General features: G+C 37.4%; 9 protein-coding genes and 2 long non-coding RNA genes across 21 annotated transcripts in view; 3 read left to right on the top strand and 8 right to left on the bottom strand.

The window, feature by feature from the left end:
- The window catches only part of ppfibp2b (PPFIA binding protein 2b), a 75,581-nt gene extending 51,774 nt beyond the window's left edge, over window positions 1-23,807 (bottom strand). For 5 of the 8 annotated variants that reach the window (XM_032586870.1, XM_032586829.1, XM_032586837.1 and 2 more), the window contains exons 1-3: window positions 23,667-23,806; window positions 4,750-4,846; window positions 254-462 (exon numbers count right to left, since the gene is read on the bottom strand). In XM_032586870.1, the coding sequence (XP_032442761.1) occupies window positions 254-462; window positions 4,750-4,831 (291 nt within the window). In that variant the 5' untranslated portion in view covers window positions 4,832-4,846; window positions 23,667-23,806. Of the gene's footprint in view, window positions 1-253; window positions 463-4,749; window positions 4,847-23,666 lie in introns of all 8 variants that reach the window. The other 3 variants (XM_032586853.1, XM_032586907.1, XM_032586819.1) reach the window with 2 other exon arrangements.
- LOC116735212 (uncharacterized) lies at window positions 11,287-18,178 on the top strand. The gene is made up of 2 exons (XR_004342351.1): window positions 11,287-17,710; window positions 18,029-18,178. It is a non-coding gene; the product is annotated as an uncharacterized LOC116735212 (long non-coding RNA).
- Window positions 23,808-26,038: 2,231 nt separating the features above from the next.
- On the top strand, window positions 26,039-52,871 carry bmal1a (basic helix-loop-helix ARNT like 1a). The gene is made up of 20 exons (XM_032586936.1): window positions 26,039-26,172; window positions 34,066-34,247; window positions 35,152-35,215; window positions 36,802-36,949; window positions 37,172-37,192; window positions 37,348-37,380; window positions 37,983-38,012; window positions 38,413-38,570; window positions 39,522-39,601; window positions 39,715-39,807; window positions 40,746-40,863; window positions 41,240-41,389; window positions 43,875-44,121; window positions 45,068-45,174; window positions 45,262-45,412; window positions 45,508-45,587; window positions 45,692-45,800; window positions 48,030-48,123; window positions 48,857-48,941; window positions 49,033-52,871. Exons 3-20 carry the CDS (start codon window positions 35,170-35,172, stop codon window positions 49,188-49,190), a joined length of 1,908 nt encoding a protein of 635 aa, XP_032442827.1. The 5' UTR covers window positions 26,039-26,172; window positions 34,066-34,247; window positions 35,152-35,169; the 3' UTR covers window positions 49,191-52,871.
- Window positions 52,872-54,694: 1,823 nt separating this feature from the next.
- Window positions 54,695-69,791, bottom strand: LOC116735218 (BTB/POZ domain-containing protein 10-like). Of its 2 annotated transcripts, none has more exons than XM_032586959.1 (8): window positions 69,608-69,791; window positions 63,153-63,421; window positions 62,748-63,063; window positions 62,346-62,448; window positions 59,190-59,310; window positions 57,186-57,383; window positions 56,444-56,554; window positions 54,695-55,768 (listed from the first exon to the last, which is right to left on the bottom strand). In XM_032586959.1, the coding sequence occupies exons 2-8, from the start codon at window positions 63,355-63,357 to the stop codon at window positions 55,314-55,316; spliced, it is 1,509 nt and encodes a 502-aa protein (XP_032442850.1). In that variant the 5' UTR covers window positions 63,358-63,421; window positions 69,608-69,791; the 3' UTR covers window positions 54,695-55,313. The 2 variants fall into 2 exon arrangements, with proteins under 2 accessions (XP_032442850.1, XP_032442841.1); XM_032586950.1 differs by lacking the exon at window positions 69,608-69,791 and adding an exon at window positions 66,774-67,061.
- A 128-nt stretch (window positions 69,792-69,919) lies between these two features.
- Window positions 69,920-73,031, bottom strand: pth1a (parathyroid hormone 1a). The gene is made up of 2 exons (XM_032586972.1): window positions 70,874-73,031; window positions 69,920-70,755 (listed from the first exon to the last, which is right to left on the bottom strand). The coding sequence occupies exons 1-2, from the start codon at window positions 70,954-70,956 to the stop codon at window positions 70,512-70,514; spliced, it is 327 nt and encodes a 108-aa protein (XP_032442863.1). The 5' UTR covers window positions 70,957-73,031; the 3' UTR covers window positions 69,920-70,511.
- A 9,674-nt stretch (window positions 73,032-82,705) lies between these two features.
- On the bottom strand, window positions 82,706-84,607 carry LOC116735643 (phosphatidylinositol N-acetylglucosaminyltransferase subunit Y). The gene has a single exon (XM_032587670.1). The coding sequence runs from the start codon at window positions 84,574-84,576 to the stop codon at window positions 84,364-84,366; it is 213 nt and encodes a 70-aa protein (XP_032443561.1). The 5' UTR covers window positions 84,577-84,607; the 3' UTR covers window positions 82,706-84,363.
- A 32-nt stretch (window positions 84,608-84,639) lies between these two features.
- Window positions 84,640-86,034, bottom strand: pyurf (PIGY upstream open reading frame). Its single transcript, XM_032587659.1, has 2 exons — window positions 85,756-86,034; window positions 84,640-84,811 (listed from the first exon to the last, which is right to left on the bottom strand). Exons 1-2 carry the CDS (start codon window positions 85,956-85,958, stop codon window positions 84,670-84,672), a joined length of 345 nt encoding a protein of 114 aa, XP_032443550.1. The 5' UTR covers window positions 85,959-86,034; the 3' UTR covers window positions 84,640-84,669.
- Window positions 86,035-97,859: 11,825 nt separating this feature from the next.
- LOC116709868 (polypeptide N-acetylgalactosaminyltransferase 18-like) lies at window positions 97,860-236,331 on the bottom strand. Of its 2 annotated transcripts, none has more exons than XM_032548547.1 (11): window positions 235,839-236,331; window positions 164,141-164,348; window positions 163,903-164,069; window positions 159,248-159,434; window positions 145,532-145,729; window positions 143,686-143,800; window positions 136,173-136,358; window positions 134,505-134,642; window positions 126,167-126,262; window positions 110,237-110,404; window positions 97,860-98,270 (listed from the first exon to the last, which is right to left on the bottom strand). In XM_032548547.1, the coding sequence occupies exons 1-11, from the start codon at window positions 236,083-236,085 to the stop codon at window positions 98,124-98,126; spliced, it is 1,857 nt and encodes a 618-aa protein (XP_032404438.1). In that variant the 5' UTR covers window positions 236,086-236,331; the 3' UTR covers window positions 97,860-98,123. The 2 variants fall into 2 exon arrangements, with proteins under 2 accessions (XP_032404438.1, XP_032404449.1); XM_032548558.1 differs by having other exon boundaries at window positions 110,237-110,401; window positions 235,839-236,330.
- Window positions 151,205-158,599, bottom strand: LOC116709857 (uncharacterized). 2 transcript variants are annotated; one of them, XR_004336983.1, is made up of 2 exons: window positions 151,596-158,599; window positions 151,205-151,314 (listed from the first exon to the last, which is right to left on the bottom strand). XR_004336983.1 is itself a non-coding variant. In XM_032548530.1 (2 exons), the coding sequence occupies exon 2, from the start codon at window positions 157,823-157,825 to the stop codon at window positions 151,973-151,975; it is 5,853 nt and encodes a 1,950-aa protein (XP_032404421.1). In that variant the 5' UTR covers window positions 157,826-158,082; window positions 158,364-158,599; the 3' UTR covers window positions 151,260-151,972. The 2 variants fall into 2 exon arrangements, 1 of the variants encoding a protein (XP_032404421.1); XM_032548530.1 differs by having other exon boundaries at window positions 151,260-158,082; window positions 158,364-158,599.
- On the bottom strand, window positions 182,179-193,966 carry LOC116709869 (uncharacterized). The gene is made up of 3 exons (XR_004336990.1): window positions 192,984-193,966; window positions 184,032-184,034; window positions 182,179-182,190 (listed from the first exon to the last, which is right to left on the bottom strand). It is a non-coding gene; the product is annotated as an uncharacterized LOC116709869 (long non-coding RNA).
- A 48,617-nt stretch (window positions 236,332-284,948) lies between the features above and the next one.
- LOC116730229 (uncharacterized) overlaps window positions 284,949-288,358 on the top strand; it is a 4,944-nt gene continuing 1,534 nt past the window's right edge. Inside the window, exons 1-3 of the mRNA XM_032579271.1 lie at window positions 284,949-285,121; window positions 285,224-285,279; window positions 287,326-288,358. The exon at window positions 287,326-288,358 is cut by the window's right edge and continues 1,534 nt beyond it. Of these exons, the coding sequence (XP_032435162.1) occupies window positions 285,096-285,121; window positions 285,224-285,279; window positions 287,326-288,358 (1,115 nt within the window). The 5' untranslated portion in view covers window positions 284,949-285,095. The remainder of the gene's footprint in view (window positions 285,122-285,223; window positions 285,280-287,325) is intronic.

Genomic DNA, 288,358 nt, shown 5'->3' on the forward strand with positions numbered 1-288,358 from the left:
GACAGAAACAATGAGGAGTGGCAAGTCAGGGTAAACATTTAACTCACTTTTTAAATGTTTTCTTTCTAAAAGCACCTTGCACCACACAAATTTTGTCATGCAGGCCATTTTATGGGTTGTTTAAGCATCTGATTAGTAAAATAGAGATAGTAAAATAATCCAGCAATATTTATATACACTTCTTTTATAAAATTGCTTAAAAAAAGTTGAAGCAAATACATGTAGAGTTTGTCATTTCAGATCCTGTACTTACACTTCCAGTCTGCAGCCAATCGATGAGAGCCTGTGCCGTTTCTGGAGGCAGTTGAGCTCTGAGGTTGTCTCTCTCCTCCTGATTGGGCTGAACCTCCAGAGCAAGTTTGAGCTCCTCGGCTAACTGGACGACCTGCAGTGGACCGGCGCTGACAGGAGAACCCAGATCGTACACAGTGCTGGAAAACTCCATCGCTGCTGCCCTTGAACCTGAGTGGTGAGACTGGATGATCACTCACTATTTCATTAATTCAACTTGTGCTAATGTCTCATTAACAGAAAATATATTCAACACACTGAGGTACAGCTAAAAGAACAGGAAGCATGACTGAATCAGATCCAGTCATCTTGACGGCAGATTCCTAAATGTTCATGTGTCACCTGGATTATTGCCCTGTAACTCATATTTAAACAGTGATGGCAACAATAGCACATCTGGATACAGTCAAGTAAATGTGGCTATATAAAACAGCCACGTTATATGGTGGCTCAGCATAATAAATGGTCTAAATCAAGAAAAAGGTTGGCAATCTTTGCCAAGAGTGGTCTTTAACCCTTCCTGACCCACTCCACTTGTAAAAACAGACTCTTGACTGTAAAAGTAAAATATTAAAAAGAAAAAACTCCCATTTCAACATAACAGCTGGCTTAGGATTAACACCAAGTGCCAATCTGCAACCTGAGTTTGGCGTCTGCCCGTTTCCACCTCCATCAAGGAACCTGCATTCTTCTTTTTGGTGGATGTTCTTTCTAAACATATTTTTCAGTCACAATATCATTTGCATAAAATAATCTGTGTGTATTATAATCCTCAAAAGAGAAATCGGAGCTGGTAAAAATCACAATTCAGCAGGTCAGACCTGGTAGAAAAGTTAAGCTCAGCAGCAGTCAGTAAATGCTTATTCGCAGGTAATGCTGCCAAATACATCCTCCATGGGGTGCTGCAGACCCCTTTGCACACCTGCTTCCCACAGTCACCTACACAGCTTCACTTATTTACAAAACTTAAACTTTTACCCAGATTTTACAACAGATCACTGTAGTTTAAATTCTTCTTTTCAGTATGAACTTTATTTAGTTTCACATTCCTTAAATGTAGCCACCATTAAAGCAGGGAAAGCAATGCATGAGGAGCCTTGTTCAAGTTCCAACTACAGCACAACCCTAACTCTAATCCAACAAACAACAAATGGAGCGCATTCACTTTATGTTCCCACCAGATCCAAAAACATTGTGGAATGTAATATGACCAACATATCTAAATTCTGTTGATAAGTGACTCTAATTTCCTTGTTAGTGATTGGCTGATGTTATCGCTAATGGGATTTTTAATGCGTTTCTATTTGCGGTCAGTGAGAGCTGGGATAGCGAGCCTCAGAGCACTCAGTGAGCTCAACGGGTTTTGAAGCAGCTGTAGGAACTGTAAACAAAAGCATCATTTTAGTCTAAAATAAAGCTAAAAGATTTAAGGTGCTGCTAATGGAGGTCCCAGGCTCTCGTTATTTATCGCATGGTGTGATGACAATCTTTTTGACCTAAATGCATAAATGTTTCACATGTAGTGAGGAAGAAGAAATACTTGACCAATTTGGGAAAAGTGCTAAATAATCACCTAAATTTATGATAAAAACATTTTTTTCTTTTTTAAAAAAAAATCTTGTTCTATCTGCTAACTAGCCAAAAACAGTCTGCACCTCATAACTAAAGTATGCTCAAAAATGATTGGTGCTGTACAGATGTGTGAATATTTGCATGAGCGGGTGAATGACTGAATGTAATATAGACTTGATAAAGCGCTATTCAAGTACAAGCCATTTATCATGTCTCCCCACTATGGCAAAGGGAGCTCAGTAGTAAGGCTGAGTGTATTACCCTCCAAAAATAAAAGCATATTTTATCCTGTTGTCCTCTTTTAGTGTATTAAAGTCACTTCATGACTGACTTAATTATTATAAATCTTTTATTCCATCTGCATTTAGTCATCAAAATTTTGGACCTAAATAACTCTGCAGCTGCTCCTCTGTTTGTGGAACCCCCCATGAATGTAATTTTGATCTGTCTCTTTGTTATTGTTAAAGCCTGACCACTGACTTTAACTGAGATAAGTGAAGCATGCCATGGTTTAAATGTTTTTTCTGGTTTCTTACTGATGTGCTCTGAGAATAACTTAGGTTGACCAGCCACTTATAGGAAAGTTCACCAGTACATTTGTAAAAAACTATTGATACAATTAACACTACTGAGGTAATTCTGTAAAAATACTAATTTGCATAACAATCAATCAACCCTACCTCAGCCCACTTGAGCTTTCACAGCTGGGAATGAAGAGTATGTTGCTGGTGGAAGCTAAAATCTTCTTTAACATGTTATGCACATCCAGCAAAAACCTTCTGTGATACTTGTTAGTCAAAAAGACAGAAGCAAAGGTCAGAGGTATTTACTGGAAAAGCCAAAAGATGTCAATAAGAAATGTTCAGCTGCAGAGAGGGGTCAAAAAAGCTGAGCATGAGCACAAAGCTGTTGAGGCATTTTAAAACTGATGGTCTTGAGATTTACTCAATATCAGTAAAGCTCTTATATCTACACTAGTGCATTCCTAGAATAAATAGTCATAGTAGCTAATATAAAAAAACCCTTTAAATGTTAATAAAATGGTCAAAGACTGAAGTGGAAAATTAGAGCAGAAATTTGTCAAAATATGTGGCAATTAACTCTGAAAATATGGTGCAAATTCATCAGGAAGACAGAAAGTGATAAAATGTGGCTGAATACATTAACACAGGGGTGCCCAAAGTCGGTCCTCGAGGGCCGGCATCCTGCACGTTTTAGTTCTCCCCCTGGTGGCACCAACAGCCTTCTCAGCATGTCAATGTTCTTCTTAGGCCTTCTAACGAGCCATCATTTGATCCAGGTGCGTTAAACCAGGGAGAGAACTAGAACATGCAGGATGCCGGCCCTCCAGGACTGACCTTGGGCACCCCTGCATTAACATAAACAATATTTATATTCCACACTTTATTTTTCACTTCCAATCCTTATAGACTTGGAAAATACTTTTCTTGATTCCATAAGAGCCCTGTGTTTTGTATGTACTTATGCTACATGTTTCTGATCTCTAATATATCCAATCTGAAATGTATCCATCTGTCTTTTTCTCTCCCTCTGTGTTACTGGACAGATGCTTTCTGTTTTCCCACATCATGTTGATGGATAACATTAAACATTTACCCTTCTGTTACTCAAATCTGTACTAGTCAAGGCTGAGAGGGCTGCAGCAAACACCCCCCTCTTTTTTTTTTTACACACAAACACACATCTAAATGAGCCTCTTTGAATTTGTGCTGCTCACTCCTTTGCTACTGATTAACCTACTTATACAAGTTTACTTTCTAGCTGTGTTTTTCAATAAAGCAGTGAGACTCTGCTGCATTAACTGAGAAAATTCAGCAGCCAGATCAAATGAGCAAAAAGAGATGAAAAGGGAAGCTAAAGTTTATAGTCTACTGTAGACTCTGATGTCAAAAGAATATCTTTCAATAAGTAGACTGTTAAATGTTGGCTGACTTTAGAAATTTAGTTTTATTGACAATTTCATCAAGTTTGGTTCAAAGTCAAAACTATTTAATGAAAAATTTTCTTCATTTGTGGTCTCTTTATAAACAACTTGGGAGAAAGCGGCTTAGCTGACACAGAACAATACGCACAAAGAAGTCCTGACAAAATAGACATTAATATGAGTAAAAGGATTTCAAGTTTTCTTTTGAGAACAAAAGACATGAAGTCCTGCTTTCAGACTTCGAATGTGTGCTCTCGAATTATGGCAGAAAAATTCCCAAATGCACCCAGTACAACACTTTCATTCTTCTGGCTGAGAGATTGCCAGGCAACAGTACTTTTTTGTTCCATGTGCGAGCAGAAAATGATTTGCAAGCAAGCACAGAGGTTTGCAAGGCGAGATTTGATCCAAGCAGATACAAGTTTTGAGTGCGAGGAGAAAGGTTTGAGAAAGCACAGTGAATATTTGAAAGCGAGCATAAGTTTTGAGTAAAAAGAGTTCAAGTTTTGAGAAGAAAGACACTAAGTCCTTTCAAATTAAAAATGTAACTACTTGTGTATTAAAAGTTTTGAGAACAAAAGACAAGAAATCCTGCTTTTGGACTGAAAATGTGCGCTCTCAAATTGACAGAAAAATTGAGCCTGCATTTGGGTCCACATCAAGCATCATCATGACATTAATGTGAGTGTGAAATCTGGAAAACTTAATGTAAATGTGAATATGATAGAACACAGTAGTTCAAACATATTGAGACATTTATTTTTTTTTTTTAAATGTTAATTTGTTGTGCATAAATGTGCAAAATGTGGTTCAAGATGTTTCTCTCAACTACAACAGCGGTCTCCATCACTACACCAACATTTTTTTCAAAACACAGACTACATTTAACCCTTTTAACCTCTATCATCACACAGTCAACCCCTCCTGCCTCTGCCTCTTACCTGCAATGATGTCGTCCATCTGCTCCAATGCAGCCTCCAGCATGTGACTGGCCTCCGTTTCCATTGTGACGGCAGGAAGCATCAGACCTAAAATACTCTGGTGTAAATAGAGAACAAAGGAAAGGAACTTAACATCTGACTTTATATTTTATTGAAAAGTAGAGCATATTCAAATGAAAAAATAATTATATTAATAAATAACCTTCAGGATAAATGTAGCAAGATAAAAAGGCAGCACTGGAGATGTAAAAGTTTCAACAAGCTATAAAGCAGTGCTATAAAGAATTTATTTAGCCCAACTTTCTGTGGGTTTTGGCAATCTAATCTTTGAGAATAGAGCAAGTGCTACATTCTCCCTACGGACATCTGAGTGTGAAAATAACTTGGATCCAAAGTCTATCAGTTATAGATCAACTGATCAGGCTTTACTAGCTGGTACTGATTTCTGCTTTTCTTTGCCTGGCCTGTTGATTTTTAAAATTATGGAATATAAAAGATTTGCGGAATCCTTATGTCATTTCAATAATTAAATATAATGGAAATGTATCATAAAGATAAAAATGTGCCACAAGTTGATGTGTTTGCAGACTAAAAAGAGTAGGAGTTTTCACTTTTACTGCATTTATTTACCAGTGAAAAATTAGTAAAGAAGCAATAATTGACCTGCCGTTTACCTCTCTCAGCCGGTCAAGAGAAAATTTGTCAGTTTCAATCACTACTTTGATTGTTGAATAACTTCAGTTGCAGAAGACACGTATTAATGAACCATTAGATTGACATTGCCTATATAATCTCTTACCCTCATCCTCAATACTGACCCAAATGACCGAATATGTTTGTTAAAATCAAATTTTCATGATGGTGTAATTTTAATGACTTACCAACAGAGGTCAGTAGATTTCATTCATTCTTTACAAATTTCCCTTACATTTGACCAAACACCTCTATGCTTAATTTATTGATTTTTTAGTTTAACACTGAATATTTAATTAAATACAAGTACTGCATGCAAACATATAATGCACATAACACCTGCAGCAAAATCATCTACATCATCAGTTATCCACATATTTATTAACGTAGGAGATATTCTCCCTGTTATCACTGAATTTGGTTTCCCCTCTAACTTCTGCCACATTGGTTTTTTTTCTTGCTCTGCACCCTTCCCATCCTCTTTTCTGCCATCCCCTCACTGCCTGCCACTCATGCCTTTTCAGTCATCACTCCTTCAAGGCCCTCATCCCTCTGTCATGCTGTCATGCCGACTTACTAACAAATAGGCAACTACGTGCAAATCGAGGGGAAGGGCGGTGATGTAATCTGTGGATGCCTTGAGAGAATAAACCCCCTACATAGCAGACTAATGTTCATCTGAATTAGCAGCAACTTTCATTCCATTACGATGGCTGATGCTCCAAATGAAACACACTTTATAGAGTTACAATATTGTGCTACAATAAAGATTTGTCAGTTAAACACACGAACATTAGCTGCACGGACAAACGTATGCATTTAAGACAAGCCTTGTAATTCAATAATTTATTATAATAATATCCATAATATCAGGCCAATTGAAACCAACAATGACAGCACCATTCAGACGTTATGACAGAATGACTCTGTTTAACAGCTCTGTGAAAACATTTGACCATCAACACAACAATGTTGCCTTTGTTTCTGCAGCATGTGCCTGTATGTGAGGAAGTCAGGAAATTAGTTTTCTTGTGAGACTGCATAAACAGGAGGTGCTGATGCAGGATTTACAGTCTTGTTCCAGCACAGAGCTGACAGGACAAACTGCAAAGAGCAACAAACCCTTGGATGCATTATTCACTGTTAGGATCGTCTTCATATATATATATATATACAGTACAGACCAAAAGTTTGGACACACCTTTCTAATTCAATGGGTTTTCTTTATTTTCATGACTATTTATAAGGCAGGAAATCCCACTTATTAACCTGACAGGGCACACCTATGAAGTGAAAACCATTTCAGGTGACTACCTCTTGAAGCTCATCAAGAAAATGCAGAGTGTGTGCAAAGCAGTAATCACAGCAAAAGGTTGCTACTTTGAAGAAACTAGAATATAAGGGGTATTTTCAGTTGTTTTACACTTTTTTGTTTAGTGCATATTTCCACATGTGTTATTCATAGTTTTGATGCCTTCAGTGTGAATCTACAATGTCAATAGTCATGAAAATAAAGGAAACTCATTGAATTAAAAGGTGTGTCCAAACTTTTGGTCTGTACTATATATATATATATATATATGTATATACTGTATATATAAAGCAATTTATATAAAGCTCTCCAAGCACCTCAAAATGTCTTCTACTTGGAATAAAAATAAATTATTGTTCACAGTAAAGACATTATCTCTTTTGGTGGGACTTTTTTTTTTAAGAATTTGAAAGAAAAAGAAGTCAAGCAAAAACAACTTCTAAAGAAGTTGTTTTTTTGGCTCATTCCTTAGAAATGAGCCAAAAACAACTCATTTCTAAGGAAATGAGCCAACAATGACAATGTAATCTTTTCCCATAAAGATTACCCACCTGAAAAACTAGTTTTCTTACATGACATAAACTTACATCAACATCCGCCACAGTGCTACATCTGAAACATGTTCTACGGTTTACAGCAGCGCTACACACAGCTTCCAGTACTTCAGAAGTTGAACAGCCCCGAGGTTCCTGTTGCAGTAGATGTAACATGTTTCATTGTCATTTTGAAACCAACAGGATTTGCAACTCTTTCTATAATAACCACCCAAGAAAGCAAGTCAAACATGTTTCATACTGACAGTGCAGTTCATGACAACAATGCATGACAAATCAGCAACTCTGTTCAGAAGCTTCCTCACACACGCAAGCGCTCAGACACCCTGTGCAAACACCTAACGCCCCCTCTACGCTGCTTTAGTGGGATAAGCTGCTAACCAAAGAGCCACTAATCCCTGAACCTGCAGGGCAAGCACATATGTTGTCAGAAATCAACACCAGTGCCCCCATGCCTAGAGCAAGAATACAAGCATCTATTAGTTCAGGAGTCTAGTGCACATATAAGTACTCAACAAACAACACAGCACATCTAATCGGTATTATTATTCATAAAGATGCTATGTGATAACATCAAACATCTGCAAGGTGTCTGAATGCGGTCATATCAAGAGATCTGTTCCATTTACTGGCTTCAATGAAAGAGCTGAAAACAAAGAGGTTTCAATCCAGAGCTTCCTCTTTTCACCTCCGGGGCTCGTGATAGTCCAGATATAAAACATTGGTGAACATAAACTTGAAGAAGATGGGAATCAAGTACTCTGCCACAACTAACCTTGAAAGAATATAAACTAAAATATGAACATGGTAAATTAAATCTCAGTGGATTTTTTTAACTCTACCTGATAGAAGTATTTTCTCTTTTAAAATATATTTACAGGTACAATAACCACCGTGAGGTCTAATGTGAACCTTTTCAGTGTATGATGATTGGTATCACTATTAATTATCCCAAACAAGCATAGGAAAATATAGTCTCGCATTTCTAGGCTGAAAACATTTTTTCATAACAAAAAGAAAACACTACAATATCCAGTTTGCTGTATTCAAGTGTGTTATGTTTGATAATATTTTACCTTATCAAGCACAAAAATCCACTGTGCAATATGAAACCAACTTTAAAAGGAATGTGTAAAAAAGATCTCCAAATTGGTAAATGGTGAAAAGACTGAATATATATAGTGCTTTTTTTGTCAAACCGACCTGTGAAAGTCCTTTACACTAAAGCCACATTCATCAAGTCGAATTTACAGACATTGACATTCACACACCGATGTACAGATTTGTAAGTACTTTGCCCAGGGGCATGAGACATGAAAAAGCTGGAATAGGATTTACAATTTTACGGTTGCAAGATGTCTACTCTTTACACAAAACCACAGTTACCTTGCAAATTGAAAATCATAAAAAAACAACTAGAGCCTAAAACAGTCCCAACTCATTGCCCACTTGAGATTACTCTCCGGAAAGTGAATTAATAGCTATTGTATTTGACGTAATTAACAAAAAAAAGTAAGTAAGTAAATTAATAACTAATTTGAAAAATACGTAAAATGTTTTGAGTTTTGCAAACTTCTGAACAACAAGCCATTTCTCCTTCATACAACGCATTTTCATACCAATATTATAAAATGTTTGTTATTTTAAAAAAACCTGTAAGAAACAATTATACATTCGCTCCTGTATTTCAATTTTCAAAAAAAAATATATATATATATATATGTTAAACTAATGTAGAGTGGGGCAGCAGTACTACAAAACCAGTGTCAAATGCAGAAAAGCAGGACATAGAGAAGATATAAGAGGATAATTTCAGAGCTGAGTTTGTGAGCTTGCAAACTAGCTAGATTATCTTTCTGCGTATATCACAGTGGGTAGGCTGTGATATGTGAACCGTGACTGATGCAGTGCTGTGGGGGGGCAAGAATATAAGTTTAATGTGCCTCACAGCACTGCAAAGCTGTCTGCTGAGCTACTAGCTCTCTTTTGTCCTTTTTAGTCTCGTTAAAGTGCATCTGACTTGCCTTCACTTTGGTTTTTCTCTGCTTAGCGCTCTCAGTGAAATGTGTTTCCTGTTCATATTATCCAATTCTTTCCTTTGTCAGTGTTCTGTGTTAAACTCCAGTCAGTCCACTTGACGTCTGCTATTAAAGCTGTAATCTATTTTGCCCTCAGAGCGAGGGTAATGAACCGTCACGCAAAACAACCCATGACTTCCAGTCAGTGATCACCATGAGGGTAACAGGAAGCAAGGTAAACAGACTAGCATTATTTTCAACTTTTAAAAATAAAAAGGTTAATTTCCTGACAAAAGTGGATTAAACTTAAATATTAACATGTAAAGAATTCTCTAAAATGCTGGATAAATTGATGGCAAATGCATTGGGGAGATGCTGCACAGTACTATGAATAACTTTGTGGTCCTTGCACCATTCCACTCTACATTTTGCACATGTATATGGAGAAACAACCAAACTGTTAAATTACTTGGGCAATCTGCCTTTTCACTTGTCTGAAGCAGCAACAGGTCTATCCTTTTTCAAAGATTTAGTTCTTTTGGATTGGCTCCCTTAAAAGAATATTTTCTTATGGCTACTACAGGTCCTTAATTTAGTACCACATTGAGCCTTGTGTTTTCTTATTGCTAATGCTTTGTCTGTTGGTAAGCAACACTTTCCCCCCCCTTTCTCTTTCCTTTCCAAGTTTCCTTTTAACTGCAACCTGTGGCTCCTTTTGCCTCTACATTGGCTCTTACAGTTTTGACCAAAAATGATGTGGAACTAAACAGGTTTTTTGTTTTTTGACATACATCTTAATACAGATAGACTTGCAGTGGTTTCTCCATGTGGTTCTGGTCTGGTTCAATATCTGCATAGAAACTGCAACAAAATTAGACTATTGGAATAAGAAACACCTTTCTTTTGTTCAATTATCCACTGACCCCCAATTATGTTCCAATTCGGGGGCATTTAATAAAATTAACGTTTGCATTGCTTTAATCATCAGATTTTCATAAAACTAGAACAAAAAAGACATTGTTTCAATTAGATCTTGCATTTAAGTAAACATAAACACAAAATGGGTTTATAAAATAAATTTTATATGATATAAGTGCAAAGTCCTAAGAGCAGTCAAGGATTTTAACAACCCAAGCCGAGTGCTTTGTAGAAGCAGCTGCTTATTGTAAAACTTATATTTTCATTGTTTTAAAACCTCCAGATAGAAAAGCAAATCTGGTACACATGTAGTTTATATGATAATTATACAATAAGCTTGAGCTTATAGAGAAATGTATTTACTAATAAGGTCAAAAATCGCTTTTTGCGTTAAAAGTTGTTGATCGCAAAGTGAAACAGCTGGAAAAGCTTCACTGGTAAAATTTAGCTTACCAGTGAAGCTAAATTTTACCAGGTTCTTGTTTAGGACCTAGTTTAGAGAAAACTAGGTTCTTGAGCAAATTTTCTTGATGGCACTTATTGTGAAGTTGTTTTGACAGCTAAATCAGTACAGATTGTCTCAAAGACGCAGCAGCACTAGCAGAGAATTGAGAACTGCATTAATGAAAATCGTTTTGGGGTGATTATTAAAGCAAATCGATCAACAATAATGCAAGTTTTTTTACTGGAAAACTAAGAAATTCATAAAAAACCCTACAGTGCATCTAGACTGCCCAGAAATACCCCATTTTCTTTTGTAATATGATGCATCTTTGCAACCTGTGCATCATGAGCACTATGACTGGTAAAAAGGAAAGCAAGGAGAAGAAAAAGCAATATTTCAATGATCACAACCCATATCACTGCAATATTTAGATTAAATTACAAGGGATGTATTTGTGACATATCAATATATTAACATGCAGATCCTACATTTTTAAATGTCACATATCCAGAAATTGATGCAACTTGGCAAAAGGCAGTGCAGCAGTGATAAGTGTGTGTAAAGTAGAATAAAAGGGAGAACACCTGACATATATATATATAACTTTCCTGATGCAGTCATTTTGTGTGGCTTGTATGGTCTGGAAAATGAAGGAGTTCTTGTACAAATCGTGGTTCACACAAACAATAGAAGCAAAATATACTGAGCAGTCAAAACAATAACCCCCCCCCCCCCCACTTAACTACCCTTGTTGTCATAAGAGCCTTCATAACACTTGATATAAGCAGTTATTGTGTCTAAAAGCTTGTGGGGATCAGAGCAAACAACACAGATGCTCGGGTCCTGGAAATCAGAACAGTCTCTGAGCTCTTCTGTCTTAATGTTGAACCACAAATGTGCTTTCAGAGTGGGCGTTTTATGTCTGAGCTACGGGTTATAATTTGAGGAGGAAAGAGATAAGATTACAATTTCACTTTTCAAGGGGGACAGGCTCACTGACTTGTCTGCATCAATCCTGTAGAATTGGTCCAGTACTGATGAAGGATGTGACTGAACTGAATGGGTTTGGCTACGTATAAGTAAAAGCAAAGTAATTAATGATGATTATATCTAAGCTGGTGAAAAACTCAGTTTCTCAGAAAATTTTTAAATTACATAAGACCAATAAAAGAAATGTTTTAATACATCGAAATTGGCCAAATGAAAAGCAGGCACAGAACATACTAAAAATTTATTGCATCTATGCTGTGTAACATGGAGCCAATCATAGTTGGTTCTGGTGTGGATTTAATAATTGTTTTAGCTTGCCTCTTTTGTTGGATCTAGTGACTCTTTTCTTCTTCTTGACAATACTCAATAGGATCTCTACCTTTAAACTCTGGATACTTTGATTTTTAAATTAAATGCAAACTTTAAGAAGACTTTGGACCATCAGAATCAGTCCAGTAAAAAGGGGAACGATATCCAATTATTTGACCGTTTTCACCCACAATTCCCACTTGGGCAAACTCTCCATCAATCTGCAGAAGTTTAGGATAGCCAGCATGGAAAACTGGCACAAAGATATGCAAGGGAGCAAAAAATAGGAGTCTGCAAATATAAAAGGGTAATGGATTCATCTAGACCTTAGCTTATAAGGCTTCATGCTTCTTATAACTGAGCAAAATTTAATTTATGCCTTCTGAGGAAAACTACACTCAACAATTTAAAACAATGCAAAATAGCAGTGAACTTCAGTGACCCAAAGGAGTCAGGAATGTGGCATAAGACAGCAACCTTGGAAATAATAAAAATACAAATTCAACACATTTTTAGCTGCACACTGGTGCATACGAAACACCATGTTAGACAGGAGATATCTATGGAAGAACTTTAGTGTCATTAGATCAGATTTATTTTCTATATTGAATTTATAAAAACAAGATTTTTTTTAGCGTGTGCAATCATTTTTTTCAGTTTAAATCTGCCAGTAAAGATTTGTTTCGGCAAAATTGTGCTGACACATGTGGTAGCCTTCTGGTGACACAAGCCAAAGCAATCAGCACTAGATCAAGTCGAGCAGCTTTTAGCCAATCAAATTACATGCATTTGATCACGTGACACCAATCCATGAAAAATATATCATAAACATAACTGAATGGGATAAAAATTCAGTATTATAATTTCAATGTTTAAAAAAAGTCTGATTCAAATTAGACAGTATTTCTTTACTAGAAGTTCCCTAATTTTGTCCATGTGAGTTTCTGCATAGTTTTCTCTGTTCTGAGAAAACTATGCATTCACAACTCTATTCAGTTCACATATTAATTAAAATGTACATTTTTGCCTCCAGGAGCCTGTAAAACTGATTAAGTCGATAACTTTAGTCCAATCACGATTTTATAGCCAATGTGTGTGACATATTAAATTAATTGAATTAGTAATAAATATTATGTATTAAAAAAATGAATTCACTGCTCATGTAACCGTAATATAAAGTGAAACTGCAGTGTATAGATGGGATGCATTATGAGAAATACGTTTTTTTCTACAGTTTGCACTCTAATTTGCCTAACAAGAGGAGAAGGCTGGGAACATTATTCCAGAATGCACTGACTCAGGACAAGACATTTGGTTACGCATGCACATCATATGCAAATCATATATTCATTTAAAAAAGGTTTACAGTTATATAGGAATATGAGGCTATAGCCGAGAACCCAACAAATACTTACCTTTTAGACACAGAATAAAAGGTAAAGACTCAAACGTTTCACAACAACAAACACACAAGAGACTCAACAGGTTCAGTCTGGACTTAGACTATGTGGAATCTCACTAAAGTCATCACAGTTTTCACTGCAGTGAAAAACGGTAAGTTTTAAAACTTCAGGTTCCCCATCAGTAGTCCGATGTATTAGTCAGTGGGAACAGGAAAAGCCAAAATTAGTCTGACCCTGTACGTTTGACAGGGTTGGTTAAACGTTAACACAGGAATATACAAAGGAGAACACTGCACGCAGTAACACACAGACAGACAGACGAGCGTTGTGTGTGTTAGTTTACTGTTCCTCCTCATTTGGCTTAGCCTGTTTGGATTAGAGTCACCAGCTAGAGGCCGGACCTAAGCCCCCCGAGGCCCTGCTGTCACACAGAGTAAATACAACTGTGTGTGCACGCTGAGCCTCGCCAAGCCAACAAGAAACACCAGATTCTTTGGCAATTAGCATCAATGCGACAGGACTACTGACATTTAAGAGGAAGATGTTCCTTCTGCCTTTTAGTAAAGACTGAAAATGTCCTTATGTAACAGCAACTGAGCCCAACTTTCACTTTTTTTTCTAAAGTTACATCTCTTTCACTACACATGAAGTTCACACTTCGATAAGTATTACAAACAGATGCCATTCTAAGCCATTCCAGTAAAGCAACATAAGGGAAATCCTACTGGCTTTGCAAGTAGGGATGTTAAGATTAAACAATTCACACTGATACAGCAATGTGAAGGTGGAAGACACAAGTTCACTTGTTGAGCCAGCTGTGAGAAGTTACAATTTTGCATTTTAAATGGCAATGTATTGGTTTTCATACCCTAGTATCAATAAAATGCAGTCCAATAAGTGAGATATTTCACACTTCTATTTAAAAACATAATTCATTCAATTATGAGATAGGAGGAGAAGTTCGTCTTTGAAACGATTAGTGCCACTAAGGAAGATGAGCGAATCAGAATGCTGAGCATTATTTCTACTTTTGTCAGACTCTCAAAATTATTTTCTACACTTGTCCAGACATTTCAGACAGCATACAAAGTCTGTGAAAGGATTTACTCAAAACTGAAATTATGTTTGCTGCTCCTGACACTCCTGTGAACTAACATATATTTTTCAAACCTTTTGAATGCTAGCAAAATTGATCTGCAGCAGCAGTTTAAATAATAACAAAGCAAATGTTTTGTCCTTTGAACTAAATCAAAAGCAGTCAAGATTTTTCAAGAAAAATGTTGAAAAATCTTTAGAAAGCCTGGAGATCTGTGAATTAATACGACTTTGAAATATTACAATAAAGTCTGGCTTGAAAACATAGTTCAAAGTTCTGACATGAGTTATGAATGTTAATGCATCATATAGGGACAAGAAGTCTTGCAAAACAAATATTGAGCAGCTTCAACAGACTTGAATCATTTTTTGCAACAGCCAAGTCATAAAGTAGAGCAAAATCTTTAAAAGCATTCTTAGAACCATGTTCAAAGAAAAACAAATCTTATTACTGTAGCCTCTCTGTGCATTCCTAATGTCTGGCATTAATCTAAATGCAATAAAAACAAAGCCTTTCAGTTCTACAAATAATAGAGTATGTTTGTTCATCTCTAATCCAGAAACTGCTTCCAAAAAACACACTTTGAAGATCATGAGACACATGAACCAGATGCACAAGTCAAAATTTTTGACCAGAAAGAAGACAAAGACACAATCACACAAATACTCATGTCTTGCACATAGCTTCAAAATACAAGGTTATACATGAATATACAGTACAGAAAAAAAACATATTTTTGTTACTTTTTTCAAATAAGCTATTTCGAGGTATGATTTGTGAAGTATTACCTGCATTATAATGTGAAGAAAGTTTATGTATATCTTGTTTCTTTCTTTTTTTCTCACTGCTGAGCCACTAAAGAATTTGAATTAAAAAACACCTTGAAGTACAGCTACCAAAATACGGCTTTTCCAACATATAGTAAACTTATATTTATTCCTAAAGTGCTTTGAAGGACTGACGTGGCCTCAAGGGCAGAAACCAGCATGATGCTCAAAGACTTCAAACACCAGTGTCAGCAAGCCAGCACTGTAAAAACAGCATGTCAACACCACTTAATACAAACACACTAAAGACCCACAAAGCCCCATGTGACTGTGAGCAGCTGAAACGAACAAATCAGCAATTAGCTAACAATCGTGGAGGCCAAAAGCCAACAGAGTTTGTAAAGAACTGCACAGAGAGAGAATGGACTGATTCTGTTGTAGGTGTTGCATCTTAGACATCAACAAAGATGATGGGACAAGCTGGGACACATGCATAAATGTTATCAGGACATTTAAGTAGTAAGGCATAAGAATGATGCTCTGCTTTAGCTTTAGCGGCACATAATTTTTCAGTGAAACCTGACGGTATAACTATAACAACTGATTCATCAATGAACTGTGCTGCTTTTGCTCTTTGTTAAACAGAGCAAACCAGCGACTTCAGATCTGTATGGTGGTTTTGTTCAGATTTTACATTTAAATAAAGTTTTTGCACATTGCTTAGTGGAAAAACAGTTCATTTTTTTCCTTTTAATTTGTATGACTAAACATGGATTTCTAAAAGACCAGTGCTGTTTGTAACATGCAGCTACAGGTAGATACCCAGTGTCGGACAAGAAAAACACTCACACAAGTCTGTCACCAAGCATTGTTTGGTTACAGAGTGACGATGTAGCACGTGTTTATAAAGTTTACGGTTTGGAAACCACAACAATTTTCCATTGTGTCTTTCCCACAGGTTAAATTCCCTTTAAAAGGATGCTACTGAAACATATAGATTAAGCAGAGTTTCCTTCAACTGTATGAGCAGAGACAGTCAGAACTCAACTATTGTAAACCAGTTTAATATTTTGTAGCCAGGGAGGATTTTTAAACCAAATAGATGTACCTCACTTCTTTCAAGTGAAAATTTACTTTCTATAGAGTTGAATTCTTTCAAGGACAAATTATGGATTTTGAGATGTTATAAAATATATTAGAAGATATATTATACATTGTACTTACAGATTTCATCATTACAAGTAGAAATTACATTTTAAGTAATCAGGACTAAATTCATTGTTGAAATCTGCAATTAAGATTTTTACTAGTAAAAGTATGATTTTGACTACAGATTTACATTTTTGCCACCTGATAAATGATTTTGATACGAGTGTGTTCTTTATCAATAAAGACAAACTGGGAAACTAACAATGTAGTAATAAATACATTATTTATGTAAACATCAAATATTAATGCTTATCATGCTCCCAGTGTAACACTATAGAGAGCAGAGTGGTGATTATGGTAACTTTATTATACGTAACAAATAGGGGTGCACCATTTTATCGGCCAACTGATTTATTGGCCAAATGACTTACCAGTGCAGATTTTCTTAATTTTGGGAGATTTGGGATCAGCTGATACTTACACGTGAAGCCAATCTTATCTACCTCAGGAAAGGTCTTAAAATCAACCACTGTCTTCTTCTGCTCTCTTGTGAAAGAGATTTGACTGATAGACCTGCACACCAGGTCACGTCTGCACATTTACAGTTAAAAATAGTCATCCCACTGTTGCAGACTCAGCAACTTTCTTGCTATATTTAGCAACATTTCAGACAAAACAAAATTGTTCACGTATCAACCAAAATTAGAGTCAGCAAGTCAGGCTTCTTAAAGATTGGTAATCAGTGATTGGCCAGAAAACTGTAATCAGTGCACCATAGTGAATAACATGTTTTAAAGGGTTTACTAAATCCAGTTGTTATTTATACATGTTTTTGCTTTAGTCCTCTACCACTGTGTAAATCTGTTAGTCATTTAAAACGTTGTCACTCAAGCAGAATTTAGTCCATGAGTTTTTTCCTGACTATCTAGCTGAGAAAATCTAATTACAAAAATATATGTGGTTCCATATAAAAGCGTAAATTATGGTAAATAGCTACAATATGTTAAGTTGAAGCAATAACAAAGCCAGCTGGTTGAGATCAGGAAATATTTTCCATCTGGCAGCTGTTTCAGATAGCTAACTCTGTCAACCAACCCTGAGTGTGCAGTGAGCACCCATCCCCACTACCTTTCTTCCAGTTCCGGTGTTCTGTTTATCTGTGCTACCCTTAAATCCGTCCTACCTTGTGGTAATGCGCATGCGCACATCGATGCTACGTCACGTACTGCCTACTCAGCAGATTTCTTATAAATACGTCCTACCTGTGGAAGTTTTGTTTCATGTGTTTAATTTCATCGAAGATTACGGTAAGCTTTATTTAATGTATTTTATACCTGGCTTTCATTAAGCTGCTGTATTACTTCATGTTTTTACTTTACATGACAGGCAGCTTATAAATGGCTTTAGTTTGCTGTCTGCAAAGTTGTTACTACTGTAAACAAGTTATTATTTGGCAGTTAATCAGGAAAAAATATGTTGTTTTTGGGCTATTTTGTCCCTATATTTTAAAATGTTTTAGTTTAATTACACTCTTTATTACTAAACTTTGCTAAATAGATGTCGGATTGAAGCTGTGTAATAGCCGTGTAATATTAGTGTACATTAATCATATTCTATCATTTCAGGAACACAATGACCTGCGCAGTTCGGTGGACACATTGTGGCTGCGCTGCATCTGATAAAGTCTGTCATACAACGGATTAATGCTCAAAAAAGAGTTGTGGTGATCTGTTGTCTGTGTTTAATTTAATTCCAATAAAAACCTGTTTCCCCTGTCTGATACTGTTTTATTCTGATACTGTTTTAACACCTTCGTGTTTAAAATATTTTTTAACAGGGATGATATTCTAGTAAAAGGATTAGTGCATACATCTATAGATTTTCATTTTAAACGGGTAGGATATTCAGATGAAGGAAGTGATCTTCTTGTGGTTTCATCATGTATATAGATTATTCCAATGCTAAGCTAAGCATAACTCCTAAGCTTCCACTTCAATCCCGTCACTCAAATAATGTTATCCAATATATTTAACATTAACACAACCCGCTATAGTTTTCTGTTTGTAAACATGACGGTAGCAGTTTTGGACATGTAGCACTGACAGATAGACTTACCTATCTATCCGTACTACGGTAGGAAAATCTGATGATTTTCACTGATAGTCAGAACACCAGCTACAAAGAAAGGATTTCCACTGAGTGAAACAACACAAGCAGCCAGTGAAGTGGCTCACCTCAGAGGCCAGTGTCCTGGCTACAGCAGACTAGAGTTACAGAAAGTCACAAGCTGCTAACAAACTGGACAAGAACAGCAACAGATTACATTACAAGGTAAAGTTACATTCACAGAAAGCACAGGGTGTGTGCATTTGTCTTAAAGTGCTCCAGGTGAAGAAGCTAAACAGATGCAATATACTTCAGCTTTTATAAGGTTGAACTCCAGTGGTGGTTTAGGACCAAATTGACCAGAAGGGCTTAAGTGTTTTTTCATTGGAGGCAGAGACAAAAAAATTAAACAAAAAAGGTCAATATTCCATAATTTAATATATTCAGTGAGCAGACCCAAAGAGCTAAAGGTGCAGCACCTACAATTTTAATTCACTGTTGAAGTAAAACTATAGAGATAAAAAAAAATAAAATTTGTATAAGGAACCAATTAACTACAAATTCTGTGCCAGCACATATAATGAGAATAAACTGATTTAGTACCATCTCTTCAGTACAAAGGCCAAGATTAGCTCTATTGGGGAACTGGCCCCTTTTGGACCCTGTCTGGTACCATACTGAACACCATCTGTTTGGATACAATTATCAATTAAAATTTCCAATATGGCTTTTAATTTTAGTTTCATTTTAAAGTTACATGAATTGTTATATTAGGTTTCTTTGAGTGATTATGGATGCTGGTTATACTTCAGGTTGAATTAGGACCGTCTCCTCACATCACAAAAGCAAAGATACAAACTTTTTTCATGAAGGAAACTCATAACAGAATTAGTTATTAGTCAAAAAACAGTGAACGTTTGATTTTGATTAACCTATGAGATGTGAGCAGCTGTTAAATCACTACCATCGCAATTTTCTAGCAAATTTTAAAACACATTGGACAAGAATAAGAGGTAGTCTCATTATAAATGCAACATGAGAACAATTAACCTAATGAAACCATATAAAACTTGATTGCCTTCCCTTAGATCAGCGCCCCTCTGGTGCTCTTGGTGTACTATGCTTTAACACAACAGTGGAAAACAAGTGAGGAAAGTGGGGTTTTTTTCTATACCAACCAATTTGACTGGGAGTTGGAAATTGCAATTCTTCTTCTCTCTTTATTGTCAAATCAGAGGTCAACTCCTGCAATGTTTAGCGTCATTGCTTAAGCTAAACAAATTTCCAATACTGAAACCTTTTTTCTTGACCCTTCACTTCCACTGCATCTACATGACAAAATGAAAAATTCAGACAGAATTATATGCAGAACATAGCCATGGTTAGGATTTAGTACTTTTGGTGTTGCCCTAGACCTTCAGGGTTCATGCCAAGCTTTTAGGATTGATTGAATTTTCTCTGAGGTGTATTTTAACCGTTTCTGTTGATTTTAAAAGTAGAATATTTAAAAATATATATCATCATACACACCAATGATACACAACCATATGAAAAAGCAATTTCTCCCATCAAATCAAAATTTAAAGAATTTGCTAGAATATTTTACAGTGTTTGTGTTTCAAGAAACCAAAACAACTACAACCTCATAAAACTGACTAGACACAGATTACGAATAAATAAATAAAATCAAGAACTCCAGCATTCATAATTCCTCTTAAAAATTAAAGTAAATATATTAAATGCATTGTAAAATATATTTAAGACCCATTACAGTTACATCTTGGAGATATAACAGAAGTTGTGGACTGAAAGTGCAAAGATTTACTTGTTTTTATTTTTATGAGGGCACCTTTTTCCTTTGCCCAAGTGGAGACACCAACATAAAAACCCCTACAAGAAAAAGGCTAATTAGCATGTGTGACCCAGTCAGTGTTACTGTCGGCTTTAGTGATTAACACCACCACAGTTGACCTGGACCTGACCAACAGTTGGTCGACAGCTGGCTTAAACTTGATCTTGGCCTTTTACAATCCAAGATCAATTCTTGGTTTTGTTTGAGGTCTGGCCTTCCTATTATTTTAGGTTTTTTTTTTATAAGGATAATAGCAAATAAAACTAAAAAAATGTGCTGATGGTTCATTAATAGACACAGAAGTTTTGAACCAAACATAAAATAAAGGAATTTACTGATCATCTGCACCAAAGTACAGCCCTCTAACCTTATTTTATAAAGCTCAAAAAGTGCTCAAAAATACATGTTGTTGGTTAACATATTAGATTAAAAATGGTGGATTTTTTTTTTTCCTTCTTGAAAATAAATCAGATTCTTTAGATTTTGATCCAACCGCAGAGGAAAAATTGTCTGGTTCTGATCTCTGGCTGATTAATTGACACACATCTACCTTTCACTTTCATCTCTAAAAGGACTGCCAGTAATAATTTGAATAATAACTTCAGACGCACCAATTTCTTGCTTTGCTTTAAATATTTTAGCAACATCTTTGTGCATTAGAGTCGAGTAATTGAAGTTTCTACAATTCTTGATCATTTCCAAAAACCCAAACCTTTTTTAAGTTGCCCAATATAATATATAACTGAACACTTCTTCTGACCTCATATCTGTCACTAATAATCCTGCATTTATCTCTCCCCCTCATTTCCCGAATCATGCACCCGTGTTTTCCACTCTCCTGAGCTCTCCGTGACACTCATTCGCTTTAATAGTTTTCATGCCTCTCCCCGTCCTCACCTCCTTCCTCCTCCGCCTTTCAGCTGGTTGGTTTGAGATTGTTTCTGACAACTTCAACTGTGAGATTTGTCTACAGAGATGCTCACACAGCCATTTTTAGGACATAAATTTGTGCATAATGGGTGTTCTAACGCTTCTGAAATTTCCATGCACATAAAGAAGAGGAGAAAACTGCAACTTTTGGATGTGTCCCCTGTCCTTTACACTTGAAATGGATGGCTAGACTGTCTCACTAGCATGCAGTCAAACTCTCCAGAGCTCTGCTAATGAGCTAATATTGGAACCAGGTGTGCTGAAGCACAGAGGCATCTAAAATTCTCAGGACATCGACCCCTGAGAACTGGAGTTTGAGATCACTGCCACAAAATGATATTCTTTGGGCTGTGAGACTCCAACAGTTCATAGTGACTGGCCATTATAAACAAATGAAGAAAACATGGAACAGTGGTGAGCATTCCCAAGAGTACCTAAATTACTTCAAAGGAGAATCAAAGACTCATCCATGAGGTTATAAAAGAAACCAATACAACCTCTGAAGCCTCCTCTTCAGTTAAGTATGGTTTACTCTTTAACAAAACATTTCTATTATAAACCAGCAAAGGCAAGCTATCTTTGAGTTTTCTCTGCCAGTTCATAAATCATGAGTGAAGAAGATGCTATCCTGTACACTTGTGAGTTTAAGAAACAAGGCTGGCAGTGAGGAATGGCAACAGGTGTCCCGTGCCATAGGCATCATAATTTCTCCCATACTATTCTTTTTTAAAACAATGGATGGAAACAGTTTTTAGACAATGGAATAGGAAATGGAGTCTAAAAGCCCATTTTTAACATACTTTTCCTGAGCTGAAAAAGATTACAACTTAATTTCCAGGCTTCTAGAAACCCTGCAGCATAGCGCTGCTTCTCCCTGCCACTGTTTTCTAATATCCTTTTTTGGCCTGACAGTAAACCAAACAGAATCTCTAACAAACTAAACTTATTTCATTTTTTACGTTCTCATCTTTTCCTTTATGGGCTAAGAAAAGAAAGGATTATGTTTTGTATTTTAAAACCTGGAATCGTTTTCCTGCCCCCGTCCCCTCACTTTGATCCCTCTCCTCTCCCATTGACTTAATCTCCCAAACATCTCTCCTCTTATCATCTCCCTCTCTTCTGCTTCATCCCTGCCTGCCATGGAGTAGCAGTGAATTATATCTGCTGAAACCACAGTCGTGGTGTGAGGAGCAGCAGCAGCGGTTAAGACGACAAGAACCATCTGATTCTGTATGGCTGCAGAGGAAAACGAAAGCTCTTAGAATTACACAACCCGCTTTGATCACAGGGATGAGTGCCATCATCTGATGGATCCATGCACAGTGCATGTATTTGTATGGCACCATCCTAAAACCTACTTCCACAGTCAGTTTGGTTAGTACTTCTGTCTGAGTAAACAGTTCGATGACTGTTGCAACAATACTTTTCTTTTATTGTTTTGGACCCCCTCACTCCCATCAATTGCCTCTTCACCCAGGCTCCAGCTTTTATTTCCTCTCATTTCTGAGTGCTAATGCCACCCAAGTGCCAACCAGAGCAGCCTTAATCAATTCACTGTCGTCAGCAGCAATGATGCCTTTCAACTCTCTTTTTAAATGAGATTTGCACCAGAAAGAGGCACCGGCCGGCTGTATTCACAGTCAGGAGGCTCCTTCAGTTCTCTCAAGTTGGCCCTCTCTGATGTATATGTGTTCATGCCTGCGTGAGTTGGGGTGCGTGTGTGCGTGCGTGTATAAGTGTGTGTTTAGTATCTCCAGAGTTAGATGCAGCAGATGCTACAGCGGGAGGGAGCCACATATCAGCCTTGATTTTCTGTGATTAGCATATTAGCAGCAACCTATTCCTCCCCCCTATTTCTTTCAACGCATGATGTCAGAAATTGATGATCTGCATTAACACAGCATGGCATACAGCCCTAAGCTTGCAGAACAAGACTGAGCCAGTGTGGAAAAACAGAAACGACTGGGAAGAAACAATGTTAGCGTTCCTGGAACATGTCTAGAAGTTAAATTTTCTGCCAAACCGAAATTAAATGCGTCATGTAACTATAAAATGTTGCACAACAATTCCTGTCCGGAGAATATCCACAACAAGGCTGCTGCAAATGATAATCTCTATTTTACAATTGTTGTGAAATATGGAGGCTCCACTGGGCGCCACAAACGCACATAAGGTCCCACAACAAAGGCTAAAGTTGCTTTTATAAAAATGCAATAAAAGTAATTATTTGGGAATATAACATTTCAGTCCCAAAAGCAGAAGTGTAAACTCTCCTCTGTCTGTTTTTACCATCTCCCAGCACCCCCAAAAAGTCCAAAGTAAACAGAAACCTCTACAGTAATTACACTACGTTCTTGGAGTCATATATAACTTACTATATCCGAGTCTGTGAGCTTCTGTCCTCCTTCAAATACGTTCGGTGGAGCCAGGCACTAAAACAAGGCAAACTCCACAGCTCGGGCACGCATGGTCCTCTCACGCCCAGGTGTCACAAGCCGGTCCGACCTGTATGAGCGGTTGACGCTCGCTCCGCCGCTGCGCGAGCTTCCCTCAACGAAAGACACCTGCCATGTGATAAGCGCGATGCCTTCACTGACTCTTCGGAAATACTGCACTAAACTTGAAGGAAATAGAACATATATTTACAGTCTATATAAAACGAAAACAAAACCACTACGACAGTTTCGACATATGTTTGAAATATTTAAACTCATTTTTGCCTCTAACATTGTTAACTAGACACAATATTTAGATTTTGCGTATGGGAAGTAAAATTACTATCATATTAAATCGATTTAGTAGACATTGCCATCTAGTGACTCTATAAAAGAACTGAAACCGCCTGTCCTGTAACGGTGTTTACTGGCTTTTCACTTTAGTTTTTACCTTTTTTAAAGCCTGCTGATGTTATTTGTTCAGAAATGCCAGTTTTGTTTTCACTGACAAGGCGCCTAAATATTGTAATATTTATTAATTTGTATGATGTTTTTGTTCCGTTCCACGTAATTACATTTTAATAAATAATTTGTTTCATAATATGTTAGCTAGAATATATATCTTCAAAATTATATAATATTGTGAAATCCAAATTTTTTGAAAGATTGTTTTTGAATAGCTTTTGGACATAAAAGTAATCCATAAGAATGTTTCCCACAACCAATGAAGTACACAGAGATTAGACCAAAAGTAAACCTTTAAACCTACATTCAAGTTTTATTTTAACTGAAATTTAAATTTTTGCTTATGAAAAATGGAAAAACTATGTATCATTTTCCTACGCGCACATTTGCACAGTGCCTTTTTCTTGGTACATCACAAAAAATCTCATTAAATACATTGAAAGTCATGGTTCTATCAAGAAAGGGGAAAAAAATCAGAAGGGTATAAATCCTTTTGTAATTCCATGCATTTTGAAATCACAACATAATATAAATTATTAATATGGGAACAAATTTTAAAAAAAACACATCAATATTTGCAATCACTGTTGTAATAGTACAGGATGTTCCAAAATGTGTTTTTACTTGCCAAAGCCTCTTAACCTCCCAGCACAGATCACATCTAACTGTGTGCAGCTTCTGTGCACTGTTACAAAAGAGGATGTTTGACAGCAGTCACTGGATCATTCAGTGGATAGGTTTAAGGAGCTCAGTGCAGATCTGAAAAGAGGATTGCAGAGAGCCACTTTTAAAAAAACTGCAGATCTTCTGTTCAGAAGACTGTGCAGAAGTTGGTGTCACCTCTTTGCCAAGGTGTGAATTATGTGAAAATATTTCTGCTAGAATACGTGGCAACGGATGGAGTTGTAATCTGCAAGCAGCAACCAAAAATGAAATCTGTTTTTCCAATTCACGTTTTTAAGTTTCATTAATCATTTGTGCTTTATCCGAATCCAGTTACTGAAAACATATCCATCAGATTATATATGAACTGTCTATTATAAATTTATAATTACATCAAACAAAAATTTAATGTATAATATGGAATATAGTAATGCATCAAATAGCTAAGTAGCATCATTAACAAACTATTAGTAAGTAAGAGGAAAATATATTAAAATGGTGTATATTCCTGGTTGCATTAACATTGAATAATGACAGGGTTAAACAGAGACGTGTGCATTATGTTTTATGGGTGTGTCATTATTTAAATAAAACCCCCCAAATCATACTACATTAAAAAAAATCACCTAAGCAAGAGAATGTCATAGCATGTATGAATATATACCCAGCAGGAGGCGTAATTGTGCAAGATAGATGAAAAATAATAACACTTTTTTTCTTGAAGTGTTAGATGATGAGAAATATAACAATACACATTTAAAAATAAAAAACGCATTCCAACTTAACACTAAAATGATAAATGAAATTCTAAATCTAAAATGGATAAATAAAAATCTAAACTGAGAACAAAATGTAAAATAAAAAATAGTAAAAATGCTTAAATATATATAAAATATATCGTTTGATCCACACTAAATAGAAGTATAGAAGAAGACTGCAAATAAATCTATTTAAAGACTGAAAGTAATAATAAGGGCTATCGGGCAGAGAGCCAGCTAAATGGCCTGTTGCATTGTGTTTTTTCCGTAACACGTTCACACACAAATTGGCCTCTGCATTCCGTTCAAATCTCACCATGATTGGCTAGCTACCGCGTCCGTCACAATCCACCATCCTGAACTTGGATCTGATTGGCTTGAGAGACGCCGACGGCGGAATGGCGAACTCCATTGGTTGAAAAACTAGGTTAGTGGTCCGACAGGCATGACGGCGAAGAGAAACTGGGTCACCGATTGAAAATCGTTTATGTCACAGTTCTCCGTGTTGCTATCGCATATTACGAGCGAGTTTCAATGGACAGACGGACTTTATCGTACATGTAAGTACAATATGCTGTCGATTTTGTGCTTTATTAATAACAAGCATCTGCGGCTTTACCGGGCGTTTTATCCGTGATGGATATCGTCGATGTTTTCCCAGCTCTGTGGTCATGTCAGTGCGGTTTTGTGGAGCAGAAGGAAGGACGTTAGCTCACTGGCCAAGTCATGACAGTTTGCGTTCCGCTGCTAGCTGTTACAAAATGCTAATATTAGCCAGTGAGACAATTTGTACATGTGGAGAAAAGATGAATACGACACTATTGTTCCGGGAGATGGTTTCAACTGTTGCCAGAAATTGTTGAGACTTTAGTTATGCTCGGGCAAAGGTATGTGCCGGTTGAAATGTTAGCCAGGCATGACCTCAGTTTTCAGTGCTGCTAGCACGCTAGCAATGTAAACAGGCCTTGGTGGGCATCTAGTACACCGTGTCTTCGAGAGCATCCATCCTGCTGCGATAACTTTTGAACTCCCTAACCAGTGAGGACACGGTACTCTGAAAGGGCAGACTCGTATTTTTGGTTATAAAACGTTATGACACATCAGAGGTGTTGACTATGGCTATATATATATATATATATATATATATATATATAATAAAAATGTGGCGACCACTCTTTCTCGATAGTCTCGCGAGGGTGATAAATCAATGCAAATTTGCCAACTTTAAAATAAATTGTTGATATGTTCACTGTGTAATATTTTGAGCATGAGCTATATTTTGTTTTCTGTTTATACAAGGACTTGACCCTGATTAATTCATTGCTGTGGATAAAAGATGTATTTATGTATGCGAGTTTATTCTGAAGGAGAACAAAAAAAATAAAATGATGAAAGATTATTTCTGTAGCTTAAACTCTAGCCTTTAAAAAGTTACGACCCAACATAATTAATGCAAAAATCCTTATTGAAAGAAATTGTAGATATTGGTGCGACAACAAACCGCCTTGAATGAATGTTCTGCATTCAAGTAAATGTCATCCAGTTGATCTGCCGTGGACTTCTTATGTAGCACAAAAGATCACCTTCATAACTGCATAATTTGATATTTTCATATTTAAAAACAGCACAAGATAATATTCTGCCTGGAAACAAAACATTCACCTTGCATTTTAACCCTACAACTAGGAAATAAATTATTTATTTTTTTATGGAACTTGAAACTGGATCTTTTGTGGATTAATTAGGATATGATTTGAATAGATTGTTTTTTGTTATATAGGTACATGATCAAAAAACCATTTGATTGTCTGGTTTCTAACCAAAACATTATTAATTAGCCCCATCTGCAAAATTGATAATGGCATAGAGTGGCACAGAGGCCTTTTGTGTATTTATGTGGCCACTGGAAATTCTCGCAACTGTTATCTAAAATTGGAAATGAAAGTTTTTTGTTGTTTGTTTGTTTTTTAACGTGACTTAAGTGAGTAGTGTAATCATCAATAAAGAATTCAGAGTACCATTGGTACCGTTTGAGTTATCAACACCTAAAATGAGAGTTTCAAACACTTTAGTTTTTTTTGCTTTATATATATATATATATGTGTGTGTATATATAAATTTCACAGAAAAATAAGAACATCTTGAGAACTCTGCACTGCCGGCAGTGTGTGATGACCAGGAAAAGTTCTAGTGGCAACTTTTACTGTATTTACTGGTAAAGTTTGAGCTTGACTCTGCTAATGACCTCAGATGAAACTCTATGGTGTTCCAGTTAAGTGGAATTTGATAACCGACATGCTCGGTCACCGAGCTAACACATAGTAGCAACACAAACTAGTAACGAGTTTTCCTGGATTTTGAACTTGCAAACATTAAAGGTGGCTTTACTGTGTGAAGGTTTTTAAATGAGAAACAAACGTGTTAATGTTCTGATGGTGCTTTTGGTTTTATGTGGCAGGCGGCCATATTGGCATTTGAGATCAGGATTGGGAAGAAACATACGAACGTATGAATTTCCAGCTGGGAATTCTAGTTTCATTGGACCTTTTTACTCTGGTTTTCCAATTTGAAACATTAAATTTGTAAACGTGCATCGTAAAATTGATTTTAATAAAATCGTTGTCGTTTTATTTCGACTATATGTGGCTGACCCCAGGTAGATTGTAAAGTCTACAACTTTTGTTTTTTTATATAGGCATTAATTTTGTGGCTTTATTTTTATCAGCAGCTTATGTATTAACCTTTTCGTGACAGAAATTAGTTCTTTGGTGAACTTCAGACTTACACGTGTTGCTCTTTTTGTTTCTAAATAAGAAGCAATATACACTAGTGCTTATCTATGGTGGAATGTTGCCACAAAGGCATTGTGATAACATAATTTTGCTGTTATGATTTGTCAAAGCTGTTGACTATAAAGACTCGATTACAAAGACAATTAGTGATTTCTGTAAAAAAACAAAGTGACAGCCAAGGATAAAAGTAGGACAGTGGGTGGTGCGACAGAAACTGTTACAAAAATTGTGGTCAGCCTGGTTGCCCCACTATGACTTATTGTGTATAATTATGTGATTTCTCTTTTTTTTTCTCAGTATGGAAACTTGATGAGTCATACAGAAAGACCAAATTTGTGGCTAGAGAGGTGGAAGGCTTTCTCTTGTAGGTAGTCTGAATGTGCCCTCTGATTATCGCATATTGTCTGCATTTCTAACGTCAAGTCCGCCAGTGACGCACTAAAGTTATCATCACGTCATTAAACTCTGTGTCACATTGACCTATTTATGTTTTTATTGCATTTCTTTCTTAATGAAATTAAATGCTGAGTCACCACTTCTGTCTCCTTGGCTCAAGACTGCCATTTAACACTGAATGTAGCTAAATACTGTCTTTTAGCAAAACATAAGAAAAATATTTATTTGCGATACTAGTGCTCAAAATTTTGATGATAGCAATTAACCAAAATTTCCCTTTACCAATGTACAATGTCCTCACCAAACGTTCAACTTTAGCATCTCAGGAGCCCAAAGATGTAAATCAGGGGACGGTATTAAGGGTAGTTTGTCCAAACCAACTGGACAAATATATTATTAATGTGCCAAGTTTCCACGTATTACACTTCACATATTTCCTGCTGAAGATTGGATTTAAGCATTCCTTAACCCTCCTGTTATGTGCTGGGTCAAATTGACCCGTTTTAAAGTTAAAAATTTTTTTTTAAATAGTTGGAAGTTTTTTTTGCATGAAACTTTTTCTATTTGTCTCAATAGGTGCACTCTACATATAAATTAAAATTTTATTCATTTTACACATTTGTACCAACCCCTGGGTCTACTTTTTACATAGATACTGTTCGGGTCAATTTGACCCGGCAGTCAGGTTAAAGTGCAAAAAAAGATTTAAAAATGTCCAATTCTATATGTTTCCTTGCAACTATGAACCATATTTCACCACACAAACACAACACACCACACGCATACATGCACACCCCGACACACACGAGCCCACTTTCTCACTCTTCTCTTTACTTGACTAGGAAACTGAGAGAAAGCAGGTGTTCATACAACTTTTGACGGAAATCTTTTCTGTTTCCGTGGACAAACTCCACCCACACTGAGTGGACACTCAGCAGAAGTGGAGGGAAACATAAATACTCTCTGCATGTCTCATTTATCTTGATTTTAATCAGTGGGTCAATTTGACCCTGAACATTGTGTGTGTCTCAAGTTCAATTATAAAGATCACCCATTGAAAAAAAAAAAAGTGTAATATAAAAAGATTTACCAAAGATCAATTTCAAGGAAATTATAGTTTTTTTGTGTCTAGATTTTTTTCAGTGGACATAAAAAATGTAAATTCCATTTTTTATGTCCAAATGAGTAAATGAGTAGGTTGTCGTCATTGATCCTTAATTTCTGAGAAATAAAAAAAACATCATTGCACAAATATTGATTGAAATGGTTAGTATTGGAGTTAATAATCAGATACAAAAATGTTTTGGAGGAATTTTTTGGTTTCTGACACTATTGCACGATTAAACACTCCCCGGGTCAAATTGACCCATGAGCATTTTTGCTGTACCCTAGAAACCAACATAACAGGAGGATTAAGACATGTTGTATTACACACATATATTGTTCAGGTCTTGTGTTAACCATTGCAGGGAATGTTCATAGAGATCAAAACATGCTAATAAAATAACTAAAGCCAATAAAGGTTTACAGTGAAGATTGCGGCTTTTTACACACCCACCAGCTTTTATGAGCATTCTGCTTGTTTGGGTTTCCGCTTTTTCATAAAAAGTTGTAAGCAAACAGATAAATTGTACAAAGGCTAATCTAGGTCTACTAAAGTCAATGTGCTTCTAAAGCAAAAATACTTGTATCACAAACAACTTATTGTTTTAAAAAAAAAAGACCTGAATTGCCAACATTTTAAGTGGCTCTTACTCTGCTTCTTCTTTTTTATAACAGTTCCATGCCACAGACATGGTGACAGGTTCCTGCTCAGTGTTTGACAGCAGATGTGCTATAGAGCAGCTGATGTGCAACCAAAGATGGTCGGTTGATGATGCGATGTGCAACTGATGCTGTGGCCCGTTCTGATACTGATCCATCAAAAATATCTTGATCAGGAACATGTTCCAATACCAGAGATCAGATTGTTGATTAGGTGTTTGCAAATCAGCAACAAGGCTTCCCCTCCCACGCACCTGAAAGCGTTTATTTATTGCCACCAGTAAGCAATCACAACTAGAAAGCTTTGCCAAGTCAAACAATTCATGTTATTCTGATATGTAGTGTCTGATAAGGGCTGCATTGAACCTTCCTTATTGACCATATGCTTTTTCTTCACATGTTAAACATGGTTTGTCAACTTTTGTACACAGTTACAAAAGAGTACACAGAGTAGAATGACACATGCACATTTGATCAAGATGAACTCATTGACTTATGGCTGACCATTTAGAGCAAGGGTGCCCAAAGTCGGTCCTCGAGGGCCGGCATCCTGCATGATTTAGTTCTCTCCCTGGTTTAACACACCTAAATCAAATGATGGGTCATTAGAAGGCCTAAGAATAACATTGACATGCTGAAAAGGTCGTTGCTACCACCAGGGAGAGAACTAAAACGTGCAGGATGCCGGCCCTCGAGGACCGACTTTGGGCACCCCTGATTTGGAGATTATTTCACGGGCTTGTTTTATTGCCAGAGTTCAGATGTTAAAATAGCATCATATGTGATTTTTAATTGTCTGGGGAGGTTGAATATTTTTCTAAACAACCTTTGCTCTATTCACTTTGAGTACTCAGCCTTTCCCAATATTCTTCTAGCAAAGGAAACTCTGAAAACAAGGACATTGCTGTTCAAATCTGTTTATGGACTTCTGTTTTTAAAAGAAGCCTGTGTTTAGGACTGTGGTCTGCAGCCTTTACAATCCTAAGTGCCATTTTTGCCCTCTGTCCACATACATAAAACTAATTTTGCAGTGCAAAACCATTGTAAAAAGACAGTTTATCATGTTAGACAAATGTCTAAAATAAGACATTTGCAGTCTTTTTTAGATAACATCACTTTTTCTTTTAAAATAAAGTAAAAAAAACTTTTTGGAAAAAGATGCATGCAATTTTTTTTCTATGGGTTGTTTATAAATATGGAATATTATATAGAAAAAAAGACATGAATGAGACCCTGAAGACATGAAAATGGATCTAAAAATATTATTAGTACTGTTCATGTCACTTGGTTGTGGAAATTAAGTTCAAGTTCATTTAAAATGGCTCAAACCTGAATTTATTGGCACTATTAAAACACAAAAAATACACAGTTTGTTCTTTTCTTAGCCCATGATTTTTCAGGTTAGGCGGAAGATTCCTCTATCAATTTTTGTCCAAAGTCTGTTGATGAAGAAATAACATGATGCCTCAGTACTAGACTTTTGGACTACTCAGTCCTAAAACATAAGGAAATTTCCTGCGCTGTTTACCTTTGCTGTCAAAGCTTCCAGGATTTATTGAGAGTGAGTCCAGTTCATCATCAGAGACTCCATGTGGTTTAGAAAGTTCTAAAAATATTAAAACATTTTAAAGCTTGTTTTTTTTGTTTGTTTGTTGTTGTTTTTTACCTCAGGCTCAGTTTATGATATTTATTTGATTTATTGTCCTTTTGTTGAACTGCAGAAAAGCATTCAGTGAAATTGAAGTGGGAAGTGGATCAGTTAAAGTGATGGGGCGAGTGGGATTGATCATAAATATTGTGTGAGGGGATTAAAAAACATAGCCCTGCAAAGTGCTTGGAAGGATAACATTTGTCAGAGTAACATCTTTAATCTCAGTAAGCAACATTTTACTGGACTAATATGATGAAAGCTATTTGCTTCACCTGTCAGTAGCTTTAATTTTATTTGGCTGATGCGGGTAATGATGAATTTCTTTTATTAAAACTTATTTTTTTCTCATCTGCCACTCTATGTGCATTTTTTGCTTTTATGGCTGTAATCCATCTTCTCCTTGTTGTTTTTAATTGATGTGTAGATGTTACCTTGTTGTTCTCATTCCCATGCTTGCTAAACACTCGTGTAATTTGACCCAGAAAAGCTTGGAAATTGTTTATTTGTAAGGAGATTAGGCCAACTTGTGTCCTCTGACAATTATAAAGGGGAAATTCCACATAGGTCCTATCTTTTTTTTCCCCCAGAAATGTCTAATTTTGTCAACAGAATTTCCCAACAATGCCCTTGTGAAAACATGTCGACCATGTAACAGATATGCTTGATTGAATTGTTTCCCACCCGTTAAAAAAAATCTGAAAAACCGTCATGATTGAAGTGGAAGCTTTGAGAAGCTCCAGCAGCCATTTTGCTCTGAGGATCCTTCCTTGTTTCATCAGCAGGTCTGCTGGCTGCTCGTGGATTTCTGAGTGGGTGTTGAGTGTGGAGCAGGGAGAAAAGAGCTGAATGTCTTGCTGACTCACTGATGAGGTAGAAGTAGGTGGTGGATGGAAATCGAGGCTGACTGGTTTGAGACCATAGAGACTGAGTGACCCAGTTTCCATTCCAGCACCAGTTCCTTTTAGTATTCAATCATGACATGGTGGGTTTCCCACCCTTCTGGATCACTGCTTTGTCCCTGTAGTGGGGCGCTCTGGTCATGCATTTACCTATTATTAACAGCCTGTGATTTATTTTTTTTAAATGCCTTTTTGTGAACTTGTTTTTTTTTTTGTTCTTCTCTGTGTTAAACATTTTCCTGGTAAATAGTATAAATATTGATTAATGCCACTTTTTCCCCCAATAAATTTTTTCAGTTTTTACATGCTAAGAGGCAGAAATTTTTTGTAACATTTTAAAGTGGTTTTCAAAAATAGTTCTTTAGACTCTTGGGAGACCTTTTTCCCAATTTTAACTCTCTTTTTATCGACCATATTTAAATGAATATTTTAAGTTTTGTATAGACTTATTTGATAAAGGGCAAATAATTATATGAATTAAGGAAATAGGGTATGTTTTATATCTGCACTCCCCTAAAATCTAACAAATTTTGCCCTCACTGGCATTCTGTATGTAGCTGCCTAGAAACCAGTTGGCAGAAATGGTGCCGCTGTCTTGGACTTGAAATTAGAAAGCACAGGCATGCTTGCTTTTGTTTTAAGATAAAAAAAAAAATGTGCAGGCTTTATCAGATAGTGTTCTCCAAAACACAAGGACTGAATGTGAACTACAAAAAATAACTTGGAAGTCTTTTTAGCTTGAGCCACCTTTCTTTTTGAACGAGTGTTTGCACCTTACAGACAAGTTTCCAAGAGCATCTGGTTTTGTCGTCATGGAAGTTTTAGTAAGATTCTCAAATAATTGCGTAAAACCACTGTAACTGCACAGATTACGTATGTTTAATGTGTTTTTATTATGTATTTTTACAAGAGATTACTTTTTGACTCCCTTTTTTCCCCCCCTCTTTTTAGAGGCAGACAGGCCAGACCAGCTGTATAAGGATCAGATCATATTAAGGCAAACCACATCAAAGCGGATGAAAGTAGGTCAGACTGAATCAAACCAGACTCGGAGCAGATCAGAACGAAGTGGACCAGACTGATCCAGACGACACCAGGCACGTCCAGGAAGCCTGTTCAAGTTTCCTTTCCAGGTATCTGAAGCAGCTCTGTTTTCCACTTGTCACAAGTTCCCTCCAAAAATATAACAAATGTGGACTAGGTGTTTACTGAAGGTAAATTAAGGAAACATGGTGATTCTTTCTGAAATGTTCCTACTCAGATGGATCACAAATGCCAAATCATACAGATCATTACATTGTAGCATCATCCTGTAATGGTCATCAGTTCATACACAATCGTGAACTGATTGTGTACAATTTTGAGTTTCTGTAAAATCTTCAAAACTTTGTAATGCAAAGTTTTGAAGATTAGCAGTAAAGTATTTTCAGTTCAAATATACATCTTTATAGGTATGACCATTTGCCAGCATATTCATTCAGTGATGCAGAAGAATATAAAAAATTTTTTTTTGAAGAGTTGTGAGTCTTTTCCTCCAACAATTTAGAGTCTATTGTTACTGCTACCAATTTTCAAAGTTTCATATGAACTAAAGTCTTTTTATTATTATTTGGAACAATGTTTTGTGTAAAAACCGGGTCAAAACGCAGACGTTTGTTTATGTTACTAATCTGCAGGTATAAAGAAAAGCGAAAACAGCAAGTTGGCATGAAAGGCCTTACTGACATTAAAGCACAATGGTGGAATGGTAATGATCTTGGCTCAGTTTGTAGCCAGACCACCTCAATTTCCTAAAATCTGAGTCAGCAATTAATAATGAGCTAATTTGACAGATTACTCACTTGTTTGGTTGTATCTGACAGATTACCTCCTTTACTGATGACTATATTAGTAATTGAAGAACCCTGCTGCTTCTGGTTATTTTATGATTACTAGAACGTCTGACTTGCTAAACGGTAAAGTCTTTTTACTTTGACTATAAAAGCTCCACATCTCTTGTCTGAAGGTCTTAAAACGGATCCTTTTGTGTGTCTACAGTTGAGGGCTCAAGAGTGGATGGAAGGAGATGATTTTAATACAGAGGCTGTGATGAACATCTGTGGTGAGTGTGACCTCTTTACACGCTGCAGCTTTTAGCAGTAAAACTCTTTAAGTTTTCTTTACATGCAGTATTTTATTCAACTCTGGAAGATTTTGCAGATATTTCCAGAGTTGATGTGATTTAAACATCATTATTTTGAGAGTTCTGCAGTCAGAACAAACATGACTAGTCCTGCACATGCTGTGGTTTATTAGTCAGCATCATTCCTACAAATGTGAACGCTCAGTCATAACAATCATCACTCCTGTGAAACTTTTGCTGTTGTTCTGACTCACCTGTGCACGGTTTACTTATTCCTTTCTGGAGAGCATGTGATGAAGACTAAATCTTCAGCGCTTGATTCACAGAAACGTTACAGGATGTTTGCACTCAGTAAATCGCAGCAATTTACAGATTGCACATTTGCCCAATTCAAATTTGCTCTGGAAACCAATTACCGTCTCTTTGCACTTGCACACTGTGCTCATATATAACTGAGGTTTCATGCGCAGATGTAGACAAGAAACTGCTGATATTTATGTAAATTACCGGCTTTGCAAAAAGTACCTAGACCTCAATTATCAGTGCTGTTTGTCAGAGGCTCTGAGCAAATCTGCAGAGTTTGAGTTTTGATAATAGAGCACCCACATCTAGAAAGGCAGAACTTAATAAATTACACTTATTTCTGTAATTAACAGTGACTATGATTTTTCTTTTCTGTTTAATTCCTTCGTTTATGGCGTAAAAGTAATAAAAACCCAGAATTTAGTTCCTCAGAAAATTAAAATAACTTCGTAGCCTGCTAAAAGCCATGTACACATACAGTTTATGCACTCAATACTTTGCTGGCGTTCTTTTTGCATAAATGTCGTCTATACAGAGGCAATCAGCCTGTGGCATGCTGACATGTTAATTGTGGCTTCACAATCCTCTCAAAGCTCTCCATTCTTGCTACATAAGAACCTTCTGTCTACAAAGTTGTATTTTTTCCTTTCATCAGACTTTAATATTTTTAAATACAGCACTAACAACTATCTTTCTTAGCATGGGCCACTAATGGCTGAGCCTTGCTATGTATAGTGTTAGTAACATTCAGTTCAACATCTGACAAGTCAGCGCTCTGGATTGTGTTGACCATAAAATGGCCAAAATATACTTTTTTCTCAATCTATTTTTCTAATGCTGTAATATTCAGAGTCAGTTTCTGACAAAAGGACTGATTTCCATCAGCTTTAAACCATTTTTGACCATATTAATAGAAATGAACACTTGAAACATCACTCTGTGTGTGATGAATCCATTTATTGTCCTAGTTCCACATTTAGAATTGGATTGGTGAAATAAATATTCTTTTAATCACATTCTAATTTGGGCTGCAGCAGTAATTCAACATTTGTTATCTGATTATATTGCTCCAGGTTGACTGTGCAAACCTCACAGCACATTATGATTTCAGAACAGATGGTGATTTACATGCTAGGGAATCAGATGCTGAGGAAGAAGCCATCTACTATTTGGTGCTAAAAGCAGCTATAGTTCTACCACAACATATTTTCCCAAATCACTTTTGAGTATTTTAAAGTTTTTGGTAACTCTAACTCATGCAGATGACCTGATGGCAGACCAGCGGATGGACATCTCGTCTACAATGACTGACTTCATGTCCCCCAGCTCCACTGATCTCATCTCCAGCTCCATCAGCACGCCTGGCATGGACTACAACCGCAAGAGGAAAGGCAGCAGCACGGACTACCAGTAAGGATACAAACACCACAGAGTTTGTTCATTTTCAAATAGCAGCAAATAGTCAGACCGTATCAATGGACTGAAACATGTTTCCGTCTCATCTGTTTCTGTTAGCTCTTGTTTAACACAGGAAACGAAACACCTGCATCTTGTGTGTGTTCACATCTTAGACATTGTAAACATTCTCATCATTTCAATGATATTATTAATAAATGTTTACTTTTTTTTCAGAATTGATGGCTTCTCATTTGAGTAAGTTCAAACAATATTCTGTTAATTTATTTATAACAAGTCTGAAAATATCAATAAACCAAATGTTATATCCCACGATGGTATTTAATTATACTGAAATTCTGTTGCTGTTTTAAAATTTTCCAGTGAAATATTTCTTTCCCCCTCCATCTTAGTGACATGGATCCAGATAAGGATAAACTGGGGAGGTAAGACTTTTTTTTTTTCTTGTAAAGTTCTGGCTTTTTAATTATTCTCCATTGATATTTTAAATAGATAATATTTTCTTGAATTAGTTTATTATGTTAGATCTTATTTTTTTCATATATTAAGCCATTTTCTTACCCATAGTGTACATAGTGATTGGAAAATACTAGTATTATTACTACACTAAATACTACACAAATGTCATTTGGTTTATTTTACTCCTTAAGAAGTCTTTAATAAGTGTCAGTAATTGTCTTCTACTGTTGGAAAATAAATTCCAACCCTTTAGGATTATTACGTATGGAAAAAAATACAAAATCAAGACCTCTTTCTAAGCAGGAAGAATTGGGTGGAGTGGAAATTGTCCCCATTGTTGCGCCTTCTTTAAAGAGACAAAGTGAAGCGAGGCTTGACAGATTGTACAGTTGAATAAAATCTTCCATTGACCTTGTTGCGTAACCATAAAATGAGGTTACAGAACCTGTTAGATTTGCTGAGGGCCAAATTCTTCCATTCTCACCTTTTTGTCTGTGCACTTGCAGAAACCATAATGTTTTTTGCAGGATCACTTTTTCCTTTCTAATGCTTCTTCTTGTCTTTGCAGTGACCACCAGGGCAGGATTAAGAATGCCAGGTACAAACGCTGCTCTTCTTTCCTCTCTCTCATTACTATCTAATCTCTCTTTCACTGACTCAGTGCCACTGGCCTGATTGAAAACAGAGCTTTGTAAGACGTAGTTATTAGGAAGGAAAGCCCTGTAAGGGCACATCTAATGGTTAATTAGAATCTGATACAGCATGCTGTTGATGTGAAAGCAGAACAGACAAGTTGGTCAGTTTCCCTCAACTTTAGTCTTTCTTACAATCAAGGATGAATTGCCTACCTAAAGATTTTTTTTTTTTTTATCGGCTTGCTAATTCACAGTACAAGAAAGCAACTCGGCTCTGTGGAAAATTAGTTCACTTCTTTGAATTCTGGATTTAATTGTTTTGACAAGAAGAGTAACTGTGTTTTCTGTATTCCTCCCTCACAGAGAGGCTCACAGTCAGATTGAGAAACGTCGGAGAGACAAGATGAACAGCTTCATCGACGAGCTGGCCTCTCTTGTACCCACTTGTAACGCAATGTCCCGCAAACTGGATAAGCTGACGGTCCTGCGTATGGCGGTGCAGCACATGAAGACACTCAGAGGTTAGCATAAGGGGCAAGATGTGCTTTAGTGGTATATGAACATTCGCTGAGAGAGTAAAGTCTCTATTATAAATACAGGGGAAGTAAAAAAAAAATGTAGATATCAGGAAGTGTACAGTTGATTTACAAAGGTGCATCTAGAAAACTTAAAATATCATTATTAGCAGCAGAGGCTTCAGTGCAAATTAGGTGAAGGTCACTATTAACTGGGCTTCTTTTAGGCCTGAGTTTGAAATTAACTAAAATATTTTGTATTATGAGTTTCACATTTTTAAATGGAAATACAGAAGTTTTTTTTTATTTTTTAAATAGCAGAATATCATTATTATCATTATTTTTATTTCTATTACAACTATAAAAGTACTTTATAGTAGGTTAAAATGTTTTAATTTCTTTTGATACAGTGGAATATGTCTAGTCTTCTTATCTCTTTAATTGTTACTCAGAGTAAGAATTTTACACGATTTCACCTTTTATTTGATTTTAAGGAGGGGAAAAAAATCATTTTTAGTTAATCATTTCTTACCAGTTTTATTTTTTTAATATGATAAAATCAGTTTCCGGAAACTTGGCAGGAATATCCTTTTATAACATAGTTCCTGGGCGTTTGCTCTTGTTGACAAGGACAGAACGTTTGGTCATTTGTAATCTCCCATTTCCAAAGAGCTGGAAAATCTAAAGATTATCAAAGTGTGTTCTTTCCAAAACTGATCAGGGGATGGAAAGTTAGTTATGAAAGCCAGAAATTTCAGCAGCTGCGCAAACATTTAGATCACTTTTGTTTGGGCGAGTTTTTATTAGACTTACTTCAAATATAGAACTGTATTGGTTGTTAAAAGGAAATTCAGTTGCTGTTAGTTGATTAAAAAGAAGTGGTTTTGAATTTTACATGAAAAGAAATAATTACATGCGCAGGTGCAGTTTGAATATCCACTGATGCTCTGATTTCAGGTGCAGCTAACCCATACACAGAGGCAAACTACAAACCTTCCTTTCTGTCAGATGATGAACTGAAGCATTTGATACTAAGGGTGAGTGAGTAATAATCCTGCAGTAGTTTTACAGTTCGAGTTTAGTTGCCTGTATTATTAGACAAAGCATTAAACAGCTGTCTCTATAATTGTGTTTTGCGTTTATGACGCAGGCTGCTGATGGTTTCCTGTTTGTGGTCGGCTGCGATCGTGGCAAAATCCTTTTTGTTTCCGAATCTGTGTACAAGATTCTGAACTACAGCCAGGTATGCTGACATGTAAAATGGAGACACATGAGGATAAAATATTTGCATGTATGATCAATTTTGAGTTTTTGATACACTGTATGATGCAAATTTTTGTGGAAGCTGTTCATTTTCAGAAACCTTTTCATAAGATGCCACTGCTGGAGTACAAATAGCATCATAAACTGAATCACTATACAGTAAAATGGATCATTTATTGGAAATGTATAATATTAAAAACATAATATTAATGTGGAGTGGAGTGCAGTTTGAGATGTTTAACAAACAAGGATATGGTTCTTAGAGTGGGGGAAAATGAATTACCTTTGGTATTTTCCAAGTCTAAATTATGACAAAAACAAAAAGGTAAATCAAGTATTGAAAAACATTTGTTTCCTCACCTTTCTACATATAAAATTTTTAAAAACATAAAAAATGTGTTAAAAGCTCAGAAATATGCAGAACATTCCAAGTGATTATACACAGAGTTATAAAGCAAAAGTGGAAATAATATTGAAAATGTTAGAGACAAAACAACTTTCAAGATCTTAACCATGTTCATCTGAGTTGAAGAAGCTAATCACAACAAGACAAGCATGAATTCTTCAGATGAAGATAACTTTTACCCTCCCTCACAGAGTATTTATAACAGCAGCCATAGAACACAGTTTGTACATTATCAATAAAAGCAATAATATACTAGAAGTAGGTAAATTGTAAGATATATCTGATGTTCTCAAAAAAATATCTTAATTTTCTGCTTTAAATGTTGATACAGTAGCATAACTCGCGCTTTGCTTTCTAAAAGGAAGATAAGATTTGTACAACTCGCTGCATGTTGTCGTCGCAGTAAAACAACTGAATTACGCAGAGCTTACAAATTTATCAGTGTTGTTAATCTATGCATATGTTCTTTCTTTTTGTTTTTATATGTCATCTGGTTCTGCTGTCGTCTCAAGAATGACCTGATAGGTCAGAGTCTGTTTGACTACCTTCACCCCAAGGACATCGCTAAAGTCAAAGAACAGCTGTCGTCCTCAGATACAGCGCCACGAGAGAGACTTATTGACGCTAAAAGTAAGCAAGGACAAGCACCTGTCATCTGTTTTGCAGAGCTCGAGATCCTCCCTCTGAATTTACGTCTTAATCTGCTTTGCGATCCCAAGAGGGGGAAAAAAACCCTGGCACAGTCAGCAATATTCAGGCATAAGAAACAAACTGTTCAACTTCATTACTTTCTGGGGGGAAAAAAGATCAGAAATTTTACCAAGCCTATTTGGATGAATAAGAAGTGACAGAAAATGGGCAACGGCTAAAACTAGCAACTGAATTTTGTCTCAACAATACTAGAAGGATGATTGCTTTACAATTATTTCGTAGATCTTTTTTGAAACGTGGAAAAAATTGCATTTTTCAAAGCTTTTGTCCTAATTTGAATTGTTTGTAATTTCAGCCGGTCTTCCTGTGAAGACGGATATCACTCCTGGTCCATCTCGACTCTGTTCTGGAGCCAGACGGTCGTTCTTCTGCAGGATGAAGTGCAACAGACCTTCTGTCAAAGTAGAAGATAAAGACTTCCCCTCCACTTGCTCCAAGAAGAAAGGTAGCAAGAAATTAAAAACATACATCTACAGCTGTCAACCAAAATGAATTCAGGTTTCTTACAGCAACATCTGCAGCCTTCTTGTGCTGCTTTCATAACTTACTTTTTGGCTTATATCATTTTATATTGCCAATAGTTCTCTCTTCACTTTACCTCACATTCAAAGGATGTAGTTTTGTTGCAAAACTAAAAGCTTGTATTTTCTGATGTCTTTTTTATTTTTAGTTTCCTCTTTAGCTAAAAAAAGGAATCACACTTCAGTTGATAGATCAGTTTTTCCATTAGAAAACAGGAAGTTTGCCTGCTTGAATTTGTTCACGTATTGCTTTATAGAAAGTTCACTACCATACAGCAGCACTAACTGCAGTTGTTTCCTATGATATAAAATAACGCAATGAAAGGGAATTGTTGCATGGTTTTCAGATTTACATGTTTAAAATCTGAACAGTGCGGTGTGCATTTCTATCCAGCTGCCCCTGACTCAAGTTTGTAAAACTACTTTTTGTTGTGATTGCAACTGACACTCTTGTGGGGCATGCAACGATTGCCATAGAACCACAGTGTAATTTTTTTATTTCGCCCCCAAAGAGAGAACAGTTTTATAAACTTATTGTTTCACACTTAAGCTGTTTCGTTCAGTTTAAATTCCTCAAAAATGTGAGTTCAGCTCATGGATGCGTTCGTCCACAACACTGATTTAACGTACATGTTTTTGGACTGTGGGACACAGAGAACATAGAAACTCCACATTGAAAAGGTTCTTTCCTGGAATTGAACTTATGACCTCCTTGCTGAGAGTCATGTGTGAAGCTTGATATTTGACGGCGAAATCACTCTGTTATTTTGCAGCACCCAGTGCATTGGAAGTCCTTCCACTAAAGCTGAATGAGGTGTTTTTATAGTCAATATTCTGCATTTCCACTGCTGACCAACCTGCAGGAATCTTGTCTCAGTAAAACCTAAATTCTCCACTTTCGAGTGTATTCCATTCACCATTATGTGTGTTAAATCTAGTCAGCATAAACTTTTTTTTTTTTTTTTTACATTGGCTTTTAATACAAAATCTTCCTTAGATCATCGGAGGGTTTTCCTGAAACAAGGTCTCTGTGCTGCGGAGGCCTGAGGACAAATGAGTCACTCAGATGGTTGTGTGTGACCCAGCTTAGTCAGTGGTGGGATTTGCTGAAGCATCATTGATTTGTGAAGACATTTGCAGAGTAAAGTCATTCTGCACAATGGATAAAGCCACTGTAAATTTATTTTATTTTTAACATTCCACTGAATAGTTTAATGTGATTCACTTTGACATCCTCCTGTTGTTCTGTGTTGGTACCAGAAAGCTTCTGTCATGCACTAAGCTACCCATTTAAAGGAAATATGTTTCAGTGGTTATTGCTTTGAATAGAGGCTGAGCAAACTAATGCAAATTTACAATTCAAATAAGCAAAGTAAGAAAGTCCATTTCTTACTCGAGACTAAATAATCTGCACTGCTTCCTTAGTCTGTGATTTCTTCTTTTTTTTTTTGCAGCTTCAGATAAACAAATAAAATACACTAATTTAGACTTGATAGATTTAGTTAGAAATGAGTCTCAATGCTGTTGCTAAAATATGTTTTTGTGTGCATAAACTTTTAGAAACAAAAGATGAGCAATAGTTTACTGTTACCTTTCATGAAAAGAACTACAGGATTGATACCTACATTTTGTTTGCCAGGTTGGAATTTTTAAAAATTTCACCTCCCGTTAAAATAATGAAGTCTACAGAAATGCAGTTTTTAAACATTAATGACTAAGTAAGGTAAACAGTGTATATACAATTAGCATATTTATTTAGGTCATTATTTTCTAATTTAAAAGTATTTTTTATGGTCTTGTATTTGAGCTTAAAAAATGTTTGTAGAATAATTTTTTTCCAGTAAATTTTGTCATTGACATGCCTACTTATTCTTATAAGACAACAACAACAACCTTCTTGTTATTAAATTTTAACATGAAACCTAAATGTGTATCATGCTAACACAAGTACTTAAAATAGGTTCGTTATTTGGTTCTCAAGACATGACATATATGCAAATAATTGCTCTTTAAATATTTTATCTACATTAATAAGAACATAAAAACATATATCTTATATTCACATGAAATTCCTCAGAAATCACTAAAATATGTTGAGGGTGTGACCTTTGACACAGATTTTTTTTCCCCCCTTGACTGTTTTGTATTGTTTTAGTTGTCTGACCTGATTCTAATAGGTTTTTGTGGCCTTTGAATAATAATAGTAATAATATCCAACTGTGGATTTTACATCTCTTGATACCTTTGGACATATCTGAATTTATTATCATAATTCAAGCATTTTGATTTCAACTTCATTGAATTGAATTGAAATATGTAATTTCAACCCTTAAGCAAAGGAATGATTTATTATTATTTTTTTACTTCTATTTTTTTTTCTCAATCTCTTTTACTCCTGTCTCATTTCAGCTGACCGGAAGAGTTTCTGCACCATCCACAGCACAGGGTACCTAAAGAGCTGGCCGCCCACAAAGATGGGGCTGGACGAAGACAACGAGCCCGACAACGAGGGCTGCAACCTGAGCTGCCTGGTGGCCATCGGCCGCCTACACCCCCACATCGTCTCCCAGCCTAGCCCGGCCGACATCAGGGTGAAGCCCACAGAATACGTCTCCAGGCACGCCATCGACGGCAAGTTTGTCTTTGTCGACCAGAGGTGAGAATGGGGAGTCTTTTTTTTTTTTTTTTTTTTTGAGGACAAAAATATATATATATAATTAGGTTTGACTTTATAGTTGCTTTGCTTGGTTTTTATACCGAAATGTTTTACATGTATTTTGAAAGATGAAAGTCTTATTACAACATTTTCTTTTTTTCTCATTTTGAGATGACCAGGTTTTATAAGGACTATTACAGATATGGTGACGATGCAAGTTAATATGTAGCTATTAAGTAAAAAATCAGGACTAATGATCATCATTTACACAAAATTTGTGTGATTGTTGTTGGATTTTGACAAGAGGAAATCATTAACTGTGGCTGCCTTAAAGACTTGTTAACAATATTATTAATGACAGTGACATTGTTTCTAAGGGCAGAAAACCTTTCATAATAGCACTTTGTTGTGTCTTGAATTATAAATAAATCTCTATTGTGCTCAACCTTTATCAAATTTCTACTAAATTCAAAATGAAGTGCATCAAATCACTTTGAAGCGCTTCATTTCTCTCTGATGCATTTAGAGAGAAATTTGGTCATTTCCAGTAACTTACCTGCTATTCACCAGTCAGATCTGATCAGGGGAAAATAATTGCCAATCAGTGCTTTACTAAAGGGGATTTTCTGCAGGAAATTGTCGAACGAAAATCTAACCAGAAAAGAAACATTAATCACTTAAAGCTTAAAGTTACTCCACAACTCCTGAACAGTTCACAAACATTAATTTTTAACTTTCAAACAAACTGCTCTCTAAAGCAGATCTTTTGGTTTGTGTATTTAGTTTAGTTGTTGATGGAAAGTTGCAGCTAATGCCAGTAGATCTACTGGCAAAAATAAGTCATCAAATATTTTCCTGGGGGGTAAAAACATTCTACATTCTCTGTATTAAACTTGTCAAAAGTCAAACACCATCGACCTAAAGTCAATGATTTCCATGTCTCCAGAGCAACAGCTATCCTCGCCTACCTGCCCCAAGAGCTGCTCGGAACCTCCTTCTACGAATATTTTCACCAAGATGACATCAGCCACCTGGCCGAGTGTCACAGACAAGGTATCGTCTGAAAGTGAAACAGAGTAATAACTCAATAATCCCATCGGAGGAGGTGGGAAGCATAAATCGTGGTTTCTGTGTCCTCAGTGCTGCAGATGAGAGAAAAGATCAACACCAACTGTTACAAATTCAAAATCAAAGATGGCTCCTTCATCACGTTGAGGAGCAGATGGTTCAGCTTCATGAACCCCTGGACCAAGGAGGTGGAGTACATCGTCTCTACTAACACAATCGTATCGTGAGTATCCGCACACCCGAAAGCTTTAGCTTCATCTCTGCAGACCTCGCACTGGAAGGCGGATCATCTTTCCATCTGTGCTTTTCCCCCTGTAGGTGTCCGATAATGGAAGGATCAGATTACCCTCAGTCGGCTGCGTCTCCGCAGAGCATGGACAGCGTTCTAACCTCAGAGGGTAAAACAGCTGAAACGAGAAACATGCTAACACTGAAGGTGTGAGCCTATATGTTGTTGCGCTGTATAAATGACATATTTCCTGTTTTCGTGCCGATTTTGCAGGCGGGGGGAGACGGGCTTTGCAGACCGTTCCCGGCATCCCGGGCGGCACGAGAGCGGGAGCCGGGAAGATCGGACGCATGATAGCGGAGGAAGTGATGGAGATTCAGAGGTGAGGGGGAGCAGATCGAGCCTGTGTGATTGTTCAAAACCGATCAAGCAGGAAAACACAGATATTCCTGTAATGGAAAATCAATGAGGCCTGGTTCGTAAGGCAGATGGTTACGTGAAGCCAAGGCACGATTTAACCGCTATTAAAAGCCTTTTGTTCGAGCTGGCAGTACGGGAGCATCTGTGGGGAAATTGTGAACAGAATTTGACCTTTATTATATAATTTCACACAGTTTGTAATGAATCATTCTTCATCATATGAAAAATACCAACCATGAGGTAAATGGGGAGTCATCGCATGGTGAGTACAGGGAGAAATAGGACAACATGTTGCACTCATCTGGAGAGTTTATTGTAAGGACTTAAATCTCGAACAGTGACATGTGCACATTTAGAGCCCAGTGGAGTCAAATCTCCTCCACTGACATATTTCAGAAGTTGGGTTTTATAATTTACAGTGGTTAATTTTAACATAAAAAAAAAAAAATCTTTGGTGCTTCCTACAAGGATAGTTCAGACTCTTTGAAGAGTCTGAGGTGAGTGAGTTTGTGTGTTGTTGCAGTGGTGTGGAAACTATCATCTCACTATAAATGGGAACAAATGTGAGGTGGTGGAGGAGCTGTGGTTGCCTAGACAACAGATTGGGTAACACTCATGGTGTCTACAAAAAGGGGCAGAGTAGAGTGAGTGAGAATGCTTTAGGTCAGGGGCGTTAAGCTCCTATCTTCAATGGATGATGTCCCGCTACTGTTGTCTGCTTCAACACACCTGAAGCCAATAATTCAGTCGTTAATAGGACTCTATGGAACTTGACTGCATCATAAGTTGACTATTCGTCCGTTGTTAGGTGTTAAATCCTTCTGTTTTTTGTTGTAAAATGTTGCAGATCAGCTATAACTAACTTTAACCCTTCTGTGCCACTAATGATGGTCGGGCAGCAGGAAAGCGTGGAGGGACATTGACCCGTCAGACTGTCAGTTCCTGAAACGACACACAAAAATACAACTCATAAAACTGCACGCGAGGTCATTTCGACCCATCCAGACTGCGCACAGAGTAAAAATATCTTCTCTTAAGAGGGCTAATGACTCTTTGAAGAAATGTAGAAAAGGAAAGTTACTAAATATCTGATTTCCATGTGTGGTTAATAACTGAATTGATGTTTGAGTTATAATTAAAATACATACAGTAAGATGGAAACAGAAAAGAACCACGGAAAAGAACCACAGACGGAAAAGAGCGCGGCATTGTGAAATTCAATAAAACCTCCCAAGTTTTTACAACGCATTCCTCGGGCCGGATGCACATAAAACGTTTCCGTTTACCGTAGGCCTTTCAAATGGGAAAGATCTTCTCTGTAATTAACCATTATTACAATCAGCACCTAATGCAAACTGTATGACAGTTTAAAAACCTGGAAGAACTGTGGGGATATTTTTATAAGGCAGGTGTCTGCGTTAGTGTCTGACTCACACTTAGCTGGAAAACTGATTAATCTAATGAAACAAAGACGGTTTTCTACTAAAGACTACTACAGAAAGTTTGCTGGCTGTGACTTGTGGGGGAAAACAGCAGAATTTTTTTTTTTTACCCTGTAAGACTCAGTAACTATCTGAACTGCATTTTGTTTTTTCAACACGTCGCTAGCATGCTGGGTCAAATGGCAAAGTTCTGTTTTGGTAGGATATCTAAAACTAATCTTCCATCCAGTCAGTCAGTCTGACTCCATTACTGGGATGTAAATGAAAGCAATCAAAGCATCTCGACAGGTCAGTGATGGGACTTCCTCATACTGACCAGTCAGCGTGACTCTGACGAACGGTGTATGTTTTCCCATCATGCTGAATTATTAAATAGAAATGGCTTTTGCCACCAGAGGCTGTTTTCCCATTACATGAAAAATGTAATTGCATACATTCTTACAAGTCTTTCTGGGTATATTCAGCTTGCAAAACGCAGCTTTGCAAGCTGTGCATACACAAATAAAATGTGATTTATTATAATTTTTTTTAAAATTGGATTTCCCTCTGCAATGTGTGTCTAATACAACGAGCAGCTGTTTGTGTGGCTTTCGATCTCAGGTCGTCTGTATCGTTGAATCTTTTTGTCCGTTTTTACAAAATGAAAATGAACAAAGCTGGAATTTGTATTTATTTATTTTTTTTGTTTTTTTGAGGCCTGGGAGTGTATTTTATTTCAGGAGAACTGAAGGTGTCTGTTTCTCTCTCAGGATTCGAGGTTCATCTCCTTCCAGCTGTGGTTCCAGCCCTCTGAATATAACCAGCACCCCTCCGCCCGACACCTGCTCACCGGGGGGCAAGAAGGTAACAGAAAATGACACATATTACGGCAGAGATTTAATTTAACCCTGCAAGAGCCGGACAATGAAAAACATGAAAAAACAAAAACAAAAGTTCAACCTTGTTGATTTTTTTTTTATAGGATTATTTACTATGGGTATGTTTTCAGTTTATTTTTACTTTATTGCCAACAAAAAAAACAGGCAATTTATATACAAACATTTTAATCCTGAGACTTTGGTTTCACATAATTTTTCATACCTAGAATCCCAATTGTTCTATATGTAATCACACAAGGTATGGCAAGGCAGGGTTTTTTTTAAAATAATGTTTTCTGCAAAAGTAATAAAAATGACATATGTTCAAGACTCTGCAAGATAGGGGAAGGTAATTGTATTTATAAAGCACATTTTCAGTGCTGTAAAGATCACGCCCCCAAAATTTGAAAACTGTTTACTTTTAGAATAATCAGGTGTAGAAATTCACAGAGATCTTGACTCGGTCAGTTTTTTAGGTTGTGAATGCTGGTGACCAAGTGGGGGAAGTTCATACGCACGTTTCCTGTCCAATAGCATTCCAAGTCTACACAACAGGGCACAATGGATAAATTTGAGTAAAAAATTTTTTAAAAAGGCAACATTTGTTCCTTTTTTTTTTTTTCTTGTGATGTTGTAATCCACATATGAGTTTAGGAATCTTTCTGAAGAAGCGTCTTGTCTTGCTTTCACATTAAACCTGTGAGTTTTGGTCTCTCTAGATTCAGAACGGTGGGACCCCTGAGCTGCCGAGCATCCCTGGACCCGATTCTGTGGGCTACCCTTACTCCAACCAGTCCATCATGAGTGAGTTGCGACACTACTGCTTACACTTTAGGCAGCTGCTGTGTTTTTGTGCCTGAACATAATTTTCTCATTAACCCGCTTGTCTGTTTAGGTGATAATTCCCACCTGAGCATAGATATTATGGACGAGCCCGGCTCCAGCAGCCCCAGCAACGACGAGGCGGCCATGGCGGTCATCATGTCCCTGCTGGAGGCGGACGCCGGCCTCGGCGGCCCCGTCGACTTCAGCGACCTACCTTGGCCTTTGTGAGGAATCCGGAAGGGAAGATTTGGAGCCACTGATGGAGAGAGTTCAGTCATTCAGATTTTTTTCTTTATTTTTTTTTATTTTTGTCCCCCCGTCCTCTACTGGATCTCCTGTTTCCTGCCATCTGTACACAACTACACCGAAAAGAAAAAAAAAAAAAAAGAGTGGCGTCTTAAAAAGAGTATTTTGAGTCTGTAAATACTGAAGATTTTTATTCCCAGAAGAGATGTTGTCTCCAGTTCAGGCTGGACGGTTGTTTAGACTTTCACGCCTACTTTTTTGATTCATCATTCCTCGTAGGTGGGCCTGACAAACCGTTGGGGGATTTCAAAGCTCCCAAAACGACGCATCACTTTTCCGGTGTTGGTTGCCTGCAGATCGGGCGCCTCGTCAGGCGGGCGCGGCGAGAGGCAGAGTCGTCCAGATCATGGAAGCATACGTTACAGAACTGTGGTGCTAACATGAGGATGCTCCTTCTCCGACTGACCCCTGTCCAACAGTGGCTCTGGGACCCTCCACCCCCACCACCACCAACAAACACAGGTCAACGACCAACCCCGCACCCCCTCACAGAAAAATAACCCACCCAGGACTCCTGACACTTTCAAAGACTGCACTTTGTTGTGGGATCAAGTGTCGTTCAGTGGGGAGCGCTTGATTTCCGCTCCACGCTGCGGTCGTTTATGTCCAGGTTTCCCTAAAACTGTGTACAAATGAAGCGCCCACCCTCTAAAGACGGCTGTTCCAGCAAGCTGGAAGCAAACTTAAATCGGTTTGAAAGTTTACTCTGAATAAGCAAGGTGCAGTTTTAGTTTTGGACATAATTTTTAAAAAGCCGCCTTGCTGACGTTTCCTGAACTAACATGTACGTAAAAAGGGTTTCTTCCCAACTATTCTGCGTTCGATTTGACAAACGGATGAAAAACAGAACATTTAACCCAACACAGCCTGCAGTGCTTCACGTGAAACGTAATGAAACAGTGATTAAAAAAACATAAATTGATATCCTAGAATCCATGTGGCTCAGTAGACGTCGTATCAGGTCCCCAAAACACAATGGAAGCCAGTCCTTCGATGCTTTTTCAACGTTTAAAAAGCTCTGCTAAAGTGACAAGGTTGTCAGTTCTCCCTCCAACCTCGTCATCCGCTGGCCTCAAAGATTTGGTTGTAGCTCAGCTGCAATAGTTTTATTCCAGGTGAAGCAATTATATGTTGATTTGGACTCATTTGTCGGTGTGACACGGAGGAATGACATCCTTTTTTATAAACCTGAAGACTTGTGAAGACCACCTACTACTACTAATGTTTCAGCCATCAGAATGCCACAGCTGCTTTCCAAACTGCTGCAGCAAAGAAACAGACCTTAATCCAATAACAAGCTTTATAGAGTCAGGGTTTTTTTTATATCTATATTTGTATTTCAACTCTTTTTAAGAATAATAGACTATGGGTCACAGGGTTTGCACTCTCACATCCTCCATCTGCTCTAAAGAAGCACTTCAGGCTGTATGTGATTAAATTCTGTTCTGTTCGACGGATTTTGAATTTTGACGGAGTTATGAATTTCATTCATAACCTTCCTGATGAAACAACTTTAGTTTGTGAAGTTAAAAGAAAAAGCAGTTCACTGTCTTAAATTCGATCAACTTGACTCCTAAAAGTGAGCAGATGTTGCGTTGGCTGCACTTTGCTATCAATCAAACTACCTGCTGAATGAGACGGATCCAGTCGCGGATCAATAACCACCTTCGTTAGAGACGGCCACATAGAGCCTCTGAGTAAAGTTTTGCTTTCGTGTCTGTTTCTCTGCTCCATCATCATGGCTATCTGCAACATAACCTCATCGCCTCGCCAGAACACACCCAGCCACCGAGACGAGTTTATTTTACTTAGAAGAGGTTCGAGCATCTCGACACCTGCCTGTGTGGAAAAAACCAAAAGTGGATTCTGCAAATAAACGTGGCTTATTTCTGAAAAGCATTGAACATAGAATATTAAAGATTTTTTTTCTTTTTTTTTAGTATTCTGACAGTATTATTAAAACTATATATTCCCCTGCCCCCTTATTTATAACGGGATTATTTAAACTAAGAAATGCTAAATACTAAAGGTGGAAGCCTGCTTTTTAATTTAAAGGAGGACTTTGCAACATGCACAGCAGTGAACACAGTAAATACTGTTCAGTTTTAAATAGTGGAGAATTTTTTTTATAAAAAAATGTTTTCCCCTCATCGTTTCGCAATTTTCGTCCGTCTTTAGCAGGAAATGTAGGAGCAACGTGTTTATCTGTACCTAAAAAGTCAACATTACAGTTACTTTGACGTCTGACATTAAGTTTTTTTTTTTATATGAAAGTTATAGTCTGCTGTCAGAAAACTGTGCCTTGCAGACATATTCATAGCCCTGGACTTTAGTCACATTTTGTCTGGTTCCAAATACTTTTTTTCAAATAAAAATCCGATGAAGGGTAAATTAATCTCAGACGAATCAATACGTTTTTTGTCCGCAGATTATTATTGGAAAGGATTGAGTTATAGCTCTGGCTCCGTGTTGGTGAATCTCTGCTCTATCGTCAATCCTCCTAAAGGTTTTCCTTCAGTGTTTCAATATTTATTTTTATATGGCTTTCTTCAACAATAAAACCAGGTTTAATGTGACAAAATATAAAAAGGTTATAAAATGATGGCTCCAATGTCTCTCAGTGCAAAGACACTTGGTTATCCTGCTTAGAGCAGCAGTTTTTTTTTCCCAAGCGGTTTTTGGAAGTAAAACGAATGAAACTGCGGTTTAGTAGTGTGTTTTTACAATATTTTACAATTATGAGCTTTTATTTTTGTCTACATTGCTGATGAAAACATTGTAAATAAAAATCAACGGATACCAATGGTTTAAGAACACGGTTAAATAATGGAGATACAAATTGGAGAAGGGACAAATTTCCCCAGATCACTGAAATGTAATTGCAGGAAATTAAAACTGCGGCTTTTTTTCTAGGTGTTCATGTTACCCTGTAGCTTGAAAATATTTGTTTTGCTATAAAATGTATTGCTTCATAACAAAAGCCGTGGAGGCGACCAAAAACACAACATTTAACCGGAAGCAGGGAGCCATCCTCTGGAACAATTCTTGCAGTGCATGGCACTTATTTTTTATGGTCAAATTAAGATATTCCTCTTTAAATGCTTTTACCTTTTAAAGCCAGCAGTAACCCTTTAAATGATTTAACTCGAGATGATCCAGATTTCATCTTCTGCCAACATTGTTTTACGATTAAAAGCAAATATGGCATCCAGGCTTATAAAATCTGATGCAGATGAGTCACAAGCGTTATTTTTCCATGCAGGCGGTACGTTTTGATGCCTAACTCTGAAACCTCTGCAGTTCTTTAAGTTGTTTTGTTTTTTTTAAATACCCTTTCCTCCCTCCAATCAGAGAGCAGCTGGCGAGACGCCCTCCGTTTCTGTCCCACTCGGTTTCTGATTCAGTGTTTGTACTCTACACACTACAAGAAAGTGTTTCCCTTTGTTTATATTACTCTCCCCACCTGACAATAATGTATCAAATCTTTAAATATTATCATGTTAAGAGTATACTTTATGCAAATATATATGAGTATGATGAGTGTGTTGTATGTATCAGCAGTGAAATATTTTTAAAATAAAAAAATTATTTGTTTCTGTCATAGCCGGATTGTCTGAGCGCTTGTATTCTGCGTGGTTTCTACCCGATGGCCTCGGTCGGCCAATCAGAGCGGCCCGGTTGTATTTTTAAATGATGTTGCCATCCAGCAGCACGAAGATCCGCCTCAGCCAGGAGCAGAAAGAAGCGATGAGATCAGTGGAGGATGTCGAAAGGTAAAAGCAAAATAACGAAGTATCCAGCAGGCTTGTTCCGTGCCTCGTTTTATGCCCCAGAAAGTTATTTAAAGCCTGAGTGAGCACTTTGAACTCGTGCATTAAATAATTAAGGTTTCAGTGGGAGCTGTTTATGCATATTTAATTGGCACATTTACATTTCCTCAGCAGGTTGTTCCCAGTTTTCTGCATTCCTTTTTATCTTCTGCCAAATCAAACTCCGACTTGAAATTGTTTCAGCATTTATATTCAACGGCAAGACGAGAATGAAGACCGTCGGTTTTAAAATTTCAGGTCAGATTTTAGGGGTTTGAACATCAGGATGAGCTGCTGTTTTAAAGTGGAGTAATGTTGGCTGCTTATCCTGACATCACACTTTATTAACCCTCTGCTGCACAAGTGGGTCCTTTTGGACCCGGTGAGGTCATCTCTTTGCAATATCTTTGTAATTAAAAGTTTCCATCACTTCATATTCCAGTTGTTCCTCAACAAACATGTTATTGATATCATGCAATTAAAAATTTTAATTTACCTTTTACACATTTTAAGAAATATGTTTTTAATATTATGTTTTAACTACTCCTTTCTTCCATAAGTGGGTCCAAAATGACCCGAATTCATTTCCTATGGAATTTAATGGGAATCTTTGTTTCTTACCAACTGTGTCTGTCAGGAACACATTTTATGTGAACCATACACACTGAGTCCAAAGTGTTACCCCTGAATAAAAATATCTTACACAGCAAGAACTTTTACATATAAATATTATCTTTATTTTTACCTCACAAATGTGTGTGTGTTGATCATCAGTGCTGTGACAGCGTTATTGTCACGAATCAACATATTGGCCTTCTTTGAAGTTAGCTAATACTAGTTATCTAACCAAGCTAGTTAACATTACCACCTATACTTCATTGTCCATGTGTATTATTTATGTGTGTGTCAATATGTTGCATCAGAGGGTTAATCCAGTAACTGGACTAAAACATTGTTTGCCTAGCTTCTGTTTAAAATCGATCTGCCTCTTTGCACCTTTTGGTGGAGATGTTTTAGAAAGTCCTCTCAAGTTGAGGTAAAAATTAGGTTTTGATCCTTTTCTTCAGGCAAAATGTAATTTGAAACTGCTTGGACAAAGATTTTTCACAAATTAAGCTACAGACATTGTTTGAAAAGTTATAGATAAATGGAAGAAAATGGAGAAATGTTTGTATTTCCAAACTCATTGTTTAAATTAAGTTGGATTCTAATTTGTTTATGTTTTAAAAGCCAATTTCTTTCTATATGTTTATTTTTTGACATCTGGACTAACTTGTTTCACATCTTTTGGAGTTGTGAACAGTTTTAGAGAATGGCCTCAGGAACAAAGATTGGGAATAAATGTCCATCCTCTTTTTGCAGATCTCTAAAAGAAACTGAATCAATTTCCAGATAGTGTAGTGAGCATGTCTTGCTGATGAGTCAAAAGACAAGCTGACCTCTTTAAAGTTCATCTTAAAATTTATAATAGCTACTTATGTTCTGAAACCTACTCTTGCACTTTAATCTATAAACTTTCAGTTCCTATTGCTTTAAGTCCTTAAAAAAATTGTAATTACCTTCTAGAGTCTTCTGTTTGCACTCTGAGGTCAAAAACAATTTAAATCAACATTTCCGGAAGTTTGTGAATCCAGTTTATTTAGAAAATGTACAACATCTTTTCTGACATCTTGTGTGCCCACAGCAGTGACAATAAATCTGTGCAGAGTTTCAAAATAACAAACCGTAAACAGGAGTGGAACCTCGTCACTGTAAAACAGGATTTATAAAGAACTTTAACTATTTAGGAGAAAAGGAATCTTCACATCTAATATTAAATAAACTATGATGAGGCACTGAAAACAAATGAACCAATCAGGTGCAGTGACAACCACTCAGAGGTCCCGCGCCGATAAAACGTAAAACGATCCTCTATAGTCTCTTCGCGTTAACACGCCGCCGCTCCTTTGGTCGGATAAACAGCAGAGACCTAGAGAGGGCGTCTGCTGATGAGCTCCAGAGTTCGGCTTGATTTGGGTGATGTGTCGCAGCAGAAGGCAAAGTGGTGGTTTGCCTCTCAGCAGAAAGAAGAGGAATGGGAGTCTGTGTTCACATTAAGAGGTGCTTTTATTTTTGAAAACTTGCACTGTGCGCCCGGCAGTCAGGACAACCTGGTTCCAGTCGAACCTTCAGCGCTGGCTGCAGCTGTGTGACGAAAGCACTTGTAGTGAACGTGGCTGTGTGGGAGCGGGCGGCGTCACGCTGAGGGGGACGGATTGTCGGGGTCCGGGTCATAGTGGTACGTCGGCTGACAGTGACCGCTGCTGCTGTGTGGCTGCTGGTTGGTGCGGGGCTGGCTCTGGTGTTCCTGCTGGTGCGGGCCCTCGTACAGCTGGGCTCCTGGGTGGTTCTCCGGCGCCTGTCCCATCGCCGGCTGGTGAGGCTCGTTGGCCAGAGGGGGCAGCGTGTCCAGCTCGTCCACCTGCGGGCCAGGAGGGTGCATGACCACCAGCTGGTCCTGAGGGATGTCAGCTGCGGCCGCCGCCAGGTTGGTGGTGGACTTTGACTTGACGCACTGGAAGTCCACGTGGCGACTCTTCCCTTCCTCTTTCTCCCAGGACATGCGGATGAAGGGACGCTGCACGTAGTTGTAGATGACCTCGGGGCGACCCCCGGGACGTCGCTTCACCTTCTCTTTATACGTTGGGTATCCTGGTGAGGAACGAAGCAAAGTTAAATCAACTGCTGCAGAGGTTCAACATGTTGAAAAAATTCTATACACAAGTTGAACTTCTTGGAGTTTAAGTATCTCAGGGTCTTGTTCACAAATGAAAGAAAAAAAGGACTGGTGGAGACGGCTTGTTGAGCTGTCTGCAGTGATGTGAGCGTTGTGCCGGTCTGTCGGCTTAACGTTCATCTACGTTCCTGCCCTCATCTATGGTCACTAGCCGTGTTGGCGACCGACAGAACGAGAACATAAATACAAGCAGGTGAAATGAGTTTGAATACAGCCAGCAGCCACAGCTATAATAGGATGGTTTAGATCAAAACATAGTCTGATAGATCTAGCGTTTTTGCAAGACTTGAGAAATGTATTGAATTTTGTATGGAATACTGACCAATGTGCATTACTGTTAATGGCACATCCCAACTAACTTTTAGCTATTATTATATTGATATTCATCTGGAGGAAAGATAAAAATAACGGTGATCCGTTTGGTCATCCTAGGTTTAAGTACTAATAAAACAATCTAGACTTTGAAGAACAAGTTCAGCTACAGATGGTGCACAGTGATCTCCACCAGTAGTACACTATTAGTTTAGAAGTCATTAAACTATACCAAAACAGTGATTTCAGAAAAATGTTTTCCCATAAAAGTAAATTACCTTCGATTCCCAGGCGGATTTTTTTCAGTCCTCTGTCCTTCAGCACAGATTTGGCCACGTCTCTGTTCTCGATGTATTTGAAGAAACGATAGAGTTTGGTGCTGTAGATAACTGTAGAGAGAATGAACGACATTATTAAATCAGCAGGATTTAACACTCATCACTTTAAAGTACAGAGCTAAAACGTCAAAATGTGTTATTTGATGTGTCTGTGGCTGCATAGATTAAAAATAAAAACAGCAATGGCATTTCTTTATTTGTTGGGGAGTAATCTCAGCAGGAGGTCAATCTCTGCTGGTAGGACATGCCTTTAACCGTGCTGCTCAATGCACCGACTAAATTTACAGGCAATACATCCAAATATTAAAGTTTCCTTTAGTAAAAATAAAATCTGCATCAATCTTTTCTTCAAACCAAACACAGTCATTGCTCTGTTCCCTGAAGCAGAAAAGGAAGACAATCATATGATAGGAACCGGTTTGCTGACACTCTACTTAATTTTAGAACTTGTTCTTTAGTCATCGTGTTTTTACACATTCCATTTTATTTTCAAGAAAGCATTTTGTAATATCTTTATGTTTACTATCGATTCATATCTGACAGGTTTTATTTTGACAGCAGAAAGCTCTCGTGTCACAGTAACCTGGTTTTCTCCTCCTCATCATGCCTTCTGTAATTAGAGTGTGACCTCTAACAGATCCTTCTGACAGCCGGCAGTAACAATATGGCGGCTATATCTTACTCTGAGAGTACTCCTCTCCCATCTGAGGTGGGTACTCCTCATCCCAGTCCACCACGTCGTCGTCGGTCAGTACCACCACGTGGCACTCCCTCTCCCCGCTCTGGGCGCTGGCGACCATCAGCGGCAGCACCATCTCCTCCAGGTAACACTCGAACTGACGCCGCGCTCCGTCATTGGACAGCTCGTGCATCAGGGCGCCTGGGCGGAGCAAAACCACGTTTATTAGATTATCCTTTAACGAGCAGCTAAAATACACCCACAGGATCACATTGCATCAAACTGTGTGAACGTAATATGACTGCATCTTTTAGGTTTTTTTTTTTGTTAAATATATTTGTTTATATTTAGAAAAGTAGGATTTTTTTTTGTTTCATTTGGGTCTGTTTTGTGTGCATTCCTGTTAATTTAAAAGTACTGCTTGGATGTTTTCCTGTAGTTATTTAGGGCTTCTGTGAAGACGTTAGCAGAAGCATTGATGGAAACTAAACACTTTGGACTTTGAAGCAAAAGTAACTGATGCAACTTTCAAGAAATAAAAGCCGTTAAAAAATTCATTTGTTTTTTAGTGCCATTAAAAAAAACATAAGATGATGATCAGCAATAAGGATGAAAATTTGGTTACATCATAATATTATTTTTATGACTGATATATAAACAGATTTACAAACAATTGCTCTGAAAAAAAAAGAACAACAAGCCAATCAAATATCATCATTCTGTTAAAGTTCTTGCACATCCTTATTTTGACTGTTTAAGTGACTTGAAACTATAAATTATCCATGTTCCCAAAAAAAGGCTTTATGGACAAGACAATTTATATGTATATTTATGTAGTTGGAAAAACAAATATACCAGAAGCAATTTGACAAAAAATAATTTACTGACCATAAAATAGCAGCAGTTTAAAGAAAGTGCTGCTTTAAACTACTGTTTGTCATTAAAAGACAGTTACATCTTGTCTGTTAATGAAGAGACATTATATAACTAACCTTTCTAACTGTTTATAAAGCGCTTCCTAATGTTTCATGAGTTCAATCTAAGCATCAGCTGTGATTTAAGGTTCACTGTAAAATCAAACAAAAAAATCCACTGTTAGAAAATCTTCAGAGAGGATCTGCTAACCACTGGAACCTTCTGGAAGGATTGCAGTTTTGACCCAAATAAAATCTGCTTGAATGTGACTGTGTCCGTTTTAACATTCAGAACATCCTGTCTTTTTTCCTTTTTCTTTCTACTTCTACATTTCTTTGTAAGCATTGAATATCTTTAAAAAACAAAAGCAGAAGTTTTCTGAGAAAGTCTCAGTGTGAATATTCAGATCAGAAACTGATGTCAATAACAAAGAGTATGATCACACTGCACAACCAAAACTAATTTTAAAAATATTCTCTATTGGGGATGGATTGCTTTTTTGTTTTTTTTGGCCCACATAAGCAGTAAATCTCACAGCTAATCATGGCCTACTTAGAGGCGCAAACAGCAGCAGAGCGCTGAAGCTGCTCCTCCCACGTACTTGCACACAAACAAGTGGCACTGACGAGCACGTTCTCAACCAAAATATCCCACTGACATCTCCATGTACATGTGGGAAGCTGCAGCTGCAGCAAATGTGCATGCAAGCAGACAGCAATTAAGCAAACACAGATTTGTTTTGACTTTTCATTTCCTGTTCTGCATGCTCATCTTTGATACTCTAAGATCAATCAGGTTTTTTTTGCCCAAGTTTGTACACACAAGCAAGGAATTTCACACGTTCACAACATCAGACACTAAATATAGACATAGAAATATAAATCTCATAGTAAATTCATGATTAATCTCATGATATCCGGGTCAGACACAGAAAATCAAACAAGTTCTATTTTAACCCAGGGATACGACAACTACAAAAGGATCAAGAGACTCACCAAAGTCTGCGCACAGACAAAAACAGAAACTACATTACCCTGCAGCGTTACACACACAAGGAAATATCTGAGCAGGATGAGGAGTTGGTGTACTCACTGAGATCTCTGCACTTGATGGTGCTGTAGTTGAAGGAGATGCAGAGGTAGTCACATGCCTCTCTGAGCTCAGGAATGGAAACGCCGTCAGGGCAGCGGATTATCCCCGACTTGTAGTAATCCTGCCATTTTCACCAGCGCAAGCATGCGCACGGAGAAATAATGACACACAGTGAGGAGAACGGTCATGCGCGCACTCGAGCAGAGGAGGGAAAACAAGACGCCATTATTAATGCTGCCTCGCAGAGAGAGAAGAGGACGGAGGGAGAGATAAGAGGGGGGGATGGAGAGCAAGTGATAAAAAAAAGCAACGTCACAGAGAGAGAGAGAGAGGAGGGCTAAAGAGAGAAAAAAAAGGGGGGGGAGGATGATGAAAGCAAAAGCTGCTGATGTCACTATGCCCTTCCTGCTCCCAGTGAGAATCTCCCAGGAGTTTCTACTGATGGAAACCAGAGGAGACGCTCCGGGCAAACAGGACACAAAGCTCTGGCACAACCCACTTCCTGCTCTGCCTCACTCACTTGAATGTGCCTCATGATTTTCCTTAAAGTCTAAAGACTCACAGCTAAACCAAATACTAACATATATCATACAAAAAACAAACCTTGCCCCTCACCATCTGACAACAAATTGGACAAAACCTTTTTAGTTTTAGCTGAACAAGGATCACTGAATTTACTTCTGTCCGCTAAATGCCAAAATAATTACAGAAGACAAATATTATTTTTTCGTTTCTGCCTCTCATATGCTGAGATGATCAGCCTTTAAACAATTTCTGAAGTTGGGACAAGGTCATGGCTTTGTATGATTCTGCTACGTTCAACACCTCAAACACGCCATCTGTGTGTGACATCATGGGAAAAGAAAGGAAATCAATGTCTTTGTTTCTCCATGTCACCGCAGGACACAATCCATGTGCATATGTGTCTACCATTACTAACAGTTCTGTTAGTATTCTCCATTTGTTGAAGGAGAACCTGTTTAGCAACATGAAGCAGGCTGTAGGGTTGTTGAAATAATCGATCTGAAGTTGTCATATGCTGAAATGACCAGCCTTTAAATAATTTCTGAAGTTGGGACAAGGTCACAGCTTTGTAAGATATAGTCAATACCAAAAATGTAATTATTAAAAAATACTCCATCCTGACAATTCTGTCCCGACTTTGACAGAATTGACTCATTCCTATTTGCCCATGCTGGACAAAAACTGTATATTTTCAGCACTTGTCCTCAGCTCCATCTCAGACTGTACGACCGCGTCGCAGGGTCATACAGTTGCAGGGTCATACAGTTGCAGGGTCATACAGTTGCAGGGTCATACAGTTGCAGGGTCATACAGTCGCAGGGTCATACAGTTGCAGGGTTGAATAATTCAACTTCACCAGAATTTGAATTCTGGTAAAACACATGGTTTGTGTCGTATTGAGGTATACTAATGTGAGAGAGATGAGTGAATCTTAAATCAAATGTGCAACCAGAAATGATTGAGGACAAACTTTTCTTTAAGTGGCTTTCTATTTTCTGCCTCTTTGTGATGCATTTTTTGACAGATGTGTTCTATGTTCATTCATAATGATGGACATGAACCAATTAGCTTTGTTTGCTGCTGCAGCCGCAAGAAAAAGACACCAGGAAGACCAGACAAAAATGGTATATTTGGGACAGAAAGAAGAAACAATACTAACCATTTGAAAATATTCAGTAGATTGGATGATGCCTTTGTGGAAGGCATGTATCTAATTACATTTGGACTAAAACTAACAAACAGTCAGTCACAAATTCTGGTAGTAGTGTTAAGACCTGGGGATGCTTTGATGACTTGCTTACTGATGAAACCATCAGATTCATACAAGCTAGCTCTAATCCTAAAAAGCAGAATTCATGGTTTCATCAGCTACAGCAAGTCATCCAGTCCTAAAGCTGCAAAGCAGACCCAGGTCTTAACGCTACTTCCACCAAGAGTGCTTAAGGTCATGAACTGATGACTAGGGTTAGAGCTAACCCTAACCCTGTGGTTATCCCTAATCCTAACTCCAACCCTAGTGTTAGTCCCAACATTAATGCTAGCAAGACAAGGTTTGATGCACACCAAGACTTCTGGTCCACTTCTGTTTGTTTGAAAGGGACAAAATTAAGGTCTTGGAGTTACTTACATCTAACTGTGATGCCTTGGCAAATGTGCTCAAAACCCCTCCAATATGGCTGAATAAAAACAATGCTACAAACAAAAGAATAAATTTACATTTCTGGGCAGCAAAAGTAACAGAGATATTGCCACTTATCGTAAATACTAGATGGTTGTTGCCAAAGGTGGCACAATCAGTTATTAGGTTTACAGGACAATTCATTTTCAACATAGGACCAGACTGATATGGACTTTTGTTTTCCTTAAAAAAGGAAAAAATGTAAGGAAATAAAAAATTTTTTAACTCGCATTAAACTTGCACTGAATATGTGCTCTGGGTATCTCTGTATGTTAACATTTGTTTTCTGGAATTAGAAATGACCACTTCACTTAATTCATCTGATACTTTTTGGCAAAAGAAAAAAAAAAGTCATGGTACTTCAAAAGAAGTGAACAGCTATTGCAGACTGCATGTTTTCAGATATTATTTCCAAGAAAAGTAGATCGTCTTGCAGCCAGTTCCCAACCAGATCTTCCTACAAGTCTAAAGTTAGACATTTCTGTGAATAAACTATGAAAAATAAATAATCTGATCTATCAACAGTTACATAAGTCCATCTCTAAGAGGCTTTTAACACAAAATATATTTTTATACTGACCATTATAAAAGAAAGAAGTGATGCTGGATAGAAGGAATGAACGGATGTACGGAGAGATATAATGTACGTGAATAAAACATCAGAGGCTATCCAGCAGAATGAGCTGGAACTCAGTTCCCCCCCCAGGGAGAACAAGAAAATACATAAAAGTTGGGATATCTTCAGGTTAACTGGAGCAAGAAAAGGGACAAAGGCAGGAAATAAAGACAACTGGACAGAGGGAGAAGGAGACGAGTTAATGGGGAAAGAAAACATGATAGAAGATAGGAACACAGTAGAGTACAAGAAAGAAAGGAAAGTGAGGAAACGCAGGAGAAAAGTGGAAAACAGAAAGTAAGGCAGAAAAAGCAGAACATTCTGTATAAAATCTCACCAGGATGGCGCGGAACACGGTGGAGCTGATGCCATCAGCCACCTCAAACTCCCCTTTCTCATTGGGCCGAGTGAAATTGTTGTCCCGACAGGAACCAAACATCCTGAAAGCACAGAGCTGATTCAAATAGAGTACGAGCTTCGTTCATAAAACACCAATATGAGGGGAAAAAAAGAATCTACATGAAATCTCTCTCATTCATATACTCAGAAAAAAAGTATATGAATGAACAACTAAATATTAAGATTTTTAAATATGATGTGCTCAAATTGACAATTACCAAATAAAAGAAATAAAAGTGTGCTTGTATTGCATTTCTTAATTGAGCATCATCTATGTTTAGCAACCCTTTTCCGACTTCACTCATCACACAGATTATTGCACTCGTCTTGTGGTCATCACCTGCCCAGCATGGTGTTGGGTTGAGCTATAAAGATAGCAGGATCCACCACAAATCTTGTATTGTCCACAATGAGCGTGACTCTCTCCCCTGGTCGCAGCCCACTTCGATGCTCTTTGCCACCAAGGTCATACACGATCATGTCGCAGGATCCTGGGCCTAAAATTTTGGAGTGGTGGTCTACCCCAGAGCGGCCTAGGGGCCGTGGTATGTGAGCCCCAATCAGAGCTCCTCCTATATGTGGATAAGAATGAGAAACTCTGGGAGGACGTGGGCTGGATGATCTGGAGGAGGAGCCTCCGTCACCGCGTTCGCGATCTGTGGGAGGAAAACGGATCAATATTGATGGAAAAGCCACTTATTATTAAGTATTCTAAGGTATTTCAGGGTTTTTGTTTCCTTTTTACCATGTTGTCGTGTTGGAGAAGTAATATTCCTGATGCATGGTGTGAGCTGACTCTCCCCTCTCTCGTGCGACGAGTCCCGTGAGCGATCACTGGAGCGTCGTCGCTGTTCCCTATAATGTTCTGCTCCTCCCAATCCCCGTTCCCGGGACCCACCGGCAGCCCCGCTGATCCCCCCGCCGCTGGCACCGGCCCCGTACAGACTCATGGTCCTGACCTGATGGCACTGCAACCGGCGGCCACAGTCCGACCCAGACAAACCACACTGCTCACTTGTGGGGAGAAAGAGCACACAAACAGAAGATCCCTGTTAGAGCTGAATGACACTGAAAAAAAATCTTGCAATATTAGTAAATAGTGCAATGAAACTGTCAGTTTAAAATTGTTTCTAGCTCTCAGACTTAAACACTAGGTTGTTTTTACGCTATGATTGGTCACTATACGCACAGCTTCACAAATCACAAGTGGAGCTTGTTCTACAATGATTTGAGTCCAAATACTCTCAGTTATTTTATTCAAGGGGGCTCACTGCACATGCAGTGTCCTCTCTATAGGAATTCTGAAATATTTTGTTGTGTAAAACCATCATTCTAAAGACACATCATTTAGAGAAAGAGAAACAAGCTAAAATGGACACAAAATCCTCACATAATGGAGGCTGAAAATGTCAATTTGCAAAATACCATCACCAAAAAATGTCAATGTGAGCACAGTTAAAAATTGATTTTCGGAGGACTCATTGAATGACTAAACAGTGCAGCTCCAATTTAACACAGCATGTCCAGCAAATGCAATTTGTATACAATTACAATTTTAATACAAGATTTGTTACATTTACCAGATGTTAGTTTGTAATCTGTCATCTCATAGTAAAACCAAACATGTCGCTATTAAACAGCAACCTTACAAGGAGGTGTACTCTGATGCAAAACATTTATATAATCATCTTGTTATAATAAACTACTTTCCTGCGTATGTGCTAATTAGTGTATCCTGTTCAGCATCTGTGCAACAGTGTAGCTGACAATTTAATCAGCAGCACAGGGCTTTTACAGCAGAAACACATTCAGGTCTCAGTAATGAAGAGACGCTGGCTCTCATGGGAAGAGCTGCAATGAAATATGATGACTATCTACTGGAAAACCGGAGAGACGACAAATGGACACAGCGTGAGGTGTGGGGCATAATGAACCAGAACTCTCCTACTTTACTTGTGAATAGCTTTGTATTAAATAAACGGACCTTTGTAATTACCAAAATATCACGCATTATGCACAGTAAAGAAAAATAGAACTTCTCAACATGCAAGATGTTCAGTAGCTGCATAAGAAACAGAAGTTTGCTTCAACTTTAGCCATTGTCAGGCGTTTCTCAACAAACGAGACTATTCTTTAAACATTAGTTTTAGTAATTCACTTCCAAAAGTGAAACACAAAAATAAACAAAGTGATATTTTTCAAGCACTCATTTATGTTAAATTTGAGCTTTATTAGCAATAAGCGCTTTTTCATTAGCGCTTATAGCAAAGGAAAAGTTCAAATTTAGGTAAAAATCTGAATACATCATGAAACCAAAACATGGGCTGTTAATCCCAGAAATGTTAAGTTATGTCTGATGATCTAATCGATATTGAGATTGTAGATTTAACAGTAGTCAAAAGATGTTAGCTGTTTATAGAGTGCTATATGCAAGCATATTAATACAAAGTTTAGTGGAAGGAAGAAATCGTGGTAGGATAATCATAGTGTGGAGTGGTTAGGAACACACTGGCTGCTCTGTGGCAGAATGGGGGTGAATTTATCAATTTCTCAACTGCAAATAACAACAAAAATAATGTGTTTTCACAAAGAAATCCAAAGCTAAATTTGTCACATTATGGAATCATCCATCATCTATCTTGCTGTACAACAGAGAAGGAAAATCTGAGAGAGAAAAAAAATTATCACCAAGTTCATATACTGTAGAGTACATGGATGCAGTAAATTTGGGGGGTTTATTTATTAACCACAATCACTAAAATTACCAGAAATAAATGCTTTAAAGTTATCAGTAGGTTACATTTTTTTTGTTTGTTTGTTTGTTAATAATTCATTATATAAAAGAAATATTTTCATGTTATTCCAGCTAATTAAGCAGTACCTGAATGTTTCAACTGAGCCTGAAAGGCTAGGTAAGTAACAGAAAAATGCTTCCTGGATATTGTGGAATTTCTAATTGTGCTGGGATGCTGCTGCTGCTGCGAGGACCATCTGAGCACTGGATACCAGATTGATCGAGAGGCTAATTGGTTAACTGTCTGGGTGAGCAGACGCAGACAACAGTAACAGGAAAAACTGTGATGAAGCAAGATCAGCAAGCTGATCACAAAATAAAAGCCCCACAATTCGGCGTAGAGACAACTCGCAAGCCGCTGCTATGCAGTCCAAGACACAGAGTTTTATTCGCTTCACCACATTCCTTTTCAGTGCTTTAGACAAAATAAGCCACAAATACTACTGTTGGACATTTTTTTTTAAATGTCCAACGTCATGGTGCCAAATTCTACTCACAATGGCAGCATTTAATCTTGGGCAAGAGAAAAAAAAACAAGATAGTGCGTTCTTTTTCGGCTTGTCCTTGAAGACAAGGGTAAACATGAAAAAGAAAATGGAAAGATTGAGCACAAAAACATGTAGGCACCTCAGCGTGTGCTATAATCCATGCAGGTAAAGCCTCTGAAAGGAGAATAATAATGAAAAGTGCACCTTTTCTTGCATCATTTTTATCACTGACAGAGAAGTGATAGAATGTGATGATGTACATGATGACTTCTAAATTATAAATGCGTTTTTATCCTAAATTGAGGCAAACCAAACATGAGGATCTTGCAGTTAGGACCAGCAGGACAGAGGAAACAAAGGAACCGAAGAGGCAGTTTTCCACAGAGGGCATGCAGATCTTCTCATCTTTCACACAGCATTGTGTGTCTCCAGCAGCCAAGATTTCAAACTGCCAGAATGAAAAAGACATATCTTATTTCTAATTTTCTACTGCTGGGTAAAAAAAAAAAGATATGACAGTTTTGGTTCTCTTAGTTTTCTTTTTCAAAAAGGTTAGGTCTTTAAAAGGCAATGGATTGAGGCGGAGCAAGTTCACACACTTATCTAAAGACAGAACATCTTAGACAAAGATGTAAAGCGCCCAGGCAGTCTATTAAAAGTATAAGGGTGAGAGTCATGAGGGTTGAGGGTCCAATCAATTATTTAGGGGCTGCTGACACTGACACAGCAATCGGCAAAGGCAAAGAGGCTGCTCTGTGGCAGAATGGGGGTGAATTTATCAATTTCTCAACTGCAAATGACAACAAAAATAATGTATTTTCACAAAGAGATCCAAAGCTAAATTTGTCACATTATGTTATCATCCATCATCTATCTTGCTGTACAACAGAGAAAGCAAGAGAGTCCCGTGGAGGATGGGATTCGGGTCGCTGGCTCTCCATCGGTCGCTCCTGTAGTTATTCACAAACAAAGAGCCGTCCGCTAACAGCTGGCAACACATCCTGCAATGACAGAGCTAAATAATAATAATAATAATAATTTTTTTTTTTTTAAACTCCGTGCTTTGAAAAAAGCGTGCACGTACCGGTCGTTTCCACCGGGCCACGAGAAGACAAAGCAGCAGGGAACAAGCTGCGGGATGACAGAGGCACAAAAGCCTTGCGCTCCTCCGAACAAAGCGGGCTTGCCAGCAGTTTCAGCATCCTCGCTCATTACTTTCCAACTTCATCCGCATCGTTTAGAGCGGACAGGTCGGACTTTAACTGGCTGGTAACAATACACCGGCTTGATCGGAAAACGCTTGAAATAGGTCTGCGAGGCGAAGGAGACGCTCCGGCTGGTCAATCAGAGTCACCGTAGGGACCCGAAACTGTGAATGGCCGCGTGCTAGACTGAATCAGAACGATGCTGCCTTCACGGACTCTTTGTAAAGTGCCGCTTCGCAGTCTTCTGTGTCTTCCTGGGGCGCTTTATTGCAGCTGCGTGTAAATATTGATTAATCGAACGAGGTATGTGGAAGGTCAGCATAAATTATGAGCTATGTTGTATGTGAAAGTATTTAAATAATCGTAAAGAGGTAGTCGATAAATTCCTATATATAAGAAAAGTGTCATGATAAAGGACTAAAATGCTGTACAAATATACAATAAAAAAAACTGACGACATGTAGCTTTAGCTAAATCAGTGTTCCCTATGCTTAGAGAGCTAAGAGGGCATGAGGTACTATTGCTTGACAACAAAAGTAATGAATTAGCCACATTGCACTGAGTATAATAGCTATACTCATGTTATAGCTGTTCATGTTCAATAAAACTACACTTTGCTAGACTAAACTTTCCAGAGAATTTACGCCTTTATGTACATTAACAAATACACAACAGAAAAGTTCACTCTGAGTTTATAGAAGATTTTGATAAAACTTCAATTTTTAAAGCAAATGAGGAAAGAAAAGATACGAAAAGAAGAAAGGATGAGAGAGGGCAAAAAATAAAATGACAAGGAAGCACACATTTGTCCTATATGCATGATTGTGTAAATATGTATCCATGTGCACATGCATAATTGCACACACAAGGACAAAATGCCAGTAATTTGGTCACTTTGTAAAAGGTTTCATAATTGCAAGATTTCCCACAAAAAAAGGCAACATTATTGTTAAAGTTAGCACATTTAACAGGGTCACAGAAAGCTTAGCTATATCTGACAAATAAATTCACATGTATTATTATTAGTCCAGTTCTTGCCTGTCATAATTTGAAAATAATGTATTATTTCTCAAACAGAGCTGCATGTTAGACAGGAGGTTAGCACAAATCTCGGCATGGATCCTCTGAGTATAGAGATTGCATGTTCTCCATATGCACTTGTGGATTCTCTCCCGGTATTCCGACTTCCTCCCACAATCCAATAGCATGACTATTAGTTTAATCCAAGGATTCTCAAATTCAGGCCTCGATGATTCCACCAAGTCTACCAAGCATGAATCAAATGGTTGAATTTCCCCATTATTACCCAGTTTTCCCAATGACCTCATTATTTGAATGGAAATTGAAAGGGAGTTCAAGCAAAGACATACCTAAAAGTTGGAGGCCCTAGACGTCTGGATTTGAAGAACCCTGGATTAATCCTAGCTGCCCTTAGGTATGAGTGAGTGTGTGTGTGCATGGTTATTTGTTCTGTTGTCTCCATGTTGCTCTGTAATGGATTGGTGACCTGTCCAGTGTCTATCCCTATGCAGTCATCTTGTCAAATGACTGCTGAAGATAGCCTAAATGGATAAGTGAATATGGGCAATGGATGGATGAATTTCCTTAACCTTTAATATCTAACAAACCAAATAAGTAAGCAATTCTAAAGTTAAACATTATTTAAGCTGTTGGTTGCTACAGCAGCCCATTACAAAAACAAACTACTTACTCTAATTTCTCTTGGACAGATGGATAAAATGCTCACAGTAACACACTTTAACAGACACAAAATAGTTTGTTGTTTTAATTAAACACATGCTCTAAAATGTCTAAACAATTAATTCTGGTATTACACAAACAACTTTTTTTGGCCCATATTAGGCAGTGTTTGTATAGATTGGCAGGTTTCAAACTTATGTTGTCCTCCACTTGCATATTTTTCAAACTTTTCCAAGTGGACTAGGTAAAATATGCTATATATGATCAAGCGTAAGGGCTAGAAACAGGAAAAGCTCAAAGACAACCTTTCAAAAGTCACAAAGAATCATTTCTATGACTTTTGCAAAACATCAAGAAACGAAGAGTCTGTCAAAGGATTTACAGCCTGGAAAAGCCAGAAATAGAGGCTTTTCATTAAAATGATCAACTTAAAAAAGACAGTGAATATACCAAAACAAAAAATACAACCTGAACTGAAATCTGAATTTGTTTTTTGTTGCCATCATCTCATATTTCCTTGCCAATAGATGATACTATGTGTTTTCGAACTTGGATGGTCTAAAATATTTTTGTCTTATCTATTTTCGTTAAAACTATGAGCTCTGACATTTTATCTGGGAAAGTTACTCGCTTTTAAAGCTGCTTCTAAATATGAAGCAGCACATTGAGGAAAAAAATATTTATACATTTTGATCTGTCCTTTTTGACTTTTCCTTCACCTTTTAATTGTATATCCGCTTTAACGCTAACATGCCTGGATCCCTCTTATGCGCAAAGTTGTCCAATAGAAAACAATGTAGGCGTTCTTTCGCTGAATGTAAATTTATCATGAGAGTAAAATAAAAGAAAAAATACTTCGCCTCAAATTTTGCACAAACCTTACAGCAGATAAGAGGATCTTTGTGTTATTTTGCTAGCTTAAAATAGCGCTAAGCTTCCATTCACAACCGTTAGGCTGCTAACGTTAGCTAGCTGCTACTATAAAGAAGACTTAAAAACATCCTTTATTTACCTTCTGCAGTTACATTCCAGTTTGACGTATCTACTGGCTACTTAAACAGCTAAATAATCCATCAGTTCAAATGCGGAGAAGACAAAAATTCCAGGGTTTTCCTCTGAAAATCGTCGCCTACACCAACTACTACTTGCTAGTAGATTTGTTTTGGTGTGAAATTCACGTTTAAGATATCGCGAGAAATTCGTTTAGTCTCGGTAAGGCACTCCTTTTCAGTTGCTTGGCTCTTGCTTGTTCTTTTTTTTTTTTTTTTTGCCTCTAATTCAACTAATAAGTTAATAAAATAAAATTGACAAACAAACAAAGCACGATTTTTTAAAAATTTATTTTACCTCTCCCATATCACTATAGACTCATCTTTTAAACACAACATTGTGCTTTACAATGGCATTGTTATAGTATATAAAAATACAAAAATTTTATTTTTTCTAAGTACAGCTTATCAGGCTATCTACAGAGGGCTAACTATGTTTCAGCCCAATCAGATGGCATATCAAACATTTAATGAGTAGGCAACATGCACAAAAACAACAGACTACACATTTAACCTTGATAAACCCAACATTAGGGCTTTGTCTGCACAAAATATACAAAAAACAAACAAAAAAAAAACAAAACACATAATTGGTCCAGTTCAGACTAACTCCTTCATGTTTTTTAAAAAAACAAGTCGTTCAATAAAAGTGCAGCTACAACGGAAGATCTGCCTAACAGAGGCACTGTCTCATAAATAAAAATGTCATAAATAAAGTTGAATAAATAAGCAATAAAAAAACAGATAAAAAAAACTAATAAAACAAGAAATAAACTCAAAAGCAGAATATAACTGTTTAAATCTAAGATGTTGGAAATGTTATGTTAACTGTCAAATTAAAAAAAATAGATTAAAAAAAACAAATCATCACTGCTTTGATTTGAGGAGGTTCTCCAGAAAGTCCAAAGCTTCCTTTATCTCCTCTGGTGTCAGCTCGGTCAACTCCTCAGGATGTAATCTTCTCTTCCAGCCCTCCGTGTCTCCACTGCTGGCCCGGCCCGCAGCATTGTGGATGTCCTGGATCCTAGTTTGCAGCCACTCGCGGCGCTCCTGCACCTGCTGGTGGTGTCTCAGGTTGTGCATGAGCTGCACTTCGCTCACTGTCCTTTTACTGCAGAATCATCAGAATAGCAGCATTAACATTCCAGTAACCGTCTGTCACTGCACAAAAAAGTTTAATACTATTTTTAATCATGTGGGTCAAAATTTTAACCAACCGGCGCAATTACCTGAGAGGACGCCCTTGGCAGTAAATGGAAAGGTGTACAACACAGAAGAAGATGAAGAGAACTTTAAAGTCCATGTTTTGCATGTTGACCTTTACAACCTGTTGAAACAAATAGACTTTTTCAAAACCATGCTTTCCCCTAAATTTTGCTTAATTGAGAACGCTTAAAGGCAAGCTACCTCTTGAATGAGTGAGCAAATTAGAATTAGCTTCACATGTATATCATATACTGAAATATAAAGCATTATTGTTCTTAGATACAAAAGAGTAACCCTATCGGATTTGAGGCATTTGGCCTCCACTTGATTAGGAACTGACAGGTCGAAATGAACATACCTGTGGTGGGGTTGCCTCCTTCTCCTCAGTGTGATGAAAGATAAAATATGGTGCTATAGTCTCTTAAGCGAGCCAGTCTGGTTTGGTGGTTAGCTCCTATTAGTTATGATAAGCACTGGACTCCACGGGCTCCTTTTATAGCCCCGGTATCCAGTTGTTGATGAGCTGCTTTCATTATTGCTGTTGATGTCATACCTCCAGCTTTTGGAGGGGGCAGGACACAAACGACAACACCTCCTCTTCTCCGCTGTCATATGGCATCAAGTGAATGGCTTTGAACCCGAATGCTTTCAAACATTGGTGACTGGGGGAAAAAAAACATGTCCAAACGGAGAATCTGAGAATTTTACAGGAAGCTTTATGTTAAGCTACTATAGAGTTTCTTAAAAGCCCAGAAAACCATGTTAAATGTTAATTACTCTAACAAAAGCAGCCATAGAATGATTGGAGGTTTCTTTTGTTTGAGTTTTGGACTAAACTTTTTCACCTATCCTAAACTGTGCGCTTAAAACTTCTTCCCACATTTTTCCTTCCTTGGATTTTTTTCCTCCATCTCTGAGAACTCCCCATACCAATTGGTCCACATGCGATGTGACCTTTTTTGTCCCACTCCAAGCATGCCTAACAACAATAGAGGCAACATTTGGATGGATTTATGACTCTCATTGACTATTAGAGAGTCTCCCCGGTTACATAGACACTAAACTCAAGAATTAACATTGTTTTAATGAGTTTGCCTCTCAAAAAAAAAGAGCTTTTATACCAACTTGACGTCAGAGGAAACATCTTGAATCCAAGGTTAAGAGGGAACTTGGGAGATGTGTTGTTGGTCGACGCTGCTGTCGTCACTGTCGTAGGCATGACTGATGGGCTTGTGTACATGAGTGTCATTCAGGGCCGCTGAACATCAGGTATTCATAGGTTTAACATTGATTTATACATTTTATCTTATTGCAACAGTTACTGAAAAGGTTAAAGGAATGTCTCAAATTCCAGTTGGGATACGTTGCAGTGCAGATGAGATATGTCCCAGTTCAAAGCTGCTGCAAGAAAGTGAGCTTAAGGCAGTCATAAATTCTATCTTCGGCGACCAAAAGTATCTGCAATAGATACGTTCCCTGAAAAACCTCAGTCTGAACATCAGTCAATCAGTCAGTCTGGGGTTACATGAAGAGGCAGAGAACTTCGAAAGCTCAGAGACACCGACGACCCTGAAGTTATTAAGAATGCTTGAACGAATATACCTTGAAAAACTGATTGATTGGTTGTTTGCTTTCTTTACTTTATTTTTTAGCTTATGTGGATTAATACCACAAAAATACATTATGTCTTTCAGATGTTCAGTGGATAAATTTACCTCACAATGTGTCTTTTCATCTTAAAACCATCAACACTCCTCCTTATAAAACTGGAATGATCATTAATCTAGCAAACATCCCCATTCCTCACTCGTGTCTGTCATATGATCATCTGGGTTAAGCCCATCTATAGCTCTTCAGCTTTCAGGCAGGTTCCCCCCTCAAAGGTCACTGATCTGCAGCAGCAAATAGCTCACACTGAAAAGAAGCCCCAAGCTTCTTATTTTGGTCGCATACATTACATATTACATAACAGTGATGGTTTAAGTTTTCTAAATATAGCAGGAGCAGGGTATGGCTCTGTTTATGTCCTGCAAGCTTTGAAATCTGAGATGATTCCTAACCAAAAAGGGTGGAAAATGTCAATTAGACATTCCCGCCAGTGGTTCTAGACTCTAGAACCACTCAATCGGTGTAGATCAAACGCTCTAGAATCTAGAGCGTTTGATCTAGACTCTAGATCAAACGCTCTAACGATCAAACGAGCGTTTGATCTAATTATAGCGACTACTAGGAAAGTAAAAGTCTTGCTCTAAAATACCAAACCAGTGTTTTTTCAGAAGCCTCAGAATGAGTTCTGCAAACACTCTTGCATTACAGCCATCCAAAAATATTGGCATTTATCATCCAGTAGTCAAGCGTTCACATAATTGCCTTGACTGGATAACAGATAAAATTGTTTACATACCACGGTGGCACAATTTGTGGTGATCGGCACAACCCCTAAAAGCCTCTTCTTGCTTTTCTGTGATACTATTACTGACAGCACGGGTCACAGCTTGTTGAGAGCTCATCTGCCAAAGACATTAACCTCCAACCTTTGCTTACGTCCTACAGCTTGTCGTTCTTATTACCTCATGCTCCCTCAATGTGCAGGGGGTTCACCTGCGGCAAGCAAAAGCAGCGAGATGGATGGGATGTCTTAAGAAGACAGTAATCCCATATTGACATCCAAAGAAGTCCCACCAGCCTCATCCTGCTTGGTGACAAGCGACAAGCATGAATTAACAAGGAGACATAATGTGAGATGACTGAAACTGTAGTGCAAAGTGGGGCTGTCAACATGGTGATTCCCTGCTTACATGCCAGGAAGCACCCGGACATCCCGACATCCACAGCTGCTCCAGGTCAGGTACACCAGAAGGGAAAGCCTCTCAACAAGATTCAAGAATAGTTGGTGGGCAGTAAAGAAGGGAAGTGCTATTTTAAGGTTAAAGCGTAGACTTTTTGAAAATATTTGGCACCATGTTTGGGATGAGTAACTTCAGCAGTTCATTCCAAATCAGATGGAAGAAAGTATGAGAACGAGAGCAGCAACTGAGATTGGCCAAGTAAATAATGTTGCTTTGCCTTAAACTTATAGTGTTAAACTAAGACCTTCACAAGTCTGCTAAGTCTTGCAAAAATATGTATGAGTACCTAGTGCCACGTTTTACATTTTATCTCACTAACTAGTAATCTTTTCTGTATAGTGAAGATCTATAATAACCCTTTCTCATTTATCTATCGACAAAAAATTATTTTGCGGTATCAGTTGCCATCATTTAATTGCTCAGCTCTATTTACAACCAATAACTTCAAAAGTTTCTTTTGAGAATTTATGTGATAGATCAACAGAAGGTGTTTCATATATGTGATACATGGTTTTTCCTTTTTTTTTGAGATAATCAGAAATGTTACCAAAAAAATCAGAAAACTTTTTTTGCAATACAGGAGTAAGTATTTTGTGTTGCGTCTCCACCAAGTGTTACAACAATGTCTTTACATAAAAATATATATTTTTATGCCTGGACAGAACACAAAGACATGTTGCGTCTGATGTAAAAATTATCACCCCCGTGACCCACTCAGCTCTGTCAGACTAGCGACAGCAGCAATTAGCAAACCTGGTGGAACTGGGTATCCACCGAGCTTATTATATGAGCTACTTCTCAGTGCAACACGGGTAAAAACCTTGTTAAAGGCTTAACAGAGAAATGTTGTGAAGGCAGAGTGACAGAAAGAGCAGGGGCTTCATAAAGAGACGGAGGTCCAATTTTAAGGTGTTAAATTGTGAAGTCAAATTTCTTTTAAGTCATATTTTACATAGCAATTGCATAGAAAGTCATGGCCTTTACTTGTTACACTTTACTGTTGTCAGTGTATTCAGTCGTTTTCGATATTTGTTTTGCTTAGGACATTGATATTAGCAGTTAACAGCTATCACAGTAAAGGTTCCTCCAACAATTTTGCAATGACAAATGATAGTTGTGTTGAGACATGATCAGAGCTGTTGAGAAGAAAATCTGCAGACATGTTCAAAGAAAACAGAAAATAATTGCTGCTGTGCAAAGTTCTGCACAGTCTCACCTAAAAACACATCTTTGATTATGTTCTTAATGCAGAGATGCCAGAGTCTAGCCCTAAAGAGCCACTATCCTGCAACTTTTATCCCATTCTTATACATCTGAATGAAATTGCTGAATCCCCTCATCAGACATTCAGCTCTAGAGAAGCCTACCAAAGCCTTTATTTGATTCAGGCATGTTGGAAAAGGAATGCATCTAAAAGTTGCAGGAAAGTAGCTCTCATGGACTGGATGTGGGCACTTTAATGCAATCATGTGTACTTACTAGCCTGAAAATCTCCTCAAAATGTTAACTATAATTTAAAGGTAATACCGAGAACCTTAAAACCTTTGAAAATTTACATGGGGACATTTTTTTAACTGCAGAGCTTTTTTTCTGATGCGCAAAACAAAAGGCAATACAATATAAATTTACTGCCATCAGACACCACTACACTGCACTGCTGAAGTCATATTTCTTTTTTAAATGACAGAACTGGAAATAAGAAATAAGAAATAAATAAAATTTGCAGAAAGATGAGAAAATTGCACTGGAAATTTGGGTGGGTAGGTGCATGGATGGATTGATAGATAAATATCTGTCTGTCTGTATATATATACATTTAGATATAAATATTTAGATGTAGATATGCATAGAAAGGTAGCTATCTATCTGACTATCTAGTCAATACATTTTCTTATTTCTTGACTTCTTGTCAATAAAAGAAATATGACCTTTGAATTGCTCTGTTACTTTATTTGATAAAGAAAATTCAACTTTAATTAAAAAAATAAAAAGGAGAAGTCCTTAGTTTTTATGTTAAAAATAATTTTTTTTTCATACAAATGAATAACTTCAATCATTTAAATAAATGTTCTTTACATTTTATAATAATGGATTACAGTGACACTTTTGTAGCTGGTTGTTGACATTAATTATACTGTAAGCAGAACAGTAACAGTGACTGATGGGATGACGTTCACATGCAGTTCATCAACCCTGACTGACCCTTCTTCCCGTAACTGCAGACTTTCCCCTAAGGCAGTACAATATAATTTTACTGCCACCAGGCACCACCACACCACACTGCTAGTGTCATTTTTTTTTAAAACAACACAACTGGTGCTACTGCAGCAGTATTTAAAAAAAAGAAGATTTGCAGTAAGATGACAAAATTGCATTTGAAAGAAAGTTTAACAGGAAACTAACGGGCTGTTAAACAAACACATACTGCGCTGCATTCAGTTCTTTGTCTAAAACCGACAGCTCAAACCAAAAGAGGTCAGAAAAGTCATAGTTTGGTATTCGACAAAAATGTATTTGACCGTGACAAATGCAGCCTACATAAAAAATCCTAGGAACAATTAATTCATGGGAAAAGTTGTGTCAAGGAAATTATTTGTTCAAAATGTGGCTCAATATATGGAAACCTCATTTTTCAGCTTTCATTTGCAAAGAAAGAAGAGGATGTTTAAGTACAATCAATCTGAGAGGATTATTTCCAGGTTTATACCATTGGCATGGCAACAGAAACCTCTCCACAGGCAAAATTACAAGACCCCAAACATAAATGTGGGCGCATAATGAGCCCATTAAGCTGGAGGATTATAAGATTTTTTTAATCATATTTCCAACAACAAAATTGCACTTGGAGAGCTCCAAATGGGCTAATTTTAGATGATCAAGAACCACACAGCTGCTTTCAGTGAAAATCATTTGAGCAATTATTGTAATGTCTATTTTTTTTTTCTTTCATCCTATAATTAACTGACAGGGAGAGAAAGGGAAAGAAACTGAGTCATATATTACTCACACAGCAGCCAAATCAGAGTTATTATGGTTATTTGAAGCTTTACTACTATAACTTCAAATCAAAAATAGGCAATATATTTTTCACTGCAGTTTGGCTTGACATTATAAAAGTCCACAGATGATGAACAGTGATGTTGGTTCATACATCTTCAATAAATGTAAGCATTCAGTCTCCTCTATGAGGAACCTATCAGGAAGAATTGCTTGGTTTGGCAGTATTTACAGTCTCTACATTGTAAAAGCTCTCCAAATATTTATGGTTGTGAGGATATCTCCTCCTTGGCAAAGAAACCAACCGAACTTTAGAGCATAATGTTGCTACCATCATGTTTCACTGTGAGTTTGACATTCTTTTGTTGGACTGATGCTTAGCGCAAGATCTTTTGGTGTTGTGGCCCAAAAGTTTGAGTATAGTTTCATAAGACAGTAACACGTTATCACAGGTTTATGGGAGATTTTACTCAAGCCAGGACGTTACTTATTTTATTTTTTTTATTTTTTTGAATGAAAAGATTTCTCTCTTTCAACTACCAACAAATATAGGAGGATATGAAGAACAGAACCAATACTAAGAAGACATTCTTACAGCTCCTACAGAGTTGCTGTCAGCGTCCTGGAAGCTGACAGCATAAAATTTCTACAACTTTCTTCATCAAAGTTGTAGAAATGTTCATGTAAAATCACCATCACCTCATGTTTTATTCTTTGACACTATTTTTGTGCATTTAATTTTTTGTAGGAGATAATAGGTTTCTTGTAACTTTTGCAACTATTCCACAAACTAAAGCTTTATCCAAAAGATATAAATATGCCAAAGCCAGAAAAACCTCGCAACAACTACTGGACATTATTTAAGGTTCTTCAGTTTCACACTAAGTGCTGGCAGGCATGATAAGAACAATTCTTTCATTTATCCGTATTTTGAAACAAAGCTGGTAATGTTAGTTAAATGATAACTAAGATTACCAGATTGTTCAATAAAATTTGGTTGATTAAGCAAAAAATAATCTGTTCATTTTAGGATTAAACTAAATAAAAAATGTACCCAAAGTGTTTTACCCATGGAGGAATTGTTGAACATTTTCAGGTGAATTCAGAGTCAAGGCAGGTAGATCCGCAGAGTTGACCTTCCTGCATAACTGAAGCAGAAAAAGAAGAAAGGGGCTTGAGGATGGTACAAATCTGCAAGTCATAATGTGCAATTCAACACCTCAGGCAAGAGACAAACGAGTTTATACAAAAATTGACATCAATCTAATGCATCTGTTCAGTCTCTCTTTGCACATCAGCAAGGCTGAATATGTCTGAGAGCTTGCAATGACCCAGACATTTAAGTGTGTCCTATTTTCAGTTTTGATAGATTAAACAAATGTGGTATTTTCTCACCTTTATGGCTTTGCAGTTTCTGCATCCTTTTATGCCTATGTAAAAAAAAAAAAAAAGTATCAGTGTCTTGGAGTTCAATAAAATGATATCGCAATAAATTTAAAAAGTAAAGTAATTTGAATTCATCATGTTTTGAGAGTCTGCTTCTCTCTGTCTGAAGCCAACTGTTCTCAGCTGAGAAGGAGTTCAGGTGTCTTGTTCACAAATAGTGGTAGAAAGGAGGAAGATGGATAGACAGATTGATGCCTAGTCTTGTGACTGTAATGCTCACTTTTCCAGATTGTTGTGGTGGAGAAAGAACAAAAAGCTGTCAGTTTCCTGCTCTGTCTGGGTTCTGACCATAGGTTAGGGTCAGGTTCTTTTGAACATGTAGAACATGACAGAAAGAATGAGATAGTTTTCTCTCCTTGATTTATTTCCTGGCAGCCCAGTCTCAGAAAGTCAGAAAATAATTGATGGATGAAATATCCAGGTCTTGTAGCATACTGTTTTAAAATTGATTGTAAATGTTGGTTAGAAAATGCAGTGTTTACTGAGATGATACTTGTTATAAAAGTTATTAAATAATTGGGTTAGATGATTGAAAAAAAAACATTTACATGGGTGCACGTACTACCATGTCAAATCCCGGTCGAGGCTTGCATAGTTTGCATTCTGTCTCTGCATGCCTAGGTTCTCTCTGGGCACTCCAGTTTCCTCGCACAGTTCAAAACCATGCACGTAACACTGTAATTAATCACTCTAAATTGCTGTGCAGAGTGTGATCTTCAGAGTGTATGCATTCTTGTTTGTCCTACGTATCTTTGTGTTACAGTGTTTAGGACTGGTGACCTGTCCAGGGATGTCTATGTCTGGTCCACAGACAGCTGGAGATAGGCTGGAGATACCCCTCCATTGTAAATATACTAAATGGTAGGATGTAACTTAGCAATTTAAAGTAAAATTTCATTACTCACAACCATGTCCTTAGACAGAACAACAAAAAGAAGCTTTTGAAAATGCTTTAGGTAAAGCTTTTGAACTGAAAAGTAAGTTTTCTAAGTTAAGACTTTTTGGATGAGATTAGCATCCTATTGGTATACATACCAATCAGTGGGCTTGAACAATATCACTAAAACAGGCTGCTGTGTAGTCTAAAATATTTTTTTAGCCCACTCAGGATCACCCCCAGGCGGTCTCTGTCAGAGAAAGTTTCAAGCTTTAACTGAGTTGCAGAGAAAGTCTGAGTCACAGCATATCAGTGAGTGTGATCATATAGAGTAGGAGGAGTGGAGGTGGACGGTTTATTTGGATTATTCACGCAGTTCAACAGAAATAATGTGCGAATGCAAAAAGCTAATTACAAATTACAAATTCTTGATGTTTATGCTAAGACTCTTGTTAGCAGATTGTTTAAGATTTCAGAATAAGTCAGAATATTATTGAAAAGTCAATTTATTTCAGGTACTACATGCCTATAGTTCTTGGTATTTTCCAAACTTTGTTTCTCTTAATCATGATGATTTTATGTTTTTTATTTTCAGTAAGAAAAACATAACATAAAATTAGAATATTACATCAAACCTATAAAAAAACATTTAATAGTACAAAAAAATATATATTTAAATGAAAAGTATGTTTAAAGGTTATTTTAATAAGGCGCCTTTAATGTGAAAAGTGAGCCTGATCCGAACGCATTTTTTGAATGTGACTGTGTGTATACATATTAGTGAATTTCTTGTAAACTGAAAATGCACATATTAAGCTCCCATGGCGACATCTAGTGGTCCAAACTACTTTTACAACATAAATTGAAAAGATTAGCCTCCTTCAGGGGAAATTAAGCATTGATTAAAGTCTTACACTCGTGAGTAAAACTATATTTTAACAGAACTCAAATTAAATTTTCTCAAATTATAGTTAAATAAAACGTATTGCTAAGTTTAGATTTAAAAAGTGAAAATGCAAATAGTTAGACACCAGCTTTACGTGGTGTACTTGAAAGCACCACGAGCAGAGGCAGCGGCCTCTTTGAAATAAAATTGCTCACTGGGCCACTGAAACTTCTCTTCGGGGTAATTATAATACCAGAAAGCATTTTATATCGTTTTTACCTAAATTTCAACCCGTATGAAGCATAGAGTTTGTAAAAAGAAGCATTGAGTGGTAAAAAAAAAGAAAAGGAGAAGATATACTGTTGAGGTCCGAAAGACGCCAAGTCTTGTTGGCTTCAGCCGGTGAGTTTGCTAAATCCTTTTTATCTCATAGATCCTACTACCAGCAGTTCTCTCGTAAATGAAGTAAAATTGAAATACCAGCCTGGAAAATCTTAGGGAGTTAAAAGTACAAGAAGAGACTAGATGTGTAAAAGATATTCTTTTTTTTTTGTAGAATTTTGTTTGTGATTGGTAATTCTCTAGACCGCGGCAATTTTCAGTTGTTACTTTTCAATATGCAACAGTTCGCAGTTAGCTTATTATAATAGTTCCGCCTTAGAAGTAGTTTTTATGTGAAACATTTTCGAGGAGATGTTGCAATACTGAATATTTCTCATTGAAGTGCTTAGGAAGCACTAGCTGCTGTATCAGGCTAAGCTAATATCCTGAACACAGGATGTCCTAATAAACATAAAGTCTGCAATGATGATTTTCTGAGCAGTTATTACTGTTTAACAAGTTGCAGGAATAAAGTGTCTGATTTTTAAAAATTAGTGTGGAACATTTCCCGGGTGTTCTGTTCACTCGATTTCATCTCAGTGTTTGTAACCTGTTTCACCTTTGGGCATGCACGTGTCTTCAAATCTTTCCAATTATAAAAAAATGGGAATATGACAAATCTTTTGAAAGCTTTCAAAACTACTGATTAAAACTACTCTGAAATTTTGGTAACATCTGTGGATAAAGTTATGCATGCGTTTGTCTGGAATAATGTGTCTGTCTTTTTGTCTAAGAGTCATGAGTGACTATGAGGATGCAGACTTCTTCAAAGAACTTTGTCCTTCACCATTGGAAAGTAAACCAAAGAAAGACTACAAGAAGAACAAAAAAACTGCAAAACATAAAAAGCGCAGTCCCACAAAGACAAAGGAGAGTGTCCAGAAGAAAAAGAAAAAATCCAAATTCAAAGAAGCCATGATGGCACAGAAGGAAAAGAAAAAAGAAAAGAGGAAGGAAAAAAAGAAAAACAAATTAGCGTGTAATCTTGATGATGATAAACTCTTTGAGGGTGGTAAAAAGCTTTCCATTTGCCAAAACGAGATGCTAAGCTCTTTATCTGAAAAATCTGTGAAAGAAACTAAGAAAAAAAAGATGGTGGCGTTTGGTTCCTTACCCTCCTACATACGTGTCAAGCGTCCAATCTTCACCTCTTCATCACCAAAAGAAACAGAAGCCGCTAGAAAAGGCGAGAGCTGCGACCAGGTGATGGGAAAGAGCCGGATTAAACCACATGACAATGACTTTCAGTACGACAGTGATGATATAAACAGCCAGGACCTGTTCATCACCCAGAAGATGTTCAGAGCAAGAAGCCCGGAAACTTCCGGCAGCGAATTCAGTGACGGAATTGTTTCTGCATTCCCTCGTGTGTTCACGCAGCAAGACAAGAACCGGCGCACTCCTGTGGGAAAGAGAAAACAATGTAATGAAACATCAGATACAGGACAAGACAGAGCAATACATCTGTGTTGGCGGGAAACAAAAACAGACCAGGAGGAAGAAATTGATCAGCTTCATAAACACTCGAGCCAAGCTGGAGACAAAGCAGCGCCTGGACATGAGAAGCACAATCCTTTCTTGGATGATCCGATGATCATAAACCCAACCCCGGACTCTGTGTTGATCAAACAATGCTGCTCATACCGTCCGTACATTGGTGTGCTGCCCCCGTGTCCTGCTTTTGCAAGCACTTCAACTCAGACAGAAAACTTCTTCACCGCCGAGCTCTCCTCCTACCTCAGCTTCTCCCAGAAAAACAGAGCCACTTTGGAATCTCAGAACATGAAACCTTTGGATCTTAGCTTGCCACAGAGAGTGAGGGGAGAGCAAGGAAAGACACTTGAGTTCTACAGAAAACACAAAGCAGAAAAAAGTCTTGAGCAGAATGCAGCAGTGGGTAAGAAGGAACCCTCAATCGAAGAGACTCCAAGCCCTCAGTCAGAGGCTGAAACCAAGTCGGCCAACACTACTACCTCCAGTGAGGACGATCACCACTGCCACGCTGGGAAGAAAGATGTGAGCCAGGTGACACCACTTAAACGCAGGCATTTACAATAATATCTTTGAAAATAAGCAAATGATTTATAAAGTCTATAGAACATTGGATCTGGTCCTGTATTTTGTGTTACAGTAAAAAAAAAAAATTCTCATTTGTGCAAACTGGTTGGCTGTAAAAACAAAATTCTCTACTTTAGGTGAAATTTTAGTTGATCTTATATATAACACTGCAAATGAAAAATGGTTGATTTGTGTGCTACCTACTAATGCTAATGGTGTACAGTTTTGGTGAACAATTTAAACAGACTCATCTTAAGAGCCTTGAATCTGACTTGGGGCTTCTCATAATTCATTTGAGCCATTTATTTTCCAGCATTGAATAATTGCCCAACTTTTACTTTAAAAACAAGCACAACATTCATAAGCTTGAATTTATTTATTTTTTTGAATCCAGACAAGGTCACATTTTACATACAGGGTCAAATATATCAAATTAACAACCTTTTGCTATAATTCTGGGCTCAGTGTTTGATTGGTGGAGGCAGTTGAAACCAGCTTTGATCCGAGTTTGGGATCATTGTACTGTTGGGACACCCATTCATAGGGAAGTGGAGGAAACATCCAAGGAGCATCAGTGTTGTTTTCTGCACCAATACCACTAACAGCATTATGTGTGAGCGATGAGGATGAAAAGGTTCACATTGGCTGCTCCAAACAAACTTCTTGTCATAGTTTCAAGGTAGATGGTAGAAACCTTGACCCAATTGGATGCTTGATCACAAACACTCATCAAATTCAAATTGGATTAAGTAAGTTAACATTATTCTTCTGGAAATTTTTTTTCAGTGACATTCTAGTTCATCAAGATGCACCTTTAGATAAACATATTGCTACCTTTTGTTTCTGAGTTTTTATTTAGGTAAGGAGTTTGAATTGTTTTACTAGACTAGCAAAAAAATATCTCATTCACAATCAAACTTGAGAGATATTTCAATCATTTTTAATTGACTGTAGATAAATTTTCAATGCACAATTTATAGATTTTGTCTTTCCCCTTTAAGGATGCAGGGAAAGTCATTTCTGCCTCATTTAGACTTGGAAAATACTCCGAGCAGTTCCTGCACTTTCCATACCGTTTTTCGCAGTTAGATATCTTACTATTATGTTTACACAAAAACAGAGTGGGCGATGGTTGTGCCACTGCTGATCTTCTTTTTCTCGAACTTCAGGTCGGAGTGGTTCAGCTGAGACTCAACAAACCCTTCTTCTTCAAGACGAAGGGAGAGGGGCAGTCACCTCGTCCATACTCGCCGTTGATGAAACTCGCTCAGGGAAGAGATGTTGAATCCAAGAAGTGCCGTTCAGGAAGAAAATGAATAAGTTTGAGCTCATCTCAATTTTGTAGCTAGAGGGCTTAGACCATCTGGATTTCCCTCAGCATGCTTGTGACATGAGCTTAAGAGCCATTGTTGTCAGTAATATCAATTTAGCATGTACTATTGTTTTAACTTGCACTAAGTGGTTAAAAATCAGTTGCCTTTTGCAGTTCCAACCATAAACTTTGTATGAATTTCTAGTTGATTCTGTCAATGTTACATTTTCAAGTTATTTTGTTACAAGCTTTGAAGTTAGAAAAATTCTCTAAAACCAACTTTTATATTTGACAAAACTTACATTAAACTGTAGTTTGTGGATTTGTTATGTAAGAAAATTGCCTTTTATCTATTAAAGTTAATTTATTGAAAAGATAGGGCGGTTCACATCCTTTCACTATAAAAATGGGCTACAAATTTCTCAAAAGGATTCAGCACTGAGATTTATTTGTTTAATCTATAGAAACAGAAGTTTTAGGTTGTATACACAGGCGTTTGACATTTACAGAGACTAGTGTAGGGGTACATATTTCTACCTGCAGTTAAAAAAATACAGCAGAATACCTCCATCTTGGCAGATTTCTAACAGCTCTGCATTGTTGTTTGAAAAATATGTATCAAGGATGAACTCAAGGAGCTGAAAATTTCCAAGTTACGTCAGAAAATATTTACATTTTTCTGGATGAGAACATTTAAGGAGAATAGTCTAGTTGTGCCTGAAGAGCTTGATCCCCATCCAGCTCCAAAGGTGGAAGAAGACATAGACTGGGATGGTGACCGGCAGCAGCAGGCTGTAGAAACACAGACTGTTGCTGCTGGTGCAGCCCTGAGGGAAGTTCTCATCCACAGCGGCAGAGAAGAACAAACCACACAGAGACACAATGGGAACCAGTCCCACCATCATGGACAGGGAGAACATTCTGGCAGTTCAACAATAACCCACTGCTGGATTCAAATCACTGAGTCAGAAGATAGATGTATGTTAGTTAGAGTTCGGTCCAACAAAGATATTCTACTCTGCAGGTGTGCTTGGAGTTTGAGTGTCTTTCTGTATCAGCCTGGCCTCCTGCGGGATCATGTTTGGAATGCCATCAACGATGGGATAAGCAATGCCGAGCTCCTCGTTGATCAGCTCATTGGTGTTGGCATCGTACCTGGAGATAGAGAAGACGTGTTATTCTGCCATGACCACGTGCTAGTATACACAAGCGAGAAGCTTTTTATGAATGCATTCTAAAATAATCCTTTCATTTTATTTCCTTATCAATTTGCTTATTTCCTGGTGTGAAAATAATACTACCAAATGACTTCAGAAAACAAGATATAACTTGTCTGCTTGCAATCTTATGCAGTGAGACATGGGCTCTAGATGTTTTAGCGTTTTATATTGTAGCAGTTTGGGTTCAGATTACAAAATGGCAAATTCTAAAGTTTTTTTTGTTTTTATTTAGCCTGAAAGCTAATCGGTGAGAAGAAAGATGAGCTATAGCATCCTTGATTTTTCACAAACTAAATACAGAAGTTATTATTACTGCATACTGGAAAATTAGCTTATAACGAGTTGTTTAAGTTTTCTATTCAGGATTGTGAAAAAACCCCTCCAAAAAACTAGAGTTTTACCTTGTCTCTTTTTTGAGATATAAATTTAGTACAAGTTAATTAATTAAAAACACAGATTTTCTATAAGCTGTCCTTGGTGCAGAATAACATTTTCGACATGTCTAAGTAGCACACCTGTGCGAAAAAGAAAAATAAAGAAATTAACAAAAGGTTGTTTTTCATGGTTATTTTTGGGGGGCAGTTTACAGATTACCTCTGACTGAGGTGGTTTCAAGATAAAATCAATAATTAAAGTAGTTTTTAATGTTCACACATAAAATAAAGCAACTAAGAAACTGCGTTTATCTATAGTCAAATTCAGGTGAGCATTTTAGATTGGGGACTAAGATTATAGTTTGTGCAGGGCCGGAATAGTCCTTTAATCAAGTCGGATGCAGACGTCAGCGCCGTCCTGTTTAATTAGTCTCACTGTTTCAATCTCAAATGCACCTTCTCTGCCCCTGACGCCCTTCAAAGAGAAACTCAGCCACCGGTTTACCTCAGTGGCTTCTTGGACAGCGGACAGACCAGTACTTCCAGCAGGGAGGAGTCGAAAGGAAGCTGCACGTCGTCCTTCACCTCGGCGAAGCTCCTCACCGACACACGGCAGGCCGTCAGCGTCTGTATGGACGAAGCGCGATTCACACGACGGTGAACACGACCCGTTTCTGCAACCAACCTGCTCAGAACATTCTTCAACATGACCAACACACTACGCTGAGCAGGCTCCTCTCCAGCAAGCAGCTTTGGGTTCAGTCCAACTGGAATACAAGTCCGACTAGCAACATATAAACGGCTCTAAAAAGGTTCCGCTGAAAGACTGTTCTAATTAAAACACAATAAATGTGACTTAATAACTATTGCTGTATAATTGTATGTGTGCAATTTAATTTACAATGTTACAAATGACTACACAATTAGTTATGTTAGTCTTTATTTTTTAGTATTCGTCGTTTTTATATTTTACCACATGATGGCAGTGTTTCTCTTTCATTTGACCTATTTGAACCCATTTTCTCTGTTAAACAATTGTCTAGAGTTGGGCCATGATTATTTTAAAAGCATTTGAATTACACAAATGACATTTAATGACAGCTCCCTTTTTATTAATAAATGTAATTTCTTATGAAATATCTGCAACTTACAACTCATAATTACATTTTGTTTCATTATAATGAAAAATTACACGGGTCACATCTGTTGTTTGGAAGAAACTATTGTAGAACAAAGTTTGTGGACGTTTACAACAGCTGACATTTGAATTCTAGTTTTATTGAAGCCCCACAGACCTTGTGAAATGATTTCCCAGCAGGTAAAATCTATACAGTATTAAATATTGTCAGTAACTCTGCTGCCAGAGCAGCTGCAGCAGCAGAATGCGTTTTCCAAGCCATACGACTGAAGATATTGCTCTGAGACTTTCCTGGAAAGGCTCCAACTTGTTTTAAAACTGCCTCCAGCTGTAATATATCCTGCCACTCGTTACATGACAGACCTGCTAATACACTCTCTTTTTTCCTTTTCCAGTCACCATGGGACGTCTTGAAAATGCTGTTGAAGAGCTGTACACTTTTACTCTATCTTTTTTTGGGTGGGGACCTGTTTACTCATGAGATACCCTTCCTCTTTGACAGATCTGCGGGACACTGTGGTACAGATAACACCAAACGCACTCAATGTGACTCCTGGTATAAATAAGCCAGAATTTCCCTTTTCAATAAACAAAACAGTAAAAAAGAAAAAACCAAAAACCTGTAGATAAAATTCTGAAAGCAATGTTTCCTCTATGCACCATGAGTCTGATAAATAAATAAAATCAATCATACAATACTTCACTTTTTTTATTTTAGCTACTGAAGCTACATAAATCTTTAGAGTTTCTAATATCCAACAAGGGATTTTACAATTGGATGAAGAAATTTAGTATAAAAACATAAAACCCTTTTCTAAAACTTTTATGAATTTGTTGAAGATTTCAGAAGCAATGCAAATTGGATCATAAATTATGGGTGTGTCTTTACCAGTTTGGCACAATGAAATGTTTAGAACTGAAAAAAAATTCATAGACCAACATTGGTTCAAGAAAGTATAATGTAGAAAAAGAACAAATAACACAAAGTGGGGAAAGTTACAAATCTTGACATGAAAAAAGTGGCTTAATTTTCCAGGAGTGTCAATAACTTTGAGCTGAATTGTATGCTCTTTATAAGTAAATGTTTTGCGTTTTTGTAAACAGTAGTGATTGTTGTTGGGTTTCATTGCCGTTTTTCAGCTGTTTCTACTTTGTCTATCACTTGTTTTTTTATGTTTGCTAAAGATTGTTTTTTTTTCTGTCGGGTCATATTTTATAAAGTATATTTTGTTGTGCTGAGGACCTCAGCAACACATGCTGGAGTCAGCAACTCACAGCAAAATCCAAATTCACTGGTTGTCAAATTCTTCATAAAGTTATAAGCTTAAATACTTTTTTAAAAAGTACAACTTTGGAGTGCAATGAAGAATAAAAACACTGGCTTTATGCCTCTGGGGTGACAAAGCAGCCCCCTCAGCAAGAAGCAGTTTGGATCTGGCAGCGGAGAGTCTCTCCCACGCTGTTAAACACTAATAACTTAAGAGATTTCTGGCCCAGAGAAGAACTTCTCATAACTTCTCACTTGTCTGCACAAATAACTCCACTTCACGAGAAGCGGTACTTTGCATCGCACCTTCAGGGCTATATGCATGAGGCCCTGTGTTTTGATTCGGAAGAATGTTTATTTGTTAGATGCTTCTGACAGTCATTAGGTAACCAGACACAGTTACACAACGCTCGCTGTATTGTGGTTGTATGTCTGTGTTGGAGGCAGAGCGGTGTATGGAAGGAAGCGCAGCAGACAGAGCAGAGTGTCAGGCATCTTCCCACCTGCAGGGAGTCTTCTGACATCCTTCACCAAGCGCCACGCTGCTGACCTTTTAGGGGTCTCTCACAGTTACATTGGAGTTGTCATTGACAGCTTCTTCCTCAGGTGCGCTGTGCAGAAAGGTTCTTCAGAGTCAAGCGTGTTCTTGGCAGTGCTTTTTACAGTATGGTGGGCTTTATAAAAATCTTTTTTATTTTATTATTTTTGTCCCCCAGTTTGAAAGCTGTCACAGTAAACAGACAGAATCCTGCATGCTCCATGATGTCAGGTTGAATCTATTCAGGCTGCAAACCTGTATGGGAGCTCCCTCTGCTTCCTGATAAGTTGCACTCATTAGTTTAATTAACCCTGACCTAAATACTGAGTGTTTGATGGTGGTAAATTATGTCTCTCAAGACTTTCCAGCATGATAAAATATATTTATTTTCAAATTCTGTTATCTCACCTTGCTGTTTGCACAGGAGCCAATGTTTTGTCCTTGCAACCATGAAAATTAACATTATCAAATGGTCCACAGGAGGCCATATTACTCTAAATCAGGTGTATTTTTTAAGATACTATCTGGAATCATTTTCTTAAAATGAATTTATACTGACACAAAAACATAGATGGGCATTCAACAGCAGGCTTTCAAAAAATTTAAAAAAGCACAATGAAGAAGAAGAAAAAAAGCTCTACTTTGTCTGAAGCAAACAGTGATGTACATGGCTTAGATTGATGTTGAAACTTTTCTGTCTGGTTTGTTAGAGTGCAAATTCACCTCACAACATGAAAAAATGACATATTCTGTACTCATAATCTGCAGTTGTTGCATAATTTTCCAGTACTTTGACACGGATGCTGCCTAGGAGGACTGAGTGCTAAAAAATGGGATTTCTTACTTCTTCCAGCTGGTGTAACCTAGAAATCAGACAATACTTTTCTTGTTTCCTGTCAGTAAGGTAATACCCAAACATTTCTAGATGCTACATGTCAGGGTATTGAGTGACAGAATGCTTTATTTAAAATTTCTCTTCTTTCTTTTTTGAATTCAAAAGATTACTGGACCTTTAAGCCAATATTTCTCAATTCTGGTCCTCAGGGATCCCTACCCTACACGTTTTAGGTGTATCCCTTCTGCCTGACTTTTTAAGTGGGTGATTAACAGGCGTCTGCAGCACTTGATAGCATGCAGAGGAGATAATGCAATCATTTGAATCAGGAGTGCAGAGACACATCTAAAATGACTAGAATTGAGCAACACTGCTTAAAGCAATTTATTGAAAGCCTAATAAAGACATAGCCTTATAAGTTTCTGTTCATGACAGCTGAGAAAATTGGAAGCGCACCTGTGGGCTTATATTAAAGGCACTACATCCAAACATCTTAACTTTTAAATGCACTTCCTATCATCTGATGAAGCTAAAATTGAAATGTTGGCACACAGTGGGCATTATTGTTTTAAGAAGAAAAAGGGCGAAGCTTGTAAACCGAGGAATACCATCCCAAATGTGAAGAACGCATCATGTTGTGTGGGTGTTCTGCTGCAGAAAGGAGCGGTGCACTTCAAAATCATGGGGAAGAAGCATGATGGGGTGGGGGAAATGTTGTGCAGAAACATCTTACGATATCAGCCAAAAGTTAAAGCTTGGATATATTTAGGTTTTCCAAATGGACAATGTCTATCACCAAGAGAAGAAAGTCGATGTTTAGAGTGGCCATCACTCATCATTTTAGAAGTCACAGAATACAAGTTAACTGAGTTTAACTTGTATTCATTGAGTTTAAATATAAACATGAATGAAGAAGAAAAGAAACAAAAAAAATTAAAAGATCTCTGATAGGTTGGTTTGTTTGATCTCATCAGAGGCATGTATTTGTGGAAACTTGTTGGGAGAAAATTGTCTTGGTTATTAATAAAATAGCAAAGAAAACTCTGATAATGCTTTGTAGAACATAACATATTTCTAATGTAAGTTCTGTTGGTTTTGCAGAAAAAACAGGCTTGCTGCTTTAAGTTGAACAGAGCCAAAGAATTTCTGTCATTCCTTTCAGCTTCTGATCTTTTCTCTGCTCAGCAAAGATTTTACCCAAAAAGAAGATTAGGCCTTTCATTTTTTCTTCCTCCCCGTTTAATAATTTTGCTGATGTGGCATTTGTGGTTTAATCTGATAATCAGTTCTCTGAGGACTTTCATACTCCCATGGACCCTCCTCTCCTCTCCTGCTCCTGTGCTCCACGTTTCTCTCTCTGCTCCTCCTCCTTCCCTCTCGTAGTCAGCACATTCCCCTGCCAGCGAAGACAAAGAGCCTGGCTCCTGCTAATGCACCTGATTGATGGAATGGCACAGATCCAATAGAGCGTTGGCCTTCAATTAAGCCCCACTTGGTCACCTGGCAACGCCGTTAACGAAGTGTACCCTTCAATTAAGTCTCAGTGGTTACTCAGCAGAAGCCTGAGCCAATGAGGCGTGAGCGAAGGTTGGCGCCGCGTTGTTAACGCTCGCCTCAAGGCCTCAGACTGCTGCACCGGCTTTAATCACTCAGCCGGCCTTTAGTGCTACCAATCTGTGCGCGATGATCGCTGTGCACACTCATGGCTCATTGAAAGTGCTGGGTTACAACGCCTTTGATGTTAGAAGGGCTCAGGCTTGTTTATGAGGTGTTCAGGGTAACTCCCTCAAACAATACGAGCACCGACATTCCGATTTTATGACAAATTATCCAAGGGGATGCTTTGCTGTTTATGGAGAGGATGTTTTGATCGCTGAGCATTACTGTAGCTCTTTAAGAGGCCAGTGTGTGAAAGGATGGGATTCTCTTTAGCGAAGATGCATATTCTCCATAACGGTACCTATTAAAACAGAGGGGATGGCAGCAGGAGGAAAGGGGAATTAAAGAGAGAAAGAGTGAGGAAGAGTGAGAGGAGGAAGAGAAAAAAAATAATGACAGAGTGAGAGACAGAGCGAGTCCAGCCAGCTTTTCAGCACCCTAACGAGAGAGTAGGATGCTGCATGAGGGTGATAATTAGAGTGTCCTCACAGGATACAAGACTGAAGAGGCCCACACTTCTTCTGCCCCTGGCACATCTGCACTACAGAGGACAAACTGCCCTAAGGAAGTTTTATTTAGCCTGCTTTGATGTCAGAGTTTTAAACCCCAAGCTTTGACATCATCAGAAAAAGCAGACTGTCCACTAAAACTTTGCCTGCTGTCATCTTCAGGGTTAAAAAAAAAAAAAAAATTTAATCAATAAAGAATTTGCCCCAGATGCTGGTGTAGGTTGTCTGGCTTGATGGTGTTGAAAGCTGAGCTGAAGTCTACAAACAGGATCTCAGTGTACGAACCCTGAGTGGCCGAGGTGTGTAGCCTGAAGTGTAGCCCCGAGTTGACTGCATCATCTGTTGACTTTTTTGCCTGGTAAGCAAATTGCAGGGGGCCCAGCGTGGGGTAAAGCAGGGGGTCTGTGATGTTCTTCAAATGCTCTAGCACTAGCAGCTCAAAAGATTTCATGACCACACACATCAGGGTGTGAGAGGTCTGTCACATTTAATCCTGTGATGGGGCGTTTTTTGGGAGTCAAGATGGTGGTAGGACACTTAAAGCAAAAGGAAACCTGATGTAGCTCCCGTTTACACAACAACTGCAGGCAAATGTTTTGGCCTCTTTTAATTGTTTGAAATGGCAAAGTAAAATCTGCCCATTGTTGAACATTTATGCAGTCAGTGAAGATGCACCGATGGCATGCGCAAAATCCTTTTTGCACCTCTGAACTTGTGCTGTGTTGTGTCTTTTTCTTCTGGTCTTTTAAGCATGTTGTAATCATTTTGTGTGTATCAACGTTTTATCATTTCCAGTGCTATTTGTATTTTCGAGACAATGAACGTATCTCTAAACGTATCTTTAAAAAGTCGTTGCATTGGGCGAGGTTATCACAGGATTGACTGACGGGCTCCTGTAGTCAGTGATATCTGATTCTGTTTTTTCTTACTTTCATTTTCAACAAATGCTAATTTGGGGGATTTGATAATTGGAACAAGTAATTTCTTGAAAAAAATGCTAATATCCTGCAGCCTTACACATGATGTGACAAAAAAATTGGAAGCTTTTCTAGGATTGTCCAGTATTCTCATACTCCATATAATATTAGTTATAAAGATACAGTCTTACCAGGTCTGTCTAATGAATCAACAACTTGAGGGAAAATATGTTTTTATGAGAGAAACTTCTGTTTTTGGCTCTTAAAATGAGCAGGTACACTGCCTTGATATTCATATATTTGAAAAAAATATGGTGGAAAAATATCAAACTGAAGAAGTGTTGACATCATCCATTTTTATTATTGGTACTTATAAATATTTTGTTTAAATACACTAATAAAATAGCTTGGACAATTTTCATGACTTGACATTGTAAAAGCTTCCCAAAAATTGAGATACTTCCAAAAATTCAGGATCTACAAACCTGAGTCACAAAAAAAAAAGAAAAAAAAGAAATTGAGGGTCAACAAAAGATTTGGTAAGAGATGCTACACAGTAGCCAACAGACACAGTCGAGGTCCAGTCTTCACCAAGGTGCAAAACCTTTTCCCTCCACCATCTGACTAATGATTGACAATGAAAAGTTTTCAATATCCATCTGGCTTAAATAATTAAAACTCATCCAGCTTTTAAGATGAATTATTCACACAGGTTGTTGAAGTCTGGTTTCTTAAATAATTGAGAGGTTGATTGCAGATCTTTTAAGGCAATGCCTAATTTCTGAGACCAGCAAAAAGAGAGAACAGATTTTATAAGCAGCAAATGCCAATTGAGCAAAAAAAAAAAACAACAACAACAAACAAACCCCCCCCCCCAAAAAAACCAAAACAAAACATGCCTTTACTTATACAGAAAAACCAAGACTTGATGGCAGAGTTGTTTTATGGACATAATTCAGCCTCACTCTTGTACAGAAGAAAAATAAAGATTAACATGCTATCAAATCCTTCTTTACATATTAATTTATCCGTGTTAGTGTTTTGGTTCTTCCAAAAAATTCTGCTTTTTAAAGCATTTTGACAATAAAGAAAAAAGATAGGACTAAAAATGCTCTTGTGTTATTATGCAGTAAGTCACCTAGATGAGGATATTGTTTGATATTTTCTTTGACCACAAGTAACATAGAAAAGATTTGTGAGCTAAAATTCTGAGGTGCATTTTTTGCAATGAAGGATATAATTTTTCTGATAAGAGTAGTGAACATTTAGGCTGAAATATGAAGTAATGGTCATACGTAATGGTGACAAAAAGACATGTTTTCAAGGTTCATTTTGCTAAGGGAGATTAAATCAAATATTAAAATATTAAAGTCCATGAAAGTTACAAAAGGGGCCGATGCCTTTTCACAGCACGGTATTTGAGCCTAAATATACAATCTTAACAATGTACAGGGAAGAAAGAATCTGCACAAAAGTAGAATGTTTTTTGTTGCATGATAATTCTAATAAATATAAAAAAAGAGCAATTGAAATGCGAATTGAAATGCATCATTAAAAGACCCAAATGTGACATGAGTGCCTGTCATTCAACACATTTCAGTAACGATGTCCTGCGCCCACAGTACCTGAAAGTGAGGAACAAAGAAGCTACTTTTGGTTCTATAATGTGTTATCTGCTTAGTGTGTCTCTTTCATGTCTGATTTAACCTCTAGTTCTTTTCTGCAGCATGTTGTGATGGAAAAATGAGAGGAACACTGGTCTGAGCTGCTGCAGTCTCATTACTGGACAGAGGCAAGTGGTGAATGGATAATTCATCCACTAACAGATTGCAGATTTACTCCTACACAGATTTACAAAAGTTAATTAGCAGCCAAACACAGTCATTTATCATAGTGCCAAAGCTAAATGAATGAGAACATTTTTGATTTAGTGTTTGAGCAACAGTAAAAGTGCTTACAACAATTAGAAGCTACTTTTTTGACATTGAATTTAGATTTTATGGTGAACAAATTGATTGCCGACACATCTTTGTTTGTTTCCTATTTATCTAGATTGTTTGACCTTCACCACCACCACAGCCACGAATATCGAATCTAATTGTATTTCTTGCAAGTGCAGATATGCTGCCACTTTAAAAAGAATAGTTAATCAAATATTGGCACAAAAAAGCCAACAAATCTTGACGGCACTAATATAAATAAAACACAATGGATCTTTTCACTGTTTTATAAAGCAGATCCATAATTTAAAATCGTAAATTAAAATGGATTTCCCTGGCAAAGTGAGAACCTCTGGGGTTTCTTGTTCAACAGAATCTGCACAACCATATATCGAGTAACAATGTGTCACATTGGAAACGCACAAGGCAAGGGCTTATTGTAGCTGATTGTAGTAGAAGTCTTATCTTTGTGTCTAACTCGAGTAGTCACTTACTGGAGGGGGTGCAATTAAAGATACCCAAAAAAGTCAAGCTTAAAACTAGGCCATACAAAAGTTAAGGCAAATAGTAACTGCCTAATTATTAATCTGTCCAGTTGAAATCAGAGATATTGGCATTGAGATGGTCAAAAACAAAAACACAGCGGTCTCCTATTTGAAGGCTGTGTGTCCCCTGGCAGCTGTAAATAACCGATTGTGATATTTAAGGGATGAATGTCAGCAGGAAGCTACATTCAGTGGTGCGGGTTGTTTATCAAAAGTCAGCTTTAAACCATGCCAGGCAAACAGCTGTGCTGCCAGGCCTCCGTCAGCAAGCAACACTCAGCTCAGTGCATCCTTTCTCAATCAGCTATTTGCTTCCTATGCAATCCTCTGTAACAAGTAGTCTATCATTTTTCATGCTTTGCTTCCTGGAGCAAAAAAGTGTCTGCAATTTAGGAAACTAAAAATTATAAATACCAGTGGTCAATATTTGTACTTGATTTAATTCATACCCTCCATAGCTATTCCTTTTTTTTGCTTTTAAAGGTCTTAAGAGGACTATGTTTGCAGATAGAAAGGGACTCGTACATTTACAATCTCTAATAAAAGCTACAATCTTAACCTTTCGAACAAGTCTGTAAAATCTGCCATGAACTGTTGAGAGGGTGGGTGTAAAATTGTGATTTCACAGAGGTTTTTTAAACTGGCTGAGGGATAAGGCAACATGTTCTGTTCCAAATTCGTTTTATCTGTGAAGTCTATTGATGTTGGACACTCGGCTGTAGAGCTGTAACTGACTGAATTAGAGGATAATTAAAGAAAAGAAATGTACCAAACATCAGCTCACATCTTTGCATCTCTCCAGTTTCTGAAGTCGTTTTAATATCATGTGTGTTAATCACTAGCTTTGTTTAATTTAAGTCGGCAGGATGCAGAGTTCTTCTTAACCGATGTCTGGCATCAGTCGAACCAAAGTGCAGGCTAGAATATATCCAAATTTCTGCTGTAATTTTCAGGCAACACTTGAGCTTCAGAGGCTCAGAGCATTTTGACTATGATCAAAGAAACATGTCATTGAAAACTGATGTCTGTAGGAGAGCCAAGTAAAGAATCCACTTCACAACTAGTCTGAAGTCCTCATTTGGGTTCACACTTTCCTAAAAATAATTAACACTCCTGCACCTGAGGACCTCACAAAGTTTTTACATTAGTTTTTACATCTACAGTTTTTTTATTTCCTGTAGAGAAAATAATAACTCCCTCTACAGTATTCTGTTGCAGATCTTTTAGTTGTTAATAGAAACAGACAGTTATAGCCACAAATTTGGAACAAACTTCCAGAAAACTGTAAAACAGCTGAAACACTGACTTCCTTTAAATCTAGACTAAAAACCCACCTGTTTAGGATTGTATTTGAAACGGAATCAATTACAAATTTATTGATGGAACTTGACTTAATGTCGTGTTTTGATTGTTGATTCTACGTTGCATTGTGTTTCTGTGTTTGATATGATGTAAAGCACTTTGAAATGCCTTGCTGCTGAAATGTGCTATACAAATAAAATTTGATTGATTGATTGATTGATTGATTGATTGATTGATTGATCGATTGATTGATTGATTGATCATAGGGCCAAAGTTGCTAAAAAACAGCAGACGCCCTGGCATTAAATTTCTTTTAGAAAATAATTTACTGTTATTTTGATGTTTTAAAATATTATGTTGCACAATAAGATTTTAATAGAAAAAGAGATTTTTTTTAAAGAATCTTGCTTATTGTGTCATTTAGTTTTTAAAGTCTTGTTCAGTGAATTTTTACCGTTTTCACTTATTTACTATTTTGTGTATGCTGATATGGTTTTTAAAGTTTTATGATTGAAAACCTGAAGGTTTAAATAGACTATGTTTAATTTATTTCTAAATTGGTTTCAGAATTCTGAGTTTGACCAACTACAAATTAAATGTAAATTCGGCTTCAACTTTCCCTAAAAAAAAAAAGGTCTAAATATAGTGTTTTTACATAAATTAGCTGCATGAACTTAAGACATTGGAGACCCTCTGACACCATTAGTAAATAATCAGAGTTTTGCAACCTAAAATTTGTTATTTTAATTGATCTGGGAAGTTTTACTTTGTCATAGGAGAAGAAATGACAAATGGGTATTTTTCTTTCTTTTAGCTACTCTTGAAAATGAAAATTATTAAATGCCGTCTATGTGCCAATCCATTTTTTGGAAGTCATGTCAGGGAAAAGCATTTTTATTCTATGACTTCAACATATGCCACTGGCTGACAACTACAAGGACAACTAGTTGTGGTGGGTTTGGCATAAAGCAAAAAAATCTGGAATGAAAATATGGAAAAGCAACTGTTCAGTGACTGTTCGTGGGTGGGCTCCATGAGGTGGGGAATATGTTTCTCTTCCAAAAAATCTTGCTAAAGAAAAATTATGAGGCCGATACCATGAATCTGAAAATGGGTTTTCATTTGGTCATTCAGCTGCATAATGTTCCGCAATGAAGGAGTTGTATGTCAGAAATAAAGTTCACTGTGAAATTATATTACTGAGATAAAAATGAGTTCCTCTGACATTTTACCCGGGGTGGCTATAAGTAATGAAAGTCCTACAACATAAAAAGTTTGATTGTTTCATTTTAAAGTGTAACTTCTTTCTTGGCTATGGCCAGTCTTGAAAGAAAGTTGGGTCCTTAACAAAAATTTTAGTTTTTCTGAAATCCTTATGAATTCAGGTCTTTGCTGCCCAGTTTCCAATTGAGTTGGTCTTCATTATTACGACAGGGTTACCCAGATGTTTCATAAAGTTGCATCAAATCTTAAAGTCCTTGTCTCTGACCACACGTGTGCGGTCACTGCAGGACTTTCATCTAGTTTTGAAACGGACTATAAAACTTCTGAGGGGGCAGAGTTTCTATCATTCTGTGAGTTTAAATCACTCTGTCGTTGCTCAGCATTACACTTTGTCAGGTTTTTGTGATAGAGACTTTAGAGCTTCTTTGATGTCTTCAATCTTACGCCAAACAGGACGATAACGACTAATGACTGCCTTCCATGTTTGATTTGTGCAAAAACATCAGCTGCTTTGCATTCTAGCAGGTTTTCTGCTCATTCCCCCAACTATCTATACACTCAGACATTTTGGAATTATGGTCATAACTTTGTTTTGCTGATTCTGCAAAGAGACAGATGGGGTTTCAGGCACCATCTCAAACTGACAGGGACCCAAAATAACAAAGCAACCCCACTCCTGCAATAAACAGCCTGCTTCCATGGTTTCATGAGAATTTCCCCTTGAAGAACAAACCGTAATTTATCTCATTTTAATGGCAGGCTTAATAGCTTGGACAGCATCTGCTCCACCTGTGAGTGTCTCCTTGCTCATTTCATTGGTAGAAAAAGGTTGTTAAGTTACTGATGGTCCGGTCATGATAGAAGCATGTGTATTCTTGTCCAGTTTCTGGGTAAAAACTCATCCAGAGTTAATTTCTTTTGGGGTTTTTGGGAAAAGTCCCCCTCTGTTTGGACTCTAATAGTTTCTTAATGGGTGTCATAACTCCATCCTGACAGATTTCACTGTGGTAGGACAGTCAAAATGTTTGTGATAGTCCATTTCTGACCAGTGCAGTCCTGAATGGCCAGCTGGAAGGTGAACGCTGACTGCTTGCTCTCCACCAGCTCCAGACAACGCTGAGACTCAATATTCTGGATGGCTCCCCCCTGCAGATAAAGGAAAAAACAAACAAACAAACAAGATGAAGGAAAGCAGACATTAGTTTGACACCTAAATAAATAATCTACCACCGACCCACTTGTAATGAATGTTTTCAGCTTTCTCTAATACCCTTCTGTTCTTGGAAGCGAACATGTTTACCTCTGTAAACATGAGCAACCCCATTTTTAATGTTGACTGGAGAACATTTTTCAGTTGCATTTATGTCCAGCCCATTTGCATTTACATGTATAGAGGTTATCAAATGTCCTTGTCATCCATTAGATACGTAAAAAGAAAGAACTTCATGTTTTTGTATTTTACAGTTTGCATAACAGAACATAATGAGACATCGTCTGGTTGTCAGAAGGGCTATAAAGTAAACACAATGAGATAAAAACATTAAATGCAATATAGCTGTAATGTTTACTTGGCACAAACTAATAAAAATTGCAAAAACCGCATATGGAAAAAAACACACTTACTGGTTCAATAGAAATGAGGAGGGCAAGTATATTTTTAATAAAATGCATTGATGAACTTAGAAACAGCAAATAGGAATCTTCTGTAGAAACAGATATTTTGCAAGCTTGAAGCTCTGAAGCACACAGGAGAGAGCAGTAGCTTAACTAAGATCAGACTTGATAAGTGTGCTTTTTCTCCCTAAGGAAACTTAGGTCAAAACAAAAACCTTAAAGGCACAGATGCTTAAAAACCATTTTTACCAAATCCATGTCAAGCTTTAAGATTTCTGAATTACAACATAATAAAGTTGGATGTTGTCTGGAGGGAGAATGAGACAGAATGTCAATGTCTAATGAAGACAACAGGAAGGGCTTTTGATAATCCGGGAGCAAGAGAATAGTGTTCAACTGGAAAAACACATGTGTGATCATTATTATGAAGCTAAAGCAGATTATGATGAAACATCATTAGCTGATTAATTGGGTGCACCCTTTCACAGGAAAACACGAGCACGCACAGCATCACCTGTCATAGCTGCAGACTTGCACATCGACTCACTTTCACTCCTGATTATAGGTGAAGAGATTGCTAATAAAACTTGAGACCGAGACCACAAATTAAGTTTCAAGTCTTTGTTTTTACAACATTAGCGCAAATGGAGTCCAGATTAGGTCACTATGTCTCCTCATACAGAGAAACCTTGCATAACCATTTCATTTAGCTGTCTCTTTTCAGAAACTTATTCTTTATGCTACCTGTAGAGAAAAGCAGTTTTTACGGAATCAAGTAAGTGGCAAAACTGCTCTATGTGGAAGTGGTGTGACGCATGTGCTGGATGCGCTTACGACACACACCTGTTTGGATCAATCAACTCTAAATGTAACTCTTTAGGTTTTACACATGAACGAGGTACATTTTAGTGAGTGAAAAGTCTCTAGGTATGGTTTTTTTTTATATAAAAAAATAAAATGCAGTGCTTTTTGAATACTCGGTGACACATGCGAAGAATATGTCTTCAGGGGTCCGAAAACCGAAACCTGTCACTCTAGAACCACACGTGACTCTTTGGCCCCTCCACCTTGGCTATTATAAACCCCCAAAATAAATGTTTTTAATTATAAAGGCAATAAGAAAGGGCAGTTTTTCCTGTATATTTTTATGCAATATATGAATAGAATACCTACAACAGACAGTCACCAATGGTACAAGGCTTTTCAAAATAAGATTTTATGGCTTCAAACTTTGTGGTTTATATTCTTAAGGTTACCTAAGATGCTGCCAATCACTTTCACCATCCATCATTGGATTGTTTTGGTTGAGAGTAGTTTATTCTACTCTCACATAAAAAAACATAGAAACATCCAAAACAATATTCTGTATCTGACTGCATGTGCATGATGTTTGTACAATAGCAGCTGGGTGCAAATACATGCACTATTAACCCTCCTTTATGGCTACAGCAATTTTTTTTCATTGTTTTTAATAGTCCACAAATGCGGCTGGTCTTGTACCGTGTTTTTTAATAACCCTTAGATTTAAATTTTGGTAATGACATGTATTCACATTTTACTGCTCAGAGGTACATAGTAAATATTATAATACATTTCAAAACCAGCAAGGGTACACAAACACTTTAAACCATGGGGAGCAGAATAAGCCGAGCACAGTTAAAACCATGCTCTAACACTGAAGTAAACACCTGCTTATATGATGTCAATTAATCTGATTAAACAAACAACCACATACCAATATGAAGCATCATGCATTACAAAATAAATCTTATAATTGGTAAATGGCTGTGAATCAATTTACATCAATGGGTGATATTCATCCTACTATTAACCTTGTCATTAACCACACAATTAACACTTAACTTCTGGGATCTTTTCCAACAGGCAGCCCACCAGCTGCTAAATATGTGCTGTGAAAAATAGGTAGCTGTCAGCCATAGCCAACATTCATTTGACCTTGTGTTTGAAATGTCACAGCTTGTGATCACAAATTAATACCAGTTTACAACTGCAGAACAAGGAAGGACAGGAGGCAAAAGTGCTGCCACTCTTCTGGTTTAAGTTATGAGAGGTGCCTCAGTCTTCAAGAACTTGAGCTAAATGCTGAGAAAAATACGTATTTAAGATTTATATTAACATGTAATATTTATGCTAAATATTTATTAGGCTAAATAAAGTTTTTGCATAATTAAAATAAGCAAAATATAAAAATGTAAGCTTGAGCTGAATGTGTTTTTTGCACATATCATTTTGCTATAAAGCCTCTATAACACTCCGATGCAACCAAATGCTTAATGAAATTAAGTTCACCTGTGTGCAAAGTGTCACATCACTCAAAACTGGCAACCGTTTAAAATGTTTTCTGCTCATGAATACTCTCTCTATCTCTGTAGTGTGATGAACTTCAACAAATTGTTTTGAAATGGTTATTGAAAACCTTCCTAGATTGATCAGAATGAACAAGTTGTTCAATCTGATCTGTTCAGCTGTTCAGCTTTCCACCTTAGCATTGTGTTAGCACACACCTGTTTGATCATCATCAGTGTGGCCACTTCAAGATAAATAAGGAGTTTTGGTGCTTTGCTGCTATAGACCCGTTAATCAATGCACTCGATAAGCAGCTCAAAGCTGCTATTTTCCACTTAAATCCTGTGGAAACACCAAGGAGGTACTTAAAACTTTTCATTATTGGTTTTTTAAATGACTGCATGTCACTCTAAGATTGAAATTTTGTTTCTTTTGGTTGTCCATTAATTTTAAAGCAATTTTATTAACTCACTTATTTCAGCTTCACAGATTTTTATTTTTGTCACAGTTGCAATGAGTTCAGACATCCAATCCAGTGAAAACTAAAGGAGTTCAATGGGCTCCGGAAAATAAGTGGAGATTATTGATTATGCTAGTTAAATTTTGGCATATGTGTAGGCTAAGCACAAATAACTGTTATTTGCATTGAATCTCAAATTCTTAAAAACGATTTGGTCCCATCAATTGTTATCTTTAGTGACATTATTAGCAAGGGTACACAAAGGGCTTAATGTTTATATGACACCATGCATTTGTTTAACATTCAGATGTTTGACAGCAATTAAGGTGATGTAGTGTTAAAAAAGTTGAATAAATATGCTGCTGAGTACTTTAATGTTATCTAGTGTAATTGTAGTTATTGCTTAACACAATACGCCTCTGAATAAGGACTCTGCTTTCACTTAATATGAGCCTGTTTCTCTCCCCTGTGCGTATGCATGTGTGTTACATTTTATTCTCTTCAACAACAGGCTGGAAACCAAAGTAGGTCCTTCGTTTTTTTTGGCACAAACAGTAATATACTTTAATGAGCTTGGGCCCCGTGAGAAAGAAGACGAAACTCATTTGTGTCAAACTCGCTGTGCTGTTCACGAGAGCTGCTTTCCATTAAAAACAGTATGCTTTAAAAATCTCACCCACGTCCAAGGAAATAAAAACAAAAACACACGCACTCAATAGAATGACCATCAGTGTGAGCCTAGAAAATGAGCATACAGAAGTTTTTCCCCCAAGATTCTGAGTCTTCATGTGGACATAAAATTTTGAGCTAAAACATGAAATTGTTTATGAGTGAAGTGTTCTTCTCTTGATGGGAATAGTTGTTTCTGCACAAATCATTTTATCCCCGCACTGTTCTGTTTTTAAAATAAGAAATGTAAAGGTAAAAAAAAAAAATCCTATGTGTTATTATGGACATTTCTACGTCAAGCAACACATGAAATAAAATATCAAATTTAACAAAACACCAAAAGAATAATTAACATGAGGTGGTTACAAAAACCTATGTAGGCTACGTCCTCTTCACTAACTTCAAATGTTTTGTTGTACAAACTACAATGCTAAATATCCAGCCTAAGTTTCCTATTGAATTAAAAACCAGGAAAAAAGACTGGCCACTTCATAGCATTAATCTTCTTGACCTAGAACCAAAATGCCACTTGGGTATTTAAGGTTGAAGCACCCATTCCAGCATTTTCCATTCAGTTAACATGACCTGGAAAAGTATTTTAATATATCCATAAACATATGAACCCTGATAATAATGCAGTAGATAGGCCTGGGCCACCATGCTTCAGTATATTGTGGGTTAAATTAAACATTTCTATAAGTGGGCTAGTTAAAAATAACTTGTCTGCATCTTTTAATAGCAATAGTGTTAACAGATAACTGCAGGCCTTCTTTGATCACCCTGGAGGTGATCAATGGTCACAGAGCTGTCACAGAAGGTAAGGCTAGTGCATTTTACTTTATTGTCACTTTTGGCACTGCAACTGCTGTGAATATGTTATGTCATAATGTGGTCCGTTTCATTTAAAGATTGGCACAAGTAGTGCTTCAGATGGAAGAGGGCTCTCAGCTGGGGAGAAACACACACACCTCCCACTTTGTTGATGCTTTTGCCTGCAATTTTAAAGGAAAATGTACATGTCAGAGACCCCTGGCATTGTGTTAAGGAATTAGAATAACAGGAGAATAGCAGTGGGCAACAGGAACAGCACAAAAAAGCAGATTTGAAGTTGATTTGATGACCTTAGTAAACATTATGGATAAAACACTTACCAGTTTTAATAGTTATGAAAAAATGTCCTATTTAAAATGTTTTTGCTTACTGCAGAACTTTAAAATGATATTTTTTTGTTTATCAGTGAAAGCCAATACCTCTGGGTTTCTTTTATATAGTAACTCTGAAGGTAAGATGATTTTTTCTAAAACATTCAAAAGGAATAACTTATCCAAATCCATGGCTGCAGCTCACATAATTTTACATTACTGTGACTCGTATGAAACAACTTTAAGCTTTAGGACATCGGTGTGTTTTTTAACCAATCCGCTCAGAGTGATCCATAAAACACAGATATCAGGATTTGTGTTCATGATTCTTTCTGATCAGATTATTATTTTTGTGCAAAATGGCATGCTCTAGAGGAGCTGCCAAGTCCCTTCATCAGCACTTTCTTGAGCAGCTGATAAAATTATGAAAGTAAAAACTGCTGTGTCATTCTCCAGAGTAAAACTGAAATGGATGGTGAAAGCTCACAAATGTCCCTCATTTATAAGGAAACTTCATTAACTGTGATATCTGTGCTCTCATAGGTGTTGGCATTATTTCAAAGGTCATGGAGACTCTAAAGACCATATGGTGATCTTGCTCAACTCCTTTACTGTAAGATTATAAGACTTCAGTTTATTGTCAGTAATGTCTCATTGGTTATTGTGCAAAAACTTCTGTGAACTTTGCTAAGGACTAGGCAAAGAACCAACTCAGGCTGAGGTCATTGTGGTTCCCCCATCAATCACTTATATGGGTGCCAGCAGTGTGACACTTTTTATGATCAATTTCTTAACAAGGTCACAGGCTCAGAAATTCCCAGTTATTAAATTTGCTGTTTGAAATGGCTTTCTTAATGAAACATGCTGTGTTAAATGGTGACTGATTGATTTTAATTGAGGAAAGAATTTTGTTACGTTAGTGCATCCAATCAGGACAAGTGCCTTGCAAAGGCTGAAATATGTATAAAAATACTGAAAATGCTCGCGATTAATTATTTAATACAAGAGATCAAACAACAATATGCAGAGTAAAAGTGTGTACCCTGCACATTTACACTTAGATTTATGCTACTGTAAGCAGAAGTGTAAATCTACTGCCTCTTGAAATGCATTATTTAAGTTAGTGTAAAAAAAAAAAAAAAAAAAAAAAACGCAGCATTTTTTGACACATATGTAAAAAAATACAAAATAAAAAAGTAACAATGATTTCTAAAAAAAGCCCTCTAAATTTATTTGTGAAATTTAGAGACATTATATTATCTTATTTACCTAAATAATAAAAAAGATATTACATGAATCCTCAGCTGGTTCCAGAAAACTTTAGAGCACTGGCTTTAGCAATCCATGTTGATCATAACTTGGTGCTGTGAGTGCCAAAGGGAGATTATAGAAGTATAGGACTCAATGATTTTGCTATTTCCTTCATAGATTATAATAAAGGAGAGGCAGACTTCAAGTAAGTAAAATAATCACAAAAATCTTCCTTGTCTTTTTATCTCCAGAAAACTAGATTATTTAAAGCGTGTGAATTCCTGACAGACTTTCAACAAAAGGCACTGAAATCTGTGCTCTACCTGAGGGCTTTTCTAAAACGTCGGCTCATCACAATAAACACGCAGGCTAAGTTAAAATCTGCACTGGAACACACATGCTACAAAAAAAAAATAAATCATCTCTGTTGGAGAGAAAACCATTTGGCATTTATCCACCACACTTTCCTCTATTCTGTAGTCGACTCTCCTGTCATTCTGCAGAGTGCAGAGTTGGATTGCACTATTGATTCGTTGCTATTAAGGTGGGAGCGCTTGTTAATCAGCCCCTCAGACAGCGAGTCAGCCGGGGAGCCATCAGATGGGCTGGCGATGGAGCCAGGCTGGCGAGTCAGGCAATCTGTCAACTGGACACTCAATCTTCAGGTCACTCAGCTTAAAGGATGTGCTGAACGAAAAGACCCGGCGAAGACAAAGAGTAGAAAATAGTGGAGCAGCGTGCATTAAGTGAATGTTAAAAAGTAATTAAAGTAAAATCAAAACTCTGTTCTGTTTTTTTTTTTTTTGTTGCAATAAACTTATTACTATTGAGAGATAAACCTACTTACCTGCTAAATAAAACAAAAGAATAAAGAGCATTTCATTTAATATAATTTATTGTAATGCAAAATATTGTGGCTTCACTACATTCCAACATTCTTAGTTTTAATTTTTGTAACTAAGTTTAAGTGAACCCTGATTTAGAGTGTTTTCAGCAACCATTTCTAAGCATAATTTTTGTCATATATTGTTGGTTAAAATGTACAAACATTACTAAAAGTTTGATTAATGAAAGCACAAACATAACCGAAAATGATTACATGTCTAAAAGTTTGATGGGTGTAGATTGAGTGATGCACCTGAGAAACACATTCATTATCATACATCGAGCCTGATGTTGAAAATATGTAACATGCACAAGGTAATGTTTGGATAGTTTGTGATTTTCTACCAACGCCTTACTTTTGATTGCTGGTATATTTGGTGGAATATTCCAAAAACAATGAGCTACCAAGGTTAATGGAAACAGGTGTTTTGTTTGATCACACAACAGAGATTTTTACAGCTGGGCCAAGATTCCCTCATGACTCTCATAACTCTGACTAGAGATGCAGTTTGAAATAAAATCTTCACTGTTCAGTTGATGTCCTGTATACATCGCATTTCTTCCTGAACTATTTGAGAAAACCACTTGTCCTATACCTCAAAGACTAAAGGACTGTATGAATATTAGGTAAGAAGGAAGTCTGGATAGTTGTATAAAGTCAATTTTGCAGCAATTCTTTATCCTTTGCATGGATGTAGAGAAAAGGGAGAGGAATGACTACCTGTTCACAGAAAAAAAAACTTCTGACAGTTCTTGAACCACACCTTTGATGATCAAGAGACACAACTCTTCCACTGGAGGACTGAGTTCCTCTCCCTATCTTTAAGGCCATGGATGTGACCAGGATCTTGTTCTGTCATCATCTGTACGTATATTAGTAACTCGAGACCAATCCTTTTTATAGCTCGGGTCTCTCTTTGCCCGGACGAACTGAAGCTCTGCCAAGATTATTGCAAGCAAAGCCACAATCCATCTGGCCTTCGCATGTATGCAGAAATTCGACACACCCAGATCTTCCCACATGACTGCCACCGGGTCTCTATATCACCTGACCTGATGTCCAGTCAAACCTCAGGAGTGAAAGCTTGGTCAATGTAGTACTACTGTCACAATAAAGACTGAGTGGAGACAGGGATATTCAGTAATAACAGTGTCTCTGATTATAGCCTCTGTTGTATTTGCAGTGTTAAGAAAGCAAGAGTTGGTGTTCATCGTTTAAAAAAAGTGTGCTTGTCAAGTGTGCTTGAGCACTGATTTTGCACTTTAAGCCATATTTAATAATAGACGTCAAATTTGCAGCAGAAAAATGCTAAGTGCTGCCTCATATTTAGTGTAGCAGAATAAAAAAGAAACTGCTGTTTCACTTGATGCGAACGCTTTGACTTCATTTGAAAGCAGGCAATTTTTGCTGATTAGGCTCTATGTGGGTCATCCTGATGGTGCACTCTGACTCTGCTACTTTACTCTCTTGTAAATCTAAAGAATAGTGACAAACTCCTCAACTCTGTGAAATGAAACTTTTTACTGGCTGTCCAAAGAGTAGGTTCTGGCCATTAACAACCCAATACAAGCAGAACAACTAAGACGCAATGGGCATCATATCAATAGTAAACTCTAGTTAGTACAATTTAGAGGATTTACCCAACTGTCTGTAATGTTTCTTTGAATTTATTTTTTCTCAGCTCCTTCCCCTTTTATCAGATATCCCCTTCTGGTATCTGCTCTGTTAGAATTAAGTTGACTTTAATATTTTAAAAAATCTATTTATTAATAATTCAGACTGCATGCTTCAAATCAGATGCTGCCCATGGTCTGGCTTGCTTCATTTCTTTTTCATCACAGTCAAAAACCTTTGTTTTGTTTTATTTTTTTCATTGCCCACACACTACAATTTTGTTTTTTATCAAACATTTATCTCCTTTTTTAGTTTTCCTCCTCCTCTGTCTGCAGAAATCCACCCAACTTCTGTTTCTTTTAGCTATAGGCTTCATTCATTTTTAAGCAGAGCTGCTATGCATCACCTACAGCCTAAGGATCAGTTGTAGAGCTCTGTAAAATAATGTTTTTTATTATACAAAACTATTTTATGAAACAGTTTTGAAAATCGGGTGAGGGTATGCAGAATGCTGGGGTCAGTGGTTTGTACATATTAATAATTTTGAGAGAACCATTGCTCTATAGCAGTTTGCGTTTGGGCTGCCAAGCGTATCTGATGCACGCAACAAACCAAGTTTCTTGTCTTGTGTTTTTCACCCTTATCCCCTGAGGGCCTCCGTAAGAATAATCTAAAAGCTTAGGAATGAAATTCCAACACTGAACATCTGCCCTCAAGTGATCAGATAACTATTGACTAAATTAGTCATGGCATATGTCAACATGTCAGTTTCACTTTCAATTTCAAGAATTTGGGAAGTCAAGGGGATTGACTGACATTAATGCAGACAGCATATTGCAGGAGTGACCAGTCTGGGCACTGAAATGTAATTAATTAATTAATGTTACCATAGAATCATTGCTCATCACTTTAGTCAGAATTGTTCTACTATCCATAACAATAAAGACATATGAGGGATTCTTGGCACATGGGAACAATAGTGGTCATGTGGTAAAATATTTTATTTTGATTTTATTTGATTTGGTAATCAAATTGTGCATGATACAGTGTTAAATATACAACCATTATTTTCTTTGTGCCTTTTTTTGCAGTGAATCTTCCTATTCTATTGAAATGAAAAGCAATCAGGGCTTTAAAAATGGCAGTAATGCTTAATTTTACACACACACACACACACACACACACACACCCACAAACACACACCCACACACAGCTATGAGTGTGCTGATTTAGCTAAGAACCACAACCATCACCTTGAAAGAAAAGGCACTGAGATTTGTAAGCCGAATTGAAAATTATTTGTTTAGCCATAGATTTTGTTTCACATTGACCTGATGAGGGAAATTCAGGACCAACTCCAAATAAACAAAATAAATTTGGCTTTGAAATGCTCTGGTCTGGCTTGACCTTTTGTGATTGTTTTTCTTTCTTTCAATAAATTTGTTGGGACTGGTGGCCTTTATTTGACAGTAATCCGATAGGAAGGGGGCAGAGAGAAGGGACAAAGGCGTGCGGCAAAGGAACCGCATGTCTTTGCCGCCTCTATGTGACGGTCAAGCTTGGGATGGCCAGGTCGAAGTCTGCAGCCTCTATGTACGGGACGCCTGCTCCGACTACTGCGCTTTGTGACGCCCCGTGATTCATATTTAAAGGAAATCTTGTCTTCCACAATGAGAGTATGCCAGGTAATCGCTGATTGTGGCTGAGCATTATGCTTGTGATTGACCATGGCTACAATCTACTTGTGATTATAGAACTACCAGTTTAATAATTGATGATAAAAGTAAAAAGAGGCAAAGAAAAAGACGATCATGAAAAGGATCCTCGTAGAGATGCTGACAATTTTACATCTGGTCAACTAGAAACTGCTAGAACACAACTTGGACAAACTTGAGGGGAGAAAGTAGACTTTATTTTCTATTCTTATATAATCTTTCATTTTGTTCCAAGTTAAAAAAAAAAGGTAAGAGAAACTGAATTAAAGCTTAGTTTTCAATTTCATTTAAATTTTTTTTTAACTCATTTAATGACAAAACCTATTTCTATTTACAAAACTAAAAATATGTGAAATAACTTAGTAGTTATTAGTCAAATATAACATCTGGTAATAACAAATGGAAAATTAAAAACCCACAATATTTGGGGCAGCTCTTCCAATCAGATAATAAAAAAAGATGAAAGGAAAGTTTTCTTGTACTTACAAAGGTAAAAGTGGTCAAATCTCACATTATTCATTCATAGCACTCCTCCTATACATTTAAACTTTTTAGACATCTAAACTTTCATCTTCTCTTTTAGAACTAATTCCGTCCCAGGGCGTAATTTAACTTCTTCAAACTTTTCATGGAGAAAATTGAGTTTTCTTTTAAATAAAAAAAACCTGTGGGGGTTTGACTAATGGGTCTCTGATCTTTGAGCCCAAACGTGAATTGAAAGAGAGAATCTTTCTGATTCAGGCTGATGCTAATTAGAGGCTGATTCCCCTGCCAGTCTGCCCAGAAACCACACAAACTGAAGGACCTAAAGCGCTGGAGAAAGGTGAGGTTGTATCGTTCTCTGAGGATGCTGGACGTTCAGTGGGGGCAGAGATGAATTGTTGGTATGATTGTAAAGTAAGCCTATTTTCCAATCTGAACAACAGTCTGAGACTAAAAATAAGGCACAGATATACAGAAAAATATGTACAAGTGCAAACAACCCGGAGAAGCCCAGAGCTTGAATGTAGCCATTTCTTCTTGTTACTAATTATCCAGCTCCCTCAACTAATTTGACACACTGTAAGTCAACATTAAAAGTGTGAAGATTATAAAATAAGAGAGGGTTGTTATAAGCCAGGAACCGTGAACGTGTGGAAGCTCATTATCCAATGGAGGCAGATGTGCTTTTAAAACGCCTGTCACATAAAACGGCAGATGAATGATCTGTGCGCTGACAAACCCGGGGGGGGCGCCTCGAGTCGGAAACAAATTGGAGAGGAAGAGGCCAGAATCCAATTTAATTATTTAAAGCATTAACATTGCTCGGCAAAGCAGACAGAAAACAGAAAGTAACAGCTTCTTGCAAAGTGCCAGAAAGCAATTCAGTCAGATGAAGCACAGTGGTCATTTTAAATGAAGGAGCTGACATTTTTAAACCATGTAGAAATCTGAGGGTTGGTGCTGAGACTCACCTGAGCAAAAGTCCAGGTGAGCTTCATGTGTTTGGTGGCTGCGTAGCTGCACTCCAGCAGCCTGGGCCTGCTGTTCACATCCACCAGACACTTGTTATCGTCGTCATCGATGGTTGGACTGAGAACGCCGAGGTGAATCTGCTGGGAGCTGGTGAAGTACACATTCTGCTGGGAGACAGATACGACTGGGAGTCAGGAGGCAGGACTTTTTTCTGGACATATTTTTAATTATGGGATATTGCTCAAAGCATGTGAAATATAAAAATAATACGTATGTATTGTATTCATTACATAATACCATGAAAATGTTTCAGGTAAAATGTAAAAATTTTTGTAAACTTAAAATGCTTTCACAAATGAGGAGGTGAGCAAACAAAACAAAATATAAACCAGATTAATACTTAATATTGCTACACTTCCTCTTCATAATGGATCTGTTTCTGGGTGTTGAAGAAATGACCTGAAATCATTTTTGCACGTAAAGAAACTGTGGCTAATTCTGAGCTACTATCACATAACTCATACTTAATTTAATTTGACTAGATAACCACTCAAGAAAATGTCTGCTTTTAATTAATTTGTGTTGTACCATTACCTATTGCAAACAGATAAAAAAAAAAAGACAGAAAAGAAAATCTTTGGAAGCACTCTTGGGAAATGTTGTCACACTCGTTGCTCAAAATCTAAAACACAACAATAAGGCCCACCTGCAAAGGCATTTATATCCATCTCCTTGGAGACGTAGCTGCACCACTTTTAGCTAATTCAGACTGTGTGAATTAACATTTACCGCATCAGTCAAAAAATATGTCATGAATTGGAAAAAAAAAAAGACTTGTGTAAATCGCAGGACCAGCAAAACTAAGAAAAAAGTACAACACACTGATTTTAATTTGCAGGTTTGTAGAATTCAGTATTATTGCTCATCTACAGCATCTACTGTCTGTTTGTATTAATAATTCAGCTATAAAGTTAAATTTTTCTGCTGAGCATTGGTTTATTCTCCAGGGTTGCAGCCTGAGTGCATTTTAACCGTCCCATTTCCTGCAACAGCACTGAGAGAAATACACAGGCACTCATGGATTCACAGCTTTGCTAATCCAACATGAAGGTAAAAACAACACAACATGGACTTCAGGTATAATGGAAACCATATTCGCAGGTTAGTCAGACATCTATGGTGACACAGAGCACAATAAACGCTGCTTGAGAGCAGGTTAAAAATTTAGCAAGTAATGTTCAGTTTAACTATGGATGAAAATGCAATGAAGATGAAACGGCAGTCAGTTGAGAAAGTGAGCAAAGTCTGTTCGGTTTAATACTAAAAGTGTTTTTTATTCTACAGTGATAAATGTAAAGAAAACATGTTAAAACATGTTTGTGTTTTTAGTTACCTTCTACAAAATGGCTATTTACTGCAAAATAAACTGCAAAAATTACTGTATTAACAAAAACTGTGAAGGAATCTTTGAAAACAAGTGTAATCCTACAAGCTCCTCTATGCCTTGACATGCTTATTACTAGAACCAAGAACACCTGCTTGCCAGAACCTCAGACTGTTTTTAGATTTGAGACTTCATTTTCCTGGTTCAAATTTTATGAGCTTTATGATCTGACAGGTAGGAGAGAGGAAATCCATTTAATGATGTCAAAACTGTTAAATTTTATATGTATTTCTACAATAAATAGAGAGGTAGCCAGTACAAAAGAGCTACAACAACGGGGAGTTCTTGCTCCTGTCAGAAGTTGAGCTGGAGACTCTTCAACAAGCTGCAGACATGAATTCACAGGATGACTAACACCAAAACACAGGCTGTCAAAGTTGTCAGATTGGGGTGAAATCAAAACATGACACACTTTCTCATAGTCAGGGAGAAAAAGAAATGACCGTGCAAATTAGCAGACAGATAAGTGTTTGAACTGATCAACTTTCCTTTACCAGAGGTAATTAATAGGGACAAACTACTGTGTTTTCATTAAAAAAAAAAAAAAATTTCTGGTTAAAATTTTATTAGTTTTTAAATACACATTTGATATTTAGAATGTATGTTTAAAGCCCCTATTGTAAAGGATTAGGGCTACTGAGGTGTGGCTACAAAGCATTTATCAGGCAGGAAGGCAATCATGGCCAGGTTTGCACATGATATCAAAACATGCATTAACTGGTCTGTTCTATAAAGGAGTACATTTCAACTCAGTGCAAATGCTCGCCAGAGGCCTTTAGGAAAAATATGTTTTGTTATTAATATTTAAGTAGTTTTGCAATGTGTGAGCAGGCTGTCAATCTTTTGCCACTAGTCCAATAAATTTGACAAGATGGCAACACATTAAACAGACAAACAAGAACCTTCTGAACACCGATTATATTATCGGACACATGTGTCGAAGCTTAACAAAACTTTCCAAAAGATGTGTTTTTTCTGGTTGTGTGATGTTGCAGGCAGAAAACATTAATGTCTTTGCTCGAAAAGACCTGTAAATTTTGGCAGCTTTGCTTGTCAAAACGTACATTTTGCTAAATTATAGGTACCCGATTAAACAAAGATCACATCCATCATCACTGCACAAAAAAACAATGTTGCAGTAACCTATGTTTTTAAAGAGGTTTAGGGTCCATCAATGTTAGCCGCAGGAGGTTCTCTTAAAGTAGGCTAATTTCTGAATGCTAATCGTGTGTTTCTTTGTTCACCTGCAAAATTAACCAACATACTCCACATTATTTCCACTTTTCATGTTGTGAGAAATAAACAAAAATCCAGGAGCTGTTCTAATTAGGATGAAAAACAAAAAGGAATGGAAAAAGAAGGAGTGGCAAAGGGTGGGGGAGGGAGCAGAGAAAAGTAGGTTCAGACTAAAAATTAGTTAGGGAAAATATTTAGATACCTGGAAAAAAGAAACATAAGGAGACAATATGCATGCAAGTGTTGACCCACTTTTCAAGCCTGGAGAGGTAACTTGAAACCTTTTCATTAAAAAAAAGTGAAATATGTGAAGCATCTAGCTGAGTCTGCCATTAAAAAAGATGAGCAACGAGAACAGAGAAGGATCAAGGACAACATGAAATCTGTTCAAGCGGAAAAAGTTTAAATCGGGGTGAAAAAGTAAGGAGAAAGGTGACAGAGAACAGAACAAACAGAAACTCTGACTTGGTGTGTGTGTGTGTGTGTGTGTGTGTGCTCCCACAGGCGCGTGTGTGAGGGCTCACAGGAGGTAATTGATGAGAATGATGACCGTCTTACAGGAACAAGACATTTCTAGATAGGAGCTATTATTGCACCGTGAAACAGCCACAGAACCTTTCAGCCTGCATTTAAAAACTCCTTGAGACAGACAATAGTTCACACCGATGAATCTGATTGCTTGAATGTGCATAGTTTGCTAAGAATGTGTGAACGACTTGGAAGAAGGGTTTAATTCTTGGTGTACGCATGTGTGCTGATGCAGGTGATTAAGCTCGCTTCTCTCTACAGATCCAACGGGAAGCTTACGTCCATCTCCTCTCCTGTCACAGTGACTTACATCTGATAATAGAAAGATTAGTACAGACCTTTGTTTGACAGATAACAATCTCTCCTGACAGATGTACATGTTAACAAGTGTGGACAACACAGGAGCTGTCAGCTTTAGGTGGATTTGTGGTGCTTAAGTCCAACGTGAGCAGATGACATTTCGATTAAAGGGAAATCTTCCTGCAGTCATAAAAGACTTACAGTTTGATGATCTAATCTGGCCCTTCTGGTTCATCTCGGGTGACTGACTATAATAAATTGGAAGTTACTGGACTGACCAGATATTTATCGTTCGAGGGGGTTTTATGGTGCTCTAATGTCAAGGGGCAAAAGATGTGAAGATTTTTTTTATTTTTTGTATTTCTGTAGTCCAGGAAGTTGCATAATATATCCTGGACCTTATTTAAACCATAATTTTTAATGTAATGTAAATAATGTTTAGAGGTGTAGCATTATTTTACATCCCTAAAATAAAGTTAATGTGACATAGCAGGCTATTTTACTTATTTTATGAGAGGTGCATTTGCTTCATGGTTCCTACAACTGAGTGCCCACACCTCGCAAGCATCAGGCTGACACTGTGCAACAGCACCTGCAGAGTCACGCACTGGTAATCCTTGTCGGTGTTTGCTTGGGTGTAAAACACATATATGCTGGAGATATTTTCCAACAATACAGGGTTGAGGTTTAAGCTGAAATAGTTGAAGGAGATAAATTAGCAGAATCTCTCATTCGCCCATTGATTTCCAGGCCATTTCAAAGAAATGCATGCTAAAGTTTCAGCCCAATGGGCTCCATCAGGGTCAAAGTGTCAGGATAAATTCTTTGAAATTGTCTAGAACATTAATGGTGAATGAAAGATGTTTTATAGAAGCTTTCCACTATACTTGAATTATTCAAAATAAGGTAGGATTTCAGGATAGACAATTTTTACTCATCAATGTGAGGTAATCACACAGCCTGAACTATATTATTGATGTTGGCCCTTCGTTATAGGAAATTTATTATAAATCCTAGGAGCTGCTTCTGCATTTTTTCCCAACCTCATCAATAGAAAGGCTTTTCCATTGACAGGTTAATTTTGTTAGCTTTTACTGAAAACATCCTTTGGTCTCTCACCAATTAGCATACTCGATCACGGGTACATTTGGAGATGTGTGTGCTACTCCAAAGATGGGAGCATAATTCTATGAGCAAAGCAGCACTCCAGTTTAAGCGTAAAAGGGGCTTGTAGAGAATTTGGATTGTTAAAACAGATAAACCCTTTACAACTGCTTGGGTATTCACTTTTCTATTTAAAAATAGAAAATTATGCAACTGTGTGATGAAAATATGAACATTCCTTGTTTGTACTCAGGCCTTGGTGTTGTGGGATCCCAACAACACTTACACTGGCTTGGAATTAAAATTTTATATGCAAGTACCCTGACCCTAAAATCATAGTAAGACATTAGTAATATTAACATAAACTCTAATCCTTCCCCTTACTAAAATAATTTTCAGCTGTAAGAGTAAAAGCTGCAGTTGTGAAAAAGAACAACCTGATTTCAGGCAAATACACAATATTGGCATTTTTCATTGTATTCAAGAAAGGGATTACAAAACACAGTTTATTCTTCCAGATGGCTCTACCGAGGTCGTGCTGGTTGGAGTCAGTTTGAAAACAAATTTTTCCCTGCCTCAGAACAGTAGACACAAAAACATCAAGAAAGATTTAAAAGCACCACATGGAAGGCTGCTTCAAAGCTATGCTGACTTATCTTTTAATAGCTTTTGTTTGCAATGACAGCCATCACTGGATTGCTTTGATACTGAAGAAAACTGTGATGATTCTGAGCCTGAACCCTCCAAAGGCATGTTCAGATTTGACAGCATCACAGCTCTGACAGAGCATTTAAGTTGTTGAACCAAGAAAAGTTCTTAAATTGGCCCCACAGGCTGTGCACCACAATGGCTTCTGCTATTATTGACTGTGCTGCTAACTCGCACAACGTGAAAGTCAAACAATACCTGAATTTGCTTTTAATTCTTTTTAAACAAAAGTCTGATCTTGCAATACAGTACACATAGTAAAGATCCTGTTTTAAAGCATTCAGCATTCACTCCCACACGCTCATTGTGCTCCTAAATATAAAACATTTTCTGCTCACAAGGCCAGAAAAAAAAGCCATTTTAAATATCTAAAAGGGTTTTATATCGTTGGTCCTAAAGAGTAATTATAATCGGGTGAAATCAGTATTAGTAAGACACAGTTTTATAAAAATCACAAAAAAAGTATTTAAATTCAGAGAAATGCATCCATCTATGCCAGGGGTCCTCAAATCCAGGTCTGAAGGTCTAAATGTCCTGAGACTTTTAGATGGGCCTCTGGTCCAACACACCTGAATCAAATGGCTGATTTACCTCCTCAGTATGCAGCCAAGTTCTCCAGAATCTTGCTAATGACCTCATTATTTGTCTCAGGTGTGCTGAAGCAAAACCGTCTAAAAGTTGCAAGACATCGACCCCTGAGGACTGGATTGGAGAAGCCATGCTCTGTGCTGTTTTATTTCCAAACAAATTCTCCACCTCTCTGTAGACTCGCTTCACTCTGCAGCCAGAGAATTTATGACAACTGCTGTAAAAACTGCAAAAGCTACACAAGTTACAATTGATTTCTGCCAATGATGGTAAATGTAAAGAGATTGAAAATCATACAATATAAAAAAACCTAAAAGCTTATATCTGGTTGAGGCATCTTTTGGACTTTTGTGGATTCCCAAATAGCAGATTGTAAGAACTCTGAACCAAGTTCGTAAAAATAGGTAGCCTGGCCATTGCCTGTCTAAACAATTCTGCTGGGTTCTCCTCTCCCTTCGGTGCTCTGTCTGGGACAGAGTCCACACCTCCAGCCAGCAGGGTCCAGACCCTCTGTACAAAGAAAGCAAGGGGCTGATTTTTACCAGACTAAAAACCAGGTAATTTGATGTGATGTACTTGGCAGAACCAGGGGAACAATGTTATTGCTGACATATTCCTCACATTTCTACAACAAAGTATATCTACAAAATAAAAGCAGAATTTGCCATGTGAGGTCAAACCTCAGTCTTTCCTAAATTAAAATTACCTTGCAGTGTTGAAGGATTATTTGGTTCCTATTAAAGGGAAACTTTTATGAGGGTATTTTTCCATTCTTATCTTTCTTGTTTGTCCTTCTGGGTTTTTCCTTGATCTACTGTGAGGGTTTTAATTTTCATCTTTTGTTAAATGGAACAGAATTGTTAAAGGAAAAGAAGATGAAAATCACCATCACACTTCATTGCCTTTCTGCTCCCTTGCAGATAATGAGATAATTGAGCCTATGTGGCCAGGCAGAGCAGCAGTGGCTACTGCTGCTGCTTCTTGCTGTGAGAGTGACTTTTCCCTGTCTGAGGCTGCTGGTAAGCTTATTATTGCCAGCTGTAAATGTCGAGAGAGACAAAGCGCAGGTGTTTGCCTAAAGACCATCTGCTGTGATGGCAAGGAGACAACAGAAACATTATGGATGCAAGAATGTCCAAGAACATAATTAGAGTTCGATCTAAATGAAAGGAGTTAGAGGGAGTAGAAGGGCTGGGGAGGGATAGATGTTAACCTGCATTTATAATGTCTAACAAAATTATGCACACCCTCTAAATATTTAGTCGAGTTACAGGCACACATTTCGATGCGTTTTATTGAGTTTTTACAAGATAGACAAAAATTTGTTCTACCATGCACCGTTATGAAAATTAGGGTCAATATTAATATTTTATCTCACTGATCTGGATGATACTTACCAATATCCATGAAAATTTTATGTATAGCTCCTTGCCCTCTTAGCACAGTGAAAAACCAACCACGCTGCTGACATTGCCCACAATCCTGCACTGAATCACTGTTACATGCCCAAAAAATGCTGCATTGACATCTGCCTCCCTTCTCCATTCTGAAACAGAAATTGCAAAAAATTAATAAAGATTATTAATATTAGCCTCGTTTTACTTGTTGAGGCGAAACTGAAATGAACAATTGACTAACATCAGCTGACACAGATGTCAATATATCCGTGCAGAGATCAAGCATGTCCATATGTTAGAGTGGCCTGGTCAAAGTCCGGATCTAAATCAAATTGAGAATTTATCAAAACTTGAGACATTTTCCTCACTGTTGCTCTCCGTCCAACCCGACATAGTTTGAACTATGTCGCAAAGAAAAATAGGCCAAATGCAACGTTTCTATATGCATAAATAAATAAATTGACAATCTTATGGGTGGGCAACCCAAATGCAAGCCACGGTTTTCAGATTTTTAAGTGCAAAGACAAAAAGCTAATAAAAACAAAGACCATGTCATATTTTTTTCCCCACTTCACAACTATGCACTGCTTAATGTTGGCATTACCAGCATGACTCCACGTTGGCAACCAAAGAGGACTCCACACACCTTACATTTTATTTGTCAATTAGTTTATCTAAACAATCTATATATTGTAAGATGGGTGATGGTACATATCAGTGGTGTAATGTCATGTATGTATAATTGTAATGTAAAATCATCCAATGTAAATTTACTTTATAACAAAATGTTGTGAAAGGAATATGTGGCTTTATATCTATGTTGATAAACATCACAGGAGATGTTTTTATTGCTTCTCTCACTAACATACTGGGCTTAATTTTAATTGCCTTGCAGAGGCTGTCAGGTTGGAAATTGATCCCTTCAGTCATAACTTCAGTGCCTGAAATATTTCCATTTTCTAAAATGTACATTTTAAAGGGTTGAAATATTAACCAGCTGCGTTTTTGTATATTTTACTGCTGGCTATGCCTTGGGCTGTTTCTTTTTAAAATGTCAGTAAGCCTGCATGAAAGTCTTTTACGAAGGTTATTTGTTTTTAAAATCAGATTCTGTATGAATAAAAGAGGAGTTGGATGGCCAGGTGGCAGCTGTGTTTGGGATTTTTTTTCTCAAATAATGAAAAGACAGAAACAAGTCAGTCTTGGTCAGCTATACAGTTTTAGAAAGTCAAAAGGGTTTTATCATCAAAGAAGAGGAAAAGTTTCTAGCTTGGAGACAAAACACTAAACTTGACTCCCCACTGGAGTAACTCCATTTAAGCAGTATCTACCTGTCCACATATATAATAATAAATCTAACTCTTTATAACAAAACAGGTCTAACAGGGGAAACACTTCTCTCTATCCCAAGAAACACTGTTTTAAAGTGTAAGGCTACATTAAACCTGTTCAGCTGCTTGGTTTTTAGCCTCCTACAAAGCAAATGGAGCTACAAGATTTCTGGCAGCTTGTTCATTTGCACTGGAAACCACTAGTTCAATATCCTGGTAAATTACCGCTGCTCAGCCTCTCTGGCTCCAAGGCCGGCTAATGCACTTCCTGACACAATTCAGTCTGGAGCTTTTATAGGAGATCAGCATCAGACACCTTACGGCAGTCATTTCCTAGAACAAGCATGTACAGATGAAACAATCCGTGGTCTTGTAAGTTTCTAACTGGTCTTAAGGAAAACAGAACTGTGAAATAAACACATATAGGAACACGGAACAGTGTTTTCCTGACAAATAACCTTAAAGGTCTAATTTTCAGACTATATTGATCGAGCCACGAACCAATTTTCTTAGAGGAGCTGCGACAATATTGAGGCACAGATAAAATTTCTATTACCTGACGGAGTTACAAAGCAATTCCATATTAGTTTGTCAGAAATATCACCATCCATACTGCTGGAAGTGGCCTGAAATTTGCTTCTGACTCATTGGATGCATTTTTTAAAATCACAAGAAGTAAAGTGGAAATAGTTTGTCCGTGTTCATCAACCAGCAAGATTTCATCTCCAGACAGGTGTCAAACAAACCCACAAAAGTTTTTATGTTTTTCAGTATATAAACATGAAACATTTGCACATTTTTAAGACTTTTTTTCAGTTACATACTGAGACAATCACTGCATATTTGATCGCAAAGGCAAATTGAATATTAGAGCTATAAAACAGGCAGTTAAAAGGTAAACAACCACCTCCAATGCAGCAAAGGCACACTCCCACGTTTTGCTTCATTCTGAACTAGTTTTCCGATCAACAAATAATGAGTTGATCAGTGCATTTATGAACTTACCATGCATCTAACAATTCAAAATATGCGCCATGTTAACGGCTTGCAAATAAAATCATAAACAATGCCTTGCTAAATTAATCTGATGAAGTTACATATTGATCTGTTTGCTTAGTGTATTGTTAATCTATAAATGGGATTTTTTTCTAACTATTTTATTTTAACAGTGTTTGTTTCCCCTTCCTCTTTTCCATAAAGGCCTGATTTGTTGAGGGTACAACTGCTGACAGATTCTCCATTCTGAGATACAGATCTCTGCAGCTCTACAACCTCTTGGCAGCTTCTTTGATTAATGCTCATCATTCCCAGCCTGTCAGTGGAGGTGGATGGCCATCTTTTGGTAGGTTGCAGTTGTGCGGTACCCTTTTCATTTTCAGGTGATGGATTGAGTGGTGGTCCATGAGATGTTTAAATCTTAGAATCTTGTTTCCTGTCATACTCTTGTTTTAAGCACTTCCACAGCATTCTCTCTGCTCTGTCTGCAGTTTTTCCTATTCTTTAAAATGTTTACTCTCTGATGTTCTATAGCAAAATGCTGATTTATGACCCAAATTAATTTTATTTACTTATTAAATGACTTCTAAATGAAATTTGCACTGGATTTTATTCATGGGTGTCAGTGTCAGCGGGGCAGAGCATTTTAGGTTTTTCTTTATTAGACTTGAATACCATCATTTTCCTTGAACTTCCCAATAATAATCTCTCACGTAAATTATTATATTGTTTGTTGCTGTAATGTGACAATAGCAAAAAGAATCCCTTTTCAAAGCACTGTGAACATCCCTCATAAGTCCACATGTTCACACAAGTAAGTCAAAATCATGACCACCTTAGAATTTTAGTGCGAGGGTGCACTTACTTAGTAACCATGAACACAAACATGTAAAACTTAAATTATTTGTGTTTGTCATTATGGTTTTACTCCAAATAAAGATCAAAGCACACTCTCAGAAGTAATGGCTATTTATAAATGTTAACATGATGAGTCAGAAAGATAAGAGACATTTTGAAAAATCTTTCTTATTAAGAACTAATATCAGTGAGTGATGATAATATCTGCTGGAGGCCCTCAAGAATCCAAGTCTGTTTACCTGTCATTAATCACAAAATATTTCTAGTTAGGCTGATAAAAAAAAAAAAAAAAAATCTCATCTGGATTCAATCAACAGAAACGAAATATTAGAAATGCAAACTTCGTTTAGGAAAGATAAAATTGAGGAAGAGTGGATATGAGTCAGATTTTCTTCTGCAGCTTTCAAAGCATCCTTGCAGAATTCCACAAAGTTATCAGCTTGGATAACAGATGAAAACACACACACACACACCCACACTTTAATGTGTGGCTTGCTGAATCTTTTTAGGTTTGAGTATGTCAGATTATTCCAGCCTGAAACTATGATTAACACGGTTCCCTTGGGCTTTTTCATTTGCAGAAAGCTGATCTGACACCAGCAGTATGAGTGCGACAGCTTTAGTAGTTCTACAGCACATCTAGAGAAGGCTTTTCTAAATAGCACCTCAATGAGACTCCCACTACGACATGTCGTCTACTCCACTGTTTCTGCTTCATTTCAGTTTTTTTTTTTTTTGCCGTCATCTGATTTTTCTTTTAATCATCTGTCCTCTTATCGATGTGAAAGAGTGAGAATGAAACCGAATAGCAATCAAGCATCACTGGGGATCAGGTGATCATCAAGTATTCAAGCCCACGTCCACCCATCTGCTTGGACCAGTGACGTGAGGTGACGTGCAAAGCTGGTGAGGCACTGACTTAGTCATGATCAGATATACAAATATAGACCCCCTGCATGTTATTGTTTACATAAGGAAATTTCGTGCATGTGGACAACACTGGAGGGCAAAACGACTATTCTTTTACATACCATCCTTAGCCGCGCTGCTGTGATGGAATAATTCCGTTAACTCAATGAAACTTGGAAATGTAGATATTATTAATTTAGTGCTGTGCTCCACAGCAAATGCAAAAATCGTTAAAAGTACAACTCAGAACCACGTCTTTCTCGCTCTCTGCACTGGCCAGGCTACACACAGACTCGTTGAAATAGCAACTGACAACAACGCGCCCTAAAAAAACACTGACATATTTCCCACACAAAGAGCAGAACATTCAGTCTGTTGCAGTAATATGGTTTTAGGCTTAATGTTCCTTTTGCGATTATTAATGAGTGATTGCTGTAGTACGAGGAGAAAACTATAAATATATCGCTGCACTTGACTGTATGGCTAGCTAGCTCCATGGCTAGCTCATTGTTATTGTCTCTTACTCTGCAGCTGTGGAGTCACAATGTCTGGGATCATGAGCGCCCCCTGCCATGAGGCAGGAGAACTGCCTGCCTCACTTCGAATCTGTTCTCTGCTGCTTCTGATCTCTCCTTAGCACACGAAACACTTTACACAGTTGGTGACAAAAAACACGGTACATTATATTATATAAGCTAAATTATAAATTATTTTAGCCATTTTATTGGTGACGTACAGACAGAAGGAAGAGGCTCTCATAGAGTGGCAGTCAGTGCAGTTAGCCAGAGGCTGACCAATCCCAGGCGAAGCTCAGCTCGCTGCTGCCTCACCAGCTTCGCTTCCGAGCATTTGAATGAGAAAATGCGAAGTCAGCGGTTTTGAAGAAAAAATAATCAAAATTGGTTAAGCTAAATAAAAAAAAAAAAATACTATACAGTACAAACCACAGGGTGAAAATAGCAATCTAAATTATTTTATTATTATATTTTTCCATTATGACAGATGAGGCACTGACCGCACCTCACTGGCTTGGACATAGCAGTTCAGTCATTCTGTTTAAGAAGAGACAACTCAGAGGTAATCATTAGCACTGGAAAGAACGGAAAAAAAAGAGACCAGAATGGGGATTAGTACTGTTCAGAGTAAAACTGCAAAAATGTATTCCTCATGAATAAAGAATGAATGCGTGAAGATGTGAAAACACCAGAGAAGTTGTCAGGGAGTTTGACATCAGCTATGAAGCATTACACCAGCTGCACACTTTCAGCTTAAACCTCTCTGATACAAACCCTGGTTTCAAAAGTATTGTTTTTAATGAAGAATAAGGCTGCCAATTGTTTCACTGCCTGTCAGTCAAAGCAGAGATTGTCACTGGAGCAGAAAATTTCATTAGGCTAATTTAAGGAGTGGCAGTCTGGAAGAGGAAAATGCAGAAAGGATGATGTATTTTACTTATTCTACTCTAACAACTCTCTAAGCCGTCACTTATTACAGAAGAAGGTACGGCTTAAAAAATACCCCCTGCTTCATTCATGCTTAGTTTAATGCATGCATCTCTGATTCTAATACCATGACGAGCTGGAGTTTTTAAAGTGATTAGTTCCCTTCGATGATTTCATAATGTGCAATAGAAATTCTGCAGATATCTTGACACCTTTCAAACACCCTAGAAATCCTTGTTATCTGAAAGCATGATGGAGTGCAGCGGCTGAATTAGGGCTCACTACAAGTAATTCATTTGCATAAATTGAAATTCTTCCAAAGATATAAGTAAAAATAATCTTTTAATTTGCAGTAAATAAAATATTAGCTTCCAAACTGAAGAGGCAGAGCTCAGCTTGTGTCCAAACCCTTATGAACTCATGCAACACACAGCGGCCTTGATGCGCATAGTAAAGATGTGTAAAAAGCCTTGAAATAAATTATTTTTCTTCTTCTTCTATTTATTTATTTAGTTATTTATTTTTTGCAGTAGCATGATCTATGACAAAACAAATCCAAAGAAATATTTGAGATGCAATATGTATAATTTCATATATTGTTCTGTAATCAAGCATTGTCCTATAAAACTTCACAAATTGCACATTATTTTCAAAAGGAATATATTAATATATTCCTATATTTCTCCATAAATTTTGGATTATCCTATTAAAACACTCAGAGAGGACCCTTTAACAGTTTTCTGGAGGAAGCCACAATACTTGTATTTAAAAAGTCCAGTAATTCAGGATACTTTGAGCTCTAAGAAATCTCCCCAAGAGAAATATGCCCACAGCATCACAGATCATCCTCCATACCTGATTATGCATATGTGGTACTTTTAGAATAGAATAGAATAGAATTCAACTTTATTGTCATTGCACTGTCACAGGTACAAGCAACGAGATGTAGTTTGCATCTATCCAGAAGTGCTCTACGAGATTTTCCACGTTACTTTGGAGTATATTCAAACCTAATGGTTGTTATGGAGGTTTAGAACTTTTTATCAGGAGCTGAAAGGTGCTATTTGCACATTTTGCATGATTATATTTCAGACATGCACTGTACCTGGTTTCAAATAAAATTTTAATGAAGCCTTATAGGTGTTTTGGCAAAACAGCCACTCAAACTTTAACACATAATCATCTCATAGGTCAGATGAAGATTAATGCATCATCTGGTCCCCCAGAGAACTGGAACAAAGATGGCCCATAGGTCATAGTTAACTGGGAATGAAGGCAGTCTGCTCTGCCAGAGGCTGAATACATTTACTGGGTTTCTGTCTGTCCGATTCATAATGAGCCTGAGCCAAATCCATGAGGTGGATATGAAAACATTTCAAGTATGAATCTACTGGGGTCAAACTAAGTAAAATCGTTCGAAAGAAGCAGTTCCTGGAGGAAAAAAAAGAAAGTGCAAGGAGCTCAAGAAACTATGCTTCATGCATTCAAAGAAGTAGGTAAACAGCAATGGCAGTGGGAGAAAAATCGGCCAATACAAGTCAATTCCTTTATCAGTACCTGATTATGCGGAGTAGAGTACATGTGAGAGGCAAAACGAAAGGAGAGACACATTAATGCACAAACTGCTGTTTCAGACGTAATGTGCCGGTCAAAGCTATTAACATTACTGACAAAGGAGACAAAGCTCTTCCAGATACCAGGCCTGCAACATATAGAAGTCTACATCTTAATTCGTAGCACTATTTATGCAACATAGACAGTTTTCTTGTCTTTATGCTGCAGACCATTTCAAAGTCATGAAAACGTGGGTTGGTTTTTAAATTGTTTTTCTGAAGTCTCCATTAGGCAGGCCATAAGCACAGCTAGAGTCACACATTGGAACTAAGAGGTCTAAATCTGCAGTGAGCTGATAGAGCAGATGACTGGCCTCGCTTACTCCCTCATAAGTTTTCTGCTACTTCAGCTGTAAGAGCTGAAAGACTGAACTGAACTGAAAAAGCCAAAACACATCAGGATGATTCAATAATATGTTATGTTGGAATTATATTAAAAAAAAAGAAAATTATTCCCATAGTGGCCAACTTTCACACAATGACAATGTGACTTTTTCCACTCCAAATCATCTGTGACCAAATATAAGATTAAACTACTTTATTTGAGCTAGGAGGCCAATAAAACATAAATAAAATAAAGTTCAAATATGCACTTTTTTGAAACTCCACAGCCTTTTAGTATTGTTTTGCTTTACTGGTCCTCAGGGCTGTTTTTGGCAGCAGGCAACAGACAAACTAATTTAGCAACCAGCTGTTAAGTGCAATCAACCATTTACCAGCTAAAGACCTGGAAAAAGCTTAGAGAACAATAATAAATCAATGTAATGCCTTTTTGTTCAGCTGTCCTCAAGGAAGAAGCCACTATTATTTATATTAAAAAAACCATTATTGAATGGATTTTACTGAAAGAAAATGGGACACCCTATGGGAGCCTTTTTCTTTATCTGACAAATTTGGTAATTTGGGTGTTTATGATAAAAAAGTAAACAGAAAATAACATACAAATATACAAGTAAACATAAAATAGATTAAAAAAACAATTTAATTATTTCTGATAAGAGTAGTAAACTTAATTTGTGGTGTGATACAAATTAGGACACCTCAACATATGTTCCTACTTTAATGGGTTAAATTTGCACTTGCTGCTGTATGATCACTAGATTACATAATTAGAACATTGTTGCTCAACACTTTGAAAGAGGATTTACTTGTTTAAAACGCTGAAATTATTACTACTTAAAGTTTTACTTTTTACTGTGCTAGAAGGACCTCTTACACACGTTGCCACAGGTTGCTGAAACAATGTTCTCTGGATAGATGAGTCCAAATCCTTACTCAGAAATCACTTCTAACATCCTGCAAAGTTTGCTCAATCTAACCCACCTATTCAAAATATCACAGATAATGAAGTTCCTCCTACTATCAGCTGCAGACCATGTCCCTTTGGATCACTGTGTGATGGGTGTTTGCTGCCGTTTCAGGAGATCGAATTGACAGATGAGAATAGAAAGGCTTGGGAACAAAAACTCACTCACCTGGGGTGTCATTCCATGACAAAGATACATGATGGGAATGTTATCAGAGTCTGGCCCCTGGTCCAAACATAGCTCATCTCTCAGACTGTTCTTTAACTGGAAAAAGAAAGAAAAGCAAAAGAAAGAAAAAAGAAAAGGGGGAAAATAATTACAGTAATAATGTTTGAACACGTTTAAAAAGGAGAATGTATTGTGGAGGACAACGTCTGCTAACAAATTGCTCAACACTTCAAATTTGAATTTTGTTAGAAATATTTAGGGAATAAAATGCAAATCACATTGCATCTTGTTTCATATGCTTCTTGTTCCCAATTAACTACAATTTTATGGTGTGCAGTAACTTAAGTTGGTGTATTTCATGGGAAAGTGGAAAATCCTGTGTTGGTATTTATATTTTGTAAAAAGAGTACATTTCAAAATTGTAAAAAAAACAAAACAGTCCTGGTTTTTATTTTGAATGGTAAAGAATCTTCACGTTTTATTTCTGTTTTTGTTTATGTTTAATGAATTATTTCTTGAGGCTAGAAATAATTTGTATGACCAATGGTTCCAGATAGAAATACACACCCTGCACACTATTTGCAAAAACTAGGTGCAAAAATGTGAATTTATTGTGGCTCTTTCTTAGTTTACACTAGGTCAATAAAATACAAACAGGATCAAGTAAATACATTTTACATCACCGTGGAAAACCAAAAATGAAGTCCTTGCTCCCAAATTGACACCTTCAAGCTTGACTGAAATTTGTAGCTGCCCACATGTGCAAGCTAAATTTCTTATGGAGAAACATTTTGTGAAAAGATGGTACAAAGACTGAGCTATTTGGCCAAAGTGACAAAAAATATGTATAACGGAGTCAATGTAAGGCTTTTCAAGCCATAGGAAATGGCATGCTGCTCCAGCTGCCTCAGGTTTGCCTCCTCCAGATGTTACATTTCAATATGATTTAGATCAGGGCTCTGATCTAACATCTTCTTCCTAATCTCCCGAAACAACTCCTTCTTTTCCTTCCTGTCGTCCATGTTTAGTGCGGTACACACCATGTCACCAAACAGAAAACTGACTCCTTGTCACCCTTTAAATTGACAGACTGCCTGATTAAAAGCTTGAACACACCTGTTATGCTAATTAGTAGACACAGATTAGCTTAACATGGCCCCATAGTCAAATTATTTTCAGTCTTTTATCAAGGTACCATAAGTTTTGCCAAGTCCTGTTTCATTAACTCTTTTTTTTTTGAAACAGTTCAAAAGCAAGGTCTGATTTTCATTGGTTAATTTTCAGCTATTCTATTGAAATTATTTTTTATTGCCCTTGTCAGTTTGAAGTTATTTCAGTGACTATTGTGGGGGTTTTGGTCTTTATCAGAGGGGTACAAACATTTTTGTCCACATGTGTAATGGAAAATTCTTTATTTGTCCTTCGGTAGAGAAATGTTTGTACCTCAGCAGCAAATAAGAGTAAAAAAAAAAGAAGAAAAAATCAAAGTACACCGGTACACATACATTCTGGAAAAAGTGATGTTAAATTTCATGCAATTCCAGTAAACACTGGATTGAGTAAAAATATTAAAAACTTATGTCGTTGTTTACTTAAAAGTTATACCTTTAATAAATAACCTGCTGTTCGGTGCAGGAACATGATCTATGTGTTTATATCTAAAGAGAATGAGGTTGTGCGTACATTTATATACAAGTTGCCTCACTGGGAACATTATTAATTTCTAAATGATGCCTGGCACAGAGAAACAATCAGTCATGATCTAATTTGCTATATAAAGCACAGCAACAGGGGAGCTTCCCACAGCACTAATACTTTATTCATGTTCACTGGTTACAGTTGCTCTATAAGATTGAGCTGCCTCAAGTTCTTTATGTCGAAATTCATAACTAATAATTTTCAGTGACTTTTTGACAATTTTCTTATAGATGGAAGGATGGATGGACAAGCAGACGGATACATGATAGACAAAAAGGGTATATTAGGAAACTCCAACACCAGTCCTTGAGATCTTTTGTCCTCCAAGTTTTAGATGCGACCCTACGCTAACAAATCTAAATCGTGTGACTGAATAACCTCTTTAGCATGCCATCAAATTTGGCAAAGACCTTCATTTGATTCAGGTGTGTTGTATGTAGCAGGGATGCATCTAAAACCTGCGGGACAGTAGATGTTAAGGACCAGAGTTGGAGACCCCTGGGAGAGATGAATGAATGGATGGATGAATAAATACATAATAGGCAGACTGACCTATCTCAGGCACGCCTGACAAACTCAAAAATAAGAGAAATCCTCTCAAACACTCAACATTTGGGTAAAAATGTTCCTTTAAACTTTATATTTTAAGATGTTACTTTTATTCTTTTTTTTAATTACGCAAAAAAATACTGCCTCCTGTGTCATCTCTGTCTCTCTTTTGTTTTGTCCTTTGATGTTTTGACAAAAATAATTAATCCATTATGGCAGAACGGTGCAGTACAAGGCTCTAAGTGGGTGGCTAAAATGGGAATAAATGGAATCGGTGCAGGATAATTACTGCCTGCTTGCAGAAAGTCACACAGACACTTTCAACTAACCTTCACCTTTTTTTGGCAGCTCTACAGAAATTTTTCAAAAAGAAAATCACCATTTGGATTTGCAGCCCGTTCATTTAGCTTGGCTGTACTCCACAGAAAAGATAGCAAACTAATTGATCAAATTACATAAATTGTTGCTCAGAGCAAACCTTCAGGCGTAATTTTCTTTTTTGTTTTTTCCTTTTTCAGAAAAAGAATGAAGGCATATTAAATGACTCTCCCTTATTTCAGAAATGGTGTCATGTTTACAGATGTATGCCATTGCCTTAAACAAGTGTACAGATGATCTAAATGATAGAAGCAGTTTGCTAAAAAGCTGCGTAATTAAAGAAAAGGTGGGAAATGAACTGAAGAGACTTTTACATTCAGATCAATTATACAGCTGGGGAAAAAATACATATCAAAAGGAAGCAGGATGTGATTCTGCATGTCTTTATGTTCCCTGCCTCGTCCTTCTAGTACGTGTTTTTGCCAACAGCTTGTGTCAAACTCTGATGAGATATTTGTTATTAGAGTGGATAGAGCTGGGAAAAGCCTGTGATGGAACAAAAAGATGGCCTAAGGTGCAGCATGAAAGGCAGATTTCTTTTATGCTTTAAAAAAGAAGAAAACATCTGAACAACACTGTACTGGCCCAACCTTGGCTATGATGAGAACATTTGCTGAGGCACAGATACTGCTATGCATAATCTCAAATTGCCATTCTCATTCATGTACACCCACCACATAGATTCAGAAAGGCTTTGAAAACCTTTTTCAGACGCTTTTGTCCACATCGACTTGATCAATGATGTAAATCTTCTTTTCCACAACATCTCAAATGTGCTCTTCTATGGTGAAAAAGGGATGGATATGGTAGGATATAACACACAGGCAGGCTGTGACTTTTAGAAATGCTCAGTGTCCCCGCTGCGTTGTCGGAGAAATGGTTGTAAGTTTGGTTTGGTTTGGTTATAGGAGATGACTGGATCCAGTGAGCGGTGCCTTCTGGGTGTCCTCTGCCAGCTGGTATTTTCACAGGTCACTTCATTGACTCAAATTCAATTCAAATTCTTAGTAGCTGCTCTTTCTAAATGTTTCTTCCAAGTTTTGACCTTAGATAACTGGCTGCATTAGTGACTTCTTTTTCTCTGTGTCTGAGCTCACACGCCAGCAAATTCCTTAGCCGTACTTTCCTTCTTGAACTTCCCCTACAAACACCAGAAATCATTGGCTTTGGTGACTTTCTAGTGGTAATGATATGTCATGACAAACTTACTATCACTTTGAGAGTGTAACTTTAGCAGAACTAAACCATCAGGAGTAACACATGAACCAATTGTGTAAAAAAGCGAGGCTTTCAGCTGCTTCTATTCACTGTTTCTACATTTTAGTGAGAACATGCAACTGAGCAACTGGTCTGAAACAGATGGGAAAGTTCATCTACCTTAATGTTGGTGGTAGAATTTAGCTTTCTTAAATTGGAATTGGTCCCAAGTTGTCATTCACTAAAGTAGTCAATTACAATCAGATACAAACAGATTATATGTAATCAGGGGCGCCTTACAGGGGGAAAAAATTATGACAACTCTAAGGAGCCCTGACCAACAAGGGGCCCTCCACAGTTTATTCATTTATTTTTTGTTCATAGAAAAAAAAGGGCCCACACACATCTATATTTGCCCTGAACCCCCCTGGATCTGCATGAAATGGTTCGTTCCTGCTTGGAGCTTGAGGTGACAATGTTCAGCAGCAGTCAGTAGAAAACAAGAACAACTGTGGCTGTTACTATGCTGCTAAGGAAAATGATAAAATCAGGTTTTTAAAAAAATAGAGAAAGGGAGAAAGAGAAAAAGGCAAGAGTCAATTTATAGCACAGTTTTTCTCAGAGGTGGGTAGACTGTGTGAGATTATCAACCATTTAGCATAGTTACCTTAGCTACAGACTACTGTTTGCCTCCTTTTCACTAGCATTTAATGAATTAAGAAAAAGAATTACCAAGATATTCATATATTTAACTTGTCCCTGTACCTTTTACCACTTAACAACAGGTGAGTCAGTCAGCAGCAGCTCTAACCCACGTCCCTCCTGACCAGTCCTCTCCTGAGTGAAATTAAAGCTGCAGTATGTCACGTTTATAAAAATATATTTTTTCACATATTTGTTAAAACTGTCATTATGTTGTGACAGTATGGTACGAGAGCTAATCTGTGAAAAATCTATTTCCTCTGCTTTCTCAAAGTGCTAGAAACAACCAATCAGTGGCAGGAGAGTTTTAGCGCTGTCAATCACAATCTCATGTGGCTGCTCATCCCTATGCTGCAGCTAGCATAGCCTGTTGTAAATGCTTAGTCTAGTTAGCATAGCTACCAGTGACGGCAGATAAATGATTTTCCTGTAATGATATGTTGCTTCTCCACCATTAGCACTTTTAACAGTGAGTGAATGAAGTTGACTGACAGCACTAAGACCCTCCTCCTGGTTCTGATTGGTTGCTTTGGCTGGAATGTTGCTGTGTTTCAGCCTGTTTTTAGCTTGCCATCTTTCCTTTTATGTTTTTTTTTTTTTTTTTTTTTTTTTTTTCTCCGAAGAGTTTTTGCGGCGCTAGTGGCTCGTATTTTTTCCACAGTAGGCAGACAGGAAGGAGGGTGAGGAGAGGGGGGAAGACATGCGGCAAAGGTCGTCGGGACCGGGAGTCGAACCCGCGACGTCCGCGTCGAGGACTAAGGCCTCCAAACGTGGGGCGTGCTAACCCCCTGCGCCACCACAGCACGCCCCCCTTTTATGTTTTTTAACACATTTTACAAAGTTATACACGCAGCCCCAAACAGAACTGATGAAAAGTTGTAAAGACGATGATTCCCTCCAAAGGATTTGCTGTGAATCTTTTATTTACACCCTGAGAATGGTAAATAGTCTGTTGGATCCGTCTTAACGCTGTCATACAAGTGACCTTTTAAAAGAGATGATTTGAATACAAATGCCTGTTTAATCCCTCACAATCTTTGGCATGACCTTTCGTCTTCCTCATAAAGCACAGCATCATATGCACATTCAGATTCTGAGATGAATCAAATGTCTACTAAATCAGATCCCCTAAGTGCCAAATTCAGAGTTTTAGACGAGTGGGTAGTTTGAATGACATTTCTTCATTTACTGCAAATGTCTGTCCTAGGTAGAGCTCTTTTTCTCCTTCTCTAGACAAGTTATCATTCAAGCTCCAAGATCACGACTTCATTTCTGCTTCAGATTTCTTACGGCATCCCACCGTCTCTCTGTGCTCCTCTGCAATCATATCACATATGGTCCTGCAGAGGTTTCAGCGTAGTGCTCGAGCTTCTGAGGGCTGATCTGAGCTTTCTATCTCATAATGTCTCATGTTGGTGTCACATATCAAAAAGCAATTCACAATAATCTGATATGTTATTGATCCCCTGAGGGATTTCTGCTCCTGCTCCATTTCATGCACATGTCAGAGGTCAAGTCCACACATAAGTTGGCAAATCAACTTCTTGCTCAAAGGCACTAAGGTTAAGTGAGCCTCAAAGGAAACACTTATCTTAAAATTCAACTTCTAAAGTTCCAACCAAACACTGTCAGAACCTACAAAGAATTTGCTTCCGGGTAGCCACATTATAAAACTGAAAAAACAGACTAATCTTATTTGGAAAATTTCAAAAAGTTGTATGTGATCACAAAATCTGCACTAAGTATAAAACCAATATTTTTCTCTTTCAAATATTAAGTTCACTTGCCAATGTTTTATTCGGATATGATTTTTTTTCTTGGTGGAAGAATGGTTTGGGAATTTAAAGATGACTTAAGGTTATGACTCCCAGATGAGTAAACAAAATAGCAAACATTATTGACTAAAGCATGTTTGAACATGACTGATACAAGGTGAGAAAAAAATGCAGATGGCAAGCTTTTCAGCTAGTATCCAAATGAACCACAATTTCACTAAAATACAAATAAACATTTGTATTTAGACAACTCTTCCACGACTCATTTCATCAGCACCCCTAATATAAAAATTCGGAGTCACCCTCCTGTCTCTGACTGCTGATATGCAACACCAAGATCAGGAAGAGACTGTGAAGTTTACACAATTCAGATAAAACCAGGATTCTTGCACAGCAATAAAAATATCTTGTGAGCAGACAGGTTAGGAATTTTTTACATCTCGTCTCAGGATGAGCAGCCAGAGGGGTGGAAAAACTGTCACTTCTTAGTGATGCAAAAAAACATCATACAGACAACTGAAGAAATCAGCAGAGCAAAATCAATAGATGTAAAACCTATTGTTAAGCTTCTGATACCACTCTCTGGCAATCCAGATTGCGGAGGACAGCATTGATTACATGTCATTTCAGGTGTTCCACCTGTTGTGAATGTGAAGATTACAGTTTAATTACTATTGTTTGAATAGCATGTCTGGTCATAATTTATTTATAGGTCTATTTTCAGCCCCAGTTTTAGACTTGTCTAATCTGTTCCTGTGTAATTACAGGAGCAGGTAGAATTACAGGAACCAAACAGATGTAAACCAGTTATTAATGCAACTGCCTTTATTAACTTTTCATACGATATGTTGTGACTTATGGAGAACTGGTGTCCACAAGAAGCCATCCTTTGCTGCAGGCTTCTTGAGGATTTCTCTCTTACTATATTGCTGTGCTCAGTGTGTGTCTGATTTAATGGTCAGGGATAAGATTAATGGGCTATTGTGTCGCATCTTATTTTTATTTCATGAAGCAGAGCTCAGTCACTCATTCTGAAAAAAAGAAAAGGTTTCAAGAAACTCTTAATTTAAAAAGGTAAAGTTCAAATTGAAAATATACTTTATTTTCATATATTTTGTGGATGCAAATCACTGTTAAAACAATTATTTACTAATGTGGCAACTTCAAGATTGGATGTTTCTCAGGTTTTCAGAATGAAAATTTTTTCTGGCAATAAGAGATTAATTAAATATTTGACTATTTTTACATCTTTATTGAGGGTCCAGATAAGAGTGCAAGTTGTTGTGAATTAAAGCTTTTCTCAACCAGGCTATTTGACACCTAAAACACACAAGTAAAAAGCATAGTCTTTTCTGGATTCCCGCTAAACTCTTTTCCTAGAAAGTTGCGATTACCCTCAATCCTAAAGCTCAAGGTTTCAACTTGACACCGTCGAGTACCATTACTATAAAAAAGTTTTTATTAACAGTATGGGCATTACAAAAACTGATAAAAATACTGTAAGTGCTGAGTGGTGTGGAACATGGTCAAAGACTCCAGAAATAAAACTTGAGAATCCTGCGGACTGCAGAGAGAATTATAGGCGTAATCGGCAGTGTGCCAACCCATTTATAAAAGGCTCAAACGTAACAGAGACTCATTAATTTGGACATGTTTAATTGTACGAGTCCAATAGATTTAATTAAACTGTTTAATTAAATGTCTTTAATTGAAAAAAGGGGAAAATTACAGTCTCTGAAAAGACAAAATCTGATTTGAAAGTATTAGAGTCTAAATGTATAACAAGAATAAAAATGGCCACTTTTTCATTATAAATGTGAATAGCACCAAATACTTCATTTCCTGTTTGGAGGAGCTGCATATAAACCTCTGGGATTTGAGGCGGAGGGAAATTATGGTGCACTGCTGTGATTTTGTGCTGCCTTGATATTTAATCCAAAAGTCTTTGAAACCGTTTTGTGGGGAGTCTTTGTAACCTCAAATGTTATTCACATACAGACTATAATTCACTGAAATCAGGGTTGTTACAGGAAACTTACCACTCCATAAGCAACAGTGTCGCTGTACGAGCGCAGCTCTGGGTAGATGTTGGAGAGGAACCAGCTGAACGGTCGACATCTGAGTCGGGACCGCAGGGCCTTCCTCTCAGAAATGTCCCCGATGTCTATCCCTGAGTTCTAGGGGAAGGAGTAAACACAAGCACATTAGTTTTCCAGTTTTAGCTTTTCACTAATACTCCACAACCTCAAGCAATGCAATAAAACACAATGCGCTTCAACCCCTAGATTTGAAATGCTGCAGTAATCACGTAGCTGAATTCAGGGCCTCTGGCTCCTTCCAGCTCTGCAGCAGTTCTACGAGGCCAATTTGAGAGCCTTAAATAATAAAGGAGCCCAAAGAGGACAATAAATGTTTGGAGGGGAAAGTCCTGGTGGGATGGCATTCGTTTAAGAGACCCATTTTTGTCAGAAAAGAAGGAATGATGCCTGAAAGCTATTAAACAGCAGATGGTTAAGGGACCTTAACTAACAAATAAAGTATTCTGATAACTTTCTGATTTAATTTTTTAGAATGGATTTAAGTGGGAAAAAACATACACAGCATACACCATGAATTAGAAAACAAAACTGAAGTCCAATTTTGGCAGAAAATGCTTTTCATATTACTCTTGAGTAAAACATTAAAGCTCTTTGATTGGTAGCTGCTTGCTGAAACAAATAACAATCCCCACTTATTGCATTTATGCGTCTAGCCGCATTTATGAATCTAGCCACGTTAGAAATTACTTTCTGATGTTCAAAGCATCAGGATGCAGAAGGTGATTTACGTGACTTTGAATGTGGCACCGTTGTTGGACTGAATATTTCAGAAACTGTTGGTCTGCTGAGATTTGCACACACAGCAATCTCAGATTTGCAGACAATTGTCCAAAACAGAGAAAATATCCAGTAAGCAGCAGCTGTTAGGACAGAAATGCCTCGTCATACGATGGAACAGAAAAGGTTGGAGACTTGTTTTAGATGACATGAAGTTAATAGCAGCAGCTGGGAAGAGGGGGGGAAATAGACATTTGCACCATTGAGAGGCAGGTGGCAATTATGCAGCAATTGAGGGGAACTGCAACCTATTTGAGGACCAAAATCTCAGTTTCACACATCTTGCTAAGTCAGTTAGAATTAAGGCAGCTGTGATGTCAAATTAAGGTCCAGCTCATTGACCTGAGAATGTAAATTCATTGTTAGAAGAGTTAGAAAATGGATGTTTGATGTGATTTCATTGTGTTGTATAGAGTCTAGAGGTGGAAACTCTTAGCTGCTGCACTGTTTGTTTTAAGAAGCTTTGAAGTAATCAAAAAATTGCAAATGTTATTAAAATAAAGTAAGCCTGAACTTGGTTTGGAAGATTTTATAATCTAATGGAATTCATGAAGTTTTGCAAACTTTTTCCCCAAATGTTTTGTCAATAAATCACACTTTTCAAACTTTTATTCATCAATCAGGTAAGAAAAAGCTACTTTACTCAGAAAGGGGCCAGTGCTTGGCTCGCATATGAGAGAACTAAGCAAAACAAATGAATAAAAAAATCTGGTTTAAGTGTGGTTGCAAGAAGATTCCCCAATGCAAAAAATAAGCACATACACAATTACTCCAACCCTCAGTCTTTCACCCACAAATAACATGAGAATGATACTCCAAGCAGCTGCTCACCTGCAGTGGAACGTTCCAGGCCATGTAGACGTGACTCCTGTACTGGTCCATCCACACTTCAGCCACTCTCAGAGCGTTGCGGCGCACGTGGGCTGTCAAGTTCTCTGTGTAGGGTTTGTGAGCACGCTCGATGTGGGCGATCCTGGAGCAGGGCAGGACCTCCACGCTGCCCCCACATTGCCACACCTGTTGGGATGATCAGAGACTGTTTGGCAGTTCAAAATGAAAAACAGCAGGTGTTTTCTGCACCTGCCAAGTCAGAGCGAGTTGAAAGAAGCAGATTAACTACTCGAATGCGTTGACTCAACCTGTTAACAGAAGAGTAACAGAACCGTAAGACCATGCTGAGAATGCTCATCTAGGTGCTTTGCTATTTTTACACCTTTCTACACCTTGTTGACAGTGGAAAGCTGTCAAATATGTGAGCAAAGCCAAACTAACATTATGACAGCTTCATGCAGGATTCATTAAAAATAAGAACAAATGTACAGACCACCAGAGGTTCTATGATGTTAGATTTTTTTTTTTACTTAAAAAAGATATAAAAAGGTAAATATACTGTAAGTCCCTGTTTGTACAACACAAATGAACTTGGGAGGAATTTATCTAAGCTGAATTCCCACTCAGATCAAATCCATCTATACAAACACTGGTGTCTTGTGTCTGTGCCTCATGTGCACACATTTCTAATAATATTTAGGGTCAGTCAGTAATTATCATTGACATAAATCTTGTTATTGATTTGCTTAAAAAAATAAAAATGTTGAAAGTCTGTTTCATCTGACTTTAAGCATATGCTTAAGGACAATACATAACCTACAGGAACAGAGAAATTTCTACTTTTACTGAAGGTGGAAAGAATAAGAACAAAGTTGTTTCTGGCCAGGATATCCTATACTTTATAAAAGGAAAGTGCAGATTTCTTGGGAGTCCTCATGGGTTCCTCCGACTGCAGCATCTGTTTATAATAGCCGTTGCAGCAGAAGATGACGTGTCAAGGACAAGCTGTGAAAACTCCCAAACCAGGACTACAGGAACAGAATGATGTCCTTTAGTTCTCCCAGTCCTGGGAGAGAGAACACATTTATCTGTTGTACAGTATGGACCGGCCTTTAGAAACGTTTTCATGCCACATCAGTAGATTTCTTCATTTACACATCTATTTACTAGTGGTATAAAAAGCAACCAGTGTTACATTTCAAAATAAAACTGAAGATGATAACAGGACAGACTAAAGGTCATATGTCAAACCAAAGGTAAATGGCTCTCTTGCAAAAAAAAAAAAAAAAAAACTAAATGAAAACAACTTCTCCCAAATAAATAAAATTATTAAAAAAATAATTATCTTATTATCTGGTCTACTAGTTGTGAGCCAAGTAAAGTTTAGTATCTACTTGGATTGTAAAGCATATTAATATTTTCCTGTTAGACTAATATGTATCATCTGAGGTGTTTGAACAATTAGGATTTTATGACTGAAAGTGAACACAAGCACAAATTTAGTCCTATTGTGCTGCTTCTCAGAGCACACACAGACTTGGCCAGGTCTGAGTGTATATATATATATATATATATATATATATATATATATATATATATATATATATATATATATATATATATATATTTTATACAATATTGTGACAATTTGTTATTTTAATTTTAATTATCTAATTGGGTAATAAACAGATGAGCATACATTGTAAATATGCCAAAAATATGTGCTACTTTATGTCTTTAGCCTCCAGTTGGCCAGATACAAATACTAAATTAGGAAAACAAAACAATGTCAAACATCGTACCACAGTCACAGCCTTAATTAATTTCAATACTGGGTTACTGGGTTTAGTTCTTCAAATGGCATGTCATAGTTTCTTGTGGGTACCATCATCTCCTAGCCTGGCTGAACTTTCTCATCTAATGACATATCCGCTGATGTTTGAGTTTTGGAGGTTGACAGCAACTTGACAACTTTTTCTTTTATTATTCACAAAGATAATAGATGATTTGTGACCCTTCCCTATAAAAAACATAGCAGCCTCAACATAATGTCCAAACACTGAGAATGCTGATAGTCAGAAACTGTCTGACCCATTCAGAAAAAGGCTGGCGTCATCATCCTGTTTTCTTTCAGGGAACTAATAATAAGGAAGGAAAGGTCACCCTGATTAACAAATAAAGAAAGAAGGACCAGCTTTGTTGCTTTCCTGATTTTTACTCTAAATGTCTTTGTGCAAAGACTTGTAAAAGTAGTAATGAAATTTTTCACATTTTCTCAACTAAATGCCAGAAATGTCAATAGATTTTGTTCTTTTGTTGTGCTAGACCAACACAATATACAGCACAATTCTACAGTGGAAAGAAAATTATAATTTTTTCCCCAAAACTTCTCACAAATAAAAATGTAATAAAGTGTGGTGTGCACATCTATTCTGCCCACTGATGTAATAGTTTGTAGAAACAATTTCCACTGCAATTACAGAAGCAAGTCTCTTGGATATCAATAAGCACACATAGAAACTGACATTTTTAGCTATTCTTCCTGTTTGTAAATATTTTTCTAACCAAAAGCTCTCTGTTAGCTTAAATCTAATATGTGGGTATGCTTTTATCTAAAGCATCTCAATCTTGACTTAACCCACTATTATGTCTTTTGCAGGTTTTAACAAGTATACTTGTATTAATATACGGTATTTAACTTGATCCATCTTCCTATAACCTCTGACCAGCTAGTGTCCCCACAGCATGATGATCCCAGCACTATTTTCCTGCACTTTCCCACATACCTAGTGTTTGCCTATGAGCCAAAAAGTAAAATTTCTGTCTCATCTGACCCGAAAACCTTCTTTTGCATGCATTTGTGGCTCTACATTGCTTGTGGGAAGCTGAAAAGGCAATCTTGTCACTCTTTAATTAATCATCATTGTCCCGTCAACGTATTCAGTCTCCTGATGTTGGATCTCTGCAGCTCCTCCAGAGTTACAATGCTCCTTTCAGCTGCTTTTCTAATTTATACTCTCCATGCTTGACCTGAAGGTATAGGTGGAGCCCACTTTAGATATTTCCATAACTTTATCCCTAACTATCTGCAGCATTGTCCATTAAAGAGCTCTAATGAATCTATGTGGCTGTAACAGAAGAGCTGAATTCATACTGAGATTAAACTACAACACACTGCTGAAAACCTACTTACTAGGTACTTTTTGAAGACAGTTGGCTGCACATGATTTTATTTAGTGATATAAGAGTAAAGGGATATGAATAAATATGCACAGCAGACTTTGTCAAATGTTTTTTTTTTTTTAAATCTACATATAATTTTTCTTCTACTTCACAATAGCGCCCTGCTTTGTTTTGGTCTGTCACACAAAATCCCAGGAAGTAAAACAGAAGTTTGCACAGTGTTTGGGAGCTATGTAGATGTATGGTAACGGTGCTCTAAAGAGATTATGGGGAAAAGATAACTGAAAATACTTTTGTTTCAGAAACCAAGCTTAGAAAAGACGTGAATTAATATTCTCCAAAACTGTCCGTTTTATAGCTGCTTTTACAGCATTTTTCGCAAAGGTCCCTTTGCTACCCATACAAATTTAAGAGGTAAACCTATGCAAATTCCTGTAAAGGTGTTTCTTGGTAGGTTCAGCATTTTCAGACTTTCGTGGATGTTTTTGTTAATTTGTTTAGCAACCCTTGCAGTGTTTGTGTGTTAAATCTTTCCTTCAGGGCTGCCTCATTGCCTGCGTCCATTCAAAGCAAAGAGCTGCTGCAGAGCAATAACTAAACTGTTGTACTGGCTCAGAGCCCAGACAGGAGCATAAACCAGAGCCAAATTCTGAGGTGGTGAATGCCACTTGCAGAAATACCTCGGCGCTCTCTCCATCCAGGATTTACAACACGGGGTTAGAGCATTAGGAGGTATTCTTCAAGTATAGCAAACAGTGTCTGAGAAAGTGGGTGTGCAGAGCGAGATAGAGACAAATGTTAAAAAAAGACAAGAGAAATAAAAGGAGAAATTGTGTGAAACATTAAATAAAATGTGACAAAGGGAGATAAACTGGGAACTACAGAGAGGGGATAAAAATATGAATAGAAGGTGGTGGGTTTTGTTTCTTTCTCTTTCAAACTAAAAATCTGCTCCTCCGGGGAAAAACAGCCATGCAGAACATTTACAACGCGTTACTGTTTTCTTAGTCTTCCACTTATTTTTTTTTTTTTAGGTTGATGTTCACCAAATTGTACTTACGGACTTTCAGAAGTTTTAATGAGAAGATAATAAAACAACAAGTGAAGTTGCCTGTTATAAATCATATCAAGCAAAGACTGCCTGTAGCGATAAAGAAAAGCTGTCTTGAGACAATGAGGATTAAATGCGCACCATTACGTGCCGAGGCGCAGATGAAGCTTCATGAAAGCAGTTTTTATCACAATAGGGCCAGAAATACTGAACGCTTCGACGAAAAAATAAAATATGATGTGGGGGGGGAAATAAATCTCAATGATAACAAAAGGCGCCGCTGGTTGGTAAGACGCAGATAGAAATAAAACAAACTGGCTGTTCTCTGCCTTAAGCCTTGGGCTGAACTTCACACGCGATGAATTATTTAGAATAAGAGAAAAGCCCTTGAGACACAAGGACAACTGATTCTGTCAAAACATCATCGCTAATTTGCATAATCATTGATCTAAAAGAGGAGCAATTTATAGTCTTATGGTGCTAAGTCAGCAAAAGAATGAAGATATTGATTCTTCCCATCATTCCTGATGTGTTTTGGTAAAATAGCCGCGATGAATAATATATTTCTGCGAAAACAGGCAAGTTAAAATTTCATTTGATCTCATGTTTCGTGGGACCATTTAGGTAGGAATGGCATGCCAATACTAATGCTGCACCAACCATTTCAATGGATCACAGCAACAGACACGTCAAAAATAAAATAATGTAAATCTCAGTTGAAATCTACAACAGTTTTTTTTTAACGCAAGTTTAGCTTTTTGCCAATGGGTTTCATTCTGTTAAAGAGTAAGGACTGGAGCATCTCAGCTTTAATAAGGTTGGAAAGGATCAATAGCTCCTATAAGAAGAATTGGTAAATCACAGAATCACCTTTTCCAAACAATGGAGAAGAGGACCAAGTGTAAACAGCTAATTTATTCACGATGAGATGTGCTCTGGCCTGTACAAATCAAATTAGTGTCTATATGCAGTCCGCCATGGGGCCAGTCCTGTTGGGCTGTCCACAAAAAGCTGCATCCTTCGTTGGTAATGTTTGACGCAAGATGACTGATCTAAATTAAATCTCGGTGCTTTCAAGATCCGTCTTTCACCTGCGTAACATTGACAACCTTTCCATAATGTTGCAGAAAAACTACTCCATGTCTTTACTTTTAAAGAATAAATTATTGTGGTTCTTTAAAAGCCCCCACTCCCAAATTTAAAAGCTGTCAGCTGGTCCAAAATGCTGCAGCAAGAGAAGACAAGAAAAGGACCTATTTGACAAAAATTTGCTTCCCCATTAAAAACAGAATTCTTGAATTTTGAAGTTTTATCATATATTAGAGATCTGATCTACTATATAGGATTATGTTCTAGGTTTCAAGTGGCTAAAAGGAGGAGGCGGACCTTTCAATTACCAGGCTTGTCTCAGATTCATTGACATGTTGAAAATATGTGTTTAAGAAGATCTAAACCTCAGGACGCTGTGCATTGTGCTGAAATAGTCATCAGAAGATTGGTACACTGCGGTTATTAATGGGTGGACATGGCTGATAACAGTGCTTAGGTTGGATGTGGCATTTAAATGATAATGAATTGGTATTAAGAAGTCCACCTGTAATTGAGTCAGCTATTTAGTGTGCATTCTTGCAACGCCCATAGACATAGAGGAATAACCTACCCCACCTTACATGTCAAACATGTGAAGATCAGCGAAGTAAGCAGTAAGCTTACTAAGAGCTTTGTAGAGCCTCAGCACTTCTTTTCTGCGTTTGTCACCATTTTTTCTTTTTTTCAGAAGGTTTTGCGTGACTCTGAGCCCTATTCTAGCGCACAGGCAGAAGCGGATTGTGCGCTGAGCAGCCAGCAGCTGGAGGGAACATCTGACTTGATTCATAACAGCACACACTGTCAGGGTCGTGACTGCAACACTGAGAGCTCTCCTGCAGGGAGGATGTATTTTATAGTGAGCAAATAATCCTTTATGCTAATATCAGTGTTCAGATAATTAGTCTGTACAGTGGTGGTGTTGGAGGGGGGCTTATTTGGATCGATAGGATTCCAGGAATTTTACAATAAAATATTAAATAAATGTTCTAATTTCCACAGAGGCATTTAAGGATTTCTCAAAACTGAGTTACAAGGTTGGCTCAGACTCGAGTTGCATGTTAAGGGTGAGTCCACCATTGATGTAAACTAGAGTGAGTTTTCCAACTTGTGACCCTTTAAATAATTTATAAAGTACCATCACGGTACGGTCAAAATTATATAGAATATTTTGTGTTTTTTATTTTGTTTGTTTGTTTCAGAGAGGTGAAGCTCCTGCATCCAACATAACCGACCCAAAATTTGTTTGTCACATTTGGTTAAGAAATTACCAACAAATAAGGAGTCCCTGTTTCAAAGTAGAAGAACTCAAGTTTGACAGAAATATCCAAGCCGCCACATGGACAAGCAGAATTTCATGGTGAGTAAAGTTTATGATAAAAGGACATTAGGATTAAGCTGTTCGGCTACACTGACAAAGATAATATCTGAAGGAGTAAAGGTGAGCATTTCAAACCCAAAAACACTGAAACATCAAACATAGTTGTCATGGTGAAAGTGTATTTCACAGTCAGTGGTGAACTGAAAAATATAGTTGCATAAAAAAAGCATCATCAGACTACCAGCTTCAACGTCACGTAAAATTTATTTCAAGCTGTCTGCTTGTACCTTTGAACTGTGTAAAAATACTTGTATCTTTATGGGTCTAACATACAACTTGAGACAACTGGCTGAGCAACAGGATCCATTAAAAAGTATACACAATAAATATGGTGCAGATATTTACAGTCTCAGTCATATCTAAATAAATATTGTGTAGCTATTGTAAATGCATAAATCTAACTCTATACATTTGAATTTATTTAAAGTCTAAAAGCAAATGTTATACTGAAAATAAATACAGCACCTTCATGGCAATATAAAGTAAAATATACTTTTTTTATAGATGTTTAATAATATCATTGTCCTTTTAAAGACTATGTTAAAATTTTGATGTTACATTTCTCTTGCTGCAGTTAAATCATTAATAATCGGCTCGATTTGCTTGAGTCAGGCTAAATGAAAAACGTGGATGACAGATAAAGCTCCCATTATGTCAAAGGAAAGGTCATTTGTCTGCCTTTGCAGGAGGAATGAAGCTACAATTAAGATTATTTCAATTCAGACAGTGACAATGGCTGCAAGACACTTTTCCAGATGGCACCATGCAACAGATATTATGAACATCCTCTGGTGCTGAAATTTTTATCTTACTCTGATGCCGAGCTCCACATTTTCTCCACCATAAATTTCCATTCCTTCATCGAGCAGGCCGATCTCCTCAAAGTATTTCCTGTCGACCACAAAGCAGCCAATCAGGGCAGGACTCCTGAAATAGAAAGGAAACGGAGGAAAGAGAGGTGTCAGAAAAAAAATTGATTTAAATGCAAAGCAATAGGGGAGCTTAAATGCAAATATTCTCTGAAGCCCACATACAAAAAGCCTTATTCTAACCCACAATTAGCCCACACTGGAAATCGCACCCCGAGGAGCTGTGTTTTTATCCCAAGAACGTTGCATATTCGAAGCTCTGGAGAAATTTTTTAGCATGTCAAACTCAACCTATGTGGCATCATACAAACAAACGGCACAGTTGTCAAAAGGAGGGATCAACATCAAACTGAATCAACAGGAGTGGAAAAATAACTCCGATTAGTATTCATCCCGTCAGTCCCACACATCTCCTCATATCAATATGTAATACAACAGACTGACAAAAACAACTTGTTGGGGGGAATTTTTCTTCCCTGAGGATAGACAGATTGGCAAACAGACAGCGCTCCCACGGCAGGGTTTCAACATCAAACATCACATTGAGATCACGGCTCTTATATAAACTACGGTCGTTTTTATAGCACAGTTATCTGTGAATAAAGGTGGAGAACTTTGCTTTTTCAAGATGATGCGGTTCTGTTGGCATCTTCAGGGACCTTCAGCTGCAAACGGAGCAGTGTGCAGCCACGTGAAACCGTCCATGATAAAAAGTCAGTTCCTCTAAGTCAGAAGGTCATGGCTCTGAACCAGAAAGACAGCTCCCTCTGGATCCGGGGTCAGTATCTGCCTCAAATGAAGCAGTTCAGGTCAATATTTGATTTTTAAAGACCAACAATAGGATTGACTGCAGTAATGTGGGTGATGCCACAGTCAGTTGTAGTGAACATAGCTTAGCTAACAAGTGTAAAACCTGAATCTACTGATTTACTGGTCTTGTTACCTTTTAAGTTTCACACAATGCCATCAGATAAAAGTCACGACTGAAAACACAAGTTGTGGATACAAGCAGCTGAAATTTGGATCACCACTGCTCAGATCACCCTCATCCTCCCATGCACCCTGGTATCTTGCTAGCTTTCGCTGCATACTGCATGCCTTGATTCTGCATTTGGGTTCTCACCACTCTATTAATAATGGAAGAATTTATAAATGTCTTTCTTGTCTCTACTCTGAAAATCAGCTAGTCAACTATTTCCTTGCAAGTAAGGCAAAGTTTCAGACCACACTTTGTCAAACAGCTGGAGGGTTCTTGTTCTCAGGTATATTGTAATATAGACAAGTAAATAGTTGGGGCTATTCATCTTTCTTGGTCATAATATTGAAGACATGTCTTTTCGTCATAGTCTATAAACATTGTGTTTGTTTGCTTGCAACTGCAGAGGTTTTTGCAGATATCGGTGAGTAAGCAACTTTGCTTTTATTGCTGGGTTTATTTCTAAAGTCAGTCCTGCAATCCATATTAATCATACAGGCCACAGGTATTGAATTTCTGGTAATATGCCTGCATTGCCTTGTAAAATTGCATGATTGTTCTATATTGCAATTTTGTTTCAGTGAGTTATTGCTAATGCATGATGAATTTTGAATAAAGTGTTTTTGAATTAGAATTCAATCATCATAACGTAAAATTGAGTTTAGTATGTGATCTCATCAAAGACACTTCAATATGCTTTAAGGGAAGTTATTACTACTTAACGCTTGTTAATACAACCAAGATTTTTTTCCCCCCACCAATATTGTTGGAATGTTCTCAGTAGAAATGCACAGAAAGTTTTTTTCTGCTTACCTGATGGGAGCTGTGTGGTTGCGTAGCATCCACCAGGACTTTGGTGGGTTGAGGTATCGACACCAAAGCTCCCAGTCAAAGCCCTGAGCAGACAGGGGGTACTCCTCAATCTCAAATGTGTCATACTTGATGTTGTCAAAGGAAGGCAAGACCACTCTGGTTCGGTCCTCCTTTATTCTCTGCAGGATCGGTTCTGCCCTGTAAAGGTGACGGAGCACAGGCAACCTTAGCATTTAAAGCTTAATGTCAAAATGGATCTTTCTAGAACTTCAATATATTTTTTTGTGTGTAAATGAACAGAGAAAAGAAAGCTGGTGGCTGGAAATAGATTATAATTATTTTAATAGGCACCTAAATAGTTGAAGTGGAAAAACAGCTCCTCCTGTTTTAAAAGCAGCAGAGAAAACTTGTGTTTTTGGTCTCCCTTTTTATTGACCCAAAACCAGCTAAAAATGCATTTTAATTCACATTTAATTTTTATTAACAAATAAACAAAACGGTAAACATCGTTTCCACTCTTCTTCAAATGAGATGTGTCCCACAGTCAGTCCCTGTATAAGCAGGTGTTTAGGCACCACTAAATGGCTCTTAACATTTAAACAACTTACAAAGACAAATGAATTTTGTTTCATGTCATTTTAAAGTGATTTTAAAAAAAAATACCCACCAACTCTAAAGCTGCTTGAACCTATTGTCTCCATTATCTGTAACAGTTTTGATTTATGACATTTTAAAGGTCTGTTTTAGTCTCACAACATTAAGTTTTAAGGACATAATGGGATTTATACAGAGAAACTTAACTTGAACTTTATGAGCCTGAATCTGATAGGTGTGCTCTTAAATTGTGCAAGTGATTTATAATGTCTCTGCTCACTCATTACTCACTCATTAATTCACTTTTAGACACACACATGTGTGACTAACCTAGTTTTTGACAGCCATACTTTAGCCATAGCGGGCAAAATAAGCCAACTACACTTGTCCTACATAAACTTTGTCTACAAGCGATATGAGATTGAAGCAAGTTTATCATAAATGCTTTGATATTTTTTGCCATTTATGTATCAGTTTCATGTTTACTAGGATTTTTTTAAAAAAAGAGAACAACTCTTACCATTATTGAATATCCATAAACCGTTATGGTGTAATTATTGTGTGCAGTGAAGCGACAGTGCAGAATGAGTCTGGATTAGAAAGGTCAGATCCACCTTTAACATAACTGAATTTAAGAGGTGAGGTGTTGACTCCTTACAGATGGCAGGGTGCCATCAGAGGAAGGAATAAGTTAGGTGTCTAGAATATAAATTCCCAGGAAGATCGGTCTAAACTCTGTTTAATCCTTTGATTTGAATCAAAGAGGGTGCGAGGGGAAAATCTGATACTCTTGTTGATGAGGTTGGGTGTCATACAGGACTCTGGGAAAATCTGCAGACTTCAAAGAGCAGAGCCGAGATTATGAATTTATAGATCAGGTCACAATCAGATAATACGGGACTCTGTGGATGCAAATGCAAATCTGCAGGAAGAGTGAGATGACTTGGTATTCACCCGGGTCCAGTTAGTTTAACAAGGACAGATATCACAAAAAAAATGGGGGAAAATGTTCAGCATTTTTAGACAAGTAATTAAGTTTTCTGCATCAGGCTCAGCTGTCATATATAGAAGCAAAAATTCAACCTTGATTCACTATTGAAGGCAAAACCTATAAATCCCTTCTTGTCTTCTTTATACTAGATCGGCACTTTTTTTCTAAAGGTTTTCACTAAAAAGATATGTTGGAAAACCAAAAGCCTCATCATGCCTCAACTGAAAAGCTTTAAATAGCTTAAAAGATAACACAGTTCTCTCATAAATAAAATGTCTATCAAATGTTCAATGGCAATGAAAAGAGAACTGAAATCACTGCACAGTTACACTAAAAAGCTGGAATAAAGGCAATAAAATGGAGAAACAAAAATCTAAATCTTTCCTCCTATGGGAGAGCTTACTGATGAGGGCTGTCATTTAAAAATGCAAAGTGTACTTAAATGTTTCCTGAGGGAACTAACTGTTTATAGTGCAATTATTCTTGTTTATGCATTTAATGAGAGAGCCAGGACACTGATAGTAACCCACTAGACTACTAATAATTCCTATAAAATTTAATGCATAAAATAAATGGGCTTAAACATTGTGTGAAACAAATCTCATGTTTTAGTCTCTCTGAGAAATGGGAAAGATCAGATAATATTGCACTACAGTAAGAATAAAGGTGAATATGTGGAAATCATCTCATAGCCACTGTGGCGGAGCCGTGTCAGGAAATATCAGGATATTTTGGATAGCATTTTTTTTGGATTGAATGGAAATTAGGTAATCACTGGGTCCTTCTCCAAAATTCTTATAAAATTAACACAGAAGGTGCTTTGCAGATATAGGATAAAACTTCTTCCACTGTCATTTTAGTCCTGCAGATCTAAATAATTCTAATAAAAAAACTCTGAGCTGAGCAGAAGGGAAGAGTCAGGACCCTCTCTCTGATTGGTACATTCTTGTGAAATCTTACATTACAGGACAAAATGTTGTCCTGAAGGAAAACATGGGGATGCACAATTTTAGCATTATTATCATTGTGAGTCTTTGCCACTGCAACAAATAAAGACTTTTACACATATTTACCCAGAGTGCCAATAAGTATGGACGGATTATTAATAATACTCTGACGTTCTGCGATTAGAGATGAGAGGATTAGAGATGTTCTGGCTTTTCCTTACAGATGAACCTCATTCTCTGGAAATTGATACTTATACTACTACACAGCAAAACAGAAACATGGTCAGCATTTTTAGCAAGCCCTGTACTAAGTCAGAGGAAAAAAAAATCCATATTAATGGGGAAACAATTAGTGAGACCTCCACATTAAGAAATCGTAAAGGCTTAAAAGCTTTAGAAAAAAAAAAGATGGTTTCTTCACTACTGAATGCTAAAAGTCTTTGGTGCTTTGAATCTCTGGGAAACTCTAATTTAAATGAAGCGTAGCTTCAGTAAATGCCAATTAATTATCAACCAATTTATTGCAAAGGAAATGGAATTATATTTATTACCCAAGAGCAACAATGTCTTCAAGCAAGTTTTTGCAAAGATAAACTTTCATTTTTTTTTTTTAGTCAAATTAATTAAAGTCTTGGAATTAATTTGCATCTGCTTGACATTTTTAGCTTAATCTTATTTTTAAGTTAAAGTTTGAGGTAAATTCTACATGACATTCCATCTATAAACTCCAGGATTTTAATATGCTCAGTTTTAAATTTTATACATACTTCTTTCTTGTTCTTTATTTGACTTTTTAGAAAAGAATAACTCTTAATGAACTTGATTTTACAATATCGAATATCAAAGTACTCCATTTTGAATCTAAAGATGAATTTTTTTTAGACTTTGATGAAAAACCATAGTGTGAAGAGGTAATATGATCATTGTCCAATTATTTACAAATGCAATATTTCCTAGTAAGTAAGTTTATGAAAAAAAAAGAATGAATGATTACCATCCACCCATCAGCAATCACCACAACACTAAGACAGAAGGCAGTTTAGATAGACAGAGTAACGTATTACATATTGCAGTAAACTTAAAACGACACATTCAGAGATTTTCAAAACCAATTTGATTCCTGTTTGAAACATTTTATTCTCCCACTCCACACCCTGGATGAAGACTTTGCACTGTGAGCTACAGCTCAGATTGTCCCTGGATGACAGCTAATTTGAAAGTCAAAGATGACACTTCTCTGCTCCCTCTACATGACAGACAGGTTTTTATATCTTTCTTTGACAAGATGCCCTGGTCCACCATCCCACAACAACCCTCCCATGTTATGTCACCTTATGACTCTATCGCAGTACGTATTTATGAGCTACACACTGAAATGATAATTTTATGGGCTCTACAGCCATGGCTGTTGTGCTTGAGCTAGCAAGGATTATCTGTAAGTTTGCTAAACTTTCTTTTTTTGCATTAAAAATGTGACTAAAGGTTTACTGGTGCTGTATTTATTAGTGAATGGACAGGGCATCTTAGTTGTAGAAAGGTAGCGACAAGTGCAATGCAATAACTTACTGATGGTACTGCCAGTATGGTGTGAAAGGGTTTTATCACGGCCAGTATTGCTTTAAATTCTCAAAGACCAAGCCAAACCGGTGAATAAGAGTACAGTATGGTACACTGGCAGCATTTTCCTACATGCTGGTCTGGACCACGTCAATTCATCACCATGAAAAAAAAAACAACAAAAAAACTCACAACAGATATACTCAAAACTCTGTAAACCCCTGATTATGCTCCAAATCAAGAAATATACATTTCACTTTCTGAAATGAACGACGAAAAATGTTTAACTTTTTCAAGGTGGCCTATTTTCGTCTGCTGTATGTATTTACAATCAATTTTCAAACTAATATTATTTGGAAACCATCACAAGAGCTGATTCATGGAGTTCCAAAACCTGCTGTGGGATCCTGAGCCAATTAAAGGGCCCACTGAAAACAAGCACCACAATGACTTTGAAATATTTTTTTTGAAAAATAGGAAGTGTCCAGTTATTATGATTATGTTTAAAACTGATGTTTTGGTAACTAGATCCAAGTTATGCAGATTAATCAAAGTTCCTTCTTTTCAATGATTTGCTTCCAACCCCACATATTCACCCACCTTATTTTATCTCATTGTGCAATCATCCTATTTTGCATAAGGAAAATTTGTTAAGATGACAGGAGAGTCACAGATAAAAGCATCGAAGATAAAGGAGGATTAGCGTGATAACAGCTAGACAATCACTCTGACACAAAACACCCTGTAATTACTTGTGTTTGACTCAGAATAGGCAACATTGCAGATAATTACAATGTGGGAAAAAAAAGACAATTAGCAGATCCGGCAATCAGTTCTTGGAGGCTAATTATACAGCAATTTCTCAATTTCCACAAAAAGTGATAATTCTGAGTAAATACGAAATCTGCGAGGGAGTGGGCGTGCTTCAGAGCATGGAGGATGAAGGATTAAGACGAAGTTGTTAGCGAAGGAAGAAAAATGAAAGTAAGAAGAACTCGAGGGGTAGGGCTCACCATTTCTTCATTCCTCAGTGTGTATTCGGCTGTGTTTGTTTGACTGCTAATAATGCTGCCATGAACGCAGCTCCAACTTATCCGCAGACTATCGGCACCAAACCAATAAATATTTCAGCACAATTTAAAAAAAAAAAAAGAAATATTAAAAGTGTTATAATCAAGCTGTGCTCTTTTGCGTCTCTGCCAAGAAGGATTTCATTAGTCATAGACCAGTACCCCCACAGTAGCGCCATGTAGGAGGTTCGTGTGGGATCTGTGTGTATGAAGAGGTGCGTATACAGAGGGAGAGAGTAAGGGATAAAGGGCTTGTGTGGGTGTTAGAGTAGCAGGGTTAGGAACCTTGTAAGTGTCTCTTTTCTAATCTGGAACACAGCAGCCAACAAATGCTCTTTTGGATCGAACCCAGACACTATAATGCAGTGCGAGCGAGAACGCCTGCTCTGCTTACACAAGTGTGCTTGGGAGCAAACTGTGTGCATGCTTGTTACTGTGATTTGAGCATGAGAGTGTGATATTTTTTGGGCTGTCAGACTGATTAACAGGGACAAAGCCCTGTTGTTGTAGCAGAGTATTTTTCAAGGGGGGACTGTAGCGTCCCGGTTGAATAAGATGGTCTCTTAAACTGATGGTTCACAGTCCTTTATTGAACAGCCTTTTATTGTGAACTCACCGTAAGAGCTACAAAATATACAAATAAAATAACATTAGTACTCAAACAGTGTTGTTCTGACCTTAACATATAAATCTTTTACCTTCTATGCTAAAATTATGTTTTACAATAGATGTATTTATTAAAATCCAAAATCCCTGTCACGAAATAAAATGCAACGTATTTCAACTGTTGACGGTTGACCATAGTAAATCAGCACCATCTAGTGGCAAAACACAACCGTCACACCCAATAGAGAAATACACGTTCCGCAGGAAAAATAAACATATATACATGACAACACACTCACCTTGTTCCCTCATCAACCAAGCGCCAACCAACCGATTGTCACCCTGAATCACACCCCAACTATCTCCCCTTCACTCCGACTCGTTCATGTCAACTTTCTCTGCCCCAACGGCCGCGCTACTTCTACCGTTTTGCGTCAGTCACCTTACCGTTCCAAGCCCCTTTCAAAATAAAAGCATCGACTATCATGTCAACAAATACATGACATGAGGAGACACAAAATATTAGAAAAGTCATTTACACTCCCACCAAATCATTAGAGCTTAACTAAACAAATAGAGCGATAATGATTTCCTTCAGAAAAAATGACCTGTAACCTTTAACCTCTATGAAAACACGAGACATAAGAAAGAATGCAACTTAAACTTAAGACTATAGTTAAACAGTTTCTAATAATAGAATCAGTTTCTGCACTGGGCGTTCCACTATAGAAAGTTTACGGGAACTCTGCCCATTCTCCATCTTCCGTTCTCCAAAACGAATCTTTACTTTTCTTACAAGTCCATCTTTATCTGTTACTACGTCCATTACGCGTGCTAATCTCCATTCATTGCGAGGTAAATCATCCATCTTCTCCATGACAACATCTCCAATCTTCAGATTTCTCTTCGGAGTATGCCATTTCTGCCTTGTTGCGATGTTAGATAGATACTCCCTTTTCCAACGTGACCAAAACTGCTCTGATAGGTACTGCACTTGCCGCCATCTTTTCCGTGCATAAATGTCTTCCTTGATGAAGTTACCTGGAGGGGGCAGGGCTGCCTTTGATTTCATGGTGAGCAGATGATTTGGGGTCAATGGCTCTGGGCTGTTTGGATCACTGAGGTTATCCACTGTAAGAGGTCTGCTGTTCACGATCGACATTGCCTCATAAAAGAATGTCCTTAAAGATGAGTCATCCATCCTGCCTGACGAAAGTGAAGCCGTCGAGCGCAGGATGTTTCGAACCGTCCTGATTTGCCTTTCCCACACACCTCCTGTATGGCTTGAATGAGGCGTGTGCATGTTGAAGTCACACTGCTTCTCAGCCAGAAATGTGATAATGCGGTTAGTGTCCACTTGTTGTAAAGCTTCCTGCAGCTCATTTTTAGCTCCGACAAAGTTGCTTCCTTGATCACACTTTATCTCGCTGACTGCTCCTCTTATGGCTATAAAACAACGGAGCGCATTGATAAATGCGTCTGTAGTCATATCATCTAACATTTCTATGTGCACTGCTCTGCAACAAAGACAAGTGAAAAGAAGTCCATAACGCTTGTGCACCTTTCGAGCTTGTTTGGTTAGAAAGGGACCAAAACAGTCCATTCCACAAAATGTGAATGGTGGCAATGGCTCTAAGCGCACCTTTGGTAGATCAGACATTCTTTGTTCCTCTGTTCCTCTTCTGAGTCTGCGACACTTTACACATTGGTGTATAAATTTTGTTACAGCTCTGTTGATGCCAGGAATCCAAATTCCATTTGACCTGATCTCATTGATTGTCATTCCTTTCCCTTGGTGTTGCACCTTACTGTGGAAATGAGCAATTAATAGCTGAGTGACATGGTGACCCTTTGGAACTAATACTGGATGTTTCAGTGAGGAAGAGAAAGAAGCATCCTTTAGCCTTCCTCCCACCTTAAGGAGTCCATCACTATCAAGAAAAGTGTCCATCTGAAACAGCTTGCTTTTGTGAGGAAGTGCCTTTCCATGTTTAAGCATCTTTATCTCCTCTGGATATTCATTTGCTTGAACATCTTTTAGAATAACACATTCAGCGTTTCGTCTTTCTTGTGCTGTGCTGTGACCTGTTGTTTTATCTCTCTTGGCACAGCGAATCAGTCGAGCAACAGCTTGAGTGGATTTGTACCAAGAAGAAAACTTTGTTAACTTGTCTGCCAAACCTTTCTTCTCTGTTTTGAAAGTGTTCAGCGCATGTGCCCTTTTTACTTCTGGATCTCCAAGTGGTAAGTCCATGTTGATCTTTGCAGCTGGAGGGATTTCTTTGTCCCACAGAAACTGTGGCCCTTTGAACCAGTCTGATGAGATGAGTTCACCTGCGCTTGAACCTCTGGAGGCAATATCTGCTGGATTTTGCTCAGAGGAAATGTATCTCCACTGCTGAGGGGTGCTGTTGAGCCTTATTTTTTGAACTCGATTGGAGACAAATGTGTGAAAACGGCGCGCTTCATTATTAATGTAGCCTAAAACTACCTTAGAGTCCGTCCAGAAATACTCATCAATCTGTGTCAACCCAAGCTCATCCTTTAACATGTTGCTTACAATAATGGAAACAACAGCGGCTGTTAGTTCAAGTCTTGGTATTGTTGTTACCTTAATAGGAGCAACTCTGGTCTTTGCTGTAACTAAAGCACAATACACCTTATCATCTTTGTTTACATATCTTAAATACGAACACTGACCATAACCATATGAACTTGCATCAGAAAAATGATGAAGCTCGGTTTTTACTATTTGGCCAAAGTCTTTAGGAACATAACAGCGTGACATTGTAATTTTCTCCAAGTTCTTCAAGTCATCTTTCCAGTTATCCCATACTGGCTTTAGTTCACTGGGAAGGGGATCATCCCAGCCTGTGCCTTGTTTGCATGTCTCTTGAAGCACTCTTTTGCCTGTGAGTACAAAGGGGGAGATGAATCCCAATGGGTCGTACAAAGATGCAACCATAGATAGAATGCCACGCCTTGTAGCAGGTTGGTCATTGGATTGAAAGCGAAACCTCAGTGTGTCTGAGTCAATGTGCCAGTGAATGCCTAGCGCTCTTTCAAGTTTGGAGTCATTAAATGCTAGGTCACATGCTTGCAGTGGAGAGGCACGTTCAGATGATGGAATGCTTTCTAACACTGTTTTGTCATTACTTACAAACTTGTGTAGTCTGAGGCCACCTGAAGCACAAAGTGTTTGAGCCTCCTGGGCGAGCTGAATAGCTTCCTTGACGCTTGCAGTACTTGTTACACCATCGTCGACATAGAAATCCTTCATTATGAACTGAGATGCAAGGGGAAACTGTGTCTCGTTTTCTGTTGCAAGATGTTTTAATCCATAATTGGCACATCCTGGTGAGGATGTGGCACCGAAAAGATGGACTTTCATTCGAAACTCTTGAGGCTCAGTATTCAGGTTGCCATTTTTCCACCACAAAAATCTTAAATAGTCTCTATCTGCTTCATACACATGAAATTGATGGAACATTTTTTCAATGTCACATAATAATGCAACTTGATGCCGTCTGAATCTGATTAGAACACCATTTAGATTGTTCAGCAAATCTGGGCCTGACAGCAAGTGATCATTCAGACTGTTACCTTTATATTTTGCTGAGGCGTCAAAGACTACTCTGAGTTTGTCTGGTTTTTGGGGATGATATATTCCGTGGTGGGGAATATACCACCTTTCTCCTTCTTTTGCTTCGTTTTGAACTTCCTCTGCATCACCCTTCTCTATGACTTCGCCCATAAACTTTACATATTGCTCCTTGTACCTTTGGTCCTTTGACAGTTTGTTTTTGAGGCTTTGAAGTCGCACAGTGGCCATTTGCTTATTGTCTGGTAACAGAGGTCTCTCCTTAAAAGGCAGTGGCATTTCATAATGTCCTTCATTGTTTTTATAAATTCCTTCCTTAAGTGTATTCAGAAAGAGAATGTCATCTTGAGACACTGATTTGTTATCCTTGCTATCATCCTTAAAGTCAGACTCGAGAATCTTGAGTGCATCAGTGGGAGTCATTAAAGGGAGTTCTTTGACTGTAACTCTGTGGCACACAGTAGATATGCTGAAAGAGTCATTGTGAGATGATGTGGGGCCTACAATACTCCAGCCCAATGCTGTGCAGACAGCATAGGGTTCACCTTCTCCTCCTAAGATGACCTGCCTTGGTGCTAATGCCTTGGAACAGTTGTAGCCAATTAAAAGCCCAACTTCACATTCTAGCTGTGGTGGAATCTCATTCACTATTACCTTTAGATGATCCCATTGCCTTGCCGTTTCACAGGAAGGAATGTGAGAGCGGTTGACTGGTATACAGTCTTTAGTGTAAGCAGGAGGGAGTTCTATTATTTCTGAGGAGTTGTAGCCTCTCACTTTGAGACCTGAGACACGCTCGCTTGGCACAACTGCATTTTTACCAAGCATTGTGGTGAGTCTTAATCTTATTGGGGTTGACTTAGCTTTGAGACTGTTAGATACTTCTTGGTTAATGAATACTGTATCACTTTGGGTGTCCAAGAGTGCATAAACAAGCCTTTCTTCATCTGGTTGTTGCTCTGAAGAAACCCATACTGGTACAATCATAGAAGTGCTTACACATTGTTCATTGGTTTCTGCATTGAGAGACAGGGTTGTTGCAGCCTGTTCTGTATTCGTTTGAATTTGGTTTGTCTGTGATTTGTTGCTGTCATAGTTAAAATCGTGCAGACAGGTAGGGTGTTTTTTCTTGCACATTTCACATGCAAGTCGGTAACGACAGTCCTTTGCGCTGTGTCCGGGTTTGAGACAACCGTAACAAAGTCTTTTATCTTTTATGTATTTTCTTCGTTCCTCAAGTGATTTGCCTTTGAACTGAGGACAACTGTGAAGCTTGTGTCCGTTGTCTTGACAGAGCATGCATGGTGGTTTAATATTTGACCTTTGTTTTGTGCTTTCCGTTTCTGTTACCACTTGCGTATGGAGAACACTGGAGGTGGGCCTTTTTTCTTTCTGGTAAACTTTACTGGTGGTTTTGGTGACGTCTGTTGAGTGGAGAGCCTGAAATGACGTGATGGGATTGCACACAATCTCAGCTTCAGAAGACATGAACTCAGTAAAGTGCCTTAAACTTGGAAACTTCCCATTTTCTTTCATGTACTGAGTGGCCTGACGATTCCACCTTGCAGCTGCCCAGTTAGGTAATTTTTGAACAAGTTTTTGGTTCTCCTCACAATCATTGAGAATGCTTAAACCTTCTATGTGTGGCATAGCTTCATGACATGTTTGAATGAAGTCAGCAAATGCTCTAAATCCTGCAGAGTCATTTGTTTGTATCTTTGGCCATTTTGCCAGTCTTTCTCTGTACGCTTTTTGTACAATAAATGGATGTCCATACCTTTGGTTGAGGCGTTCCCATGCATCCTGGTAAGCATCACTGTCATTTCTGTAGAAGATGCCATCAAGTGTTTGTCGAGCTGAACCCCCTACATATTTCTTTAAGTAGTACAGCTTGTCTGCAGGTGATATGTTCCTTTTATCAATGAGTGCAGCAAATGAAGCTTTCCACTCGATGAACTCTATTGGGTCACCTGTGAAAGTGGAAGGCTCGGGCATTGGCAGTCTGTTCATGGTAACACTGTCCTGTAATGCTTGGGCTAAATAAAGAACATCTGCTTGTGGAGGTGAGGTGGACACAATGTTGCTTTTAGGGACTTGAATGGGAGCAGAAACTATGGAAGCCTTCTGAGCTGCTCTGGTACTGTCAACATGAACACTGCTCTCACTCTTTATCTCATGGTCATAAGTTATTAATCTAGCTCGAGCAGCCTTTAACTCTTTTTCAGCTTTTAATCTCTCTAATTCACGTTTTTGAGATTCTAGCTCCTTTCTCTGTCTTTCCTCCAAAAGTTGAATCCTTTCTCTTTGTTTTTCTTCTTCTAATAACACTTCATACTCTGCCTCCTTGGCTGCCAACTCAGCTGCAGCCTCTGCTCTCTTTACAGCTACTACTGACCTTGCAGAGTTTGAATTACTGGCGTCTGAGCGTTTACTTAAGTATGTGATAGAAGAACTGTAAATGGATTGAGCATAGTCTGGATTAAGAAGTTCACGTAGACGAGCCTTCACTTTCCCACTGTCATAGTCATCTATGCCTGAGAGTCTTTCATATGCAACTCTGATAATGTCATTGGTGACTGCTTCGCATGCATCTATAAGTCGCCTTGTGTCACTACAGGGAGTAATGATTTCCCTTATTTCTGTATATAAGTTTATGACGCCATCTCTTTCTTTTTCTAAGATGTCCATGAGTGAAGCAATTTGACTGTTTGTTATGTCTCCTTTTAATTGCTCTCGTGCCATACGTACTTGCCTTTTCCATTGATTATAAACTTTGATTAGACGTTTTTCCTTTTTGTGGGCCTCCTCCTCCTGATATGCTCGCATTTTTTCTGTGGGCTTCTTTTGACGAACAGAGCATGGAGGCTCCTCTTCCTCGTTGACAGGTAGGTCCTCTGTGTACTCTGTTTCCTTTTCAGATGCTTCCATGCTGAGGACAGGGCTATACCGTTGACCATCAAATCCCAGAAGACCTTACTTGGAGCCGTGAAGCTGGAACCTTAATGTGGCTTTCACTGGGACCTTGGTGCTGAGAATGATTGAACTTCTTCTTAGCTCGGGGTGAAGCTCTTCTCAGCTTGGGTCAAGCTCTTACTGTAGCGTCCCGGTTGAATAAGATGGTCTCTTAAACTGATGGTTCACAGTCCTTTATTGAACAGCCTTTTATTGTGAACTCACCGTAAGAGCTACAAAATATACAAATAAAATAACATTAGTACTCAAACAGTGTTGTTCTGACCTTAACATATAAATCTTTTACCTTCTATGCTAAAATTATGTTTTACAATAGATGTATTTATTAAAATCCAAAATCCCTGTCACGAAATAAAATGCAACGTATTTCAACTGTTGACGGTTGACCATAGTAAATCAGCACCATCTAGTGGCAAAACACAACCGTCACACCCAATAGAGAAATACACGTTCCGCAGGAAAAATAAACATATATACATGACAACACACTCACCTTGTTCCCTCATCAACCAAGCGCCAACCAACCGATTGTCACCCTGAATCACACCCCAACTATCTCCCCTTCACTCCGACTCGTTCATGTCAACTTTCTCTGCCCCAACGGCCGCGCTACTTCTACCGTTTTGCGTCAGTCACCTTACCGTTCCAAGCCCCTTTCAAAATAAAAGCATCGACTATCATGTCAACAAATACATGACATGAGGAGACACAAAATATTAGAAAAGTCATTTACAGGGACCCTGAGGTGAAGATGGTGCCAGAGTAAAAAGAAACTGACATGAAATCTGTGTGGAAAGAGAAAATGGCACTTAAAATGTTAGAGAGCCTGAGCAGCCTCATCACCATGACAGATGAAACATAACAAGCAATGTTAATAGGGGCAATAATTAACTACTGCTTTGTAATTCAGTCTTTAATGGAATCATTAGGAAATATTCCTGCTTTGTGTCATCGTCCTTGTCTTGGTTTGGTTGGCTGGTATTATTCTACCATCTTCTCAGGAGGGTTCAGAACAAGAAGAATTTCTTGTGAACATCATGTATTTGCTTTTTGTTTCCTGTATGATAAATTATCCCACTTCTATAAATCTCCCACTAATCTCCCACTATTTCCTTGAAATATATGTTCTGTTTCTTCTCTGCTACATTTGGTTTCATCCATTATCTTTTTCTGCTGTGTGTTTGGTGCAACCCTTTGAGCAGAAGAGCCATCAATGTGGAAGGTGAAAAAAATCTCATGTCAGTCATTCATAGGACTGTCCTGATCCAGGTGGACAGTTACAAATAATAAACTCTAATAGATTCAATTTGTTCAAATAGAAAGGCTAATCTAAACAAAGAATGATTTATTTCTCTTTCCGTGAAATCCTCTGCTCACCATCCAGTGTTGAACTCTACGTGTGCGTCGAATAGAGCAACCACAGGAGCAGTGGCCACCCTCCATCCACTGACTCTGGACCGGATCAGTCCCTCCTGCTTGGCGTGCCGGACCACTTTGATGAACCCCGGTCCGTGCTGAGCGTTTGTCTCATCCACAAAGCTCTGCAAGTGCTCCTTCAGCTCCACTAAAAAGAAAGAAATACAGAAACATACCTTGACGTTAGGCTGACATTATTGCACCTTGTTTAAACACCGATCTGATCGGTTTCATTGACTCGCATAAATCCAAAACATAAAGTTGGCTAAAATATCTTAAAACACAACATTTCAGGCCCCAATCTACAGAGATTAAAGAACAGATGCCAAACAATGTCATTGACATCGTTATTGGGGTCTTTTTTCATAGATGATTTGCTAATGCATAGTCACTGAAAAACACAGACGCATACACACTGGCCACAGAATATTTTCATTTCCTTGTTATGATTCTTCAGTGTAATCGTGCCTACAGGCTATGGTCGCTGTCATATTCTCTTTATTCGTTAATGCCATCAGCCTGGAAGCGCTAGAATGTGCTTGCTTTAACGAGCAGCCGTGTGTTTCTGACCTGGAAGTAACATGGATCCATTGCAAGAGATTGGAGTATCACAGGAATCACCTCATCGTGAACGTATACGACACTCTCCGACATATATTATTTAGATTAACTGTAAATGTGATGCACTCTATTTTTAAACTCCGAGTTGCCATTGCCAAAGGTGCAGAAAAATAAAATATCTCTTACAATTTTGGATGGTAATAAAAATAAAATGTTATGTTTAGTTTTACTTGCCAGACAGTGGGATGTAAGAGGGCAGATTGTTCCAAGTTGGATGTTCAAAATCAAGAGGTAGATTGGAGTGGACTAATAAATACAGATAACTGCATGCCAAAAAGCCAGAGTGTTAATGTTAAATATAATTTAAAAAAAAAATCAAATTAATTTGACCATGATGTCAGAAGGATTTATCTTCTGAGAACATAAAGCTTTTCAGCAGAAGGAGGCATGGCGTGCTCTAAAATGTCCTGCTAGATGACTGTGTTGACAGTGGACTTCAGAAAACCCAGACATGGCAACCCAAATCATGACTGACTGGAAACTGCACACTGAATTTCAAACAACATAGATTCTGTATCTCTCCTGTAAAGCAATTTATATCTGAAAAAATAACACCTTTTCTATCATCTGTGAGCTGTGGTCTCTTGTTTCTTGTGAAACTTTTCCTACCTCTGCTTTTTTCCCCCTAAACTTTTTATAAATATGCTCTATAAAACAACATGCTTCTTTAGTAGAGAAATTTTGCAGGTTACCCTACTTATTAGGTGTCAGTGACCGAACATCTCTTTTCCTGTGTAGCCTAAAGACCAAGAATGAAAGACTATTTACAGGTTTGTAAAACTTTCGCAGTTGAGAGCCAATTAGTTGATTAATGATCGGTACTATGCATTTCCAATCCTTTTTTCACAATATTCTGATTTCTGAAACCCTTTTCTATCATCTGTGAGCTGCAATGATCAAATACAAAAAATAAATGCTTGACACTGCAAGATGATACATCGTAGAGTGAAATCAATACACAATATATTGATTTCACTTTATGAATTAAGTGAAAAATATTGAGCCTGTTCACTATATTTTAACTGAGATGTACCAGTAGACTTAAGTATATAATTTTGCTATCAAGCCAAGATCAGGGCCTTTTCCTGACCAAATTTACTTTATCCAAAGACTCTCCAAATCAAAATGTTTCTAGCATTTTGATTTGGAAAATGATAGAAACATTTCTAGCATTTTCTAGTATTGCTGCTTTTGTAGTTCTTTATATTTTTGGTAACCAACTTAACAATTTTAGTGCTGCTAAGTCAGTAACAGCAACATCAGCATTTATACCACTCATCTTAAGGTGAAAATATATGAACTGGGATTGGCTATGCTCTGAACACTTGATTCCCCCATGACAATTAATCCCTTATTTTTCATAGACCCAGGATTGTTGACCGCTGCTGGTAAAATACTGACAGCTCAAAGCTTCTTAATACACACACATACATACAAAAGAAAAAGAAAAAAACAAGCCATCTTTTTTCAAACAGGTTTGTGATTTCAAAAGTGTTTTTTAATGTCCTAGATAATTTACAACTTACTTGGCAGTGCACAGTAAGTGCTCTTGCATTTCAACCAGCCTTAGCTAATTTGTCTTAATTACACCATGTAGATCAATAACCAGAATTTATTATTTAAGCTCTTACTTTTCTTCACCTATCTTGAATGTTACTTACCGCCATGCAATTGAAAGTGACTGCAAAGCAAGAGGATTAAGTCACATTTCTTAGAGAATTATAAATACTTGTAATGAATTAGGGGAGAATAATTTGAGGAAATTGATGAATGTATTTATCCCACTAGTTGCTACACTAATCAGCATTCAGCTATGTGCAGCTATCATAACTAAACCGTGATATATTGTATTACAGAAGAACATAGGGGCAGTGGGAGACCCATAAAATCTGCAGGCAATGTAGCAGAGACAGATTTCTCATAATAGTAATTATAGATTTGGCAGCTATGAAATACAATATGCTCCACAGAACGTGGAACAATTAATAACACTGGCCCAGAAACGGAACGTCACACCCAGGCCTTGACTGCAACTGTCTTAGCAAGTTTTAAAAAAATTTTTTTATGTTTTCACACACTACTGGTGAAGCTAATGCCCACTCATGTCCTAATTTAGCACATGGCCTAAAGCAGAAAATACAATAATCACTAAATGAAGTACCAAACTTTGTTGCAGTAGCTTACCTGAAGAAGCCAGCACTTAATTGGACTCAAGGACTGGATCGTTGCCTTTTAATGTGACAATAAAGTCTTCAATTTCTTTGGGGGAATTTAATCAGCTTCTGTTTGATTATGCATTGGCAGTAAAGCCAAGTGGTATACTGCAAGTTCATCTGTGGATTACAAAGACTATTCTGTGGCATTAGAAAAAAAGTTGTTTGTTTTTTTTCAGCCATTCATCTTTTATTATTGCCAATACTATTTTATTTTTCAGCCATCCAGAGGTGGACTTGCTTTAGTGCTTTGGATCACTGCTATACTGTATAACCTAAGTGCAAAAGGGGTGTCCTAAGTGTGCCCCAGAGGCAATTTGTTGCCTTTGTATGGCTCCTGGCTGCAATTTAAAAATGACACTAATTTGGCACTCTAGTCCAGCACAGGCGGTTAATTTAGAGGAAGAATTTTATTTTCAATTAGGGCAAACCTGTTGGAGATATTCTAAAACTGTGGTAAAATGGAAAATGTTAGGAACAAAGTTGTCATCTTTTACCACAGTCTATTTAATTTCATAGTAAACAGGATCACGACTAGCCAGTGACTTTTACTTAAAAACAGGCTTTGATGCACCCAAATCTGCTTTTAATTAACTCGTTAACCTTCGCTAAATACAGAAAGCATATTCAGAAAAAGAGTTACCCAAACTCTGTTTTTACTACTCAGAACAGACTTTTTTTCTATTTTTTTTAAATAAGGAAGGGATGAATTAACTTCCCAGTTAATTTTACACATTGCTTACTTTTAGTACACTGTAAAAATAAGCAAGCAATTTAAAAAAGGAGGTCATTAGTTGTCCCTCTTCTCCACCAAATTGAAATCGTTCTAAATGTCCAGGTATTGGCTGGCTCAGACTATGTTTGATTCCTCTGCATCATAAATCTACGTCTGACCAACAAATTAGGGAGTTAAGATGATTTTAATTGTCTCCACAGAGATAAATGCTTTGAGAAAATTGGTTGACCTGTACTTTCTGTGAGGAAATGAAGTGAACAAATTGCAGTATTGTAAAAGTTAGAATCCACTTTTATTCTTTTAGTACCTGTAAAAATGTTTTGACACAATTCTTGTTTTTAATTGCAAAGTAGCTATTTTCTTACTTCCACACTTCGACACAGATGACTGTGTTGAATGTGTGGGCAGTCAGGACAGTGGGCAACAAACCAAAACATTGTGAGGCATCATGGCTATCTACATGCAGCTCCAATTATTTATGTGAATACCAATTATATTGGAATTACAGTATAATGAGAAAATAATGATCAATTGAAGAGAGGAAATTAATCTTTTTCTAAGTCAAAGGAGTCCAAACTCATGTTTCTTTGCCAAAATTTCCACATTTTTATCCTTCCAACATCAGGGTGAGGGAGACGGTCTGTGTCATTATTTGCTATTCCTGTCAGCTACTCCTGGGAAATCTGAGGCTACACAGTTATAACAGTACAAGAGGGAAGAATAACCCATCCTCCACCATCCGCAACTACAAGCACACGGGCCGGGTATAAAGTAGTGCAATAAATCCATATGTCAGCAAAGAAATATTGGCAAAGCTGTAAAGTGTATTTTGCTAACTCACAAAAATTGGTTTTAGGACAAAGAAAATCATTCCAAACAGAGTTATCCAAATACAAGACATCTTCTTATGTGAAGCGTAATGGGCCTCCAGGCAGACTGGATATATAAATGAGTCGACATTCTGTCTTTAAACCAAAAAAACAATGTTATTGCTGAAATGGGACATATCAAAAAAGAAGATCAAGAAAGAGGTTTAGGATTCTTACAGCTGTTACTGTTGTCGTCCACGAGTATGATCTCTTTAAGGAGGTAGGATGGTGTCCTCTGGATGACCGTGTGAATGGAGCGTAATAAAACTGACAGCGCCTCGTTGACAAAGATGAAGATTACACTGAGCTGAGGAAGGTCTGACGAATAAGACATGTTTCTGCATCTGAAGAGAAGGAAAACAGAGATTCAGACGCTTCTCTGTCTGAGTGACAGCACAATTTAAGGTGGACTGACCCGTCCGGTCGTAAATCTGCAATGGGCCTGGTGAGGGAGATGCGGTCGCTCAGGTAGCCGTTGTATCCGAAGTAACGGAACTTTTTGAGCGCGACGCGTCGGCTCTCTGGGCCCAGGTCACGACCCCAGTGATTGAACAGTGAGGCGGCGGGGTCTGCGGCAGAGTCTGAGGAAGACGCTGCTTCTTCACCGTCCTTCAGAGGGGTTTCTGTGGAAACACACAAGGAAAAAGTTTTTAACATTTTTTAACAACGTATTTGCCAAGACAAGCTGCTGCCTTTTTCAGCGCTGTAAGATAGTGTTAAGAACTGACTGGAAAAATAAATGTCTTTCAGCTCTATTAGAGATGCCTCCATGGGAGAATAATATTCCGACTAAGCGTTAAGTATGCTCTGTGGTTTTCATGAAAACCTGCTTACTTGCAGCTTGAGGGATAATGTACGCAACATGAGGGAAAAGGTTGAAACCCAAATGCAATTTGAGGTGACAGGGAATTTCATTGTCATAACAAACAACATTTTCAGGTCTATTTGTGCAGAGGCATACACAAAAACTCTAACATGACCAGTGTAATACCTCTTTTTTAATGAGCACTGCAAGCCTGATTTTCATTGCTATGTGTGAAGCAGTAAGCTGTTTACTTTACATGATTAAGAACAATAAAAACACAAACGATGCTTAAATCCTCCATGAAAGCAGCTAATTTCAAATCACAACAAAGCTTACTAGGTAGTTTCTAATATTATACATGCTTTAGTTAAAAATAACAGCATGAAAAGAGAACAGCAGCCTGGAGATATTCTAGGTTAAAAAAAAAACAGGCAAGTGTTAGAAGAATTTGAATGTTGGGGTTTGTTGTTTTTGGAAAAAGGTGATAATCTGAGAGTGAATATTCATGAACTAAGACATGGGAGAAACTCTTACACAAGAGCACTGATGCAGACACAGGAAATGTGTTGAAAAGCTGACTGAATAAAAACCCCAAAGCCATTTTATTTCAGTAGAAACGACATTATCCTCTCTTAAAAATTTAAGGACAAATCCATCCTTTAATTTTGGCACGATTATTCAGTGGGGAACCCACATTAAGAGCATAGCTTCATTTTTTTTGTTGTTGTTCTACGAAATCACAAGATCGTTGCAACTTTTAATGGCACCCTTAAGAATTCATGTAATATAAAATGAAACTGAAGCGCTTTTCTCATTTACACTTCTTAAGTTCTTAATGATTTGTTCTGGAACTTTTTAGTTATCCAAACCTTTCTGCTTCCCCTGGTAATGGATATCTCTTAGTGCCTTTTCACCACAGCAAAGAAACAAGAATGTGTCAGACAAGTGAAGCAGATGAGTGAGGATCTGTGATGGAACAGCTGGCCTTTTTGTTTCTCTAGGAAACCTAGAGAGAAGAATGGCACGGACTTCCAGGACTATAAAATTAAAAATCTGTTAGATCTTTTTAGAAAACTGACAATGGTTTATCACTATAGGAAAAAGATCAAATTATACAGCGAAAATCAATGCAGAAATTGTTCACTAGACACAAAATCAACGACCTCTCTCCCCAGAACTACATCATAGTGAATATTGTGGTTTGGGGGAAAATGAAAAGTCCAGCAGTTTCATCCTGTTGCTATTTTAATTAACCAACTCTGACTCATAAGCAGTTTAGGATTATGCTTATATGGATTTTTGCATGGATCTGTAGAGTGTACCAACAGTAACGATGGGCAGCATTTCACACACACATCTCATGAGTAATAAAATTGTTATTGGAAATCTGCTTCACTTTTCGTATGCAATTACAGATATAATGATAATGTTCATGGCAGAATTGGCTTCCGATACATTTCTTTAGCACAACACATAATATTTTACTGCTACTGCATCACAGAGGAATAAGATTCAACAAGATCCAGTGACCGGATGTTATGTGCCAAGATGAAAGCTTTGAAAATGTACCGTATAATGTTAACATGAATGCTACTTAGAAATTAAATTAAGTGATGTACCTCTGTGTCGTTCGCAGGACCCCAGCAGTTTGGAGTGACAGCTGTGCCTGTTTTTTTTCTGCATTTAATTAGCAAGAGTATAATTTTAAACTCATTTACAGCTTGAATCTTCTGTTGTATGCAACAGTGCACAACTAACACCGGAACCAAAACGATGCGTGTCTTTCTAATTCTGCAACAAGACGCGTATACGTGAACATCACTCTCATTAGCGGGATTTGACAGCCATGTTTGCATCTGCATATACTCAATTCAGTCTGATTTGTAAAATAAAAGCAAATGTAAAACAAATGCTTAGCATTTAAAAAGTCAGCAGCAATCAATCTCACAGGACGGTGACATGAGTTTAAATTATATTCAGCAATGTCAGCAACTATGATTGAAAATCTGATATCATGCTGTGCATGTGGACCTAAACTGAAACCGACCAGATTAATGAGCAACATGCTGGCAAACTCTCTAGTGCATTAAACAGCAACAACAACTGTTTAGAAAGATATGTTTAAGTAACTGTTAAGAATTAAATAAATAAAACCTAAAGAGTTTAAATTTAATTTGTGTGTGACATTAAGGTTCAAACTCAAATCAGACCTCACATCTTTTTTTTTTTTTAGTTTTTCTGCCCTCAGCACATGACTGCAAAATGCCTTTTCCCTTTCTAAGCTCAATGGCTTTTTTATTAGTTTGAAGAGAGGTACTTCCACCTCTGCCAATGACGTGCTTAATGCTCTCGTGTGTGAAATGCTACCTCCCTCGAAGGCCCCTCACAGTCTCATAATCAGAATCCTAAAAGCTCTGCAAATGGCTTGTCCTCCATTTTTCTGAATAGTGAATCACTAAAAGTTTTAAGGACTTCTAAGCTGCTCTATTTTGTCCTGCATTTTCACTTAATATGAGCCATTTATATTTAATGAAGCTTTTAGTTGATGCATTGTGCTTTTGAGCAAGAAAAAAAAAACATCTATGTGTCAGTCTGACCTCATGTGTTCAACAAACTTCATTATTATTTTATGTGAACCAGGATTAAGTTCCTCACATATCTGGAGGGCACAGTGTAGAAGTCAGGAGGAATCAAGGGGAAAAGTGTTGAAGTCGTATGTGTGCATTGTACAGCACCTTCAGGAGAGTTTGAAGAAATAGGTGTTCAGACATGAAAGTGAAAATCTCTACTCATCAAATGAGAATAATATATTTTGCAGTTACTAAATGTAAACATGTCTTTTGTTTTTTCTTTTTTTAGTACAAAATCATTTCACATTGTAATGTTTTTGTTGTAAAATGTGCAAACCAAAGACGTAAGTTTTGCTTCTCCAGTCGTATTGCAATGCATGTAAAATGCTTGTAAAGACTGAAGTAGTAATGTCTACATGCAAAACATTCAAACAGACCTCATTAAAACAAGACTTGGTGTAAATAGTTCCCTAATTATTAGCAGTTCACTGCAAAGTCAATTAGAGTTTATTAATAATGACATTGATATTTAGCTTTATCTAGGCTGCTTCCATGACTTTCTAGTTCATCTGACACTTTATCAACTATAGAAAATGTATAATTGAATTCAGTATGACTAATATGTAATACAATGAATAAATAAAACTCATAATAGATAAGATTTGTTACAGTAGTTTAAAGACAGTTTTTTTTTTAAACATTTTCCTAATAACTACTTTATGTAGCGTTGTTGCAACAAATAAATGTTTAAATTTGCTTTGCACCACAGTCAATATGGCGGTCTAGAAATGCATTGTGGGTAGTGGGTTATATCAGCGCAATTTGATCGATTTTGAAGAAAAAAATAGAAAAACTAAGGTCAAAGCTGCAAAAGATTCTCTTAAAGGAAAAAAGCCACAACTGGATTAAGAAAAACATCTGAGGATGAATTTTCCAAACTGAGAGTCTGAGGAGCATAAATCTGTATTTTAGAAAGATCAACTTAAATTAATGCAGGGAGACTCTAAACCAGCAATTTCTGATCCGAACCCAACTATTTTTAAGAACTGGGAATATGTTAATATTGGGTTGCCACTCACTTGCAGGACATTTTGTTCCAACAGCATCTTTAAGAGATCAATTGGAAACTGTAAATTTCTGTTGAGATGGTCGTTTAGACTGCTTTAGTTGTTTTAATGTTGTTCAAGCAAGGTTTTTTGAAATCTAAATAAAGGGTTGGTATCATTCCGACTTTAGAAACTGTGGTTATATCTATATCTGATGTATAATTTCTCTTAGACGGAACTAAAATGCACGCTGATCATTTTAATTTTATTTATCTCTCAAGTTAACACCAAACAGCATTATTTCCTACTGCATATGTTCATCTTCTACCAAAATACAGAGTAGATAAGTACACACTTTCTAAGATGCACTTAAGCCACAAGAAACTCAAATTATGTCCCTGGGGGAAAAAAATGCAAACATTTCTCTTCTTTTTCTTGGTCTTCATCTCAGTTTTGTATGATTCAACATTAAGAGTCACAGATAGGGGAGCTCATGTGTTTGCATCAGCATTCATGAGGTGCTTTGCATTGTATAATAAATGTGGGTGTGAAGAGTGTTAGATGAGGCTGATTCATGAGTGCACATTTCCAGTGGCACAGTGATTTACAAAAGAAACACTGCCTACAGATATGTGCAAGCACAGTGTTATAAATCTGATTTCCCCATCTAGTGTATGTTGGTTTGGGTTTTTGTGCCTGTGTACACTCTGATATTTTCCTGAGATGTGCTTTATAAATAAGTAACCTCCTCTGGTTCTTTACAGTTGCCTTGATATTTTTCTTTAAATAGAGAAAATAAAACAAATGTAATGTACTTTTTATAGATGAAAAACACCTTGCTCATGGTTGACTTTAACAGCAGTCTGGACTGCATTGTGGCAGCAAACAGTGCGACGGTGGACTGTTAGTCTTGGGTGGGAAATGCGCTCCACATCAATGTCTGCTCAGCAGTATTTACATCCAAACACACAGAGCACACACAGAGCGCACAAATTCCTCACAAATAAAAGACCGAGATGGAAAACTTGGAAATAAATCTGACTAATTTGACAAAGCCAGCTTTCCTCATTGGCAAAAGAACTGGAAAATATAGCAGAGCATAATAAATAAGACATCAATGCTATTTGAATAATTAAAAAACAGGGGCACAAGAACAAACAAACAAATCAAATAAAACCAAAATGGTAGTGAATGAATTAAAGGCGGAGGATCAAGGAGAGCAGCAAAATAAAAGTGCCGACAGGTTGCTGAGGGAGGTGCGAGGGAGTGACGAAGAGGAGGAGCGGCAGGCCGAGAGACGAAGAAAGCAGGAGAATAAAGCGATTGTGACAGAAGGTATTCATCTCTAGGCATCTGTAAACCAGGCGACTCTGAGCTCCGTCACATCAGCTTGCAGAGACACCCTCTTTTATAAGCTCAGGCACCAAGACAGCTCCCTGTCTACACACATGCACACACACATCCCTCCTGTAGATCCAGGAGCATCAAGTCCAGGCTACCCACAACGTAATGGATTCAAAACAGGCCGGGTGACAGAATTTCACCTTGTCCTCAAGTCATTTTACAAAGAATTGACAAGCTACTGGCTCAGCAGGTTGGAGGCTACACGCTGTGAAACAACTTTCAACCCGGAGCCCGAACTGTGGCGTGGTGGCAATCATGACTGCTGCAGCTAGATCAAATTAATCCTGACTAAAGCCAAGAACTAGTACTGAAAAACGGGAGCTTTAGGGTAGGAAGTTTAGTGCCACAAAGCGAGATTTAATCAGGAATGTCACAATGTCATTACATGCTGGACCAGAGTATATTCCACGGTAATACATCTGACATGCAAAACAGTCAGGCATTAAGAAAACAACAGTTGTAAGAAATGAATATTTTTTAAAAAAGACACTTGTAGCATTTTTTTTAAGGTTAAGATTTTTGACATTTTTACAAGAATGCATCTTTATGTGATGAGACAACCGCACTTAAAGGAAAAGACTGTGTGGGTAGAAATAAAAACAACTTTCTATAAAATTACTTTGATTAATATTAAAAATAATATCCTGGTCATGTCCAGATAGGGCAGTGGCCCTCCAGGACTGGAGTTTGACACCTGTGACCCACATCTTTCACCTAGAACAAAAGGGAAAAACACTAGGAAAAAAATCTGAATCTTCTACAGTCTGTGAAAGATGACAATGCTGAAAGAATTTGATATGTACCTATTTTTTGTTTGTTTTCCTCTGCATGCACAAAAATAAAAAGCTAAACAAATCTGTCATGCTGTGTGAGTTTGAGGTTGTACCAAAATGCAGATTGGATATGGGAGCATGGATCATATAGAAAAATGAAAAAAGAAAAACTTACAAAAAAAAATCACAAGAATCCAACTCAAAAGAAAAAGAAAAAAAACCAGCAAAGTAACAGGATTAGATGGTAGGATCCAGCAAGGAACTCAGAATGAGTTATACACTAAAGAGGTTGATTACTGAACAAGAAACAGATGGCTGATTAGAAACAGGTTGCAGGTGTGATGGGAGAGAGAGAGAGAGTGAGAGAGCGACACAGGGGGCGAGGGACAGTACGCAGGGAATTAGGAAATAAATCTAACACTAAATAATAACTAGACCTAAGAAACATAATTAAACCAGAGAAACAAAGATTAACTAGACACAAAATACACAACTAGAATCACTAAATAAAGACTGAGTTAAAGTAAAACAGAAACAATTCTGGTCTAATAAAAAAGAAACTAAGGAATTCAGATTTATCAAACTAGAACGAAATGATCAAAACGACCAAAACAGCCCAAGATTGTAATAAAACAAAACAAACAAAAAAATAAATCTCCTAGCTGCCAGGATCCCAGCAGCTAGGTTTGTTCAATCTGAAAGCTACTCCTAGACAGCATTTCTCCTCGACTTTTTCCTACTCATTGGATAAACTCTGATAGATTTTCACTTTATGAATTTAAACTGGAGCTGAAACCTTATCACTGCTTTATGATATGCAGTGTGTTAGGCACTAAGGCCTCCCTTTGGCAACTTCCGCCTGGATTCTGCGTTCCTTTGTGCTTCCTTTGTTCTTTCATGATTTTTTTTTCACACAACTTCGGACATGAAAATTAATAACCCTCATGCTCTATACAAATGAAAAGGAATAGTTGTGAAAATTATGAGCCAAAATCTAGCTTAAGTTTTATTGCCAAAGCTCATGCGGCAATAAATGCAACTTTGTTCTCCCTGCATCAGCTCTGCTTACAGGCCTACAATATCATTCAGTTTAGGTTTACTTGTCAAGAATAAATGTGGTTTCTGTGTGATTTGATTTGACACCCCAGGCTCCCTGCTGATTGTCAAGCGCTGACTGGGTAAAAGGTTGATCTGTGGGAGCTCACCATCTGAGCTGTCACTGGAGTTGTGATTGGCAGGTAGAGACAGAGATAAAGTGTTAGATGACAAGCAAGATGCAGATGGAGGCTGAAACCTTAAAATAAATTTAAAGTCTACTGTGAACAAAATCCAAGTATCTCACAGTGTGAGTGCAGAATGTAGTTGTGAGCCACAGATCCGTTTTTGCTTTTTTTTTTTTACTGTCAACCAACCAAACACTGACTCACAAACATTCACAGTAAAAATAAAAATATTCACACTGTTTGAGAACAATTCAAAACAAAGCGATAGAAATAGGAGAACGGGGCCTTTAAATGTCTGAGCTGCGATAGAAGAAAGTGCCAGCACGTTGAACTTCTTTTAGGAAGCCCTTTTTCTTCTTACAAAGATGCTGGTCTTAGTGTGACGGAGAGAAAGTATAGATATCGGATTTTCACAGAAGTAAACTCTATAGTGCCTGCATTTCGTCTACACAAAATCTGCATCCTGATAAGTGTTCATGTATTGATTTGTGTGGGGGACAGATTCACATAAACAGCTTTTAAGTGTTCAAGACATTAAATGGGACATGAGCCTGATTTGTTAAACAGCAAAGCGCGGATGTAAAACCGCTCAATTAGACCTCTGCACATCCTCCGTACACTTTCAAGTTGCACATCAGATCGCACTGAAACAGTTGCTGCATGGCAGGAACCGATCCCAGCAGGCTTTGCACTTGTTACACAAACACACACCCACTCACACCCGAGGATTTGAAAGAATTTGTTTTCGCGAAGAGAATCTCATTTGCTCCGCAAACCCTGTGACATTATCTCCCTCCGAAAGCTTTTTGTGTTTCAGTATTTAAAGAGGCATCAGGGAAAACACAGGCGATTCATTTGCCTTTTGTACCCACTCCAAGTCCCCTTTAAACCGCACAACAGCTCCTTTTCAAAACACAACAAGCAATGAGTCACAAAAAGAGGCTCTTCAGTTGTTTTTTTGCCGCTTTATGCCATATGAACAACACGCTCCCTCAAGAGTCATTTGTAAAGCGCTGTGATGCTCTCAAGTGGACAAAAACGAAAAACTCATGGGTTTTTCTCTGGCGGGACTTCAACAACTTTTGAGCTGCTTATTGAACAGGGAAACAAACGCACACCAAAAAGGGTTGATTTCCCAGACCTTAACTTGTTTTCATCTATCGTCCAAAATATGCTCAAAAACATACAGTAGAGTCTATGTGGTTTTATTCAAATTTGCATATTTATTTATGCTGCATGTGTTGAAAATGACAAATCTAAACCTAAAGCCCATGTGCACAGCTTCTGTTCTCAGTCCCTTCCCAGTCTTTACCGTGCCATTTTAAGCCTGGATAGGTCATATCAGTCATCACATTGAAACGTAACAAAGACAAAAAGTGAAAATAATAGATTGTAATTTAAATGTAGATCACAGTAGAACGGATGCTGCAGAGAGACCAGCTAAAGCTAAACTGGGTTATCATTAAATAAACAGGCACTTACATTTTCATAAATGTTTGAAAGATTATCTGCGTAGTTCAGAATAGTTTTTATTCAGGCTAGGTTTGACCAGTTAAAGTGTCTTGGATCTTAGACAAAAGTTGAACAATTGTAATCCTGAATATTTAGAAACAAAATGTCCCTTTTCGTCAAATCAGATAGCAACGTCAGTGCTGTTGCATCCATTCACTGTTGCTTCTGACAGATAAAATGATGTATTCTTAGAAACCGTCATTCATTAAGTCTTGTTGAAACTTCCTCTAAACAAAAGCTAGTTTTACAGAACATTGCAGCCCTATTATTTATCAAAGAAAGAACACTAAAATGGAAGAACTTTGAGTAAAAACAGCTTTTTGTGCAGAGGAGTTCACCTTTGTTGTTAACATGGGATTAAAGAAGGAGCGCTTACCAAATGCATATGATTATCAGTGACTGTGAGCACCTTTATGACTTTAAAAGTCTCAGTTAGCATATTAAATGTTAATGTCAATGGCACTACAGTAAGAAAAAAAAACTGTAGAGGTAGAGTTTGTTTGGAAACATGATTGCACCTCCACTCTCTAAAAACAATACGTCACCGTGACTTGACTGAAGCAGTGGCTTTTGGATAAATGAGCCTAAAGTAGAGATAATTGACATAAAGTTTCAACAAAGATATTTACAACATCCCAAGTAATCAATGCATGCAAAGAAGTCACAGCAAATTTGTCCACTAATGAAGATAAAGGTAAACAATTCAAAAGACACAGGAAGTTGGTTGGATACAAACAAATTTGCAAAAACCCATATAAAGCAAGAAGATATCTAAAATCTGTCAGCATTTATAAAGCATTCTAGCGGCTATTTGCTAATGAAAAGCCGCTGGTTTATTATTAATACAAAAAGGTGTCTCATTACAAAAGTATTGAACAGGTAATACAATTGGTAGGAAAAGAGACTTTCAAGGAAAAGTCTTGCTGTTGCAAAACTCACTGCAATACACTCAATGGCATTTATGAACACTCACTGCACAAGACTCCTCTGCAAAAGAAAAGAATGGTACACCCTGTTTGAAGTTTGCTGCAGAAGATTTAGGCAAACCAGTAACATGCTGGGAAAATGTAAGACAGAACAAACCCGAACTCTTAACGTCATTGCACATCCCCATAAACATTATGCCAAAAGTGAAGTTTGTAAGTGGTAACATCATGGTGTGGGCTGTTTTACAGCATATTGTTCTAGCAGAGTTCATATAAATAAAGTACGGGCGCTGCATATGCTCTGTTATTTTCTGCCCTTGAGTAGTTGACAGCAGTTTGTATAAATTTTATGTTGATGGTCCAAAAGAAAATATTTAAAATGAGGAAAATGATGCATTCAATAACTATTTTCATCACATCAAGTTATAGTTGAAGAATTTCAAATCCTTTAGTTTATTCATAATGAAATGTCACTCCAGACAAAAATGCAAGACAAATTCATAATACATACAATCCGATCTGATATGGAGCTGCATGATAGCAGGACATCTTGGGATGATAATGATAATGGTAAATATGTTGATATCAGTTTCTAAATTTCCACTACAGTACCACTTATGGATTTTGTTCTGTTCTCTCTTTCTCATCTGTGTTTCCATCACTCTGTGACTTTTGGCTATTTAAACAGCTAAGTGAATAACTCTCCTAAAAATTATATTGCCACATAAATCTGAAGTTCAACTATAGTGATATATTGTTCAGTCCAAATGTTTTACAGCTGTTTACTGTCCTGATCTTTTATGTACACATGTAAATTCAGAAAGGAAGCTTTCTAAGGTCCCTTCATTTTAGAGAACTGAAGCTGCTTATTTACAGTCTTTAAGAATAGATTATGCATTTAGGAACCTTACAAAGATGAAAAACAAACTAAAAGAGGGATGTATTCTTTCCTCTTAAAGGGATTTAGGGGAGAGAATTACCTGTTTGCGTTTTCCTCAAGTGAGAGGAGAGGATCAGAAATAATGTCATGTCCTGTCAAAACCAGAAGCAGAACAGATTCAGCCTAGCTGATCTTAATTACTGAATGCAGAAGAAATAAAGCTCACAAGGCTCTCAGTTCAAAGAACAACCAAAATAAATCTTCAGAAACTTGCTCAGTCTCCATGTACGTTAACAGATGGAACAGATTTGTCAAAATCCCTGATTCACTGACAGAGGATAAGTCTGAGGATGATAACATGGACTTTCATCTCTGGCGTTTGCCACAATTTATTAGAATTCTCAGCTCCTCTGAGCCTAAAATGTAATCCAAGTAATGGCATCACTGACTTTTATAAACACATTTAAATCCAGCCCGCTTTGAAATATTAGAAAATAATGGAAATAGATGTTTTTTCTTTCAGTGACTTTACAGTTAAATATAACAGTATGAAATCATTAACCATGTACTCAAATAAACAACACAACCTTATTTACCAACTTATAAGGGCTGAGAGTATTGACGAGCAGATTAAAGGCAAATATCTATGAAACTAGACAAGCCTGTTATTATCCTTAAAGGAAAATGTATTTTTATGTTTTAATGTCTATGCTTTTCATGGCAAAATGATGTCAGAAAGCACGTAAAAGCAGGCTGGTGTGCATGTGTTTACCCTGAACCATTTCCTATAGGAGACTGATTATATTAACAATAAAGTTAACATACATAACTGTGTTGTACATTAACAATAATATTAATATTGTTGTATCCTCATTTGTCATTTCCAGGTTGCTTTGGGGAAAAGAAAATATGCCAAATGCATAATCATAAACAACTGAGTGAAAAAAAAGCATCTTTCCTGATTTTACCAGTAAAAGTGAAAGCAATGATTCATTCTGCTTCTCTTTGTAACCGGGACCGGGTTCCCTAAAAGAGAAAGTGGCATCCAGATTTAAACCACAATGAGTTTTTATCTAGACCCAGATAGATTTATTTTCCCAGCTGCTGTATTGAGTTTATGGCTCACCCCCCCGTACTGATGTCTAATTCGTTATTATTTGACTGATTTATCAGGAAAAAAACAAAAAAATGTATATGCACATACATACACGTATACACATGAAAGAATGTCCTGCATTATTTCCAGCTGTTGTTTGTGTGACTCAACTTATCTAAATTTGTACTCGCTTGCTTCGATAACTCAGACGTTGTGGTTTGCTATGCTGAGCAACACAGTGTGTTCTTTTCTCTCCAACAGAAAGTCAGCCCGGCTGCAGATTAAGCATTAGAGTGGTAGATTCCATTAGCAAGCCATTTCCCCTTCTTAACAACCTTTTAAATCCATCAGCCATCATTTTCTCTTCATCTTGCTGTCTTCACAGCGCGATGGTCTCAGAGATGAAAATCGTTCCCAGTGTCGCTCTCTCTCTCTCTCTCTATGTGCCTGTGTTAGAGAGGACAGCAAATTGATTCCTTTCCTCTGCCGTCCCACAAACATAACGCATCACAGCATTCAGAAAACACATACAAAGATTTTTCAAAAACTTAGCAAAGAACTCAATGAAAGCAAAGCTTGCATTTTGAGGTGCACCAGGGCTAGTCAAGCAGTGCAAAGTAATCCTTTTTGCAGCGTCTCTGTAGTTTGAATTCTCCAAACGTCTCCCTTTTAGAAATCAATACAGATTGAGTGAGTCCATATGGGTCTCTGCTGGAACAGACGGCTTCACTAATTACGGTACGTTACAGCTCAGCTGATAAGATTTTATTGTCTCATCCAAGCAAATGAGCAAGGAAACAATGTCTTTGCAGTACAAGAGATTGCTTAAAGAGAAAGGAGGAGACAGGTAAAAAACTAAACAACAATGGGAGGTTTAGTATCAGAGATAATTGCGTCTCTTCAGTGGATCTCATTCTGCTGAATCGGAAAGAAACAACTCCGGAATGATGAGACTAAATAAAATAGATTATGCAAGTTATACTGAGAGGCAGGAGATTGTATTGGATGATAAATAATCTCATGTAATGTTGCACTTCATGAAGCTAAATCTGGTTTGTTGTTCCAAGTATCCAACTAACCAAAGGATCTTAAAACACAGATAAAAGGTCAAAACGACAGGTTTTTGAAACATATGGAAAAGAAAAGCACTCTAAATCATTTGTAATCTGTTTTCACTTTTAATGTGATGCATATTCTCCACAATGAAACTTAAGATATTTTGCAGGGGAATATGCCAACCTAATTTCTGGAGGGCCTTACAGGAGCAGTCGCTACTTCCTCAGGACAGAGCAGCAGTCCTGCAGAGCGTTGTCATCATAAACGTCTAACGACACCGAGAAAAGCCACTAGATTTATCACTTTTGTTTTTTTCTAATAAAAAGTTGATAGAGGTGGCTGGAAAGTTGCTAAATATAGCAAAGAAAAGGTGCTTTTTTATTTCTGACCACAGTTCTGCTCAGCCCTTCTGTTCATCCCCACACTATCGCCGTGGCTCTCACGGTCACTTTGCTCTCCCGAATTTACTGAAATTTTTCAAAATTAGTCAGAGGCAGGGCTATGCTTTCACTTTAAAGTTCAATTAAGCTTAAAAAGAACAAAAGTCTGCTGAAGATGACAGATGGTCACAGATTAATACATCTATTAATGACCTTGTTATTTTTAAGCATTAGGATATTTTCCTACAGTTCGTTTTGCTTACAATAAACACTAGAACAGTTTATGAAGAGCTAAAATATGAAAAGTGTTGAGGACTTGTGGTTTTAGTGGCTTGAAGTTTTACCGAAAGCTCTATAAGAGCATTACATCTGTCCTCAGAATGAAGGAAGATTTTAATTAAAATGTCTGCTGAGCGCTTTAATTATATTAAAGTGAAATCTTGCTGCTGACAACCACTCAAAACATTTCTCACCGAGGACATGACGAAACGGAAACCTCACAAAACAAGGTAAATTTAATTAGAGCTTAGAGCTTATGAGCAAACCTGATGGCTAAAGTCCCAGAAATCCAAAAATTCACCAGTAAAATCACTTAACACGGGGCTCTGGGATGTTTAACTGAAATGGAGACAAAATTTTTAATAATATTTTGTCAGATAACACAAAGTAAACATACTCGAAGCTATCTTTCCTTTAAAGAGATGGTGATAAAATAAATTGTTTTTAAGTATTTTTGTGAATATTTAGTTGACTATTTACATGCAGAGGATTTCTATATATTTCACTGAGGAGGTTCAGCATTGTCACCATTCTCTCTATTGTTTTTTTTTTAAATCTTTCTTAGTTCCTCTGAAACATTTTCAAATATTAAAATTCTGCAAACGGCACGCGGCAAAAACTGCTCCAGGAAAAAAGAAACAACAGCCACGTTCTGTTCTGTGACCTTTAACGAAACAAAAGTGCTTTTCTGGTAAACAGAAATAAGCAAGTTAGGGACAGAGAAATGTCATTTTTAGGCAGATGAATTACTTCCCTTAGAACGACTCTGTCCTTAAAATATACATCAGCAACTGCAGCTGTGCCATGCTTTAAAATATTCAGCAAAACAGATTGGAAAGACATTTGCATTTGGTCTGTTTGCTCTAACAACTCAACATGCTTTGCTTTTGGGAGATAATCATGGAAACATACGGACATGCATGTTCACTAAAGACAAAAATGACCCCGGAGACGACAAGGAAAAATAAAACTGCTAGTGTTTTGTAGAGTCAATTACAAGAAACACTAAGATCTAATATATTATATCTAACATTATAAGAAACGATCCAATAGATTTCTTGTGAAAGGAGATTTACTCTCATAACACTTACTGTAAATGGTAACAAAGAGGACTGGTGGTATCAAGGCTACAGTAGATATCCGCTGAAACCAGACGTTTATGTGCATCAAATAAAACAGCTTTATTTCTCTTGCTGACTTAAGGTAAATCAGAATATTCTCCTCATGTTTTAGGTCATTTAGAATTACCAACATTATTTTTATTTGCTTAATGCCATGAGAATGACAGAATATAGCAGAGATCTATGTATTGATTTCAGAGTCATTAGATGATACTATTATGTTAAACATAAAGGGATTACCTAACCTTAAAAACAATCATAATTACGGAGAATAGCACTGAATATGGCAAAACATACAAAACAAAAAACCCAACCACCCAGGGAACGTGACAAACATTTTAATAAATGAATCCTACATTGTAGCAAGTGGGTATGAAAAAAAAAAAAAAGCTTGCGATTTGAACAGACTCGACTTTATTTATGAAAAAAAGAAAATGGAGATTTTTTTTTTGTTTCCCTCAAAATATTGATTTCCTCCTTACTGTGAACCAGCATCATGCATCATCTTGTCTTGTGAGCTCTATGTACTGTTGCACAGCTGGTTCTTAATGTGTTTCTCTCCACTCTGTATGGTCAAAACTAAAGAAGATTGTTAGTTTAATGACATAAAAACCATCAAAAGTAAAAATAAATAACTTCCTCTGTTTTCTCTGTATAGCTGACACAGTCAGTATTGAACTGGGGCTTCAGCCTTTCATGGGTCTGAGTTTCAGGAATATTTGATTTGTTTTTCCAATTTGAAACTCAAGAATGATAACTTTATGGTAAAATGAAACACACAACAACAATAGAGGTGTAATACCTTCTGGAGATAGAAAATAGCACCTTTTGTGCTGAATCTGGTATCAGGTCAATTTGCCGTTTGCACACCCATCTTATCTCTATGCATTGACATTTCATCCCTTACTAGCATTGCTTACCTTCTGTAAACAAACAATTTATATCTATATAAAAGAACAAATATAAAAACAGTTTACATTTCTTCAAAGATACATATTTTCTGAGCAACCTTCTAGAGGTTGATGTGATTTTTCTATCATAACAACAAACCACCACGAGAATTTAGAAAATTACTGTAAGTCATTTCAGTAATGAAATGACTTACATTTTTAATTTATGCTATTATTTAAATAGCATAAATAATTTTACAAAGTAGCATCATTAAAAAACTGAAATAATGGCGACTGCTTCCTAACAGAAAGTGCCTCATTTGTTTTGGATGGAATCAATGTTTTTACTTGTTTTCTATGGTTTTGCATGGTGACTGATACATTTCCCAGTCTCTTTCAGAATGCCTCTGCACATTGTTCGGAAAAGAGCCAATCCAGCTTTTTGTACATTTTGCCAACTTACTCACTTGCTGACACAAATCTGCAAATCTTTTGTTGTTTTTAAAATTAAATAAAATGGCTCAGGCTCAGAAGCAGCCTTAAGTTCAGATCTCAATTTTCATAATTTACAAACCAAAACCATCCGTCTAAAGACCTTCTTTATTTTCATTTTCTAAATACTTATTTTAGCAACTTGTCATCACATTAACTAGAATAAAATTTGATTCTATTATAATTTATATTTAAAAAAAACAACATCCAGCATCATGATCCCAAAAGGAAAAACACGAGCTTGCCTTAAAACAGAAATCATTCACTATTCATTTATCTTTGTTTATTTACTTCACAACCAGATCATAATATCAAATCAGATTTTCTGTTTGCTGGTTCAGCTTTGAGCTGAAGCAAACACAGCATCCATCGCAGCATCATCTTCATCACACTGATAAAATGTCAACATGAGCTACACCCACTGCCGTTACAGCTCCCACATGAGCAGATAAATTTAAGGCAGCATATGGCATAATTCCTGGGGACTATTAAAACGTTTGACAGAGGCCCTCAATTCCTGGTGCTATGAACCCATTTAAATCTATAGTGGGTGATCAATATATGGAGTGTGTTATTTGTGACTTTGTGCTTGAGTTTTATTGCAGGAAATCCTAAACATCCAGATTTTTACAAAAGGCAAGTTACTCCAAAAATAATAATAAAAAAAATATTCCACAAAATGAAACCAAACCAAGCAGAGTAACTTTAACTTTATCTTTTACATGTTGTCTGTAAGATTTTTAAAAAGCAAGGTTTCAAAATAGCAAAACCTTTCTGTCACAGCATTATTACTGTTTGACATATTTTCAACGAGATGCAAGATAATCTCAGCAATTGGCTTGGTTAGTATTAAATGCAGGGTTTCCCCCAGAGGATTATAAGCCTGGCGGGCCACCAGGCTTTACTTGCCCCCCTGCCAGGCTAAGCATAGTTTGCTTATTTTAAATTGGGCTTTTCATACACCACTACCAGTAAAGACGGATTAAGCAAGGTTCATAGTTGTCACGTTGAACTGGGAATAAATTCTCATGCTCAGCATGTTAGAATTGTTGTAACACAAAAACACAGTGGGACGCTAACAGACTGCCCTAGTGCCCCTTACCACTGGACTTAGCAAGTTTTCTGGGGGAAACCCTGAAATGGTCATTTCCTTTTTAGAGACAGCCATGAGTTTCTTCTTTAACTCTCAGTATTCTTCATGGGCCAACCAGTGGCACCTTAGAAAATTCATAGGGGTAGATAGACCAGGCCAGAAAAAATGATATATGTCAACTCCTGGTTAAATAGATATAAATTTATCTGTTTATTTACTTACTGGGTTTCACATTTGCTATATGTCCCCTTCGGCACCTATTAGGTGACACTGGGGCCAGTGCATCTCAACCCAATCATCTTTCCACTGACTGATTTCTCTATGCAGACACAATAACCTCGTGGCTCATGTTGTTCCACACTAGATACCTAAAAGTTTAGAAAAGCTACACACTAAGTTCCTAGCTTAAATGCCATAAATGATATGCTAGAGAAAGTACAATGTGGCCCTAGTTATAGATTTGTTTAGTTTTTGTGTACCTCCGGCGATACCGTGGAACTTTTACTCAAGGTAAGTATGAAATGACAGTCTTACACCTTCCCATAGCTCTTTCTGAATGAATTTAGAAGCTTTTTAAAAACTCCAAATGGCTCATGTGGCCTTTGGCTGAACTTATTTATGTAAAATGCTGCATTGTGAGTCAGAGTTTCACTAACAGCAACACAAAAACAGACTGAATGCATCAATTTCTATAAGGTGGATGCCCAGAGTCAAAGCAGCGTTGTGAAGGACATTCTGAGCTTGTTTTTGTATCCCTAAGTGATGCAAGTAGCTGCTTAAAGGATATTGGGCAGCAACATAATGCACAATGACAAGGTGACTGTTACTGGCCCTCTGAAAATACCATCTCGTTATGAATGCACTCAACTCAATACTTGTGCAACTGGACTGCCCTTTCTTCGTTTCGCATTCCTCTCTTCTTCCAGGGACTTTCCCCAGTTTTGTTGGTTTCTCTGTCATCTTCACTGATCACCAGCTTGAGACGGCAGCACACTTGTATAATGTTGTTCATCACAGATTTTCTTCAGCGCCCGCAGAAGTTTCTGTTCCAGCGACTCAGAAATAAGTCTTGTCTTCTCAAATTGTCTCCTCGCTCGTCTCCGTCTTTCCACATTCTTCCTCTGATTCATCAGCATGAGAGACACGGGCAATATCTGACAGCCACTGCGGGTCATTGGACCGCTTCTCCACTGTTTGTGTGTATGCTGTGTTTCTGAGTGTGAGACGGAGGGAGAAGGAGGGAGCCTTGGGCTAGTGAGGAAGAAAACGAAGAGGAAAATACTCGGGGCAGCATTGTGTCACTGGTGGAAACTACCAGAATCAAAAAGACTGAGTGAGTCTAAAAGCTCCTTCAGAACACATTTAGGGTATCTACAATGAAGTAGTGAAGATGGCCTTATCTGCATGTTTAGATGAGAAGGTTATCAGTGTTTTTGTTTCCTCAGGATGGCTGGAGCTTGCTTCTGTCCTGTCCTGTTCTGTCCTAGTTTTAACCACATCCACCAACTCCCCTGCTGTGCTCAGTCAGATCGTCTTCCTTTAGTTCTCAGCAGCTATTCAAATGATTAATTTGAGCTGTGACTTATGTGATCCTCTCTAAATGTACACTAGTGGAATTTATGGAACATCATCTGTGAGCAAAGAGAACGTGTCCTTCATTATTTACAATTTGTTTGCAGTCTCAACTATTTTTCACTAATATGATGAATAATGGACAAACTGTCTCTCCCCAAAGTATGAACATTTGCAACTTTCTTCCTGTTTCCAAGCTGCCTTTTCTCAGTAAATTACTAGAACAAAGTTGTAGGAAACCAGCTGAGATCTACAAGGGTTGGCTCTGGAACCCTTAATTTTTATTTTTCACATTCTTCCACTAGCTGGCATTATTTTGTTCTTTTTTGATATTTCTTATCACATCTATGCAGAGGACATCTAGCCTTTTAAACCAAATTGCTAGATAACCTGCCCTTGTCCTTCTGTTTATCTTGGGTCAGTGGTTGGCTCTTCAGCTATTTTCTGATTTTAAGCTCAAACAAGATAAAGATTTTGATAACAGCTCCTGGTCACCTGCAGTCTAAAATCAATTAAGGCCCAGCAACTAAATCCAATGTAAAAATCTAGGAGTTACTTTAACTCCTCATTAGACCTTGACTTACACAGCAGATGTTTCTCATTCATGTTTAAAAAAAATAAAATAAAATAACACATTTCCAAAAAATATGACAACATACATGACTGAAAACTGAGGGTCTTTCAGTCTGTGGCTCCTAAACGGTGGAACGGTTTGCCTCAGATGTTTGTTTTGTTGACTCTGGAGGTTTATAAAAAAAAAATCAGCTGAAAGCCTTTTTGTTCTCCAAAACTGTAATATGGTGATTTTATTGTGCTTTTGTGTTGGTTTTAAGACTGTGTAGACCTTAACAGTGATTTATGTTGCTCAGCCTTATGTTATCTTGCAAATATGAAAGGTGTTTAATACATTTAATTTAATTTTATTGATAAATACATTTAACTGACTAACTCACTTATTACTTAAAACAATACAACATTATTCTTTTTTTTTTTATAAAAATGAACTCAAAATTGAGTTGTATGAGCTTCGCTTCAACTAACACAGGAAACATTATGTCCTATCTTGCCATGTTTATTGATGATGTGCAGCAATATGGTTTGGTTTGGCTATATATAACTATTTATTAATGTGTAAGCCAATTATCAACAAAAGTAGTAGTTTAGATCAAAATTACCAAATTGGGGCACAACCTGATTAGCAGAAAATAATAAGCAAATACTTTTCAGTCTCAGTGGAATATTCAAGGAATGTCTTGAGTCCATTGATGGTTCTGCGTCTGGTAACTATTTTTAAGTCTATGTTTGGCCACTTTTATGTTTGTCTTTGCGATTTGATAATAAACAACAACAACAAAAAAGCTACTTGGATTGTTAGAACCCATTTATGATAGTATCAGCAGCATCAATAAGGACTTTACTGCTGTTAGCAAGGCTATGATTTAGCATTTGGGAGTTATTTGGACTGATGTTTTATGCTAATTTTGAGGCTTAAAGTTGCAATTGCAAATTATTACTGGAAATAATCTTGTTGATCAAGGACTGTCCTGCATATTTTGTTAAGTAAAGTAGATATTAGAGGTATTATTAAAGTACACATAAAAGCCTAAAACCTGGGAACCTCGGGCAATTAGCCCGAGCTTCAAACATTTACAGCACTTAGCAAATCCATTAACTTGTCAATCTCACTTTAATGTAGTCTGAGTAATTGTAAAAAAGGATGTTAATGCTGAAGCTAAAGAGTAAGACAACCCTCTGGCTTTCAAGCAGTCTTGTAGTCAATAAATGTGCATATAATTATTTTCTGTATATATGCGGTCAGAAAGTATTTGATTGTAATTTTTATAAATGAGACTTGAGATTCATAAACATTCCTACGCCAAAATGACAAGGAAAGAAAACTGGATGGAAATATCCATCCAGCACATACACCTGTCATCCTCTATGTTTTCCTTTCTCCAGATGTAGAAATTACTTGAAAAATATTTTAGATGTTTTTAGACTTTGTGTGAAATCCTGGATTGTGTCCACCGTCTTGAAAACCCAACAGCAAAGAGGCTCTTCTCCTGGCTGCTGCTCTGTGAATTAAATCAACACAAAAAGGAATCTAATGAAAAAGAAAAGAGAGAAGAAGAGATTCTTAAGTCATTCTCTGTTGTTTGAGTCGAACCTGATTTGTTTGACACAATCTGAGCAAAAAAAAATAAAAAATCTTTCCAAACTTTGTTTAATGAGCTATTTCACACTTAGTTCTGTAGCTTGTTCTCTTACAAACCTGTGTATCTCAGTGTGTGTGTGTGTTTATGATCATTGGTGATAACTTTTCACCAAAGAAAAAAAAAACACAATTAGGTATTCAGCACTCATCCTACAGAGCTTTGTTTCCACGCTGCACTGCACAATGACAGGAGCTGTTCGAGGCGGCTGCAGTGATATTAAATCATTTAGATAATGTGTTGACCTGGGGGGAGCTCAGACACAGATAACCTCAGCAGTTACAATAGCAGGAGGAGAGGATGTGACTGGACAGTCAATACACACTGCTCTCACAGACATAGAGCATCACTACAGCTCCATAAGAATTCATATATTATTCATATTCGCTGCCGGATCACATTTAGCGCTCGTCTGTGAGGTGGAAAGGTCTCGGCTTGGACAGGTTAGTTTATTTAGGAGTGCCACAGGGCAGAGCCACCCTAGCTGATATTACAAAGTTTTAAGAGATTTGAGGTGTTCAGAAGCACTTGACTGAAAAAGATTGGTTAATCTCAAGTATACCAAGTTCTTCTGTAAGCACCACTTAACACTGTGTGTAACAAGATGTTTTGCTGCATAGGACAAAAAAAAACAAAAAACTGAATGGACTTTCTTTTCTGAGAAAGTTTGTGAAAGAGTAGGAAAATGCTGAGGAGGACAACAACAAAGCTCCCCTGTTTATCTGAGAAAATGAATTGATAGTAACGAAGCGACTTCTTGCACTGCCAGCCAGTTGAGACTTCCTGTTGCGAGCAGAGTGGCTCTGCCTCTCACTATGGATCAGTCCTCCCACTCTCACTTATTCACCACTATCAAGACTTTAGTTTTTCTTCTACTGACATTTACTCTCATCAGATAGAGAGTAAACGTTTTCATAAATGGTCCCACCTCTCATATACAGTATATCTCTCTCTATTAGTCCTGACAGAGTTGCAAGTAAGTGAAATACTGTCAGCTCCTGAGGTGCTTGCTGATTTTCAAATGCACTAAAAAAAAGTTGCTCAACATATATTACAAATGTTTAAATTGCTGCATGTATTCACATCAAAGCTGCAGCTTCTTCTTAACAGCAGAGCCTGTCGTGAATGCTCAGTTTAGCTAGCATGGCCACCGATAATGTCAGATGAACCGAAAAGTTTCCCTGTAGCAATGTGTGAGCAGTGCGTAAATGAGCATTATTGAAAGGCTATGATTGGTTGTTTCTGGCTGGGAGTGGTGCATTTCGTCAGTCAGCATTAGTAGGTCAGGGAGGAGCTTGATCTTTTTACTCACCGTCACGACAGTGACAGTTTTAACAGATATGTAAAAAAGCACTTTTTAAAAAATTTAATAAAAGTTACATTCTGCAACTTAAGCCCTCCCTTGCTGATATTACAGATGTAATTATTTTGGTGTGTCCCTACCAGTTTTGCACGTCTAGAAAATGTTTGGCTCCAGCTTACCCAGAATGAATAAATAATATAATTCATTAGCAATTTTAAAGTCTTGCCCCAGATTTAGGTATTCATGGAAAAACTGGAACAAATCCTGAAGACTCTGAACTCTAGCGTCACTTTAAAGACCTTCTAGTAAATTATCTCATATCTCTGACTCATCATCTGCACTCTGAGCCTAGAGTCACCCCACTGGGTCAGTCCTACTGCTTCTGTCGTAGTTATGCTTTGGCCTCAGCACTTTCTTTTCCATCCTTGACGTTATAAAATTCTTATGCTTAGATCTTCTAACTGCACTGCATGCTATGCTGGCCTGAAGCTCTCAAGAAGCTAAAAAGAGGAACATTTCTTCAAGGGAACAGTTTATTCACATAGATCTACCTTCCCTGCAAATTAATAACAATATGGTTTGCAACTCACCAGCTATGTTTGACTCACAAACACTGACTGGTATTTAGCGTTAAGAATTTTTTAATACCTGCTATTTAACCGCTTATCAAACTGTTTTCTATCTTGTCACGTGTGCTGGCATATTAAAAAACAGCAGCTGCAAAGATCTAACACTGAGTGCATGAAGCAGATTTTGAAGAATATTAAGTCCTGTCATGTCATGTCATGTCTTTCTGTGTCACTGTTGATGCGCTCCAGTCCTGAATAGTGCATGTGTACTGGCAACAAGGGTGGAATCAAGGGTTTCCTATATCTACAAATTAACTGAATTCAAAGGGAGACATTTTTAATGCTCTACAAATGCCCCAAAGTAGTCAGTAAATTATTTGCTGAACGTACAGTTACAATAAATAGCCCAGCTATACAACTTAACATCAAACAATAATTGCATTCAATCATATTTGTCAAATGTAATGAGGAACTTGAGAAATCAACAGTGAATAAAACACTTCAGACAGGAAACAATTTTAGATTTACTGTCTGCTTTGTGTATGTTGCAGACATCATAGATCATATAAATCCAAAGTCATATCAGAATAAATTACTGCCATTGACTATAAGTGGTACAATAACTGCCAAACTATCATTTAAATCAAGGCAGGATGAAAGTAATTTATCTAACTGCAGGAGCCATTCACTTGCCTCTTACATACGTATTAACTTTCATTCACTGCAATGTCTGTGAGTGGAAGGATTTTTATTTTTCCATAGCATTAAAACTGGGGATGCGCATTAGAGCAGGTTTATCCCAACCAGATTTATCTGCATGGAATGTGCTGCTTCTCTCAGATTGTCTCCTTCCGCAGCCCAAAAATATGAATTTTATGTTAACTGGACTCTCTTAATTGTCCTTAGATGTAAGCGTGTGCATTGATGGTTGTGGGTTTCCATTTTGGCCTTTTATTCACTGGGGTGCCCCACCTTTTGCCCAGTGGCCACTGGAGCCATCATCACCTCTGCGACCCTGGACTGATAAGTACATGTAGACAAGAGGGTGGATGGCTAATTGGCTAGATAGACCTATAAAAGTAAGTTGGAGCAAGAAATTCCTCCTTAATAAGCTGTGGTTTTGCACACCAATGAGCAACTTGAGGAAACCTAATTTTTTTCTTCTACTTCCTTAAAATCACAGTCATTTTGATGAAGAAAGTTGGCTCTCTCCCAAATAAAACTGCAGTATGAAAACACACTGAGCTACTTTCTCTTTTGCTCCTCGTCATCTGTCAGGTTTCAGACTCATGCGGCGTTATAGATTGGCTGACACTGACATCCTGCCACCCTCCTCCAGCTGACTTAATTAACAAGTGTACCTCTGATACCAAATGAAGTTCGGTACAGTATGTGGGTGTGGGTGTGCTCACTCAGAGACGTGATGTTAGAAGCCCTGTGATGCAACACATCAAGGCAAATGATGCAGCAGGACGCTCAAGCCTTCCACATGTGTAAACTCAAACCCTGGCTCTCAGTCCTAGCTGCCTTGACGGGCCTGTTGGTGTATTTATGACCCACACCTGGCAACATGAGCAGATCCTCAGCTGCTGCAGTCTAATGCTTTCTGTTATCAAGGTTGGATCAAAGAGAAAACTGTAATTGCCTTTACATTGGACAATTTGTCCAAACGGTTTAACTACAGGAAATATTTTTGCTTGGGTTTTACAAATAGTGTAAAATTGTTAGTGCTGTGTGTTGAACATGAAATAATATTTTAAAATTAAAGGAAAGATCACAGTCAATTCTCAAAGTTTGACCAACCAATGAACTTACAAAGTTCAAATAGGAGAGTCTGAAGCTGCATTAAATATTTTTTTTATTAAAAAGCACTATAGTATGCAATATGGTTTATATATACCGTATTTCCAATAAAATAATAGAATAAAGGTAAATGAAAGCAGTAATGAGGCAAATAGAAAACATATTCAAACAAATAGCATATTCATAACCGAAGAAATGTGCAATTGAGCTGGGTAACTTAAAACTTGTGCAAGATGTGTGTATTTATGCATAAGCAAAAATAGACTATAGCAAATATGGAAGATACTGTGAAAATATCAGAAGGGATTTTATTGGAACATTGTTTGAAAGTAACATTTTCAAATGTATTCATTATTTGAAATGAAGACTGTATAAGAAAATAAAATTTACAGCGTAATAGTTGTTGATGCTAATATTTTTTTTCTGCTCTTGTTTTGATTAAAAAGCAATATATATTATAACTGATTACAACTGAGTCCCAAGTTTCTTATGGGTTAAAGGTAATATAGTTTACAAACAATTAAGAGTAATATTAATTGTACTATTTGGTAATAGAACAGTCACTGTTAAGAGGATAAATCTGTGTTGTTTCATCCAGTAAACTCAGATTTTTCATTTGTTTGGGTGAAAATTATCACCATGATCTCCAAGTAACATTTCTTAAGCTTAGGTGGACCAAACAGCTTTTACTGAGTTTTTGTTGTAGTGACAAGAATATAATTGTACTGGTCTTTGCTCTGATTGCTGGAAGACTTAAAAATATAAACAAATGGAAATAACATTTTTAAAACCTTTAAATAGGATATTAGAGTGATTTTTGGATTGAACATATTTTAGCAGAGAAAATATATTTGCATGGCTTTTTCATCTATGTCTTTATAAATATGGCCCTGAAAATGGAACATTCTTAAGGGTTAAATGCTGTAAAGGACCTGAACCTTTCCCCTTCATCACAGAAGCAATTAGGACGGCGTAGCTCCTGACGTGAATGTTAAAAATGTTGGGTTAGGTTAAAGCCTCAAGGAAAATTGGGTGAAATGAGCTTAGGTCAAAACTATTTACTAACATTTGTCATTTCAGTCCAGTCATCAAATCTCTATTTAAGGGAGCAGGGACAATTTTCATAAACCTTTCGAACTGCTGACCTATAAACTAACCTCTTCCAAGATTTCCTGAACTCAGTACTGCTAGTTAAGCTCTACATGCCGACTCATGCTTGTAGCAGCAGCAGTTCCAAAACATCATAATTATGAAGGTGGTGCTAGCATTTACAATACTCTCTGTAAATTTTATATGTTATACAAACGCATAGATAAAGTGGTTGTACTGCAATTAGGTAGATAAATAAAATGCAGTGCTAGGTTTGTAAATTTAAAAAAAGAAAACATAATAAAGTTTAGTATAAATCAAAAAGTTAGCATCGTATAAATTAGGCTACTTACAATATTTGACAATACTCAGCACATGCTAATCTTTTTATTAAATTCCTTCCAAGAACATCAAACCTTCAACCCCACTGATTGTGAAGTGCAAGAGATGTATAAAAAAGGTAAAAACTATGGGATAATTTCTTATTTTTAAGCATACAGTTCTTTTGCAAAGTTGCATGCAAATGTTTGCTGCTGGTGTGTATGGGACAGACAGATTATGGTTTTGGGGGTAGTCTGGTTTTGAGCTGGGTTAGGGCTGGATTACGCCTGCCTGACTGGGCTGCTTTGTGCCTTCGGCTGAGAGTACAGCTGATGGGCAGGGGAATGCTGGGAGGAGATAGAGTTAAGAGCAGGGCCTCGTAGCTCGGTGTAAAAATTTGTGATTCAAAGCTGCTGCAGTCTTAGCAAGATTGCAGCACTGGTGTTACTGCTGCTGACAATACTCTGCATCAAGAGTTAATGCAGAAATGTCAAAGTGAGTCCATTAATGAATGTGATGTCAAAATCTTTTCATATTCCTTGAAGTTTTCCACATTTTTTCATATAAAACCACAAACTTTGAACTACTTTACTGAGATCTTGGGTGAGAGCAGAAGAACTATGTTGGTAAAATTAAAATATGTCCCAGTTTTGAAAAATGTTTCTTAATTATACTAACTTCTCTCCTCTGTACTGTTATCTGCTACTTTTAGCAGGCATTGGCGTTTGAGATTACAATGCGACAAAATGTGTAAATGTTCAAGCTGCGTAAATATTTCTGCACCTCACTGAAACAAACACTGAGGCGAAGGCAGTGATGCCATAAATCATGAGGGTGTTCTGTCAGGAAGAAACATTTACAGGGTTGCTAACATGCATTTTATTGAGACAGATTGTATCAAAGGATGCATGTATGTGTGGATAATTTTCATAATAACTAAGTAAAAAAGTGAAAGCAGGGATTCTATTTGATCTAAGACAGTTACATGATGAAGGCCTCGTCAGAGCAGAAGAGAAATTTCTTAAGGTGTTTTTGAGATTCCTCAGAAGCCTGTCAAACTTTGTAAAAACAATAACAAAAACAAGACTGTCTGAATGTACTGCACCTTCCCGGAAAGTATCAAGTGGCCTCTCGTCTGAAAATAGCATAACAGAATTGAAAATGTCACAGCACTTCCAAAGCAAAGACGAGAAGGTTTTGCCCGGATGTAGACAGAGCTCTCTGTCAGCCGGCCACACATAAATAAAGGGTAAAAATGAGCCTCAGCCTTGAGTCATGTAGTGTATAGGAGACATCTTTTTTCATTCTGCCTGCCATCTTATAGCCCCAGCCCTTGCAATCTTGCCATCTGTCAGCTGTGACCTACCGGTGGCATGAACGAGGCAGTGAGCCAAAGGCTGCAACTGGAAGGAGGCGAGCGAATGAAAGAAATGAGGTGAGCTGGAAATGGAGGAGGAAGAACGGAATAAGAGATGCAGGGATTAATGGACAATGAAAGCAAGTCAGAGGAAGCATGAAGCAAGAGGAGGAATGATCTGAGTACACACATAATCCCTTGACCAATAAAGCCTCTGCTCAACATCCCATCTGTTGACTGAAATGTTTTCATATTTATAAAAGTTTAACATGCTAATAGCTGCAGGCCCTTAACAGATTACTCAGACATTGCGAAAGATGGCTAAAAACAACAGGAAACAAATTAATAAACAACTGGAGAAGTATGACAGTTTAATCCTTATAGAAAAATTAGCAAAATACTGTTTGCATAAAGAGAAAAACCGATCAGACTTCAACCTGAGTTGATGTTGTGATTCTGACTTTCATCAATTTTTTCACATCTTTTAAGAGGAAGAAAATGGGTATAATTGTTTTTGACAGAGAAAGTAGTTATAAAACAAAAAAGAAAAATACTAATGATTATGCATCAAAGCATAATCTCTAAGTCTCAGCTCACCATTATTAAACTAAACAATAGCAATTCATGTTGCTGTTGAATGCTATAGATTAAAAATAGAATGAGTTCCTAGTTTTAATGCATTCAATAACTAGATAAAAAGAAGTCATATTTATTTGTTTATTGGTATTTTATCTATCTGTGATTGCAGTGGCCTACAGCTCTAACTGAGTTACAGGAATGGGTCTAAACTCCAGCAAATTGTTTTGAGATGGAAGGACAACCAAAGTGCCTAAACTAGTCACAAAGTTTAAAAAGCAGCTTTACCACATATGAAGGAAAAGAACATAAATTCTCCTGTCTATTACTCTTGTATTTAGCCAACAGAAATAAATTTGATACTCCTGACATAAAACAAGAAAGGTTTAGTCTGTTTTAGTGTGAAAGAACAAAGCAAAAAGAAAAACAATTGATGATTAGTGTGTGATGTATTGGTGCTTTCTTAGGACAGCATTGTGTTCGGCAAAGCAATCTGGCTGCGGATCTTGCATAAAGTCCTGCTTATAATAATATAATATTTATTCTCTTCAGGTTGTTTTATATAGCTATCATTGCTTTTTTTGCCAGAATTCAAAGAATCACTAAATGTTTGATGTATTATTGTAATTTTTCTAAAAATCTTGAGCTGTTGTGAGGCCCTTTCTAGAAAGTACCTTGCTATGGCTGTTCGAGACACAATCCATGACTAACACACAAGTGATGAATTTGATATGATGATGAGAAATGTAACAGACAGCTTGAGACAGACAGTCTCTCGCCTGAGATGTGACTTAACCACATTATCATGGTTAAATAGATTTGCAATGATATTTAAAAATCCAGAATGAAAAGCAATTTGCATTGGTTTATCATGGAAAACCTCTTCAGTTCTACAGTCAGGATACCTACGTCCTGAGACCCTGCATCCTCATATGAGGACATTACATTTTTGCTGTTCTGCACCATGATACTTAATTTGTAAGAATTTTGACCAATTGCCCTCATCTGGGGGCCCTGCCTGCACCACCTAGTGGTCTCATAATGAAATTACACTCATTTGAAAAAAACAACATGGCGGGGATGACAGCGAATGTCTTCTACGGCAGCTCCCGACAGAAACATGGACAAGGTAAAATCCTAATCAAATTTTATGATTGAAACTAGTTTATTTATGCACAATAATGTCTGTAGCTTCACGTGGCATGCTTATTTGATATATTTGAGTAATATTAGCAAGCTACAACGTCTGTAAACATGACGTACTTCTTTAAGGACATCAGGTCTACCTTCAGTGCAAAAACGTAAAATTTTTCCAAGAGCATTTGTGTTATTTCTAGTCAAAATGTCTAATTTCTAGTCAAAATAAGTCTTATTACACTTAAAATAAGACTCATCCTGTAAAAAGTAACTTGTTTTTAGACAATCACCACTTGTTTCAAGCGAACTTTCACTAAAAAATAAGTAGAATAATTTGCCAGTGGAGCAAGTTTTTATTTCCTATTACAAGGAAATAGATTGTGCATTTTTATCATTACATTATTGTTTGAGTTTGCTATGACACGTTCATAATGATGCTCATAAACGTTGCACTTTTCCATGCAAAGCCTTTCACATAGGCAAGCAGGAATACTTGAATTAATGACTGAGTTCGCTATGACATGTTCATAATGAAGTTCATAAAGTTTGCACTTTTCCATGCAAAAGCTGCACACTTTTATCTGCACTTTTATGTTTGTTGACAGTATAAAATAAAGTTTTGTACTTTGTTAACCAATGGTGTCTTCATTATGAAAGTCTGGACAGAAAGCAGAGTAAATGTACATACTGTGAAACACAGATGTAAATAATAACATTGATTGAATGGTCTTATCGTCACACAGATAGACCCAATGTCATCGTTATTTTAAGGGAACATTAGCAACCCTAAGTGAATATGTCCATTTGTTTTGTGTCTAAAAGTTTATGTGGGACTGTACCTTTAAGAACTGTGATGCTCTACACATAACTATTAGTCAGGGCTCTCCCAGGCATATCACAATGCAGCATGGTTTAAATGCCAAGGAGTAAAAACCAAGTTGTAAAACATCTTTTAAAAGTGCAGAGAGTTGAAAAAAACTTAATATGAAATCGCCTGTGGTTTCAAAGTTTAGGTCACAGTAACATTTAAAGACAAAGCTCCTCTCTGCTCGAATAGATGCCAAGGAGTGTGCACAGTCTGAGAGGTAAATGGGGGCCAGTCCAAATTATGCTTTAAAGACAAAAATGTCTGAAAATAATTTCATAACATACAAGGAATCAATGCAAAGAAGACAAAACAGATGTGATGTGTTTGTATGTGTGTATCTCTCTGGGGTCACGCTGGAGCATTTTAGATACCAGCTATTTAAAGCATGAATTATTTCAGGAGTCTATTCTACATAAAATGAATTCAGGAATCCTTTTCTCATAGCCTGGAAATGGTAGAAATCCTTGAAAAAGACCTTCAGCTGCAAATAGTTGGTTGAAACTGTACTTTTTGTTGGTCAGATTAAAATATATAATCAAAAATGGCACAAGTGTTGTTTTTGGAAACACACAGACAGATGTTCCAGGTTTTTGCCCACTTATACCAATCAGAGTTTCATGTTTAGCTAAATCACAAAGAATACAACGTGGTTACAACGGACTGCATGAAAGTGACATTGTCAGATAAGGCAGATCTCAGATATGGTTTCCAGGCAACACCAGAGAAGCTTCTCTACGCCTACATGCGAGGACACTGACCTTACCAATCCTGAAAGGCTCTGCATGGTTATTGAAACAGGAGTGTTTATCCCAAACTTCTATCCACCAAACAAGAGGAGCGTTTAATGAAGCCGGCAGTGGGCTCCTGCTGTGTTGTTGTTTGCCTGCTGTGATTGCTGCTCTCGCAAGAAATAAACGCAGCCCTGGAACTCGCATTCAGAGCAGTTTATCTCATTTGTCTATAAAACCGTTTTATGATTCTGACATTCAGGATGTTATATTGGATATCTACCTACTGCTGCTTCTCAGTTGTCACTTTTATACTGTCTGTTTTTTACACTTTGCTGATTTCATATTAAAGGTACTCTAATGCAACCGCTGTAAAATAGTCCCAGGAGTAGCATGCAGGGCGATATCACCGGCTACAACATGTCACGGCTCTTTCAAGTCTAGGTAAATCCACTGTCTGAGTTTTATTCCTAAAAGGTCCTCTGGGTCTTAGTTATTCATGAGGTCTAGCAGTTAAAATGTTCCCTTAGAAAAATTGACATTCTTTTATCATAGTTCTGACATCAGCTGTGATTAAAAGCTATGTAGCCACAAATATATGGCTACATATACACTTTATTTCCACAATAATCAGGCTGTTTAAATATATGTGTTTGTTCTTTTCAGGGGCTGTGTGTGACTTTATAGTGCTTCATATTTACCATCCAGACAAACTAAGGATTCATGATAGTTTAGATTTTTCTGAGAAAATATCTTAGCAGTAATATTTAATTTAGCCATAGCAGGCAGATATTATATTGCAATGAGTTTGAATAAATCCTCAGTTGATTTCATCTAACTAAAAATGTGTGCCACTTCAGCAGATATCTTTTAAACTTTCACAAAGACTCCTGTTTTGTCAACATTTTCCCAGCTGAATAACTTCCATGTTACAACATTAAGTTGCGTTGGTTGGGCCTGCTGGTTGCAACAATCTGCCTCACCAGCTGGTATCAAGTAAAAAAAATGCATTTTGAAGCAAGCTGTCATTTGTGCAACAAAATCAAATATGGTATTTAAAAATGAAAACAACTACAAACGTAACATCCTCTTGTGTTTACACCAAATTTCCTATTGGGTGAGAACGTATTGAATTCGAGCTGTTTTAAATTGCTAAAATGTAAATAGTTTCAAAGTGTATGAATACTTCAGGGATACTCTATAAAATTTGAAATCCTCATGTAGCCAGAACTACACTGGCTACATGATCCTTCCAATAAAATATTAGTAAAACAATATTTCTTATGGCCTAAAATGATCTATCTAGCATGAGATTTAGGCCTGTCACAATAACAAATTTTGCCAGACGATATATTGTCCCAAAACTTATTGCGATAAGCAATAATATTGTTGTTTTGAGACCATTTTAAAGTAATATAACAGTAATAATGGACAAACAATGCAAAAATATATTCTCAAGGAACAATAAACTTTAAATTCTGATGAACATTTAAACATTGAAACTGGAAGATATTTTAAATATCCAAAATAAATGTTTATTTATTTTGGATATTTTTGGATATTTTATTTGTTGTTTAAAACAACAGAAACAACAAACAAAATGAATTATGAAGACTGTTGACAAAATTGTCTTTCCAAAAATGGGATAGATGAGACCAAAGCAAAAGTCTGAAGACCAGTTTTGGTAGAAAGACAGAGAAAAAAGAAAAACGATAAATCAAGCAAATGAAAATTAGTGAGTTTGTTTTAGTTTATCATGCGATTAAATGATTTATTGTGTATTATGTCAGGACTAATGAGATTAAATTAAAAAGGTAAGATAGCAACAAAAATGTTGTTTGGTTAATTGTAAAACATGGGACTTTACTGCACAGATACAGAAAATGAAGAATGCTAACTGCAAGTAGCAGAATTAAAATACAGATTCTAGCCTTTTCAAGCTCAACAGAACCCCTAAGAGACATAATGTTCGGGATTAAAATCAAGGCATCAACTATCAGGTTATTTATGCCCATCTTTGAAAGTCTAATCTGAGCTTACTTTATTTCTGTTCTAAGATTTTAACACACAGACCTGAGATTGAAGGCAACATGAGAAAGTGTCGTCATAGGCATTACACCGGCAGCTGTTTGCACCAAATAAACCATTAGGCAATTCCTTTCGCTTCAGTCTCCTGGCACAAGTTGAGACTGCCAGCTAAAGGCTGACTTCACCAGCAGCTTACCTTTCATATGTTATTGTAAAGACTATAAAAGGAGCATACTTGAACTTGATATCCAGGTGGAATTGACTGTCCCCTGGAGAAAAGAGCTGTGTATGCAGAACTAATAGCAAGGAGAGATGCAGAAAGGCATGCAAAGTGTGGGCCTAACGGGGATAGCTACACACTCTTCAGCTGCCAATCCCTCTGTCAAGCCTTCTAGCTCTTTGGCATCACAGGACCACACAGGGAAGAAAGCCATCAGAAACATCACAGGGAAAAAATACCAGTACACAAGCCGTAGCCTGATCAAACAGGAACAGACCAAATGGGCATCATTTACTTTGATGGTATACCATCTGAAAATGGGAAAAACGTAGTTCAGACCAGAATAAAAGCCAAAACATATTGAGAGTTGTGTGAATGGTATCAAAGAGAATGAGAAAATGCTGCTGAGGGGTGAAAGAAATACTATCTAGGAAATTCAATGTGAACCTCTCTAAACAGCCTCAACTCCTATTACCTTCCAGACTGCCAGACAAACAGAGTCTGGAAGATAAGTTGAGATGCATGTGTAGGCTTTCACAGGACAAGGATAAGCACACAGCAGCCTCCTGTGTTTGAGTAGCCCCTCAGCATCCTCCCTCTCCAGCCTCCCTCTCAGTGGCATGACACCCTGACTTGGATTTCCAGACAAGCTCCAATTCTGTCAATCACCTTTAATGCCTTCAAGACAGCCCCTGTCTGCTGCATGTCTCATTGCATACACTCTTTACTCATTTACCTCAGTAGATTCTTATTTTCTTCCTCACACTGCCGACATCAAAATCGTCTTCCAGCCTTTTTGATATGTACAAAATGGACCGATTGTACTTCTCTCTCCTTCAGTCTGATTTAATTTGAAGATTATTTCACATCCAGGTTTTCCTGTTTCATTGTACTTTCTTTTATTGAATAAAGTTTGGCAGAGTTAAATCAACACAACATCAAGACAAAAAAGTTCTTTATTTCTAAAAGTGCATTTGTGCAATCTATCAACTGAAGCCAGACTCTCAACAGAATCAAGCCTGGAAGTTCATCTCAACTGTGAAGAAGGTAGCTATTATGGCTCATTAACCTCTTCTGCCCCTTTCACATAGAGCGGGGCAGTCCTGAAGTTATAGACGAGCAAGCCCAGTAGAGAGCAGCCTGGCCTGGGCAGATGGCAACCCACAACCCCCTGAGGTGAGAAGGAGAAATGGGAGGTGCTTTCAAAATAACTGAAACTAGTGAGATGTGTGGGGCTGATGGTTTAAAAAAAAAAACAATAGACAAAGAAAAGAGAAGCTACTTTTTTATTTTCACAATTAAAACTGGCAGGAAAAGTTTTATTGGTAAGATGAATGCTAGTTAAAAACAATACATCCGAAATGTTTGGTTAGCGATATTCCATCCGTAGATAGTAACAACGGTGGAGCAACCTTTCCATTTGTAGGACTAACATTGTTACTAATCAGCCTTTTGCATTTTTTCCAGTATTTAATTTGTGAGATACATATGGCATTCAAGCTTCAGCGAGCATTTTCTACTGAACATATAAATCCTTAAAAGATGCATGTATGCAGGATCAGGCTGTTGCACCAACATCTTTGTAGGGACCTGTTGTAATATGTGAATCTCTTATGGGTTTAAGCTAAACTTAATAGAAAAGTCATGCACTAGCCATGAAAACAAACTATGCTGCGTTGTTTCTGCACCCTGTACGTTGTGCGTGCGTGTATATGTAGGCGTGTGGGGGTGTGTGTGTGTGTGTGTGTGGTTAAACATTTGCCATTAGCTGTTCAGGGTATGCCTAGTGTGTGCACCTTTTAATCAAACTCAGATACTCAGGTATTTTTCCCACATTTTTGGCCTAAATATGAACCGGTGTAGAAAGCTTTTTCTTTTATCAACCAGAGTGTGAACAATGAAAAGCTAAAATAATGTGTGGAAAATAAACACACACCCTCAGGACTTTGTATACACATGTGTTGGGAGGTTTGGGCTATTATTTCCCAGACACAAACCACATTAGGTTTGTCTGCAATCACTTCCACCAAGCCTGTGATGCATTTGCAGTTAGATTAGTAAAGACAGGCAGTATATGGATGATGCTCTTTTATGCAGACTACATGTGTTTGAGATCCAGAAAGTAATTGGAGCATGTCTGTGTGTTTATTTTTGTGTCGAGAAGCTTTTACAACAACAGTAAGCCAGTGTTGCTTAGGCAAAGGTGCAGTACAATAAATCACTTTTGCTGTCTATGCTTCTTGACTTTATTTGCTGAAAGGACATCTCAGCTGCATCTTCTTTACTTCGGGTGAATGAAAATCAACATTTTCTGCTTCTGACACAACATCAGGGTTTGCCGAGATACTTTTGACCATTTGCTTCGCTGTGCTTGACACCATCTTCTTCTAAGTTTGCATTTCAGCAGCCCCTCAAAGTCTTGAGGAAAAAAAGTAGGAAATTATTCTACGACACAGTAACAGTGTTATTCAAGCAGCGATGACCTTGGTAACCTTACGTGTTGGGAGAGAGGCTGCATGCATGAAAAGCATTTCATTTCCACACTCCTGCATTTCAGGAGCCTCAATGTTGAAAATCAAGATAGATGGGTCATCGGCACACAGTGTTTGCACAAAAGCCTAGATGCGTTTATCAGAAATCTGACATGTCACAATGCATAAACAAAACTATTTGAAATGTGACAATAGAAATGACTTCTACCATGTGATGTAAAAGGCAGATGGTAGGTAATCTAGTAGCATTGTTTGGGTCTAATTTGCATTATTTCCATTTGCTTTAATGTTTCTGATTGCCAAATAACTCCACAGCAGTGTGTTGAAATAAAAACACTGCAGTAATGAGAACCGAGAAGCAGATACTGGGTCAGTATTTGCTTGCCTGCAGAGGGATTAAGATTACAAAAAAATAATCTGGTTGGCACAGATGGGTGAGGGGCCCAGTGCCCACACACAAACACATATTCATGACTTGTCAGCATTCAACAGAGGACAAAGTAAACTGTGACAACTCTTTTTGTAAATTCCCTCCCATACAAGTCCACAGTCCTGGTGCTAATAGGAACATGCAGTTTAAAAAAGTATGTACAGAATCACAGGTCAGGAAGAATAACAACGCAGGTGATCATGGCAAGGGATCTAGTTTTGGTAAGGACAACTTGTTAAAATTCAAACTGTTTTAGAACGGGGAAGGAAGAGAATATAAGGAGCTTTGAACATGGAATCGTTGTTGGTTACAGATGTGCTGAACTTGGCCTTTATTTTCATACATAATCATCTCTTGGGTTTACAGAGAATGGTCTGAAAAGAAAAAGGAGCGAGAGACGAATAAGCAGATTGAAAAGCAATAAAAGTGGTAGCTCAAACAACCACTTGTTACAAACAAGGTATACTGGATAGCATCTCTAAATGCACAACACAAAACCTTGAAGCAGACATGCTACAACAGCAGCAGTCCACACAAAGAGCTGCTCTGTCAGCTAAGAAAAAGAAACAGACTGCTATTCATACAGGCAAAAAAAAAATCCGACAATTACAGATTGAGAAATAGTCTGGTTTGGTGACTCATAATTTCTGACCCTTTTTGGTGGTTTAATGTTGTGGAATATATTCTCTTGAAACACTTTGAACTCTGAGCATCATTTAAGCATAATAGTCTACTTAAGGACCAACTTCACCCCTTTGAGCACATTGCACCCCTCTTCTGATGGCTGCTTCCTGCATGATACTGCAACCATGTCACAAAGCATGATTAACCCCCTCATCAGCAGAGGTCTTAATTATTTATTCCTATCGGGAATCCCCTCTATCTCTTTTAGCTAGTTATATGCTCGGACACACATAGTACAGAGTTCAAACAACTCGTAACGTTACTGTAGTTAGGGAGATAAAGCGTACATCTGTAGCAAGTTTTTCCCACGCTCTCTACAGAGAAGCAGTGGCGCATACTTGTGACATCACTAGCAATAGCTTAGGATGTTTTAAAGAGACACTACACAATTGCAGCTGTTACATATTCCACTAGCCTCCACAGTCACTCCATCTCAATCAAATGGAGCATGTTTGACATGTGGGAGAACTGGACACTTAACATTGTGATGCAACCATATCAATTAGGAGCAAACTTATTCTGACAAATTGTTGAATCAATGTCACAAAGAACTAAGCCAATTCTAAGGGGTATCCAGGAGTCCAACCCAGAGCTAGAGGTGTACCTAATAAAGAGGCCATGGAGTGCATATTGTCACCCAATGTTCATGGTGCCATGTTGATTCTGCTCCAAAGTTTAACATGGAATTGCTTTCTAGCAAACCGAGTGAGACAATTTGAGCCACTGCAGATATCATCAGAGACTAAAACTGTAAAAATTACATGCTAGGAAGTGCAATGTGACCTTTTCTTTATAAGGGTCCTGATTCACTCAGGAATAATATGCTGCTTGTTAAAAGTGCAACCCAGTTGTTTTTTTTACTATTCCCACCGCTCCTCTGCATCTTCCAGTCAAATCAATTCCCTGGTTCAATGTACTGGATTTTTTTTTACCATGAGATGAAACTGTTGCAGCAGATAATAACTGCTTCCTACCAAGTTATGAAAAAATGTGAAATTCAGTCCAACCAGCTACCTGAGCAATAAAAATAATGAGTCGTATTCGATTATTTCCTGAAACAGATTTGTAAAATGTCCAAACCCTTTCCAAAAATTTTTGGAACATCTACACAACATTAAGACTTAAAAACACATAAGTATTCATCTGTGGGAAGATCTCCAGCAGCAAACATCATCAATAAATGTCATTCATATTCCTTTTACAGCAGAAAATGTAATTTTCTTAGACAACAGAGTAACACTCACTCTCTCCCTCTAAAATGGCTGTGAACTGTCAGTCAGCGGAGTATGATGGAACAAGGAATGGAAACTTCCTCAACTTTTCTGTTTTTAAAAATAGATGAAAGTCAGTAGATGGAAAAACATGAACCGTCATGGCTGGTTACCCATTAGCTGACACCCATTTGTATTTCTTAGTATTTTTAAACAAAAGCTGCTAGGCATCCTACTACAGTACATTAGACTCAGTATCAAAATGGATATCCTTGCTAATTAAGTAGCTAACAATCAACAACATACTTTCGAGATACTGGTAAATTTATCTTGTGTTTTATTTCTGTATTTGTTTTCCTTCTATGACCTTTTCAGTCTATTCAACACTGTTTAAAAATTTAAAACCTGCTGGATTCCTGTCATTTCAGCAGACATGTACTTTATGATTCTTCCAATTTATCGGATTAAATATTTAATCGAATCTGAGCCAAGGTTTACCATCATAGTGTTCCTCAAAAGTGTATTGTATAGAAACTAACAAAACACCTCCATCTATTAAGAAAGTGCAGTTTTAAACTACATTTAGCAATCTGCAAGCAACATACAGTATCTGTAAAGCTACCAGAGCAGATAGACTGAATTACTAAGTGACCAGTTAAAATTGGCTTAATTTGTTACTCTATAATGAACAGAATGGTAAAATGGTATAATATTCTGAATAATAATGTCTTGAAAATTAAGATTTTAGCTGTTATTTAGTTATATTTGCTCTACATATTAACATAAAGGCAGAAAATATCATAGATAAAATTATACCGTAATAAATATTTTATTTTGCAGCAGTAGTAACAACTGTTGCTTTGCTACTTTAAATAAAAAGATACTTCACAATTTTTCTTTCACATTTTTGTGTTATTTCTATTAAAATTTGCTCAGGTTATTGTACCATAAAAATCTCCTACCAACCAATAGAAATCAGTAAAATATACACTAAATAGCATTTTCTGATTTTAAACTGATTTACAGTGGAACTCATGTTCCTTAGATCACTGTGTGTATTTATTGAGCAAAATAAAAATAGGCTTAAAAAATATGACTATCAAAAATATTCCTAATATCAGTAAATAATCTCAAGGCGGCAGTAATGACACTATTATGTTTTTTTCTGTTCTGTAAACAAAAACAATTTGGTCATGTAGTAGGTTCCAATCAAGGTTATTGTTCTGTCATACCAGCCCAAGCCAAATCACTTCACACTGAAAATAATCCTTTATATCTAATCTACTCACTTTCTGTCAGCTTGGTCGGGTGGGTAAATAGCTTATTCAACAATGTTCATCTGTGGACACAAATTTGTAAAATACTGAATCTTGTTAATCTTTGAGCACATTTCTTGTCCAAGAAATGCCTTCAAAATCCCTAAAATGTTTACATGAATAAACATCATGTTTATTCATGGCAATATTGTAGCAATATTTTTTCTTTACTCCAAAACCACTTGAATCTGGGACTGCCTGCACACAAGTCATGTTTTGTTCTGTACGTTTCTTTATAGCTCCAAACTATATTTTACTTTTCCTAGGGCTTCCATCGGGCTTCTACACAGACAAAAGAACATCTGTCAAATGTCAATAACAAATAAAATATGGATTATTATTTCTCCTCCTCTTGCAACACAATGTAGATATTGATTGAAGAGTATCAAAGGGTAACCTCAGGAACGATGAAACATAAAAGCACACAAAGACATGAGAGAAAGTCTTTTTCATTAGCCAGTGCTGTCGAGGGAGCTCAGTCTGTTTATTTTTTATTCATCGTCTTTCTGTTGTTGTGTTTCTCTCTTACATTCATCTCAACTTTGTTCTTTGAAAGCCATATATATATATATATATATATATATATATATATATATATATATATATATATATATATATATATATATATATATTATATAATAAATATATATTATTAGATATTGTTTTAGTTTATTAAGGGAAAAACAGCAACTATGAGAAAGATATTTGTCCCTCTTGTTAAATTATGTATTTTTTGAAAGCTAGTTTCAAGTTTACCAGGCAGGTCAGATTACGGCCTGAGCAAAAGAATCAAAGCAGCACCAGAACAGAACCTGACAACATGAGACTGTTACGATCCTGGAGTGTTTGAGCTTTGGGTTTCATTAGTGTTTTTATTGCTTCCTTGTTAATGATGTTTGTGTTCCTCATTACTGTTAACAAGTCTTGCCATATTTAGTTTCATTGATTTGCATTTAGTTTTCTAGCTACGTGTTCTGTTTTAATTCTTATATTTCTGTATTTATCTCTCGTAGATTTATTGCCAGGTTTTCCCCTTTGGTTCTAGATCATTTGAGTCCATATTCCCTTCTGTGTGACTCATTATTCATCTTTAGCACTACAGAAAAGTGGGAACCGTCATCCACGGTGGGGTCGAACATCCCCAGAAGTAGCAGACCTACAAAAAAGACCCAAACATTTGATTGGCTAACCTGCTCAGAACTGCAGTCACCTCTTCCATAGTTTTTTTTTTTTCCCTGTTAAGTGACTAAGTCTACAGTAATGTGGAGGAAAAAATAATAATTCATGATGCTGTGCAGAACAATAAAGCAAAAATAATTAACACAATTTACAACATGAGATAGATTTATTAATTTGATGCATGCATCTCCAGTTTTAATAAAAAGTGCACATTCATGAATATCCATTTTAAATATGACTTAATGACCAAATGATTGAATTGTGGAACTCGTGGCTTCCCATGCATGCTTCAGTCCAAATTGTTTTTTATTTTTGTCTACCGTTTGTGTGGCATGTTTAGATTTTACCTCTAAATGCTATGAGCCAAGCCTTCTTTTTTACAGTAGAGGCTCTACAGCAGTATCTTCATTTTGTTTACAGGCACTCACCTCCAAGCCTCCAGTTTAGGTAGAATAAAATAATTGTGCACAAGAAGTGTGCCAAGATTCCTCCAGAGTGATGTAAAAAGACTCATTGCCAGGTATATTAAAAGGATGATAGCAACCGCTGTCGCCAGGTGGCACAACCAGTTATTAGGTTGGAATAATTGTGTTTTTCACACTGGATTCAGCTTGTATTGCTTGCTTTCTTTTATAAATAAATCCAGCGTCTAAAAGCTGCTTTTTTTTTTAACTCAAGTTGTCTTTGTTTGATCGTAACTGTTGTTTGCAGATCTACAACATACACAAGCAAAGCAAAAACAGGGGAAAACTGTAAGGGGGAAAACACTTTTTCCCTGCACTGCATGTCTGCAGTCATTTTTCACTACTTCGTCTCACTTGTCACATCATCATCTCAAGCTCTATTAGATCTCTCCTCCTTGTCTCCAGTTTCCTCCACAGAATCTCCCCTTTCCTCTCATGTTTTACACAAAAAGATCTTCCCAGTCCAATGAAGGTTCGTTGTCTCACTTTCCTGTCAGAGACCATCTCCTCAGCAGATATTTGGAGGCTGAAATGCTGACAGCTGACATGCTGGATGTGATCGCAGGGACCCCTGCCGAGCCTATTCATGCCTCTGAGAATTCCAGCTTAGCACAAAAACACACACACATACACACTGTTGTCATCAGCTATGATCTTGCCTTATACCATACAATAAATAGATACAGCTGAGAACTCATGTATAGGTGGTGTATAGGAGATGATTCAAGCAGACAAAGTTTCAGCACATACGCATCATGTTTCTAGATTTAGACAAAGTTAAATGTGTTCAAAAGCCAAATCATATTTCACAGTTCCTGGAAAAGCAGACTTTAACTTCCTAAATCATTCTACAAATAAACCTCAAAATGGAAAAAATTTGCACTTGATGTTCCAGTCATCACATTATGTCACTAGAAAATGACAAATGTTTGGAAACTGACATTAGACATCTCACTAACTTCACCTTTTGGAAACATGTTGATAGTTCAGCTCATTCACATTTCAAACTGAGTGCAAGGATTCTTTTTTAACCTTAGAAAAGATAAAAATCACAACTTTGTCAGAGTGAAATAAACAAAAAAAACCACTGAATTCCCTTATTTTAAATTAAAACCAAAGTAATGCAAATGCAATGCAAACAAAGCACATTGCAGAGTTCTTTTTCTTAATATTATTGAATGTGTCATTTAAACAGACAATTAGCAGTACAACACAGATGTTGCTAACAGTTGTAGAAAACCGAATCTCTACAGCAGCTGCTACCTGATGTGGTTGGATTCAATCACTCTCATTATTTCTCATCTTTCTACCAGAAAAAACCCTAAACAACATGATAAAATAACTATGTATGCATTATATGCATTATAAAAAACTTAAATTTTTGTGGGAATATTGATAAATAAATATAAATTACTTTAAAAAACAGCATAAAAAAAGACTACTTCAATAATACTGTTAGTTTACTCTTAATTCATTAAGTAGTAGTTTACCTGTACAAGTGCTACATCAGATATTGTCAACTTGTTTTCTTGTGCTTTTTATTCAATCTTGCATTAAAAGCTGTGCGCCTCCTTCCAGCCAGCAGAACTGTGCACTCACATTCATATTGATCCCCACCCTCTTGTTTTAAGATGCATTATTTACGTGTCAGAAACATCAACTTATTGAATTAACTTTGTGGACATGTTCATGCACAGTAGACGGAGGATGGAGGAATCCATTTTGAGTTGTTTGTGTTTACTTATAAAGCAAAAATTGACTGCATGGTGGATCAGTCGTTGGCTCTGTTGCCTGCATGGAGTTTGCATGTTCTCTGACTTTTTAGCACTCTGGTTTCCTAATACAGTTCAGCTTTCTGGTCTATTGTGCCAAAGTACCTTTTATTACTGAAGAAAGAATTTGGGTTTCTTTTGAAAAAAAAAAAAATCAAGACTTTCCAATCATTTGATTAATTGTTCTGTGTTTGGTTCTGTTTTCTGAGACTTTACAGCAGTACAACTTCAGAATAACTGTCAGAGGAAATAGCTCAAAGATAATTTAAGTCCCAAGCTTGACTCCTGTCACTCAGATAAGATTTCACATGAAAGATCCGCCATTCTGTGCCTCCAGAGAATAAACATGACTAAGACCTACTGACCTGAAAGGATAATCGAAATGTACCCAATTGGAAGAAATCTCAGAAGATCTGTCTCTATTTTCCTCTCGTACAGAACTAAGGCATTTTTGATTTCTGTGTGTTTTGATTTTTCTTGCCACTGCAAGTTTGTTCATTGTTTTCCTCATATGGCGGCCGATGCAACGGCTCCAATTTGATTGAGTCGAATCAAGTAAATAGAAATGCGTGTAATGCATGTTTTCAAATAAAAAGGTTTGCGTTTCACTTGCAAACTTTGTCTCCCAGCTTGAGCAAAGCACAGTGAGCAAGTAGCAGTTTTAATCTCACTTGCCACATGCATTTCAAAGTCTATTCTTGCCAGAAATTTGTTCCACATGATAAGTAAAAAGGTGTAAAAATGAATGTGAGGTGTAAAAACATCTCCATTCTGATATACTCATTGAGTGAGTGGGCTGAAAGCAGACAGCAGCGCTGCAGAAAGCAACAGAGTGAGAGGAGTTGCAGAGGAGTCGTTTGATAAACTGAGTGAATCACGGAAGTGATGGGTGGAAAATGTTCAGTTTCCCAGGAGGGATTAAACATTCTTACCAGCGCAGAGGGCATAGTCATATGCAGCCGGTGATTTATAAAATGTCAAGCGCTCTTTTTTCCCCGTACAGAAAGGTTTCTGTATTACTGCTACGTGATGTGTGAAGTGGGGACAAGAATTTTTAAAACCAACTAAAAAAAAAAAACAAGTGATTAGATGTAAAACTGTTTAGATATAAATTATTGTCCCAAAGAAAATGCTTATAGCTCCTAAACATGCTAGTTTGATAAAATTTCAGACAAAATTTTGTTTTACTAGATATTGCAGAACAGTTAGTATCACTTCTGAAAAAGTTGTGAAGAATGAATCTTTAATGCGAAAAATATTTATTTAATGGAGACAACAAAATCTCACTTTGAGAAACAATTTTCTAAAAAATCACTGATGCAAAGTTATTACCACTTCTGTCTATCTTCTACTCAGCTCATGCATGTTATAGTATTTTTTGTCATAATCTTGTACAATATATTATTATTATTGTTGCTGTAAAAATTGTTTTTATGCATTTCTGACACTTTCTGATCTTGATGTTGCACCAAAATTTCCCCACTGTGGGTCAACAAAGGCTATTTATTCTGTTCTGTTCTTCCATTCCATCACAGATTTATGTGTTTTTTGTTTTTCTGTATAATGAAGCATTTCTTGGATCTAGGATTATTTTATTCTCCTCAAAGACGCAATGAAAACCCATTCAGTTTTTATTTGCTTAAGATGTCCTACTATTTCAAAGGTCTCATGATGTCATGCGTACTAAGATGTCTCATACTATCGGCATCACAGATGAGGATGGTTTCCATACATTCATTTTTCTGTTTTACGCCAAAACCACCTGCTTGGTCTCAGATAAAACATACAGGTCTGCCCAAGGTATCGATGGCTTTTAGAAAACTCCATGTTTATTTTTGTCAAAAAAGTTTTGCCATTCACAGTCTTGAGAATCATCTTGATGAGAAGATTTGGTAAATGTGGGACTAGTTTTGACAGATACTCCTGAGTGCCATTGATTTTTTTATTCTCTTACTTGCACTCTGTGAACCTGGATCTCGGAGCTCGTGTGATTTGTTAGAAGAAGTTGGAACATAAGACTTAATCAGCTAAAATAAGCAGCAGTTCAAAGTGATTGTTGATAATTAATTCTGGCATGACTAACACAGCAGATTTAATTTAATTTTTTATTTTTTACAAATGTCAAATTAATTTGTGGTTGAAAGTGGAATCCATGATTTTACCAACCAAGGAAGCAGATTTTTCCATCACTTTGTGACAGTAATATTCGTAGAACCTTGTAGATCTGCCCTGAATTCACATTGTTTTTGCTTTTTCCATGTTAAATAAAAAAGCATCACTGAGCAGATGCTCCATGTTAGCTTACAAAAATGTGTTTTAAATCAGCACAGACCTGCACTGAATACCACATAGGAAATATTAGCAAACAAGAAAAGTTCCAGATAGTCAAAAACCAGCGTACTGATACAATTTATAAAGGCTGCATCCTGTACTCTTTATAGTTGTCTGCTGTTATTGGTATTTTTAAATACTTTTTGCAGGCACTCTTTGTCAAAGCAGTAAAATTACCTCCGCAAAATCAAATAATGAAAACTAAAACTTTCACTGATTGCCAATTTTTACAAAAACAGACAAGAAAAGCTTTCATGGATTTTCTTTATTCAAGTCAATGTAACATTTAATCTGAGAACACCTTTTTTTTAAAGCCATTTATATGTTTAGTTTTGACCTTCTTGCAGATAACCTGTGTGTGACCTTCAATAGTAAAAATGTACATGCTTCTTTGGATTATTGTTGACTTGTCTAGAGCTTAGTTTTTGAATTAAAGCCTCCTGCATGAGACCCCCCAGTGTCTCTTTTACAGCACAAATTAAACTGACCTTTGGAGGTTTCCATCACATGTACTAAGAAGAGTTTTCATTTGTGCTCTAAGGTTTTTTCTCTGCTCCCCTCTGTATTTCCATGCCACCTCTCAGAGTAGTAAAATATTGAAATTAAATTAGTTGCAGCATGTAAATTTATGAATAAACGCTTTTCCTTTCAGTAGAATGTCAATTGATTTTTCCTTTTATTTTATATTTGTTGCTGATTCTTGTTAGGGACTTAAAATATGCCACTGCCTTAAACTTTGCAAGATACAAAGATTGTCTTAGCTCCAGTGCCAACCTCCATTTTATATTTAATAAAATACAAAAAGAGTTTTCTTTCAATTATGTCAAAGATGTCTGTATGTGGATGAAAACCTTTGAAGAGGACTGGTTTCTCTTCAAGCACAAAAAGAGACCACTCCATTGGCCTAACTATTTGGATTATGAAAATGTTAGAATCTAGGATTTAAGTACCAGAACCATATTAAGCTATGGGAAAAAGCAACAACACCAAACAGTTGCCATGACTACCAAAGATGGCTTTGGTAGTCACCAAAGATTATAAGACTACACCTGGTGCCTCTGTGTTTTCTTTCACGACTTTTACATGATTCTTGATGTTAGACATTGAAATACAGGTAATTATTTTGAGCTACAACCCTGTACGCCACAGCGAATGTTCTAAAATGTCCCTGACATTTCTGGCTTTTAAGACTTCTGCTTCCAAATGATGCATGTTCAACCCAAAGAGCTTAGATTAATCTGCTGACTCTAAAGTTTCAAATATGTGTGAATGTGAAGGTGAATGGTTGCCATCTAGCATGTCAGCAAAGTGATTGACTCTCTACTGTGTCAAATGATTGGCTCCAGTCCCCCTGGAGTCCCTCCAGGATCACCTGCTAATGGATGCTTGCAGAGATTTATGCAGGTGTTGAATTGAAAGTCACAGGATCACTATTGCGATTAAATTTCATCCGAACAGGGCATGCCTATCTGTGACGAATTTCAAGTGATCCGTCCACTGCCAATCAAAACTGTCCACTGAAAATGTCACAGGAAATGTCAAAGTATCATCAGTCAGAAGCATAACTGCCATTCTTTGAAAATATTTTTTTTCACAATGGTTTTAATGCACTGCATCATTTTTTTTTTGTGTTTTAATTGTGTCCAAAGTCAGTCCTTATGGATCAGTATCATTAAGGGCCGTTTTAGTTCTTTCCCTGGTTTAGCGCACCTCAAATCATGACTCCTTCTCAGGCTTCTGCAGAATCAGGACATCAGGGTGGCCGAATCATTTCTCAAAAAATTTATCTTATTTACTACCACGGAGAGAAAAAGTATTTGTATTAGTAAATTTGTATATTTCAAATATAATTTTGTACAAGTCATGCTTTCATACAGCATAGAATAACTTCTTCTCATCTACCTCTTACTGTAATGTGGTCAGGTCTGAATGAAAGCTAGTTTTTAGAGACAGAATTTGACAACTAATATTACCAGATTTTAATCTTCAGTGTTGGAAAAATGAACGTGAAAAATCATGCTACTCTTTGTCGGACCATATCTGAGCAAAGCAGTCCTAAGAATGCCAAATAGTCACTAACAGCAAGACCTTTACATAGAGAGAAATGTTGCTCAAGAGCACGAAGGAAACAATAAACTAAAGGAGTGGTTGTTTGTTTTAATAAGAGAACAAAGAAAATCATTTGTCATGAAAGAGCAAATCTCATTAATGCACAAAATCAAAAAGTCTGTTGTTGAACAAGCAACAGACATTAAACAGCATAGATAATAATTTGTATGGAAACTAGATACAGTGTTGTGACACACTTCAGCAGATCGAACCACATTAGCATGCACCAAGTCGTGCATATCGCAGTATTACTTTGCTGCCCCGACAGAGAGAAACCTATTTGAGAGACAAACCGGAACAACATGGAAATGAGTCGGAGCAGTGACCTAAAACGAGAACACTTCATATCCTCAGCATGGAGTCTGAACACCAAGAGTTTAATGGATGGCCAACCGGGTAGTAATTACAACTTGAGAGCCTATTCTTACTTTATATCGGTGAAAGCATGTAGAATACACAATAGTTGTGTTTTTTTGTGGTGTGTGTGAAAAGACAACGCACATACATCTAATCTACAACGCTTCAAACATTTACTCTGCTTCTATTCTGGCACAGAACTCCTAAAAATAAATCGAAGGTATTTAAATTTTTTTTTAAGGAGTTCACTCTCCAATCAGCGGGTTGCCGGTTCAAGCCCCTGTCCTCTCCATTTCTACCACTGTGTCCTTCAGCAAGACACTTCACCAACCTTGTGGTGATCAGGATGGACAATGTCGACAAATAGCAACCTCGTTTCTGTCAGGTCAGCTACAATCCAGTGGCTTGCCATCATCAGCATGTGAGTGTGAATGGATATGACTGATTTCATTGCAAAGCATTTTTGAGTGCTGTGTAAGTCTGATTTCATTACATAACTCATATTTTAACAACATGTTAGGACAAAGCACATCTCTGTGCACAGTGTGTACTGTGCACAGAGGAAACCCTGCAACATAAATGATGGAGAACTATTCTAAACTGATACTGATTCTCACTCAATTCAAACTAAATAATTCAAACATCCTCCATGATTATATGTTATATATTTTTGTTGGAGATTGCACAGAAAGGACCATTAAAAATTATACCTACGAATCTTAGAAGAAGCTGTTTACTATGTGCATCTTTTATCTCAGCCTTTGCTTGTGTTGTTGGTTAATTGCTGACTCACCATCTTAATCATCTCCACAGATGGCGCTTTCATTTTTACCAAGAAGAAGAACTCATCTGTCAACAACAACAGATTATCGTGAGCAGACAATTTGTCTCTATCCTTCCATTTCTGCACCTGCTGCTCTGGTCAAAGCTCCAGATGTGAATCAGTATATTGCTCTTGTTTTCCTCTGTGTGACTAAACAGAAGTAGTTTTATTACGCTGCAGCATAATATATTGAGGTTTACTACTACATGTTATATGATGTTCTTGTTCTCGTCTTACTCTTAGACAAGTTTAAGCCATGTTTTTCTTGTTTGTTTTTCCTTTTAAACATTTTTTCAACACCAATGTTACACTACAATGGAGCACCTGGGAGACAGAATGTGAAAAACTGAAGGAGCAGACATCTATGACAGTACCACAAAATAGATATCTTAATCTTTGAAAAACTCTGCCTCTGCTCTGGCACATTCGTTTTGTTTAGCGTTTTTCTATGCTGCTGTTTGGGGGGCTCTCAGGGCCGCCAAATCTTCTAGCAGCAGTAAGCACTTGAAAAATTACTTCTTTTTTTTTTCTTTGCCTATCTGACATGGATAAAGACAAACTAACAGTCATGACTTCCTCTCCAGCTCTGCCAGAGCTGCATGACGGTGGTTACATCCTGATGAGAGAAAAACCAAGTGTGACAAGTATTTAAAACTTACTGTGAACTGATGCCTGAGAATCTATGCTTCAATAAAATCATATCTTTAATTGAAAAGAAACAATAATCAAATATTACATTTGGATGTGAAAAATCAAACAATGCCTGGCCTTCTTCCAGTCCTTTTTGCCAGGTAAAACCCTGACAAAAATGTTTAAAATGGAAAACATAGGCAGGAATGACGAATCAATATGGGAGATATAAAAAGAGCATTAAGAGGATTCTGATTTCCAAGGACCGATTCAACCAGGAGATCGAGTTTCTGTCATAAAAGGAAGAAAATGTGACTAAGGAGGATTTAGCTTCTCATTTTGTCTGGCTGAAGCCAGACAAGCCTGAGGATGTGACTAATGCGATCAGCATGCTGCTTCCTTGAATCATAAAGAGAATTATTTAAAATTGATTGTCTTTTTTTCAACCTGACATTATCTTAAATCAGTCAAGGATATCTAATTGTATTTCAAGCAGGTTCTAAAAAAAGCAATCAAATTGTCACCTGAGAAATGCAAAATTATGTTTTATTTTAAAAAATTAACCATAGTAAACAGACACAGGCTGCTTACAAAGACAGTTTTTGTCAGTAATTAGCCATTTTCCTGTACTTTGCAATGACTCTGTAGGTGATGCAAATTTCCACAAAGTTGAAAAGCTGGAAACCTTTATTGGAAATTAACAGGATTTAATGGCAGTTGACGGGAATTTATGGGAATAAATGGAAATACACTGGTATTGTAAAAATATATTAGCCCTCAACAAGAATTTGAAATGTAGTAGGTGGAAAGATATATTTTAGTTTATTATTTACTAAGACAACCAGATTTCATGCAAGTATCTTTCAGTGTGTCTATGCTATCCCTCAATCTGACGCCCACAGCCTGCTGCTTACTGTACTGACACACAGTGCTTGTAACAGAGATGACCTGAAGAACCCTGCAGGCTGGAGGTTTGAGCCCAGACCAGAGAACTATTATCAGTAAACATTTAAACCTGTGGACCATCATCCAGTTCTTTGGAGTACATCTGCTTTTTGATATTTTATCACCACTTCATTTATTAAAGTATTGTCACGTAAGGGCTTAAGAAACAAGAGCAGCTGCAAACCTTATAATCAACATTGTGGGGAGACAATGTAAAAACAGAATCAACAATAGCATCCCCTAAAGCTCATGGGTTTTGCGTATGCTGCCAAATTATGCACCAGAGTTATCCAATTACTGAAGAAACCAGAAGGTTTTTATCGGTTAAATGCATTCAACAAAAGGATGAAGAAGGAAAAATGTATATTAACATACAGTATTACTACTTTGAGTTAACATCTCCTTTCTACAATAGTTTCGCCAAAAGAAAACCACAACTGAATGAATTATTTTTGAAGTTTGCTCATTTTGGACTTACATCAAGTAAAAGCTATATATCCACATGCCATCTCTGGCACAGACTGGTTGTTTACCTACAACACATCTGACTCGAGTTTCTTCCTCTGGAACTTTATTAAAAGACCTGAATGACCTGAAATTCTCTTTTAAATCTCCCTTCCAGCAATAACAGGCCAATTTCATCCAAATAAACCAGTGCAGCTCCACACAGGCCCGCTGTATGTCAAGTGGATGAAGTGGATGGCATTGCAGATGCTGACAAGAGTCAGCTAAACAGAACCTCAGCAGCAAGTTCAGCAGATGGATCATCTTCTCATGTTAATCTACGTTTTAAACTGATGAAAATGTCAGCAGCACCTGTGAGGATGACTGGTATAATGGTTCAGAAATGGGCCTTTCTCATGAACTGGTCCTTCTTTAAGCCAGCGTTGTTTTACTACTCTAAGCTCTTTATGTGGCAGTGCCGATTTAGAGTTCAATAAAAGCTCTTAGGTTCTGAATTTCTAATGTGTAGGACAAGCTCTAGAAGTAAAAGGACAGATTGTGTTAAATATTATATACATAACTCATGTAGAGAAAATTTATTTGTAGAGTAGATAGGTAAAAAAAGCAAAAAAACATTTGAACTTGTATCTTACCAAAGAAGACATAAGAACGTCCATTTGAAGAAAGCTGGTGCTGATCTCCGGCAGTAGTTGGACAAGAGGTGGGCACAACACTGACAGGTCATCAGTTAATTAAAAGACTAAGTAAGCTATGTAAAGATTAAATTTATTGTGAATTTTACAAGTTGTCTTATTTTTTCATTAAAAATTTACTATGCTACTGTAAGTACAGAGAAAGAGAAACATCCTCGTTTGTAAAAATGTGGTCTGCCTGATTCAAGCATGAAATTTAAACACTTTAACACTGCTTCAACACGGGCAAAAAAGAAACTTCAATGTTTATTAGTTCTATTAAAGTGGTGAAAGAGGAGAAAGAGGCAAAGAAATGTTTCCTTAAGGCTCACAGGTGAACATTAAAGCAACACAAATTCATTATGAAACCTGAATATTTCTAACAAGGACCAAAAACAACCATTAAAACGGTACAGTGTGCCCCACAAATGAAATGGCCTCCAGGTACATAAACTACAAACAGGTTATTGTGTTTTGATGTCCAAACACGAGTAATGCCGAGGTGAGAATGGATCTTTCAAGCTGAGAAAGTAAACCATGTTGGGGTGTGTTTGCGTGTGTGTATGTGTTCTCCTTGGCTGGTTGAGCAGGATATTTTTTTCAATCCCTTGTGACATAAAAACACATCCAACTGACTCCCTTCTTTTGCCGCCGCTTCAGGCAAATATTCTAGCCTACCTAAGTATGTTGCAGGTGAATGTAATATAATAAGCTCTTTCATATTTTCCTTAAGGAATTTGGAACATGAATATGAACAAAGCAGCATCAGCATTGTTTACACCAATTTCAATGTGTTTGTGTGCAAAGGACGAAAAAAAGAGTGGATGCCTATTATTCTTGAATGTTCTGTCTACATCCTTGGGGAAACTGAATTGCAACACCTGATTATCTTTGAGCCCGAGCATCAAGCCCAAAGGTAATTCTCCAGAGACGGATTCAAACTCCTTCACCCACTTCTTAAGTTTCCTTATTCTCATTTCATTTCCTTTTATCTCCTCTCTGAATCTTCTGGGTTCACTTCACTCCTCTCAATGCCTCCTTTCTTGCAGAATCTTGTTTCCTTCAATCTGCTCTTTCTTCCCCTCCTCCTATTACTCTTTTGTTATTTACTCTTCCTCTCCATTCATTGTTCCCTATGTTCCCCTTTTCCAGTTCTCCATCTCTTCTTTCACCATTCCTATTCGGAGTCCTTGCAGTCTGACTACTGGTATGCAACAGAAACACACCTGTAAACTCCTAGGTTGACTTCAATCTCTTTACTACTATATAATGTTGTAAAAAATCCCTCTGAACAGCCTGCTTAATGATCTTTTGTGAAGTTTCCAATCATCTGTAGGTGACCGCAGCTGTTCTGTGTTATTCATCGTCAGGAGTGGAAAAATTTTATTTGCCTCACTCTGGAATAAAACTGCCTTTTATAAGACAGCTCAGGTTCTTTGAAAACTCCAGTCATGCTAAACCTATATGTGCAGAAAGATTGCATTGTAGTTCTTCAGGAAAGTGACAGCTACTCAGGCTGAAATGAACAAAAGCAGCATGCAGCCAGAACAGCTTTTGTATAACTGCACCCTTGGTTCATTCAGTTGGATTTCAATTCCAGTTTCTTGCCATCGTCAGAGAGTGAATGTGTGCGTGAATGGGTGAATGACTGAATGTCGCATGAAGCGCTTTGGGGTCCTTTCAATGTGATAAAGTGCATTTAAAGATGCAGCTTAGGTCATGTTGAGCTACAGTTATTATGCTGCTACAGGCCATTTAGCTCATCTGTGTTGGATGCAGGAGTCACTGGAGTCTAAATCGGCAACAGCATTCATAATGCAGCTGTAGAATCTTATATTGTTTTACAGCATGTAGCGCTGTAAAACAACGCGCTTGGTGCTATAAGTTGCAATAAACGACATGCAGGAAATTCTGTAAATAATTACTTTTCTTTAGATTAGCAAAAGAAAAATGTTGTCATCTAAAATGACTGATGGACATCTGCTTCATAGAACTGTTCATAAATATTACCTTATTCAAAACTTTAATTTATGGGATCCTACAGATTTGCCAGATTTGTTCCAATATCAGTATTATCAGACCCAATACTGATTCAAATCACAGCTGAGGCTCGAGATTCATAAGGGGAGGTTTAAAATTATTTCTTTTTGTTAAAGGTAATAGCTGGATATGACAGCTTGAGCTACCATTGTTATGCTGCTTCAAGCTGGAGGAGGAACTGATCACTTTTCTTCTGCTTCTGTCACCCAGTCACTCTTTTAGACAAAGCCATTGATCAGGCTGTGTCCAAAAGCCAGCCTCGAGTTGTTCTTAACATTATTCAGCTGCTACAGAAATGTATTTCTGATATTCTAAATGAAGAGATATTTGGCCAAATTTAATTTTAGCTAAAATGTACTTCATGTACGACGATATGGATTGCAAACATATCGAATAAAAAGCTAAAAATTGTTTGGTTTTCAAAGTCTGGGTAAAAATGAGCATAATGATGAAAAGATTATCTGCAACCTTACATTCAGTGTATGATTATTCTTCCAGGCTTTTTCAATCTGTTGGTGCTGTGTTTTGTAATTTTGTTAATTACAAAACACAGCTGAGGCTCGAGATTCTGTGACCAATTTAATGTTTACATCTCTGTTTTTACATTCTAAAATGAACAACTTTTGCTAAAAATTCATTTAACTACATGTAATATAAATGTACCTTACTGTTTTTGTTTTAACATTTTATATGTTGTAGAATACTTTCTTGGTGATATTCATTGCAAAATATCCCAAAAAAGCTCCATGGGGCTTCCTAAACTGTCACTTAAATCACCATGAGAGACTAAATATGCCAAACCAAGGCTACTAAGGTCGCTTACTTTGCTAATTACTGCGGTAATTACATTTTCTTTTTTTTAATGGCAGCACATAACTCATCTGTCATAGGAGGGCCGTAACCTCATCCGTTGCTATCGTTTCATGGAACAAAATGTTTCCTCATTAAAACCTTGTCAACAACACAAGAAATGTTAATGTGTAAAAAAAAAAAAGAAACACACAGTTCAAACACCGACTCGGATGCAATTAGGATACAGAGCAGGAAATGCCCAGGGAAATGCCTTGTTTTAAAAATGGCTGGCTGGAGAAAACACCAGAGAGAGGGGGGAAAAACTGATTGGAGAGATGTCCCAAGTCTCGCTGTCCCAGCAGTTTGCTGTTTGTCCAACGGAGAGGCAGCTGCTCTGCAGCAACAGGAGATCTCCACTGTGGAGCAGAGCAGCTGCAGGGCACAGAATGTCACATAGAAACCAATCGAGGGACTCAACCCCTGTGGGACAGCCAATAAACACAGGCTACCTGAAATAACATACGCCAATCTGATCGGACTTACAGTAGAAAGAGAACTATAAACAGCTGCATCCATCCATTTTCCACACCCGTTTATCCTTGCAGGGTCACAGAGGGGCTGGTGAAAACTTCCAGCGGTCTTTGGGTAAAAGACGATTTACACTCTGGACAGGTCACCAGTTCATCGCTGCATATTAATGCAATATTAATAATATTATTATGGCTATAGCTTTAAAAATGATAAAGTTTAGATTCTGATGCACTGTTCTATTCATGGAATGTGACTGAATATTATAATTACCCAATAATAACATGATATTCAGTAATTTGAGTCACACTTGCATACATTTTGCAGCAGTGGGCTGCAGGAGTTTCATGTGGCACCTGAGTTATGACGCCTGTGCTTCAAAATTTGTCAACATGTCAAGAGAATCTGTGACAGCATGGCGTAGCTGGAAATCACATTACCATCTCTCACCAGAGAAAGAGTTATGTAGAAAGGCTGGAGTGTGGTTTATTTAAAGTCATGCACCTTCATACACTACAGCAGTGCAAGGTGTGATGGAGGTTATATATAAAAAGATAGGTGTTGCTCTGCTCTGACAGCAAAGTTGTCAACAGACAACTGTTGACAAAATGATTATTTTTATGTTTTCACAATGTAAAACACTTTGAATTGCTGTGTTGTTGAATAAATGTGGTTTACAAATAAACGTGATTGATTGAATATTCCAACTTTTTAAATGAAAGGGAAGGTTCTGGAGAATCTCCCCCCATCAGTGTTCATTCCCAGCTGATTAACACTGAGATGCAGCTATAAAACATTACTGCAGTCTGCATCACATACAAATGGAAAAACACCACACTGACTTTACTTTTTATTAAATCACTGGAAAAAGCTTGAAGCACACAAATGCTATGACGCAGAGACTGAGTTTAATGTTTTTTTGTTTTGTTTTGGGAAATGGGGTTCTTTACAATAATTTTTTTTCCCCTTGAAACCGAAAACTGACTTTCAGGGCTGTGCAGGGTTTGGTTCCCACCTCCAGCGATCATTGGGTGAAAGGACTGTTCACCCTGGAGCCACCAACCCATTACAGGGGAATATAGAGACACAAACAAGCATGAATTCACATTCATCTAAGGGTGATTTAGAGACCAACTAAACTAATAGTCATGTTTTTGAAGTGTGGGAGGAATCCAGAGTATCTGTAGAGAACCCATGCAAGCACTGTATTAGAGCTGCACAAGATATTGTGAATCTTGTTATTGCAATACTGATATTGCAAAGGACTTGGAGTGTATATTGTTGGCCAATGTATTTTACAAGTTCTGAAGTTGTTGTTTTTTTATTGCTATTGCAATATTTAGTCAGTAGAACAAAATCTCACAGTAGCTGAAGCTCACACTACACCCAAATGACATTGTCAAAAATGTGTAAAGGTCACAAAAAGTAAGAAGAAGGGAAAGAAAGAAACGGGCATATATCACACTTGAGACAAGATTTTCTAATATTGTGCAGCATGCTAAGTTTAGCACATTAGAAAGGGCATTTCTGGGTAATTGAGAATGAACTTAAACTCATGTAGGAACTTAACGCTTCTTTAAAGAAAATGAAACCCTTCTCTCGACTTACGTAGTAGCTGAGCAATATATTTCTGCATATCAAATCTCACATTTTAAGTGACGATTCAGATCAGTATGGTTTCATCATACTGAGCTCTGACATGACTCGCACTCAGGAAGATGAAAACTTTCAACTAAGTTTGTAAGACACCCTGCTAAAAGACAAGAAAGCAAAGTAAGCCTTAAAACCTACTTGGCAGAATGATCAGGCTCTGGGAGGTCAAATGCTTAAGCATAAAACTATTATGTGCAAAACTCTCTGCGTTTAAAACACACAATAAAAAATGATCAGTGTAGCGCATAAAAGTGGTTCAGGAGTGCTTATAACAGGTTTATTTTATTTGATGCTAAGAAGGCAGTCAGAGTAGTCCCTTAGGGCCCATTGTGTTTTGACGAAAATACAAAAAATGGTCGCCCTTTAAATTTATTTGAAAGTGTCATCCTGTTCTCCAGCCTGCAACCATCCAGTGGAGCTGGATCTGACCCTCTATAAAGATATAAGAGGTGCGGTGAAAGATGGCTACTTAGGATATCCTTCACGCCAAAGACATTCAATAATAAGCACTTCTTTGAAAGTTGATGGCGCACAGAGGCTGCTGCAGGCATCAAATGGCAGAGAATGGCAGTGGGTGTAAAACTCATTTTAGATAATCTTTTCGAAGCAAAAGGCAAGTGTCTCCTCTCAGGAACAACTCCTGCTGAGTTTGTGGCTTGTAGTGCAGAGCCCTGCATCTTACAGCTGTTTCGTTCTGGGAGATTATCCCACACAGAAAGCAGTGGTGAGCGGCAGTGGAACGGAGTAGGTTGAAGAGCTCAGGTGCTTCTTCAGATGACTCTGAATGCGAAGAAAATCTATGTCATTTAAATCTGGGTCAGGGCTAAAAGATTACTTTGTATGCTTACAATCATTCTAAGTGCTAAAGAGCTTTCTGCATCACCTCCATGTTTACCATTACGGCACCTCACAATTTATAGCACTTTAGACATTTCAGTCATGCTGACATAATATGCTTTGACATTTCAGTCCAGTCTTATTCAACCCCTTATCCATGCTAAAATATTTAGGGGTCCATTTTATGGCCTTTGTAACTACCATGCTGTCATGTCGAAAAGAAAAGGAGGAATCTTGCCTGTGCTTTATGAAGATACCAATTGTTTCTCATCAGCAAAAGACCCTAAGATACAGGATTTTTTTAAAGTCCTTCAGGGATAACAAAAAATCATTTTAGTTTCATTCACTAATCTCTACAATTTTTTATTTTAATGTTTAATTTAACTTAGACCTTCTAACAATGTTCCATACCACTCTTAGGTTTGTAGATATGTAAAATAGACCAGTTATAAACACGTGATCTTTAAGTGAGATCTGTGTCTCACTTATAAAGTGAGACACAGATTTCATGAAGACTCCAGTGTCCTCATGAAAGAGGATAAAACACAAATTTCCACGCCTTACATCAGCTCTTCAATATTTTTGATAGCATTTCAATTTAACTTTCCTTCAGGGTCAATTGATCCTTTGGAATCAATACCATACATTTACTTCTTTATTTCTTCTACACAAACTTGTTTTAATGCAACTTAGATTAGAGTAGAAAACAAAAATTAACAATTCCTATCTTACAGTGTTGCCCTCTGATAGTGAGAACTCTTTTTGCAGTAAGGTGATAAAGAATAACCTTAAGGCACATTGTGTTTATGCAACTTGTTACTGTGTAACAGCTGACTTAGCACTAGCCATCTAAATGATTCAGGAGTTTCTCCCTTGACCTCGTTGGTAACCTTGTTCACTTCTGCATGTGGCTTGTCTGTATTTAGCTACAGGCTATGAGCTGTATAAACTCCCCTGCTGTCAGTAGGACTTTATGCAAAGAACACCACGTTGCATAAAGCAAAGTTGATTGATTCGGAGAGACAAACAGACACATGTGAAGCTGAAATATTTATTCGCTGATCAATATCAAAACTAGACCAGGTGCTAGGGGCTCATCAGGGGTTGTTTTTGGGCTGGCAAACAGGAAGCAGTGGACAGCAATGAATCAATAAATACTCCTTAGGAACAAAACAGAAAGAGAAGTTGTGTCCAAACTCAATTTTCACTGAAGCCGATTGAAGAGCCGACACCTGACACGCTAGCTGACAGACTGAGTGACAGAAACAAATTATGTCCAGTGAAGTCATTCAGTTCTCCACTGGCACCAATCAAGAGTATAAAAAATCCCTTTATAATATGAGCTGAACTCCAGAATGTTCTCTCGAGCACAGACATCATCCCACTCTAAAATGTTTACTCTAAAATCCTTCAAATGTGAGCCATATGCAAGATTATTGTACTAATGCTGAAGCATTAGTACAATGCTGTTGGAAGAGACCACATCATGAAACATTTTTTAAATATCGGCAACAGGTTTGGTGGGTGAAAAAATGCAATAGGAAGTCACATTTAAATATAATATATACTATGCATACTTTAAAGGTTCAAAATATGTAAGCAAATGGAAGAAAAAGATAGTTGTTGATGAAACATGGTGATATTTTTTTTAAAGCAATTACTGTTGTCATAGCCATCCATCAAAAGCATCTTATAAATGTCAATGAAGTTGCAGTTTCATTTTGGAAGCATTTTATACATTTTATATAAATAGAACTTAATAGTTGGTGCAGACACATTTTCTTACGACTACAGAGGTGATACGTCCTGTATTTATTGATCAGATTTGCACACAATGCATAAATCATTTTTGCAAACTCTTCCATACAGATTTTCCAAGATCTTTGAGGTATTGAAGCCATCACTGGTCAAAGCAGTTTCAGCTCCCTCCAAAAATGTTCTGTAGCTTTTGGTCTCATATGACCCCATGACCTTCTCCCATGCTTTCTCTGGATTATCCAGATGTCCATTGGTAAGCTTCAGGCAGGCCTAGACTTGTTACTAATGGTAGCCTTTGAGACTGTAGTTACAGCTCTCTTCAGTTCATTGACCAGTTCCTCCCATGTAGCTCTGGACTGATCTCTCAACTGTCTCATGATCACTGATACTCCATGATCTTGCAAAGCATCCCAGCCTGAGGGAGACTGAGTCATCTTGAGTTTCTTCCATTTTCTAATAATTGCACCAGTAGTTGTTGCCTTCTTGTACAGAACATTAGCTAGTTGTCTAATGTCCTGTGACTCATCTCAGCCTTCTACAGATCTAAAATTCTGGCTCTCGTGTTCTTAAGCATCTCTTTGGTCTTGGCATTGGTGTAGAGGTATGGAGTCTGATTGACTGAATGTGTCTCTTATACAGCAACATTACATTCGAACAGGTGCAATTAATACAGGCAGTGAATGGAGGGTAAAAGGGATTCTTAAAGACAAACACACAGGTCTTTGACAACCAGTATTTGATAAGAATTTGAATCTGTATGTACAATTTTTACCCTATGTCGAGCAAAGGAGAATCAGTTCATATAATTTTCTTACATCCAACATATTTCTCTAAAAATTCATTGACATTTGCCATTTCTTTCACTCTAAAAAAAAGAGTGGTTAAAATAAATCATCAAAGCCCTAAATTACCAATAAAGCAATGATAGTAGTACTGCTACCATACACAACAACTACTTATGACGAGTTCTATCTATGGCTCAGCCACCACTCTAAAAACAAGCCTAAACCTAATTGTCTGCAGCATTTCCAGCAGCCCCCAGAAGACAACTCTATGAAGGTGACTGTCTCAGACAGCCCTCCCAAAGCATTGCTGACAGAATTTAGCTGTGGGGCAGCATGGAGGAAAGCCTCTCCTCAATGTTATGCTGCAGCCTAAGGGCGATACACTGCAGAGTTTAGCTGCAGTGAGTGACAGTGGCAACCAAACAGAGTGTTGGTTTCCCTGTTGGACACACCGTGTGTGAAATCTGAAGAGGCGATCATGCAGCCTGCCACTGTGAGAAAATCACTGGCAAATGAAGAAATCTGAAACAGCATAACTTGTGTGCTCAACATAGCAAAAAACATAAAGATCCGAGCATTTCCCTCTTATAGGATGAATCTAGTGTATGCATTAGTGGCGTTTGGAGCAGCTTGCTTTCATTGTATTTTACTTATACTTAAAAAGTGTCAAGTTTTGTGCATTCCAGTCTGCATATAAATGTGAGATACACTCCACTAATTACTACTTGCACAGTCTCTGTGGTAAGGATTCTTCAGAGTGTGCGGCTGGGTGTTCATGCACGTGTGAACTCACAGGGTGGATACCTGCCACCATGAGCACAGCTTCTTCTTTAATGAAGCAGCGTGTTCGCCGCCCTTGGTCATCACAGAACTCAGAGGCATGTTTTGCATTTCTAACAAGTCACCTGCAGTATACATAGCTAATATGGACTACTAAATTGGAAACCATTAAAATAAGCTGGACTGTTTGGATGTGCTTTTTCTTCAAAGAAGTTCAACAAGCTAATATCATGGCCAGATCGGGACATAATGTGTTTATCAAGTCAGCTCTTATTATGGAGGAAATGTCAATAACGGAAACACCACTTCAATATGTAAGCATATGTAACCATTGGCTTTACATCCAATTAAAGCCAGGCGATTAGAAAGTACTGCAGTGATTGATTTAGTTTGATTTAGATTGGAAGTGACCTCTGTCAATGACCAAACCCAGTTTCAATAAACAATTTGTCTTTTGGAATGGAAATAATCTGGAGATCCAATTAGATTTATGATCTGTGGTAGCTTTAATAAAGAAATTGCATTCACACTTGTTTTCTCAAAGAGTTCTAATTAACCAGCTCTCGGCCTCCTTGTTTCTTACAATTTTCTGTATTATGATTTTGTGGTAGAAGGACCCAAACACAACATCATAGGAGGCAGTAAATTGTGAACTCAAAATAAAACGTTCATAACTAAACTTAGCCACAGAAAATCCAAAGCCCACAGGAATCAGTGGAACCAAAGTTATGACCACTAGGCGACAACACCAAAAAACATATACACTAAATGGGCATAAGATTATGAACACCAGACTGATAGTTTGTTGGTCAATTGTTGCTAAGCAGACCTTTTTAGTGTTGGCTCCTGAAGCTGGGTTTCAATATCTGGCACCAAAATTCAAAGCAGTAGCATCATTCATGTCCTGTTGGCTGCAAAGAGGAGCCTCAATGGATAAAAACATGTTTGTCCAACACATCTCAGAAATTGAATCTGGGGAATTTGGAGGAAGAAAAAAAACAGCACCACAAAGTCATTGTAGTAATCCTCAGATCTTACTTTGACAGTTTCTGCTCTGTGACAGGATGAATTATACTGCTGAACGAGGCCAGAGCCATCAGGGAATACTGTTTCCATGAAATGACGTACATGGTCTGTAACAATAGTTGGATGGTATGTGTCACAGTGACATCCACACGGATAGCAGGACTTCTTCAAATTTCAAGGTTTTTGATATGTGAAGTGGGTGTAATGAAGCTAAAATTGGCTTTTAAAAACACTAATTTCTTCGTAAGTATTTGCCAATTACAGTTGTCAGTTTGACGTTACAGCACTGACAGCCTGAATCCAAGCGACATGGTGAGCAAGAAGTTTCTGTTCCAACATACTGAGCAGGTGTGATCAACCGGGCGAGAAGGACAAATGTGGATCCTGACACAATATGGTGATGATTAACTTGTGAGTGTTAAATTAAGCTAGTAAGAAAAATTAACTTTTTCCTAGTCACAAAAAATTTTCCCCAGAATTCAACTCAGTAAAAGTGGCTTTTTACTAAATGTGAGCTAAAAGGGAGGAAATGAGAAATTATGGACTTATTTCATATCTTTAGGTTGCTGTTGACACATTATTATTACTGACATGTATTTTTGATTAAAAGTTATACTTTTGTGTAGGACATGTTACATTTGTTTCATGTCAATTTTTCTGGCTCACTTTTTGATAAACATTACAAGGTTTGTGGATTTGTTAAAATATTTCCCCTCGATGTTGTGACTTCAATGATTTTAATGGCATTTGAGTGGAAAACTGAGGCTGTCAACTGGTTTTCAAAAAGCACTTAACTCCCTGTTCTCTAGGGGCCTACAATTTGGTAACAGCCTCTTAGCACCGTTGTAAACAGATTTATTTATAATGGAAAAATGAAAATAGGTGTAAAAGTCTATCCATAATTCTCCAGCTTACATAATAAACAGGTGGCATGAAAAATAAACAAATACCATTAAACAAAATCGTACAACTCTGACACCAAAGTCAAAACAAAAATTGTATAATATGAATTATGTTTTTCTTTCTGAATCATGTCTTTTTATACTCTGGATTTATTCTAGATGAAAGGTTAAATTAGGTTAAATAAGGAATTGGAGTTGTTTAAAGAAAACTGGCACAAGCCATGTAATGGTTCTCAATCTGTTTCATAATCTGACTGGTTTTAAATAAAAATTATAGCTAATATTGACTGTGTTTGAAAAACCGATTTGCACACAATCTGCTTTCTTGTTTTTGTATTTTTAGATTTAAGAGGGATTTCATATTTATGTTTATGGATTTATTGATCAAAGAAAGGCTGCATGTTCTGACTGATTTGGCTCAGAGATTAAACAAAATTTTTCATGTCGGGTTCCTGGAGTTTGATGTTTTTCATGTATTTTATGTTTGAGCTCTAATTTCCACTCTCATTCAGGATGTTGTGTATCTCAAGGGAAATGTGGCTACAATTTGCAATTATAATATTCAGTCTGATGTCAACAATTCAATACTGCTGTCATCTAAAATGCATAGTTTGTCTGTCAGCCCCAAAACATGTAGTTGGCCTGAAATTATTAGTAAACTGAAAACATGAAACCAATGGTGGAGAAAGACAAGAATCATTGGCAGTTACTGTAGATTGGAAATATGTAAACATTGGAAAAATATGTAAACAAACATGTTGGTATAACTGTTGTAGAGAACATCATAAATAATAAAAAAGTACAGCCGAAAGCTGCTGCAGGAAGTGAGAAAAGAAGCAACAAGAGAAACTTTGTTTTTAATTGTGTGTGCAAGAAACAAAGGGCTGCTATAAAAATATAACATCCAAAATCAAATATCACCTTTTTATTGTTTACCTATAGCTATCACAAAAACAGGAAGTTCAAAATAGATCTGTAAAAAATGTGGTACTTCAAAAGAAGTAGACACAAACAATATTAGCAGTAATAGTTTCAATGAGAACATGCATGAAATAGGCCAACGGATGAAATGAAACATGCAGGGCTTTTTCCATTTTTTTGTACAAGCTACAAATAGCAGTTTGACCAAGCCTTCTTCTACTGGAAGACATAAAAATAACTAGTTTTAAACTAACCATGGATATTATGTCACAGGTTGTAAAATAAATTATGATCTGCTGATTAACTTTTTGCTGTAGTTTATGGAAAGTATTTTAACATAGATTTGTAATGTTTAATATTGTGCAGGATGTTGCTTTAACAAACAAATAGAAAATTTTAATGCGCTAGACTTATGCTGATAGTAAAACTTCAACCAATGTAAATGCTAACATTATATGTTTTTGTTACAGTACTGGTCCCTGATGGGATTTAAGGCCTGTTAATCTAAACATGGAAAATTAATGGTGCTTCTTGGAAAATATAAAGTAATATGCAGCTGGTACACTTTTCTTTATATCATTCTGCTAATGAATTAGTCTGTAAAATGTTGACAAAGCAATATAAAACAACTTTAAGTTGTTCCCTAAATTCAAGCTGCAATTGCCAGAAAGCCTGTCAACTAAATATCATATTTACTATTCAATACATAGCAGTAATTTTTCTCCTCAAGCTACTAAATTAGTAATTTTCTATAAAGCAGACATCACCATCTGCTACAATGATCCACTTTTTTCCACACCTAATGGTGCATTTTCTGAGAGCTCAATGCCTTTGTGATACTTGAAAACAGATCACAGAAAAGGTAGTGAGTGTAGTTAGATTTGGATAGATTTTAAAACACATTCAGTGTTTCTCTATGATTTTATTTTGGATCATCAGATGCCTGAGGTGTAACATCAGCCCATGTCATTTCATGCGTGATTGGCCTGTTTGCAGACACTGATTGCTCTGTGGAAAGCAGCTTGAATCTCATCAAAGAGAAGCATCCCCTATCATCAATATTGATGATGATAGGGGATGAAAAAGTCCAAAATCAGTGAAGTAGACGGGCTAACAATTTAACACTCCCATGATAAACTACAATTAATATCTCAGTTGCTGAAATTTTAAAATATAAAATGTGTCGTTACATTTTGCCAGGTGAGATTAGCCTCCTAAGTTGTATGAGAAAATGATTTTAGGATATCAGGTTTGCTGAGTTTTGTTTATCCAAAACACAAAAAAAAGCTATTTTATTTTACAACATGGGTAATTCTACCAAATAGAGTTTCAAAGACCTGGAACTGAATTGTAAGGTCCTTAAAGGCTCACAAAGACACACATCTGTCTATGGCTTTTTTCGCAGACAGATCTGAGAAAAAAAATTGAGCTCCTCTCCCTTCTCCCAGTGCTCCCAGTACTAAATGTAGAAATACACTGCTTGATCAGAAACCATCAGTCAATCAGGAGGAGGGTCCTAGTGCTGTCAATCATTCATGTGTACAGACTGCTCACACTTTCCTCTTTTCTCCCTGCCAGGCTACAGTGTCTTTCCATCAGCAGAGTCGTCTAGTTAGCATAGCCACCGACGACGAAGACTAAATGGTTTTCCTGAAGACGTAAGCTGTTTCTTCAGCATTAGCACATTGAGCAGCGCATACATGATTGAAGTGCCAAGAAGACCTTCCTCTTGGCTCTGATTGGTTGTTTTTCACCAGCAGCAGAGCATTTTTGTAGATCGCTGTAGCAGATCAGGGAGGAGGCAGAAGGGCTTGATTTTTCACAGATTGTCTCATACCACACTGTCACAACATAGTGACAATTTAACAAATATGTTTAAAAAAACTGATTTTAAAAAAAATATAAGTTACATAGTATAGCTGTAACAACACCTAGCCTGACACAGGTGTGATCCCCCTATGCTTTGTTTCATTTATACATATATTATAGTATATTGTACTATATCAAAATAAAATTACGATATTTTTTAACTCAAATTCATTTGTACATTTTTGAAAATTACCTCCATCTTAGAGATACAGTATATACTGTGCATTCAAATGTACTTCAAGTGAACAGAGCTGCAACAAACTCTTGAAATTTGTATAAAATAGGTATTGGAAGAATTACAGTTCAGTGCCCTTTAATTAAACTCTTCAAAAAGTCTTTAAAAAGAACGACAAAAGAAACAGTCAACATTTGGCTGCAGACATCGATCCACTGTCTCCTGGGTGAGAGATCTGCTCTGAAGTTGTTCATACACAATGAACAACCCTTCTTTCGATTTAGCTGACTTCCTGAAACTTCCTGGCAGACAGACTTGAAGGCAAACCTTTTCCACTGCAAAATAAATGAAACATTCTGTACCCTCAATAGGCATTTCAATAGGAAGGTTGTGTTTCCTTTACATAAAGAAAAATGAAAGCACAGGAGGACACGTCTAAACAAAATTCTTTTTTTCAAAGATCTGGTACTAAATTGCCATTTAGTACTTAAACTCTTATTTGGGCAATTAATAGGCAGAGGGAGTCAAAGTATTTCACTCACACTGGGAACACTGTTGTTCATTCTGTCACTAACGTCCTAGTCAAAGTAACCCCAGATTGCAGCAGAAATTTATCAGGCTTCATCCTTGCCTTGTTATGGAGTTGACTGTCAGTTTCTCTATGCAATGACTAACAGTGGACAAAAGGTTTTGGTTAAATGCAATTCTCAGTGTCCAAGCCTGATGAAAATCAGAATAAGGAGAAGCAGCAGCCTTGTTAGAACAAAGGGCAGTGCAAAAAAAAACAACCCAAAACATTCGGTTTGTTAAGTAAACATTTAGCATTCACAGGCAAATTCATGAAGTCATTTGTGAGAGCTACAGCTATGCGTTCTTCAGTGTTGTTTTATGTTGAGGGTCTGCTTTATTTTTTACTTATCTAGTCTGAGAAAATCTCAATTGCCTAAACATGATACTGCATATACTGCTGCTGTGGTATTATAAAAGTGCTTTGCAATGTCCTTTATTTTATAGCTCCATGATCTTTATTAATTAATTTATGCTGAACATGTCCAGTAGTCTCTCTGCTGCAGCTGAATGTTCTGCTTGAACTTCTCAGTAAAAGATAAGACTAGTTTACATCTGTCCTGGACAGGAGGACATTTTTGCCACATATGTCCATCCATGCAAGATTGCTATGCAAGCAAAATAGACAAATCTTTTTAAAAAAAAAGTATACCTCCATAGAGACAGAAAATAATAAGAGTCGTAACTTCTAAAGGGATCCAGATTGTATTTTTAATAAGAAAGGGGGATGGTGGGGAGAATGTTGGGCCAGCTGAAACCATAATCTCGCCTAAGGCAATAAAAAGGTTAGAGCCAGATAGATCTGGTTGCACATGCAAAACAGCAACAAAATCAGGACGAAATTAAACTGCCTGTTGAATTCCCCCTTGGTGCTTTAAACGTACTGCACTTTAGAGAAAAATGCATAAACGTGTGTTAATTTTGTCACCTGCCAACACCTGTAAGCGCTGCTGAAGCATAACTTAAACTCTGTAAGCTGCCATCTGAGACTGACAGAGATGCAAGTGTGTGGAGAAGGTGCAACAAAGTCATCTGGCTTCAATCTGCAAAAAGTGACACTTTCAGGATTGTGAGTGTCACACCTCCCTGCATTTGACAGATCAAAGACGAATGTAAAGGTGGGTTCATTGCAAATTTATGACAACTTTCTTGCCACTCTGCTTTGAAAGTTGGTGGTGTGACGGTGGACGGAGGGGAGGTGGGGAGAGGTTTGAAACCTTCAATGAGACTCAGGCAACTTTTAATGTAATATTCAACAAACCAGCAGCTTCTGGCTATCCGTGTGGATCTGTGTTTCATTGCCTCCTCTGGTGTACCCCTAAACTATATTATATCAGAATATCCTAGGGCATCTGTAGTACAGCTGGGAGAGAAAAAAAAAAAACAAACAAAAGAAGAAAAAGATGGGAGTTTTTTTCTCCTCCCCAAGTACTTGTGTGTTACACGGTCATGGCAGCCTAAACTGACTAATGTCAGGATGTTAACAGAAACTGAATTGCTCATGCAACAATACAGAGATTCCATAAGGAGGCGGGAACATCAACAGCAGCTCTCACACCACTGGCATGAATCTTTGATGGCACGGGAGACACACAACTTACACCGAGACTCACACACAGAGCCTCAGACGCCTACCACGCACACTCCTCTTCCTCATAAGACTGTCATAACAGATCAACTAGCATTGACTCATAGAAAGACTTCTAAAAATAAAATGTGTGGTTGGCAGGATGGGAAGGAGCTGAAAACTGATCCAACAAGTCATAACACTGGGAAAATAATTGTGACCAGAAATTAATAATTTTGAATTAATTATCTTGATCATGGACACCGCACATGTCCGGAAGTGTAGAAACAAACACCTGCGGATGTGCAAAAACATGCACAGTTCTGAGGGCTAAATGTTCTCAGAAGCAACAGGGGAAGGTGTCACCTGTCCAAGACAAGAGATACAGTGAAGTAGAGCCATGGGATCTGGTTTCTGATTAAGCTGACTTTCTGTTCAACATCAACTCGTACTTCTACAAGACAACAACAAAATCCTGTGGTTCCTGTTGGTCTTTGAAATGTTTAATATTTGAAGAATAACACACAAAACCTCATAAATGACTTGTAAAAATAATATCACCCTTCTTCAGTGAATTATTTTAAAACTAAAAGGACAAATATTTTTGTAAATGCTAAAAATATGCTATAAAAACAATCCACCGGCAAGAAAAAATATTTCACCAAAAGAAATATTTGTCACTGAAAAGAACAAAGCAATTCAAGAATGAGGAGTCTTTTTTTTTACCCACCTATAGATTACAAACTAAATTTCTACATAAAAAAAGAAACAAATAAAGAGTATCTTTTGACATTTTACTGCCATCTGTCTGGCAGTAAAATTTAAGTGGTTTAAACCACTTAAATGGTTTAAACCACTTAAATGGTTTACACTATAAACCATTTATACTATATGGGCAGTTGCTTAGGGCGGCATCAGAAAGCAGTGGAGAAGGCACCCAAGAACAAGAAAAGAAATACATCTCATATGTCAGTGGTCTCCTGCACCGGGCTATAAGCCAGATGGTTCAAAGCGTGGGAAAAAAGTAGCGGCTTATAGTCCGAAAAATACGGCACATAAATCACATGCAATATATTAATGGAACAATCATTCAGCATCTGAAAATCCCTCCGATGAGCATTGTTTTGGTGAGCATAAGTTAAAGCAGTCAATTAAATACATTTGTTCATCTCCTACGTCTACATGATAAGGCTGCAGTAAAGCCTTTTTGTATCAGTAACAGAGCATAAACATATCAGCCGCTGGCTGCTCATGTAATTTGGCACCAGCTCCAATGGCCGAGTGAAGTGGAGGAGAAGAGTGAGGCGAGCGCTCATAAAGCTAAATTTACTCCAACATCCATATAAATTCTGTTAGGCCTTCTGAACTGCTGAACTGGTGAGCCATCAGCCTGCAATTAACTATGCAAATGATCAGTGAGTTTTTATCATAGCAAGATCTCTGAGGAGCGATGCAAAACAAGAAAAACCAAGGTAGAGAACTGGTTAGGCTAATGCATGTTTAAATTAAAGATACATAAGAAAGTTTAGGCTATTTTTTTTATATCCTCACATCTTTGCATCTCATTTCACTTAAGAAAGTGTTTCTGAATTTATGGAAATAAACTGTCCAAAATGGTAACAGAGTTAAACAATTGTTTCTGTAAAAAAATATATCAATAAAATAAAATAAAATAAATAGTAAAAAAAACAACAAAGATATACAGTAACTTAGCATGTCTGTTTGTTTCTTTTCACTGTTATACTGCGTTCAAACTGAACCCAACCTGAACAATTAGATATCTACCAATATTTAATTTAGATATACCTCTTAGAGGTGTCTGTTTGATCAATGTCCATTCATAGATATCTTGTCTGAAATTGCTGCTCAAAGAATCACCTGTTAAATTATTCGCAGCACTGTTAAAAGGGATTCTTTTATGTGAAGTTTCAGCAATTTAAAATCGTCACATTTCCAACTCATTAAGTGATGAAAGAATAATACTGACAAAAATGGGCAAAAAGAAGGTCTCGAGCATTGTTATACTAGAAACACATAATTTGCTCCTCAAATGAACCAAGTCACTGAAGTGTATCAATCTCTATGCTTGTAAGGTGGCCTCTGCATGGAAAGGATGTTTCCCTCCTAAGAGTATTAATTGAGTCTTGACACTGTCTTACTCCTGATTGAGATTCAGTTCCCAGCAAGCTAATCTGAAACAAAAAATAATAATCCTGGATAAACAAAGTTTTCTCTGCTTCTTATCTTTCCCATGAATGACTTTATGATGATTGGAGTATTAGAGAAGAAACCTCGCCCCAGAGAACGTGAGCTTTCATTCTGTTGCCGTTGCCACAGCGGGCATCTCTTCACTGAAATCTACGTTCAGTTACAGTATTGTGTCCTATTTAGTGGTCCATACAAGAAGGGTCTGTCCCACTTCCTATTTTGTGTTGACTCGTTGCTGTGCTGATCTGAGGAGGGGAGTAATTAAACATGAAGGACCCAGGAGGAAGCGCTATGCCTGCCTATGTATAACTGAAACGATTTAGCAGTGTGCAATATCATTTTCTGACAACAGTAAACAAACCAGTTTGAGCTCTTGTTTGGGTCCCAAAAGCTATTCTGCTTGACAACTGAACTGACCTAGTCTGATTTCTGAATTTAGATAAGAAATTGGTCAGAGACTGCTGCAAATGGGCCAGTGACACAATCACAAATAGTCCTTTAAAGTAGGACACTAACCAATGGATTTGATTCTTCAGTCAGTCTTGATGCTCTATAGGTCAAAGTTCAGCAGAATTAACACAACAACAGGTCACTGTAAACGCAATCTCAAACAGGATGCAGCAAAAAATTTAGTTCTGAGTTCAAAATGTGTTTTCCTAACAAACAGCTACAAAAAGTGTTTTAGTGGTGGGAGATAAAATGCATCTCAATGCGAACGAGGATGATCTCAAGTCAATTTACCCAGGCTGATTTTCTAATCTTAGTGAAGCCAGAGCTCAGGATTGTCCAGGTGGAGAAACTGGACAGTTCATGACGAACAACACGTACAGTATCAGTGTCACTGGGAGATGGATGAGCAAGAAATGCAGTCAATACACTTTGTACTAAAGAGAAAATGACTTTGACAACAGCTACACAGGCAAATACAAAATTCAAATTGTATTTGAAATGATTTTTTAAAGAAAAAATAAACATGAAAAACTGTATAACTAAGGCTGCAAATTTTTAAGAAAATGTTTAATTGTGACACTGCTGCTAAAAATTCCCACACAAATGTTCCTAACACTTTATCATTATGCAATGTTCCACCACTCTCCGTGAACTACAGCATCTCAGCTGCTAAAAACCAGAGCAACAAGAGATGGTCTAACTGGCAAAATATAATATTAAAATGCACAGTGTGATTGCCTGATTGTCTGTTACTACAAAGTGTAGCTTCCTACCAAATATTGAATCCAACTCATCCTTTGCTGTATTGCACATAGTGATATAGTGATGACAACTCAAATTTAATATTTTGTGCAATTCTACATATTACATTTTCAACCTGAATCAAAAGAAAAACAGCTGGTGATGACTGCCACCACCAACCTTTCCAGGATCAATTCGTACCCGCTTTAACAAGTAATTTTTCTCCTTCTAGTCATAATCTATGGGTAAAGGAAATGTGAGTGAGTCTCCAATAAATAATAAACACCAGACTGTACTTGCTTTGAGTTAGTTTGGCGTGTCTAGGGGTAAAGACACGCCAAACAATTGGGGTAATATGTCATGTTTCATAATACCTTAAGGTGGGCTTTGAACCAAATGCAAAATAAACAGAAAAAAGTATGTAACACAAGATTTTCAGAAAACAATATACAATTTAAATAAGTTATAGGTGAGATTTGGTACTGAAAATATTGAAGTTCATAGGTTCAAGTACATTTGAATACAGGATGAATATTCCTTAAGGGATCTGTGGCAGCCATTCTTTCAGTGGTCGTAATGTTATTCGTGACCAGTATGGTTTTCCAGCTGGTAAGATTTTTCCCTATCATTCCAAATATCATGTAAGATCATCTTATACTTTCTTGCCTTCAGATGGAAATGCAAAACTGAGTTAATTCATTAAGCTGATTTCCACTTCAGTCAGCAGTGGGGCAAAGTTTCTCCAAGCAGGTGACATTTTAATTTAAAGCATCATTTTGGACAAATTGGACTTTTTTCAGATTTCAGTTCTTTATACGACCATTGGCTGGATTTTTCAGAAAGGGGGAAAGGGTAATTGGATGCATTTCCAGATCCTTTTAAAAATGTCTGCAGGGGATCATTAACTCACATTAATATGAAACACTTTTAGGGATATCTGGGCTCTATTGGGACAGTTCTGCTGCAGCCTCTTAAAAATCCCACTTCACACAGTCTTCATAAATTAAGTGGTATGAGGGTGTACATATGGTGCAACCTACAACAGATGCCAGAGTGACTGTTGACATTTAACCGGCTTCATATTATAAGTGTAAAAATTAACATAAGTAGCTCTATAGTAGAACTTGAGAGAAAAAAACAGCAAAGTTTCCCTTAAGAAGCGAGAACAGACCAAAGTTTCACGTCGAGTTGTTTTTCAAACGTTAATCTAAATGTCGATAAAACTGCTGGCCTCTTTGAAACACCTCCATCTGTACACCAGAGCTGCTTCTGACCCGCTTAGACCCTCAGCGGAACATCACTGACCTTTAATGTGCTCGTTCACGACGCTCTCCAGACGCTCCAAGCGCTCCATAATCCTCAGCGTTTCACCTTTGCCGTCCTCCTCCAACTTTCTGTCCGTCTCCCCGCCACCGCTCTCCGCAACTTTGCCCCCGGTGTTGGCCACGTAGTTGGTGATCCAGCCGACGTACAGCAGGCACACGATGTTGGTCATGCCGCTCAGGATCACGCACGTCGACACCAAAGTTTTAGTTCTCCTTGTGCACAACATCGCGACATCCCTCCACGGGCTCCCTGCGCGCCGGCAGGTGGATCGAGCGGAAGACGCACTCGGGATAAATGTGTCCAAACGCGCAGCTCAGCCCGTCTCCGCGCTCTTCGCTCTCTGCTGCATTGACAGAATGCTCCAAATGCGTTCAGCGGCCGTAATGAAAGTCATCTGACTATATGATTCAGAGAGAGCCCACGCTGTGCAGCCGGAGAGCCACGCTGCGCTCAGCCGCTGCAAAGATGTGAAACACAAGCCAGCAAATCCCCCCTGTTGCCTCCCGTCGGGCCAATCGCAGCACAGGAGGCGGGATCTGCTGGCCTCTGCCGGTCCCCTTCACAGCTGGAGCGCACAGACGAAGACGCAGGGGTAGGAGGGTAATGCATGGACGCAGAAATGCAATCGACCCGGGCAGATACGGAACTGCTGGATGCAGTTCAGACAGAGTGCGGTGAGTGGGTTTATAGGTAACAGGTGGCTTGTGGAAAGCGCAAAAGTACAGGGACATCTAATTACATGAAATAGTGTAGAAAAGTTCATTAGTTTCTCTCTTTTACATATTCACTACTGTTGGTCTGAATAATGGTATGTTACGGTCAATGGGAAGCAAAAAAATTTAATTATTATAATCAATAAAATAGAAATGTGAAGGTAATGTGCTCTCTGTGTTATAGCCAACACAATCACAGGGAGACTGTTAAAGTTACAGTCATCATGCAGACATACACCCTGCATAAGGAGAGTAAGCAACAAAATGCTATTGCTAAAGAGGCTGGCTAGTCATAGAGCATGACATGGAAAGTTGAGTGGAAGGGAAAATGTGGTAAAAAAAGGAGTGCATGCGACAAAGAGGATAGCAGCCTTGAGAAGATTGTGTAACAAAGTTTTTTCAAGAGTTTGGGAAAATTCACTTGGTGCACACTGCAGCAGGAGTGCTTCACTAACACAAGTATCGAAGTATTTTTCACCAGACATTGTTATTGAGGAAGACTAAAACAAGTTAAATATTTTTTGAATGACAAATGAATGTACACAATTTACTTAGATTTTTACCTTTTTTTAGGCTGGTTCTCCACCAATAGCACCAATAGAAATCGACCTTTATAAGTCATTAGGCGCTCCATTTAAAATTCTAGATCTCTACATACTTAATGGCTTACAATAAAAGCCATCTGCATATTTTCTCCCAGCTTTTATTTAATAGTAGAACCTTCTGATTTAGCACTGATATGCAATCCATTTATACATTTTGAAATACAAAATACAATGCAGGATATTCGAATAAAAAACAGAAAAAAAAATATTCTTGGACATATAGATTTGATTTACTTGGTAGAGGTTGATGAAGTTTTTTTTTTTTTTATCTGACAGACAGGCAACAAGACAAGATGTTTTAATTTTTTTTATGTAAACCAATTCTCATTCTGTCCTGTCAAACAAAAGTTATGCCTTCATGGCTTCATTGGACAAGGTTTGCCTTCTCATTTGCATCCACACCCCTCCTTCCTGAGACTTTTCCTGAGCACACACACACACACACGCCCACACACGCCCCCACATGCACGCTGACTGTATATTTGTGATCTGACCACCTAAGGAGATTACCTGAGAGCAAGAGCAACTTCAGAGCTTTACACCACTAGCAGATGGATCTTGCAGTTAGGCCCTCCAGGCTGCTGCTTTCATCTTTGTCTTTCATCCGTTGCTCCGCCGATCAGACAGACATCCTCGCAGATTCACACACGTGGCACAGAATCGAAAAACTCGCCATTCACCCAAGAGCGCCCTTCCATATTCCGCCACTTCACCCAGGGTGTAAATAATGCATTAGGTGTGAAATATTAAGGCTCTCTGCACTTTGCTTTTTGTTTTTTCAATCTCATCTGACCAGCTAACTGTCAGTTTGTCTGCTCCTTTTCTGTTCTGCTGCATTTTCATTTTGACCAGATAAGTCAGTCAAAAAAATTACAGACTTTTTGTGCTTCAAGTAAAAGAAAAAAAAAAACTAAAACAGATTTTAAAAAATAAAACTTAATAAGCAGCCATCAGAGAGTGATTTTTCACTTAGAATTTTTCTAAGAGAGAAATTCAGTCATTTGAATTTCTCTCTTAGACCGCAACCCCCTTCCTCTATTATTATTATTATTATTATTATTATTATTATTATTATTATTATTATTATTATTATTATTATTATTATTATAGTCCCTGGCCTGGAAGACCCTGGAAAAATGATTACCAGGGTCTTCATCAAGCTAAAAGTGAATCTTTTAGTTTGAATCTTCTGCAGAAAATTTCCTTTGCGAGTTTTCCACAAGTTTTTGTTTGATGAAATTAAAAGATTTCCTTCAAAAAAAAAAAACTGACCCTTAGACACAACAGTAGCAGGGGGGGAAAATAAGAAATAAAAAATTGTGAATTCTGCTTCCGTAGTTTGAATTCTGATAACTGATATAAAACCCTTGATGTTTTTCCACTGCGGCTACAAGAAAATGCTTTACAGAAGTAAATTCCTTGCTAAAGTAATGAACCTGCTTTTATTATGGTACAGTCACAAACTTCAACTTATTTTTCAGGGATTTACATGATAGGTTAAGGCAATGCGGAGCATAACTTTGAAGCAGGAAAAAAATAGTACATCATTCACATTTTACTTTTTTGATTAAAAAAAATTTGAAGAATTTCCATTTAGATGGGGGAACATTTCTAAACATTAATTTACTATACTTGCTGCCGATTCACCGTTTAGATCTTGACTTTGAATAGACCATTTTAGTTTGAAAGTAGGTATTGATTTAAACCAGAGGAATTCAACTCCAGTCCTCAAGGGCTCTGGAGTGTCACAGAGCTTTTAGATGTGTCCCTGGTCCAACAGACCTGAATCAAACAGCTAAATGACCTCCTCAAGTTCTCCACAGTTGTGCTAACCTGATTATTTGACTCAAGTGTGTTGATGTAGAGACACATCTCAAAGCTGCAGGACATTGGCCCTGGAGGACTGGGATTGAATGCCCCTGATCTAAACCACCTGTAGCGCTGGATGTATTTTTAGTTTTTCACTTGCTGATAACTTCACCTCTGCTCTTGTCCTGAATCCTTTGCTGCCTCTAAGAGGTTTTCTTCCAAATTTTTGAACCAGCATTTCTGCCCCTCACCACAGCACGATACTTTCTGCACCATGTTATACCATGGAGTTGTGGTTCCCAAACCTCAAGTAGCCCTGGGTGGCATGTTTTAGGTGTCTCTGTGCTTCTGAAAAGAATGGGTGATCAACAGGTTTCTGCAACACTTGGTGGCTGCAGAGAAGGTCAGTCATGTGAATCAGGTATGCTGGAACAGAACAGAGAACATGCAGGGCAGCTACTTGAGGACCAAGCTTGGGAAACACTGCCATAGAAACAGTGCATTCAGTGAATGTTAGTTTTCAGGCACAAATAGTGTTTTTGTCCAGAACGTTTAATACAGATCATAACTGACCAGAGCTCCTTTAACCCACATGTTTTCTCACACGTCACCTACATGGAGATCCTCACGAACTTCTACCGCTGCACCACTGAGAGCATCTTCACCAACTGTATTACAGCTTGGTATGGGAACTGCTCTGTCTCCGACCGGCAGGCGCTGCAGAGGGTGGTGAAAACTGCCCAGTATATCGCCGGGGCACCGCTCCCTGCCATCAAGGACATCTACAGGAAGCGGTGTTTGAAAAGGGCCGGGAAAATCACAAAGGACTCCACTCACCCAGCACACACACTCTTTTCCCTCCTGCCCTCTGGGAGGCGTTACAGAAGCCTAGAGACCAGAACCACCAGGCACCGGAACAGCTTCTTTCCCACAGCTGTCATGCTTTTGAACACCTCCTGACATAAAACATAAACTATAAGGACTGTACTCCCCTACCCTCTCATACAATGATAACACATGGACTATCCTCACACACACACACATCATGGACTGTTTTCTTCACACACACATACAACCTGTAAATTTTATCTGCCATTATTTATCTATAATCCATTCCCTAACATTCTTGTATAATCTGTATAATCTGTGCATATAGCTCCCATATTTATATTTATACACAATATCTATATCTCTTGCTATAACCCCTTATAGTCCATACATACATAGTCTTGTACATCTGTAAATAAATATTTATATCTCGTAGAGCACTTCTGGATAGATGCAAACTACATCTCGTTGCTTGTACTTGTGACAGTGCAATGACAATAAAGTTGAATTCTATTCTATTCTATTCATGGAATTTGTCAAACTGCAAACTATTTTTTTTTCTTTCCATAAGAACTTAGTGTTTGTCATTCCTTCAAACAACGGCAAACACTAACAACAACACTAACAACTAATCCCAGGTTGATTATTCTGTCAACAGATTTTCCCACCTGAGCTGTGGATCTCTGCAGCTCCTCTAGTGCTACCATAGGCTTCTCAGCTGCTCTCAATAATGCTCTCTTGCATTAATGTAACGTTTAGATGCTCCGTGTATTGGTAGGTTTGCTGATGTATTTCTTGGTTTTCGTGACGCTGTTTGTTCACTAATATCTTCACTGTGACCTTCACAGAACAAATGCATTATGTCGAGAGTACACAGCGGCAGACTGCCTTTATTAATTAGATGTCTGAGAGCTTTTGGTTTTGTTGTATTTTATTTCAAGGTTTCAAAGCAGAAAGGACATGATACATATCCACACCACTTTCTTTCAATTTTTATTTGCACAATAATTTAAAAATCATGTGCCATTTTTTCCACTTCACAGATAGGTACGCTCTATTTCCCTGTTGCTTGTTCACGAAGAATTCAAATAAAACATGACGACGTTTTGGATTTAATGTGACAACAATGATACAAAAAATGTTCAAGGCGTATAACAGCCTTTATATTTAAAAATCAAGAGAGCCTGACTATACATTATATGTGACAAAAGGAAAAAGCTAACATTCTGAGGAATAAAAGCACATTGTAAAAATGCTCTACATAATGTCAACAACCGTCATTATTATAGGTAAAAGTATTAAATAGAAAAAAAGTTTAAGCAGCTAAATCTGATGGAGGTGACTCTTGTCTGAATAACTTTTTATGGACCACAGTTTTGGGTTTTTTTTATGTGCAGAGAAATAATTAAATTTTTATTCCCAGGACTCTTTCTCTGGTCTTTGATTTCGCCTGGGCTATTGGATCATTTGAACACTTAATGAAAAGGGAGAGAATGAACAAGAATATCCCAAACTGGTAGAGCTTTGATCAAACAACTCACAGCCATCTAGAGTGAAGCCAAGACCGCATAATCTGTTTTGAAGAAAAGTCAGAAAGCTGGACTTTAAAAATCAGACTACATTAATGGGAGGGAAGACTGAACAGAAGGATATCTGGGAATTTAAAAATGGTTTTGGGCCGAGTAAGACCAACTCTGACTCATTTCAGACCATACTGTTAGTCCAAAATTTGCACAAAATCTGAACTCACTGGTTAAACGTCGACATGTTGGATTTACAAGGATGGTTATCAAGCCATAATGCAAAACCTTCAACTTAAACGTAAGCTGTGAGTAAATCTGTCGAGTAAATGTGGCAGAACAGAAAGTGCAATGTTTTCTCTTGGAATGTATCAGAGCACAAGCACACAGAAAAGAAACATTACACTAAACTACACTAAACTTAACTACATTTCTTGATTAAATGAGCTGTTACTTTGACATGAATCACTTAAATAATGACTGAATCGTTTTTTCGTGTAATTCTGTAAAGACTTCTATTGCCTTAGGATCCTGAGGATCTGTAAAATAAGAAGCATTTATATCCTAAAAGCTTACGCAGGGAGTCAATATCGCCTTTGAATCTAACATCATAAGAGCAATATTGATTTGGATTTCAACACAATGACACACTCATATCCATCTTACACTCTTATGCCTAATGTGGTTGTGAAGGGTTCTGGTGGCTATGTCCAGCGACCAACAGGCGAGAGGCGGGGTCACCCTGGACAGGTCACCAGTCCATCGCAGGCACACTCAGATATTATAGAAGAATTATCTCCATTTATGAAGAAGAAAGGCATTTCAACTTCAGCTCAGGTATTTTTTATTTGTCTTTTACTTTGATGATAATGGCTTGCAGTGAATGAAAATCCTAAATTCAGTTGCTCAAACACACTGAAGCAGCACCAGGAGATAAAGATAACGAAACACAATAAATCCTCGTAGGAAGAATGTATGTTTTAATACCGATACAATCTTTAAAAGGTTACTTTTACATTTAGCTTTAGCTTGCTTGTCTTAAGATTTATCTATTGCAGATGTGTAAAAACTCATACTAGAGGTGCTTTTTTTTTTTTATTCACAATCCACATTGTACAAGTCCTTTCCCCATGCCCTTTGAGAAACATATTTAGGACATTTTGCAATGATTTATGATACAGATGAAATTATAAAATCCATAATGTGTTTGGGTTCCTACAGGTTGGTCCCTATGTCACAGAACCACATGCAGCTGGCTGATTTTACCTGATGGTTGAGTTCAACTGTGCAGTGTGAGCTACAGCCATGTGATTTTGTTGTTAAGTTTGTTGAAAAGCAAGAACATTTGCTGCAGCACAGATCTGGATCTCTGGTGAAATGAAAGATAATTGCGAAGGAGGAGCCGTCAAAAGTTTCTTTCCATTTTGGCATGACATCTCAGTTTCATAGCAGCGGATGCCATTTCTCTGAATTGCTCTGACAATATAGAGCTGATTATGTGGGGCCATGCCCGAGTGCAACAAGGGCTTAATTAAATCAGTTTGTGAGTGGATCAATTGAAAAGCCCTCTGTGGTGAAAAGCGTTTGCTCTGACAGAAAGGACGAGAGCTGCAGCCCCCTGTGCAGCAAGCTAATAACCTTATAAGCTCAGATGAATGACAAAGAAGAACTGAACCATGAAGGTTGGACGATGAAAATATCAAACTTTTTCTTTACTTTAGGAAGTTGGCTTTTCTTTCATTAGCATCTGGGTTTGACTATCAGAGCTTGGCAAAAAGTCTCACTTTATTGGAGCTATAAATGTGTAGTTTTGTGTTTAAACATGTTATTTCTGAATCTGCTGAATAGAAAAAGGCAGTATCTCTGCAATCACATTTCTTCTTAATAACTTGCTGCACTTTACATCAAATGCATTTGCTTCTAAATACCAGTTCAAGCTGAACAGGAGGTTTGCTAAGGATTTAATGGTCCTTTTGGGCTCTTAGGTTATTCACAAAGTAAGACTCAGGGCATATTTAATAATTATCTATTGTTTCATTACCAAAACAGCATGTATGCACAGATGTGCATCTGCGCATGTGAATTATTTTGACTACACCATAAAACAATACAAGCTGTGCAAACCCTGTCAAATTTTACTCTTATGAGTCTTATTTATGAATGAAGCAGCATCAAAAGACATGATATTAGACTTGCTTTAGAAAGGTATTTAGCTCTCAAGTAAGGCTGCTAGGCAGTAAGTTTTGTATATGAAATGGGATTTTTTTAATGTACTTTCATCATATCTCGATTAGCCATGTTTGTTCTTGTCTCAATCTGTCAAACTTTGGTTTTCTTTGACACGTTTCTCTCTTGGGTCTTAAAATAATTTTCCACAGCATTTTCTCATTATCTCTTCCCTGAGTTATACAACATATTTCTCTGTTAGTCAAATATGTAATGTGATGATTCCCTTAAAATGAAAGATTTCTAGATTGCTGCGATAGTTTTTTGTTTTAATTCTTGTGTTTAAAGTTGCTGACACTGTTCCTATAAATACATAGTGCCCTTGAGACAGAGTGTTTTCACACTTTTAATTGACTTCAAAACTTAAAGCAAAGCACTATTTAACACATTAAATCACTACATCTCAAATCAACAACCAGACCCATCTGTTGAGCACAGTCAGAGCAAATTATTGTTACCAGCTCTTTTCTAAATCAGGCAAGTTACAGTCCAGGAATATCATACTTTAAATTTCAAACTGAACTAAGGATCTGTTTGTATGTTCATACAGTTTGACAGCTGTAATCTGTGGCTTAACAACTAATACTTTAGATTTAATACTTGAGATGGTGACCAACTTACCAGCACACATCTGACATTGATATTCCAAAGTAGATGAACATCAATTTTATTAACCTTTTGGTGGGAAATGCCCGATGCAAGCATTGGATGTGTACCGTCTTTGCAAATAATTAAAAGACAATTGACAGAGAGGAAATACTGAAAGAAGACAGTGGTGGGGTTTGATGAAATGGTTAAAAGAACTTGTAAAACTCACAGACCAGATAGTTCCCCTTAAACCACAATCAGACAACCCAAAGCTGAATGGCTCAAGTTGGACAGATTGACAGAGTATCTGCTGACAGAAATACTTCCTATTTGAAACCTAACTTTGTGGCTCCTGAAGAGATTAATCTCCTTGACGAATGCCTGCTTCCATTGAATGACCCAATGTTTGATTGCACACAAAATAGTCAAAAGTAGAAAAAATATATATTTAAAGATGTCTCTGCTGACCTGAAGTTGGTAAATTATTCTAAAAAACCAAACAAAAAAAAGGTTTGGTCCATAGGAACTAAAAATTATGTGTAAGCCTAAATTGTTTATTTTCCATATGCTTGACATCTTGCCATTTACTTTTTTTCAAAAAAATAGTTCAATTTGCTGCTGAATAAGGTAAAAAAAAACCTTGATGTAGCTTTTAAAATATAAGATACCTTCAAGGTAAGCATGCAATCTTTATTGAAGGCCGAGCTAATGGAAAGAATAGGTAGTCGCCATGGTGACATGCACAAAAACAGTGTAAAATCTAAAAAAAATATACAACTACAGGCGTGACAAGCAGGAACTAAAAGATACTCAGTCACAGGAAGTGCATAGAAATAAAAAAAGTTCAAGAAAACAGAAAGAAATCCTTGTCTTTTACTTTATCCCTCCTTGAATCTCATGTCAGTGACCTATTAATCTCAAAATCTCAACTCAAACTCATCATTTATGTCATTAAGTTTAAACGTCTTTGTTTATGCCACAAGCAACTGCAATGAGTTGTCTAAATTAGAATTGGGAGTGCAAATTTGAATTTGTGAAGTTTCAAAACAATATGCACAGGTTCACATGCTTCATAATATTTTCTCAAGTATCCCTTTGCAATCTGCAAAGACACTTCGAACTTTTAGTGGCCTTCGTATCGTGTTTCCTGATGATTTCCTGACCCACATCCAGAGTCATTAGAGGGACACATAATGACAAAGTTAAAGCTATTAATACAGCGTCATGAAAAACTGAGAGTGACTTCCAAGTCAGTGGTTCAGCAGCATGTGGAGGGGAAGAGGAGCAGTTAGTGAATAACAAATACTGAGATAAACAAAGTCTTCAACCTGGAAGACATGTTTAGTTGAGTTAAAAATGTAAGGTAAACCAACTTAACTGCTTTCTCCCAAGGATGAACGAGATATTTAAAGAAAAGGAACACAATGGGTCTGGTTCTACCAGAAAGGCTGATCATCAGGCAAAGACGATCACCTGATGGTCATCTTCATCAGGCTGTCCAACAGCTCTCTTTGTCTCCAAAGTGAGGTAGCTGCAGACAGACACAGCAAGCCAACCACTCCTTCCAACAGAGATCCTCTGGGAAAAGACACAAACTCACATCCAGACACCAGAATCATGACACATCAATCTTCTGGCATAAATCTGTGTGGATAAAAAAACTACTCTACTCTTAGAAATGTCATAGTAATTTTAAATTGATTGATCTTTCTGACACACACCAGATTTTCTGGCATAGTAGACGAATTTTTTTTACAGGGTTAGGTTTTAGGAAAGTCATCATTCTGAGCCTGCTTTATTCATTCCAAAACCAGTTTTGATGTTTAAATCATTCTGCTGTTGTCTTGGCTGAATTTGTACAAATATATTTTGAGGCAGAGTAATATTATGACAATGTTTGATCAGGCATTTCTGTGTCTAATACACACAGATGGTGCATAAACTGAAGAACCTCCCGAGATTTTAAGGAAGACAAAGCAAGATGAATAACTGGTCAGTTTGCCACAAAAATAAAACAAAAATCAGGGTTTACCATCCTTATTTCTTTTTTTAAATTTCATTCAAAGAATTTAAAGCTGTTCGGACTGGAACACTGAATTCAGCTAACAATGTTTAAGCAGTGAACTATTTTAATTAATTCCATCTTATTTTTTCTTGAGTTTGTTTTGATGAAGGTGAATTGGTAAAGCAACTCATAAATCATCATAAAATGTAGTGCAGTGGTTGCCAACCACCATATGGCTGATTAGTGGGGTGAGATACAGAAATATGTGACAAAGTACAACAATGCTGTCTGTCACCTCCTCTAGTTAGGTGTCTGTCTTGCAGTTCAAACAACGGTATAGCGTCAACAAAAAACACTTTTGAGTCCTTCGTAATTAGACTCCATCCACAAACTGGTGTTTATTTTCTAAGAGCTTTTTAACTCTTTGTGATCTTTGTCCACAAGAAAACAACATTTTAAAGGGCCCAAAGAATTTTATAAAAAATGGATTCCAGAGTGAAAATTTCACCCTTGTCTTTTCATGTGGACAGCAAAAACGCATCTTTGTGAAAACAGTTAAACATTAGACCAACCTCTAACTTGACCTGTAACTCCATACAAGTCATACAAAACCACCACAATGGTATTGTGGCGTCATTGGTGGATAATAGCTGGATAGATCACCTGCCTTGGGTTTTGTTGGGCCTGCGTTAGGCTCCGAAAGAGGACCTGCGGTTTTCTTCAGCTGAGTTAGTCCTGGGCCAGCCTTTGAGCATACCAGGGGAATTTCTTCCGGGTTCAGTGGGTTTGGTTGATTCCCAGGGGAGTAGTACAGTTCTAAATGGGGAATCTAGATCTTTTGTCCCGTTGGCAGCACATCACTGCCTTCCACAGGTGTTTGTGCCAAAGAACCTAATGTCTGCTGAGTATCTATTCATCCACCATGACTCTCACCTCTCACCACTTCAGCCTCCTTATGATGGTCCATTCCGTGTTCTGGAGAGGGGACCTAAGGATTTTTTGGTGGAGTTGAGGGGTAATCAGGAGAGTATTTAGGTGGACCGTTTGAAGCCAGCTCATGTGTTACCAGGGGACCCAGTTGAGTTTGCTCAGCCACCTCGCCGTGGTCGTCCCCCAGTTTCTTTATCCACTCTTCCGGGTCCTCCCCTTACAGCTGGTTTGTCCCCCTCCGGTGGACAGTTCGGTAGTAGTCGATCTAGAGAGCCTATTTCAATTTCAACCCCTGTTCCTGTGAAAAGAAGCCGTGGTGGCCGACTTATTAAACTCCCTAGTCGTTACCGTTAGGTATTTCAATTGTTTTGTTTGTCGCTGCTGTTTAGTTTTTCCTTTGTGTGTGTTTTCTTTTACGTACTTGTGATGTTGTTTCACATGTTATGTGTTTGGGACATTCTGTGTGTTCAGGAGGGACCTTGTGGCGTAATCAATGTATATATTTCACACCCGAATGTATACTTTTAGTGTGACGGTTGTCCTACATTCTATCTTTGGTTTTGAGTGGAAGACATTGAGAATAAAACAAGACTCAAATTATTATTTCGTCTTTTTCTGCTGACTTCCACAGTGTAATGGTATAATACATGTTTGTGGTGGTTCTCCAGCTCTACAATAGACACCATGCATGTTTTGTTTGCTTGCCATGTTTAGCGCCACTTACTGGTCTGGGAGAGTTCTCTGTTTTCCGGATGGATGAACGCATTACTGAAAATGGTTTCATATGGACACAACTGTTTTTGAAAATAACAACCTGTTTCAGAAAAAAGCAACACAGTGTGGACAGGGCTTCAGAAAGGGGGGGGAATGAATTCAATGCTTTTAGAAAGCGGTCATGCAGTGTATAGCTGAAGGAAAGTGCCCAGAAGATGCTTCTTATCTTTTGTTAAAACTAAGGAGGACTAATTTAAGCTTTTAACCCTCATTAACTCTTGTAGACATATTGACATGACCTAATAACGTTCATTCAACACCAGAGCACGAGTTCAAGGAATGTATGAGTAAGATGACTTAAATTAATTACCGAATAATCAGTCTATACATCTCACTTATCTTTATCTCATGACTCTGAAAAATGTAGTCTGGTTTCCTACTAATCTCCCAAATGACTAGCTCTGAAGTGAATATGCATTCACCATTTGCATTCATTCAAACTTTCTTGATTTGATATCTATATACAAAATATATAGATATGAAGCCTAGATTACAAAATTGTAAGGGGAACCAAGACTTTTGGCACAAGTGCAATAAAAGATTATTTTATTTCAAGGTTTTTTAAAAAAAAACATCTTGTAGAATGTGTTGTATATCTGAACATAACAAATGGCAGCAATATTACTATTATAAGTAACATAAAACCATGAAGATACAGAGATGCTTGGCTTGTGGCTGTATTACCATGAATCTATGTGAATATGTTTATCTGTGCTGTGCTGCTGTACAAATTTGTGTTGTTATGCATGTCACCCCTCACTCTCCTCCTCATCCTAGCTGCAGAGTGCTTACCTGCACAAACCTTCCTCACATTCATCCTTATTTCTGAATCTGTCTTGTAGTACTGGGTACTGTCTATATAATCTGACTAGCGTGAAGAAGTAGCCGTCTTTAGCTTTTACCTTAAAAGAATCAGTCTCGCTGTCGTAGCGACTTTTTCTCATAAATGTCACCGACCGACCTCAAAACAAGCCTTGTGGTGTTCTGTTAAACGGTCTCCAAATCGTCTCTGCACCCTATGACAACTGAAAGCAAAGATGGATTTTCTGAAATAAAAATGCTTTGGGGCAGAGCACCCGGAGATCTGACCTTTACAGGCTCGATTCCCACAGCGTTTATAAACACCATACTTAACTTGAGCTCAGATCTTAAAAATATATTTTCTAACAATACAAGTTAGCAATAAAATCCATCAACAAATGCTTTAGATATTTCTGAATGCATACTTCAGTTTAAATGTGTTATGTGTTATGCTGTTAGTTCACCTCATGCCATCGCATTTCAATTTACAGTTTCTTTTTTTTAGTGCTACAGCCCTGCCCATGCGTTAAATTACTTCTAGCAGTAGCACTCTCTTGGGCACTAAGTATGTTCTTCCAGCTGTAACAGAACATTCTTCCTTCAAACCTAAATATGCTTTAAACCACAGATTTAAGAGTTGATATCTAAAATGGATCCAATTTTTACTCCTTACAATTAATATACACAGAGCTTCAAAGATAATTTACCACTGAATAAATATGGACCTCTAAGGTTGTCACTCCTAGACTTGAATATAAAGTCATTGTTACAGATGGCCTCGGTGCTTGTCGACAGAATCATCATTTCTACTCCAGTTACATAAAAATAAACAAAGAAAATGAAAAAAATATGTGTAAAATCTTTAGAAAGCTTAGTTTTAATGTATTCATGTGTATTTCAGAAGTGACATTTTAGTGAAGCAATGTATTTGTACTTCTCAAATGGAAGGCTAATTTTATTGTAGCTTCTGTTGGAAGGTTATGATTAATATATTATTTAAGTACAATACTCTGCTATCATTTTCAGTTTTTGTAAGATAGATTTTACTTAGCTTTTCTGCTCTAAATTTGGCTCAGGACCAGATTTAAAAATATATATTTATATAAATAGAAATAGTACTTCTCTTCCCACCACCCTAAAAGACACTGTGTGAAAGTGATGCCATGGACGTTATTTTTAAAGCAAAATTAAGTTTCTGAGCTTTTGTTCCCTGTTGCAATCAGAGACAAAGAGAAGAGATGCAAACTTTTATCATTTACATGCCACAACCACAAATCAGAAGTAAACAAAGGAAATAGAAAGATGATGAGTTGGTTATAATGAAATAGTGCTTTTGTGGGAAGTAGTTTAACGTGAATCAACATCATCAAGAAGCAGTACTTAGAGGAATGGATTCCCAGAGACATACGCCAGATGGTTTACTACTACTTGTGGTAACTACCATGGTTGCTGTGCTAGCACAGACTACTTATGATATTAGTTACCTTTGATCTTCCCCTTCCTCATCGATACCCAGTGTTCAGCTTCCACGCTGATCCTTCGGTCCAGTGGATTTCTCCTCGCTGCTCCCGTTCAGAACACCCACCTGCGGCTCACCTCCGGTCCTCAGCTGCCTGTCCACCCTCCAACTCTCTCTCGGCCAAGGAACCTATAGAGCAAACCAATCACGACTCACAAGAAAGCAGCCAACTACCAGATCTGTGGATGCTCTGCACCCCTGCTCGATCGCCTCCACCTTCATAAAATAAAATCCTGACTCCTTCCTCCGCATAACCAGTTCTCCTTTGAATCATCTCCCTGCCTTCTAGTCAAGTGAGGATGCAGCTCGGACTTAGTGTTCGCCCTCCAGCAGAAAGATCATTCAAAAAGATTTTTTCTGTTCAATATTCAATGTTTAACTTTGCTATTCCTGGTTTCTTTAATTGTTGCCAGAGTCATCATGGCAGTTTCTAAGTTGTCTTGTGACCTGCGGTTATGTATTTCTTGTTATTTTGGTATGTATTTTTGTTGTTGTTGTTGGTTGTTCATTCTTCCTACAGTCTTGCCCATTTCTAGCCTTTATCATACACTTCTGTTTGTGACCATTCTCATCCATGCTCCTTCTTGCCTCTAGTGGGACTTTGTATATTCTAGTTACTATTGTTCCTGCAAGTTTTGGACTACCTCCTTTCTGTCTTCTCTCAAGTTAGCAAACACTTGTAGTGAGACACCTTCAGTAAAGCCACCAAAAGAGCTGAATCACATCTCTCGACTGCAGAATCTCCAGTGAATGCTGCAGCGAACCCCAGACAACCCGTAACTCATTTGCACGACGGCACTGGGCTTAATCCCTTATGGAATTTCATTCAGAATGTGTCACAGCTGGCTGAGCCCAGTGTTGACCCCTACAGATTTTTCTTTCTGTTCCTCACACTTTCCCTGCATAAAAACTGTCTAACTCATCTAAACTCATAGGTCTTTCTTGGAAATGCTGAACATGTGATTTTTTTTCTTTCTCTTTGTCACACCATCCTCATCAGACACACAAATGAATACGCCGCTCCTATTCTCTTTATTTTCAGTCAGAAACGTGACGGCCCCTTGTTCAGCTCACCAGGCTCTGACAATGACAGCCGCTATGTGTCAGAGGAGATGCACTTTAGAGCCTTGGAGAAAGGCTGACTGAGTTCACCACAAAGCGCTCTCTCCCTCGCCATCTGTTTTAAAAACTCTTGCTACTTTCATTTCTGTTCTCCATTCACCATCACTGGACTTCTAGATAAAGAGAGGCACTCCCATGGATGTAGCTCATTAACGACATTTATTGATGTTTCTAGTCTCAGAAGACAGCAAATCAAAAATCCATTAATGATGTGAAGATCAAGCTGACCATTTCAAAGATTCTGTGTTAGTAAGTTATTTGTTTCCAAAGCTCGGTTATCTCATTAGGATTTTGTTTTTTTTAAACCATAAATAAAGACATTCTCTTGAGTATGCCAAATAAATCAGATGAACAATGTCTAAGTACAGCACCTACTTTGAATTTTTTCTCTCTTCAAAAGTTTCCCATTACCTTGAAATCCTGATTGAAACAAAAGGAGCTGCACATAATGTCTTAGTCATCTCACAGTTAGACATCCTCAAGCACTTTACTGCAAGACAAGAGACATTACTGCTGACGTGTGTCCCAGGTTTGTGCCAAGATCTTTTTTTATGTTGCAAAGTCCCTAGAAGGAATCCCGGAGGCATGCTTGACAGATGCTTCAACCGCTATAGTTGTTTCTTTTGATGTGGAAGGGAACCAGTTTCTTACGGAGGATCACTTCTCTCCTTATCTGTCCTGACTGACATTTTTATCTTTCGTAAGATGTGGTGTAACATCACCCAAAGTTTAAAACTGTGAGTTTAATATGGAGTCTGATGCTTTGTATTTTAAAAGGGAAAATGTGTGCCTTTTCAGATCAGGGATTTCTTTGGCGTGTACAGGAAGTTCAAGAACACAAAGGAATCGATTTATGATATTCGTCCTCCTTCACATCCAATTATAGCAAAAAGTCAGTGGTGCATTTTCTCTTCAACAACTTTACAAATAAAATAAGAATGTGGATGTTTAAACACCCACCTACTGTATCATAATGAATGTCCTAATGAAAAAATATTACACCAGACCAATAAAACTAAACATTTTAATAAATGTAGGCTTAATGAAAAGTATGCTTAATACATGCTCAAAAGTTGTTATTTTTCAAGAGGCACTTTTAGTCTCATAAATGAATCTCAGTGGGAAACCATTGAAAGCATCATTCTAATTGAATATGAATACTAAGAAGACAAATTATGTTAATGGCATGTTTTTTCACCAAAAACAGGTCATTCTTAATTAGTGCTAAAAAAAAAAACTTATCTCAGATTGAATCTATACTTGTGTTTCTGTGAATACTTGGAGGATAATGGTGTTTTGGATGGTAAGAAATTCTGAGTTTTAAGCCGAGAGTCCAATGGAACAACTTCTGTAGACATCTGATTTCCTAAATCAGTGGTTTCCCATCAATTCTCACTGTGTACAGTAAAGGTAGCTGCATTAACAATCAGTTTGTAGCATACATTAAAATACATAGCACTGTACATATTCTATTTGTGAAGTTGTTGCCACAGTACTTTATTGTACAAAATACTAAGAAATGCATTTATTCCAAATTGTTATAAGCCTTGTGATAAGGCTTAAATAAATCAGTAGTTTTTCACATTGCAAGGGGAATACGGTTGGACCATTTCCAGATCTGACTTCCAGAGAAAATGCATGCATGGACATTATTAAGACACTCAAAAGGCAACTTAGTCTTTGTAGGGAACAGGATTTAACATCTGACTAGCTAATGACTCAAATTATTTGAAATATCTTTGAAGTATGCACTCTTGTGAACATTTCTAAATGTAATCCACTGGGACACTCACTCAAGCATTTAATTTACTTGACAACCGAAAATGTTAGTTTTTATCTCCCGCTAAAGCTGACTTTAACAGATTAAACCGAGGTTTGAGATTTGATTCTAAGACCTTCAGTGGCCTTTGAGGAGCCAATATCCCCACAAAGCTCTGCTAATGTCATCACTCTGATCCACAGAGTCTTTGCTATGGAGGTCAACAACAGCAAGTTACACAAGGAGTTGCTGTTTATTACTACAGCCAGCCAGTCGGCAAAGAAGCAAAAATATAAGCATTATATATTTTGGGCTCAGTGCAAATGCCTGCTCAGGTTCATGTTGGGTTATTAGAAGGTGTAAACAGGACCTTAAAAAGAGGCCGTCTAAGGCATGGTCCACGTCAGGAAGGGTATAGCTGGTATACAAAACACATTTACTGTAATGTCTGACTGAAAGTCTGCTGGTAGAACAATATTAATATAATGTTTGTCACAGATCACAAAATAAAATAAAATCAGGCTTGTTAAACTTGTTTTATTTGTCATTCTTGGACAACATCCCCACAAATATCAATATGTAATTGATATTTGGTAGCTTACTATTCAGCTCGTCATGTTTCTGGTGAAGAAGCTCTCTCCTGTCCCCTCTAGGCCAATTTATGTATGACAGTTTGTGTGCTCATTGAATCACAAGCAAAATGTAAAAATGTTTTTTGGTGATGATTATCAACTACTTTAATCAACCCACATGTTAAATTTTAGTTTAACTGATGTAAGTAGTTTTGAATAGCATAAATAACATTCTCTTCTTTTTTGCTGTTTTATAAATGGGTTTGAACAGAGCACTTTTGATGTGTCTTATCTACATTAGATAGCAGGATCAAGGTACGAAGTATATACAGAACATGATCATTATGTTGCACAAACCTGATATGTATATTGTATAAATATTGTATGAATGTGATTATTAAATTATATAAATGTGATCATTGTAGTAACAGTTTTTGATAGTCTTCAAAAACAATTTTTCCTTTGTGACAGCAATACATTTCCGAGGAGGAGAATAAAGGAGAAGAAATCTCTTTTTTTTTCTAGCTGAAGCCAGATTCATGTAAAGAATAAATTCTGGAAATAAAACTTTAAAATAACTTTTCAAAAATTTTCCAATCATTCTACATGATGCAATTTCATACTTCCTCAATTTGGCCCAGTGACAGTTTATGCCAGTAAAACTACTGTATAAGTATAAGTGACATGGGTAGCAGTGTCTTTAAAAATAGTCTCACCAGTATGACACTGATGATGGGGTTGTCTCCAAACATCAATGTACAGTTCTCGTCATGCCTTGGCACACGTTCACTGTGATTGCTACTTTAACTTTAACATCTAAAAAGAAACCATTGATAGCACTATGGCCAACAACACATTTCTTTTGGACATTTCAAATTAATGTGATTAAACTTTTTCAGCGATACATGACTGTGACTTCAACACTTATCTCTATTTAGGCTGCCATACAGTGCTAAAGATTTCTCATCAGTCTTCAGAAACACACCTCTCAAGACCAGTGATGTGCGGTGAGGTGCAAAGCTGGTGAGGCACCGACTTAATCATAAGTCATTCCCCTGCATGTTATTGTTTACATAAGGAAATTCCACTCATGCGGACAAAGCTGGAGGGCAAAAAGACTATTTTTCTACATGTCATGCATAGCCGCGCTGCCGCCCTAGAATAATTCCGTTAACTCAATTAAACTTGGACATGTAGATATTATTGATTTTGTGCTAAAATAGCAATATAAATTATTTATCATTATATTTTTCCATTATGACAGGTGAGGCTCTGCCTCGACTGACCGCACGTCACTAAGCAGTGACGTGCGGTCAGTGTAGAAGTACAAATATTTCTGAATGGGATTTATTATTTCACACCAGTAACCAAGCACAACTTGAGGTTGTAAGAGATCAAATAAGCTTTTTTTTTTGACACATATAAATCACTATATTGGGTATGCATCTTCATTTGGTGGTTCAATCATCCAGTCTCAGAGTAGCAATTCAGTGAATTCAGACGTCTTGAGTAAGCAACATCTTTTTGATGTCAGAGGTCAGAGGAGAAATGCCTCACTGGTTCAGGATGAGAAAGGCAACAGTTGCTCAGTCAACCACTGGGTACAACTAAGGTATGCAGCTCTCTGAAAGCAAAACATGCCAAACTTTAAAACAGACGGGTTACAGCAGCAGTAAATCTGACCTGACTTCAGTCAAAGGGAGAAAGGGTTGAACCCAGAACTAGCAAGGCCTCAAGTTATTTCTAATAACGTAGGCGGCAAGTACACCTTCCACTCTAAAAGAAAAAGAGAAAATCCATAAAATGAACAAAGCTCTTATTACATGAACTATGCAGGATGCATATTGAAACTACTTCTACCTCTCAGCCAATCAGTCTGAAATCTGAGCTGTAGCTTTGTTCAGCAATCACTTCAAGAATTTCCACAGAAATTATCGTTAATGAGCCATGAGTTTCTAGTAGGGACATTTTTGTCATTATCTTAGAGCTTTGCCTATTTCTCTGTCTATTGTAAAATAAATTGCAATGTAAGTTGATCAGGAAACATTTCTATCAAGGGAATTTCTGCGAACAGACCAAATTCAATCATTTCTTTCTGCTCCCCATTGGCCAGTTCACCCATGCATTACATTGAAGTCACTCACCACATGCAAGAACAGATGGGAATGCTTTCACATCAACCTCAGAACAGGGGTAGACAAAGACCTCCTAATGTTAAAAATAAAAATTAGATGGATAGAAGATGTTTCAATAATGACATAACAATTAAAGAATATGAAGGAATGAGTGGAGGGCAGCACAACATACAAAAAAAAGCAAAGTATGACTAATTTTTGGGTATAAATATGAATGAAATTCATATTTACACAGATGTGACATGTGTGGCTCTGGTCTTAGGTAGAACATATGTACTTTTTTTTATTGAGACATAAACGACTAATTGCCACATTAAATTAAAAATCTGTCTGTTTAATTCATTCAAATGTAAAAAGATATTTGTGCCTTTTATACACAAATATAAAAGGCATGTCATCCTTATGTAATGATTTAAACTGTTGGGAGTATTTCTACTTTTAGAGAACATGATGTATAACTATACTCACTGGGAATTTAAAAAAAACAAAACAAAAAAAACATTCATAATGGATGTTAATGGCCCCGTTTCTATCATTCATAAGAACCACCGCTCTATAAATGATAGAAGTAGATTTTGGGGTTTTAATGGTACTAGCTTTACAAATCACAATTAACCTATGTATGGAAGAACATTCTTTTAGAGTCACTTTTAAATCTCAAAAATTCAAAGCACATTTAAATTACATATATACAGAGCAATGCCATGAAACCATAAGTATTTTTGTCTTGCATATATTTGAATTAAACATTAGAAAAGACAGGTGGAAACAAGACCATTGTTGTTTATACATTCCTGGTAAAAATATGTGTGGTTAAATTCAACAAAAAAGAAATACCTGTGTAATTTGTCATCTGCCATCTGATAGTACCGCAGTCATGTTTCTTAAGTTTTGCTATGTGCCAAATGCACAGCAAAGTTTATGAATCTTGGACTGTAAGGTTAAGTTAGATACAGACAAGTACTTCATTTTCTGAGAGGGAACATTTTTATTATTCCAGTCTGGCATTCACTCATGAAATCCCTCTCTCTCTCTCTCTCTCTCTCTCTCTCTCTCTCTCTCTCTCTCTCTCTCTCTCTCTCTCACACACACACACACACAAAGGAGTACACACAAAATAAAATGTGAAGGTCACTGATTTGATCAACTCAGCCTGTCAGATGTGTACGCTGTAATTTGGTGGTAAATCTAGACATTGAGTTTGAGTAGGTGACCACGTCTGTTGGCTATGCACTCATGCAGAAGATCATAAGCTGCTCCCTAAGCAATAAACACAGCATAAATTAATTCTGATGCATGATAGCTGAAAGTAACAAATAAGTCACTACATTTGACATGCAAGCGTAACTTGTTTTTAAATCACACAGCATTCAACCATTTTAGACTGTGTGTTTTTCACAGTATTTTCTTAAGTTATACTTTGTCAGAAATTTGAAAAGAAAAATATGAATAAAAAACAGTCTGTTTAATGTATTTTTTATTTGTAATTAGTGTTTAATCAATCTGATTGAAAAGTTGGCACACATCATTTTTTAATTTTAAAAAAATTATTGACTGGATTATTTTCAGTTTCAATTTGCAGTTTTGTTCTGTTTAACAATGTTAAGCCACAAACCTATTGTTCAAATAGATCTTCAAAATTCTTTAAGAAAATAAAACAGCTTTTCTCTTTGTATTAAGGTGACGTGAGGTAATAAAAAATATACTTGCAAAGAAGGGTGGAAACAAGAAAACATTCCCTGCTGAGTTGTTATGAATGCAGCTCACACACAAAACCGAATGCTGCCAACAGCACAACACCTGATCTGGTTGTGCTGAACATAATTGGATCAACTTTGGCACTGTGTAAAGTGCCAGAATTAGTGCTGTAGACACTGCAGATAACTGCTGAAGAGTGCCATGAGATAGATCTGTTTTCTCAAAACGACAAATGAACAAGAACAAAAAAAACTTAAACAGACTTGTCTAGTCAAGAAGCAGACCTGAACTGAACTAAGCAGAACAGAGAATCTAGCAAAGAACAAGGGGAAGCCAGGAACCTAAAAAGCTGGTGAAGCAGGTGAGTGTCATTACTAAGATGGGAAAAAGCAGGTGAATTCAATGGAGTCGGTGGCTGGAATAATACAGAGGAACTGGAACCAAAGGGAGCAACACAACAAGAACAACAGGTTAAGTCCCTGTTTAAGTCAGGGACTCAAACTAGAATGAACTAAACACAACATAAACTATTTAGGAAGGTAACTTATGAAAATAGACCTACCAAAAAAACTAGTAATGCAAAAAGTATGAACCATAAATAACCCATGACAAAACTATAAATCAATACACCCAAAAACCATGACAAGTAATCAGAGTACTCATGATTTTAAAGAAAGTAAAAAGAAAATCTCCACATGTAGCTTTTCTGTGGAAATAATATTGGTTTTAGTTTTAACAGAATAACTTTCCTATTTGGAAAGGTTTATTCTCATTTTTATTGATGCTTTCCTTGGCTATAATATTATTCATGGTCATTTTCTAAATGATTTGATACACATAAAGATTAACAAACATTTGTGTATCTGTGTGAAGATGTTTGATAGTGCCTGTTCAAAAGACAGGGACTGCAAAATCAAATAAAAGGAAGGGAGAGTTATTTATTGTATGTTTTCTGTTGTCAAGAAAATCCGAGCTCATCCCACTTCCCCATGCTGGAGATTTTAGTTTAGCAGTAATAAAAAATAAAGTTATCTTTAAAATGAATCACTCAAGTGACATCTAGGCCCAACAGTAGACTTAAGTGTCAATAAAATAAATCTGGTTGTGTGTGTTGTTTTTGTCTCATGCAAACTTTGCTTTAATTCTACTTTTTTCTATCTAATCATAAGAAATCATAGTCAGTCAGAAAGAGTCATTAAACAGGAAAAGCAGGTTTCCTGGAAAAAGAGGAAGTTTCCAGCCTGTAGATTTATAAAAATAGCTGAGACTATTCATTAATTTAAAGCATGAAAGTTTTAAAGAATTAAATCTAAACATTTTGAGTAATTGGATAAGATTCAAAGTAAAATACTTATATTAATATTGGTTTACTTGTAATCATACTTACACTTATATTTGTGGGAACACTTATAAGAAAAACAAGTAACTGTAAACGTGGGTATCAAATAATTAGAATCATGGATTATTCTTGGTTTCTTTTCAGAAAACATCTGTAATAACTCACATTAGGATTATAATAAGGATAATTAATAAGTTATGGTTATAAAATCATAAATGAATGATAAATCAGAGAAGCTGAAGAAAATAAATGTGATATAAGTTATGGTTATAAAATTATAAATGAATGATAAATCAGAGAAGCTAAAGAAAATAAATGTGATATAAATGTGATTTTGACATTAAACTTGAAATGGTGTAAAAGGTGTAACTGCAATTAAACATCACTGATATGTTGGAGGTAGATGGTAGGTGAAAGGTGAACGGTTAAGGGAAAAAGGGGAACTAACAGGAGAGCAGAGATGATCAACGCCTTATTTAGGTAAAAGGTTGTGCAGGCAATGGACAGGAGGTTGAGCAACTCTGAGACATTAGCACAGACATCAGGACATAATGTCTGTAAGACAGTGATGGATATGAGATCATCTGTCTAAGCAGACAGCCAATGAAACAAGCCCAGCAACAGTGCTAGCCAAAGAAACCCTATAAAAGGTGGGTGCAAAAGAGGAACCTTTCGTTGGATCCTCCGGGCAGCTTCGAGCCAAGAGATGGACAAAGAACTCTGCAGCTGAAGAAGAGCCGGGGCCACGGAGCCGAAGACTGTCCTGCCATGAGGACCAACCCGTCAGGCCCACAACTTGTGGCTTCGAATCGCACTTCTCTCATCAGCTGGGTTCAGACCCCAAAGACAAAGATGAAGACAAAGACAAAGGCAAAGACAAAGAAGAAGAACTGGTGCCTTTTTTCCTGCCAGCACCAAGTCCTGTGTGACCTCACCATCCATGCGGAGAGGAGGCTCATCAGACCTGCGGAGATCCTGGCCTTCATCGATCGGCGTCTTCCTCCTGCTGCATCACCTTCTTCATCGTCGTGCCAGGTCTGGGGTTCGAAACGTCAAACTCCGTCCGTCTCTCTCAAAGGTTCCCTTTTTTAGTTCTCAGTATCAGCAGTAGGGAAAGATAGACTAGATGATTGATTTTACTTATTTGATTATTTCTGCTACTGAATTAAGCTGTACTGACCCTTGCAAAAATGCCTTACTAATAAAATATTTAGCATAAAGAAAATCTAAAAGATGTTGTGGACATTCAGTTAATGAGTCACCTTAAAGTTCTTTGATGGTTGTAAAATAGCTGTGATGTTTGATTCTGGAGAGGAAAAAGTTTAAAATGTTTTTAGGTAGCTGGTAGTCCAAATTTAAAACGTCATCCTTGGGACTCGCCCGAGTCACTAAAACCTACCTGGTTCAATAACAAATGCAAGTTGTAAAATAGAGAACGAGCGACCGTTAACAGGTGTGCTCTGTGAAACTAGTTGGCTGTAGGCTGCTCAGTCTGGCTAATTCACAGGGGGAAGAAGGGTGGGACACCTGGATGTTGGCCGTCAGAAACCAGGCGAATCGTTTCTCGAAACCAGCTTAAACAGAGTTTACTTCAGTTCTGGGCAGGGTAAATCCCAGCAGATTTAGAAAACTCAATTAACCCGTTAGAAGGAGAGCTGGTAGCACATCTCCCCTCTCAGAAGAGGAAGCAGAGAGTGAGACAGTAGAGACAGAAAGGAGGGGGGGGGTGTTGCGCAACAACACTGTCATAATCCCCCGATTGTTCTGTTTTACGTTTTCTCCACAGTAAATACAGACAGGCAGTAGGCACCAACTCAGCATGTTTTAATGAGTAGTTCTCATCCGTACTTTCAACAAAATGTTCCTGCTGTTCTGACAGCTCCAGAGGCCGGTACAGATAGCAGTCATTTCTGGAAGTTATGAAATCAAAACCACTACAGAGGTGATGGAAAATACAGATGGATACTTTGATCAGTTAAAAAAACTCCAAAGGGTTGCAGCTCAAAGAACAAAGTCTAACCGGTTGGATGAAAATAATATTCAGGGAATCCTGTGCCATGTTGTCAGAGAAATGAGGTTGAAGGTTGAATTCATACCTTTATTTTAAAAATACAAAATCCTCCTGTCATTGTAATTATCAGTGGGGGAATATCAGCCATTCTTTTTTGTTGTTTGTTTTTATTGGGTCCTGTCTGGCAGTGCAGCACTCAGAGTTGTTGTCTGAGTCCCAAGGAGAAGAGCTACAGATTTATTTTCACAAGTGGAGAGTTTCAGCTTTTCATGCATTTGAAGTCTGCTTGTACACCTACAACTTGAACAAACTGACTGCCGAAAGAGAGGGAAAAAAAGGAAACCGAGGAACCAAAACGTATACATATTTAACAACAACGTCACTGAAAATGACACATTAACAATTTGCAACCACAGCCAAAGAGAAAGTGTTTGCCAAAGATTAGTAAAAAAGGTTATCTTTAATTCTTAACCTTTCTTGTGAGAGAATGAACGTACTGAAAAGCCAGACAGATACTCCCCACAAGTATAACAGGAAAGCAAGAATCATCAATCAAATCCTCTTTCAACAGTTAAAGGATGAAACATTACCAAAGGAGACTGATGAAATGTACAGAAATACGCCTTGCAGCGATTCTGAAAGCAAAAAATAAAAAAATACAGAACTTGAACAAACTGTGTAAAATTCCTCAGAAGCATTGGCAAAATGAAAAATATGCTCAGTAAACTTGATATGAAATATTTGTGTTCCTAACACGGAGACATTGATTTCAGATTTCACAGCAGCTTTCTGCTTTTGCTCTGTCAATAATGTGACCTTTGAGCTTCCACTTGCAGGAAGAGTTTCACAGCATCACCTGAGCAGCCCGATGTCTCCGAATGCCAAACATGACACATTTGGCATGTTAATGAGGTAATTAATGAAACTCATTATTGTCCTCATTAAAAAGTATTTCAGTGTCAGTTGAGTCTCTGCATATATTACAAAACACATGAAATAAGAGTGTTAATGTGCTCTGCATGGATGTTTGTCTTCTTTTATGGACCAAACAAGTGAGTACAGCAAGACGGAGAAATTCAGACTATAAACACAAACTGAAACTTTTCAGTTTTAGCATTTACTGGAATTGTCAGCAGGGCCTTAACATGAAGCTACTATTACACTGCACATATTCCCCAAACTAAAAAGATGTCAATGAAAAGTCTGCAACTTTCTACAAAATTACATAGTCTTTAACATTTTTAGAACATATTTTTAAGAGTTGAAAATTATATTAAGATCAAATTTAGCCAATTGTGATGCACACCTACTCTGTAGAGAACCAAGACTGTCTCAGCTCTCAAATGAATGTAGGAGCGGAAAACATCTCATCACATTTCATGAGCATTACATGGTTTACATTAGTACTGTATCTATTTAAGACCGTTCCTACTCACCTGTGACTTTCTGGATGTTGCAGCCTTTTGTATTTATTGTACTTTGCAGTAGCAATTTATCCCAACTAGAGTGTCTTCTGTAATGTGCTTCTCTAACACCAGGTTGACTTGTTTAAGTATGCTAATGTGATGCTCTGACAGTGCATTACTTTAGACAAGCAGAGTATTTGTAACAATGTACCTGACTCAACACTATCAGCAACAGTCATCAATAAGCTGCGTCTGTTTACAAACTTCTCAAGTGAATCCATTTGCCAAATGAACATGCTAGCAGTCTTTTAGCATGAATCGTCATTTAAGCTTGAAACATTTCAATTTGATTGCAGTTATTTGTTTAAGGACAAACTTGCAGGCCATGTGGTTCTCCTGTGCAGAGCACCTTAGAATCCAGGATTCTTATAGACCAGTGTTAAGTGTGACCAGTGCGAGATTGTTTGGGATAATCTGCTAATTTTATTTCATGGTGTTTTATCAAATCCTCACACATCTCTCTGCTGACCAGCTTTGTGGAGAGGCTGATTTTACTTTGGTATCTATAACTTGTTTTCTTAAGCCAGTTATACAAGTATGAATGAAACTACTGACAATGATATTCAATGATATTTTAAGTTATAGAGATCCTCCTGTTATTTACCGGGGTTTACATAGGATTGTACTTTGCAGGACTGAAATGAATTTGGGATCTGTTGCCTCACAATGCTGCAGCTTGCGGTGGACAGTCGTTTAATAATTTGAATTTTTAAAATTACAGCTAAGGAGCCATCCCTTTAAGTCTCTAAAGACTATGTGTCTCAGCATTTAAATGCTGTGTCTCTTTTGTTGTCTAACTTTAAAGCCTTCTTAACACAACACAAAGGCTCAAGCTCTTCAAGGACAATGATGACAGAATGTCAACAGAACTAAACACCATAAACCATTGTGAAGGATTTCCAACCATTCACTGACACTGAGCAGACCATTTATTACATTTTAAGACAACCTCTTCATCTTCACAAGCTGCTTTTGAGAGTGTTTATTATGAAGCACTGCTTCAACATACAGACCCACAAATCCTTTTGCATAACAGCAAACATTCCCAGTTATCATTTTAATTAGTTGCTGCCCTTGACTTGTGCAGAGACTTATAGTCAGGGTGTGACTTTAGGCTGAATCTGCTTTGTGAAGAAGAAAATGGAAAAGAGAATTTAATATAGAGAGACATAGACCTGTAGCACCTTCTTGACTCCATTCAAATCTGGAGACTTTTAAAAAGTCACAGATAATTATGATTAAAGAAAAACAAGACAGTCAAGCTGACAGGGACTCCTTTTAGAGTGAAGGATTTCTCTGCCTTGAATGCTCTGGAGCTGTCCAGGAATTCATAATAAGTTAAACATTAAAGTCAGGCAATATTTACTTCATCTTGTTTGCTTTTAAGCTTAGTTTTATTTTTTAATCAATACATTTTTTTTTTAGAATTAGCTATTTTTTTCAAAATGCATGAATGCTGCATGCCTGAATATTTCACAAACATTTCTGTATAGACAAAGACATTTCTTGAAATACTATCACACCTTTTCGTGTTTCCATTGTGAACTGTGTCTACTGCACATTTCTCCTCGTCTCATACTGATTCTGCCAGGAATCTAGAGTCACCAGGCTTTTCTATTCTGAACCTGCGACACAAATGTTCATCACCAATAAGACGTCACGTTTTTTTCCCTTGTATGAAAAAAAAATATGATACAGAATTGTTCACATCTACAAGGTGGAAAAGTGCAGCAATTTAATATACGACTTAATCGTTAGATAACCACTTAAATTTGTACTTATATTATCAAAACTGAAAAATATATAAGTTATTAATTGGATATATATTTGTGCAAATTACAATAAGTAAGTCTTGGATCTTCCACACCTAAAGTAGCTAAAAATAACAAGTTAGCTTAATGTTTTAAAAATAAAACATTACAAATTTCCATAATTTTTCTATCCAGAACAAACAAGTGGTAATGGACTGGTTGGTTCTTAAATTAGGTCTAGACATCATTCTTGTTTTGATTCATGATGTCAATGAAATATTAATTCCTTACTTTTTTTAAACTAAAGATAACAGGCGTTATTACTTTCTTTATAAATGCAACAATAAATCTACAGTTTAGTCTTCTCCACTTGTACAAGCATCACTTGCCTACCCAACTGCTTGTTATGGTATGGGTCCTTTTACTTATAAGTGAGGTTTGTAAATACAGCTCGACAAAGATTAGGGGAGAAAAAAAAATTAAAACCAGGGAAATGTGTTTTCTCATAAATATGACAAAAAAAACAACAAAAAAAACTTTGTAAGTACCTAAATATAGCTCTGTCCCTTTGCCTCAGGTGTAACGTTACCAAAAGCTCTGCTCCATTTATGTGTCCTATTTAGCAAAGACTGTTGACAGCTACTTTTTGACGGCCCTCTTTTGCTTTATTATTTTAACCTGTGTTGTCCCAACAGTGACAAGAATACATGTTTTCTACATAAAACACTAAAAGTAGATTCTAACAATATTGCAGCAGATACGTCTCATCGTCTCCCTAAACTCACCAAGACCAAGAAGTTGCAACATCTTACTCAAAGGCAAAAAATGGCATCCTTACTGCTTGGATATCATGTGGGATTTCTGAGGAATCACAGGTTTATGTGCTAGGAAATAAAAAGCTCTTTACAGAATGACTATCAAAATAAATTAGATGCAGTACAATTTGCAGTGTGGCTAAAAGATTCATCACATATTTGAAAATGTTCCAAGTTTTACTGTCAGGTTTGTATCTCTGTATGTTGAAGGCACATATATAGAGACGCCGTCAGAAAATGAACAACACATAACTGAACGAACATTTTAGGTCCCAATGTGGCTGCTCGAACTCAAAGGCAACGAATGAAAGGTCAGGATTTTATTGGATGATTTTTTTTTTTCTCAGGCACTTAAAGTTTTGAAGTTGAAGAATGAAAGCCATTTAAAAAAAAAAAAGCATAACTACTCTAAGAGTACGATGTGCTTTTGTTGGGTTGGGAGCTGATGGAGTAGATGTCAGAGAGGGTAATTTGCTGTTGTCAGTCTTGGGATTGGCAAAGTTTTTTTGTTCCACACTGCTTTGAAATTAAAAATGACCCCCAAGTCACATTGTGGTGTGCTGGTATAGGATATCTTTCAGTAATCTGTCTGAAAGACAGATGCTGCAAATGCTTAACCAGGACAGGGAATCAATGGGAGTGAGGTGACAGGGATGAAAGGTGGCTTTCTCTTTTTCAATTTGAGATAGGAAAAAGTGCTCCATTTTAATATGTTTAAAATATTTTCTTCCCCAACATCACTCTTCAGCAGCAACTGACTCACACAAGTTGTCAGGAGTGGTAAAAGTTGTTTTTTTTAAATTGAAAGACAGTTCAACAGGGTCTAGTTGTCTTCTCCAGCCAGCCTCCAGGTGGAAAACATCTCAAGGATTAGTTTGCCTGCAGAACTGAAGAGGTTTGTCTGGATTTGATCTCTTCGTCGCTTTCTTTCCCCGCTTCTCTCAGGGCCTCTAACACCTCTAACTCTGTCTAAATGCAGCAGATGATGGGGGGGATTTTTAGGTGATGCTTGAAAGCAGGGAACAGATCATCCCATGTTGGTATTTCCACCCTGGGGTGAGCTGAAAAAATGTTTTGATCATTTTCAAAAATGTCCTGCTTCTGGCTACAGTGCCACTGAAAGTCTTTAAAATGTGTCATGTACAACCTACAACACAGTCTATTGAAAGAACTGCTTTTTTATTTCTTTGCTAAAACCTGGCTTTAGCAAAACTATTTAAAAATTAAACTGAAGTAATCTCGTAACTAATGCATGTTGTGCACAATGATAATGCGATAGGAATAAATTGACAATACCTTGTGCAGTTCTGCAGGAAACAAGAAATTGAGTCTTTAGTCATGCTTTTTGTAAAAGCTGTGAGGTCTTCCACATATTGAACTATTAGTACTCATAAATAATATATAAATTTAAAAAAAGTCCTTTATTCTTGTTCGAATAAAGGCAACAGTGGGAGCACAGCTCTCACAGATTATTAATGGTTTTTATGCAGTAATTCCAATATAAATATGAAGTGTATCTTCATATTTATGTATATTTATTTAGAGTGGAGAATATTAATTGAAAAGTTTGAGTTGGTGAGTAAAAGCTCACCTATATGTTTTTCTTTTTAGCAGGGACATTTCTGTTATTTTCGCCCACATTGCTTTATTACTGCACTGATTGAATGTCCGGTTGAGCAAAGACTGGAATTAAGCACATCAGGCTTTTTGTCACACTTGACCAAAAATATAAGAAAGTAATGCGAAGTAAAGTCATGCATTGATCATTTTTCTGCTACACACTTTTAACAAAGCCATACAGTGTTCTTTAGGGAGCTAATTATTTTGAATGAATATATCTATAAACTCAGTGATATTACTACATATGTGAAGTGAATGAGATTAGCCTCCGTAGACTCACATAAATGTTTCTTTTTTTCCACCCCACAAATCTCTGCTTAATTATGAGGGAAATATTTCTGTTTTGGAAATTATAGTGAACCAGCAGATTGAGGGTGCAGCTCTCAAGCATGTATGGCTAAAATGTTTCCTCATCATACTGTATTATGCCTTAAACACTCTGATTCATGCACAAGCCACCTATAGGTGGATGTAATGACTTCGGAGTGCAGTGCTCTTTCTGCAATAGCATGCAAACTGATTGCTTTTCAGAGTCTCTTGGCACTAACCTCAGCTTGTCAGAGGAAATATTCCCAAGCAAGTTCAGCCCTCGTTTTCCTCGACTGTTACTCTGAACGCTCTCTGTTAGTAGCAGGTATGAGCAGCACTGAGATTTAAACCTGGAGGATGTGATAAAAATATGGGGATTTATCTTCCCTATGACGGTGAAGGAAAACCCTAAATACATGTAGTCATTCAGCAGCAGACTAACAGAAATGGTTCCAGGATTTGTTCCTTATTCCTTCCATTTCCTGATGGAGGATTTAATTGAACGCCAAGAAATGTTCAGTTCCTTCAGGACCGGACTGATGACTTTCATTCATGTTTTCTCTGATTTGTTTGGAGTGTTGGATTGTCTTCAGGCTTCCTGCAATTGTCTAGACCTCTGTTAAATGAGGTTTGTTTAAATGTTGTTAGTCACCTTAAAGGGAGATAATATTTATGCAAGACCTTATTATGTGGAATATTTTTACTTAATTGTCATTTTGTAGACATCTGTTTTCACTTTAACATGAAGGGGTGTGCTATCATATTTTGTATTACAAAACAAGAGAAAATTGTGTTCATTATGATTGATTTATAAAAGAAATAAGCAGGTTGAAACATTCAAGGGAGTGCATACTTTCTATGAGTACTGTAAATTAATATACATGTTTCACACTTGAGCGTTAACAATCACTTTTTATGCCAAACACAAATGCACTTGGGTTCAAAGAGACCGGTAAATGCAAAGGAAAATGTGAGCCTCACTGTCCTTGGAAATTGAAAGGGGTTGCAGCCCTTTTTAACTTCTTCAAAGAAATCTGTTTCAGCTAAAATAAACGCATCTTATATAACCAGGTATTAATAAATGTTTCAAGCAGTCAAACTTTCCATTTGACTTGCAGTGATGTTTTTATTTTCCTTGCTCTCTTAGCACAGGTGCAGGATCCCAGGGGCATGATTATGTGTTATTGGTTGCCTAATCAAGGGGCTGAACGGCGCTTGAGGGACTTTCTAAAAGTAGCACTTAGTGTATAGGTTGCCTTTGCTGTGACATTTGAGTTGATTGTGCTTAGCTGCCTTCTCAGTCTCAAGGACTCGAGCGTTCAGCATTCACCTACTGAGTCTGTGGGCGTTCTCGCTCTCTCTGTCCAGCATTCTTCTCTGTTTTCGCCGGCTTCACATTAACTTTGACAGTCCAATTCACCTGAAAGGAGGGAATTCATTACTAGAAAAGCAAGGCTGCTGATGGTTGCGGGTTTAATTACTGCTTCTAGGAGTGAAGTAGTGTTACACTGTTTCCTTAGAAACAATATGACAACCTACATTGTGGTGTTAAAACTTTGATATGGAATAGCCGTTTGAAAATATATAAGGTAAGCAGTGGTAATCACGACTTAATGTAACTGTGTTTGTGTGCAAATTATGTTGTTATTGTTGGCATGTTGATGCTTTTGAACAAGATGACAAGAATATCAGGGAGTATCGATTAACCAGTAAACAGACGTTCCAGAAATAGGTGTATTTATATTATAATCACTTCAATTGATCTCCAATTTAATTATTGTGAGACTAATGGTTGGACTTTTGTTGAATTAGGCCAGTAACTTAAAAGAATGTAAATATGCAAACACTTATTTAATGTTAAATATTTTAATTGAATTATTATTTTGATTTGTAAATACACTAGAAAGGGGAAAACATCTAAACGTGTGCATAAGCACCAAAGAAACAAAAAGTAATGGATTATTAATTACAAATTTATGGGACAATTTGATCAAAGGAATGTACACATGACAACAATTATTCTGTACATTTATATTTGCCAATAAATGGAACCATGAGGACTTCATTAACAATTACTATTTTGTATCAACACCATACACTATGTGACTTTGATTTCAGTGCCGTTATGGATTATGTCATGGTGCGATCAATTCTCTGAACCCACATGTGCAGAACACACTCCGGAGGCAGATCAGGTAGGGAAATTTATTAGAAAAACAACGTGCAGATATGTACAGGTGAAGGTGAGGTGTCTCTCTCTTATTCTCTCTGGCAAGGGCTGGATCTCTGGGATCTAGTGAGAACAGAATAGGGTGAGTACAGGGGCGTGGGAGCCCTCAGTCCCTAACCCGGCTTTGGTCTTACTTGAGGATTACAGGGGAAAGCTCGGCTGGAGCTCTGGGACTAGTGGGTCCGCGAGGCCGGGGCTCAGGGAAGGGAGGTGGGCTGGTAGCGGAAGAACAGGAATCCAGGGTGGAAGAACCCTCCAGCCAGTAACTCGGGTCAGGCGGCCAAGGCGTCACGGAGGGGCAACCTGGGAAGAGGTTACACGAAATTAGTTACTTCAAGAAACAGGTTGGTCAGAGGATGGCTAGTAACAACAGATACCATAACTGGCTAACACTCTGGCACTGGAGTGTCGGCAGCTCCATCCAGATATACTCCTCCAAATGAGTCAGATATGAGTCAGGTGTGCAGCCGCGAAACCACGCCCCTCCAGGAACCTCCAGGAAGCCCCCTGGTGGAAAAAGTGGGAAAGAACCCCAGCCAGCCCTCCCCAGATCCCAACAGATTATACTGTATCTTAGCAGATTCTTTTGTTTACTCACGCTCTGTTTCGTGGTTATTGTATCATCCACATGTTTTCCAGTTTCAGTTCATCTTGTCATCTTGTTCAATTATTTCCCTTGTGTTCCTTTGTTGTGTTTACTTTGTTTCTATGCAAAGTCCCCAGCCATTCTCCCTTAGTGCCTCAGTTCAGACTCTCTCACAGCTCTTCCACGTTAACTTAATCAGACTCTCCTGTTTCTTGCTCCAGTGCTTTTACACTTAGTCACTAGTCATTAAAAGGATCCTCCATGTTGTGTCTCCTGTTTACATAGATGTGAAAAACATGATTGAGACGCATCCACACACACTACATGTTATGATTGCAGACAGAGGTACATTCACTGAATACTGACTTGAAGAAGGTGAAGGTATATGTCAAATAGTTGTCAAATAGTTTAACCTTTCTGGAGGTTTTGATAAGTTACTGGGTCAGAGAAAGAAGAAAACAGCTTTGTACTCAGTTCCTTGTATCGATACACATCTCCTTCAATTATGCTGCTCTGTGTTGTTCCACTATCAATAAGGTGCTTGACTTGGAAGCTAGCTGAAACACTGCATCTACATCAAAGAGTAAAACAAGTTTAAAAACAAGTTTAAAAGTCCACAGCTCAACTTTTCACCACAGGTAGAAGCCACAAACTGCTTTTATATTTATCAACTACTGAACCTCTTTTCTGCAACTTCTTGTAGAGTCTCAATCATTTTAAATTCCTCAGATTCACAAAAGTTTGTATAACTTGATATTTTGCAAGGTTACATTCTCTGCAGTCATTCAGCTCTTTTCATCAATGCCACATCTGTGAGATGTGGCATTGATGGGGTTCAAGTAAAGGTAATCTTGTCTGTTTCATTGGGTTTTAAGTCTTTAAAATATAATTTTGCATGTTTATGCAAGTGTAAATTCACACATAAATTACATTTAACACCAAGAAAGCCATTCATTTTTAGGTACGTGTTAGTCATGCATTAAATTGTACATGCAGATTCTGAGCAATCTATTATTTTACTTTGCAGTCATTATGTTGATGCAGTCTGTGGTGTCTGTGCAATACAATTCATCTTAACAGACAGGTTTTCTTCCTTCCAGATCTCTTTTGTTTTAACTTTTTATTTTTATATCAAACAAGATAATCAGAGTCAATACAAAATGCAGTTTTTGTATTATAATTTGATTTAAGGGACAAAACCTAAATCAATCTCGCCCTGTATAAAAAGTAATTGCCACTTAAAGCAAAATCCTCCATTTCTATTTCTTGATTCTTTTGACAGTGAAAAAGACCTGACTCTATTGAAATGCCTTCCTGATCTCCTCATTTGTGGTTATTTAGGGGAAACCCTGCTTAACCGCTTCAGATATTGCTTGGTGGGATAGAGTTGCTGTCTCTATCCTTTAACGAGACTAAAAATATGCCCATCCTCATGTACTCAGTGGTGGCACCTGCAGTGATTAGTCAAACACGTCTTCTTGAAATCTATAGAGGACAATTAGATTCAGGCTTCTTATTCTTCCCTTTTATTTCCAAATGAACTATTTAAATTCAGTCTGAGATGCAAGACTAAAATCAAAGGGAATTTTTTTTCCCCAACCTGAGCCTGAAATAAATTTGGTTTCTTTTTTTAAACTTTCCTTTTGTGTATAAAGATTTCCTGCTGACATTCTTCCCCCCACAGATTGTTCACAAGGTGCACATTCTGTGAACAGAGCTATTCAAAGCTTCACATATTTAGGATCTCTGATAAGTTGGGTGTTTTTTATGTCTGTGCGGGTCTCTGTGTTTCATTGAAACATTTTATGATAGCATATTTAAAACAATATTGTATTTCATCAGCTGATAAATTAAACATTTCACTCATATTTTGATTTTCAAATATAGGATTTGTTTCTGTTTATTAAGGCTGTACATTAAGTTGATATTTTGCCTTGGTTGCCTTATGTTCCCCTAAAACCACCTTTTAAATAAAATGCATTCAATCAATCATGTTTATTTGCATAGCACATTTCAGCACAAAGTCAACTAAAAGTGCTTTACATCATAAAAACACAAAAATGCAAAGTCATAGAGGACACGTAGTCAGCAATCGAAACATTACATTCAATTATTGACCATGCTGACCAACATCAAAAGTTTTGTCAGCGTCTCATTTAATATAGTTCAAAAGCAGGGTAACTAGATTTAAAGGAACTCAGTGTTTCTGCTGTTTTACAATCTTTCCAGAAGTTTATCCCAGATTTGTGGTGCATAGACGCTGAATGCTGCTCCTCCATGTTTGGTTCTGGTACTGGTGATGCAAAGCAGACCAGAACCAGAAGACCTGAGTGGTTTGGAAAGTAAATACAACAGTAGATCTTTCATGTATTGTGGTGCTAAACCATTCAGAGATTTATAAACTAACAACAGCATTTTAAAGTCTGTTCTCTGAGCTACAGGGAGCCATTGTGAGGACTTAAGAACTGGAGTGATCTGCTCCATCTTCCCTGTTTTAGTGAGAATGCGAGCTGAAGCTTTCTGGATCAGCTGCAGCTGTTTGATTGATTTTTTAATAAGTTGTATCAGTAGTAGTACAACTGTTGGAGGCTACAGAAGATAATCTTCTTTGGGTGCCAAAAGAGCTGACTGTATGAAGCCGGCAATCCATCACTATTAATGACATGAACTTGACCGCATTGTTTGATGACCAGGATCAATTGGAATGGACGTATGATTGGATCAAATTGATTTTTCTTGTTTGCCTGTTAAGTGCCTGAGATGGCATGTGTTGTGAATTGACACTGTCCTTAAATAAAAAGTGAATTACAGTTAAAATCCCAGTGGCATTTTGGCACTTAGAAGTGTGGATAAGTGCGTCTCTGTGTCATGTCATGTTTACAACCCAGGAAAAAAGAAAGATTACTTATCCAGAGTCTTCTGAGACACTCTCATGAACACAAAACGTTCCAATTACCAAAATTGCTTGGGTTGCATTTATTTTATAGGAATTACTGAAGACGGTCGGTGAGTTTGGCACCATCAACTTTTATTTATTTATTTTTTTTAAGTGTTGATCATTGTAACCTTCTTAAAGAAATGCCCTTAAATTTAAGTCCAGATATGTGTAATTTCTTCTGTGTTAGATTATTACATTTGCAATAAAAGTTTAATTTGTTAACGACTTTTTATTGCTGAAGGTGTTACGGCAATGCCAACCTTGAACCATCTACAATTATTGTAGTATTTATATGGTCTGCAGCAGATCAGAGTACAGGAGCTCCATGTGCTCCTAGAATAGTAAAGAGTCTGTTTGTCATTCAGCTGCTGGGCTCAATAATGACACCAAGAGCAGATGCTGATAACGCTCTGCACTCTGCATGACACGCTCCTTCATTTAAGAGGGAGAAACCGGTAGAAAGCTGCAGAGAATGAGCGCCGCAAATAAGGGACCGGAAAGTAATGGCGAGGCTGAAAGGGAAGCAGGAACAAATAAACAGATCAGAAAAGAGACGGAAATGGTTACTCGGCTCCAAGATGTCACTTCAAAAGAAAGAGCTGTCAGTTGAGGTGAAGCTCTGGAGCACAGCGGGAAGAATGGATGGGGAGAAAAACTGTTTCTTTGAGACTATACTTTAAACTTTTCAGTGGAGTTTTTATTTTATTTGCTGTTGCTTGAGACAAGGATTCGGTTTCAGAGTTTTCCCCCAATTGTGTTTTTCATCCCTCTAACCCTGTGTGACTCTGAAGGTTCACCTCGCACTTTTTCATCTTCTGAAGATTTTAAGCCTCTTAAACCTCGGCAAAAGGCTGGGATTTTTTTTTTTTTTTTTTTTTTTAACAGAAAAGCCAAATTTTTGATTGAATAGAGCAGTTGTGACTTCAGGCCTGACAGAGTAGTGTTTCAGAGAGATGACATTTTGGTCAAGTGTGACTATCAGTGGGTAGCAGGAATCTTTTATTTTAGCTCTTTCAGTCAGATGTAGAGTGTGTGAAATGCAAGCTCATCTACACAACTCATGGTCCACAAAAACCTGTTTGAAATGCCAGGTTATGTGAAGTAAAAAAAAAAAACCTTAGTAACAAATTTCACCATCAATGTAACATACTTTCTCAACTTTAAATCAACCAAATCAGTTACAAGAAAATCAAAAAACTGAAAATGAAATATATATACATATTATTCTGACTGCATAAGTGATCTTTGAAATAACCTTGAAATAGTACTTAAGTGAAGCACTTTTTAGTTAATTGAAATTATTCAGTATTTTCAGAATCAAAATACTGAATCGTTAATTGTATTGACTTTGGAAAAGCTAAACTCGTGTTCAGCTGTCCTAATACCCATATTTCTGCTTAGGTTTAAAAGACTCCAATGTCCTAAAAAGTCCATTTCCAAGTAAGTCTCAAGTAAAATAATAAAAAAATAGTCAGACTCCCCTCTACTCTGTTTAGTTTGCCAAAGGTGGGGGCTTGGAAACTCTTAAAATCCATAAGCTCTTGGGTTTTTTTCTGCCTGAAAAAGCAAATTCATTGAATGAAATCACATCAGCTGAAAAGGCAAATGGAGCAACATTGCTAGCTTTATTCAGTAACAGACTCTTAAAAACGAGGCCAGTTGTAGCAGAGAATGCCTTTTGTCAAACATAAAACCTTCTCAGAAAATTCACCCAGTAATTGCTTCAGCTTCCCACAAGTAATGATTATGATGCTACTAGATAATTATCCACTTCACTAACTGAACATTTGGCCCAAGCACAAAGGCTTGACTGACAGTATAGCATATTATAACACTATTACCAAACATTTAAACACCCCTACACTTCCAGGACATACAAAAAGCACATTAATCATTACATGTTCAAGAAATAAAGAACCTACATGTAGTGTCAAAGTTTAAAGAGCACATCTTTCTATGGAGACAAGGAGAATCTGCAGAAGAAGCAAAATATTATATTAGGGTGTCGGCAGACAGTGATTCCAACTACTAATACTTGCCGCTCATCATCAAAGATAAATAGTGAAAATACCATCAGAAACAAGCAAAAAGCCAGCAATTATAAAAATACTAATAAAGATTTTTCTATTGTTGTTTGAATAGGGCGTTGCTATATTTCCCTATTTTTTTCCTCACTCTTGTATTTGTCCCTCACTCTTCTTTTGTTACATGTGTTATGTACACTTTTTTAAATTATCACCTTGAACACAAGAAATCTAGAAAAAATGATCCAATCCAGTTACCTGTTTCTTTGAACCTGAGTATGCTATTTTTAATAACTACAATATTTTTTTACTTATGTTCTAGACTTGTCCTGACTGTACAGCCTCCATTTCTTACTTTTGTTACTATATTTTACCTGTGTGAATCACATAGCTTCCTTCACTTTTGCATATGACTTTGCAGCTGGCAGATCTGAATTTCCACACTGATGAACAATAATGCATATTTCTTCTCCATTCTAGTTATATATATACAGTATATATATGTAAAATCTTAGTTTTATGTTATAAAACTAAAAAAACTGCCATATCTTGCTTGATAGGCAGATGCGTACACCAAACCTGTCTCAAACGTTTTTTCAACAGCAACAATCTCTCATTAGCCTGAGGGTTCCTTCCACCTCCAGGTTATTGAGGAGAATTCAGGAGCTGAGATCTCTGATAGTGACAGTGAAGAGAGCGTTCTCCTCCACAGAGCCACCTGAGAGGACTCTGACATGTTTATAGGCCATGCTAAATGTGTCTTTTTGTGTGGGCCTAGTTATTTTTCTGATTGTTAAAACTCTGCGTGAGAAAGTTTTGACATGTTGAGTCCCAAGCAAACAGCACTCTGTCCTCCGCATGTCTTGTGGTCAAGAAATCTAAAGTGATCGCAAAACAAAATGTGACAAAACGGTCGTCACATTTGTGACCTGTGTCTGACAGCACTTTCTTTCCCAGGATGGACTGTCAGCTCAAGAGCTGCCAGCAGGGGTTCGACTCAGTGTAGCTTTACTAGGTTCTGGTTGATGTTAGCTCTCTGCTTGTGCCTCAGACTGAATTCTTATGACACCTATTTGACTTGTTCTGTGCAGTTTCAGCAAAAAATATTTAGGTCTCTTGTGTTGTTAACATTTGGTGGTAAATTTTACATAGTAGGCAATACATTTTAAGTGAGTGCATTGAAACACCTTGACTTCTTGTCCGAGTTAAATTGCATGGGAAAATCATGAACATTCAGCTTCTGTAATTTACAGTTTGAATAACTTAAATTTAATTTACTTCATTGGATTGTTCACACAGAGCGTAGAACTGATCTCTGGGTTCACATATGTCTGTGCAGACTTGCACTCTGTGATTTTTTGTATCCTTCAAGTTTTCATTTGTTCTCATTTCAACCTGTATGACCTTAGCTTAGATCAGGGGTGTCAAACTCCAGTCCTCAAGGGCCAGTGTCCTGCAGTTTTTAGATGTGTTCCGGATCTCTACTCGCACCGATAGCTCCCCTAGTGGGAGCCAGGTTGTATTACACTCTCTACCTTCATCCTCTTTTTGAGCTTCAAAGCTCTTTTCTGTTCATTTCATCCCCATCCTCCCCAGCTTCACAAAGTAGGAACATTTAAACATGTTTGTTTTTTACTGTATTGTACCTTAGCAGAACAGTAGTACATCTTCACTTGCCTTAAAGAAAACTGATGCCAGTATGAACAGTAGTGATTTACATTAGTTTTCACTTTATTTTACAAAACCTGTTAATTTCTCGTGACTTCTGCACACAACCTCAATAATGTCATTTGACATTCTCTTTTAAGTTATATGGCTGCAGTACATAAAATTGGCAAAAGCGGCCAAGAAAATGTTTTTTAAATAAATATATGAAAGCAAAATCAAGCTAATATTGTTAGCAACATTTACCTCACATACTTTTAATTCACACAGGTCACTGTTGTGTGAATAGCAGTGACCTGTGTCAGCAGAAATTGAATAATAGGATATTTGTTACTTCCCCAATTACAGATTTTCTTGATTGCTTTGACCTGCTTAAGGAAATGGGCTGCACTCAGTTATCACAAACCCAGCAGACCAGAAAACGCCTCTTGCAAATGAGTTTGCCTTTTCTCATTGAATTCGCACATATTCCTCACTCTTTTGCAAAACAGATATCATTCAAGCAGTCAGAGTTACATTGTTCCAACTATGGTATCCAAACAGAAATCTCTTGTTGCTAATTATTGGAAGCTACCTAGATCAGTATGAAAACCTATCACAAATCTTCAATCAGTAACGAGTGTGTATGTGTCAAAGTGGACATGTAATGCTTTTACATCCTTCCCTTTTGCATGTAAATCATTATTTTATGGCCTATATAATTTATATATATATATACAAAGTATGGCCTATATAAGGTATGTATATAGGACTACATACCTATATAAAGGGGCTAAATAAGGGCTCCACAGACCCCTCATTTATCCCTGTTCTGAGAAGCCTTATAGAGCATCTCATTTTGCTGATAGATATCTATGCAGCACAGAGAGAGAATATAATTTTTTTTTTTGCACTCCTATACACTCAACGTACACAAATCATGTATTTAAGGGTTAAAAAAGTGGATTTTATATGATATGTCCCCTTTAAAAGGTGTCACATCAATGTTCTTTACCAACATAGATGGAGACAGAGTCCAACGCTGAGGGTCAATTCTGGGACTTGTACTGCAATATATATTTTTTTTCCTACTTTCTTAATTTCTTATTCTCTGATTTCATTTTAGTTTACATTTACAATATTTTCTCCAATGCCTATAGTATTTCACTTTTCAGCCACAGTTTGAAAAAAATGTGATGGGATCAGTAAATTCTTTCACGAGAAGGAAACTTTTGACCAAGCTTGTGGCATTGGCATGAAAGTGATATATGTGGTTATAATGATGCATTCAATGCAATGATGCCTTTTGCAAACAAAACTTGTCACTTTGACCATGATTGTTGCTGTTTAGGCTGTTTGACAGCTGCAACAAAGCAATAAAGAAATCTGTAAGCACAAATCTGGATTGTCACATCAAAAATAAAAACTTAATTCTAACATGTTTCCTTGAAATTGAACAAAACAGTTGGTTTAGATCAGAAAAAGACTAGATTAGCATAAAAACCATATCACAATGACATTCACATAATTTTGACACTTCATATGTGAATGCTTTGAGGAGAAGTAGCAGGTCTTTCAAAAGGAAATGCAATAAATAATAAAACAAACATGCCCCTGTTGTGATTCTTTCATGTTCTTATTAAAAAAAACAATATATTTGTAATATTGGTGAAATGTAGAAGATTTATGTATATATATATATATATATATATATATATATATATATATATATAATAAGTGTAAAGATGTCAGTATTTTCCAGTTTCATAAACACTAAAGTTAAAAATTTTTCCCATCAAAAGTGTAACTTTCATACAGAAAGTTCTTTGACTACTTATTCTTCTTCTGTGGAGTTTAATAAAACTGCACAGCAGAAAGAATCCACATAGGTGCAAAGAAATTTATCCTCCTCTCTGATCATTTTTCATTGGAGGGGACTGAATAAGCACTTCCTGCAAAAGATAATCATACCAAGTGATCCCATCTGTGAGCAGCAGGCTTTCATGTCTCCGCTCAACTTTCCACTGAGTTGCTAGATTAATAACACCTGGGAGCCACCTGCTGGTGAAAAGCACATAAAAGCAAAAGCATATTATGTTGGGGTTTTTTGCCTAGAAGTGTGAAAGCTTTCCTTGGCTGGAAATGACTTGTGAACCATTTGATTAAAATGTCTGCAGGTATATTGGTTGGGGTTGTAAAGTAGGAATGTCTTTCTTGGAACTCCATAACAATTGATGTGGACACTGGTGCTTGTTTGCCCCCTGCTGGTTTTTTCAACCCTCTACCTCTTTTTCCATTAATTTTCATAGATGTTTAATCCTTTCATGGTCATTAGTGCCACTGCATTCAACAATTTTGACCTTTTGTTTTAGCTAGCAGGATGTCTCCCTGGTGTCTTGTTTTGAACACATCCCACTGGGAGGAAATCCAGAGGAAAACTCTGGACTATGTTTCCTGGCCGGCCTGGGAACGCCTGGGGATTCGCGTGGAGCAGCTGGCTTGAGTGGTTGGGAAAAGGGAAATCTGGGTCTCTTTGTTTGCTGCTCCTCCCACGACCCAACCACAGATTAGGTGACAAGGGATGGATGAATAGATGGAGTAACATTTCACCCATTGTGTTTGAGATTAATGATTTATGTTTTAGTTTATAAAATAGCAGCTATATGGTTAACAGCAGAGATGTGTCCATTTTATATAAAATACTGATTAAACTGCTTCAAAAAACTACAGACAAAATGTCACAACTATACTCATTCCTCTCTGTCAATATACATTTCTTCTTTGGAAAGTGTAGACTGTATAGCTTCCTAACAGCAAAAGCTGATAGCAGTGTCATTAACAAGAAAAGAAATTCAGAAACATTTTTCTTTTTTATTACAGTAGAATTCAACAGTTCAATTATTTAAATTTTAATAAATTGTGTAATAGTAATGTTGAAAGTAAAAACGTTATGTTTTTTTAGTGTTTTATATGAGAATTGGAACATTTCTATTTAGCTCCCTTACTCTGATACTCCCAGATAAATCCAACAAAGTAAAGTGTATTCTAAATCAAATAATCCACTAAAAGAGCGCACCTATGTGCAATTTAAACTTGACATCAAGCCAGCCGTTCTGTAAAAATCCCAGATTTGATGGAGATCATTAGCAAATTAAACAGAATCATAGAAACTAAGAAACAAAGCAGATAGATCAGGGAGAAGGCTCTAGAGATATTCAAAGCAGGTTTTGGTTATAAAACAATATCTAAAGTGACAAACATCTCTGTTCAATTCATTACTGAATTCCCAGGATAAATTTCCCAGCAGGACTCTGGATGATGCCTGATGTAGCCCCCGCCTTAAAGCCCAAAACAATGGGACGCCTTTTTTTTTTTTTTTAAGTTCCCGTATTTTTTGTTTGTTTTTTTTTTCACTCTGAATTTATAAAATATCTGGAGGATTTGCATAAGTGAGAGTAAATAGTATCTGACTTTTCACATGGCAAAATATAGTTTTTGTATTGTATTTGTATTTTAGGATTTATCCTGGGAAATTCATTACTGAATTGAACTCCCCTCACAGAAAGTTGTGAAGGGGATCCCCTTCAAAATTATATTCCACATTGTGCTGGTTGACCACATAAAATCCTTAGAAAAAAAAAAACTCTTCAGCTTTGTCATACGTTTATTTTTATCTAAAGCACATTTTCATTTTCTGTATGTGATACATTATATACTTCAAGGTGAAATTGAAGGATGTTTGGTTAAGCTGGTGTAACACACACTACCAAACCAGCAGAAGGTCTGGAACCAGACATATCAACACCAGCTACCAAGCTGATGATGCAAAGCACAAAGAGCTGTACTTAGATAAATCTGTCCCATTAATCAAACAGGAAACTCAAAAACTGTGGGCACATCCTCAGAAGTAAATCAACTGACAAATAAAAGAAAGGAACATAAACAAGTGAAAGTCTAAAAGCTATAAATTATCATCATGCAGCCAGAATGGTGCATGCTCAGCTCATCCCAGCAGAAAGCATGACCAAGGCTGGTGATCAATCTTTGATGCACCATTGGCTGACCTTGGTGTGACAAGTGATCCACACAGCCTCTGATCATGGAAATCTAAAGGTATGGCCACTCACTGACTGCAGCTATACTGTGATTCATTTTCTTTCTCAATCTTTAATCTCACTAAGCAAACTTCCCACTTTTAAACTGCACACAATAATAAATGGAGTGAATGTAGAGTATAATATTTCATGCTGCTGGATGATGTCAAATTTCCACAGGAGTCGTTCATGATGAAAAGATTCTTAGTTTTATTATCCAGACAATTAAAGTGTATTGGTCATTCTGTTTACACAATGGTTGTTGTGAAAAATATTCCACAACAAATTAAGTCAACTGAAACATTATTACATCATATTACAGCATATCATGGTGACCTGAAGCTCTTTTTCTTTGGTGGGTTTAATACGACTTCGTACAAGATGCTGCCATCTTCAGGACTGACAGAAAAGTTTTAAAACATTCCTCTGAATGCCACTCTCCAGGTTTCCTTTCCAAGGCGATCACATAAAATAGTTACACCTGGCACTGCATGGATTTTGGCTCTACTTTTGTTTCTACTCAAGTGTTCTTTCTTGAAGAGCAGGATTATTTACTGGGAGAAAACGGCAAAATCTTTTCATGCACAAAGGTTTTTTTCAGTTGTGCATTTTTTTTGAGAAGCAAATAGTATTTGACAAATAATATTTGTCTAACGACCGCAAGAGCACAAGCACATGGACAGTTTGAGATGTGCAGCTGTTGCAGCCATGTATGCTGGGTTCCTTGTTCAAAGGTACATTGTAATACAACTTTTACAATGTTATGCAGAGTTTATTTTTTTTCTAAGTTCTGATTAAGTGACTTTACAGTTTCTCTCTAGACTGCTGCTGCTTTGCTTGTTGAAAGAAGTTGTTTATGGTTCCATATTTGTAACTGGTAGGTCTGGCTTGTATTAAACATTGTGCTGAATTAAGTTATGACGTGCATCCTGATCATCTCCAATGACAACACAATTATTTAAAGACAAAATGTAAAACATTATGTAGAGATTTATTACCTAATGTGATGTGTTTTCTAGGATAGAATAAATGCATCAAAGATTCAGTCTGGACAGTTGCATCAGTGCAGCATGGCATGGAGGCCATTAGCCTGGGGTTCTGCAACGAGCAGTACAGTACCTTGGGGTTTCTCATCTCTCTCATGGCAATATTATCCAGATTTCTATGGGGTTTGGATCTGGCCAGTCAGACATATTGGTGTCCTTGTCATTATACTAGGTATTGGTACTTTTGGAGGTATTGGCAGCTATCCAGTTCCACATAAAAATTAAATCAACATCTCCTAGAGCAGGGGTCTCAAACTCCAGTCCTCGAGGGCCGCAGTCCTGCAACTTTTAGATGTGCCTCTGCTGCACCACACCTGAATAGAATAATTAGGTCATTAGCAAGGCTCGGAGAACTGATCTACACAAGGAGGAGGTAATTAAGCCATTTCATTCCAGTGTTTTGTACCTGTGGCACATCTAAAAACTGTAGGTCTGCGGCCCTTGAGGACTGGAGTTTGAGACCCCTGTCCTAGAGGCTTTCATGAAGAATTAAGTGCTGTCAAACTTCCTGGTAGATTGCTGCTTTTGGACCATCACCAGTAGATGGCATGGCTCTGCAGATCATCTGACTGTTCAAGCTTCACATAGGAACCTAAGTAGTTTGGAAATTTTTTCTGTTTACTCTTCTCTCAGTCTCTGGATGAATTTTTTATCTGAATTGCTGAATTTAGTTTTATCTGAGACCACTGTGTCACCAATCTAGTCCCCTTTCTCCTTAGCTGAGATATGACATTTTTGAACTCTTGGTTGAGGAGCGGCTTTGGTAAAAATAAAATGATATTTGAAATCCATGTCCTTGAAATGCCTTTTTTTTTTTTTTTTGCATGGTGGCAGACAAAATACTGACCTCGGCTACTGTGTATTTGTTGTGAATCCCATCCAAACTCTCAAAGGTGCTTTGCTTCAACCTTAAGATTGTTTTTTTTTTTTCCTCCTCTGAAATACTTCGGCATGGCGGCCACTAGCTTTTTTTTTTTTTTTGTGAGACTTCTTTATATCTGAATCAGCAGCCACCTGAGATACCTTATCAACAGGTTCAGCTCCCCTATCAGCAGTCGCATAAAGTTCCTGACATGAAACATTGACGTCACAAGACCGTCCTGTAGAGTAGCCTGAAGAGTTTGAAATTACCCTAAATTTACCTCTTCCCTACTTCTCAAAGTATAGAGGAGTCACTATAACCACTGAAAAATCAGATGATGGCATGGTGGTACGTCACAATTCCCCTCCCAAGTTAAGCAGGTTACACAGCCAGGATGATGCTGGTAGCCATTACTGGTTTGGCCAAAAGGGTTTCACCAAGGACGATGTAAAACGCAAAAGAGCCGTGATGTTGCCAGGCCTGGTTTTGACTACAGTGTGGTCACTCCTCTTTTAAGAGGACTTCTTCGAGAGAAATATTTTAGTTCAAGCAGACCAGGATCACGTGCCTCTCTTCTTGGCAAGTTGAAACCAGGCTAACAAAATGTAGTTGAGCATGGACCAGGCTGGATCCTTTTGCAACAAGTTCCAAGACCCAGTTACCCCTATATAGATTTTGAACATCCACACCAGAGTCAGTCAGGCTGCCCCAGTGGTTATCACTGTCCTCAACATGTCCATCACCAACCTGTCGTCCATTATGTTCTTGGACACAGCCATCAACCCCTGACTAATGTCTGGTCCGAACAAGCTCCTTCACAGTTGATAAATGTTCATCCTAACATATATCCTAGTCATGTTCTGGGTTTTCCACAAATACAGGAGAAAGTTAACATTCCAGATCACACTAACCTTCCTGATGAAAGCCCCACTAACTCCCCTTTGAACCCTCAGACAGCTCAAGGAAAGGCCTATTCAGAAGAAACCTCATCAAAATATACTGTGGCCAGTATGCCCAAGAATCTTTGTGCCATACAGACCTTGAATAAAACATCATTCTTGAAAAGTGTGTGTGGTTTTATTTAACTCTCAGAAAGGTAATATGAGAAAAGAGGAATGCTAAAATGTTTTTTAAACTTGCATTAATAAATGTCAGTTGGTAAAAAAGTCATTCAGTGATTCAGTAGTGACTTAAAGTGACCACAAAGTCTATTTTTCTGTACCTTCCTGTGAAAAATATGTACACGACTCAAAGTAGTGATGCATATTTACTGTGATGCAACAGTAAAAATAATTTTGTTTTTTTTTTAAAAGCATTATTGACACAATTGGGGATATGACTTAAAAACGTATGACCCTTAAAAAAAGATTCAACACTGCATGTACAGTGTTCATTATCAGAAGATGGGACAAGTTTTTAAACTGTACATAGCGAGCCAAACTCGAGGCCCGTGGGCCTAACATGGCTCACCATGTTTTTGATGTAGCTCTCTAAACCTGAGGTCAGACAGACATATAAATAGAATATGTGCTTAAATATTAATTTATCAAAGCAGCAACTTACATTATAATTTTTAAAAAATATTTTACTTCAAAAAGTACTTGTCAAATGGAATGATTATTTATATTTTAAGCAATACATTCTGCCAAGGCCAGTACTTTAAGGATACTTGTGACCTTGAAGTGGCTCAAAGTGAAAATCAGTTTCACTCCTGCTGTACATACTAAATAAAAACGTTTTCCTTTTTGATCATGTCTTCTTTGTTACATGTAGGTGTAAGAAACTTTAAATGGTCTTATCTTGTGTAGGAAGACTCATGAATGAATAAGCTTATCTGCTGCGCTCCATGTTGGTTTTCCAAGCATAAAACCAATTATTCTGAAATGTGTTGATGACCCTTGGTCAACCCTTCTCATCTGTTTTTATCTTGGTTTGGTGAGTTCTACCTTGATAACACTCTTTTGGAAGCCTGTGTGAATTTAGGAAGGTGCTGACGCTCTATTTGGGAGGAATGTCCTTGGGATGCCAAGTCATTTTTGCAAAATGTCAGCTTCTACAACATCTAAACTTCTTAGACTGGTCAAAACTGTCTTTATGATTTATAAAATTCATTAAGTCTTTTTTTTTTGTTTATGAAAATAATGCCTTAGTGTTAAAGATAAAATATATAGTTAGGCAATCTATATTTTTGGTTTGGTCTGAATGTTTTTAATGGATGAAAATGAGACTTGCTCATAAATGTAATAAAACACCACTCCTAACTCTTCTCGGTAAAGAGGGAGGAGACAAGTCATAAAATATCCAATTAAATTAGTTTTTAAGTATTGGTTTACGACCAAATGTATTTTCTATCCGCAAATTCCGATAATGCAGTCAGTAGCAGATAAAGAAATAATTTATTTAAAATGAGTGTTTACAGACTATGATGGACTCTTGTTCTGGTTGGAAAAATATACTTGTGAGACTACATAAACAAATTAATTTCACACTGTGCTCAGTTAAGCTCCATTTTTTTCCACACGTTTGAGTTTTTAAAGGCTCAGCATGAACAAATGACCTTTTGTGGGAGAAAAATTAACTTGAGACTCAAGAATATAGCACTTTAAAAGGACAAATGTGTCCTTGCCTGTTACTTCTCCAAAAGCAGTAAATCCACCACAACCCAGAGCAATCACACTGAGTGGTTACACCTGCGTGAGCCTTTTTGTTTCCCTTTCTGATTCTCTTCTCATTAGAATGGGAGACTGGTACCCTTCAAAGCTTCCACAGGTCCTTGTTGGCATAAATGATGGTTAAACCTGAGTTTATCTTTCAACTGGAGCAAAACTGACAGGGCAGCTGTGCACTTGTAGCTGGAAAGTTTCAGAGGACGCTTGCTGAGTGCCGCTGCAGCAGTCATGACTGCTGGCTTCATGATTTCAAGGTAATAAATCTGCCTAATCTGGTTTTACTGAGTCCAGTAATTGCTCAATAATTTAGGCTGAAATGTAATATTTGGAAAAATTTCCTTTCAATTATCTTACAGAATATTCATGCTTTGCCTATTAAAGGAAGTGACTTATGCCTCTGCTTTCCCAGGAGGTAAGTCTGACTTGCCTTTTGCAACATGTGAAACTGGTAAAAAGAGTAATGACTTGTTTCAGGCCTGTTAACCCACAGTCTGAACTGCTAAATCCCATTAAAACTGATGTTAGCAAATGCCTGAGGCACATGGAAAAGGCAATTTGTCCCCATTGAAATGGTCTCATACATATGTAGGCTATCAACTGACTTGTACGTCACCTTTTGAGCCTTTATTAAACAGGCAAACCATGTCATGCAAAAGTGAAATTCCAATACTGTTCTAAATTAATGCAGGTAAAATCTGACTAAAAATGTTGGCTTTATGCTTAAAATTGATGTTCTCATCCCTTCTGAGTGATTAAACGACTTTGCATGAATTTTATTTGCAAGCTAGACCTGCAAGGTCCCTCTAAGGCAGGGGTGTCCAAACTTTTTGCAAAGAGGGCCAGATTTGATAAAGTCAAGATGCCCGGGGCCAATAGTTTGTTCGGACATTTTTTAACTACAAAAGTGTCATGCAAATACACACTGTTATAAAACAATTTTCATTGTTACAATTATCTTTATTTTTCAAATGACAAAAAAACCAAATATAAGCCAGTCAGGCAGATGAGAACAACTCTAAAAACACAAATTCTGCTTTTGAAATACCTTAAATTTACATGAGTTTAAAAATATCTTTGCCTCAAGAACATTTTAAACAGGTGTTATAAGTAAGGCAAAGTTGTCTGTTATTATTAAATCTTAAAACAAGTGAATTTTGCTCTTGTCATTTACAATATCTTTCAGAAAGTAATAGTTTTCATCTACAGGTTCATAACCAAATCTTACTCAAGAGTTTAATAAAAATAAGTGCCATAAATCCAAGTGCATAAATGTTCTTTTGGCTTTTCGCTGCTGATAGTGACAGACGTTACCGTTCAAAACACTCAGTTTTATGTCCTCAACTCTCAGTGCCACACTGTTACGTGCCAGGCAAACATTCGCAAATTCTTGCTTCTTCTCAGGGCAAATGTTCTCCACCATTTTCAAAACACAGTTTTGATAAATGTATCTTCAGTAAAAGGTTTGCCATGTTTAGCTATTAACATTAACATCGTAGCTTGCTTTGGTGGTATTTTCTTTTGACTCGGGCCCAAAGAAATCGCTGTTGTGATGCCAGTGCAGGTTGGAGCTGCTTCAGTTTTTCAGCACGGTCACTTCCTGTTAGCTTGTTGTATGTGTTAGCATGTTTAGTCTGGTAGTGTCTCTTTACGTCAAAATCCTTAAACAAGGCAACCGTCTCATTACAAATTAGACAAGCACAATTGCCTTGATTTTCAGAAAAGAAGTATTGTAATTCCCATCTCTCTTGAAAGCGGCGGCCCTCACTGTCAACTTTCCTTGTTTTCTTTGCAGTGGCCATGGCAGAAATGAGTGGAGAGGGGTTTGCTGCATGGAGGCAGAGACTGATAGTATTAAAGTGGTGCTGCCACCATTTGGTGAAAGGAGGAATTACAGTTTCAAGTTTTATGATTTATTTATTCTGTTTCACAGTGCAGGCGGGCCATAAATAATACATTATAAGACCGAAGCTGCGGGCCGTATGAAATCTGACCGCGGGCCGTTATTGGCCCCCGGGCCGGACTTTGGACATGCCTGCTCTATGGTTTGGCCTTGGAAGCATACACACTCAGATTTGGGTTAAACATTGATTTGCAAACTCCAGTCCATGGGTATTTGTGGTGTTATTGTTACTAGAAACATGGCAACTCCTCTGAAACATTTTTGAAACCACTGTGATTACTTTTAGTTTGACCAGTGCTCTCCGTGATTTGATGTGCACTCAGAAAATGTGCCAACAAAGTGACGATACCTGAATATTTACATTGCACCATAACTTTTGTCTGCAATATAAAATCTTTTCTAGATGTTTTTCTCCTGCCAAGATTGTACTCCAATCAGTCTCTGTTGAATATATATTTTGCTAGAATCTTGACTACTGTGTGCCACAATTTGATATTGCCCTGCTAAATAAGAACAAAGTAAGTGTATACAAAATATTGACATAATCTGTTCTTGCAGCCAGTACTGGGTACAAAGCATGGCAAGATGGAGGACAGAAACGGGAAGTACTGGGTTACCGCCGCCCTCTGCATTATGTTCGCTCTCTGAGACAGCTGAAGAATGATCTGATCAACACAAGACAAAACCCTCAAAGGAGTGGTGTGAAGGATTTGACCCCTGGTCAGACTTTTAGGCAAACTCCACATCATCTTTGGCCACAGAACCTTCCAGTCCAACCTGCGCCACAAAGAAACTACCCTTTGGTTCAACCCCGAGGCTTCAGGGTCAGCTTGGATCTCCCTTTTCATAAACTCGATCAAATGAAAGAAACCAACTCTCCCACCAAAGTATTTCTGCAAAATGACCCCAAACTCCAGACTAAACCAAATGTTCAAAGTGGCCTCAGCATTTCTGAGTTTCAAAGCCCTGAGAGAGATTCCAAAAAGGATCCAAAAGCTGGGAAGAATATCCATGGTGTTCCCACTTCAACCTTCCAGGTCAACCTTACCGTTCCCCCACCAGCTGCATCTTTAAAGCCAATAAAACCCATTGGCATGCTTGTTGAAAACCAAAACCCAGGAAATATCTTTCAGACCAGTTATGGAGATCTAGGGAAAAGGTTGAGTTCCATATATACTGAATTGAAATCCCCCACCATCAGCCAGAAAGCACGTGAACAAACCAGAAAGCAACTGGTTTCAACATGGTCTAACTATCCTGCTACTGGACCCAAGCAAACTCTACAGCAGCCAGATGAGTCAACTTACACCCAACCTACTGAGGGCAAACTGACCTCTTCAACATGGCAATTAAACCAGCACAAAATTTCCCCACAAAGAAACTATGATAATCCCACAACCAGGCAGAGTTTGGCACCTCAAAAACCAGATTCAACCAAACCACTGTCTTTGTCTTTTGTTAAGTATCTTGAACGTTTGGGTCTCAACAAAGCCCAAACAAGCCCAACGAGAGAAGACTTAGTTCAGCCTTATTCAAAACAAAAGCTACATTTGTCTCCTCCTCAATATAACAGAGGATCTCAAGATAACAA

This window comes from Xiphophorus hellerii, chromosome 2 (assembly GCF_003331165.1).
Source record: "Xiphophorus hellerii strain 12219 chromosome 2, Xiphophorus_hellerii-4.1, whole genome shotgun sequence".
Taxonomy (NCBI): Eukaryota; Metazoa; Chordata; class Actinopteri; order Cyprinodontiformes; family Poeciliidae; genus Xiphophorus; species Xiphophorus hellerii.

Excerpts from the sequence above, each read along its gene's own strand:
- pth1a (XM_032586972.1), bottom strand. The coding sequence starts at position 70,956 with ATGCAAAACATGGACTTTAAAGTTCTCTTCATCTTCTTCTGTGTTGTA. Across the intron at positions 70,756-70,873 it reads TGCCAAGGGCGTCCTCTCAG|TAAAAGGACAGTGAGCGAAG; the intron begins GTAATTGCGCCG and ends ATGATTCTGCAG.
- pyurf (XM_032587659.1), bottom strand. The coding sequence starts at position 85,958 with ATGTTGAAGAATGTTCTGAGCAGGTTGGTTGCAGAAACGGGTCGTGTT. Across the intron at positions 84,812-85,755 it reads CTGTCCAAGAAGCCACTGAG|GTACGATGCCAACACCAATG; the intron begins GTAAACCGGTGG and ends CTCTATCTCCAG.
- LOC116709868 (XM_032548547.1), bottom strand. The coding sequence starts at position 236,085 with ATGTTGTGCACAAGGAGAACTAAAACTTTGGTGTCGACGTGCGTGATC. Across the intron at positions 164,349-235,838 it reads CGTGAACGAGCACATTAAAG|AAACCCCTCTGAAGGACGGT; the intron begins GTCAGTGATGTT and ends GTGTTTCCACAG. Across the intron at positions 98,271-110,236 it reads TCACCTGGACTTTTGCTCAG|GGGGGAGCCATCCAGAATAT; the intron begins GTGAGTCTCAGC and ends CTTTATCTGCAG.
- LOC116735218 (XM_032586950.1), bottom strand. The coding sequence starts at position 66,901 with ATGAGCGAGGATGCTGAAACTGCTGGCAAGCCCGCTTTGTTCGGAGGA. Across the intron at positions 63,422-66,773 it reads TGGCCCGGTGGAAACGACCG|TGAGCAGTGTGGTTTGTCTG; the intron begins GTACGTGCACGC and ends TCTCCCCACAAG. Across the intron at positions 62,449-62,747 it reads CCCAACACCATGCTGGGCAG|GATGTTTGGTTCCTGTCGGG; the intron begins GTGATGACCACA and ends CTGTGCTTTCAG.
- LOC116735643 (XM_032587670.1), bottom strand. The coding sequence starts at position 84,576 with ATGTTCTCCCTGTCCATGATGGTGGGACTGGTTCCCATTGTGTCTCTG.
- LOC116709857 (XM_032548530.1), bottom strand. The coding sequence starts at position 157,825 with ATGGAAGCATCTGAAAAGGAAACAGAGTACACAGAGGACCTACCTGTC.
- bmal1a (XM_032586936.1), top strand. The coding sequence starts at position 35,170 with ATGGAAGGAGATGATTTTAATACAGAGGCTGTGATGAACATCTGTG. Across the intron at positions 37,381-37,982 it reads GATAAGGATAAACTGGGGAG|TGACCACCAGGGCAGGATTA; the intron begins GTAAGACTTTTT and ends TTGTCTTTGCAG. Across the intron at positions 40,864-41,239 it reads GAGACTTATTGACGCTAAAA|CCGGTCTTCCTGTGAAGACG; the intron begins GTAAGCAAGGAC and ends TTGTAATTTCAG.